Here is a 288,358-nt window from a genome sequence, read left to right as displayed (position 1 = left end):
CTCAGAAGCCACTGGACTTCTCCGGGCCACAGTTCCCCCAACTGTAAAGTAGAAATACTTGTAACAGTTTCTACCATTATATGTTTCAAGCACCATGCTGTGTGCTTTATACATGTGCTCCCACTTAAGCTCATGGCAGCCCTGGAAAGTATGGAGACAGAGAAGATGAAAATTTTAATATTTATAGACCTCCAGTAAATCCCAGAGCAAGTAAGGGGCAAATCTAGTAAGGCAACCCTGACTGTACTTGGGTGCAGTGTGAGCACACTCAACCACCAGTCAATGCCATGAAGACTCAAAACATCTGCCATCTGCACTTCTGCCATAGAAAATGCTGGTCAAATCTGATCACCATGAAGTATCTGTCAGAAACCTTTTTTTTTTAAATTTTTATTTATTTATGATAGTCGCACAGAGAGAGAGAGAGAGAGAGAGAGAGGCGGAGGGAGAAGCGGGCTCCATGCACCGGGAGCCCGACGTGGGATTCGATCCCGGGTCTCCAGGATCACGCCCTGGGCCAAAGGCAGGCTCCAAACCGCTGCGCCACCCAGGGATCCCCTGTGAGAAACTTTTTTGATGGTATTAGGAATGAAAGAAATCTTGATTACATTTCTACAGATAAAAAAACAAATATTTGGACACAACTTAATTATTGGCAAGAAATTCTTTCTTCCAAGATTCTTTAGCCCTGAAACAGTAAGTTGCACTTAAAAGATTGATATAGGACTCATCTTCGGGGGCTACTAATCAGCAACTACTGGCAGCAATATACTTGCAAATGTGATTGTTGACTTATATTTTCAATGTTATGTTTAGCTCTTTATCTTATAATGTTTGTATGAATGATGCTGTCTCTCCCATTGACTGGATAGTGCATTTTAAAATCTCACTAAACAAATAGTACTGGCTTAGTGAAAAGGTGATTTGGGTTTTCTGTTTTGATTTGTTTTAACATCATATAAATAGTAACTGAGAGGATTATTGTGATACTGTAATTTATAATAAGAAATATATCATTTAGTCTTCTTCCAGTTTCTAACACAGAACTTTTAAAACCCTTAGAATTTCCTAAGACTTAAGAGTGAAAAAGGGGGGGCAGCCTGGTTGCCCCCAGGCTCTGGGGTTGTTTATTTGTTTTCATGCTATTTAGGCCTTTCTCTGTACCTTACTCCAAGGTTGGCTCTGCCGCCTTCAGCCCAGGGTGTGATCCTGGAGACCTGGGATGGAGTCCCACATCGGGCTTCCTGCTGGAGCCTGCTTCTCCCTCTGCCTGTGTCTCTGCCTCTCTCTCTCTCTGTCTCTGTCTCTCAAGAGTAAATAAATAAAATCTTTAAAAAAAAAGGAGTGAAAAAGGTATATTGATATTCACAACACATCCTTTTCAGCCATACCTGAGTTTATGTTAATGAAGCCACTTTAAGAAAGCACCTATGGATGGGGGTTGGTTGCCAGGGAAACCAACCTCGAGATTGGAGGGTTGGAACTTTCATTCCTAGGCCCCTCCCTCTACCTCTGGGGAAGGGAGAGGGGGTCAAAGGTTGAGTTGGTCACCAGTGGCCAATGATGTAATCGATCACGCCTACGTAATGTAGCCTTCATAAAAACCTAGGAGCTAAAAGTGATGGGATTCAGAGGGTCTCAGAGCTGGTGAGCACATGAAGATTCAGGGAGGCTGGTGCCTCTTCCTGCATACCTTGCCTTATACACGTCTTCCATTTGGTTGTTCCTGAGTTTCAACATTTTACAAGAGGCCAGTTATCTAGCAAGTAACATGTTTCTGGGTTCTGTGAGCTGCTCTACCAAATTAATCAGACTGAAAGAAAAGGTTGGAGGAACCTCCACTCTCTAACCAGTCAGAAGCACAAGTGGTAACCTGTGCTTGGCCTGGCATCTGAAGTTGGGGGTGGGGAAGGGGGAGGGGACAGTCTAATGGGACTGAACTCTTGACCTGTGGGGTCTGACACCATCTCCAGGCAGCTAGTATCCAAATCGAGTTAATTGCTTGGTGGTGTGGTAAAAGGGGCATTCACATCAGAATTGATGTCAGAATCATAGTTAGGAAATCGATTCCACCTTTGGGGTGAGAAGAGTGGTGTTCTCCTCGAGGCGTAATGATGCTTTTCTTTCCAACCTCACTGTGTCTGACAGGGGCCTCTTGACCAGCCACTGCTCTTTTTATGGCTGTGGCTTGTTCAACCCTGGAGCAGGGACCTAGGGGCATGCAGATGACAAGGACAACCCAACCTCATCCTGAGTGCCTGTAGGGCTCCCTAGTTGCACATTCAGGTAAGGAGCTGAATCCTGAGGTAAGTTCAGGGCAGACAGGCAGCAGAGAGGCCCATGAAAGGTCTGGTTTCACTTTTACATGGGAAATATTTGGTTGGGTGGAGTTGGCAGAAAGGTAGGCATATTCCCACTTCTTGTTCTCCCATGTTTAGAGCCACTAAGTAAGCCACATTCTACTTGGCTGGATGTGGTCCCTCTGACTGGTTTATTGTTATTACCACTGTTCATGTGCCACTTTATTTTAAAGGGAAGGTCTAAAGTTTCTGGCTGCTTGATGAAATACAGAAATAACTCCCACACACTTTGTGGAGACCTGGGTACTGAGTGTAGTGGTCACTAAACCAAGTGCAAGGCCATTAGCTTGTAGCTTTAAGCCCTCATGATCCCCCACATTACTTCATATCCCAAAAAGTTCTTAATATTTGTTTCCACTGTCAACAATCTCTCATCAGCCACCATATCAGTTTCGGCTCACTTTAGGAAGGCTGTCTCATGAGACTTACACCCCAGCATATGGATGGTTACTTTGGCAGGATTCTTACATAAACAGATGAAGACAGCTGATAACACTAGTGACTTCACTTGTCATCTCCTGTTTCTAGGGCACTTGCTTCCCTGAAAATTATTTGTGTTTGATCTATTAATCCATGGCAACCACCGACACGAACCATACCAAATGTTGTTCCCGGGATGATCAGTTGCTACTTCTCCTTTACACCATTCTATTTTGGGAGTGGTATGAACTTTGGACTCTGCTCGTTGGAGCTCTTGCCCCTGTTGGGTTAGGAAAAAAGGTGGCTTGTAAAAAAAGTCTGCTGCTTGGCCTTGGTCATTAGGAGAAAAAATAAATTCTGCTCATTTACTCAGATGATATAATGACTTACATTTAGATTCTAAAATATTCAAAGTAGGAAATTTTTTTTCTGCATCAGGGAATCTAAATATGAAAAAAAATTTAAATAAAGTATTGCAGTAATCTGTGCATTGATTAAAAAAATCAAAACAGTAGAGAAAAACAGAATTGATAAACAAGTCTCCATTCCACTTTTTCTCAGCCTGTCCCATGGCTCCTAGGTAATTCTGAAGAACGTTTCTGTTTTTGATTCCTGTTGGTTACCAACAGGTCTCAATGCTATGCCTTTACATCTATTCTTTGACTCATCAATTTTTTTTAAGTTTTTATTTATTTATTCACAAGAAGCACAGGCAGAGGAGAAGCAGGCTTCTCACAAGGAGCCCTATGTGGGACTCGATCCCAGGACCCTGGGGTCATGCCCTGAGCCAAAGGCAGACACTCAACTGCTGATGTGTCCCTGACTAATCAACTTTTTAAATCAGTTCTTTTTTTAAACACAGTTTTATTGATGTATCGTGTACTTATAAAATTCACTTATTTTAAGTATACAATAAAATGAATTTTGGTAAATTTTAGAACATTTCTAAATGTTTTAGAATCTAATTTTAGAACATTTCTATCATGCCAAAAAAAGATCCCTCCTGGTCATTTGTAGCCACTTCTCATTTCAGTCCCAGCCTCAGGCAATTCCTATTCTAATATCTGTCTCCGTGATGTCCCTCTTCTGGACAGTTCATAGCAATGGAAGTGATCAATCAGTTAAAGCCTATACTTATCAACTTTCCAGGAAAAAGTTCACCTTTACAGAACTACCTTTCTCTACTCTCTTCTGATCTTCCCTCTTTTTTCCTCCCTGACAATTTCTGGTAACTTCTGACAGTGAAGACTTTATTTCAATATTGTTAAGACTGATAATATTTCACCTTGTGTCTTTTTAACTGTAAGTTTCTGATGTCAGCAGGTTGATTCTAAAAGTAGAAAGTGAAGAGCAGCCTTGATCCGGGTACACAGAGCAATAACATTTCCTTCCCTCAATGTCCCAAGCAGAGCTGAGTGGCGCACTGGGGGAATGTGCTCATGGCAAGTCACATGAACCCCTCATTCCTGTTCCTGCATTGAATGTTCGAAATTTTACCATAGGACAATTGTTATATTGAGCCATCCCTTTATACCTTTTCATTTTTCTCCCTTAGGGTTTTAAATTATTATCCTTCTTCTTGAAACAGGCGTAATATATCTTTGCTGGAATCTTTTTTTTTTCCACTTCAATTTTTTATTTTTATTTTTTTACATATTTATTTTATTTTATTTTATTTATTTTTTAATAAATTCATTTTTTATTGGTGTTCAATTTACCAACATACAGAATAACACCCAGTGCTCATCCCGTCAAGGGCCCCCTCCCAGTGCCCATCACCCAGTCACCCCCACCCCCTGCCCTCCTCCCCTTCCACCACCCCTAGTTCGTTTCCCAGAGTTAGGAGTCTTTATGTTCTGTCTCCCTTCCTGATATTTGCCACACATTTCTTCTCCCTTCCCTAATATTCCCTTTCACTATTTTTTATATTCCCCAAATGAATGAGACCATACACTGTTTGTCCTTCTCCGATTGACTTACTGCACTCAGCATAATACCCTCCAGTTCCATCCATGTTGAAGCAAATGGTGGGTATTTGTCATTTCTAATGGCTGAGTAATATTCCATTGTATACATAAACCACATCTTCTTTATCCATTCATCTTTCGATGGACACCGAGGCTCCTTCCACAGTTTGGCTATTGTGGCCATTGCTGCTAGAAACATCGGGGTGCAGGTGTCCCGGCATTTCATTGCATCTGAATCTTTGGGGTAAATCCCCAACAGTCCTTTGCTGGAATCTAAAACTTACCTGCTTCTCTGTCATGCTAACCAAATGAAATTTTCCTTTTTTTATCACAATGAGATAAAGAGGAATATTTAGAATGCTCATATACTTTTGTAATATTTTAACACATTGCTGAGAAACCCAAGCTGGCATGCTTACTGTTAGCAAATGTAGTTTTGCATTTAAATTTTGGATAGGAATATATTTTGATGACTGCTACACTGACAGGAAAATATTTTGTCCACATTAAAAGATTATGACAGAATATAGATCAATATACTATGGATTTCCTTTTTTTAAAATACCTTTTATTTTATTTTCTCTTGCTTATCCCCCCACCCCACCTCCCAGTTTTATCCAGGTATGATTGACATAGCACTGTAGAATTTTAAGGTATAGAGCATAATGATTTGACTTGAATATGCTGTGAAATGATTACTACAATGAATTTGCATGAAGGACCCAACCTCCAGAAAGGGGTTCTCTCAAGAATTCCTGACCAAGATGATATATTTTCATCTTAGTGTGATAAAATGATCATTGTGTCTTTTGGTTTTGTTGTATGCCTGTATGCCTTTTTTGCGTGTGTGTGTGTTGTTTAGAGTATTATTCCCTACTATTGAAGAAATAACAATAGTTTCTTACATACTTTAAAAATTTTTAAAGTCTCTTTTCACATTTTCTGCATAATATGCAAATTATATTGGTTTTAGGGGGAACCTCTGCGCCATTTTATTTTCTCCATACTGATAACCAATAATCCTGATATTGTTTATTGAATAATCAATCCATTCTTTCCACATTGAAGTGAAATTCTAACTCTGCCATATACAGTTTTCAAATATGCATGAATGTATTTCTTAATTTTCTTTTATTTCATTGTTCTGTTCATTATCCCCACATAAGCACTGCACCATAATTTAATCATTCTACTTATAAATCTTGATAGGTTACAAAATGAATGAATCTGTTCCTTCCATTCCTTCTTCCAAATTGCTTTGGCTAATGTTGGCTCTTTATTCTTTATCCTTCTGTTTCAATTGTGGTAATAGGCAAGTTTAGTGAAAAAAACATGTTGTAAACTTTATTGGAATTACATGTAATTTTTATTTTGGGGAAGAAATATTTTATTGTTAATTTTTAAATGATGAATGTATGTACCAATGATCTTTTTTAGGTCCTATGATAAAGTTTTATGCATTTCTCCTTTCACATCTTGCATTTCTTTTCTTTTTTTAAAAAAATATTTTATTTATTTTTTATTAATGAGAGACACAGAGAGAGAGAGACAGAGGCAGAGACACAGGCAGAGGGAGAAGCAGGCTCCATGCAGGGAGCCCGACGTGGGACTCGATTCCAGGTCTCCAGGATCATGCCCTGGGCCGATGGCGGAGCTAAACTGTTGAGCCAGCTGCCCCTTATATTTCTTTTATATTTCTTCACAAGTAATGCTTTTGTGTTTTTGTGAATGAGCTTTAAAATTGTTACATTTTGGGTGCCTGGGTGGCTCAGTCAGTTAAGCATCTGCCTTCAGCTCAGGGCATGTTCCTAGGATCCTGGGATCAAGCCCTGCATCAGGCTCCCTGCTCAGCAGGGAGTCTGCTTCTTCCTCTCCCTGCCCCTCACTCGCGCTCTCTTTCTCAAAATTAAATAAAAATCTTCTTTTTAATAATAGTGAAAGGAAATATAAAGGAAGGGAGAAGAAATGTGTGGGAAATATCAGGAAGGGAGACAGAACATAAAGACTCCTAACACTGGGAAACGAACTAGGGGTGGTGGAAGGGGAGGAGGGCGGGGGGTGGGGGGGAATGGGTGACGGGCACTAAGGGGGCACTTGACGGGATGAGCACTGGGTGTTTTTCTGTATGTTGGTAAATTGAACACCAATAAAAATTAATTTATAAAAAAATTCTTCTTTTTAAAAAAATGCTACATTTTGCAACTGATTATGCAGTAAGGTAGCTTTTTATCACTATGTCCTCTAAGCAACTTGGCTGAACTTTTACTAGTTTTAGTTGTTTGTAATTGTTCTGGTGATTATCGAATTATATTTATAATATTTATAAAAATATTATAAATATAATTTATTGCAATTTATAAAATTATAATTTATAAAATATTATAAATATATCATATAAAATAATATATTATTTAAAATGTATTATATATAATATTTATAAAAATAACATTTTTAAAATATCCCTTATATCATATGTTCATTATCTAATTCACCAAGTTAGTATATCTGGTGCAATGGTGAATTCAAATGGTAATCGTGGCCATTTTTACACTTTTCTTGACTTTAAAGGAACTGTTTCTTATATTTTTCTATAGTGTATGATGTTTGTTTTAAGTCATTTTATAGTCAGATGCCAGTTTGGGGCTTACAAACTTTTCAAACTATAGAAGCACAAACGTCTTTTTCCTCATCTTCCACGTAATGAATATTATGGGGCTCTATAGCAATACTCAGTTTTACTTTTTAATGGATCATGATGATGGAACTCATCAAATAATAACCGACCTTCTGCTTTCTGTCTTTAAGATGGGCTTTCCCCCCAACTTCTATTGTAGTCAGCATGAGAATATCATTAAGAAAATCCATGGGTTCTTTTTTTCTTGAGTGGTAGAAAGGATTATGATCTTGAATACCTGTTGGCCATTCATTCATATATCTTCTTCAGAAAAATGTCTATTTAAGTCCTTTGCCCATTTTTAAATTGGAATATTTGTTTTTTTCTAATGAGTATAAGTTCTTTATATTGTATGAGTTTCTAACCTATTTTGGATATTAACCCATTATCAGATATATGACTTGCAAATATTCTTTCCCATTCTAGGTTGCCTTTCTATTTGCTGATCATTTCCTTTGTCGTACAGAAGCTTTTAAGTTTGACATAGTCCCACATATTTTATTTTTGCTTTTGTTGCCTTTGATTTTGGTGTCAAATCCAAATGCTAAGACCAATGTCAATGAGTTTATCCCCTACGTCTTCTTTTGTAGTTTCATAGTTTCAGATCTTACACCTAAGTCTAATTCATTTCAGGTTAATTTTTGTGACTAGTGTGTGATAGGAATCTAGTTTCATTATTTTACACGTGAACATCCAACTTTAACAGCCCCATTTGTTGAAGAGACTGTCTTTTCTCCACTGAATATTATCTTGTTAAATAGTTAACTATATATGCAGGGGTTTATTTCTAGGCTCTTGATTCTGTTCTCTTGGTCTTTGTGTCTGTCTTTTTGCATTGCTATACCGTTTTGATTACAATAGCTTTATAATATAGCTTGAAATTAGAAAGCTTAATGCCTCTTGCTTTGTTCTTCTTTCTTGGGTTTGCTTTGGATATTTGGTTTTTTTTGTAATTCAACATAAATTTTAGGATTGTTTTTTCTACTTCTATTTAAAAAATGCCATTGGAACCTTGATAGAGATTATGTTGAATCTATAAATAGCTTTCAGCAGTATGGCCATTTTAACAACCTGACTTTTCCCATCCATGAACATGGGTACCTTTCCATTTATTTGTGTCTCCTTCATTTTTTTCACCAGCGACTTGTTCTTTTCAGTGTAAAGATCTTTCCCCCCTTTGGTTAAATTTATTCTCAAGTATTTTATTGTTTTTGATGCTATTGTAAATAAAATCAATTTATTTTTTTCAGATAATTTGTTGTTAATGTTTAGAAATGTTACTGATTTTTGTATATTAATTTTGTATCTTGCAAGTTTAGTGAATTTGTTGAATGGTTTTTAGTGAATTTGTTGATTGTTGCTAATGATTTTTTTGTGGACTATAGGGAAATAAGAGACAATTTCACTTCTTCCTTTCCAATTTCCATGGCTTATTTGTTTTTCTTGTATGATTGCTCTGGCAAGGACTTCCAGTACTGTGTTGAATAAGAGTGATGAGAATAGGCACCTTTGTCTTGTTCCTAAACTTAGAGGAAACCTTTTAACCTTTCAACATTAAGAATGCTGCTAGCTGTGGGCTGTCATATGTAGCCTTTATTATGTCGAGGTATATTCCATCTGTACCTAATTTGTTAAGAGTTTTTTTTATCATGAATGGATGCTAAATTTTGTGAAATGCTTTTTCTGCATTTATCAGAATAATATAATTTTTTTTCTATTCTATTAATGTGATGTATCACATTGATTTGCACATGTCGAATCATCCTTGCATCCCAGATATAAGTCCCATTTGATCACGGTTAACAATTTATTTAAGGTGCCACTGAATTTGGTTTGCTGGTATTTTATTGAGAAATATAGCATCTATATTCATTAGGGACATTGGTCCATAGTTTTCCTTTCTGGTAGTGTAATTTTCTGGTGTTGGTATCAGGGTAATGCTAGCCTCATAAAATGAGTTTGGTAGTGTTACCTCCTCTGAGTTTTTGGAAGAATTTGAGAAGGATTGATGTAAATTTTTCTCCTTTGAATGTTTGGCAAAATCCACCAGTAAAGCCACCTGGTCCTAGGATTTTCTTTACTGGGAGATTTTTGATTACTAATTCAATCTCCTGACTTATAGTTGGCCTGTTAATTTCTATTTCTTTCTGACTTAGTCTCGATAGGTTGTAGGTTTCTAAGAATTTTTTCACTTCTTCTAGGTTTCCCGGTTTGTTGGCATATGGTTGTTCATAGTAACTTCTTATAGTTCTTTGTATTTCTTTGGTATCATTTGTAATATCTCCTCTTTTGTTTATAATTTTGTTGATTTGGGTCTTATTTCTTTTTTTGGGGGGGTGGTATAGCTAAAGGTTTGTCAATTTTATTTATTTTTTCAAGGAACCAACTCTTAGTTTTGTTTATCTTTTATATTATTTTCCTGTTCTCTGTTTCATTTATTTCCACTCTAACCTTTATTATTTTCTTCCTTCTGCTAACTTTGTGCTCAGTTTGTTCTTCTTTTTTTTTAGTTCCTTGAGGTGTAGAGTTAGGTTATTTACTTGAGATCTTTTTTTCATTTTTAATGTGAGCATTTGTTGCTATGAGCTTCCCTCTTAGAACGGTTTTTGGTATACCCCATAAATTTTGGTATGGTTTGTTTTCATTTTTACTTTCATTTGTCTCAAAGTATTTTTTTGTTTCCCTTTAATTTCTTCTTTGATCCATTCATTGTTCAGGAGAACAGTGTTTAATTTCCAAGTATTCATGAGTTTTTCAATTTCCCCCCTGCTATTTATTGATTGTTTCATACCATTGCCCTCAGAGAAGATACTTGATATGATTTCAACCTTCTTGAACTTGCTCAGACTTATTTTGTGGCCTAACATAGGATTTATTCTAGAAAATGTTTCACATGTACTTGAAAAGAATATGTATTCTGCTGTTATTGGACAGAAAGTTCTGTATATTTGTCTATAGTGTTGCTTAAATCTGCTGTTCCCATATTGATTCTCTGTCTGGATGATCTATCCATTTTTGATAGTGGGGAATTAAAGTTCCTAACTATCATTATATTTCTGTTTGTTTCTCCTTTATATATAAAATATATGTTACACAAGTATATGTATGTATATGTTTGTAAATCCTTATGTGCCCAATATAGGAGTGCCTAAATATATAAAGCAAATATTAACAGATCTACAGAGAGAAATAGATAGCAATATACCTCCTTATAAAAGGCAAAATAGGAGTGCTTGGGTGACTGAGTCAGTTAAGCCTCTGACTCTTGATTTTGGCTTGGGTCATGATCTCAGGGTCATGAGATGGAGCCCCACACCAGGTTCCATGTTCAATGTGGAGTCTTTTTGAGATTCTCTGCCTATCCCTCTGACCCTCCTCCTGCTCACACTCCCTCCCTCCCTCTCTCTCAAATAAATAAATAAAATCTTTTTAACAAAAGCAAAATATATAATATTATCTTATATGTAAATCTTATGATGTCATACATATTCATAAACATATATTAATATATACAAGGTTTGTTGATAATTGTTTATAAATGCATATAATTAAAAAGTATACATATTCATATATACATTATTACCATAGTAACATATACACAAACATTATATATGAGTAGTTCTTTTTTTATGATTTTATTTTTTTTATTTATTCATGAGAGACAGAGAGAGAGAGGCAGAGACACAGGCAGAGGGAGAAGCAGGCTCCATTCAGGGACCCTGACATGGGACTCGATCCTGGGTCTCCAGGATCCTGCCCTGGGCTAATGGTGGCACTACCCGCTGAGCCACCCGAGCTGCCCAAGTATTTCTAATAATTATGTGAATTTATAATTTTTTAATATTTGTATTTTAGGCATACAAGCTGAACCCAGACATTTTTCTTTTGTATGGGCAATCACTATTTCTTTTTTTAAAAAGATTTATTTATTTTATTTGAGAGAAAAAGAAAGTGAGGATGAGTGAGGAGAGGGGCAAAGGGAGAAGGAGAGAGAGAATCCTCAAGCAGACTCCGCACTGAGCATGGAACTCAATGCAATGCAAAGCTCAATCCCAGGACCCTGAGATCAAGACTTGAGCTGAAATCAAGAGTTAGATGCTTATCCATCTGAGTCACCCAGGCACCCCTCTTCTTTTTAAAATCACTATTTCTTTCATAACTAGTTACAACTGCAGAATAACAAAAACTTATTAAATAACAATTCCCTGTTTTGCTTGCATATATGCACACCTTCAATAAATGTGTACCGTTTTTATAATTCTTTTTTTTTCTTATTTTAAGTTTATTCTGATTATGTTGAAATGCAATCCTGTGTCTTTTGGATCTCAAAACATTTGAGCTTTGATTTTGTATATCTTTGCCTTTAAAATTATATTTTTCTCTTAATTCTTTTTTATTGTATTTTTAAAAGTAACAGTGTGGAATGGATTAAAATTTTTTAAAAAATCATTCCTTCTGGTTTTCTGCCTTCTTTTTCATTTCTTCTCACTGTACTTGCCATTTCTAAGGTCCAAGACTCTTCTGACTTCCAGAGGGGAGACTGGCTCCCTTGCACAGTTAAATTCTGGGCTCTAGCTTCCTTTGCTGCCCTGTTCATCTGCTTTCTGTCTCCTGGAAATTTGTTAAAGTTTCTGTCTACTGATATCCTTCTTCCTTGCTCTCTTTGTGTATGAGTTCATTCTTCTTTGTGCTTCTGTGTTGTCACTTGATGGCCCTCAGGAGGGATGGGAGGTGAATACACATGTTCATTATGATCCTGAACTAGATTAGCCTGAGGTTTGAATCTTCAAAGCATATATAAATTCTTTTAACAACTACATAAAATAGGATGGTGTAACACCTCTCAAGTTGAGATACTACCCAGACAACTGAAGAATAAATTTACCAGTTCTATATGTTAAATATATAAATATTTTAAATTAAAATTTTTTATTAATATAAGCTATCTGAATTAACTGATTTGAGAGTCACTTGGCTAATGGAGACATCACCGTTGTTCTCTTCCTCATTTGAAAGAACGACAGCCAATATTTGTAACGTTGTGTTTATACATATTTCATTCATTCAGCCAGTATGTATTGAGTGCATTATGGACAGGCTGAGCATGTGACAGTGAAGAAAATGAAAATCTCATTGTTTTCACAGAGCTTTCATTTAATAAAAGGAGAGAGACTGCAGATAAGTTGAATAACTTATATAAGATTTTTCAGACAGGGAAAAGTGCTACAAAGCAAGTAAAACAGGATGATGTAAGTGACTGGTGGAGGAGGTTGGTACCATTATATAAAGAAGGGAATACGTTTATCAATTGAGAGAAATATTACTAGCCATTTACAATGATTTCCATCTTATAGTATAACCTGTAATCCCAAGGTTCAGAAACGATCTGTGACCTTTTTAGAGTATTCCTTACTGGCTTCAAAAAGTTATTTGCCTCGTTTATATCATATTTTGTATATAATTGTATTTCTTTGTTCTAATTAATACTATCACATCAACAGTTTTTGAAGTTATGCAAAGTCTTTATTGCCATTCATTTAATTACTGTATGTATAATGTACATTAATTTACAATGTAATTACTGCACATTTTAAAATGTATTTAGCCAGTCTCCTATTAAGAATTTTTTATTTACAGTTTCAATGATTAAATTTACTTCTGTAATGAACATTGTTGTGTACTTATCAAATTATTTTTAAAGAATCAAGTGCATTGTTGAAATTATTATGTCAAAGTATAAAAATGCTATTAGTGTGCTTAGAACATATCCAAACTGTACTTCAAAAGGGTTACACAAATTTATATTTCCAGAATCCATGCATGAGAGTGTCTGCTTCTTAGAAGCATTTCTTGAATAAGTTATTTCTATTTTGAAAGTTTTTAAATTTGATAGGTAAGAATGGCATATTTATTATTGGCATGCTAAAGTTTTTATTTTTATGACCAATGAAATTCAACATTATTTTCCCACTAATTGCTTATGCTTAGATTTAATACAAAAGTATACATGAGCACACATTTATAGAGAGTTTTATAAAGGGTTTCAGGGGGAGAGGATTTAACAAGTTTATACATTACACTATGTTCACCACAAGTATATAGCTACCATCTGGCCCATTACATAGCTATTACAATATCATTGACTGTATTCTTTATGCTCTGCTTTTTGTTCCTGTAACTTATTCCATAACTGGAGTCCTATATTTTCCTCTTTCCTTCATGCATTTTGCCCAACCTCACAGCCCCCTCACATGTGGCAACCATCGGTATTAATAGTTCTGATTCCGCTTTTCATGTTTTCATTTTTTAAGATTCCATTTGTGAGTGGAATCATGCAGTATTTGTTTTTCTTATTCTTCTTACTTATTTCACTCAGCATAGTATCATCTAGGTCCATCCATGTTGTCTTAAATGGCAAGACCTCATCTTTTCATGACTGTGTAATATTCCAATGTATGGACTATTATATATATGTATGTATATGTATATGTATATGTATATATACACGCACACACATTTTTCCTATGCATTTGTCTATTGATGGACACTTAGCTTGCTTCCATGTCTTGGCTGTTGTAAATAATGCCACATTAAACATAGTGGTGCATGTATCTTTTTGAGTTAGTGTTTTCATTTGCCCTGGATAAATACCCAATCGTGGAAAAATTGGATCATGTGGTATTTCTATTTTTAACTGTTTGAGGAACCTCCATACCGTTCTTCACAGTGACTGCTGTACCAATTTACATTCCCAGCAATAGGGCATGAGGGTTTCTTTTTCTCCACAACCTCGCCAATACCCACTGTTTCTTGTATTCTTCCATTTTAGCATTCTAAGAGGTGTGAGGTGATATCTCACTGTGGCCTTGATTTGCATTTCCTTGATGATGAGTGATGTTGAGCATCTTTTCATGTGTCTGTTGGCCATCTATATGTCGTCTTTGGCAAAATGTCTATTCAGGCCTTCAGGCCACTTTTTAATTTAATAATTTGGTCTTTTTTGTTGTAGAGTTGTATAAGCTGTTTATATATTTGGATATGAACTCCTTATCAGATATGCATTTGCAAATATATCCTCCCATTCAACAGATGGTCTTTCTGTTTTCTTGATGGTTTCTTTTGCTCTGAAAAAAACTCTTTATTTTGATATAGTCCCAGTATTTCACTTTTGCTTTCATTCCCCCTGCCTCAGAAGACATGTCTAGAAATATGCTGCTATAGCAAATGTCAGAGAAATTACTGCTCATGTTCTCTTCTAGGAAATTTTTTCCTGTGCCCAAGGACAGAGTGATCTATTCCCGTTACCTCAGCACTATCCTTCTCTTCTGCCATTTAGTGTTGGGAGTGTGGTTTCCCTTTCTTTCTGTGTCTCTGTCTCTTTCTCTGTTCTCCTGTTATTCTCCCAATCTTTGGTTGTTCAGTAGCTGTTCAGTCTTCCCTCAGTTCTTCTTCAGGAGGAACTGTCTATTTATAGGTGTAATGTAGTGTGTTCTGTGGAGGAGGGGAGTTCAAAGTCTTCCTATGTTGCCATCTTGTACCAGAACTCTACAAAATTTGGATTTTAATTCACCTATCTCTGAATCTTAATTTTTTTTCAATTAAATACAAGTGTTTGACAATGCCAGATTTCAGGTTGTACTACAAAGCTGTGGTCATCAAGACAGTGTGGTACTGGCACAAAAACAGACACATAGATCAATGGAACAGAATAGAGAACCCAGAAGTGGACCCTCAACTTTATGGTCAACTAATATTCGATAAAGGAGGAAAGACTATCCACTGGAAGAAAGACAGTCTCTTCAGTAAATGGTGCTGGGAAAATTGGATATCCACATGCAGAAGAATGAAACTAGACCACTCTCTTTCACCATACACAAAGATAAACTCAAAATGGATGAAAGATCTAAATGTGAGACAAGATTCCATCAAAATCCTAGAGAAGAACTTGGCCACAGTAATTTCTTGCAAGATACATCCACGAAGGCAAAAGAAACAAAAGCAAAAATGAACTATTGGGACTTCATCAAGATAAGAAGCTTTTGCACAGCAAAGGATACAGTCAACAAAACTAAAAGACAACCTACAGAATGGGAGAAGATATTTGCAAATGACGTATCAGATAAAGGGCTAGTTTCCAAGATCTATAAAGAACTTATTAAACTCAACAGCAAAGAAACAAACAATCCAATCATGAAATGGGCAAGAGACATGAAGAGAAATCTCACAGAGGAAGACATGGACATGGCCAACACGCACATGAGAAAATGCTCCGCATCACTTGCCATCAGGGAAATACAAATCAAAACCACAATGAGATACCACCTCACACCAGTGAGAATGGGGAAAATTAACAAGGCAGGAAACCACAAATGTTGGAGAGGATGTGGAGAAAGGGGAACCTTCTTACACTGTTGGTGGGAATGTGAACTGGTGCAGCCACTCTGGAAAACTGTGTGGAGGTTCCTCAAAGAGTTAAAAATAGATCTACCCTATGACTCAGCAATTGCACTGCTGGGGATTTACCCCAAAGATACAGATGCAGTGAAACTCCGGGACACCTGCACCCCGATGATTCTAGCAGCAATGTCCACAATAGCCAAACTATGGAAGGAGCCTTGGTGTCCATCGAAAGATGAATGGATAAAGAAGATGTGGTCTATGTATACAATAGAATATTACTCAGCCATTAGAAATGACAAATACTTGCCATTTGCTTCGACGTGGATGGACCTGGAGGGTATTATGCTGAGTGAAGTAAGTCAATCGGAGAAGGACAAACATTATATGGTCTCATTCATTTGGGGAATATAAATAATAGTGAAAGGGAATAGAGGGGAAGGGAGAAGAAATGGGTAGGAAATATCAGAAAGGGAGACAGAACATGGAAGACTCCTAACTCTGGGAAACGAACTAGGGGTGGTGGAAGGGGAGGGGCGGGGGGTGGGGGTGACTGGTTGGCGGGCACTGAAGGGGGCACTTGACAGGATGAGCACTGGGTGCTATTCTGTATGTTGGCAAATTGAACACCAATAAAAAATAAATTTATTATTAAAAAAAATAAATACGTGTTTGAGAATCTTCAAGTCAGCTGAAAAGTTTATTTATTTTATGGAATTGCCCCCAGTTTATTCAGCCATTCCTTTATCAATGAATAATCTCTTTGATTCTTCTTTTGCACATCCTTTTTGCAATAGTATCCTTGACACACATCCTTATGTACTGATAGCTTTATATCTAATATAGATATATTCCTAAGAGTGGGATTGCTTGTCAAATATATGTATATTTTTAGCTTGAACAGATATTATCAGATTTCTTTCCAGAGATGCTACAATAATAATGCTTGAGAATTTATTTTCTCTACATTCCTTTTCTGCCAAAAATTATTTTGAGCAAAAATTACAAAATACTGAATTCCAACAGAACTGAATAGTGAATATACTAGTTTTTGCCCCATTATTCCCAAACTCTTCTGTGTGCTTGAACTCTTTTATAATAATTTTTAAAAATTATAATGCTATCCTTATTGATATTTGTGTATTTTATAAAATAGAGACATTAAAATAAATAATGCTTCCATTATATTTGCTGTCATTATTTCCTCTGCTTGTCTTTTTTCATACTGCAGCTTTATTGAGGTACACTATTCCTATAATAAAATTCAACCATTGTAACTGTATAGCTCTATGAGTTTTTATAAGTTTGTAAAGTTGCACAATCATCAGTCAAGTTTTAGAACCTTTCCATTAATCCAAAAAGTTCTCTTGTGCCTATTTGAAGCCATTTCCTGCTCCCAGCTGCAGCAGCGGGCAAGTATTGATTTGTCTTCTATAATTTTGCCTACCTAAAAATGTCACATAATGGAATCATACAGTAAAGTCTTTTGAGTCAGGCTTCTTTTTCACTTAACATAGTGTTTTTAAAGTTCATTCACATTCTTGCATGTATCAGCAATTCATTCTCTTCTATTACCATATCCTATTGTATTGATATACCATATATTGTTTATCCATTTACCAGTTATGAGCATTTGGGATATTTCCAAATTGGGGCTGCTATAAATAATGTTGCTATGGATAGTCACATGTACGTCTTTAGACATACATTTTCATTTCTCTTGAGTAGATATTTAGGAGCAGATTGTTTAACTTATTGTGAAACTGCCAAACTGTTTTACAAAGTGACTGTATCATTTTTATGTTCCCACCAGCTATGTATGAAGATCCATTCCTCCGTATCTTCAGCAACATTTGGTTATCAGCCTTTTTGGTTATAGACATTCTAGCACGCACATGCGTGCATGCTCGCGTGTGTGTGTGCATGTGTGTGAGCAGCTTCCAGGTGCTTATTTTTTATCCATAATATATTTTTGGTGAATTATCTGTTCAATTTTTTGCCTAATTTTAATTGGATTGCTTGTTTTCTATGGAGTTATAAAGTTCTCTGTGGAGTTGAGGAATTCTTTATTTGAGCTACAAGTCTTTTCTTGGATATATGATTTGCAAATGTTTATCTCAGCTTGAGATGTGCCTTGCATTTCCTTAATGATGTGTTTTGAAGAGCCAGAGTATTTCGTTTTAATGAAACACAATTTATCAGTTTTTCTTTTATTAGTTTTGTTTTGATCTCACAGCTAAAATCTCTTAGCCTGGTCTAAGACCACAGTGACTTTCAACGATGTACCTATGATTTCTTTTTGAAGTCTTATAGACTGAATGCTTAGCTTTTAGGTCTATTATAAATTTTTAGCTAAATAAATAAATAAATAAATAAATAAATAAATAAATAAATTTTGAGCTAATATTTGTGTATGGTATGGGGTAAGGATCTCGTTTCACACATATATTTCTTTGTGAATATCCCATTGTTCTAGTGTCATTTGTTGAAAAGACCATTCTTTTATCATTGAGTTGTCATGACAACTTTGTTCAAAATTTATTGATTACAAATTAATGGGTTTATTTATGATCTTACATTCCTGTTCCACTGATTTATGTATCTAATCTTATGCCAATAACACAGACTTGATTTTTTTTTACTGACTTGATTGTTATAGCTACATAATAAGTTTTGAAATCAGATAGTGTAAGTCCTCCTACTTTATTCTTTTTTTGCAATTGATTTGCCTATTCAGTATCCTCTGCTTTTACGTATAATTTTTGAGATCAGCTTATTAATTTCTATAGAGTAGCCAGAAGAGATTTTGGTAGAGATTACATTGAATCTATAGATCAAGGTGGGGAGAATCTTAAAAATATTGTCATCTTAAACATGTTAAATATTAAAATTTTTCCAAGTTATGACTATGGCATATTTCTCCATTTACTTAGGTCCACTTTAATTTTCCTCATTTGTAATTTTCAGTGTATAGGTCTTGTACTTTTGTTAAATTTGCTCCTAAATATTTGATCCTTTTTGATGGTATTTTGAAAAGATTTGTCTTCTCAATTTTATTTGTATATTATTTGATGCTGTGTAGGGAGGAACAAACGTATTCTTGTATACTGATTCAGTGACCTTGTTAAACTAACTTATTAGGTCTAGTAGGTTTTTTGAAGATTCCTTAGGATTTTCATATAGTAGATCATATTGTCTGCAAGTGTTATACAGTTTTACTTCTCCATTCCCAATCTGTATGCTTTTAATTCCCCTTTTCTTACTTATTGCACTGGCCAGAACTTCAGTACAATATTAAATTGAAGTGCTGAGAGTAGAAATATCATTAACTTATTCCCATTCTTAAGGGAAAGCAGTCAGCTTTTATTATTAAGTATAATGTCAGCTGTAGGCTTTTTGTGAATGCTTTTTATCAATTTGAGGAACTGATCAAGTTTTTGAGAATGTTTATACAAGTAAATGCATGGATCTTTTACTTTGTGATTTCTAGTATAGCTTTTAAACTTGTATTTCCATGGGACGCCTGGGTGGCTCAGCTGTTGAGCATCTGCCTTCTACACAGGGTGTGATCCTGGAGACCCTGGATTGAGTCCCACATTGGGCTCCCTGCATGGAGCCTGCTTCTCCTTCTGCCTGTGTCTCTGCCTCTCTCTCTCTCTCTCTGTATGCCTCTCATGAATAAATAAATAAAATCTTTAAAAAAATAAAAAAATAACCTTGTATTTCCTCTCTCTTTTTAAGCTTATGATTTTTTTCTTTTGTTGATTGTAACATTTATTATTTGATTTGTATGATAATTCACCAAACATGAGCCTCAGGGTCAGATTTGGCCTCGGTCCTGTCACTTCTACCTCTAGTTTTGTGACCTTGCAGCATTTCCTTATGTAATACCGTGTAAAATGCTGTAATCAAAAAACTTACTTCACAGCATACTTGTGAAAATTAGAGGGGATCGCTTTTCATTTCATAATCTAAGTGACAGGGTCATATGGCCAGCTGACCTATCAAATGAGGAAGTAGTCACTGAAAGTGCACTCTTTGAGAAAGGGACATGTCTTGTTTTCTGAGAATCAGGTGTGGGAGTAAAGAGAGGGAGTTTAGTGAAAAAAATAATTTTAATTCGTAAAATACATATATGACAGTTACTAGAATTGCATATTTATCTTTCATTCAGCTTTTAAACTAACCTTTAAAAATTAATTATAATAATTTTTGCATGATTCACCTTATTTTTCTAGGAGAAAAATCAGGTTTTTTTTTTTTTTCTAATCATTGCTACTTAGTAATCTTTCTTATCAAATCATTGCTACTTAGTAATATTTATTATTTTTTAAAATTTATTTTTCTGTTGACTGGAAATTCTAGAACAATGAAAATCATAATGACATCAACAGACAGCTTTTTTTTTTTTTTTTTTAAACAGACAGCGTTTTGTTCCTGATTTTCACAGGATATTGGCTACTAGAAGGAAATACATTTCATTGTGATAGCATGCTAAAATGTATTTTCTATTCCTAGCTCTAACTGTTTTGGTGTTTGACTTTATCCAATATCACTTGGTATGTATGTATGTATGTATTAATGTATGTATGTATGTATGTATGTATTTTAAAAGATTTTATTTATTTACTCATGAGAGACCCACAGAGAGAGAGAGAGAGAGAGAGAGAGAGAGGCAGAGACACAGGCAGAGGGAGAAGCAGGCTCCACGCAGGGAGCCCGACGTGGGACTTGATCCCGGGTCTCCAGGATCACACCCTGGGCTGAAGGCGGTGCTAAACCGCTGAGCCACCCAGGCTGCCCTCACTTGGTATTTATTAATATTTTTCTTATTTTGCCTTTTGGTGTATACCATTAATTTAATATTTATCTTTCACACTGCAGCATACATTCTGTGGGATGGAGACAATGTTTATCTTATATACTCATTGCGTTGGTACTTGCTGCTTTATATTGCTAAATAAATATTATTTAAATGATGATGCATTATAATTACAAATTTCCTGATATTAAACCATCTTTCAGCTCAAATAAATTCTACTTGGCCTATTCCTTTAATATACAGTTTAAATATTTTTATAGCATTTTATTTATGATTTCTATAATTATATTCATAGGAAAGATTAATTATAGCTTAATGTCTTTGGATGAATTTTAAGTTTTAGTTTTTTGTTATTACGATTGTTCTTGCTTCATAAAATGAACTCAATAGCTTCCTTTGTTTTTTTCTGTATGTTTTAGTACAGTTTATACAGCATGTGTATAATGTATTACTGGAGAATTTAAAGGGACATACTTGTAAAGCCACACAATACTAGAATAGTGATTTTCAAATCTAACTGCATATCAAATAACCTCATGATCCTTTCAAAAATCCCAACCCCCTAATAAAATCAGAATCTCTCAGTTGGGACCTAGATATCAACATTTTAAAATACAAAATAAAATGAAAGACTCAGTGTGGTTTATTAAATTTGTGCTAGCTCAAATATTTTCTGATTTTGTTCATAATTGATCCAATTGTAAATAGTAATTCATTTCTACTCTGCTTGGTACCAGCTAACTGATGGAGTCCAGCAGCCATTATCAAGGCAACAGTACTGCAAGCTGGTTTTTCTGTCTGTATCTTAGTTTAATCTTACACCAAACCAGTAAGGTAAAGTAGATAGTATAATCCCTACTGGGAAAGCAGATGAAACAGGCTTTGGAAGGTTAAGTGGCACAACCTCTTAACTCCCATCATTTTGTTATTTCAATCAATAATAGAGTCTAAAGACCAAGCGATAAAACAATGGTTGACACACAAGAAAAGAAATATGAGCTCATTAACTAATCAGGAGGTCTTATTTCCAAAGAGTAAATCTGATTACATTGCTGCCTGTTTAAAGCCCTTCAATGGCTTCCTTATGCCTAAAGAGAAAAAAATCCAAATTCCTTTGTGTGGCATAAGAGGTCCTTTGTGTGACACAAGTTCTGGCCGCCCATTACCTCTCCAGCCGTATTTCTCAAAAGACTCTCTCGTGCTCCTTATACTCAGTCATGCACAGTGTTTTGAAATTCTCCAAATGCTCTGGCTTTTTTGTGTTGGTGCTGTTGCTCAAGTTATTTGCTTTTTCTGAAAGGTCCACCTTCCAAAACAGTCTTTTACCTTCCGCTCTCTAATTCTGTTGACCAATTTATCTTTAGAGACTGATTCAGTTCAAAGCCTACCCCCCTGAGACCCTCCTTCCTTCCTGCTTCTAGAATTCCCTATAAAACAATGACTGCCCAAAGGGCACCAACCTTTTGTTAATCATCCCACACTGTGTAGAACAAGGCCACGGTTGGTATTTAACAAAGGCTTGGCAAACTGATATTGGGGAGGGTGGCAGATCTGTCAGTTGAACCCAAGATCTTACCTGTTAAATGAGATCTCCACTGCTGCCCAGGCTCTGTCCCCTGGGGTCAGAGGGTCCTCAGTGTTTAGGGTTCTCAGGGTTATCGGGAGGCGAATGAAGCTGGTAACCACACTGCCACCAAAAAATTGCATGGGTAATTCCAGAAAGTATTCCTTTCCTCAATAGTGTTCATAAAAATTTGAGAGAAGAGAAATATGCTACACTAGGATAAACATAGGGATTTCTTCTTTTGTTGTTTGTTACATTTCTGATGAGGCAAAAGTTCAAACAAGATTGTAATAATAAAAACTCTAATTGTCTTTTCCTGTTAATAGCCATAGCAAACCAGCCTGATTGTGTGTGGCACGTGTGTATTGTGGATGTGAACAGTGTGTGCATGTGGGTTAAAGTTTGTATATGTTTCTGCTCTTAGATACACACTTGCAATTCTCAAAACACCTCATGTATAATTAGGTTGTACATGTATGACCCGGCCAATGTCTCAGCTGTGCAAGAAGCCTGGGCTGCAATTTCTTCTGCATGGAGTCATGTCCTGGGGTGCTCGTCTCATCCTGTTGCTGTATGTTCTGTGGCTACGCACCTGGCTGAGAATAGGATTCATGGTGCTGAGAAAAGTGCCTGGTTCTCTGCATAAAAGGTGATGTCTGAGTGGAAGGTTGCCAAGGGAGGGTTAAAAGAAAAAAATGTGAGAATGTGCTCAGGGATCCATGTGTAAGGTGATGAACTTGTGAGCTGACACTTGTTCTCTGCAATTTCCGGTGTTTTACTGACATGCAAGATTTTCTTGCTCTTCATTCAGCCTTCGACATGTTAAGAAAAGATTTTTTTGTTTAAAGATCTAAGAGGAAGTAAGGAGTCACAGTGAAACCTGAGGTGTCAACTTGGAGCTGGATAGATATTTGTCGGAGAGGAGAAGAGCTGAGAGTTGTAAGATGCTTAGATATTTCTTATTTTCTTAGGCATGAAAAATTCCTCCCTGCTCACATTCCTCCCTGCTCACTCCTCCCCACAATAGTCCTTCCTTCTCCAGATTTGAGGATTTGACACGTAGTAGGACTTACTACCCTCTAACTGTGTTCTGTGTTTTAGTTTCCTCCAACAAGATTGTGTATTCATGAGAAATATTCAAGAAGAAATAGATGATCATGTTTTGTAGCCCAGCAAAGTACTAGGCATGTTAAAGTGCTACACTTTTAATTAATTTATTGATCAATTAATGTATTGCAGATGCTTAAAAAACTAAGTAAAGGCTATCATTTAAAAGTAAAACCAAAGTGTGAATAACTTCTCTCTTTCAGTTAATGGAGACTTTCCACAGGCATTTTTTTCTTTTCTTTTTTTTTTTTTTTAAGGAATGGGGAGGCAATAGGCATGCCGCTTTCAACTGGACATTTTGCTGCCAAGAAGAGAACTTTAGAGTATAGGAAAAAACAAAACCTGAAGCCAAACAGAGCTAATATTTTTTGAGTGCTCACTTAATTTTAAAACCACAGCATTTTTCATCACTTTTTACCCTTAAAAAGAGAGAGAGAGAGAGAGAGAGAGAGAGAGCAAGAGCAAGGCACATCTGCTCAAAATTCAATCCAGAAATGAAATTATGAAATCAAGCTGTGTTGCACATGTGCAGTGTAGACATTCTCCGTGTGTGCACATCCCTGCCAGTGGACACCCTCACACAGCCTGGTGTGTGTGCCCGGGGTGCCTGCACAGGGGCCAGATACACGGCTGATGAAAATCATTCCTAACTTCAGATCAGAGATGTTGGCTTCTTGCAGACTCCTGTTTTGAGCAGCTCCACTTGCATTTATAAGGAATAAGCTGTCATCAACATTTAAGCCTGACCTCCTGCACACGATGCAGAATGAATAGGTATCCTTCATTCCGTGTCTCCATTTGTTGGAATCCTGAGTTTTTCTTAAGTTTGCTCATGTTAGCCCACCCCTGGCAGGATTAACTTCACCAACTTGTGCTTTAATATCAATTCTTATTCCTGTCAATTTGTGTGAATTAATTCTCATGGAGGTGTTGTCCATTGTTTCCTGACTCAAAGCCATGTTATGAATCCTTGCATATGGCAATTCTTTTTAGATTTGGTGTCTAGGGAAAAAAAAAGTTATTTTTAAAAACATACCTTCCTTTTTTTTTTTTTTGTCTACTACTATATGCATTTCTCTTGTTTCTACTCTTGCCTTGGCCTCCAGGAAGCTCAGAGCCATGTTTCATACTTCATGATAGAAACCACCTTACCTGGGCAGCCCGGGTGGCTCAGCAGTTTAGCGCTGCCTTCGGCCCAGAGCCTGATCCTGGAGACCCGGGATCGAGTCCCATGTCGGGCTCCTTGCATGGAGCCTGCTTCTCCATCTGCCCGTCTGTCTGTCTCTCTGTGTCTCTCATGAATAAATCAATAAAATCTTAAAAAGAGAAAAAGAAACTATCTTACCTGTGAGTACTCTTATATTTACTCTCTTCCCCCTCCTGATACTTCATCCTCATCTCTGTGTTTGTTTTTTTTTTTTAAGATTTTATTGATTTGTTCATGAGAGACACAGGGAGGCAGAGGGAGAAGCAGGCTCCTTGCAGGGAGCCCAGTGAGGGACTTGATCCCAGCACCCCGGGATCAGACCTGAACCGAAGGCAGATGCTCAACTGCTGAGCCACCGAGGAGCCCCTCCGTTCTTCCGTTAGTAAGGCCTATCACACACTTTTTAGTGTAAATTCTATCAAAACCATTTTGGAGAAAGGCAGGGCTTATATAAATGATAAAGTATAACCGTCTCTTATCATCCTGCTGATTCTATGCCTCTAGAAGAAACAGACTGTATCTCTTTAACAACCTGTGAGGCAGGGAGCTTGCTCCTTCTGAGATCGACTGTGGGTTTGGCCTCCACACCCAAGAGGGAGCCTGAGGCCTGAGCAGCAGGACCTTTGGGAACCAGAAAACTTTTCTTACCTTCCATCACCTTCATTCTCAGCACCTTCCATCTCTCACAGTCTTGGTCCTCTTGGTCCTCTTGGTCCTCTTGATTTGCTGCCTTCCTCTGGAAAAGGACGCAGGGTTATTATCTGAGAGCAGGTAGTTAATAAAAGTACACAGACAACAGTGATGGAGTTAGAGTGATCATGACTAAATGGAGCAAAGGTGTAAATGAAATGAAACTGAGACATGGGGCTGTCTCTGAGCAGGGCCCGTGCAGCCCGGGGAATCCGTGTGCGGCTCCAGCCTGCGGTGGGTTAGCTTCAGCGGGGCCAGCCTGAGCCCCCGGGGCCTACAGAGCTTTCCGTGGGCAGCGCTGCCCCGGGGTTCGGACGTGAAGTCCACTGCACTCCTGCCACCAGCAGACACAGAAACTCAGCGCTTGAACATCAGCAGGATGGATCGTATAATTTGGGACAGGACTGTACAGCTCTTTCTTGGCGTTCCTTTGTCTAAGAGGACCACCATCCTCTCTCATCACCCTATCCTGTTTAGTGATCACTTATATGGGGTCCTTTGTCCAAGAACAGAACCATTCTTTGTCAACTGTTAGTGGTGGACAAGGAGGTATCCATGAATCAAAGGCAGGTTTTATGAAGCCCTTTCAGGGAGATCTCTGCAGGTATGGGTCCTGGCACCTCTGCCTGTGATTTGCTCTTCCTGAGTGCTGTACTCACTGAGTTCCCCCATTAGGCCATAAGTTCAAGTCTAGAAGCGATGCTGATGTTTCCCTGGAAGTTCTCTGCAACACACAGTGGGGTTTTGTACCCTCTTGTCCTCTGGGCCTTCCTGTGTGCTGAGTCGTGAGTGGCCCCCACTCAACCACTGGATCCCAGCGGGTTATGGTCAGATTCTCCGGAGAAGCCTGGAGTGGTACATTTGGTCACCAATCACCTGTGTCCCATTGGCAGCAGAGGCCTGGAGCTTTCTGGGATTAGTTTTCTTATTTGCAAGATGCGGGGGGTTGGAATAGCCTCCCGTTTTGAACAATTTAATTTGCATTTATATTAGAGTCATCTTTTGTAAAAACCAAAACTCTAATCCCCTCCCCCCACCCCCAAAACCCAAATGGGATCTTTTCCCAAAACCAGGTCCACAGCAGCAGCCTTGAGGTGGGGAGGTTTTTCAAATGATACCACTGCGCCCTCCTGTGGTTGAGAGCAGAGCTGTCAAGCCGGCTCTGGGGAAATGATGTGTGCAGGCCAAGAGTGTAGCCAAAGTCACAAAGATCTCTGTGTATATAAAGACCGACTATTCAAGAAAGTACTATATGTTGGCAAATTGAATTTAAATTTTAAAAAGTTAAGAGAGAGAGAGAGAGAGAGAGAGAGAGAGAGAAAGCAGTGAGTTGCTGAGCAGACTGCGCCAAGGATAAATGAGAGTTCCTAGGTGTGCCCAGCCCCAGGGATACCAATCCAAACACAGAGTCCCACTTTTGCTCAGATCATAGAAAATGGAGTGTGTGTCAGTTACTTCCCAAGAATCTCTCAGATGCACTTCTGAGAATCATCTTCTCTTCCTGGTGAGAGTAGTAGTGAGATGACCCCTGACGCTGCACCAGGGCAGCTGCCTTGGCCACACAGACACCTAATGCTCTGCCAGAGGGCTTTTCAATCAAGTTCCTCCATTCTCTGGTCTAGCTGTCTCCAGAGCTCTGGGCTCACCTGCCGGCCCGGAGGAGTGACCCCACTGACCCCTGGAGGCCTGTGGTGTGCCAGAGAAGGCCCAGATTCTGCCACTCACCAGTGGGACTTGGTGGCAAAGTTACATAACCTCCTCGAGCTTCCATTTTCTCAGTAGAAGCCTGGTTAAATTGTGAGGTTTGCTGTGAGGTTGAAATGAAATAACACATGCCAAGTCTCCGGCACTCCATGGGTTCTTGGCCCTCCTGTGCATTTCAAAGGTGTTCTGATGTATTTCTGGATTCCTTTCATGGAACCCTGAATTTACAAAGTTAGTAAAAATGGAGGCATATACTTAGTCATAATGTAGAGGGAAAAAAGGCCAATGAAGAACTGGCTTCTAGTCCAAGTCTAACTAACTTCTGCAAGATATGTCATAGCAGACACGTTCCCAGACCGTGAGAAGCTAGGCCACTCAGCCAGAGCTGATGTGTTCCTATGCCTGTCGCCAGGAGAGCGAGAAAGCCTTCAAGAACCTTTTGGGTCCTTATCATTGTCATCAGTGAACATTTATCGAGCACTTATTATATACAGAGCACTGTGATAGATGCCGGGGTATATTAAGTAAGGAAACCCCATATTCAAGGTCTTCCAAGGCAGCTGCAAGTTCAGACATTCACTCGCAGGATTCCTAGAAGCATACCTGTCCTGGGCAGCTCCTGGGACCTGGCTTTTGATTCTGAAAGATGCAACATTTAAGACATGCTATCGGCCCCCAGAGATTTTTATTATAGCTAAGGAAGAAAAGGCAGATATATAAAGAGAGAAGTAATAGTGAAGGTATCTTTTTAAACATTTTAAATCACTAAAATATAGGTAACATAAAAATTTACTATCTTGGGGCATCTGGGTGGCTCAGTGGTTGACCATCTGCCTTCGGCTCAGGTTGTGATTCGGGGTCCTGGGATCCAGTCCCACATCAGGCTCCATGCAGGGGAAAAATAAAATCTTAAAAAAAAATGTACTATGTTAACTCCTTGTAAGTTCAGTATTGTTAAGAACATTCACAGATTGTGCAGTCAGTCTCCAGAACACTTCTCATCTTGTAGAACTGAAATTCTGTACTCATTAGATCATGATCCAGCATTGTCCTCTTCCTACAGCTACTGGCAATATCCTACTTAGTCTTGTGAGGGGATATATTTCCTTTTTCCTACTCCCTCCTGTAGCTGGGACCCCGGTGTGCAAGAGTACGTGGCTCCAGGGGTTCCAAACGGACAGGTTTGGCTACTCACCGCTGACAATGTCCATAGGCAGAGACGCTAGTGGTGATGAGACAAGAAAGGGGTTTATTTCAGTGAGGCCGCCATTGGGACAATGATAGACTAATGTCTCAAAGGCTATCTCCAAAGGGCCAAAAATTCTTCCAGGTTTATGTAAGGAAAATGGGGGACAAAGGTTGGTGAGTATGGGCAGGTGGGCAGTGAAGGTCAAGTCATCGTTTTGGGGTCAATCATAGGCAGGATCTTGCTGGCTCAGGCTGGTCCTTATTGCTTGAGGGGCTGGTTTCAGTTCCCATCAGGGGATGCTTTGCCCATAGGGTCTTTTGCCCAAGTTTAGACATAAGCTGGATAGAAGAACCTTATCACTTAGAAGGTTTGAAGTCAAAATGTAAGTAGTTGAAGTCCTCTTTCACTCTTACATTTTCTGGCTGGAGCTCTATAAAAACACCAAAGACAGAATAACAAGAGAAAAACAAACACAAATGGATTAATACATGCATCACACATAGACACATGGGAGCACCCTCAATGAGTAACCAAAGCAGTGGTTAGAGCTTGGGCTTGGATCCCATAGTAGCCTAAGCAAAGGGAAATGGGTTTGGGCCTTCTTGATGGGAGAATGGAATTATGGTAAGGTAGCCAGGAAGCTTGGTAAAGAAGGGTTTTTAGTATGGTTGGTCATACAGATCTTTTTCCTTTGATAAGATTTATTAACAGTCTTCCCCTTCCTAGTCTTGGAAAGAGGATAATTTTTACAAATGGAAGTTTGCTTTATAAATGCAAATTCCTTTTACAAGAGGAAAATTGGTCCCCTATTTTCAGAGCTTTCTTATATCTGCTGGTTCTCAATGGCTTTTAAGCTCAAAAGAATCCATTGCCAGAGAGGCATGTTTTGGGGTGGCATATTCTGGTACCCTTCAGTGTCTCTGAATGTGACTATCTAGGAATCTCAAAAAAGGAATCATATGACATTTGTCCTTTTGTGACTGATTTATTTCACTTAGCATAATATCCTCAAGTTTCACCCATATGGTAGCATGTGTCAGACTTTCCTTCCTTTTTAAGGCTGAATTTCATTCTATGTGCACATCACATTTTGTTCATCCATGCAGTCATCAGTGGACACTTGGGTTGCTTTCCCCTTTTGGCTATTGTGACTAATGCTGCTATGAACACAAGTGTCCAGGAATGCATTTGAGTTTCTGCTTACGGTTCTTTTGGGCATATACCCAGAAGTGGATTGTGGGGATCATATGGTAAGTCTATATTTGAGCTGCCATACTGATTTCCACAGCAGTTGTACCACCTTACATTCCCATCAGCTACACACAAGGGTTCCCAAAATAATGTCATCTACCTTAAAAAACAAAATCTTTAGACGAGCTTTGAGAAGACTACAAAGAATGTGTGTATTTCCTTGACCACATTCCCCAGTTGTTAGCATTTGATCACATTTGCCCTGTTGCTCTTCCTCTTTATTTTCAGACTGACTTATGTCTCCACACACACACCTTGTGCCCCATCATCCCTAAATACTTCTGTATGTTGCTCTGTAAAACTAGAGCCCTGTCCTCCATGACCAGGCACAACCCTGCCAACCAGGAAATCAACATCTCTTCGGCATAGGCTGAGCCTCAGGCCCCAATCTCATCTCACCAGCGCCTTCTTTCTTGTTCTTTCTGGTCTGGGATCAGGATGGTATGTTGCACTCAGTTGTCATGTGTCATTTGTTTCCTTCTGTCTGGGACATCCTCAGTTTTTCCCTCTCTTGTTGGTATTAGCTTGCTAGGACCATCATAACCAAGTCCTGCAGCTGGGTGGCTTGAACCACAGTTTATTTCCTTACAGTTCTAGAGGCCAGAAATCCAAAATCAAGGTGTTGGCCAAGTGGGTTTCTTCCTGGATCTTTCCCCTCAGCTAGCAGGTGGTAATCTTCTCTCTGTGCTTCCTTGGGATGAGTCTGTGTCCTGGTCTCCTCACCTTGTAAGAACCTCACTCATATTGGATAAGGACCCACCCTAATGACCTCATTTCTCCCTAATTACCTCTTTGAAGACCCTGTCTTTAAACTCAGTGATGTTTTGTGGTTCTGGGGGCTAGGACTTCAATTCAATATACATTTTTGGTGGGGATGCAATTCAGCCTATGATGGTGTCCTTGAGAGTCTTAAAATGTACAGGCATGAAGTAGATCTTCAAAGTTCTCATTACAAGAAAAAAATTGTAACTGTGTGAGGTGATGGATATGAACTAAATTTATTGTAGTAATCATGTTGCTCTATATATGCCAAATATTTATGTTATACATCTTAAACCCAAATAATGTTATATGTCAATTACATCTTTATGGTAATAACAAAGAAGTCTAGGTCCTCTACTGTGTAGGATGATGCTCATTTGGTTCTCTCTAATGTTTTTGCATAGCCAGTCTTGGTCTACACACTTTTGGTAGAAATTATGCTGTGTTCTTCTTGGAGGTCACCATGACCTACTTGTATGATGCTGATATTTATGAAATGGCCAAGTCAGTGTCTGCTGGTTCCTCCATGGTAAAGTCACTATTTTGCACTTTGTATTTGATTAGTGTTGGGGAGAGATAGTTACTATTATGTCAATACCCTGTTGTTTATCAACTCTCTGTGGACCTTCCTTAGTAGCCAATTAGAGTCCTGTTTCAGTGAAGAGAAGGAAGGAAAGGTGGAGATGGGAGGTGGAAGGGGAAAGGAAGTTAAGAACATTTTAAGGTACCTAACTAGGAGTAGTTACAGGTAGGGATCAATAAATAAGAATAGTTACTGATGGGGATCAATGACTCCCATTTCCAACTTCTTATATTTCTTACAGCATTGCGTTAGGTTATTGCAGTAAAGCTTACACACATTTTTAAAATGTATTCCAGGGCAGCCCCGGTGGCGCAGCGGTTTAGCGCCGCCTGCAGCCCAGGGCATGATCTGGAGACCCTGGATCGAGTCCCACGTCGGGCTCTCTGCATGGAGCCTGCTTCTCCCTCTCCCTATGTCTCTGCCTCTCTCTCTCTCTCTGCATCTCTATGAATAAATAAATAAATAAAAATCTTTAAAAAAATAAAATAAAATGTATTCCAAAGATGCATTTAATTGAATCAAATCTAACTAGTAATGATAATTCCAACTGGTTTTTTTAAAAGAGAGTTTACTGTGTGCTAAGTTTTCCCTAGGCATTGGTACTTCAATCCTTACTGCCATTGAGGATGGGAGCATTGTTGTGATGGAAACTGAAGGAAACTGATTTTGAGACAGGTTGACCAGCCCGAACCAGGTTCCATAGCTAGTAAGCCACCTTGGGATTTTTAGGACTAAACCCTGTGACGGTTATCTTTACCTCTACTGATATTCGGTCAGAATGCAGCCACTCGAAATCCAGTGTGGCAGAGTCCTACAGTGCCACATGCCAAAATGGTGAGTTCAATTCTAAATTTAGGGTCGAATGATGGAGGAGTTTCCAAAATTGGAGAATGTGTTTTCCTTCTCCTATCATAGCTAGAATTCTTGAAATGTTTTTTTTTTCCTTGCTGTTGTTTTTTTCCCTTCCCAAATTTTGTTTTTCACTTAGCTAGCTCAAAAAGAGGATTGCATTTTCTTTTTTGCAATAAAGAATGGGCTGGATACTCAGAATAAAACTCAGCAGTGGCAAGAGAAAGAAGGGATGTTATGATCACAAAACACAGTGTATAGCAAGGAGGTCCAGGCATGAGTGCAGAGTCCAGCATGCTCCCAGACCACTGGGTAAGTAGGTCAGACCCGCCTCATTTTCCATGTAAAAGAAGGAAGAGGGTAAATATCCCTTGAAGTCTGCTAATGCTGAGCTAGGGGCTTTGTACACTCTCAACAATCATGTGAAGTTGACACTTTTATCTTCATTTCCCTGGTGAGAAAACTGAGGCTCAGAGGACTTAAATAGATGGCCTCAGGTTGTACAGGTGGTGAGTGCTGGAGCTCAAATCTAAACCCACATCTGTCTGGAATTCTCCAAACAGTGTGTTCCTTTTATTTTATTTCATGATGATTACTTTTAGCTGAGTGATATCCCAGTAAGATTTGAGAAGTGTGTTTCTCAACTCCCCTAAATCCATTGCCAACATCTCCTATGATCTGATCATAATGTGGGGGGTTAGAGACCAAGAAACTATAGAAGGAAGTAGCTATAAGTGAGAGTGCTAAAGTCTTCCTGCCGGAGTGGGAATCTAGGCTCTACTCCCAGCAGTATGACTTTGGGATCTCTCTTTGATGCATGAGCTCATCAGTGTCTTCGTCATAAAACAGGGATTATGATAGTTGCCTCTCAGAGTTGAGAGGATTAAATTAGGTAATACATATAAAATGCTTGGGGCACCTGGGTGTCTCAGTTAGCTAAGCGTCTGCCTTTGGCTCAGGTCATGATCCCAGGGTCCTGGGATTGAGTCTTATATCAGGCTCCAGCTCAGCAGGGGCATCTGCTTCTCCCTTTACCTCTGCCCCTCACCCCACTCATGCTTTCTCTCTCTCTCTCTCTCTCTCTCTCTCTCAAATAAATAGATAAAATCTTTAAAAAAAATAAAACAAAACTTTAAAATTGATTGTTGTATTGGTAGGGTTTCTCCAGAGAAACGGAACCAAGAGGATGAATATGGATATTTATTTATTATAGAAATTTACCTATTGGATTATGGAGGCTGAAAAGTTGGGAAGCTAGAGAATCAGGAAAGCCAGGGGTATAATTCGGATTCTGAGGGCTTCAGGAGCAGGGGGCCAACTGGGTAAAGCCCAGGAATTAGACCGAGGGCTTGAGAATCAAGAGCACTAATGTCTGAAGGCAAGAGAAGATAAAACATCTGCAGAGAGCAAATTCACCCTTCCTCTGCGTGTCTTCTCTTCAGGCCCTCTGTGGTTTGGATGATGCCCACCCACACTGATGAGGGCATCTTCTTCACTCAGACTACCAATTCAAATGCTAATCTCTTCTGGAAATACCTTCTCACACACTCAGATATAATCTCCTACCAGTTTATCTGGGCATCCCTCAGGCTGGTCAAATGGACACATACATTGAATCATCACAGTCGTGTTTGCAAGAGAAATGGGAAGGGAGGGGACCACAGAAATCTTGTCAAATGAATCTTGTTTGAAGGAAAGGAGGCTATTTTGCTAGAAATAGGAACTACTCATGTTAGACATCATATCTGTGTTCAAATATATGAAGGTGTATTACAGGAAAGAGAAATTAGATGTGCAGTATTATTTCATAGGCTAGACAATAGAACCATACTATTGGTTCTATGGAAATTTGAAACTGGAAACCACCTCTTGCCACTACTTACCAGTTATGTGACCTTGGCTAAGCCATGCAACTTCTCTGAGCCTCAATTTCTTCATTTGTAAAGAAGCAACAATCTCAATAATAACTCAGTCTTGCAGAGGATTAAATGAGGGTTTATTTGTGATTGTACTTTGCAGATTGTACTACTTAACAACTTTGGCGTAATAATGGAGGAGTCAGATTTCTGTTCAATTTACGAAGAGGGTCTCAAGAGTCAGAATAGCTGCCTTGGGAGGAGACCAGACTTTCTAAGCTGGTTGAAGTTCACTGGAAAACTCTGGCAGAGATGTTGTAGAGAGGTATCAAGCAATGCATGAATCCTCAACCAGATTATCATGAAGGTTCCTCTCATCCCAGGGAGTCTATGATTCTGTTGAAGGAAAGCATTGTGTGCACCCCAATATGTGGCCTGGCATGAAGATTCAGGAAATTAGGGTGAATAATTTTAAAAAGAGCTGTAATTTTATCGTCCTGGCAACATTTTGTGTTATTAGACAGTGTCCATACTGCTTTATGTCTGAAAAACACCCATTGGCCTGCCATTCTGCCTAAAATGTTACTTTTATTTTTAAGATGCATTTCAGGCAGTAAATGTAAGTGAGAAAAGTAGGTTGGATGAACATTGTGGTGAACAGAAACTAATGCAACCGATTTAAAGAGGCATACCTGCTTCTCAGCCCGGGCTACTTGTCGACCATCAGAACATGGGTCATGTGTTCTCAGATCTTCCCAATTGTCAAGAGAAGGCAGAAATCTGGACTGTAAGTGAAATCTTCCAAGTTTTAAATGTTGATAAATTTTTTTTAATGTTGAAATTATTTATCAAATACCATGCTGGCCAAAAAAACATAGGTCAAAGGGAACTAGAGGAGTAGTAGAAGGAATGGTCAAACCTCTGTGTAAGGCCACTTGGAAAGTGACCTTTTTCTGGTACCACCGTTAAGACCACATTTATTGCAGACACATCACATCACAAATGCCACTTAATCTTCTTGTTAACTGGCAAGGAGGGCATTATTAATACAGGAAATATTTAACCTTGATGAAATATAAGTTCTATGTCAGTAATAACATATTACAGATGAGGAAAACGAAATTCAGAGCAGTGAGGAACTTGCTCAGGGTCAGGTAGATAGGATTTGAATCCAAGTCTGTTGGATTCCAGTCTGTTCTGCTCACTAGACCTTTTTCCTTCCTCAATCTTCTAGCAAAAGGAAATCATTGTATTTGTAAATTGCTTAAAATGTAATTAAATGCTTTTATCTCACATTTTCTCAGTACTAACCTTTGAATTATGTAGACTCATGATCATTTCTAAATAGTACTAAATAACACTAAAACTTTAAGTTCCCTTACCTCATTGGTGGTTTAGCTACATCATAGTGCCATCCATTCCCTGAAAAAAGATAAGGCAAAGCACTCAGAGAAAGGCTGCATCACATTCAGAGATGCTCCTATTTTTAAAATAATACCTGTGAGTTTTCTCTCTTATAGGTAGTTGCTAATATTGGTGTAATTTTGTGGGATGATTGGTGTGAGGTTAAGGATTCAGAGCTAGAAAGACTAATTGTCCTCATGTTGAGAAAGGAGAGCTACAGAAGATCTTTGAAGTTACCATGTGGATAAAACTTGTGTGAGGAAAGGTGATAAAATTTCTTTTCCGAAACAGTTTCCAAACCTACAAAGAACAACATTTATTACATTTTGAAACAGAGGATGGAGTCTGGATTCTTCACAGCTTGCCCAAGGGTTTACTACCTACTGATGCCAATCTTTGAGCTGATACCATTTCTGCTTTTCTTGTAAGAGACAAACGTAACATGTTACATTCTTTCAGTCTTTCTATTAGAAAGAAAATGTAGGGGCACCTGGATGGCTTAGCCAGCTGAGTGTCTGCCTTCGGGTCAGGTCATGATCCCAGGGTCCTGGGATCGAGCCCCAGTTTGGGCTCCCTGCTCAGTCTGCTTCTCCTTCTCCCTTTGCCACTTCCCCTGCTCATTCTCTCTCTCTCTCTCTCTCTCTCTCTCTCTCTCAAATAAGTAAAAACTTTTTTTAAAAAAGAAAGAAAATGTATATATAGAACTTATTTGCCTGTGTTGTTTCTGCATGCCTAACATGTTCATCTTCATCTGGACTTCACAATGGCCTTTATCCCAGAATTCTTGTCCCATGACTAAGACCAGGTTAGAGTGGGGCTATGGCTGCATTATTCTGAGTTACAATAGCATGGGGAATCTGAAAACAGCCACTGTGCCCTCATAAAAACATGGGTAATGGGTTCAGTTATTTAGGTATTCCAGGAATTTTCAGAGGCATGCTGGATTTCTCCATGCTAAATTCTGCTTACTAAGCTGGTATGTACATGCATGTTGCCACTCTAGAAGGTAAAAAAAAGTTCTTAAAAGAATACTGGAGCTCTTCCAGAATCATTTGGGCAACCACAGGTCATGGGTTTCTTAGTACCCATAGAATAATTTTAATAGCATCAACTGTCAACTTCCTTGTCATTCAGGGTTCTAAATATTTTTTTAAGATCTTATTTATTTATTCATGAGAGACAGAGAGAGAGAGAGAGAGAGAGAGGCAGAGACACAGGCAGAGGGAGAAGCAGGCTCCACGCAGGGAGCCTGATGTGGGATTCGATCCTGGGGCTCCTAGGCTGAAGGCAGGCACTAAACCGCTGAGCCCCTCTCAGCTGCCCTCGAGCTGCCCTCAGGGCTCTTATACAACATAATCATACTATGAAATGTGATTTCACTATTAAACACTATACATTTAAAGCATATGTAATAACCTGGAGACATATTTTTGAATAGTCAATACAAAAATGTTAATTCAAATTGAAATTGAGTCAGGTGTCTTTCGGTTGCAGTATCATTGACCCAACTCAGATAAAAGGAGCTTCAAGTGTGTTTCAGAAATCTCAAGAGAATCAAAATGCAGGAATCAAGGACAGATAGATTTCTTGGAAATTCAATCTGGAAGATTACTGAACATAAGGCTCCTTTCTTGGGCTACTGGATTCTCCTCTTGAGCCTTTTCCCTGCATGCTGTTCCCTATTTCTCTCTCATGCTAACCTCCTCTCCTCAAACATAGTTTCTATTGTCTAGGACTTCAGTGTGCATATAGCCCAAAGCATTTTCTTAGCTTCTGTTATATCTCATATCTCTTCATCTCAACTTCATTGCTCACTGCTTCAGCTCTCGGTCTCCCAATTTCAATTTCCTAGACTGATTGGCTCAGCTTGTGTTTGCAAGTCAGACCACATGTTGTAAGCCTTTAGTCTAAGAACAGGCTATTTTTAATTTTTTTTAAAAAGATTTTATTTATTTGTGAGAGAGAGAGAGAGAGAGAGGGAGGGAGCACATGAGAGCACAAGTGGGGTGCGGAAGGACAAAAAGAGAAGGAGAAGCAGACTCCCTGTTGAGTGGGGAGCCCAATGTGGGGCTTAATCCCAGAACCCTGAGATCATGACCTGAGCCAAAGACAGACACTTAATTGTGCCACCCAGACGCCCCTAAAGTGGCCTTTTAAAAAAGGCAATAATAAAAATTAAAAAAAAATAAGGCAATAATAGGTTTGCTTGTTGGTCTTTAAGATTATGACCAACAGGGATCCCTGGGTGGCGCAGCTGTTTGGTGCCTGCTTTTGGCCCAGGGTGCAATCCTGGAGACCGGGGATCGAGTCCCACATCGGGCTCCCGGTGCATGGAGCCTGCTTCTCCCTCTGCCTGTGTCTCTGCCTCTCTCACTCTCTCTCTCTCTCTGTGTGACTATCATAAAAAAAAAAAAAGGTTATGACCAACAACAAAACCAAAAAGATACTAGAGAGTGCCATGGAAAGCTAGATATCAAGACAACAAGAGAGGGTCCCAGAGAGTGACACTTAAATTATAATCTGTTCAGACCATGCTATGGAAGATTCCTCCTCTTTCAGCTTGCCTGTAAATACCTGTTACTGATATCTTAATGTGATTTAGTTAATCCATCATTACTTTAGTGTTTTCCCTGAAAGTAGTACAAAGTTCTGGAATACTCTGACTTGGCATAGACCAAATTTGGTTGGCAGAAGAGAATAATCAACTGTTTGGTCAGGAATACAGAGCTTGAGCAGAGGTTGCAAGCCTGACTGGAGAAACACCAACCGTACAGTAGACCTCTTATCCATGGGGCCTATGTTCCAAGATCCCCAGCAGATGCTTGAACCTGTGGATGAGACTGAACCCCATATATACTATCTTTTTCTTATGCATATATACAGAACTATGATAAGGTTTAATTTATAAGCTAGGCACATAAAAATCAACAATAATAACTAATAATAAAATAGAATAATTGTAATGATGTACTGCGATACAAGTTATATGAATGTGGTCTTTCTCAAATTATCCCATTGTACTCTACTCACCCTTCTTCTTGTGATGGTGTGAGATGATAAGATGTCTACATGATGAAATGAAGGGAAGTGGATGACAGGCATTGTGATCTAGTGTTAGGCTACTGCTGACCTCTGACCCTACATCACAGGAGGATCATCTGCTTCCAGACTGTGGTTGGCTGCAGGTGACCAAAACCATGGAAGGCTAAGGTATGGATAAGGGGGTGACTACTGTGTGCTGGTGAGTATTTAACAACTAGCTTCCTGAAGGTGCATGTTCATAGTATCTATCCATTTTCACGGTGTAAACACTCCCATTATGGCTGATTTCAAGCTACCAACGAGATATCACTGGACATGGGCCTGGGGAGGAGATGTATGCAATTACCTCCAGCATCCCACAGGGTCACACAGTGGGGTCCTGGATAGTGAGCAGACAGCAAGAAGGCATTAGGCACCAGAAAGGCATGAGGAGGTACCTCTAAATGCAGTCCAGGTGCCTCTCTCTCCACAAGGCCTTCAGTGTTTGTTTTCCTATCTTAACCAACTAGGAAATCAGACACAAAACCTAATTAGGGGATGTAACATCGTGATTGGCAGTTGTAGGCTTCCATGAGAGATTAAAATAATTAGGTAAGGGGATGAGTCACGTGTAGGTCCAAGAGTGTGGGCTTCCTGAACACCCTTCCTATGAGGTGAAGACACCATCTTTGTATGGCTCAGCCTGGTAGGTCATAGAAAAATAGGCCTGGAGGTATGAGGCCTCTGAGCTCAGGCTCAGCCTCTATCTCCTTGGTGGGCTGTATCCTCCTGTACCCTCACCTCAGCAAGCAGAAGAGTTACATATGAAAATGTTGGATTGCCTTCTTGGTGGGTAAGCATCTTTTAATCCTGAGAAAGTTGAGAATGAAATGAAGAAATATTTAAGGGAATGAAATCCATCAATCATGTGGTATTTATAGTTGAATGTTGGAAAATACATTGTGTATGTTTGGCATTTTAAGGATTTGCAGCGTTTAAAAGAAATTTGTTATTGAAGCAATTAGATTAGCCTTATGATTCTATTAAAAATATATCATTGACTAGTTCACTTTGACTTACTATTTTATACTGAAGTCTTACTAAAATGATATACATCTAGGATAACTTTAGAATCATTACCTTTGAAAATTTATTAGCTTTGTAGGAGCAATTTAAGTACTAAAGAAGATTTTGTTTATTAAATTATAGCCCTTAAAAAAGTGATTTCACATTTATAAATAAGTTTGAACTATTTATGGCAATCTCAATAAATTGTTAAGAGTTCCTTTTGCTACAGTAATGCTATTAATGACTGTAATAAGCTTTGGATGTTGGATTAAAAACTAAAGGAAAATCAAAATTTAAAATTTGTAATTTTAATGAAATAAATATTAATTTTTAGGATGAAAAAGATATTTGAGTAATATTTTGAGGCACAAAAACTGCTTTCCCGAATTTCATACTCTCTTTCATTTCACCTGAGTTCCATAGGCAGAGTCATGATCTCCTTCTGTGTCCTGTTCCCCCAGCACTTGGTAACACATCCAGTTGTGTACACACCACAGTCACTGCCAGTCTATGAGCTTCTCCTGAGGGGGTATGCTCCTCTGGGGTATGGGCCGTTCTTATTTCTCTTTCTATCCTCAGAACCCACTGCAGCCTTGGCATTAGGTAGGCAGGTCTTAGGCAGCTTGGGCTTCTATAGCAAATGCCACACATTGGAGGCTTAAATACCAGAAATGTATTTCTCACAGTTATTGAGGCTGAAAATCTGGGATCAGGGTGCCAGGTCAGTTTCAGTTTTCAGTTTCATTAGGTCATGAAAGATGGAGCTTTCATGACCTAATTACTTCTCAAAGCTACTTGCCCACCAAATATCACACAGGAGATTAGGGCTTCAATGTATGAATTTTGTGGGACACAAACATTCAGTCCATAGCAAGGAACCTTCAGAAATGTTCATTAAAGTGATAAATAGAAGGGAGAAGGCTGAGCTGGGTCCCAGGATGAACACGGGGCAGGCTGTGGGAGAGGGGCCAGGGGTCGGCCTCATGCTGGCTTTCCCACCTGGCCTCTTACACGCTTCTCTCACATGATCCTGCAGCTGTTTGTGTGTTCTAGAGCTGAGCTCCATGTTGTCACCCATTGCTCTTCTCCACATTCCAAACACTCATTCATGGGGAGGTTATACCAACACTTGTCCCATCGTCATTTGAAGAGGGATTCACTGAATTATGTCACATGTCACCCGTGAATTGAGGCAGCTGTTTCTGGGCCTTCAGAAGTCACTGTTTCCTGGACAAGGTGGCCTGTGTTGAGCAACAGCTGCTGTGTTCATTGTTTCACAGGGAGCATGGTTAGCCATCAATCTGTGGGCAGAAGCTATTTCTTTTTATTAACAAACAGACTTGAGAGCCAAATAGGCGGCTCTACAGATAAAAGGAAATTTAGAGTCTTGAGAGGCTGTGTCTTTTTCATCTCTAATTCCACCTCGAAGCATCTATCACCATACAGACATGTGATTAAATGTTTAAACAGATGTGAGAATGAATGAATGAGAAAGAAAGGTGTTCCATAAGGGGAGGGGAATGGCTTCTGTAGAAGCCAGCAGTGAGCATGGTAGCAGATGATCCTTTTATCTGTGTGCAAGAGTGCTTCTGTTTCAAGGAGCTTCATAATCTCAGGTTTGAGTAAGAGGTACCACCTACCTCAGATCCTGTGTCCTGTCCATGGGGATTGGTCAGACCAACCTAGGAGCCCAGGTGGGGAATGTCTCTCTCATTGGATCTTCCAGTGAAGAGAATTAGCCTGGCTAAAGAGAGCAACTGAAACAAAAGACAAAGAGAAAGTCCTTGTGGCATTTTAAGCTCTTGTTTCTGTACTCCTGAATCAAAATTTGCCCTTTTTGCCTAAACTAGTTTGAGTTAGTTTTCTGAAAACCAATGGAACAACGATGGTTCTTATAATAGTCCATGTATTGAGTGCTTTCTGCGTGCTAGGCACTTTCCTAATCCCCAAAATTGTGAACCCATTTTGTGTTCACAAAAAATCTTACAAAGGAAGTTTATTATTGTTGAATTTTTCAGATGAAGAATCAGGACAAACTAATTTACATGTTCAAGTTCACGGAGCTGAGAAGAGATGGGTCTGGAGTTGGCTCAGGTGATTGACTCGAAAACAAGCTACTCCCCTTGTGCCAAACTATTTCTCTGTGTGCTAGAGCCTGATGATGATGATGATGATGATGATGATGATGATGAACACCATGCCTCCCTCCACCCCCCACTATGTTGGGAGCAGCTTTTAGCTCACCAGTGGTGGGGGGGGGATTGCTGAGAAGTCCCAAGTATAAGCAGTTATCAAGCTGGAAAAGGTGGGAGTGTGCCAAGCTTACAGTGGCCTTTATGTTTGTATTAATTGTTGTTTGTTGTAACATTCTTGGTTTGGGGGGATTTTTCTTGATCATTTCTGGGTCTTCAGCTAGGTTAGGCTAGGCCTAGGGAAGAAGAAGGACAATAATCTGGAATGAACCAGAGACGGGGGGACATCCAAAGAGTCCTAAGCTTGGCAGAGTCCAGATGTTCATGGTGCCTCACACATTTGTATACTGATTCACAATTGACAAGTGCATTTTGTTTCACTTCATAATCATTACTGCTATCATACAAAAAGGTTGGTTGATATCTGAATGCCTATGAATATATGCCTAATATAGCACAAAGTTTATTAGAAACATAAAAAACCCTAACACAGCTAGAGTGAGAGGGGGAGAGAGACTCTTAAGCAGGCTCTACGCTAAACATGGAGCCCCACATGGGGCTAGATGTGGGGCTCGATCTTATGACCCCGAGACCATGACCTGAGTCAAAATCAAGAGTTGGAGGCTTGACTGAATGAGCTGCCCAGATGCCCCCCACCTTGCAATGTGCATTTTAGATAAAGAACTATGCAGTACAAGAGACATGCCATTCTGTTTGTACAATTGATTTGTGTGTGTGTATGCAATGTTTAAATGGAAACGGAATTTTGATATAAATGATTAAAAAGCTGCTTATATTCTTACTTGTTGAATGCCTATGATGAATCTGTCCTGGACATGGTGATATGGTCCCTGAATCCATTTCTGGGTTGGGGTAGGAAAGGGAGGGCCAGGTCACTGAGGAGCTAAGGAAGCAGAGAGTGGGCACCTGCATGGTCTTGGCAGAGCTGGAGATGATTTCCCAGATCAATAGTCTCCAGAGACCCATTTGTTCCTGTAAGGGTTGATGTGTGACCTGTAGATGAGACCAAGATGGGGTAAGAGGGGAGCGTAAAGAAGAGATCAGTTATGAGAGAACGTATTTAAGAGAGCCGAGGCAGGACGTTTAGGGGCAGGAGAAGAGGTTAGTGTGGCCAGATGTAAGCAAGTGAGTGTGCTCAGATTTGAGGCTGGAGAGGCATGTTTGACAGTGTGCAGAGCTAGAATTCCTCACAAGTGAAAAGAAAAATGCAGCATCTGTCACTCAAGGGTCTGTAGACCTATTAATGTAGATTCTTGTTGGGAAAGAATCGCCCTGATGACAGTTTTCAGCCACTCATACAGAATTAGGTCCCTGTCTATACTCCCATGGCAGACACCCCAATGGTCCCTCTATAATATATCATTATCACCTTGTATTTTAAACTTTAACCATGCCTGGCTCCCCCCACTAGACTGTAATCCTTTCTATGTAGCAATGCATCTCTTCCCTCACTAACCCCAAGACTTGGAGCAGCACCTGGCATATTGAAGGTCCTCATATAGTTGGGTGAATGTTGCTGTTAAAGCATTGTTCATGCTAAGTATTATTAACAATGTGTTGTTTGTATTTAAAGACAACACTACATATAATCTAGCCATGAGCTTTACATGCATCAACATCTCTGAGCCTTTGATTATTCTGTTGGAAAAAAGAGATTAAAGAAATTCCTGTATCAGAGTTCTGTGAGCTTTCTAACCATGAGTCTTTATGGCTTATCTTAGAATCTTAACTGCTTCTTCATGGCATGCTGTCTTTCAAGGCATCATCTACTCAATGCTTTTGGTTTGAGCTTGAGGTCCTAAGTGCTCCTATGGCATGCAATAGTTTTATAAATGAAATAAATTGCTTCAATAAAGGCTCAAACTCCAACCCTGGCTGTATGCGAAAATGCTTTAATCAACTCATAGTCAGTTGTATTATTATAAAGTAATTTTTGCATTTATACAAAAGTGAATTAACATGCCTAGAAAACCCATAGAGTTTTATAGCTTTGCCTAGAAAAATAAAACAGATCACTCAATTTCCATAATTAATCAGATAATTGATACTTCTATAATTAGAAATTAATTAATTAATTAGAAAATATTATGATAGAATGGGAAGGTTTTCTTCCTTTTGGGAATTGACTAACAAACAGTCCTTGGTCTGGTTTCATACATGGAGAGTTGTTGCCGTTTTGTTTCTAAAATTATTCTATCAGAGGAAAAAGTGGTATTTAAACATGAGTGATTTTATAATAAACAGCACGAACTAGAGAAGAAGTAAATTATGGAAGCAATATTGATAGGAAAACTTTGGCTTGCTAGTGTTCTAAATGGACGTGGCCTTTGTTGCTTATGCTAGAAGTTTGATTCTTCATTGTTGGGAAGGATAACTGGAGAGATTAAAACTTCTGTGATGTTGGCCAGTAATATAGAGTCAACAGTAATGATAAGAACAACCACATGTATGACAATAATGGTAAATAGTACCCTAAGAATATTAAAAGCAGCTCGCACAAGCACTGTGATAAGGGCATGGGTAGGAGTCAGGTAATACACATTTGAAATATGGCTTGGCCCTTCAATGGTCGTTACATTAGGTAAACTACTTAAATTCTCTGTGCAATGCTTTTCTTACTTGTAAAATGATACCTGTGTTCAAAAGTTGTACTAAGGAATAAAATTTAAATGAAAATGAGCAAAGCATTGGCTCATAAGAGACTAGTAAGTATTGCTAGTAGCTATTATGGCTATTATGTTCAAAATGTTAATGTGAGGAGTAATATATTCCACATCTTTGTTGATATTGTGGAGAGACATGTGACTGAATCATCAAGGTGTCTTGGGACAGATGTGTGCACTGGATCGGGCCCTCTTGGGAAGAAACATGTACTCTTGGTCTTGGTATACCAGATGACATGCTTTTAGGAGGAGTCTGGAAATCAGAGAGAAAGAAAGGATAAGTTTTAAGAAGGACAGTGCAGCAAGACATGGTGTTGGAGGCAGGGAGGCTACAAACACAAGACAGGGAATGAGAGGAACCTAGCCAGGGCAGTGGTGGTGAGGAGCCATGCTAAGCTTTCCATCTGAAGACAGGGAGCAATGTGGGCCTAGTTCGTAATAGCTAACCCATGATGGGCATACAAACCATTCTATGGGCATTTCAAGTGCTATTCTGCATGCTTCATAGGCATTATATTGCTTGATTTTCATACTGGCCTCAGAGATGGGAATCTTCAATATCACCCTGTTACATTTGTACCCAGGGCTTAATTTTTAGAGGTGACCAAGTAACAACCGAGAGATTGATGTCACTGAAAGAAACTTTATACCTCACAGTTTCCAAGTGGAGGGGCATGAGATACCTACCACATGCCACATAGAGAAATGCCAGCATCAAGAGGCAGAGTATGAAGGAGAAAGCATGGCTCACAGGCTTTAGCATGGTTTCTATGAGGATGAGAAGGAATGTATAAGGAAATGGAGTCAGATTTGAGCAGATTTAGATTTGGATACCTTCAGAAATTTTGGTAGGCCTTGTTCTATAGAGGTGGCCTCCACTTGTCCAGTACCTGGCCCTTGGGTGATATGGGGCCAGGGAAATACTGGGTGGCAGATAAAGGAGATGTTTGGGAATACCAGCTTTGGAATGGTTGGTTTGCCTAAGAAAGGGATGCTTTCAGTGAAGTAGCTTGCTTACTCTAGGAATTAGCTAGCCCTAGAAGGGGCAGTCACCCCCCTGGCCAGCAAGGTCCCCAAGATGTGAAAGGATCATAAAATATGATTGATATATCCCCCTTGACAGATAGGGAAATTCTGACACAGAGAAGGTAAGCAACTTGTCAAAGACCACACAGCTATGTGATGAAGCTGCACATTCAGTCAATGTACATTCAAAAAAGAACAGTCTCTTTGCTTAACCACTATGATAACTTGCTCCAGTTAATGTTGATCTTTCTAAAAGTGGTAAAGTGGAAGAGTTCACTTATTAGGGCAAACAGTTCTTTATTTTTATTTTTTTAAAGGTTTTATTTATTTATTCATGAGAGACACACAGAGAGAGGCAGAGACACAGGTAGAGAGTGTAGGACTCAATCCCAGACCCCGGGGATCACACCTTGGGCTGAAGGCAGACGCTCAACTGCTGAGCCACCCAGGCATCCCCAAACCATTCTTTATAAACCAGTAAAGTTTTCAGGAGGAGGGGTTTTGAGATATCTTATTTTTTTAGTTTATTTTTTAATTGAAGTATAATTGACGTGCAATATCCTGTTAGTTTCAGGTGTCCAGCATAGTGATCTAATGTTTTCATATACCATGAAATGATTACCAAAATAAGTCTAGTTATCATCACATCACGGAAAGTTATAACAATATTCCCTGTGCTGTTTATCACATCCCTATGACTTATTTATTTTATAACTGGAAGGTCAGCCTCCTTCCAAGCCCCTTCACCTATTTCACCTGCCCCATATATTATGGCGTTACAGAAACTGGGGGCCACTTTCTGAGGTTTCCATGAAGGCATAGTTGCTACTGCAACCTGACTAAATACATTTCACTGTCATGATCCAAGGAAAAATGCCATCATCATGCACCAGGATGCTTTCCAGAATTCAAGAGGGCACGTTTGACTCCAGATGTCATCCTGATTAATGAGGAGCAGGTGGCATGACAGGCTAGGCGAGCACTCATCTCCCACAGTGGTTTAGATTCTGACTGGCCTGAAGCAGAGAGATGGTCTCTGATGACCTTCCAAGGTTCACTAGGGGCATGACGTAATTTTTGCTAGTGTCCCCGTCTCCTGGATCTGTAGCCTTCTCCTAGTCTACACACATGAACTGGTGAGAGTAACTTCTGCCTTTTTCAAGTTGGATGGGCTGGTGTGGCATTGTACATATCTCCTCGACTTGCTCAAAATCTTTCAAAATCTGTCATTAAGGGGAAATGTATATTTAGATGCAAATTGCAAATTCACAAACAATAATGCTCTCTCCTCTTTGTGAAAAATAAAATTTACCATTGTTTTCCTGGATCAAAAAATACATATATTTTGATTTCCTATGCTTTTATTCATTTGCTCTTATGAAAGGAAAAGACAAACCAAGCTCACAAATAAGTCATTTGCTGGGACGCCTGGGTGGCTCAGTGGTTGAGCATCTGCCTTCAGCCCAAGGCATGATCCTGGGTTGCTGGGATCAAATCCCACATCGGGCTCTGGCATGGAGCCTGCTTCTCCCTCTGCCTGTGTCTCTGCCTCTCTCTCTCTCTCTGTCTCTCATGAATAAATAACTAAAATCTTAAAAAAAAAAAAAAAACAACAGTCAGCCATTTGCTTCACGTGTGTTGTGGCATCATTTAGGACACATATGCACATATTTCTTGGGCAGCCGTCACATGCTGGGCAGTATATTAAAAGGCCTTATTTTATATCTTGTTTATAGATGCATTAGCTCATTGAATTCACATAATAACCTGCTGAGGTAGGCAAGATAGACTTTATGGTGAGTATTGTTTTTGTCTGATCAGCCACATTTCTTGTTCTGCAAATAAGAGAAAACTCACAGAAATCGGCTTGTCCCAGTGAGATCTCAAGTGTTTTTCCCACATAAGTAGAGGTCTAGGGGAGGCAGTGGTTGGCACTGGTTTGGCAGCTCAGTGACTCCATTCAGTGTGTAGCTGTCTCCAGTTTTCTGCACTGCCTTCCTTGCTGGGTTGGCTCTTGTCACCAGCCTCACTGCTGCCAACTTGCAACCTCTTGTCTAAATTCTACACAGAGAGCCCTGGCAGGAGTTGACTGTCTGACCCTTCCTCCTGGCAACAACTTTTTATTTTTATCTCTGAAAATTAAAATATTATGTTGTCTATGGATCCGGGGTATCAGTGACACAGGACTGTTATCCCTGTGAGGCCAAAGTGAGAGAAGAAAAACTATCTTTTCCGTTTTTTGGGTTGAAAAGTCAACTCTAGTGAGAGATGAAAAGAACCTGAAGATTGTTTTTATGTTCACTTTTCAACTTACACCTTTGTCAGATTTTACTTGACACATCATCTCTATTCTTAACCAAGTTTTTCTCGGTCTTGGATTCTAGGTCTGCTGCTCTGGGGACAATGAGTGACGAGGTTATGGTCAGAACTTTCGGTGGGAGCAATCTCTCTGGAGTGGCTACTGTCCCCAGTTATTTAACCAAATGCCAACCTAGTTCATGCTCTGAGGGTATGTTGTAGATGTGATAAGAGTCCGAAGTCAGCTGACATTAAGTAAGGGAGCATAATCCCAGGTAATTGGGATGGGCCTGATCAACCAGTAGAGAGGCCTTAAGAGCTGAGCTGAGAAAGAAGGAAGTCAACCTGAGGACAGCAGTGTCTGCATGTGCCAAGGGCTCCAGCCTGCCCTCCACATTTCAGACTGTCCCAGCAGGCCCCTATGATTGCACAAGCCCATGCGTTCCAACAAATCTCATTATCTCCTATGGGACTGGCTGAACCCTGACTGATACAGATGCCATTACTCAATGTCTTGAAAGCTATACGAGCCCACACTTTCCAACTTGACAGTGTTTGTTCTTATGCAGTGTATTAGTTTCCTAGGGCTACTGTTTAAAATTACCACAGACTTTGTGACTTAAAGCAGCAGACATTTATTTTCTCATGCAGAGGTCATGGGAAGGCCAGAAGTTTTGGAGGCCAAAAGTCCCAGTCCTGGTGTCAGCAGAGATACAACCCCTCTGAAGGCTCTGGGGAAATCCTTCCTTGCCTCTTCTACTGTTGGTGGCTCCAAGTGTTCCTTCTTCATAGATCATCACTCCCATCTTTGCTTTTGTCTTTCCAGGGATTTTCCTGTGTGTCTGTCTCCTCATCTTCTGTCTCTTATAAGGGCACTTGTCATTGGATTTAGGGTCCACCCAAATAATCCAAGATTATCTCAGTTTAAGATACTAAATTATACCTGCAAGATCCCTTTTCCAAGGAAGGTGACTTTCACAGATTCTGGAAAATACAGACTTTTTTTTTTTTTTTTCAGGGAGGAGGGAGTCATGATTCAACTCATGTCATGCAGTTTTCAGTTTCGGTCAATTTCCTAATGACTCTGCAATTGTAAAAAGAATGGAATCTGATATTTGTGACTTAATAGACCTAAATCTAACTTCATTCTGTTCTTCACAATTGCAAATTCTTCCCTGTTCTTCCACAGGTCCTTGCTCACTTCACCACTGTCATAGCATGACTGTGCTCTGCAGTCTTCGTATGTCTCTTGGGATCTTGGGATCCCTTTGTGTCCTGCTGCTACCGCCACAGGCCTCCCCCGATGAGGATGAACAGGGGCTGGCATCTCCTTCCATCACAGCCCTGCCCTACTTCCCTCCACAACTGTCCAGTGAGTCAGTGTATGTTGAATACTACCTCTCCTCCTTCATCCTATCTTCTTCTCCAATGAAGTTACAGCATCAAGAATTGTTAGTAAGTTAAATATTCAGAAAATATCTGGAGTGCCTTGAGGATCACTTCTACTTGTTGATGTGCTTAAATGAAATTCAAATACAATTTCAAAGTCTTCAAAGTCAAATACTACTTCAAAGAATAATATAGAATATTACTATAGATTTTTTGGAGGGGATTGGCACAGTGCATCCTAACATGTATCACTCCCTTTGGAGGATGCTCAAAAATCTTACTTCTTGTCCCCACCATCTTGCATTCCATGACCCTTCATCTCCTCTCTTCTTTCTTTCCCTTCCTCTTTCTCCATGTAGGGTGGCATCCTACAATTTGGTATTAAAAGTGTCCACTTAATTTCACCAAGTACTGCTGTAATTGACTCACTCACTTATTCACCTGTTTGTTCATTCAGCAATAATTGGTTGAATGTTTACCATGTGCCGAGCACTATTACCCAGGTCCTGAAGATGCAAGACCACATCTCCATTTTCCATTCATCTGTGGATGGACACTTGGGCCACTTCCATGCTCTGGCTATTGTAAATAATGCTGCAATAAACATAGAGTGCATATATCTTTTTGAATTAGTGTTTTTGTTTTCTTTAGATAAATAAATACTCAGTAGTGGAATTGCTGGATCATATGATAATTCTATCTTTAATTTTTTTGAGGAACCTCTGTGCTGTTCTCCACAGTGGCTTCACCAATTTACATTCCCACCAACGATACACAAAGGTTCCTTTTCTACCATGTCCTCACCAACACTTGGTATTTGCAGTCTTCTTGATTCTAGCCATTCTGCCAAGTGTAAAGGGATATCTCATTGTGGTTTTGATTTGCATTTCTCTGATTAGTGATATTGAGGAAATTTTCATGTGGTATATAAATGGAATGTTGCTCAGCCATAGAAAAGAATGAACTCTTGTCATTTGCAACAACATGGATGGATCTAGAGGGTATAAGTCACAGAAAAACAGAGGGAAATAAGTCAGAGAAAGACAAAAATATGGTTGCACTCATATGTGCAATTTAAAAACCAAAACAAATGAACAAACAAAGGAAAAAGAGACAGACAAAAAACAGACTCTTAAGTACAGAGAACAAACTGGTAGTTACCAGAGGGGAGAAGAGGGGGATGGAGGAAAGAGGTGATGGGGATTAAGGAGGGTGTTTATCATAATAAGCACTGAGTAATATATAGAATTGCTAAATCACTGTTGTATATTGTACACCAGAAACTAATATAATCCTGTATGTTAACTATACTTCAAAAAAGAAAAGAAAAGGAAAAGATCTGCATTTGAGTTGGTAGTACAATGCCAATGATAGTGGTGTCATATTCCTTGGTTTCTTGAGTATGTGCTACACTTAGGCAGATGTTATCATTGGGGAAGCTGGTAAGTGTACGCAGGAACTCTCTACCGTTTTTTTTGCAGCTTCCTGTGATTCATAAATAAATTCAAAACATGAAGTTATTTTTTTCAAAAGATCTAAAATGGATAAGATGGTCTCTTATAGAGCTGACATTAAGATGGACATGCACAGCATACGCGTAAACAAACATACACACAAGGTCTAGCAGTGAGTGTGTTGAGGCATTTCATTGCCCTTAGTTCTCTGGTGGGGTTCTGGGTAGACTATTTTGCTGGGATTTTAATATATTTGTGTTTGTCAAGAGCATGTACCAGGAAAGACCAGCTGAGCCTGACCAACAGGCAGGAATGAAAATTATTGGAAGATACTGGGCAGCTCATTGCACTGTTGGAAAGACTCAGGAAATAGGCAGGAACCAAGGACTGCTGTGGAGAGGGGGGGTGCAAGAGCCAGGGTTTCATCACAGGAAACCACTTCCTCAACAATCCCCGAGTCTGTGAAGCCCTCCCTCAAGGCTCAGAGTATCGATTTGAATAGCCAGTGTTTAGGTGATGGGTCTGTGTCGTAGCTGCCAGGTCCAGGATGGATGTCTCCCCCACAGTGAGTGCATCCCCAGGCAGACATGTTGGTGAGATGGCTAAAGAGAAAGAAAGCAGATCCAGATCATATACCCTGCAGCGGTTTTAAAAAACATTCTCAAGCTCTAAGACATGCCTCCCTTCAAAAGATGAGCCTTTCTTATGTGAGCTCACTTAACGTGAGCTCTATTTGGTGGTTTGTATCTAAGGAATAGAATGATCATGATGATGTATCATTTCTGAGATTAGGACACAAAAGGCATTGTGGCTTCCTCCTTGTTCTCTTCCTTGTTTCTCTTGCTTGTTCTGCAAGAAGCCGGCTGCGTGCACTGAGGGACTCCCAAACAGCCTTATGGAGAGGTCCATCTGGGCAGGACCTGAGGCCTTCAGGATGTGAAAGAGCATGCCTGGGGGCTCCATGTTTTTTTTTAAAGATGTATTTATTTTTTTATTCATGAGAGGGAGAGAGAGAGAGAGAGAGAGAGAGAGAGAGAGAGAGAGGCAGAGACACAGGAGGAGGGAGAAGCAAGCTCTATGCCCGGAGCCCCACGTGGGACTTGATCCTGGGACTCCAGGATTGCGCCCTGGGCCAAAGGCAGGTGCTAAACCACTGAGCTACCCAGGGATCCCCTCCATGTTTATAGTTTGCAAAAAGAAATGTATTCTTCTTACATAATGCTACTATTGGTCATACAACCAGAATGACACACCTTTTGTAAAGGGAGACAAACCAAACTCTCTCATATAATCACTCAGACCCAGGTTCTGTATGTCTGGCTAATATACTTTCTTCTGTAAAGTCTCTTAAACTCATTTTATCATCTGCACATTGTAGATTTAATTGTAAGGTCCATTATTACCAACATCCTATGTGTTAATACTAAATATGGGTAGAGTGATAGTCCCTGTTTCTGCGACAGTGGAGTTTCCTTCTTTGCTGCCTATCCTGGATTCCCTTTGTCTTTAGCCAGCACCTCTGACAGCTGGAATTATTCTTTCCTCCTTTGAGTTATTCATACCTTTGTTTTTGAGGGATCTGAGCCTGCTTGTGTAGGATAGAAGTCTTTCATTACCCTTTACGGTTTTGCAATCAATGGGAGGAGATGCCCTCAGGTATCACTAGGTTCTACCGTTAGCTTCCCTCCTTCCCCTCCTCCCTGCCCCCGCACAGCAGGGACACCATTTTCCTGAAAAATGGAGGGAAAGACATGTAATTTATCCACTTCTTATAGCAGTTTACTATCAACTTCTACCTTAAACTGATACATTGAGAAACAGACATCTAGGTGCGCCATTTAATGTTATAAAGAGGACCACTTACATAATTAATGGCAGAAAATAGTCAAATTTTCAGAATGCTTGGCGGGAGAAAAACAAGGACCATATTGGAAAAGATGAAAATCAACAATGAATAAGTGAAAAGCAGCAACATAAAAACAAAATATACCCAGTTCTGACTCTTGGAAAGCTGTTGGTGCTTCTTCTGTTCTTTACATTCTGCAGCCCCCATAGCCTGCTCTCTATTTTTATTCCATGTCATCAGTGACCATTTGTTCAGAAGTGGGTTTCAAGGGTCATTTGTCATTCTTGATTTTTTTACCTCCTCCCAACTACCAGCATATAACATAATTAGAAACAAGTTGAAGATTTAAAAAATTATGGAAACTATTTTGCAAGACTGTATGCAATGACATCTGGAAACGTTCATCACTGGAAGTGTTACCTTGGTTTAAAAACAACAACAAAAGGAATAGTGTAGTGTGTTTCAGGTAAATCTGGACAATAGAGTAACCTCTATTGTGAATACCTAACATTGTCTATTTCGCTACATGGTGGTGGTGGTGGTGGTGGTGTGTGTGTGTGTGTGTGTGTGTGCGTGTATGTGTGTGTGTGTGGTGCATCCTGGAGGAATACAAGAAAAATGTCCTGGACTAGGAATCACAAGGTAGAGTTCCAAGTAGAGCTCTTTGGATATTTATTTGACACTTAATAACCATGTTACTCTTAGGAAGTCACTTCTCTTCTCTGTGCCTCATTTTTATGTCCATAATATTAAAAGATTTGTGATCGTCTGATTCTACAACAGTGAGCCTGAAGAAGCCTAAAGTGAGGTATATAAAGATTTCTCAAAAACGTGCAATCAAAAGTTATCCTCTTTCTGAGTCAGCAATTTCTTAATGAAAGGTGGAAAATCCAATTATGTGACTTAAGACCTAACTAAGGATGAAGTGGGAAGTGTTTATGATGTGGCTGTGAAATATGGAAGTGGCTTCCAGGAATAGTCAACCAGCTTTACCAGGGAGGGCCACCCACACTCTAGAGGAGAGGCTGGTGGAAGAGAGAGGCCAAGAAGGAGTCGATTGGTCATGATGGCCATTCAGATGGTAGTGACTCAGTTCAGTCAGCTGGTCAGGCGTCAGCAGTGGGAAGATAGAGAGCCTAAATAGATCTTGAATGTCTTACTTCAGTGGGGTGTCCACTGCAGGGAAAGAGAACGGAAATATTCCAGAAACAATCTGTTAGAGAAGAGCTTGAGGCTTGAGGCACTCAGAAATGACTCAGTATTCCAAATCCAGTGGGCAGAGATGGTGGCTGAGGGTGGTGGGTGCTGTTTACACAGACGAGGGTCAGAGCCCTGGCTCTACGTGTTCTTGCAAACTGGGCAAGCTTGTTAATACTTCCGATGATAGAGCAGCAAGCACACTGTCAGCTGTTAGGAAGCAGCTGGGCTTGGTCCACACATTTGGTTGTGTTGCATTCACCTTGTGAAATGTCATGTGGTAAAAATTAAATCGCCTACAAAGTCCAAATCCAGCTCCAACTGTGTAGTTATTGGCAGTTCCTATTTTTTTTCAGACTCTTAAAGCATGGAGTGGCCAACATCTGAGGAGAAAGCCGTCCTGCAGAATGCTCTAGGGGAAGCCAGGTTTGGTCTGAAATACTTACCCCTTTCACCCTATAGTGAAGACTTTGTTCAATTAACCCCCAGCGTACTAGCCTTGCTGCCGAACAAAAATATGTGCCCCCACAGTCTCATGCATGGTTCAGTTTTGTTTTACAAGCCTTCCAGCAGACCATGTGTTTGTTTTACTTTCCTGGCTCTGCTCCTTCTTGGTGGATGTTCTGGATAAGTGGCTTGACGGCTCCCAGGCCCGGTTCACATCCCATGTGTGACAGAAGGTCTGAATACAAGCTCCCCCGGCCAGAGAACCATCACCATACTCTCTAGTGATTAGCTTTGCACAGCTGCAGACACCAAAGAGCCAATATCCTGTGGTGAATATGGTGAATATAAATGCCCAGGGAGCCTGGGCACACATGGTACAAGGCACAGAACTGCCTGAGCCTCAGAAGATCACTTGACAACACCATGCCAGGAAGGTCAGGACCAAGGCTGAGACATTTTCTTAAGGTATTAAGTTTATGTCTTATAAATCAGCCTGTTGATTTTATAGTTTGTGCCAAACCATTCTCAACCAATTTATTGGTTGTTGTCTTACTGGACATGAGTAAAAAGAACCCTTCGGTAGCATTTCAGATAGGAACCTGGAGCTGGTAGGCTCCTGATGACAAAGATAGTTCAGGACAATTATGGTCACAAACATGGTAGCCATAAGCAGATTGGCACCTGGATGCCGTCTCTTCCTGGGACCCCAGGCCACAGCAGGCTGACCTGAGTGGGGATGGCCAAGCAACTGTCAGAGGAGGCATACAGTTCTGCAGAGGCTGTGGATCTCAGAAATCATTATCCTGTTTCTATAGATATGAATTCATTAGCCTATCTGCTTTATTTTTAAAAAAGCAACTTTTTCATCCACAAAATTGTATAGTGAAAATATTAAGGAAGATTTTTCTGATCTCCATGATCTGACAACTCTCTCATGATCTCCATGATCTGACAACTATTTTGATTATTTGCAGTTAATTCTCATATACATTCCATGGAATCACAATTGTGGTACACTTATCTCATGTATTTTCTCCCCTGCATAACTTATTGTGAACATTTTCTGTTTCTACTAAGATCAGCTTCACGAAGTCCCACTGGATCCCATGCTCCTAGTTTAAGGATCTGTTGTGAACATCTTGAAATTCTTCATAATTTTGAGCAAGGTGACTGATGTTTTTATTTGATTGTGGGACCTGTAAGTTATATAGCTGGTCCTAGGTTCTCTTTCTCTTTTTATTTTATTTTTATGACTATATAATTTCGTAATTTACCCTATGTTCATTTAAGGTGTGCAGAATACAAATGATGCTGCAAAAATATCTTCGTATCTATAGAGTTTTGTTTTGTTAAATTAATCAAGATAAATTCTAGCTGTGGGCTTTATGGACCACAGCACGTACATCTTTATTCTCATATTACTATATTCTGATATGATATCTACATTTTTCCATATTCCTTATAAAAATAAGTATTACACAGCCTACTTCTTTTAAGTCAGTAATGAGGATTACTCGGCTTCAGGCCTCTTGAAGAGAGCCCTGCCCTTGTCTCTCTTCTTGCCCAGCCCTGGGTGTGACGGGAGATGCCAGCATGTTACTCCTTACTGAGAATGGGGGTGGCAATTACAGAGACCTTGGAATGAATCATTCCAGACATCAGCTTCTTCATCTACTTGGGGAGTAATACCTACCCCGAAGGACTATTTTTGTGAAGACCAAGCATTAGAGTAACCAGTGCCTGGAACTCTGCAGATGCAAAATAAATATGAGGTTCTGTTCCTGCTTAAAATCAGTTTCCACTGCTTACTGGCTCAGGCACCCAAGAAACCAAAGGTCTGGAGTTTCAAGCCCCCGCCCCATTTTTAATTCTTTTCCAAACTTATGTAGATGCATATCACAAAAATCAGCTCTCTTTTTATTTAGTATTCTTTGTAGTTTGTACTTTGTTACACTTTCCACTTTTGGCCCCTTTTCTGAAAACTCTGTATCTGTTTCTTTTTCAAATTTATTTTAATTTTTAAAATTTTTAGGTTGTTTTTCATTTTTTAATTTAAATTCATCTAATTAACAAACAATGTATAATTAGTTTCAGAGGTAGAGTTCAGTGATTTATCAGTCTTATGTAACACCCCATGCTCATTACATCATGTGCCCTCCTTAATGCCCATCGCCCAGTTACCCCATCCCCCCACCTCCCCTTCCATATTTGTTTAAGTGAAAAGTTTCCTTATTCATAAGTTAAAATGTACAGGTGTTTAAGTAAAAGTATATGGTTGTATATCTATAGAAAAGCGACTCTAAGCAAGGCCAGTGATTGTGAAATGGAAAGTGAAAAATGTATCAGAATGAGAAAGAAATCAATATACTAAATCAATAAACCAATAGTATCAGTATTATTATAATAGAGGATTAAGCTGTGCTCTGAACTTCCCAAGAACAAAGGCAAAAAGGCAAACGCATATATATAATTTTTTTAAAGATTTTATTTATTTATTCATAGAGACACACAGAGAGAGAGAGAGAGAGAGAGAGGCAGAGACACAGGCAGAGGGAGAAGCAGGCTCCACCCAGAGCTCAATGTGGGACTCGATCCCAGGTCTCCAGAATCACGCCCTGGGCTGCAGGCGGCGCTAAACTGCTGCACCACCGGGGCTGCCATATATAATTGCTACAGCTCATAAGAGGCAGTGCTTCTTCTAGTGGATAGTCTTTCTAATAAATTCTCAAATAGATTTGTCACATGGGCAAGGATACTTATTTATCACTGTCCGGTCCACAGGAATTACTCAATAAACATGTTGAACAAATGAATATGAAACTTTATATTGCTGGCATTGAACACCATGGAAAAACAGCAAAGCTATAATTTCTTTCTAATATTTATGAGAGAGCTGAACCAAGTGCTGTGCTAAAAGCTTTATATATATATAAGCTCATTTATTCTGCACAAACACCTACTAGGTTTTTATTAACATCCCTATTTTACATTCGAAGAAGCTGAGGCATGAAGACAGCAAGTCGTGTTTCTAGGGCCCACAGTGGGAAGTGGGAAGCCAGGGCTTGAGCATAGATGGCACATCCACTCACTCCTTCTGCCACACTGTGCCACATCATGGTGTGCGGCCCGTCCACTGTGGGCAGTCTAGCACCTTCAGGAAGTCCTTTGTGACTTCTCACACATATAAATCCTGAGAAACACCTGGGATGCTCACCTAAACATAAATGTGGTTATTCTTACCACCTGCTGGTGGCAATATCAACTGGTGAAGTCTTTCTGAAGGTCACTTTGGCAACTCTTGTGTAAGATGTTTTAAACATGTCCATCCTCTTTGGTCCAGTATTAACTTCAAAGAATGGGGCATAAAGAAACTATCCCAAATGCATACAAAGATTATAGCTGCAACTGGATATATCTGAAATATCCAATGGTGGGGAAATCAATTAAAAAAAACAGTTTGATACAACTGAGATAAGATAATACACCTCCATTAAAAATTGTCTTTTAAAAAGACACTTAAATACATCAAAAAATGTTCATAGTGTGTTGTTACATAGGAGAAAATATAGTCTCAAATGGTAGGTATATTGTGGCTCTAATTTTGGAGAAGGCATACCTCTGGTGGAAGTTTAAACCAATACAAACCATTTATTTTTTATTTAAAGATTTTATTTATTTGAGAGAGAGAGAGAGAATGTTAGCAAGGGGAGGGGCAGAAAGAGGAAGAGGGAGACAGACTTCTCACTGAGCAGACTTCCCCCGTTGTCATGGGGCTCAATCCCAGGCCCCTAGTGTGATGACCTGAGCTGAAGACAGATGCTTAACTGACTGAGCCACCTAGTGCTCCCAATACAAGCACTTTAAATGCTAGAGTCAATAGACAGTATATATTAAAATTTAGAGGTGCCTGGGTGGCTCAGTCGGCTAAGATTCCAACTCTTGATTTTGGTCAGGTCGTGATCTCAGGGTTGTGAGATCAAGTCCCAAGTTGGGTTCCATGGGGCGCATGGAGTCTGCTTAAGATTTTCTCTCTCCCTCTGTGACTCCACACTTGCACTTTCACTCTCTTTATAATAAGAACTAAATAACTAAATAACTAAAATAAAAGTTAAAGCCTATGACCTAGCAATTCCACTCCATGTTACCTATCTGAGTCCCATGGACATAAAGAGACAAGTACAGTTTTATTTTTTAATAACACAAATTGGAAGTCACCTTAATATCCTCAAAATGGAAGAGTTAAATACACTGTGATGTGTCCTAACTATGGAATAGTATTTGATAGTTAGAGAGAATGGAGTACTGGCATGGAAATATAAGAATATTTGCTGATAGATTATTAGGTACAAAAAGCAAGTTGCAGGAAAGAAAGTATAATTTGTGTTCTTTTGAAATGCAATACAATATGTTGCTATGTCCGTATGAGTGTGCATTACTGAAAAGATTTACTCTGGAAGGGGACATATGGTAATGATTACTTATTCTGAGATGAGAAATGGAGGATGGGCAGGTTATAACGGGAAGTTGCTATTAGCTGTAGTGTTCAAATCATGTCCAAGAAGAATGCAATTATATGTGACCTGTGCAATTAAAAATAAACAAATTTCGAGTATTAAAGAAAAAAAGAAAAATATATGAAAATGTTGAGTGACTTTTTTTGATGTTTTTCTTTAGTTATTACTGAATCTCACTAAATTAGGAATTGTCGCTCTGGATCTAAACCTGAAAATTCTGTATTTTCTAACTCTGGCATCTGATGAGTGTCTGATAGATAACTTTTGACTGAATTCTTTCTCTGTCTAAAGTAGCACCTCTCTAGGTCACCTGTGTGGCTCAGTTGGATAAACCGTCTGCCTTTGGCTCAGGTCATGATCCCGGGGGAGTCTGCTTCTCCCTGGCCCTCTGCCTGCCCCACCCCACCCATGCACACACACTTATACACACAAACACACACACACACTCTCTCAAATAATTACATAAAGTCTTTAAAAAAAATAAAGTAGAACCTCCCAGCACCATTAGTACCTTCTTCTTACAGGACCTAATTTCCTTGGTAACGTTTATCTTACCACTTGGCATACAAGTTTGTTTGTGTCTATTTGGTCTCTGGCCACTGCAGTGTAAGCTCCTCATGGCAGGGCCCCTGCCTGTTTGGTTTTCTACCATTTATTTACCGCAACAGGTGGCAAAGGACCTTGTACATAGAAGCCACATGATAAATTAATGAATTGTTGTGGATGCACACAATGCAATATGCCTAGGAAATAACGTGGAATGATCTATACCCACTAAAACATCAACAGCATTTATTTGCTTGTTTTCTGAATGGCAGGATGGTTGATTTTTACACATTTAAAATGCATTGATTTTCAAGGTTTTCTTTTTAAAATGTGGGAGCAGGGAGGCTCATCTGAGACAATTCCTACTTGTTTAGACTCTGTTCTGTGGTCTCAGTGAGGTTTGGGTTATTGATGATAGTATTCCTTTACTTGTGAGTTGATGATCCTGTAAATTGGTATGTAATTTTTTTTAGGTGGCCAGGGTGGCTTTAAGCATCACCTTAAAAATTAATTTTTATTTTGCCTGCACTGTATCCTGTGGCAGAATTGGGTACGTTGTAATTAAGATGCACCTGTCTGTTGATGCTTCATTGTAATATTGTTACATCGTGAAGCAAAGACAAAGGAGCACCACCTTGCCTTTGTACAGAAAGCTACTTCCTTGGACGCTATGTGGTGTGGTGTTGGTCTACATGTCTGTGTGACTGTGCTTCAGGAAGCCTGTTTTTTCTGGACCATCACAGGACTGGAAAATTGCAGGGAGTGTTGTCACAGCCAAGCTCTAGGCACTGACTTCTTAGAAAAAATTCAGGGAACCAGTGGCAGGTCTGCAATTGTAGCAAGGGAGAAGGAAACCCTCTTCTTCCATCCTTCTGTGTTCTGCAGACAGGACTCTGGAAATTGAACTGACAAAAGACAGATTAACAAAATTAAAGCACATCAATTTTTAATAATATGAGCAACATGCATTAATACCAGAGAAACTCAACGACGAGCTGTGACTCAAGGGATAGTTAGAACCATCGGCATGTGACTCTTGTTTTCAGCACAGTTCATGATCTTGGAGTCCTAGGATGGAGTCGCACGTGTTCAGCATGGAGTCGGCTTGAGATTCTCTCTCTCCCCCTTTGCCCCTCCCCCTGCTTCCTCACTCACATTTTTTCTTTCTCAAATAAATTAATAAACACAAACTTTTTTTTAAAGATGTTATTTATTTATTCATGAGAGACACAGAGAGAGGTAGAGACATAGGCAGAGGGAGAAGCAGGCTCTCAGCAGGGAGCCGAATGCAGGACTTGATCCCAGGACCCTGAAATCATGCCCTGAGCCAAAGGCAGACACTCAACCAATTTACAACATGGTAGATGTGTTTACTCTGACTGCCTGGATGTACTGAGGAGCCACAATGCTTATGAGGTCATTTTTCTGTTAATTGTTCTTCTATCTTCCATATTTTCATAACCCAGAGCCTATGTGTCCTCTCTAGGACATGTCATAGGATCATTTTGCTGCTGTGATTTAGAAATATAGTTGGGGATTTTCTGAAATTCTTGAGTTGAGTTTACATAGGTAGCTTTAAAGGGCAAGTGTCTGGCTCTCACCTCCAAAATTACTTCTCAAATTGGGAAGGTGACTTAACACAGAAAAAATAGTATAAAAATTTAATAACTTCTATAATTTGGATACCTATTCTACGCCAAGAACTGTGTGTGCCTATATTGGAAGGTGATATTGCCATTTCACAGAAGGCGAAACTGGAGGTTAAAAAGCATAGATGCTTTCTGCCTAGACATTTACTGGTTTATAGGGATCAAATCTATGGCTGCCCCACTAAATTGCTAAAAGCAGTTATTGTGATCGAGAGACTGCTGGCTTTATACACAGGTGAGTTGACAGAATCTGTGACGAAATTATCAAGTCTAAGACTAGGTTATGAGTAGATGCTGAAATTGAGCTGACATCTCTCAGATTGAACAATGGCCAGTTCTGAGTTGATAAAAATCTGACACTCATACAGCTTTATGGAAAAAAAGGCCACGTGGGCTCCCGGCTATATGATGGGGCTGGAAAAGAAGAGTGGGCCATGGCGAGAGCCATCCAGGAGTCATCCAGGAGAGGAGGCTGGGAGTCATCCAGGAGAGGAGGCCAGAGAGTTGGTGGTGCCAGATCTTTAAAAGTCCCAGATGAGTGACAAAGACTTATCCCTCTAGTTAAGTTTTCATGATTCTGGGTGGGGGTTGGAGGGGGAGGTATTAGATAATACTTTCTCACACCATTTGCTTGGGGTCGCTTAAGGTGAGAGAGGATGCACTGACCTCTAAACTGTGTACATCAACAGTCAATCTTTGGCTGCAACATGGAAGATTTGCGATTCCCTAATTATCTAGAAACTTTAGGTTTCTTACCATTTTTAGGACAAAGTCTAAATCTTTTGACAACAATGTTCAAAATCAATAGAACCACAGATTTAAGTGAACCTGTACAGTTTCTTGAGTGTGCGAGTGTGGGTGGAACCACACATGCATGTGCAAATCCTTGTGACAACACAAAAGCAGGCCATGCACAGTGCTCATGAGGACCTGAAGTGTTAACCTCTGCATCATCTGGCCATTTCTACATAACCAATATGTCACTGGGTAGTTTTGTGCAGTATGAGTAGGTAGCCAAAATGGTATGATCTTTCTGAAAATAATGTACATCAATCTAAAAGAACAACAATAGGGAAGTAGTTAGATACGCTATGGTATAACTCTAAGAAGGGTTTTCATGCAGGCATTAAAAAGTATGTCCTCAAAGAATGAAAGAGGAAAATATTTTCAATATAATGTTAAGTGGGAGAACCAGATATAAAACATATAATGTGTGTGATGTATATATATCAAATACCAAAGCCTAAAAACAGCTATTTCAGATGGTATGTTTATGGGTTATATTTCTCATATTTTCTAAAATAAACACATTGTCTTTCTAATTAGCATAAAACAGTACTCTAATTATTATTTTGTGCCTGCTGCTTGCATCCCAGCATGGCTACCCTGAATGTTACAAAATGATCTCCTTAGGGACCCATTTTCCTTGGAAGGTGGAGGAATGGGGAATTATAGATACTTATAATTTATAACATTTGCCCTCCTAGGGTTCTAACAGTTCCAAGTTGTTAGTATGCAGATGATCCCATTCTGTGAACAAGAAACTGAAGATTGGCCTTGCAGTGCCCTGTGCCTACCTGAGTGCCAACTCTCCACAGATGTGTGCTTAATTAATTTGATGATGACTGAGATGGTGCTGTTAGAATTGAGACTCCTGTGGAAGGAAACGGTCACCTCATGGGGCATACCATTCGGGCCAGACTGCTGGTGGCCCATGCATCCCTGGGGTGAGAATCAGATAAAAGGTACTCAGGACACTATTTCTCCCTTGTTGTTATTTGGTGATTTTTTTGGAATAAGACATTTCCCTACTCTTTTCTAGGACGTTATATATGTGCATCTGAATTGGTGAGTCTAGGACACCAAGGAAATTAGATTTGGAGTCTTAAGTAGCAGCCCCATGGAGGCCCATGCTGTGGAGAGGCAGGTGGCAGTGCTGCTGAACTGGATGCTGACATGTTTGGTCTCCCTTGGCCTTCTCTGGAAAGATTGGTTTAGCCTTTTGAGGTCTGGAGTTTGCAGAGCTGAGTCAGGTATTGTGCTCAGATGTAAAGCAACCAGGAGTTTCAAAGCTCCAGTAGTTCTAGATAAGCCTCTGTTCTAGGTTTCTATTGACGTGTTCTGCTAGAAGGCTGTGAGGAATATGGAGCACCCAAGGGCCGCAGGGGAAGGGCTATTTACAAAAACAGACTCTCTTGGTATTTCACGTCCTCCATGTGTAGGAAGCAAGAAGATAGAACTCTAATTTATTGTTACAGTACTTTTATTACTAAACTGACAGTAACAATGAAAACTTAGAACATTTTACAACTCTGACATTTCACAATTCACAAAACATTTTAGGTCTTTTTTTAAACCTTTGGAACATCATACCTAAATCCAAATAAAATACAAAAAGTGCTTTGTGAGCTATTAACCTGCAATGCAAACATAGCATGTTACTCTATTTTATCAGCGAGTGTGTGGCTGATGTTTTTGTATTTAATGCTAGTAAATTACAGGATTTCCAGAGCATTACCTGGTCACAACTCCTCATTTGCAAAGGGCTAAATGAGACCCACGAGTGACTCGTCTAAGGACACACGGCTAGTGATAAACAGAACCAGTCTTTGTTTGCCATGCCTCCTTCCTGAAATTAATCTTTGCAACTTCATGAGAGTGGAAACTGCACCTGCTGTTCTCTTGCACCACCAGCCTGAGCAACTGTGCCATATGTACTCTGCAGCATTATTCAAACCTGAGGCGGATGATGGTCCCTATCTCTTTAAAAAGAAAAAAAAAAAAAAGGCTGCTGGCGGGGCGGGGTGGCTGCTGACTGCGGCAGAGGCATCCAGTCCCTGGACCCAGTGCGGCTGCGGTGGCAGTCACTAGCTGGAACCTGCTGATGGGACAAAAGGAAAACAAAGGGTCCGAGGTGGACGCTGACAGCTACCAGTAAGTATTTGAGGATGCAGCTAGACACCCAACGGGAAGGGAAGAGGAAGGAGCTTAGGGAAATGAACGGGCCTGCAGGTTGATTGGTTCCCCAATCCTGAGAGCCGGGCTGCAGCCAGGTCGGTCAGTCACTGCAGTTGTTTGCGGAGATCATTGCCCACTCTGCTCGGATACCCGCCTTCCATGGAAGATAGCGAATCTTCTTTCACGTGAGGGGCAGCTGTGAGTAATAGGTTCTTGTAAAAATGCACAGTTTGGGCTGGCAGCCTGTGGGTTTGTGGGTGAGGCGCCAGCTGCCGTGTTACTAGAGAGATCTGCTGTGGTCGAGATGCTCAGACCACCCGGCTTTGTCATTTTAATTTCCACCCTGGGTTGCAGTGTGGGTCACAATGGCTCTATTGCTGTAGCACCGAGTGTGGGATTAAGAGCCCTGTTGAATAACAAAGTGGGATTCTCAAAGTGGCTTATCGTTTAATTTATAGTGATTGTCCTCATTTCAAACAGCACACCCTTAAATGATTCCGCAGTTGATAGTTATTATACAATGATATTTGAAAATCCTGTTTTTAGTTAAAAGTGTTTTGTTATTCAATTTTATTCGAATAAGTGATCATTACATTCTTAGAAAGAGTAGCTCTGTTTTAACAACACGAATCTCTGTCTTGTTCTTTTTTTTTTTTCTTGAAACAAGGTTAATACTTCAGTAAAGACTGCTGGATGTGTTTCTAACATGACAATTGTTTTGGCTTTAATTTTATCCTTCTCTGTGTAATTAAGAGTGAATGCAGGTTAATTCCATGTGTTTTCCAAGCATGAGCTACCCTAAAGTTATATGGAAGGGGAGCTCTTTATTTCTCCACCAATGCAGATAAAATAGTTGACATTTAGTCCCATTATATTTGTCACAAGAAAAGTGGATCTCCTATATTGTTTTTTTAAGCTATCCATTGATAACCAGGGATGTAGCAAATTAAAGTGTGATTATTATGTCCTGGTGGTTTTGCTTATGACTAACCAGCTTTCTTTCCCTAACCCTGACTCCAGGTCTTTCTTCATCCTTTCTTTACCTTCTCTGGCCTGTGGGCTGGCCAATTACCCTTTCTTTTTTTCTGGAGATGAGACCCCTTCGATCTTCCTTTCAAACATACCAACCTGGATGCTCCATATTTCCATCTTTTCCTTGTACCTTGCTCGGTTTGTAAGATCCTTTCTATAATTATGATGATGTTTTCTGTCCTTCCCATGATAGGAAGAAAAGCCCAATCATAGCTTTTTGGGACTAAAGTTCGCTTGCCTCTGAAGCATCTGGGGTATTGCTGCTTTATGCTGGATTTGTTCTCAGAAGCTTTAGGTTCTGATCTCACTCATCTCTGCCACATCTTAGCTCTGCAACCACTGAAAACTCGCTTGACTTCTCTGAGTCTCAGTTCCTTCCTAAGGTAGAGAAGTTGGCAGTTGTTTTCCACACTACTGTCATGGGGTGGGAATGAGGTATTGCAAATGAAGGCACCGGCACAGAACTTGGCACAATGTTGCTATTTAGCAGGAGTTTTGACTTTTCCCATTCAGTCTCCCCACCTTCCTATCCTCCCACCCATGGGGAGGAAGACTGAAGTGGTGCCTCGTACCATTTCCCTAAAGGAAGGAATTGTGAAATGATCTTTTGACCGACTGCATCTCAATACTTACTAAGGATCTCTTATGTATAAAAGTAACACTGGTGCTTCCATGTTGCCACAAGACTGTTCTATTGGAGAAGGGAAAGCCAACTGTCTTAGTACAGCTCCCATTAAATCCTTTATGATGGCAGAAGCCATTATGATATTGACTGTCCTGCTGTGAGGCCAAGGGAGGACCGCTAAATGTGATTGACGCAAAGGATGCCAAATTGGAAACCAGAATGATTCCCGTTGCTATTCTGATCTTGGACAACCTGGAGAGTAATTTGCTTTTTGTATTGCCAATCCTATTACTATTTTAATTTCTATTTTATGTGCTTTCCTCCTTTCTCCTCGCCACCTTTCCTTTCCTTAAATCCTACACTTAGCACATTGTGTCTGACTTGAACACCTAGGATGGAGCCACTGTGCTGATACCTAAAGAGGAACATAATGAAGTAGGAAGAAACACTAGGTGGGAATCAAGGGGTGTGGTGCTAGCTCCGCCTTGGCTTCTCTTTGCACTAACTAGAAAGTCATTTACCCTCATATCTGAGACAGGAGATATAGAGTAGATACTCTTTGAGTTTCCTTCAAGTGCTGGGTACATAGTTAATATAGCCTGTCTCAGGGGTACCCTTGGTTTATAACAATTAGTTGGTCAACTAATGTGCTCTGGTGATGCCTGCATTGCCACATTATGTCTATTGTCATTCTCACCATAACCTCCCGGAATAGGCAATACCATTTTGCAGATCATAAAATATAAGGTTAAGAGAGAGGAGAGCCCCAACTATTTCTTATTTGTAAAAAGGGGAGGTTGACTAGATGATATCCATGTTCGCTTTTCTTGCTTTGTGAGTCCTCAGGCTGCGAACCCTGAGCTCTAGTTTCCTTACCCTGGTGTCTCCTCTCGTGGCATTTAGACTTTATGGTGACATGAAGCCCAAGCTACACCAGTTCTTGCTTTTGTAAGGGGGCATGTATGGTCTAGTTATAGTAACATTGCATCCAGACAAACATTTGATTTAAATATTCTGCTCTGGATTAGAAAATGAGAAAATAGGAGCTCTGCAGTCCACATATTCCTTTTCATATGTCCTGAAACTATAGCATTTCTAAAAAGTCAAAGATATCTAAATAATATTATGGGTGATCACTTAAACTTCATAGATCTTCTTATTTCATTTAAGTAGTAAGTACTAAGGAGGCATATGTATTTGAAATTTTTAGGTGTCTGGAATTTGTGCACTTATTTACATAGTAGTAAAGGTTTAGCCATTTTTCCTTGTTTTTAATGTGATGATAAATTTAATCACTAAAAAAGTCCTAATAGGATACCAGATAAATTATAGGCAATATTGCACAAAATAAACATATACTAAAAAATAAATTTGTTATTTAGTTGAAATTCAAACTTAACTAGGCATATTTTTATTTGCTAAATCCAGCAACTCGGTATAAACAGAACCTTGATAAATTAGATAATCATTTACTTTGAGCATAAAGATTACTTTGTTGGTTTTTAAGCTTAAAACAGAAATTAAATCCAATCTTTATCAGTTTTTCACAATATGCAAACATCTCCCTAGTTTTATGTATTAATGTTTTTATTAAATGATTAAGCTAAGTGACCATTCTAAGAAAATATTGATCCTGAAGAGTGTATTGTGTCCAATGTACCTCATATTCCCTAGGGGCCTTGCTAAAGAAGGAAAAAAAAATCCAAGATTTTAAATATGTTTGTTTGGAGTCAGGTAAATTTGGTTTTGAAAAGTGACTGTACATCTTACTAGTTCTGATATTTCACCTCCTAGAACTTTAGTTCTCTCCTTCTTAAATGGGACTGACTATAGGCTAATAAACCCTATCACCAATTTGATCCAAGATATGCTATAAAAATATGTGTTTTTTTATTACCTGGAAATTGACCAAAGTGACTAAAGTACTCAATCTTTATTGAATAACTTCTGTATCCATGGCCCAGAGTCTGACTGAGTAGGAGATGAACAAGCCATTCTTGAGGAGCATTCAGCAAAATAAAGGAGGAGGATCTGTATAACACAGGGGAGACTTGGAATACTGAGAGAGTAATTTATATTGTTTTCTTATTAAATCTGAAATATAATATCTTCTCTGTTGTACATTTTACATGGAAATCATTAATTACACCATACATACACATGCATACGCACACCCAACCAATTAAGTATCATTCATCTTTAACTTTATTTTTGGTGCTTTGCAAAGTACATTGATGTGCACCTTCAATTACAGGGATGTATATTAGTGGCCAAAGAAATAGCTGTAGTGACCATGACCTTTCCTATAGCAGATTGTGCCAATACCATTCTGCCATTAGTGACATTTGTAATTCTTGCTATGTCTTAGTATCTTAATTTTGCCCTATTGATTTATAGGGTGAATAATCTGACTTCTCCATTTTGCAAAGATGCCATTTTAAAGTCTTTGCTGACTCATGTTTTGTTCTGACATTAAGGAGGGCAAGACAGTTTTTTTCTGAGGGTAATTCCACTGGAGGCTTTCTGTGGGCCTGAAGTCTGTCTGTATTGGGCTCCCTGTTTTCGTAATGTTAGGGACTTTCAAGGGTAAATTTTTACTGTATCACAGAGGATTTAGCTCCCTATGAGAAAGTAATGTTGATTTTTAAATCCCATTTTCAGACAAATGTCTATGCCATTCTCAGGAGATTGCTATACGGGCAATTCTAGCTCTATTCTTTGCTGTAAATGGGTTGAAAGCCTGTTTCTAGGGAAACGAAAGCTATTAAGGTAGGTAAAGCTGCAGAGAGTGGTGCCTGTGAATCCTGACAGTACTGAGAAGAGTGGAAAGGGGGAAGGACCATCCCTGACATCCTTGCTTCTTCCCGGCCTTGGACCCCTTCCTCCCCCTCTGTGAGAAGGGGTTTTTACTATCTATGCAGAAAGCATGCAGTTCTGCAATTTAATAGACATACAAACCAAAAAAGAAGTGACATCGTATTGAGGATAACATTTTGGGGGTAGCTCCTTATTATATTTTTATCTCATCTCTGCAGGAGAGAACTTTCTTCTCATTCACGTAGGTGGCAGTCAGGCATCTGTATTCTATTTCCTGGGAAGTTTCTCTTGTCCTCTTTCTTTCTGGTGAAGTCTACTTTCTTCCACCTTAGAGATCCTTTCATCTTCCCGCACTCCTCCCTGCCTACCTGCCAAAGGACAGCTTTTGGCTGAGGGGACCGTCACCTCCTATTTACACCAGGGTCATGATTTACTCCCTGAGTCTCTGGGCTGTTTCTGTTTCAAGTAGCGTAACTCAAAGAGAGTTTCAACTTAGTGAATAAGTGGACCTGGCACGTTTCTTTCCTCCTCCTTAAATGAGATCACACATGGTGCCAAATTCACCTGCTGTAGGGAAAACCCAGGTTGCCAAAATAGGGTGTTTTTGCCAGGGAGGCGAAGAGGTCACTGAATGGCACACTGTGCCTATATGGGCAGCAGCTTCAGGTTTCCAAGCCAAATGAATGGATTCCACAGCTGGCAGGGCTGGATGTCCAAGCCCCATTCTCAAGTGACAAGTTACAGAGCACCGATTGTTTGTGGCCCCAGTGAGTGAGATAAGGACCTGAATCTGTGGTCAGAAAATATTCTGAATGCGTTTTATGTCACTTCATGTGTTAAAGAATATTGCATGAACACGAAGAGTGACATCCAATACTTGCAGAAACTAAGCACTGCAGTTTGCTAAGCACTTTTCGACATAGTACAGGGTAGTCTTTATGATGAATCTACATTATCAGATGAAAGCATTATCAGATAAAGATTTCTATACAAGAGAAGCATTAGACATACAAGTCTAAAAATCCTATGTAATGTTAATCTTACAATCAGTAAGGAACAAAAAGCATTTCTGTAGTTTAAAATAATGAATGTGAAATAAAAGTGTATATTTAATTACAAGCAGAGATGTGTTCATATATCTGCATATTTAAAATGTTAACTTATGGCACACCAAGAAATAGATGTTTGTTGAATTGAATAAAGGGGTGTGTATGTGTGTGTGTGCAATCATGAACTGTGACTAAAAAAGACATATATATTTCCTATATATTTTGATCTTGGATTAGTACAAAGTAACCATGAGAATAAAGAAAATAATATATAATAAATGCTTTGTGAATGTTGATGCGCTCCATATATTTCAGTATCATTATGTGAGAAGCAGTCTAGTTTATTGGAGAAACCTCTTGAACTATAAGGTTCTAGAGCTTGTATTGGAGCTGTTTCACTTCCTTACAGTGACCTTGCAGTATCCTCATGGCCCTAGGAGACACTGTGATGGTATGTGATGGTCCGTTCAACATCGCCACTGCAGAGCATGGTTTTACAAAGATTAATATCTCTGTAAACTAACATTTCCATATTTATATACTAACATTTACATTTGCTACAGACAGCCCTTGGGACTTTTGTCAACCTTCTACCCTTCTATTCTATATTCCCTTGTGGCTTGGGCGCATGCTTTAACTTTCTTGAGCTTCAATCTCTTAACCTGTAAAAAGGGGAAACTATCTGGTCTACCTCTTTTATCAAATAGTCTTGTGGATTGCATGACACCGTATATGGAATTATAAAGGACTACAGAAATGTAAGGTACTGTCATTTAAATGACATACACAGGATTTCTAGTTGATTAAGAAGGGCTTACTGGTACCATATGGATCTTTGGAACTTTGAGGAATACTTTGGAATGCTTAGGGAGTAGGTTCTCACAGAATATTTCACAAGGTGGAGGACTATTATATGATAATAAATGAAAGATATTAAAAACTGTTTTAAGCAAGGATGTCATTATATACTCTTCAATGTTTTATAAACCCATTTTCAATATTATCCCATGTATGAGACACAATTTATAGCACAAAGTGAATTTTTATTATCTTTAAATGGAAATACTGTGCATACAAAATAATATATATAAATTAGAACCCTTTACTTGCCTTTTTTTTTTTTTTAGATCATTTCCTTTTTTATTTTCAAGAGTTCTTTATGTATTCTGGACACAAACTTTTGTCAATTATCTGTATGGCAAATATGTCTCCTGATTTTTGTAGCTTGCCTTAGGTGACCAGAAGTATTGATTTTAATGTGGTTTGACTGTAATCATCTTTTGTCTTATGGTTAGTGCCTTCTATTTGTTCTTTAAAGAATTCTTTACTTTGAAGTCATAAAGATACTGTGTTATATTTCTTTCTAAAGACTTTAAGGTTTGATTTTCTCATTTATGTGTGGCATTGATATTTGTGTACCATGGGAGGTACAGATATGTTTTGTTTTTATGTAGATAACCAACTGTCCCAGTAACATTTTCTGAATGGTCTGCTTTCCCAACTGAATTCTCTAAACACTTCTTCATGTATCAGGTTTCCGTGAATGCAGGGCTCTGTTGCTAAGCTTTTATCCTGATTGTTCCTGTGTGAATGCCCTACTAACTTAGTTATAATAGTTTTACATTAAGATTCAATATTTAGGGGTGCCTGGGTGCCTCAGTTGCTAGGCATCTGTCTTTGGCTTGGGTCCTCATCCCAGGGTCCTGGGATTGAGCCCCGAGTTGGGCTCTCTGCTCACCCAGGGAGTTTATTTCTCCCTCCCTCTCTGTCCTTTCCCCTGCTCATGCTCTCTCTTTCAAATAAATAGATAAAATCTTTTAAAAAAGTTTTATAAAGAAAGATTCAATGTCTAGAAAAGCAAGTCTTTCCCCTTACTCTTCTGAAGGAGTGCCTTTTAAAAATATCCTTGTCCTTTTGTTCTTCCACAAAACCTGTCCAGCTTTATTTTAAAAACTTGTCCAGCTTTATTTTAAAAACTTACTGGGACTTTGGTCAGAATTCAATGAAAAGATCAATTTGAGGAGAGTTGACATTTCAATGATATGGAGCCTTTTTTTGTCATCATGTGCATTATCTCTGTTTTTATAAGGGCCTCTTATATGTTTATATAAGAAAAACAATTCAAAGATTGTTTTTTATGATGGATGTATTATTGTCCATCTGTAGGAAGGTTATAGTGATTTATACCACAGGGTTCTACGTTGTGTAGCCATTTTACCAAACATGTCAGGTGATATAAAGCTAACTAATATTGTAGATTTCAGAATGTGTTTTTTAAAAGATATCAACAAATTGGAAATAGAGATGGAAACTCATTCAATGAGGTTAATAAGCATGAATGTGCAGTGTTCCACTGTTCCACTGAAATCAATGCTTCTGTTTCTCTCTAATGCTCCCATAGAAGCAGAACATCATGAGCAGAGAAATTATGCTGAAGGCAAAGCCTGGAGGGTCTCTATTCAAGTATAACTAATCCTGGATTTCCTTTGGAATTTCATATTTTATTTTTTAAAGATTTTATTTATTTATTCATGAGAGACAGAGAGAGAGAGAGAGAGAGAGAGAGAGGCAGAGACACAGGCAGAGGGAGAAGCAGGCTCTATGCAGGGAGCCTGACGTGGGACTTGATCCCAGTTATCCAGGATCACGCCCTGGGCTAAAGGCAGTGCTAAACCCCTAAGCCACCCGGGCTGCCCTATCATAAACATTTGTATAAAACCTGTGTCTGTTCTATGACACATTTATACTTTATGACTATACTTAGAATGACAATTGACAAAATCTTTTTTATTTAGAAAGACATAATTTAGATGAATTTGTATTCTCAGAATTTGTTTATGAGTTAGATCATAGAATGACTCATAGAATTTTACAGGTGTTAATAACCTGGAACGCTTATTCCAACCCCTTGTTTCACAGATAAAGAAATTGACTCTTATCTTCCACTTTATTTCACATAACTTCTCTTAATCTGAACATTTCAAATTGAAGAGTCTAATTTTTGAAATTCATTGTCATAGGCTTTCGTTTTCATGCTATATAATTTCTTAATTTAATTTCAATTCTTTATTTTTTAAATTAAATCAAATTTTAATTCTTTAATTATAAATTTCAATCTAGAATTTCTCTAACCCTTTTTAAAAAATATTTATTTATTTATTCATGAGAGACATAGAGAGAAGCAAAGAGACACAGACAGAGAGAGAAGCAGGCTCCATACAGGGAGCCCAATATGGGATTCGATCCTGGGAGTCCCGGATCACACCCTGGGCCAAAGGGAAGCGCTCAACCACTGAGCCACCCAGGCATCCCAAGAATTTCTCTAATTCTTGACCCAAGGCAATCAAGTTTCATTACATATGATTTTATGTGAAAGAATAATCAAGATTTTGGATTGGCTTGTTTTGATTAATCTCACTCCTGATGTCTGGTCACATTTTTATTATAACAAGTTACTGAGGAAGTGATTTCAGGAAATCACGCACTGATTACAGTGCATTTTGAGTTCTTTTCCTGGGTTTTCATGAAGCCGAGAATCTATAGTGTTATAAGTCTAGCTTATATCTCTAAATTACATTTGTGTGCAATGAAATAACATTGGCAACAAAAGTAGAATAGGCATTCAGGAGCTGGTTTTGCAGCTTCCAGTGTGTGAGTGCCTAGCTGAGTGAGCCTGAACACTGTTCCTCACTTTACTGTGCCCAAGTTTCTTCAACAGTCTAACTATTCTCTCTTGCTCTGCCCACTTCAAAGAATTGTTTAAGTGTGGTACTAAGAGAGTGTCTTGAAAATTATCAAGTGCTTATATGCATGAGAATGTATAAATGGGTAGAAAATTCAATCTCCTGTGTCCTTCTGGCTTATCACTGTTGTCAAAGTGTGTCACTTATTTTCCTAGTTTTTTTTTTTTTTTTTTCTTGAAATATTAGAGTTGGAGTCACTAGGGGTTGTTGAGAATATTACAAAAAGACTTTCTGATAGTTACATTTTCTTTTCTTTTCCTGATGGGGATGTTTCACTTTGAAACATGACTTATATTATATGTAAAGTCATAGCTTTGGATTTAAAGGCATGGTTTCTGAAAAAGGGCACTCATCTAAAGTACGTATTTCACTTGAAAGAAGCCAGGGAAATGGAGAAATGAGAAGAAATGTGTAGGGAGTGAGAACAGGAAACTAAATTAAATAGATATGTTTTTTTATTTATAGAGTCCACCATGTCTAGTTACACGTGTGTGTTTGTTGGTTGTGAGGTAAGGGATAAATGCCATGCGATTTGGCAGGGCTCTAGTGCAACCAGCAGTTTATAATTAGAAAGTCGCTGGAAATAAGAACCGTGGCTGTCTTCCACAAGGAATTACATTTTTAGTGCATTTACTCAGAGTACTTTTTCCCTACTCCCTCTAACCTTCCTTGGTTTTTCTTCCAGGATCCAAAAGTGATGTGGCAATGCAGGCATTACCAGAGCAAGCAGAAGGGCTCTTGCCGGTGAGTGTTTTATATCTGGTGAGATGAGGGTGAGAAACACGGAGCCCAAGAGCTTCTGCGACATTTTTCCTCACCACCTTCAGAAAGAAAAACAGAAGATTCCCAGATGAAAATTGCTACTTTCTGCTGTGGAGAAAAACCAAACACCGTTACCTACTTGATACTAATTTACCTTAAGAACTTCTGTGGGTTGCCAGATCAGAAGGCATAACCCAAAGAAGCAACCACTTTTGGACTGGAGAGTCTTACTTGAAGGAAGACAACAAGACGTAACAATGCTCCCGGGCATCAGATGATGGGTGGACACTGAGGGGAAGATGGGCTTCTCACCGGCCACGCAGAGCTGAGCTCCGAGTATACACTGAAAGGAAATACAAACGAAAGATTTAGAAAACAGAAAAATAGTTTCATGATTTTCACAGACACATATTCCAGAAGTAATAATGGAGACCACGGATAATAGGTAAATGAGTTCATGTTTTAAGTGACAACAATTGGCATTGATATTTTAAGGCTTATTGGGTTTTCCCAAATGAAACACAGATAGGGAAAAACAGATGAAAGCTTTCTAGAGATGAGAGGGAGTCAACTCTAGATATTTCAGCTGTAACGGGAATGATGGCTATAGCAATTCAAGCCGAGGGTTGGAAATCATTCCCTACCTTTGTCCAGATGGTTTTTGGATTTTCTGTCTTCTGGTGTGGCTGTTGTAATGGATGGTTGATTAGATGCCCCATCCCCATTTTCTCTTTCCTCAAGTGTATATGCTAGTGCCTCCTACGGCCATGGGATTATTTGGAAAATATGAAATAAAAAACTGAAGTATCTGAAATTTTATCAAATTACCTGGGAAAGGAAAGAGAGAGAGAGAGAGAGAGAGAGAGAGAGGAGAGAGAGGGAGAGAGAGCAGTGAACTTTGGTAAGAATAAAGTTTACTCCTTTCCTCAAATTTAGTTGCTATTTTGTAAGAACCATACAAGCTTGAGATTTGAAGCAAAAATATAATGTTTACAATTACTCCTTAAATTTCTATGTGTTTTTTTTCTTAAGCATATGACAAGACACTCTTTCATTGATTTTGAATGCTGTATTCAAATAGTATGCTCAATAAATAAAATTTTAGTGCCATAGAGACCAGGTAAGCCTTCACATCTCGTACCCTAATGATATCAACAGATGAAAAGACTTTTCAAATTTGCCTTTCAGATTTGGCTTGTTGAAAAAAACCCCAGTGTTTGCTTTTATTTTTCAGAAATTTCCAAAATAAAAATTTTTAAATGTTGTATTCACTAGACAGAGGAGGTAAGTGTAACTTTTTCAATAGAACTTGCCTCTTAGCAAATGAGGATTACTTTTGTGACTGGTTTGTACTTAAATATGCAAATGCACACAAATGTTGAGATCACTTAATGGATTTGATTTTTATTGGCCAGTTGGAATATTTGACTATTTTTTAGTATAATAAGAAGGCATCTAGAGCATCTAAGATAATATTACTGATGTTAAATTGTTTAAACATGAGAGAAACATACTTATGTGTCACCATACATGCTATCTCAGAGTATTTTTGAAGACTTTTCTCTTTTTTTTTTACCTTTTAAAGTGCTTCTATATTATGCCTTCTCAGTTGTGAAAGTAGGTGTTTTTCAAACTAAAGGTAAATTCATTTTCATACTACTTGGCAATTGACTGATTTGTTAGACATAATGTCATTTTAAAATTTATTTTATTTTTTTAAAGATTTTATTTATTTTTTGAGAGAGAGAGAGAGAGAGAGAGAGAGTATGTGTGTGTGTGTGTGTGTGTGTGTGTGTGAGAGAGAGAGAGAGAGAGAGAGAGAGAAGGGCAGAGGGAGAGAGAGAGAAGCAGACTCCCTACTGAGTGGGGAGCCTGACATGGGGCTCAATCTTGGGACTCTGAGATCATGACCTGAGCTGAAGGCAGACATTTAACTGACTGAACTACCTAGGCGCCCTTATAAATTTATTTTAAAGAGTGATGTTTATGTAGAATCACTGATGCTAAAAAAAAAAAAAAAGAATCACTGATGCTGTCACTAAAGTATAACTTTTCAACAATCAGGATTGATTTGAAGTATCTAACAGATGTTGAAAAAATGACAGATTCTGGCTGATAAACTTTTAATATAATTTAATTTATTTGAGAGAGAGAGAGAAAGAGAGAGAGAGAAACATAAGCAGGGAGGAAGGGCAGGGGCAGAGAGAGAAACAGACTCCCTGCTGAACAGGGAGCCTGACATGGGGCTGGATCCCAGGACCCTGAGATCATGATATGAGTTGAAGGCAAATGCTTAACTGAGTAAGCCATCTAGGAACCTCTGGCTGATAAATTCTATTTATAGCTTTAAAAAAGTATATTAGCATTGAGTGTGTCTTTGCAATTCTTTAGTCTTTGGGTACTGTAATATTTTCTCAGAACTGATATATTTATTTACTTAAAGCTTATTTACTTATTTACTTAAAGCCAAAATGTCAGTGACGGGATATAGCAACGTGTGTGACTACACCAAGTGGAATACGTGGGTTGAGGGCCAAAACATCAATCTTAAGGTCATTTTTCTAAGTACACACTTTTATTAAGGCATTTAAAACCTATCTTATTAAGACCATAAATCTATAAAGCTTGATTGCCTGGCTTCTTTGATCCTGGGACAAGATAATAATTTTTATAGGTGAAAAAGATCCAGCTGGGGCTTCTTGAGCTCTGGGGCATAGTATCTTGAGTTCTAAGGGGTATGTGTATGTGGTGGGGGCTCATGCAGTCATGGCATCAACAGTTCAGGCCCTTCCTAGGGTATTGCCTTTATGTAGATATTTTGGGAAAAGAAGTTAGATTGTCTATCTAATAGGCAGTATCAAGCGTTATGCTAAAATAAAGGCAGATGTATTATTGGATATGCCATCTGGATATTTATTTATTTTTTTTAAAGATTTTATTTATTTATTCATGAAACACACAGAGAGAGAGAGAGAGGCAGAGACACAGGCAGAGGGAGAAGCAGGCTCCACGCAGGGAGCCCCACGTGGGACTCAATCCTGGGTCTCCAGGATCATGCCCTAGGCTGAAGGCGGTGCTAAACCACTAAACCACTGAACCACCCGGGCTGCCCTCCATCTGGATATTTAAACTAAAAGTTGAGACTTAATTTCAATTGTAGAAGGATGCTTTGGGATTGGTTCTCTCTCCATGGCCATCAGGAAGACTCTGGAGCTTCAGTATGTGCCAGTGTAAAAGCAGAATCCAGGATGTGGAAGGGTGGACCAGATTTGGAGAAATTGTCCTCCACAATGCCTAGGAAACAGTTCTAGTTACAGTGTGCTAAGGAGCTTCGCTTATTTGGTATTGATTCAGGCTGGTGGTGATGTCTGAGATCCTTTCTTATGGGTCTTGTTTGATAGATAAGAAAGCTGAAATTATGTGACTTGCTCAAACTCATAGGGTTAGTTAAAGAAAAATTTTTTTCTGACACTTGTTAAAATGGTTAGGAAGACTTCATTCAGGACTATTGAAGGGGTGTCAAGAGCATTGCAACAGGGGAGAGAGATCGTGCTCAAATCCGAATACAGCAAAGACGACTAAGGATTTATAGCCAATGAGCAGAGTGTGGGGACCAGGGGATGTAATATTAATAGAAGGAGATACCCAGTGTAGGGGGATTCTTGCTAAACCATCTTGATAGAATTCTTGCTGAAGGCTGGCCAGGGTGATTGGGTATCAGGGGTAGGGATTATGGAATTTGGTTAAATATTGAGGGTAATTGGATGTTAAGAGTAGGGAGATTTTTGCTAAACTGATTTAGCAGGATTCTTGCTAAAGCTGGGTTAGGCAAGTCAAAGACAGAGCTTAAGGGCAAGGCGTCATTGAAAAGAACGCTCAGAGGTGTCTCCTAAAGTTTGGTCATGGAGAGAGCCCAGGTTCAAGCAGGTTCAAGACCTGTGACTGGTCCTGCCTCTCCCATCTTCCTCCAGAATCTACCCAATGTGTCTGGCTCCACCGACCTGGGGATTACAGGGCAGCCCTTTCAGTTAGGATCCTCCAAATAAATCTCTATTCTTAAAATTATTCATTCAGCTAACATGTATGGAGCATTTATTATGTGCCTGGGGATACATCAGGGAATTCAACTGATACAGATACTGACTTTTGTGACTCTTACATTCTATCAGGGAAAGACAGAAAATAAGTAGTACATAATTAAGTTATATGGTATCTTGTATGATGGAACTAAAGGAATGGTAGGCCAAAGAAAGGAGGTAGGTCAGGACAGTACTCATGAAAAATATTAAATTTGAGCAAACACTTGAAAGAGAGGGAGGAATAATAATAATTATAAAGGAGAAGAATGTTCCAGACAGAGGAATTCATGCAAAGTACCTAGGTAGGAGCTGCCTGACATGTTACAAGAATAGGGAGGTGGTGGGCATGCTGGAGGGGAGTGAATGAAGGCCAGTTGACGATGTGGTTGAAGAGGTACCTGGGCATCAGGTCATCGTGAAGGAACTGGGAATCCATTGCAGGATTTTAAGGAGTGACATTCTCTGACATGTGTTTAAAGCAGCCCACTAGCTGCTATGAAGAGGGCCAGGTGTAGAAGTGAGGAGACCCATTATGAGTTGTTGTGACAATCTAGATGAAAGATGATGATGATTCTGGGCAGGATGGAAGGGTGTTGGACGTACCTCTTCTCTGATGGCTCTGTGGTGGTTCACACATGTGTTTGTCAGTATCGTCACCAAGGTTGTGAGAACATCATTAGCATCTGACTGTGTGGGAATGTTGAATACACTTAAGATGAATATCAACAACCTGATTATGATGACTGTTATGCCATTTTTCCAAAAATGATCAATTCCCTAATTCCTCACCTGACACTAACTACCAAAAGTTAGCATAGACCCTTGAGGTTAAGGGCTCAGTCCTGCAAGACTGCCCCACTTGAGGGTCCAGCTACAAATGGGATCTCCAGGTTACCCAACTACAGATTCAGGGATTCCCATGGTGCCTTTCCTCGGGTTCAGTAATTCACTACAACGACTCTGAACTCAGACTGCTTTACTCATGATTATGGTTTATTGTAAAGGATATGACTTAGTAACCCCCCAAGTGGAAGAGAGGCATCAGGCAAGATTTGGGGGTAAGGAGTATGCGGTTTCCGGAGCCCTCCTATCACCTTGATGTGTTCACCAGTTGGGGGGCTCCCTTAGCCTTGTTGTTTCAGAGTTTTTATTGGAGTTTGATTCTGTAGCATGACTGATTGAACTCAGGCTCCAGCCCCTCTCCCTTCTCTGGAGGTCAGGTCACATCACTAATTCCTCTATCTCTAACCACTGATCCTGAAGCTACCTAGGAGCCCTGCCCTGAGTCACCTCATCAGTATACTAAAGACACTACTATCCTCAGGAAATTTAAAAGCTCTGTGCCCTGGGGCACCTGGGTGGCTCAGTTGGTTGTCTGCTTTCAGCTCAAGTCATGATCTCAGGATCCTGGGATTGAGTCTGCTGTCAGGCTCCCTGCTCAGCAGGTGTCTACTTCTCCCTCTGCCCCTCCCTGCTGCTTGTGCTCTCTCTCGCTCACTCTCTGTCTCTCAAATAAATTAAAATAAAATAAAAAATAAAAGCCCCCTGTGGCAAGCCCAAGAAGATATATATTTAATTACACACACACACACACACACACACACACACACATATATATATATATTTATATATATATATATTTTTTTTTTTTTTATGAGAGCATACTAGGAGTAAGAAAGATTCAGATGGGAAAGCAGAGTCCAGGCTTCAGGATAGCAGGCAAAGAAGCTGAGTCTAAGTATGTGAAACTAAGCCCAGACAGGGAAGAGCAAGTAGGCAGTAATGGGCCAGGAAAACAAGCCAGACCTTGTACTTCTCATGAGGGGCAGGAGTGGATTTAGGCTCGAAGCCATGGGTCTAATGGCAGTGATGCAGAACCAGAGCCAGGGTGGTAGGGGTCCAAAGAAAGAACAAGTGGGTTAGTAATTATTCCACACTCCTTAGTTTCTGTAGTTCATGAGTCTAAATAAAGTCACTTAATATTTACATCCATATCTCCATGGCCTCAAGCCTTCACCCGTTTGACAAGACTTTAACCCCCATGCTCCACTAGTCTGCTTAAATTCTTCCCCAGCTATTTCTGGGTATCCTCAAGGTGGTGATGTCTTATATGGGCTCAGGAATAAATTTGCTCATGCTCTTTCCTCTTGAGCCTCTCAGTCAAGGAGACTTGTCAAGGCCTCTGAAAGCTGTTGTTTCTGTAAGTCCCCCATACCCAGTGGACACCCTGAGCCCAAAACCATTCTGAAACCTGGGAATAGGGCAGTAAAGGGAGATGAATGGCTTCTCCTCAAGCCTGTGACAAATTTGTTTTCTAGGAGGGAAGCAGCACTGCATGGACTAAGTCTTGTCCCATGTTTCATAAACATTGTGCCTGAGTTTCTGTCCTCATAGGCTCAAAACCAGTCCCTTATATACCAGGCAGAAAGGGGAGAATGGGTCCTGTCCTGCCCCCTCTACATCTCCTCCCTCTCTCTTCTCCTTAGATACCTCTGCATCCAAACAAAACAAACTCAGAACAAATATCCTTCCACCTCCTTTCAGAGAAAACAAATTGTGTAATGGAAAGAGTATCAACATTTGAGCCAGATATACTTGGTTTGAAACTTGGCTTTGCTATTTACTAGTTATGTGGTCTTGAATATGTTCCTTTTTCTTAATAGAGGGATCATAATGCCTACAATAATGTTTGGTTAGAGATCGTGAAGTTAAAACATAGTAGCTGACCCAGAATGCCCAAGAAAAGGTATCACTTGTTACAGTTACTTCTGTTAAGCAGCAAAAATTCAACTGAATAATTTAAAAAATCAAATTGACTTTGTTGAACGATTCATGAACCAGGCAGCCTCCCATCTAGCAAATAGAAAAGAAGTCCATCAGGCTGCAGGAAAGGAAAAATTTTTAAAGGTAGAGAGGGAGTGGATAAAGGAAATTATTAGCAAAGAACCCATTGTTTGAGGCAAGGTCACCCTCCTAAGGGGAACAGAAGGGGTCTATCAATATATTTCCTAGTGCTGGCCAGGAAATTCCTTGTTGACTGGTTAAAGGTTACATTCTGGCAGAGGGTGAAACTGTACTTGGGTTAGGTATTAAGTCTTGATTTGCCAATGTGATGCCCTTAACATAAGTGACTCCATTTTGGGCCTGGTGTTTTCATTTCAATACTCCATTATCCAGAAACTAGCACAAAGCCTAGCCATGTGCGATGGCTTCCACCAGCAAGTGTTACAGGGGTAGTGCTGCCTACTGCCATCCCAGCTAACGAGCAGTTGTAAACTGGTCTGTCTTACCTTTCTTGCCTGGTTGCAGGGATTTTCCTTTCTACCATCCTTTCTATCATCCCCTCAACGTCTCCAAGTGTGTCAAGATCTGCTCAGGAAGGGCCTTATCCAGTGTCTGGTCAACCAATAGGAAACACAAGATGCAAAGGCAGGGGCTGGGGATAATCTTGGTGAACACCATATAGTATATTTAGGGAAGGAATCATCAAAAGGCAGCAAGATGATTTGGGACAGTTGGTGATCCTCACCGAGTACTAATGAAAAGGCCAACTTGGTTTCCCTGTAGTTTCCTACCATGGGCTCTGTAGCAATTCCCATTTTCCTGGTTCCTGGGGGAGGGAAAACAGCCTGCATGTGTGATTTTAAGCCCTTCTGTGTAATATACACAGGCTAGAGTTTGGTCTGCAACAGGTGACTCACCATTGCTGTCAGTTTCAGAGCATTAAGAAATCCATCTTCAATGACCAGGGGAAGGAATTTGGTGAGGGAAGGAGAAAAAGACATACTGATGAATGCTTTGCTGTATTTGCCCATCAGGCACGCTGCTGTTTCTCAAAATAGTTAAGTCTGATTCAGTTTCTCCTTCATGGGTAGAACAGGCAATCATGCTGTGGTGAGCGGGCTATAGATGGGGTCCCCACAGTCAATTTAGGATAAGCCAAAGGTATATGGAAAATGAAAAAGAATCAGTTGCCAACGAAGCTGGCAATTGAGGCAGTTACCTCCCAAGACCTGAGGGACTAAGGTAGAAACAGTTGCCTAAATCTTTAAGGACAAATCATAACTTGGGGCAACACCTCTTGAGAAGGGCAGTGACCTTTTGTTGAAAGACACAGACCATGGTGAGGCTATGTGACGGGTGTTGGGGGAATGAATTCTTTGACATCACTCTCATCTCTCACTTCCCCCTCTGTTGAGGCTGCTGTTGGTCAACTGAACCGGCAGCAAAAGCCTCCTGAGGCCCTCCTGATGCAGTCCAGACATGTCGGTTGAGGTGAGCAAGGTAGAGAGTGGACCTGAGGGGCAGAGTGATATTTAGTATATGTGGAAAGAATCCTGGGCTTTCACCCTCTTTACTCACGATTGGCAGAAATCCTATACCTGGTTTTCATACCCCTTTACCCCCCTTAAAAATATCATGAAAAATTTTAGGCATACGTAGAAGAAACTATTATGTCATTGTACCTATATACTCGTTATGCAGATTAAATACTGACTGAAATTATGCCCAATTTGTTCATACCTTTCTCTTTGTTTCAACATGGTAAAGCAAATCCTACCCACTCTATTTTGTGCTGGGGGGTGCAGCTGTGCGGTGGCATTCTGAAGGACCCCAAAGGCTTTTCCACTCTCAACAGATGTGTGTTGAAGGAAGGAGTTCTGCAATCACCTAAAGCTATTGGAAAGGAGAAGGGGAAGCAGTAACAGCCATAGAAATATATTTGTTATTTAACATTTATAGGTACTGGAATCATTACCCATTAAACACTACTTAGGATGGTCCTCTTCACTGAAAAATCAGCTGATAGGTTTTTCTTGAGAAAAATATAAAGTTAATTTATTACCCAGTATAAAACATTAGGGTTTTATTTTTTTATTTAAATACAATTTGTCAACATATAGTACATCATTAGTTTCAGATGTAGTTTTCAATGATTCATTAGTTGCCTATAATACCCAATGCTCATCCATCACGAGACTCCTTAATGCCTGTCACCCAGTTACCCCATCCTCTCACCCTCCTCCCCTTCTGCACCCCTTTGTTTGTTTCCCAGGTAGAAGTCTCTCATGGTTTGTCTTCCTCTCTAATTTTCCCCCACTCAGTCCCCCTTCCCTTATGGTCCCTTTCACTATTTCTTATTATTCCACATGTGAGTGAAACCTTATGATGATTATCCTTCTCCAATTGACTTATTTCACTCAGCATAATAACCTCCAGTTCCATCCACATCGAAGTAAATGGTACGTATTCATCCTTTCTGATGGCTGAGTAATATTCTGTTGTGTGTATATATGTGTGTGTTTGTGCATGTATGTGTATCACATCTTTTTTTATCCATTTATCTGTTAAAGGACATCTCAGCTGCTTCCACAGGTTTTAAGTGATATCATTTACTGACCCTCCAAGAGGAAAAAAATTTCAAGTAGAAATGATAACTTAGAGTCAAATTGACATGATATATTTTTTAAAATTCAGCAGTAGGAAAAATGTTTTATATATGAATCCTTAATATAAATTATTCTAACTTCTAATTTGTATGATTGAAAGCCACAGCCATAAGAAAAATAGTGCAGAATCAAAACACTAATTCTTTTTAAAGCTAAACACAGTTTGAAGCCTACAGCATCTCCTAGACCAAGTAAATAGGTTCTGTATAAAATCTGCCATAGAATGTATAGAAAAAAAAATCCCTTGAAAAATCTTTGAAAATAAAAAAACAGAAAAGCTTTATAAAAGTGGTTGTATATTATTGTGACCTCTAGCATAGGTAGGTACAGTCAAATAATTTGACGTTTTGACATAAATTAACCTGGTCTCTCCTCCCCAAAAGAATAAAAAAACAAGAGAAAGGAACTGCCCCTTCTCATGTTGCAAGAAAATCCTGGCTAAATGCAGAGTCCAAGGAACAGACTTCAGACATTGTAATTTATTCTTTCTTTTAATCTGTATAGTGAAGAATGGTAGCAAACATGTTCTTTAAAGAGAATGATGCACTACAGAGCCCTTGTACATATTTACTGTCTTTTTTCCTTTTTTAATTAGGGAAGTCTTAGCTCAAAACTTCAGCTGAGTTACAGAAAGAGAGGACAAGTTTACAAGGACAACATGTGCTTTGCAGACATTGTGTTAAGTGCAGTGGCAACTGATTGTTTCTCTCTGCCCACTGACCAGTCACTGAAAAAAGGCAAACATGTCTACATTTTGCTACTTAATGGTACCTTATCATCATATTCTTTGGGTCCATAGGTCCAGTCCCAGTAAGAACTTATTTTCTATTCTGGAACAGGTAATTATCAGTTTGTGTTTTGGAAGTAAGGACCATGGATATTACCAATTTACTTAAACTTATTTAGTGAAGACTGTTCTCAGGGTTAAATTAAGGATCTTTAGCCAATGTCTTTCATTGGTAAAATGGATTCTCCATGAATCAAGTTGTTTTCTGAATCTCCTCCATCTCGTCAGTTGACTGTCAAAGCCACACCTAGTTGGTAGCACTTCATTTCTACCTTAAGGTCTTTAAAATGGAATAACTAATGTTTTTTAAGTTAATATCTTTCTTATGGGTAGTCATGTATTACAAAATGTTAGCTTTAAAATTCATTATTCTCACAATTAAAAGGAATCTTTAAGCTGAAGGAATTTTAAGTTTAAGGAACAAATTAAGTTGCAAGTACATAGTGAGGAAGAGCATACTTAAGCTGCCTATCAGGGGTCCTCTGCTCCAAAGAGTCTCCCCAGCAGCTGTATCAGCACATCTCAAACCAGCATCCTACACAAATGAATGGTACTTTCACAGATAAGTGAAAAGTTGGGTATTGCCTATATATTAAGACAAAAAAGAAGTGTATAGAGACTCCTGGCTGGCTTAATTGGGAGAACATGTGACCCTCAATCTTGGGGTCATGAGTTTGACCCCCACATAGGATATAGAGATAACTTAAAAAAATGTACAAGGTGAGCAGAGGAACCAGCTGATGTGTAGGAGTCTTTTAGCTCCCGAAGGAAGGCCTTAGAACAGTAAGTGGTCAGCAAATGCTAACAACATTGACCATAAAAATTCTTTAGGTTCTGCACAAATGCCAATCACTTCTTCATCCTCTGATATTTTACAGGGTGAATCCCAATTTCCCTTTGGCTCTGTTGCTTTTTTTTTTTTTTAACCATTGCTTTTCCAAAAATTAGGTGTTGTGAAGTTCACCTCTTCTCAAGCTGTGAAAAATTTTGGAGTTTGTGATGAAAGATTAGACCAGCTCACAGTTCTATCTAATGACAGTTTACTAATATCTGTCCACTAAGGCAATTATTAAAGAAAAGAAAAAAATGATAAGGACCCACTTTTCTTCTAATTCTTACTTTGTACGGAGGATGCAAAGTGCTTATTAAGGAATGGCCAACAGAAGCCAAGTATGTGAAGATCACAGCATTCCCATTTTCAGCACTGAATGTTGTGGGACATAGAATGACATATGAGAGATTGTAAGCAAGAGAGGTTTCAGTAGTCATGAATAAAGAAAATTCATGCCTTCTTCAATCATTCATAAGTGAAAGTTAAGTGTTGAAGTTGTTCAAGGAGATAGAGGTTTCTTCTCATTGGCCTAGCTGGAGGCAGCCTTCTACTCTTCCAGCTGGGTGCTGATTGATTAGTAGGATCTCAGTAGTGTCATTTATCAGGTTCTTCTCATCTCTGAGGTGTTTTATAGATTTATCACCTGAAATTTGAAGGAGTGTTTCCAACTTCCCATTCATGCACTTCAGAACTTAAATATAAGATCAGTGCTTCCTGGATATATGATGCAAGTCTGAGGTTCTAGCTTTTCACCAACTCTTCAGAGAAAGAGATCTTATAAGTATCCTGCTTTCCCATCACAGTCCTTGTTCACTCCATAAGCACTGATGAGGTTGTGTGCCAGGCCCTGGGGGTGTGGAAGAGGGATATTGAGACCTGTTTCCTATTCTTAAAAGGTTCCCAGTCTCCAGAGGGATACACAGCCATGTAAATACCTGGTTTATGTAGTGTGGGAAGACCTGGGATAGATGGAGAGAATAAGAAAGGTCACATAAGGCTTATTTGTCATGGACCCATTCCCATTTCTCCTGAAACCATATTGGGCAGAGAAGGAAGGTTTCTCAACTGAAGTGGCATTTGAGCTGGGCCACCAAGGATGGGTAATTCTCAACTGAAGTGGCATTTGAGCTGGGCCACCAAGGATGGGTAATGAATTTAATATGTAGGGAGGAGGTAGATGCTTCAGGAGGCAACGAAATGTGCGAGAAATGTGCAAAAAAAAAAAAAAAGTGCAAAAACATGGGCCTACCTGCAGTACTTTGGGGGAATATTCAGGAAGGAGGGGAGGAAACAAGGTTGGGAAAGTGAGCCTGTCTTTAAAGCATTTGAACTTTATCACATGGGTACCTTAAAGTACTGAATATTGTTATGTTGGGCAGAGGCTTAGTCCCCCCTGCATTCGAGAATAACTCAGTGGCAATATGAAGGATTGACTGAAGCAGAAAGGATTTGGTGCAGTGAGAATAGTTAGGGCCCTGATCTCATGGTCTAAGCAAGAGAGAGTAAAGCCTGAACCACTATGAGCATGCAGAAGGAATGGATTCAAGAGATAGTCAGCATGGTGGAGCACTTAGACATGGTGGCTGATTGGAAGTATAGGTAGAGGCTTTGCAGAGAAAAACCAGTATTTCCTTTTGGGAATATTTATCTTATATTCACAATATCTGCAGATTATTTAATCAAAAATGGAAAATATGTAGAAAACAGGAAAGTGACCAAAGGCTTAAATGACAAACACACATAAAATTTTAATTACCAGTGAAATTAAAAGTATGTTTTCTGAACTATATTCAATTGCCCTAAGTACTTCTCTAATTGATAAGTTTTAAATGTCAGTTGCTTAGCTATTATATTTATACTATTTATAAGTCAGTTATTTATAAAGAGGATAGAAATAGTAAGCAATCATATGATTTGTTTTAGGTGAATTTAGATTTAGATTTGGGTGAATTCTGAAAAAAGTATACATTTGAATATTAGTTATGCTTTCCTTATTTAAAAATTTTGTCCTTGGTACTTAAGAAATATTAATTTTCATAAGCAGAGAGCAAATAGAAATCTTCTTTTTCAATTTATAACTCTTTAATTTATCCAATGAAATCCTATGAAGAGAAAATTTGAAATGGTTTGAGAAATGAACAAAATGTAGGATTTTAGCAGATTAAGCTTCTATTTAATTGTAGTACTCATTTAAAGTCTAGTTATTTTGTTTTTTAATGGATCCATTCTCAGTTTTCCTTAAGCAACTCCCCTGACCTATTTCTAACTGCATTTTCTTTGTGTCCCCTCCAGTAGAGGTTGCCTGCCAACTACTATAATTGTTCCCCAAGATAGCATGTGTATGCAGCCATTTAGAAGCCCTTCTGTGTGAAGAAGACTGTGGTATGCTCCTCTTTTACTAAAGCGAATAAAAAAATACAGTGTTATTTTTCACAAATCCACACATATGTAATTTTGTGGATGTGGTTTACATGATTCATATTTCCAAGTTATTATGGCATTGGCTCCGCACAGAGATAAAATAATGTTCACTCTTTGAACTGTTCACTTCAAGTCCAGATATTTAGAAATGGGATGCATAAGAAGATGTTTTTTATTTTTCAAAATCATTAGTGAATCTAAGCAAGAAATATTCAAAACAAAGTATGACCAAATAAATAAGATTTCCATTTCTATTCTAACTGAATAGAAGTGGTTGATTGTAAAATCTCCCCCTTTTTGACTGAATACTTATATCTCTATTCCATAATTCATGCTTGTATATTTATCACATACATTTAGAAGTGTTCTGCAGTGTGTGTGTCAGAGAGCTTGCATGCGCCTACATCCGGCCAGCCTATAAAATTGCTATGTTTGAAATACAAGACTGTGATCTAGCCCTTAGAAGAGAACCTAGCAGGTGCCTGGATGACTCAATTGGTTAAGCCTCTGACTTTTGATTTCGACTCAGGTCACGCTCTCAGGGTTGTGGGATTGAGCCCTGAGTTGGGCTCTGCACTCATTGAGGAGTCTTCTTGAAATTCTTAACTCTCCCTCTGCCCCTTCCCACCTGCTCTCTCACTTTTTCTTTTTCTCTTTGTCTAAAATAGTAAATAAATAAGTCTTTAAAAAAGAAAAAGAGAGAGAAAACCTAGGACACTGTTCACTCTCATCCCTGAGGCATGCTGACATGCATGGGTTTTAGAATCTTAAGCAAAATGTTTCCCCCCTACTCAATTCTGGAGAGCATCACAGAATAAGGGGAATTGAGCAGAGATCTAAGTTCCAATGTTGACACTTGCCATTTCTGAGGAAACCTCAGATAGATTATTTATGTTTTCTGGGTCCCGGGTCCTGACTTTTAAGTGTGAGTGAGAATGTCTTCATAGGTTCATTGGAGAACTAATTGTTATAGTGGTTGTAAAGGATTCGACATGTAGTTGGTGGTCAGTGTATAAAAATGAGAATTGGTCTAGTTGTTGTGACATATTTTGTTGGAGTGAGCCCCAAATTTGTCTCTCTCTGGAGCCACAGAAGTATTTATACATGAAAACCATTCCCGTATTTGTATAGTATAAGAGGAGTCATTTTTTTTTCCTCCAGGATAAACATCTCTAGTTCCATCAATAACAACCCCATATGGGGATGTGGGCAGTGATTAAAGACTCAGGTTTTGAGTTTGCTGAGAGTGGGGTTAGATCTTGACCCTGTGTGTAATCCTGGGCAGTTTTGGCCTTTCTGAATCTTACATCATCCATAGGAATAAAAATGCCTCATAGGGTTTTCATGAAGATTAAATACAAAGCATTTGGTGCCTCATAAATTATTAATGGCAGGAATTATTATTAGGCATTGTTTTGAGTTTCTTGCCATCTCCATTGCTGCTTAAAAGAAGTAATTGTCTTTGTGATATGATTTCAGAGGGAGTCAGAGGACTAAACTCCCCAAAATATGAACCCAAGCCCCACACAGAAGCAGAAATGAAAATCTCCTGTTAAAATACAAATATACTTGGGAGAATGGTATTGGCTGTGGAGAATACCCTTTCATTGCCTTCCTGTGTGAAGAAGCATGCAACGATCAAAGGACCATACCATAGCCACTGAGAATAGTTAACCTGGTCTGCACTGTCCTTCCTAAGGAAGGTCCAAAGAGATAGAAAGACAAATTCTCTCTCTAAACACACACAAACACATAAAGACGAAAGAGAAGGGAATGCCAGGGCCACTTTGGAGGGAAACTGTTCACACACAGGAAGGGTGAAGAGGAGCTAATGTGTGCCCTAGTTGGGCAGGAGAACCACCACCAAGGCCGTAGATAGATCTGCCTGAAAGCTGAGCAATGCAGTATGATTGGGGGTAAAGGTAATGGGGGAAGAAAAGAAAAAGCAGCTTTCATTCCACATATAAAATCAACTAGGAGTGCAGTCTCTTTCCTCATTGGCTTGTGAAGCCATGGTGTGGGTCCAGGAAAACTGTTAATGGAAGACATGCCTTGGCATTCATAGCGACTAATGGCTTAGGTAGGTTTTCTTTATTTTAGCACTTTTCCTTTTATACGAAAATTATGTTGATTATGTTTGCATGTTGTTCCATTCTCCAGGTTTCTTACAGGCAGTAGGATTGTTACTATCACTAGCATCTTTGCTAGGTGTGAGAATTGGGGGGGTCCACACCCTCAGTTCACTATCACATGAGGGGCAGAGGATAGAGAAGGGCAGAAGGTGAAAATAAAGGAAAATAAAGGACAGATAGAAGGAAGATGAACTGATGGGAAGAATAACAGTAGCCAGGAGAAGCAGAAAATAGGTAGAAATATACTATGATATTGGTATGTTTCTACTATTTCCTTTTTTATGTTCAGTGTTATTTCTACTTATTCAGTGTTATGATGAGATAGGTTTATATCTGAGTTTCCTACTATTGTATCTACACCTGAGACTCTACTCAAACTTTCTATTTGTTAGCAAGCAGCAGATTTATTTTGATGTACACACTGTTCCAGCCAGCTTGTTATCTCCATGTTTCTATAAAATATTCCAAGAGAGGAGGTTTAATCAAAGGTCACCATAAATGGAAGAGCAATTCAGAATTCAGAGGAATTCACATGTGGTTTAGCCTTCCTTGAAATGACTAATACAGCTCATGATGTCTCACCTTTATAATATCCAGAGGGCTGAGTCATTTTTTTCCTTTCTAATGCGAAGTCCCGTTGGATTAGTCAATTGATATATGTAAGCATGGCTACATTTAAAGCCCCCACTGGTTAATTTTGCTTTGGCAAAGCTGTATTTGAATAATCTAGGATTTTTGGCAACCAAACAAATTAGTGCTTATTAAAATTAACAGTAAATTCAAAAGCGTCATGTAAAGTCCGTGCAAGCCTATTTTCTCATAATTTTTACAGCACTTTAGGGAATTCATAGTACTCTCCTTGGAAGCAGAAAAGGCAGGAATGTTAATTCAGAAACATGACATCATTTCCCAAAGCACGTTCAGTGTAACTAAAAATAAAAAGTTAAGCAATTGTGTCTATATTAGCACAAAGAGAAGGGAAGTTTTGTGATTTGTCTGACTTACTGGTTATTAAATGTGGCCTGTTGGATAAATTTTGCCATGAGCCACCTGCATTTCTGGTTGAAGATCTCGTTTTCCTTTTTTTTTTTTTTTTTTTAAATAAACCTTTAAGACTTATTTATTTATTTATTTATTTATTTATTTATTTATTTATTTATTTATGATAGACATAGAGAGAGAGAGAGGCAGAGACACAGGAGGAGGGAGAAGCAGGCTCCATGCCAGGAGCCTGACGGGGGGACTTGATCTCCCAACTCCGGGATCATGCCCTGGGCCAAAGGCAGGCGCTAAACTGCTGAGCCACCCAGAGATCTCATTTTCCTTTAAAGAGGTTACTCTCATAAGGCTTTGAAAGTGGAGCTCAGTTCCTCAGTGGGGTGCCCCACTGTCAGCAAGCTTGGGAAGGAGAGGAAGATGGGACGATCAAGGAGGTAGAAACCAGGCTCACAGCCATGGTGTCTTGGGAAGCATCAGGCTTCCTGAAGAAGGTTGAATCTGAAGGCAGAGTGGACACTGAGGGAGGAAGGAGATAACATGCAAAGGCAACATGACTGGGATCCGGGGGTTAATTTGAGAAGACTGGAGCATGGCATGCAAGGGGAGGTGGGAGGTGGGGAAATAAATGGAGGTCAGGGAGAGATCACGACGAAAAGTAGGACTTGGATGTTCTGATAAGGAGTTTGCATTTTGTCTTATTTGTGTATGTATTTGGGACAAAGCCATTAGTTGTGACCATTCTGGAGAATGGCTGAGAACACCTTAAGAAGATAGTGAAATAGACCACTGGACTCCCCAGAAAAGTCAAGGTAGCCACATTAAAAATCTTTGTGCCCAGAGGGAATCAACACATGGTTGTATGGTGACATATTCACACCAACTGCAATGTTATTATCATTTTTCTTTTTAAGATGTAATTCGCACACCATGCTGTTCACCATTTTAAAGGATCCAGTTAAATGGCTTTTAAGGATGTTCACCCGGATATGTCACTATTCCAGAATATTTTCATCATCCCCCAAAGAAGCCCAGTAGCAGTTACTCCTCACTGTCCCTTCTCCCTAGCCTCAGCAAACAGCAGTCTACTTTCTGTCTCCTTGGATTTACCTACTCTGGACATTTCATACAAATGGAAGCCCATAATGTGTGGTCTTGAGCGCTTGGCTCATTTAACTTAGGATACTATTTCCAAGGTTTGGGTAGTTTTCAGCACAAGATGGAGAGATGTGGTGCTGAGATGGGGTTTGTAGGGGGATGCGAACCAGGGGTGGAGGGGTCACACTGAGGCAGTTATGGTAAATGTTCTAGTACCAGGGAGCAAAGAGCGTGATTTAGTGATACACCCACTGTAGGGGGGTGTCAACATGCTCAAGAGCTTTGGGACTTACGACCTTAGGCAGGACATGGCACAGGGGCAAGAGAATGACGTGTCTGGAGGTGGGAAGGGACTCTTGAGGCCTCCTCTGAGGGAGGATTTGGGGAGGGCACAGCAGTCATGATGCAATTCTAGTGATGTGTGGTACAACAAAACTGAAGTCTCTTGTGCAGAGGTGTATTCTTAGGAACATCTCTCAAAAAGACTCATCAGAATGTAGGTTCTTTTTTTTTTAAAGATTTTATTTATTTGAGAGAGAGAGTGTGTGCATGCATGAATGGGGGAGGGGCAGAGGGGGAGGGAGAAGCAGACCCCCCACTAAGCAGGGAGCCCATCATGGGGCTCAGTCCCAGGACCCCTGGATCATGACCTGAGCCAAAGGTAGATGCTTAACTGACCGAGCCACCCAGGCACCGCCAGAGTGTAGGTTCTTAATCTTAAACACCAGACACAGGTTTTTCTGAATATTTCAGGTGTGGGTTCTCACCAAGATTTAAGAATCTTCATTAAGGAAGTACAATGTGACTGTGACCTTGTTCTCCCAATCTCCTGGTGGTTGCTTGTCCTGGGAAGGAGGCCAAAGTGGCAGGATCTGTCCTGCTAAGTGACCTGCTGGTGGGGTCAGTTGGCACCTGCAGACTGAGTATAGGACACCAGGTCACAGGCTCCACGGAGCAAAGCGGAGAGCCACCTGCCAGGGGGCTGAAGCCAGGGAACAACCAACATCTAGAGGGCAGAGTCAGAGCCACAGCACAGCTGTGGCTGCAGTGAGCCTGGCAGTGCTGGAGCCCTGGGGTTAGAGGCTGGAAACCAAGATTGGAACAAGGTAGGAGGGATATGGACCTCAGGTATCAGCATGGAGTCCAGGATGCCAGCAGAGTGAGCATGCATCCTTTCATGCATTCAACAGTATTTCTTGAGTACCTGTGGCATGCCAGACCCCATCCCATGCTGGGAAGAGAGCAGTGAACTCAACAGACAGTGGCTTTGCTCTCATGGAGTAGAGCTAGATATTGTACAAATAAGTAACCAAGTATGTATCAGATGGTCACAGGTTCTATTAGAGAGGGATTAGGTAATTTAAAGGGGGGGCACATTGGGAATGTTGCTGTTTTACAGGGTGGTTGGGAAGGCCTCCTGAGAAAGATGACATTTGACATGTATGCAGACATAATGGATGTGAGGGAGTAAAAAATGCCATCTGGATTAAGATCATGCCAAACGGGGAACAGCAAGTGCAAAGACCCTGAGGCAGGGGAATGTGTTTTGATGTTCAGGACTGAAGGGTGCCAAGTGTAGCTGTGGTAGAATGAGCTAGAGGGAGGTGAGGCAGGGACCAGGGAGCCAATGATTGAGGAGGATATAAGCCCTGGGACACAGGGCATTTGACCACTGACGCCTTATATGCTAAGGACCCTGACTTTTCCTCTGAGTGACATGGGAAGCCATTGGTACAGGAATTTGCATCTTTGGCTCATCATTTTTTCTTGATTTTGCCCCTGTTTTCTGTGGCCACCCTTGCTTTCCCCAAGACCCTGACAGTCACCTGCACTCCTCTTTCATGTTTCTATTACAGCGGGTCACCACTTCATTTCACATGCAATCAAGGTACTGCTCTCAAAATCGTCAAAACAGAATTGTATGTGAGCAGTTGTTTCTAGAAGAGCCTACGAGAGGGAAGAGGAGATGGGAATGGTACTGGCCCGAGAAGTCGGGTCGTGGGAGGGCACGAGGAGGTAGAGAAGGAAGTGTGAGGATGCTGTAAGCATAAAGAGAAAGCCAGTGGGACACCAACAAGCCTGACAGAGAAGAAATACTTACCATGTTCTTTCAAGGTCTGAGAGACTCTGATGGAAGTGATGCAGGGGGCTTATCAGACATGGCAAGGTCAGTAACTCAGGAGTAAGGAAGAGAACAAGGCCAAAGGGAAGAAGGCTCTAGAGATAAGCATGGAGACATGTGGCTTTTTCTCCTAGCTGAGATAAAAGTGTTACTAATGATACCATCTAGCATCCGGTTCTGCCTGGATGTTGTGGGTCTGGGTGCTCCCTGCCACCTCTCTCCCCCCATTGCTGTGCATATCCTGCCATAATTGCACAGGGCCTTTTAGGATGTGCAGATGAGCGGGAATGGGGAAGTGTCCTCGTTTAATTTGTGCAGAATGTCTCCAGGCACAGACAGTTGAAAATCCCACTTCAATTAGTAATAATAGTTTATTATAATTCAGATGCATAAAGACTCATAGTGTGTTAAAAGAACAGTGACAGTTGCCTTCTACGTGCCCAAACATACATGCTCATGATAGTACACACTAACCTGGTGCACACAACAGCGGCTTGTAGAGATATAAACAAAAATGGAGGGTTTCCCGATGTTTCTAGCAGCAATGTCCACAATAGCCAAATTGTGGAAGGAGCCTCGGTGTCCATCGAAAGATGAATGGATAAAGATGTGGTCTATGTATACAATGGAATATTCCTCAGCCATTAGAAACGACAAATACCCACCATTTGCTTCAACGTGGATGGAACTGGAGGGTATTATGCTGAGTGAAGTAAGTCAATCGGAGAAGGACAAACAGTGTATGTTCTCATTCATTTGGGGAATATAAATAATAGTGAAAGGGAATAGAAGGGAAGGGAGAAGAAATGTTGGGAAATATCAGGAAGGGAGACAGAACATAAAGACTCCTAACTCTGGGAAACGAACTAGGGGTGGTGGAAGGGGAGGAGGGCGGGGGGTGGAGGTGAATGGGTGACGGGCACTGAGGGGGACACTTGACGGGATGAGCACTGGGTGTTATTCTGTATGTTGGTAAATTGAACACCAATAAAAATTAATTTATTAAAAAAATGGAGGGTTTCCCCTTAAGGCAATAGTACTCATTGAATGAATTTTTTTAAAAAATTATTTATTAGTGGGAGGCACAGAGAGAGAGAGAGAGGCAGAGACATAGGGAGAGGGAGAAGCAGGCTCCATGCAGGGAGCCCGACGTGGGACTTGATCCTGGATCCTGGGATCACAACCTGAGCTGAAGGCAGGCGCCCAACCGCTGAGCCACCGAAGTGTCCCTTATTGAATGAATTTTAAACCAATATTAAACAAGATATTCATCGGTTGGAAGAATACCTCAATTAAATAGGTAGTTTAATTGACTTCATTTTCTTCAAATTTTTACTTAAATTCTAATTAGTTAACATATAGTGTAATATTGTTTTTGGGAGTAGAATCTAGTGATTCATCACTTACAGATAACACCCAGTGCTCATCATAACAAGTGCCCATCACTGTCTAGCCCATCCCCCACCCACCTCCCTTCCATCAACCTTGTTTATTCTCTCTTGTTAAGAGTGTCTTATGGTTTGCTTCCCTCTCCTTTTTTCCCCCTTCCCATATGTTCACCCGTTTTTTTCTGATTCTGCATATGAGTGAAATCATATGGTATTTGTCTTTCTCCACCTGACTCATTTCATTTGGCATAATATAGTCTAGCTCTAACCATGTCATTGCAAATGGCAAGACTTCATTCTTTTTGATGGCTAAGTGATATTGCATTGCATGTGTACACACCACATCTTCTTGATCCTTTCATCAGTCAATGGACATTTGGGTTTTCTCCATGGTTTGGCTATCTTTGATAATGCTGCTATAAACATTGGAGCTTCTTTGAATCTGTATTTTTGGATCCTTTGGATAAATACCTAGTAGTGCAGTTGCTGGATCACAGGGAACTTCTATTGTTAACATTTTGAGGAACCTCCATACTGTGCTCCAGAGTGGCTTCACTAGTCTGCATTCCCACCTGCAGAATGTGTAGAGGGATCCCCTTTCTCCACATCCCACCAACTTTGACAGGTGTGAGGTGGTATCTCATCATGGTTTTGATTTGTATTTCCCTGATGATGAGTGATGTTGAGCTTGTTTCCATGTGTCTGTTAGCCATCTGGAAGTTTAACTGGGAAAAATGTCTAATTATGTCTTCTCCCCATTTCTTAACTGGATTAGTTGTTGTTGTTGTTGTTGTTGTTGTTGTTGTTTTTGGCGGGTATTGAGTTTGATAAGTTCTTTATAGATTTTGGATGCTAACCCTTTATCAAATACATCATTTGCAAATATTTTCTCCCACTCTGTAGGCTGTTTAGTTTTGTTGATAGCTTTCTTCACTGTGTAGAAGCTTTTTATCTTGATGAAGTCCCAATGGTTCATTGTTGCTTTTGTTTCCCTTTCCTCTGGCAATGGGTCTAGTAAAAAGTTGCTATGGCTCAGGTCAGAGAGGTTGCTGCCTGTGTTCTCCTCTAGGATTCTGATGGTTTCCTGTCTCTTTTAGATCCATTTTGAATTTAGGTATGGTAAAGGAAAGTGGTCCAGTTTCATTTTTCTGCATGTGGCTGTTCAGTTATCCCAACACCATTTGTTGAAGAGACTATCTTATTTCCATTGGATATTCTTTGCTGTTTTGTTGAGGATTAGTTGACCATACAGCTGTGGGTCTGCTTTCTAGGTTTTCTATTCTTTTCCATTGATTTCTGTGTCTGTTCTTGATCATATGGTTCTTGTCTTCCCTTTTATTAATGTGGTTGAGATATTCAATTTAGAAATTTGTAGTAGATAGAGTACATAGGATTCTGATGAGTACTTTTAAAATTTTAAATACTTTAAGCAGAATTATGGTAATAAGGTGAGGTGAGTTAAAGAGAATGAACTAGACTAGCAAATTTTGTTTTTTATGGAGAAGAAATCTTATCCTTACAGTTCACCTTTGGGTAAGGGATGTGTTTCCTCGATCGCCAGCATCATACTAGGGCTTCCTTCTGGGTGTTTTCTCACTTTGCGTATTTGGTTCCATTCTCAGATGACATTAAGATAAATAGCACTCCAGCCCATGTCATGCTCCATTCCTTGACCACCATGTTTCATCAGAGGACTTATTTCTGCTTTGCATATTATTTGTCTCTCTACTTATTTTCTGCCTCCCCATTATGAAAATATGAGCCTCATGGGAGCTAGGTGTTGTTTTGTTTAACTGCTGTAATTCTGGTATACTGTGGTATCTTAACTGTGAATTAATGAATGCATAATTATATATATATATATATATATATATATATATATATATATATATATACATCCCACATATATATATTTGTTGATTCACATGTTATTCATATTTTTCTTCTCTTGGGCTTTATGAGAACACAATTTGAATTATTCTGATGGCTAATGTGTATCTAAGGTAACAAAGTGCTAAAATAAAGTGCTTCTATCTTAATTTTAACAGTGATATTGTATACCAAATTGTTTGCAGACAGACCCTCTTTCATATACGTAATTACAAAGAGGCTCAGAGCATAAATTGTGAGGGAAACCCCTCCCCCCCTTAGCCTGAGTACAGAGAGAAGTTCGGTAGAGGTTATTTGGAGAGAGATGTTGCCAAGTGGACAGGATTAGAGGGGTTTACCTCCTTTACACCAAGCCTGGTGAACCACATAGAGAACTTGGAACTGGGGTGGAGGCCAGTTCAGGCCTGGGGCACAAGCACTCTGAGGCAGCAGGAGGGAGGTGACTGTGTTGGCACTGGCCTGCACTGCCTAAGCTTGCTGGGCAAGGGACGTGAGAGAATTTTCCATAGAACACATCTGAACTAAGTGCAAGAGCATCAGGTTGGGCTTCTTCAATAGAGTTGCTTGAGGTGGGGCGAGAACAACAAGTGGGGAGTGACGTGGAATTCCTTAAGGTTGTAGAAAGGGTCATGAGTGATTGCTCAGTGTAGAAATGCTTTTGCCTCATGGCTGAGGTCCTCAGGGATAGGACTTTCCAGAGACCTCCGCAGGAGAAGTGGTGAGCCGACTTCACCTGCCAGACCTACAGGGCTCAAAGCCACCCAGCCAAGGAACCACCCATCCTCCTGCCTTTCCTGCCTCCACAGCTTTGGCCTGTGTGGGGTCGAACTGCAGCTCTTTGGGGGAACAGGGAGAGAACAGAGACTGTCCCCACCTACTCCTGGAAAGCAGGCAGCCTTTGACTATAAGACTTGGTGTAGTGTGGTGATGGGAACATCAAGGAGAAGCTGACTTTTGTTGAATGTTTTGCCTGGACTTTATTCCAGTTAGAGAATTGAAACTATACTTTGTAACTTAAAGTGACCTCAGGACTGTTATTATATAAAAAAGAGCAGAAAAATCATAGGATTTACCCAAATCCCATCCCAAGGCAAAGAAAGATTACTTGCATGAAATATTTCCCCCGAACTATCCTTTGGAAAAATTGTCTTGATATGTCACTAATCAGGCTTTAAAAAACTAACTAGTCAGGGTGCCTGGGTGGCTCAGTTGCTAAGTGTCTGCCATCAGTTTGGGTCATAATCCCAGGGTCCTGGGATCAAGCCCTGCATCAGGCTCCCTACTCAGTGGGGAGTCTACTTCTCTCTTTGCCTCTGTGATCTGTCTCATTCTCTCTCAAATAAATAAACGAAAATCTTTAGAAAAAAACCTAACTTGTTGCATTTTTTCTTTCTTTTTTTTAAAGATTTTGTTTATTTATTAATGACACACACACACACACACACACACACAGAGGCAGAGACACAGGCAGAGGGAGAAGCGGGTCCATGCAGGGAGTCCGACGTGGGGTTCCATCCTGGGTCTCTAGGATCAGGCCCTGGGCTGAAGGTGGCGCTAAACCGCTAAACCACCAAACCACCCAGGCCCACCCCTGTTGCATTGTTTTCTAATATTTCTGTGGATGCTTTAAAAATAAATTTTCCATGCATATGAGAGCAATGTCATAGATAGTGTCCTAGGCTGATCAGATAGTCATTCAAAAATCCCTATCCTCTTGCTATAAACTTCTATTTTAGAGGCTTGGTTTTCCCTGCCTTCCTTGCTGCTCAGGGTGGCCAATGATACAGAAATAGAAGTCTGCTGGGAAAATTCTTGTTTTTCTGATAAAGGAGGTGGAACTGTTTTTTCCCCTTCCCCCTTTCTCTTACACTGAATACAGAGATATTAGAGGTTTCTTAGCCATTTTCTGACAAGGGGAGAAAGTCCTAAAACATTACTGAAATCCAAGTCTTGACATTGTCAAAGAATGGCATTCCTCCTGACTTCCTGACCTGTGGGCAAAACGAACCTTTATCAGTTTAACTACTGCTAGTCAGGTAATCAGAGCCCAAAACCAAACCAAACCTTGTTGACTGATGTTAGGAGTGAAGTTGCTATTTATCTGTATGCAACTTTAACTCTCAAACATCTTAGCAACATTTATTGAAGATTACTTTGTACTAGGCCCTTGAGATACAAAGAGAAATGCAAAGGTGTTCCCTTTGCAATGAATAAAAATTAATAATAGTTAAAAATGTGAGATGTGTAATACCAATGGTAAATATACAATGTACACATTAGATAGAAGTGGCCCAGAAGAGTCAGGGAAAGCTGGGAGAGGTGGTCATTCTTGGAAAAGGACTTAGGAATTTATTAGATGGAAAGTGATGGGAAGGGGACTGCAAGTAGGTAAGGACAATGCAGGCAGGGTACATGGGGGGAGCTAGGCAATGTGAGGTGATTGTATTCTCTGAATATTATAGTTTAATATTAATAGTGCATGGGCTCTGGAGTTGGACTACAGATCCTGGCTCTCTTCCTGGCTCTCCCACTTAGAGCTCTGGAGCTACAAGTAAAATGTTTAGTTTCATTTTCCGTATCTGAAAATTAAGATTTTATGTACTTCATGGGGTTGTTGGCAAGATCTGATGGGTTAAAGGATTTTAGTCAGTGCCTGGCACAGTGTAAGTATTCTGTAAGGGTTACATATTATTATAAGCTGGTCATGGAGACAGAGCATGGGGTGGCCTCAGAAGAATCTGAGAAGGTTGACGAGGACTTGGTTGTGATGGGCCTTATAAATCATGCATAATAACTTGAACTTGATCCTATAATCATCAGGAAATTCTTGTAGGTTCTGGAGCATAGAGTCAACATGGGCTTCCTAGTTGTCAAATCCTACAGGCACTTTACCTATGTGAGACTTGGCACTCCTAATTCCTTTTTTGAAGGTTTTTACTTAATCTTACAGATACCATTTTTTAAAAATTTTGTTCCTGTTTTAAGTCTTGTCTTCTTCCAAGTCATCCTCACTCCTGCCACCTAAGGAATCTTTATAGAGTCTAATTATGATCGCCTGACCTGATTAAAATCTGAAAGTGCCGCCCACATAACTCTGAATGTAGCATAAAGGATACTTCATGGCCATATTCCCACAAACTGCTCTAGGATCATATTTCCTGTACTATTATATGTAAAATATAATCCTAATTTAATCCTACTCTCTGATCCTATCATATGGAGCTACTTGTAATTCCTCAGCTTTACTGCTATTTTTCTTTTTTCTTTTTTTTTACTCTATGATTTTGTAGGTGCTATTTACTCTCCATGAGAGATTTTTTTTTTCCTCTTTCTGTTTGGCTTATGACTTTTACTCATTTTTTAGGATTTTACTGTCCTAAAGCATGCCCATGATATCCTCATCTTCTTATTTTCAGGCTAAACAGCCTTGTGCTGACTCATTAAACAAAGGAATAATGACTTGTCATTCTTTTGTCTTTATATAACTGGCAAACATTCTCCAGAAGGACTAATTTAGTGTTTCCCTCTGATCAGAGACATGCTATTAGGCACATTCCATTTCATAAAATCATGAAGTGTTGTTTCAGGGGAAATTAACTCTCAGCCTTGCACTACGCTTCAAAACTGCTGTCGATGTGGTGAGAATGAACTAGAATAAAGGAAGCCCAGTTACTATTTAAGACTTTTTCATTCGATTGGACTGGTGTTTTGGTTGTTACCCTGGGTAGGGTTTTCAATTACTAAGGTGAGTCATTTGAAGGACTGAATGAGACTGGAGACGTTTTATGATCTAGGAGTGATGGGGAGGCTAGAAAGAAGCACCAGGGAAAATTAAAACATGGCTCCTGAGAAGAAATGACATTGTTTTCTGCTCTTGTCCTGCTGAGTCTGGCTTGTGCAATAAAATGATCTTATTTTGCTCATCTCTACAACTGAAATAGGCTCAAAGGGTGGTCCCATGACTTCTTGTTTTTTAGAGTCTGGACTCATTAATTCTAAAAGAAGAAACTAAAGTTTTGGCTTCTTGCTGTTCTGCATTTTATAACATGCTCCTACAGAAGAGGTTAAGGCTCAGCTACACGTTGATTAGAATACATCACTTTTGCAAATTTCTTTCTCATCTTAAACAGTGGTAAAAGTTCATGAACAAAGATATTCATTGGTCCATGCACTTCCGAAAAATTAAAATACCCCCGCAAGTATCAGTAGAGTTGAGTAGCCTAAGACATTTCTTCTCAGTGGAAAATTAGGCAGTTATTAGAAATACAATTTATTCAGTGAGAAAAATGTTGAAAAAATGTCTATGTACTGTAGTTGAAAAGATACTATGTACCTGTAGTATTATTATAATATCATAAAAAACCCTTAAATTAATGGCAATGGATAAAAATGTTGTTTGTATTGGGGTGTTAGAATTATGTATAATGTTTGAACTCCTACCTACTTTTCTGTATTTTCCAGATATTTAGTCTTTTTTCCTCCCTTTCTTTCAGCCCCCACTTCCTTTATTTAATTCTTCCCTTGCATGCTTCCTTTTTTCCTTCCCTTAATCTTTCCTTCCTTTCCTCATAGTTATTGAGCACCTATTCTGTGTTAGAACTGTGTTCAGGCTCTGGGAAGCCATCAGCAAACAGCAAAGACATCAATTTCAACTTTGATTTTTGCAGTGGGATGATGGGTCGGGAGGAGAGAAGTTGAGGAGGGGCAACCCAGGGAAGAGGGAATGATACCCAATCCAGGTCAAAGATGATGGGTACAGGGGCTGCAATGATTGCTCCGTCCCCCTTTTTTCTTGAACAACCTCATTCTGGATAACTTTATTTTCCTGTGTTTCATCCTGTCCTCTTTTCACATGTCAGTTCTTAGAAAGGAGTTCTATGGCCATCTCAGCTTTTCCTCTCTTATCTTGTTCTGCCCCAACTTCCTCTCTCCACTTTTAAATAGTACTTATCCCTACTTGGCTGACATCATAGGATGAATTTATATATTGTCTATTTGTTTATTGTTGTCTTCCGGATTCCCTAGAATGCAAGCATGAGATGGGGACTTTGCTTTGTTGTCATTTAGAAATGTATCGTTCTAGGGAATAGGAGAGGTTTAGTAAATAGTATGTGAATGACTAAACAAATGATTTCCAAATCTATCTTTTTTTAAAAGATTTTATTCATTTATTCATAGAGACACAGAGAGAGAATGAGAGGCAGAGGCACAGGCAGAGGGAGAAGCAGGCTCCATGCAGAGAGCCCGACGTGGGACTCGATCCCGGGTCTCCAGGATCACGCCCTGGGCTGCAGGCGGCGCTAAAGCGCTGCGCCACCCGGCTGCGCCCAAATCTATCTTTAGCCTTGACATCTCTTTTGAATTCCAGATTTACTTGCATTTCCCATGCAGAATAATCCTTTATTTTATTTTTTAAGATTTTATTTATTTATTCATGAGAGGCACAGAGAAAGAGAGGCAGAGACACAGGCAGAGGGAGAAGCAGGCTGCTCGTGGGGAGCCTGATGCAAGACTGAATCCCAGGACCCCGGGATCACGATCTGAGCCACCTAGGTGCCCCTGCCTCACTACTTGTGATATCCTCTCCATCAGGATCATTCCTTTCTCTTATGGCTTCACCTCTGCACCACATCATGTTTGCCTGGCCCCCTAGGAGAGAGCATAAAGAAAGCAGATGGACTTGGAGGCTATTGAAGGATTTAGGTGTGGAAGATCTCTCCTGGCGGAGTTGTGCTGTGCCATGTCAGAAGAGTGAGAGCTCATTCTTTCTACTTGCTGATATTCTAATGCATTTGCATGTATAGTCTTGTCTGATTGAAAAAGTAAATATTCGTCCATTAGGGTTTTCTGGCCTGATCTTATATTGAATTAGCTATTCTCTAATTGATTGTGCCAAGTGGGGAAAGAGCTGCAATGATCTACAGACTTTCCCTTTTAAATACTGTTATAGGAGGGATGGAATAGATGTATAGGTACTCTATTACTACTGATATCAACTTCTAAGTAATATTTTTTTATGGAAGGGGGTAAGTAATAATTGAAAAAAACAGCAATTAATATCATTTTTTGGGCCAACACTAAAATTAAGTCTATTCCAGGTATTTAAGCAAGAAACACAAGTTTACTTGTTCAGGACATAGCCTTTGAATTTTATTAATAGATGTTGCCCCCCCTTTTCTTGCAATGCTTCTCATCTATACCTATGAGAAATCAGAGGAAAAGACATTTTCTGCAGCTTCATTCTACATTGTGCACTTTTAAGTTACAAGGCAACGTTTGTTACTCTTGGGTGATGCCATCAACTTTAAGGCTCTGGTTTCTGATCTCAAAGAGTTTGCAGGTGTGATGGGAAAACACTGAGGCGACCACCAACAAAAGCTAATGTTGCCCGAATAAGTTACATGCATCTTAACATGTCACAGGATATGTTCCTGTGTGTTCTTGTGTTCTCATCTATTACTTTCTTACTGGCTCTCCTTCCTCTGGCAAACTGAACCACTCACTGATCCTACTTCTGTCCCTTCAAAACAAACGGGAAACCCTGAAAGACACTTGTGTTCTGCAATCCCCACGTTCCCCCGCTGTGCCTAAGAGGTCACCATAAATCTTATTTGGAGATGTTTCCAGAGATTGAAAGTCATCAGAGGCGAAGGAGACGTAGGCCCTAGGAATGTCTAGCTCTGCCTTTCACGGTACTGTTGAAGTCCGCCGGGGAAAATACACGTCTTCTCTGTGTGTGTGTGTGTTCTGCATATACAATGAAGTGTTTCAGGTCCTCCTGGGCCCCGCGCGCTTGCAGACGGGCGCGCTAGCCTGCAGACGCGGGGGGGGCGGGGCCTGCGGGAGGGGCGGGGCCTGCTGACACGGGCGGGGCGAGGCCCGCGGGCGGGGCGGGGTCTGCTGACGCGGCGGGGGCGTGGCCCGCGGGCAGGGCGGGGCCTGCTGACGCGGGCGGGGCGGGGCGGGTAGACCGCGCGGCTAACGGTCCCGGCGGGCGCGTGCCCGCGGGCGGCGCCTCCAGGGGCTCCGGGGGCTGGGAGCGCGCCGCCGCTGCTCGCCCTCGCCCCGCCCCGCGGCCGCGGCTTCCTCTCGCATTTCCAGCCCGGCCCGCGCCGCGGCTCGCGGGGCTGTGGCTGAGCCCGGCCGGGGCGGCGCCCGCCTGCGCCATGGGGATCCCGCGCTGCCGGCCCGCGCCGGGGCTCTGGGTGCGGCGGCGGCGGCCGTGAGCGGGCGCGGCGCTGGGCGAGGACGCTGGCGATGGGGGACAGGTAACGCTGCCGGGGGCGGGCCGGGCCGGGCCCAGGGCCGCGAGGCGCCCCGCCGCCGCCGGCCCGGGGCGCTCGGCCCCACGTGGCCCCCACTGAAGGTTCCCTTGCCTCTTGCAGGTGGCTGCGGGTGACCGTCCTCCCCGGCTGCGTGGGCTGCAGGACCGTGGCGGCTCGGGCGTCCTGGACCGTGCGCGACCTCAAGGAGCGCATCCTGGCGGAGACGGGCTTCCCGGCGTCGGAGCAGCGGCTGTGGCTGGGCGGCCGGGAGGTAGGGCCGCCGGCCGCTGTCCGCCCCCGCCCCGTGCTCGGGCTTGCAGCGCGGCCCCTCGCTCCCCGCAGGCTCCTGACCGGGGACGGAACGGGCTTCATTCGGTGCCGCGGGAGGCAGACGCCCCTGCAGTGCTCACCCTGGAGATGATGCTCGGGAAGTAACGGGAGCATCATCGTTCCTTGAAATTCACCATTCCAGCATTTGTGTCACCCTGCCCCCTGCCCGCCCTTTTGTCTGAATCTTCACTTCCTGAAATGAAGATACTTTTTCTGATGGGCGTTACAGCCAAGAGGGTTTTCGTTGTTGTTGTTTACTCGTCTTGAAGCGACTTAGCCATTGCTCTTTTTTTTTTTTTCCCCTGATTGCGTCGCACGTTTAGCTGGGATTAATTTCGACTTTAATGTCTTAGAGGTTTCCCCTTAGTTTTGAATCACAGACATGTAGGGTTGAAAGGTTCTTCAGACTATATTATAGAAGCTGTTATTTTGAGGAGTGCATTCCCATGAAAACGTCTGAGCTGCAAATGAATGAGATCAAAACCTCGGAAGATGGGAGTATTTCATATTGTCCTATATATTTTTTAAGATGACTGAAAAAACAAATTTTCTCAAAGGAGGAGTTAAATGGAGGCATTTTACCGAAAATTAACATACTCTGCATTTTACTGAAAAGTAACTTACTCTTTTATCTGAATAAATTTCTTCCCTTCTAATGTGCTGAAAGATCATTTCCAGGATTTAAGGGAGGTAAACATGTTAAGTGTATATGGAGCACTGAGCCATACAGGATGACGTTTCAGGTGTTGGATTTATACCCAATACAAACTGATGAAGTACTTGATCCCTGTGACTTTTAATCCCTCAGTGTAATCTTGACCTTCTATGTACCTGGGTCCACACCATGGGCTCTTGAGCACTTAGACACAGGTTTCTAGATAAACTGCTCTTCTGTTCCTCCACAGCCCAACCCTCCTTACCAGCTTCCTCAGGTGTTTGGTGGCATGCAGACAGTGACTTGATTGAAGACTGTGGACAGAATTGAGGAGCAAAACTTGTCATCCCTACCTCTTTTTCTGGGCCCCCCTCTGTCTCTTTGCCTTGCTGTGTCTACTCTTCTGGTTCTGTACCCCCTTTTTTGGTTACTCCTCTGGGTCTACTCTGTCATCCTGTCCCTTAACATGTGGTCATACTGTCAGGCTTCTTTGTGGCTGGATCGTCATCAGAAGTGTTTTTGGAGATGTCTGTGCAAAGCATTGATAGTGGATGGTGAATGTGGCTGTGGTGCATCAAGTGTTTCAGACTGAGTGGGGGTGGGTGGGTCGAGGTCTGGTTAGGACACTTGTGCTATCTTGAGCTAGGGATGTTCTAGACTCTTGACTATAGAGGGGAAACCGAAAGGAAAGAATGTATGGGAGACTTTATAAAAGGTATGCTGGTTGCAGTTTGGTACCAGATGGATGTGCACATGTGTGCGTGTGTGCAGTGTAGTGGGGGTAGATGTAGAGTAAGACAAGAGGGTCTTGCCAATGTTGTTCACAAGCCTTGAGTCAGACCCAGAGATAATGGAATTCTAAATATGTCAGGGTGGGCAGGACACAGAAACTGTTGACGGCTCCTTGTCAATTCACTGGTTTTGGTTGGTATTGGACAGAGTAAGCGAAGGCACTTACTCAGCCCTCTGTCTTTCTGGGTCACCTATGCTCCTCCTTCTCCTTGTCTCTCTTTTGCTTTCCCTGGCCTAGAAGTGGAATTTGTAAGTTCTTCACTGTACCTCTGGTCTCATGAAGAGACTGAGCTGTTAGTGATAGCTGTGCATTTTCCTGATCCAAATGTGGTCGAACCTCAAAGCAGGAGGTTTGAAGTATTACTTAACTTTCCTGTCTCTTAATTGATCAAAAATGTCCTTTCTGTCAACTCTGGAACCTTAGGACCCCCTTGTGTCCTTGACCCCTGAACAAGGGAAGAAGTGTCAGGGTGGGGGTGGAGGGGATCCAATTGTAATTAATATCGTATTGTTCGCTTAGTAAATTGGAAAGACTTATTGTTTCATAGTAAATGAAAATGAGCATCTCTGAGGTTTTTGAGGGAGGTTAAGGCTGGCATGGACAGAGATCCAGATGTTCAAATCCTTTGATAATCACTCTGTTTTAAAACAAATGTACAGATACTTAAATGGGTAACTTTTAAGATTTCATTGCTTCTGGTGATGAATAGGACTGTGTTACTTTGCTTGGTTGGAGTGATTTAGGTTCTGGGAAGGAGAGAGGCCCTAGCAAAATCCCTGAATCTTGGCAGACTCAGGAGGAGAAAGCTGATAGCACTGCTGAGGTCAGTTATCTGTGCTGCTTGATTTCTCTTTGGGAGAATCACTTCCCTATACATAGGCCGCTGATCACCGTCCACCAGAAGCATTCATAGGCTCACATAGCCAGTTCTCTTTTTACTAACATGATTCTACTCTGTCTTCTTCCCTTTCAAGTCGTCTTTAAGACCTGCAGGCTACTTCCTGCATTAAAATTTCCTTCCATCCTGCCTTTCTTCATTCAGATGTATGTTAGCTATTACTAAATTGGACTAGTAATCCTTGGCTTATGCATGGCTATCTTTTAGTAATTAATCAGTTAACTAACAGAATGAACCAAGATGACATCCAACTGGACACTGGGAGCACTTGATAGTTTATATTTACCTCTGTGCTTCTTGTCCCCAGCCCGTGTGCCTGTTTCTTTTCCTGTAGCCCTTCGTGTTTATTACTCTGTTACCTGTTTTTGTAGTCTTTTTAATAGTTTTCCTAAGTGTGTGTATATATGTGTATACATAATATACACCTGTGTGCATATATATCCACATATGTGTATATGTATGTCTCTAACCTAGATATATAACCTGCATGTTATATTGTTTACTTTTAGTTATTTATGAACTTTATAAGAAGCTTGTTATTCCATATGTAGTAAACCCAGAATTAGCTTTTTTTCACTCAATATTATGTTATGAATATTCACCCAAAGTTATGTGTAGTGTAGTTAGTCCATTTTTCATTACTGTTTGATATTCCACTCTATTAATATGTTCCAGAATTAGGGTTGCTGCTGAAAGTTTGCTGGTTAACAACACAAAGTAATTACTTTACTTTTCAGGGTTTTTTTCAGACTTGCTTTAAGATTCAATGGGAATATGCATATGAAAGTGCTTTATAAGCTGGAAACTATAACAAAGTGCTCAGATTTGTATTTTAGAGATGGGGACTAGAATGAAGATGATACACAGAAAAAAGGAGACATAAAAAATGCAAGAAATACTGGGAGTCTGAGCATTGGAAATGGAGGAAGAGCAAGTCAGGTCTGAGATAAATTGGGGATGGGCATGCTAGACCCTGGAGGGTAACTGGACATGTGGTTTGCAGAGAGAGAGAACTTCTCCCCACCTGTTCCCTCTAAAGTGAAAAGGTAGAAGGTATCACTGTTAACTGAGATACAGAGTAAAAGATGAGAGATAAGGGTTTGGAAGGAAATGCAGTGAGGCCACTTTTGATAGGTTGAGCTTTAGCATCCTGGAGGGATGGATATCAGTGTGGGGTGGGTGGCAGACCCTTGGAGATTCTGAATGTTTGATAGGGTGAATGATGTCATTCACACACACGCTGTTGAGTGTAAGTTATGAAGGCGATTCTGCAGCTGAACTTTTGAGTAATGTTTTGCAGACCGTTGACCTGTAAGAGACCGTTCCGTAGTAGCATGTGAGTGACCACTGGGGAGACAGTTGATCTGGCTTTGGCTCTGCCTGGGACACTTTGGAAATGGAAAAGAATGATTTTGTTGATGTTGATGAGCCTGGTTCATCATAAAAATTTTAAGTTATTTTAAAGCAGATCTTTATTTGTAATTATTTAAGGAAAAGATCCTTTAGGTTTAAGTTAAAATCCTATAGGTTAAGAAAAATCCTTTAAGTTAAATAAGATGTTTGACTAAATTTCCGTCCTTTGAAATACTCATTTCTGCAGAGCAACTTATTTCCTGATAAGTACAGTTAAGCATTATTTCTTAAGTGAAAAACAAAATTGAGATAGTTTTGGATGTACTGTTTTAGGACCAATATTACTTTTCATACATGTTTTTTTCTTTTTTTCAGTTATCTGACTGGATCAAGATTGGAGATCTGACTTTGAAAAATCGTCATCTTTTTGTAAACCTTCAATCAAGAGGCTTGAAAGGGGGAGGTATTACGTTGACTTTACCAGGAGCACATGCCATTTTTAGTTGCACAAAGATTATGTTTTAAAAGTGAATGAAAATATATTCCACGGGAGGTGATGAGGGGTATCAGAGCTGGAGTAAAAAGGGTGGATGGAACTAGTGAATTATAAGAATGCATGGAGTATCACATCCTGTGGTGCAGAGTCCTACTGGGGCTTGGTCCTGGTGGCTGCTGTGCCAGAATGATGAAGATGAATTTGTAGTGATGATTTCATTATTTTAAGCACAGAGTTGTTTTTTTGTTTTGTTTTGTTTTGTTTGATACGGAGTTGGGTTTTTTTGTTTTGTTTTGTTTTTTGTTTTGTTTTTTTCTGTGCATCTGAAAAGTTGACTTTTCTTTCCCCATCCTCTCTATACTTTCCTGTCACCAGCTATCTGGAGACAACCTGATCAGTCAGTTCTAAGAATCTCTGTTAGGAAATGCTTAAATGTATTTGAACTAGACAGCCACTGGGACAGTGACTATGGCGATCTCAGAACAATCAGAGAACATTGGTTGAATTTGAGAATATTAACAATGCCATTTATAATAGACACCTATCTCTGGCTCATTGTTTAGTGGCAAAGTACTCAAAATATGCCAGTCATTTGCTTTGGAAAATGGCAACAATCCCTGCCCTCACCATGCTCTTTATTTTTGAATTACTAATCTTTTGTGATATATAGTCTATTTTTGAACTTTTTTAAAACTGGAATTTTGTAGCTCAATTAAAAATCTTGAGATTCAGTAAATTGAGTCTGCTGTGCTTTCTACTGAATCTCTTTAGTCAGGTAGATTTTTGTACCTGAGTGCTGCAGTATAAAATGTATGAAGTCATCACTTGTATAATTTTACTATGTCTTGGAACCAAATAACACATTGGATTTTTTTTCTAAGTAATTTTTTAAATGTGTCCTATATTTTAGGTCGATTTGGTCAGACAACTCCACCACTTGTTGATTTTCTCAAGGACATTTTAAGAAGATACCCAGAAGGAGGACAGATTCTTAAGGTAGGACATGTGTTGTATGCCTCTACATGTGTGAATTTACTTTGATAAAAATGAGACAGATTAAAATGAATTGGAAGTTCTAGAAGTGTTTAACTTTTAAAAAATTGTGTCTAGATTTAAATAGCTGTATCTGTTTCCCTCTGTGCCTGCGTGTATATGCTGGATAGGATGGGTTGAGAATGCAGCCATTGTAAACATGGGAGGTTTCAGAGGCAGAGGAACTCCACTAAGTCACTGTGTGCTGTGAGTGAGCGGGCACAGTGTTGCTCTAGGAACACTCTTTGTAATTTTATGTAAGTGTATGGTGTAAACTTACAAACATTATGTGAAACATCATGCAGAGCCTGTAAAAACCAACCAGTTAACCAAATGAACAAAATAATGTAAGACTCAGAGCAGAAATCATGAACACATTTGACCTCTGGTTTTAGAGGTTTGCTTTTAGGAGAATTTATTTAATAGGGTAATGATTTTAGTTATATGTTTCTCTTTACAATATATATTTTTTTAGTTTGAATATACTCCTCAAAAACTTAAAAAAAATCCAAAAAACTGAACAACCATAAAAGAAAGCAATAGAAGATATAGCAAAATCAGGTTTTGTGTTTAAGCTTAATGAGAAAGCTCCTCAGTTAATTGTCAAAGTAGATCAACTATCATGCATTTTTCTTCTTGTTAATTTATGTAGTGTTTATTGCCTTTAATATCTTGGCCTTCATATTTTCTAGTTTGGATGCTAAGTTTTTAGAGTAAGGATTAGGCGTGTTTAATTGAATTTAAGTAGTCATGCTCTGATAGGCACTGATTGGGGGGGATTGCTCCATCATTCGTGATTTTATTTTTTTGGTTTTATTTTTATTAATTTTTTTTGGTTTCAGGAGTAGAATTTACTGATTCATCATCACTTATATATAATATCCAGTGCTTATCCTAACAGGTGCCTTCCTTAATACCCAGCACCCATTTAGCCCATCCACCATTCAGTTCCTTCCATCAATCTTGTTTGTTCTCTATCATTGAGTCTTTTATGATTTGTTCTCTTTTTTCTTTTCCCACACATTCATCTGTTTTGTTTCTTAAATTCCATATATGAGTGAAATCATACAGTATTTGTCTTTCTCTGCCTGACTTGTTTCACTTAGCGTAATACACTCTAGCTCCGTCTTTGGCATTGTAAATGGAAAGATTTCCTTCTTTATGCTGGCTGAGTAATATACCATTGTGTATATATATGCCCCATATCTTCTTTATCCATTCATCAGTTGATGAACACTCTTTCCATAGTTTGGCTATTTTTGATTATGCTGCTATAAACAGTGGGGTGCGGGGATCCTTGGGTGGCGCAGCGGTTTAGCATCTGCCTTTGGCCCAGGGCGCGATCCTGGAGACCCGGGATCAAATCCCACGTCAAGCTCCCGGTGCATGGAGCCTGCTTCTCCCTCTGCCTGTGTCTCTGCCTCTCTCTCTCTCTCACTGTGTGCCTATCATAAATAAATAAAACAAACAAACAAAAAAATAAACATACCTTTAAATCTGTATTTTTTGTATCCTTTGGGTAAATACCTACTAGTGCAATGGCTGCCTCTAGGGTAGTTAAAATTTTAACTTTTTGAGGAACCTCCACACTGTTTTCCAGAGTGGCCACACCACTTTGCACTCCCACCAAGAGTGTAAGAGGGTTTCCCTTTATCATCCTTGCCAACTTCTCATTTTCTGAGCTGTTCATTTTAGCAATTCTGACAGGTATGAGGTGGTACCTCATCATGGGCTTTTTTTAAGATTTTATTTATTTATTCATGAAAGACACAGAGAGAGGCAGAGACATAGGCAGAGGGAGAAGTCGGCTTCTCACAGGGAACCTGATGGGTCCAGTCCTTGGACCTCTGGGTCACGCTCTGAGCCAAAGGCAGCTAGATGCTCAACCACTGAGCCACCCAGTTGTCCCTAATTGTGGTTTGATTTGTATTTCCCTAATGATGAGTGATGTTGAATATGTTTTCATGTGTCTGTTAGCCACCTGGACAAAAATGTCTATTTATGTCTTCTGCCCCTTTCTTACCTGGGTTGTTATTTGGGTGTTGAGTTTGGTAAGTTCTTTATAGATTTTGGATACTAGCTCTTTATCTCATAGGTCATTTGCATTTCCCATTCCATATGTTGCCTTTTAGTTTTGCTGATTGTTTCCTTCGTTGTGCAGAAGCTTTTTATTTTGATGAAGTCCTGATAATTCATTTTTACTTTTGTTTCCCTTGCCTCTGGTGACATATCTATAAGTTGCTACAGCTGAGATCAAGGGTTGCTGCCTGTGTTCTCTGCTAGGATTTTGATGGTTTCCTGTCTCACTTTTAGGTCTTTGATCCATTTCAAATTTATTTTAGGATATGATGTAAGAAAGTGGTCCAGTTTCATTTTTCTGTATGTGGCTGTTCAGTTACCCCAGCACCATTTGTTGAAGAGACTGTTTTATTTCCATTGGATATTCTTTGCTGTTTTGTTGGGGATTAGTTGACCATATAGCTGTGGGTCCACTTTCTGGGTTTTCTGCTCTGTTCCATTGATCTCTGTGTCTGTTTTTGTGCCAGCGTCATACCGTTTTGATGATCACAGCTTTGTAATAGTGCTCGGAGTTTAGAATCATGTTGCCTCCTGCTTTGCTTTTCTTTTTCATCATTACTTTGGCTACTTGGGGTCTTTTGTGGTTCCATATAAATTTTAGGATTGTTTGTTCCAGCTTTGTGAAAAATGCTGATGGTGGGGTGCCTGGGTGGCTCAGTTGGTTTAGTGTCTGACTGAGTTTCAGCTCAGGCCACACTCTCAGGGTTATGAGATCAAGCCCTGCATCGGGCTCCTTGGCCGATGGGGATTCTGCTTGAGATTTTTCTCCCTCTCCCTTAACACCCCTCTCTCTGCTCACATGCACACACATACTCTCTCTAAAATAAACACATCTTAAAAAAAGGCTGGTGGAATTTTGATAGGGATTGCATTAAATGTGTAGATAGCTTTGGGTGATAGAGACATTTTAACAATGTATGTTCTCTCAATCCATGAGCATGGATTTTTTCCCCCATTTCTCTGTGGCATCTTCAGTTTCTTTCATAAGTATTCTATGGTTTTCAGAGTACAGATCTTTTACGTCTTTGGTTAGGTTTGCTCCTAGGTATCTTACAGTTTTGGTGCAATTGTAAATGGGATCAATTCCTTAATTTCTCTTTCTGCTGCTTCATTATTGCTGTATAGAAATACATCAGATTTGCTTACATTGATTTTTATATCCTGTGACTTAGCTAAATTCACACATTAGTTCTAGCAATTTTTTGGTGGAGTCTTTTGGGTTTCCTACTTAGAGAATCCTGTTGTTTGCAGATAGTGAACGTTTGGCTTCTTCCTTGTCAGTTTGGATGCCTTTTATTTCTTTGTGTTATCTGATTGCTGAGGCTAAGACTTCCACTACTACGTTAAATAGTAATGGTGAAAGTGGACATCCCTGCCTTGTTCCTGACTGTAGAGGAAAAGCTGTCAGTGTTTTACCCATTGAGGATGATATTAGCTGTGGGTTTTTTGTATATGAGCTTGATGATGTTGAGGTGTGTTCCCTCTATCCTTACTTTGTTGAGGGTTTTTATCAAGAATGAATGCTGTATTTTGTGAAATGCTATTTCTGCATCTATTAAGGAGGTCATATGGTTCTTATCCTTTCTTTTATTAATGTAGTGTGTCATATTGATTGATTTGTAAATATTAAACCAGCCCTGCAGCCCAGGAATAAATCCCTCTTGGTTGTGGAGAATGATTCTTTTAATGTACTGTGAGATCCTATTAGCTAGCATCTTGTTGAGAATTTTTGCATCCTTGTTCATCAGGGATATTGACCTTTAATTCTTTTTAATGAGGTCTTTGGTTTTAATCAAGGTAAACTCTGGCTTCAGAGTTTGGAAGTTTTCCTTCCATTTGTATTTTTTTGAACAGTTTAAAAACAATAGGTATTAATTCTTATTTAAATATCTTTTTTTTTTTTTTAAATTTTTATTTATTTATGATAGTCACAGAGAGATTGAGAGAGAGAGGCAGAGACACAGGCAGAGGGAGAAGCAGGCTCCATGCACCGGAAGCCCGACGTGGGATTCGATCCCGGGTCTCCAGGATCGCGCCCTGGGCCAAAGGCAGGCGCCAAACCGCTACGCCACCCAGGGATCCCTTATTTAAATATCTGATAGAATTCCTTTGGGAAGCCATCTGGCCCTGGACTTTCGTTTTTGGGGAGATTTTTGATTATTGATTTCAATTTCTTTGCTGGTTATGGGTCTGCTCAGATTTTCTTTTGCAGTTTTGGTAGTTTGTACGTTTCTAGGAATTTGTCCGTTTCTTCTAGATTGCTGCGTTTGTTGGCATATAATTTTTCATAATATTCTCATAATTGTTTCTATTTCTGTGGTGTTGGTTCTCATCTCTCCTCTTTCATTTGTGGTTTTATTTATTTGGGCCCTTTCTCTTTGCTTTTGATAAGTCTGGCTAGGGGTTTATCAATTTTATTAATTCCTCCAAAGAACCAGCTCTTAGTTTCATTGATCTGTTTTTTTGTTTGTTTCTTTCTATATCATTTCTCTCTGCTCTAATCTTTATTATTTCCCTTCTTCTGTATTTAGGCTTTATTTGCTGTTGTTTGCTACTTCCTTTACACTAAAGTTAGGATGTGTGCGACTTTTCTTACTTCTTGAGGAAGGCCTGTATTGCAATTTACTTCCCTTTTAGGACTGTGTTTGCTGTATCCCAAAGGTTCTGGACTGTCTTTTTTTTTTTTTTTTTTAATTTTTATTTATTTACGAGAGATAAGAGAGAGCGAGTGGCAGAGACATAGGCAGAGAGAGGCAGGCTCCATGCGGGAGCCTGACGTGGGACTTGATCCCAGGACTCTAGGATCATACCCTGGGCCAAAGGCAGGCGCTCAACCGCTAAGCCACCCAGGCGTCCCTGGACTGTCATTTTTTAATTTTCATTTGCTTTTGTGTATTTTTAAATTTCTTCTTTAATTTTCTGGGTAATCTATTCATTCTTTAGTTCTTTAATCCCATTTGTGATCTTTCCAAATTTTTTTCTTGTGGTTGACTTCAGGTTTCATAGCATTGTGGTCTGAAAATATGCATGGGATGATCTCAGTCTTTTTCTACTGGTTGCAGCCTGATTTGTGACCTAGTATGTGATTTGTTCTGGAGAATGTTGCATATGCACTCAAAAAGAATGTGCATTCTGTTGCTATAGGATGAAATGCTTTGAATACATCTGTTAAGTCCCATCTGGTCTAGCATGTCATTCATAGCCACTGTTTTCTTGTTGATTTTCTGCTTAGATGATCTGTCCATTGATACAAGTGAGGTCTTAAAGTCCTCTTACTGTCATTGTATTATTATCAGTGAGTTCCTTTATGTTTGTTATTAATTGATTTATGAGTTTGGGTGCTTCCAAGTTGAGGGCATAAATATATACAGTTGTTAGATCTTCTTGATGGATAGACCCCTTAATTATGATATAATGCTCTTCTTCATCTTTTGTTACAGTCTTTAGTTTAAAATCTAGTTTATCTGATTAAAGTATCTACTTTGGCTATCTTTTGGCAGCCATTAGTGAGGTAGGTGTTTCTCTACCCCTTCACTTTCAGTCTGTAGGTGTCTTTAGGTTTAAAATGAGTCTCTTACAGGCAGCATATAGATGGGTCTTGTTTTTTGGTCCATGCTGGTACCCTGTGTCTTTTGATGGGAGCATTTACTTCATTTATATTCGGAGCGATTATTGAAAGTAATGAATTTAGTGCCATTGTATTACTGGTAAAGTTGTTTCTGGAGATTTTCTCTGTTCCTTTCTAGTCTTTGTTGCTTTTGGTCTTTCTTTCCCACTTGAAGAGTCCCCTTTAATATTTCTCTTGCAGGGCTGGTTTAGTAGTCATGAACTTGTTTAGTTTTTGTTTGTCTAGGAAACTCTTGCTCTCTCCTATTCTGAATGAGAGCTGGATAGAGAATTCTGGGCTGCGTGTTTTTGCCATTCAGCAAATTGAATGTACCACTGTCTTCTGGCCTGCCAGGTTTTTGGGGAGAGATTTGTGGTAAACCTGATCTGTTTCGCCTTACAAGTTAAGGACTTTTTTCCTCTTGCTTCTTTTAGGATTCTTTCTTTGTGTGTTTTGTAAATTTGACTAGGATTTTAATAATGACAGTAAATTGGAGCAATTTAAGTTCACATTTCAGAATAAGCATCAGTGGTTCACAGAAGGTTAGTTTGAAAACTTTTGTAGCAAGGTATTAGGACAGTAAAGATGGGAAGAGTGTGGTCATTGTGTTGTTGGGGTGACAGAGGTGAATGGAATTTCTTTCTTTCTTTCTTTCTTTCTTTCTTTCTTTCTTTCTTTCTTTCCTTCCTTCCTTCCTTCCTTCCTTCCTTCCTTCCTTCCTTCTTTCCTTCCTTCCTTTTTTCTTAAGATTTTATTTATTTATTCATGAAAGTCAGGGAGAGAGAGAGGCAGAGATATAGGCAGAGGGAGAAGCAGGCTCTTCACAAGGAGCTTGATGCAGGACTTGATCCCAGATCCTGGGATCACACCCTGAGCTGAAGGTAGATGCTCAACCACTGAGCCACCCAGGCATCCCAAGAATACATTTTCAATGAAGATTTAGTTGGTGGTAATGGGAGTCGGGGCTCATCAGTTCATAAGTTAGTGAGTGAGGGCTGTGGGGATACAGGGCAATGGTCTGAGTGAGATCTTTGTACACCTTACAGTTAGGTAGCAAGCAGCTGATAGTCCTCCCAGGGTGTGTACTGTGTGTGCTTGTGTGCGAGCCAGCTCAATATAATCTTGTTCTGTGGATACTGTAGTAGAATTCAGCCCTTGTAGGTTTAATTAATAGGAATCTTAGAAATACCTAGACCTAAATACCACTACCTTTCCTGATGTTTGTGGAAACAGGTCCACAGATATTTTACTGACTTGCCCAAAGTCATGTGCAAATTGGCACATTTATTGCCTCTTCTCAGAGTCAGTTTGAAAGCTATCCCTTGAGAAAAAAGTATACTATCTTGTTTTTTGTTCAGCTGGAAACTGATAGTTGGGGTCTGAGACTTAGGGTTTTATGTTCCATTTTCTTCATAACTGCTCCCTCAAATGCACATAAATCACAAATAGATGCTCAAATGAAAACAAAATCCAACCTCGAAAGTCCTATCATTTTATAGATAACATTGTATTTTGCTACCCATTTAATTCTTTTTTCTGTCTTTTATATTATAAAGTCCTAATGTAAGTAAAATTGCTAATTTTTAGGAATTCTTTTATACTAAATGCGATAGGGATTGGTCTTAAAAATCTTTTGAGAGATAGGCAGATGTATAAATAGGAGCAGTTTGTAGCTGATGATGTAGATAAGGGCGTGGTTCAAAATTTCTTGTTCCAGGTTCAATAGCAGATGGGCTAGGACTCCCCAGCCTTTCAGTGTGCACTGGGTCAACTAACACCATACGGTATCTCAAAACTAGCTCTCCACTTCTGCTCTGTCCCCTCACTCAGTCTTCTGTTGTCTCAGGGCCTGTGGGCACTGTGTCCCTTTCCTGTCTGGTAAAGATTTTGCTGTTGGCATTGCCGTAGGATCAGTATAAGTTCTCCTCACTTCTTATCTGTCTTCACTGCTCCCTCCCCTCATTTAGGGTGAATAATACAAGGTGAATATAACCATTTGATTTGGTTTGATCTAAGTCAGAGCTCATCCAGGCAGTTGCCTTACTAAATTTAATCAAGGCCCAGAATAAGCAAGAAATATTTTCTTGAGTTCATTTCAAGTTTGATGATGATGGCATTGGCTTTAAGAGTTGGACTCTTATTTCAGAGTCTGGTGCTCCCTTCAAATGAACCAGCGCCCAACATGTTGTTGGTAGGCATGCCAAAGTGATAGGGGTTGTGAGACTGTGAGGATGTTTTTGCAGTTGCCATCGGGTGTGATTTTGCAGTTTGCTCTTTTCTTTCTACGTTGCGGAGGTGCGACCACTCATCCACAAACAAATAACATTACTATCTTCTTTATGAGAAAGGAATGAGTCAGTTCTGACTGTGCAGACGCTTTCAGCTCTAGTACAGGGGAAAGACAGGTTCATCTCCCAACTTCTCAAGAATGCAGAATACTAGTGGGTACATTAAGACTGGTACATTTTTCCTAAGAGAAAGTAATCTTGGTAAGGAAGTGATAAATAGAAGTCTGTGTTTAGTCACTGCTTTGAGAATAAAGTACCTGTCCCAGAAAGAAAATAGTCTGCGCAGCTCTTGGAAATGGAATAATTTCTTTTGAATAAAGGCTTTGGGTAGTCTTAAATAAGAGAGTTATAAATAGTCTCAGGATTTGTATTCGGAATTAGGAGATAGCAAGTCAAAAATCACATTTTAGGTGTATGATTAGAGAAAGACTCACAAGCTCTCAACCATATTCTCGATGCCTATGACAATTACTTGCAGTCATATCCCCACTGCATTTATAGGTAATGATTCCAATAGTGAGTTTCTGTTACTTAAATACAATTACTTTTTAAATGTTATGGGTAAATTCAAAGATGGGTGGTGGATTACTGTATAATTAAATTTTTTTTGATATATTTCTTGATTAGGAACTAATTCAGAATGCAGAAGATGCGGGGGCCACGGAAGTTAAATTTTTATACGATGAAACTCAGTATGGAACGGAGACTCTTTGGTCAAAAGATATGGCACAATATCAAGGTAAGAGTCAATAATTAAGGACAAGTTTCATTTTTTGTGTTAACAGGTGATTTTTAGTGATTTGATACGGTCCGACTGCCATTTACTTGTCCTGCACTTCTTGACATACTTAGTTCCACTTTTTCAGATGCATTTCTCTGCTTTTGATGGTTAGGAGTCCAAGTCAGTATCTTTAGAGAACAAAGTAAAAATCTTGAAACTCAAAGTAACAATGTAAATGCATGAGCCTCTTATTCTATTCAGTGAACTTGTGAGTTATATAATTAGGAGGACAGAAGGACACCCTTTCCACAAATATACCACTTCTCTACATTTAGAAGGAAGTATTCTTTTCTACTTTTACGGTACCCTTGAGGTGTTTTGATGTGGAGTGGGAAGAAGGATTGAAGGAGATGAGGGAATAAGGATGATGAAAGGAAAGACAGTAAGAACCATGACCAATAAACTACTGGTTCCTCAGTCCTACTCTGATGTGCTGTGTTCAAAAGAATGTCTGTAACTGAGTGCAATGTAAAAGTCAATAGGGTGATACACACGATACATACGACTACATGTGATTATATATAAGAGAATGACTACATATGATAGAAGATCATTGAAAGTAAGGATTGGTTCAGATGTTCCTGAATAATACTTGTAAAGAGGTGTAAGTCATATATTTTTGAAAAGATGTTTTATGATTTAGGAGAGTAATCAGGGATCCCTGGGTGGCGCAGCGGTTTGGCGCCTGCCTTTGGCCCAGGGCGCGATCCTGGAGACCCAGGATCGAATCCCACATCGGGCTCCCGGTGCATGGAGCCTGCTTCTCCCTCTGCCTGTGTCTCTGCCTCTCTCTCTCTCTCTGTGACTATCATAAATAAATAAAAATTAAAAAAAATATATTAAAAAAAAAGGAGAGTAATCAACATTAATTGTTAAATACTTAAACGTTATATATTTAACATTATAGCTGATACATTCATTCTTTAGTCAGATTTGTGATAGCCAAGTCACACTTGTTTGTTGTGTGAAGACAGACCTAATGCACCAGGAGGCTGCATTGTAGCCCTGACCCCTCCTGTCTTGGTGATGGGGGCAGGCTGTCTCTCTGCCATCATTCAGTTTTATAATGAGAGGAGTACTAAGCCAGGAGTCCTGGTTCTAGGCTTCCCTGATTTATTGTAACCATCGTTGAAAGATACCAGGTGTGGATAGGAGGATCCTGGTCCTACACAGGCCCTCCACAGGCATGTCTCCACTGGGCACCGATTTACCTGCCCTCACTCTGACCCTCATATTTACTCACCATGATTAAATGGGTGGCCTGGCCCCCACTTAATTTCAGTCTGCTCTCCTATACATGGTAATAAGAATAAAATCTGCCTCCAAGTTATTTTTTGGATAAATGAGCTCATTTGTGTGATACTTTTATGTTTGGTGTCACACTGATATTATTATGTGTATACCATAGAGTCATAAAGGTGACAGTGTGAGGAGATCCTAGAAATGTTTTGCATCAAACTCCTTCCTAAAGTCTTATGATTTTTTGTTTCTAGCCTTGACTTCACTTCTTTTTTTAAAAAAAATATTTTAAACAAGATTATTTAACTGAATTTGTGAATAAGTGCAGTTGACCCTGGAAAATTGTAGGGGTAAGGGGTGCCAACCCCCGTGCAGTCAAAAATCTATGTGTAACTTCTGATTCCCCTAAAACTTAACTACCAACAGCCTACTGTTGACCAGAAGCATCTTATCCATAACATAGTTAACCCGTAGTTTGTATACTATATGTATTATATACTATATTCTTACAATATGCTAAACTAGAGGAAAGAAAATGCAAAAAATCATTAAAGAGAAAGAAAACACATTTATAACACTTATCAAAGAAAATTGTTGTATAATCCATGCAATTCAAACCCGTGTTCAAGGGTTGGCTGTATTTAGAGTCTCTTCAGAGTATTTTCAGATGAACTGATTTAAAATGAACCTGGACACGTAAAAGTAGGGAGAAATGATCTTCTATAGCTTTATGTAACATGAGGACCGTATAGGCTCTTGCATATTTGAGATTGTCCTTCTCTTACGTTCAGATGTCAGTGTTCAGATGTCAGTGTTATGTTAGCTGGTATCATCTTAGATCTTAGTTTTGTTTCCCTTTATTGATACTTAGTTATGCAGAAGAGAACTTTTCAGTTCACCTTGTTTTTGTTCTTTTTTATATAATCAGATGACAAAAGGCTCAGTTTGTCAAATTGAAATGCATAGGAATGAGGAGATCGCGCCCATTTTCACACAATAAGGATTTCAGAGATGTGGTTAATGAAGAGACATAGTGAAGGAAGTGTGGAGAAGTCTTGCACTCCCAGCACCTCCCCCTAGGTCCATTCATGCTGTGTGGGACACAGCTGGGCCTACAGTTAGCAGAAGTGGATTCTGAGTGATGCATGCCGCCATCTCCTGCACAAAAGGAGCTGTTTTAATCATAAAAAAGTTCATGTTTTTCTCTGATAATTAAATAGCTTGTGACTTTTTCAGGGAGTTCTGTCTCATAAATCTATAAATTCCAGGTTTACTTAAAATAAGGAGGTTCTGTAAGTACCCACTAGGCTCCCCTGCTGGCAGGTAGTAGTGTTGGTGTGTTTGCCCAGAGATCTGTCATAAGCATTTATACAAGGAGATTTGGCTGGGTTCTCTCTCTCTCCCTATTCCCTTTTATTTATTTATTTATTTTTTTAAATTTTTATTTATTTATGATAGTCACACAGAGAGAGAGAGAGAGAGAGGCAGAGACACAGGCAGAGGGAGAAGCAGGCTCCATGCACCGGGAGCCTGACGTGGGATTCGATCCCGGGTCTCCAGGATCGCGCCCTGGGCCAAAGGCAGGCGCCAAACCGCTGCGCCACCCAGGGATCCCCCTATTCCCTTTTAAAAGGAGAAAGTAGATTGCGGGCCTGCTGCTAACCTTTCCTTTCTTCCTACATAACTTTTGTTTGAGAAAATTTTCTGAAGAGATTTATTTTGTTATTTCACTCTCAGAATCCAGAGGTACCCTTTCAATCAGGGTGGATTAGGATATTTTGGAATTGATCTGCAAGGTGGAGGTGGAGATTCAGTGAGATTCAAGATTAAATCTCCAGGATGAGTATAATCAGATAATTCCATGATTAAAATCGTGGACTAAGAACTGGATCATACCTGCTAGACTCAGGAGCCAGTGAAGAGCGAAGCATCTAGCTGACTCGCCCAGTTGTCTGCTGGTTGAGGTGGGCTCGTCGGAGCGCCCCCTGGTTCAGACACTGACTAGCCCCTGTGTAAGGCATGCTCCAGAAGCCAGTGTACAGGGCAGTTCCATGATAGTTCCTGGCAGTTCCGGGTGGCGGGTGGTTGTCACCTGTCTCCTTCCTGCTAGGAGCTCACTGACGGTGTTGGACGGGAGACAGTTTTGGTGCGTCAGTAAGGCTTGGAGAAGGAGGATGTGAGGAGGAAATTCTTATTTATGTGAAGTACTACTTTGTTTGAATTTGTAAGAACCTGCATCTATTGTTTTGTAATTTGACAAATGTTTTGTAAAAGCAGCTGGGCAGCAAAGGGTTTTCGGGTTGACAGTGGGAAGGAAGAAAGGTCTTCCTTCAGGCGGGTAGCTCTGCTCTGCTCCTGGCAGTGTTAGTGGCGTGTTCCCTGCTGGATTTCTGATTCCCTTCCGTAGCCCTTCCAGTTATGCAGGTTCTCTCCAGATTCTGGTCTCGGTGTTCGGCGTTGTGAGTTTCTGTGGTTCCCGTTTCTGTGTCTTCATAGGTATTTTTAGTGGACGTTTGGAGTTGGCAGGACCAGACACTGTTCACCAGATGCCACTCTCGACTGGCTGTCGTTGGCTATCATTGGCTAATAGGATACTTACTGTATTAAGATTCCTGTAGTAATATCTTGCTAATTGTAAGTACTCACCACGTTAGGTACCACCCATGACTCCAACAGGAACAGGATCTGACCGTTCAGGCGTTGACTCTGTGCTAGGTGTTATGCTTGGCCCTCCTTTGTACTGTGTCATTTGAGCTCCCACACTTCTTCGCAAAGCAATACTGTTCTCCTTACTTTATAGATGAGCAGACGAGGAGACTGAGCCTTCAAGACTTCCGTTTGCCTGAAATGATGCAGGTGCTAACGGTAGAGCTGGGTCTGAAATCCGTCGTCTGTTTCAGCTACCACATGCTCCTCCTCGGAAAGGCCTCGCAGTCTTGGCGACTCTCCTGTCCATTCTTACACTATTTGACACACAGCACCAGGCCATTTTTGTAAAACAGGCAGGGGCCAGTGTCCCTGTATCTGAGCTCGAATTTATAGGCGAGTGAAGAGAAGCTTCTGGGGGAGCTGGGAGGGCTCTCTCTGTTCATGTGGGCGGGAGTTCCACAGGTTTCTTCACTTTGTAAGAATTCATCGAGCTGTACACTTAGGATCTTTGCACTTCATTGTGTGTTATATTTCAGTAACTCTTTAAAAGAACAGTGTTTTAAATATGATGAATTACTATAATTAAATATATTCAAAGAATGTTAGAGATTCTGAAGTTTCAAAAGGGTGTTCTAAAAGTAATTTGAATTATCAATTCACGTTTTGAATTCAAATATTTTGAATTTTAATGATGACTTTTTAAAGGAATGCTTTGGAGACAGGGTAATATTATTCCAAAGTGCTGATTTTAAAATCTGTCACATTAATGATTGTTTTAGTTATACAGGTAATGGCTTGTACAGAAAAAATCCAGAGGCTGACAAAAACAAGTTGATTGTTTATTATTATTTTTAAGGATTATTTTTCTCCATATGAAATAATATATTAATAAGGTTTTTTAAAATAGCAAGTCTCCTTAGTACATTTATAGATTATTCCATTTACAAAAAAATTTAAATATGCCATTTAGGAATAAATTTTGTATAGTAATAGTATACTGTGATTAATTTCCTTGTTTGCTCTGTGGTTTGGATGTCTAAGGATCATAGCATCCTTAATTTTTCCTTTTTGGAGTTTTGGCCAGCAATATTTTTTTTTTTCTGCTAGCGATTTTTACCATTAAGTTTGTGTTTTTATTTTTATTATGAAAATTGGAATTATAGTGTAAAATCTGGTAACTCCATTCACTTCTCTTATCTTCTACGGAATAAGCAGTTTTATGTAGGGGAAGCTCTTGAAAGAGGACTGAATGCCATGGTTTACTTCTTTCTGAATACCTGCATGTGTATTTTACTTTTAAAAAATTCTTATTATGTTTCTATGCATGTGCATTTTAACACCCAGGGCCAGCTCTGTATGTATACAACAATGCGGTTTTCACTCCAGAGGACTGGCATGGCATTCAGGAAATAGCAAGAAGTAGGAAAAAGGACGACCCCCTGAAGGTTGGAAGATTTGGAATTGGATTTAATTCTGTCTATCATATAACAGGTATAGTATTTGATTTTTCAGTCATGGTTGTGAAAATTATTTTAACCAAAATATAAGCCTATATTTTTATTGCATTTACATTATTATAGTATATTGTATAACACAAATATATTAAATTATGTCACAATTATACATGAACGTTAACGTTGATGTGTTCAACCATTTTCGAGTTACCCCTCAGGTGTGTGACATGTGGAAGTTTTAAAATTTTAAATTTTACAGGGGCACACTTGTGAGTTGCCTAAACGTGGAGACTGTTGTGCAGGAATGATTTTGTAGTCAAAGAGTCTAGCTGACTGTGAGCATCTGCATATCTCTGGATTTGTTCCTTGCTTGAGAATGAGCATGTTGATGTCAGACAGTATTAACTGGAATGCTGTTCTATAATCTGAGGATTTGCAAAGGTCATGTGTTATGCTTTACAACCATCAGGAGTCTCTGACATAATTTCAGTAACGGGAGTGCAGACACGACGTAAAGGGAGTGTAGCCCAGAGCGCCATCCCACCACATTGTTGATCGATTGAGTGGCTGGGTTGGTGGATGTCACATTTCCTACTTAAAATATCTGAAATTTTAGGGGTCCGTGGTTGTGACGGCTCTGCCTTATGTGGACAACCTTAAATATTAAAGGTGCTAAAGGTGCATGAAGGTTTGGTGCTAAAGTCAGCATGTGAGGCAAAACCTGTCAAAACTTATAAGGACTTGAAGTCCTTATGAAGGCACCATGGTGAAGAATTTCTCTAAGTAGGAGAGCACCTGACACATCTAGTTTCTCTGCTAGTGTCTCCGTATTCTGTCTGTGGTTGAGAAACAAGCGAAATAGTTGCTCTTGGTTTTAGGAGCCATACTATACAAAAAATGTGTCTTGAGCAGCACTTGGGTTTAGGTTCTGCATGGTGAGGTGTGCTCAGTGTGAGAAGCACAGGGGTGGAGGCTTGTGAACACTCACTCCAGGGCCTTTGCTAACTGAGTTACATGGTGGGCAGAGTCACCTGTGCTGTGATTTCTCTCCCCCTCTTTTCAGAGAATCTGAGTAAAATTTTTATTTTGAGCATAGGATGCAACTCTTTTGTATAGTTGGGTTCAGGTGGCTGTGGAGGCTGAGTACAAATATACAGATACCCTTTACATATTTAATTGTTTAGTAGGTATTTCACAGTAATCATTTCAGGTTTCTCTGCCTGGTACTGACTGATTCAAAAGTGAAATTACTATATTTCATATGCAGAGAATTACATTTCTGAAGCTAAATTTAGTTTGCTATTAGATAAATCTGTGTTAAAGTCACTTTATGAAAAAAAAGTCACTTTATGGTTTATGCTTTTCCACATATGATATCTTGATAGTAGCTATGCATCATAGTTATAGCTGTCCATTAAATTTCAGCATCAATCATGACTGTTGAATTTTTCTTTACAGATGTTCCTTGTATCTTTAGTGGTGATCAGATTGGGATGCTAGATCCTCATCAAACGCTTTTTGGTCCACATGAATCAGGCCAATGTTGGAATCTCAAAGATGACAGCAAAGAAATTAGTGAACTTTCGGACCAGTTTGCGCCATTTATTGGCATTTTTGGAAGCACCAAGGAAACGTTTGTAAATGCCAATTTTCCAGGAACGTTTTTCCGTTTCCCTCTTCGCCTACAGCCTTCCCAGCTTAGTAGTAACCTCTACAATAAGCAGAAGGTTCTTGAGTTGTTTGACTCCTTCAGGGCAGATGCAGACACAGTGCTGCTCTTCCTGAAGAGTGTGCAGGATGTCTCCTTACATGTCCGAGAGGCCGATGGAACTGAGAAACTGGTGTTTAGGGTGACTGCTAGTGAAAATAAGGCCCTGAAACATGAGCGGCCCAATTCTGTAAAGATCCTGGAAACTGCAATAAGTAACTATTGTAAAAAGATTCCAAGCAATAGCATCACCTGTGTCACATATCACATAAACATAGTTTTAGAAGATGAGAGCACTAAGGACGCGCAGAAAACATCGTGGCTGGTCTGTAACAGTGTGGGCGGGCGAGGGATTAGCAGTAAACTTGATTCTCTAGCTGATGAACTGAAGTTTGTCCCAATCATTGGAATAGCCATGTCTTTATTGAGAGATGATGAAGAAAAAGGAGCAACAGCTGATTTCTCAGGAAAAGCCTTCTGTTTTCTGCCTTTGCCGCCAGGTGAGGAGAGCAAAACAGGCCTTCCAGTTCATATCAGTGGGTTCTTTGGCTTGACTGACAATCGCAGAAGCATCAAGTGGCGAGAGCTGGACCAGTGGAGAGACCCTGCAGCCCTGTGGAATGAGTTTCTCGTCATGACTGTTGTCCCTAAAGCCTATGCGACTCTCATCTTAGATTCCATAAAACGTCTGGAGACCGAAAGGAGCTCCGATTTTCCCTTGTCAGTTGACCTCATCTATAAGCTTTGGCCTGATGTGAGCAAGGTCCGGGTGCACTGGCAGCCAGTGTTAGAGCCTCTGTTTAACGAGCTGTTCCAGAACGCAGTCATGTATTCCCTTAGCAACCAGTGGGTCAAGTTGGAGCAGGCTTACTTCTCGGAACTGGACGAAAGTTGGGAATGCGCGAAAAGTGTGCTCAGCTACCTCCAGAGCTCAGGGAAGCAGATTGTCAAGGTTCCCGCCAACCTCGCTGCTGCCGTTCAGCTCGCTGCCTCCAGTGCCAAACCTGTGAGGAAGGTGACACCCGCCTGGGTGCGGCAGGTTTTGAGGAAGTCTGCGCACCCTGGTGGTGCCCAAGACAAGCTTCACCTTCTGGAATTCGTGCTTTCTGACCAGGCCTATAGTGAACTTCTGGGCCTAGAGCTGCTGCCTTTACAAAATGGAAATTTTGTGCCCTTCTCCTCATCCGTATCAGATCAAGATGTTATTTATATTACCTCAGAAGACTATCCAAGGTAGAGCTCATGCTTCTGCAGTGCTCGTTCCCTTGAGGGCCCCTCCCCTCTTCCTCTCTCCCCCTCCCTCCCTCTCCTTTATTGTGAAATCCATTGCTCATCCATGTAGATTTTGTAGTCAGGAAGACTTTTGCAGAAATCCTTGGTTAAACTATGGTAAGGCACATTTTTACATCCTAAAGTGAAAAAGCATTGAAATGTTGTTGGTCAGCCAGAAGCTTACTGAACAGGTGTTTCTCTTGGAAATCTCAGTAACAGGACCCTGAAAACAATGGTTATAAAGTACTAATGATAACGAAGTAAGATGTGTCTATAATGAATTATTTTGATGAAATTTAATGAGAATAGTACATTAATTTAACTGAGGATGTGTATGTCATCTCAGAAAATAAAGGTGATTTTATCTAAGATGTTTAGACTACTTGGACTTGGATATGGTGCATGAGGCCACCATATTTTAAAGTGAAGCCTAAGTAATATTCAATCAAAAAAGTATTATAGTGTGATTTGGTATGCGCATTATAATTCTATGTAAAATAGAACATTTAACGGACTTGAAATTACAAAATTGAATTACTTTACCTTAGAATCGTTAGAAGGTTATAATTGCTGTGTTCCTTTCACTTTTTAGGTCCCTTTTCCCAGGTCTTGAAGGAAGGTTCATTTTGGATAGCTTGAAGCCTCACCTCATCGCTGCTTTAAAGGAAGCTGCCCAAACCCGAGGTATTATAGGTGTTCAGTTGTTTTTTTAAATAAACCTATTGCTAAAAATATTAAGTTTGTATAAGTTTTCTTTGAAGTTGAGCCAATATGAAATTGCCAAGAGTTTTCCATTCTAGACCTGTAAGTTAGCAATTTTAGTTGGTTCAATCTAATGTAATTGTTAGATTTTAAGGCATGTCAGTACTAGATTCTAGGAGTCCAAAAGTCGGGTATTGTATTTCAGAACCTCTTCTGTCATGGGAGGGTGGTGTACATGTATGATGATTTCTTACACAACTTTTAATGCTTTCCCATTTCCTTTCTCACATGCACGCCTAAGTCTCCCATTTTGTAGCCCGGATAGTAGTAGCACAGATGTTGTTGATTGGGTTGCATAGAGGACGAAGAGGAAAGTTTGATTCCAGGTCAGAAGCTCATGTGTGCGGGGAGCTTTGGTCTTGCACCTGCCAGCTTTGTGTCGCCCGTACCACCCTGTCCTCAGAGTTCTTGTGACCATGCTGGGTCAGCTCCAGGTCTGCACTGCCTCCAGCTGCAGACACATGAAAGTGTCAGGAAAGGGGACTCTTGAGGTCTTGGCAAAGGATGTCCTTTATTGAGAATTCTTTTTAGGGAGAGACAGAGTGATTTGAGAGAAAAAAATCACCATGGTTCTCAGTTTAATAGTATCTTTCAACTTTTGTGAGCATCCTTGCCCTTATTAAACCATTGCTTGAGCTGTTTCTTTCTAAGTTAGATATTGCCCTGAAAAATTCTGGGTTTGTCCCATTGTTTAAGGTTAGAAGGCACATTTTTTTTGTGGCATTGTCTTTTATAGCATCTGCTCTTTTCTTCTGAAGGAAAATGACTAAAGGAAAGTTGGTGGTCATTGTACATCTTCACTCATTTAAATAAAAGTGAAAGGAGTTGGGATGGGGGAAGCGAGCTAAGGATGAGCCCAGGCGAGACCGAAGGAAGAAGAATCTGCAGTGCTGTTACCATAAGGATCTATAACTGTGAGCAAGGAATTGGACGTGGATCTTTCCACTATCCAGATTATTCACTGAATTGGGAATGGTCATCTTCAAAGCCTTTGAGGGAGTCTAAACTTGGACTCCTATAACCCTACTGTTCTTTGCTCCAAAGTTTTAGAAATCCTTATTTTTCAGAATCTGTATGACAGTCTCTTTTAAAAACTGCACATTGCAATATAATGTACATACAGAAGAGTACATGTCATAAATGTAGGTTCAATGCACTTAAGATTTTATTTATTCATGAAAGACACAGAGAGGCAGAGACACAGGCAGAGGGAAAGCAGGCTCCCCGCAAAGAGGCCAGTGTGGGACCATCCCAGGACCATGGGATTATGCCCTGAGCTGAAGGTAGACGCTCAATTGCTGAGCCACCCAGGTGCCCCTCAGTGCAGTTTTATAAACCAAATACATGTAGGTCAAAACCCAGAAGATTGCCCACACCCATACTCTGCCTCTCTGGTCCTAACCACTCCCACCGTGATCCTGGAGTCTAGTAGCACAGATTAGCTCAGCTAGTTACTGTGCTTTCTGGAAGGGGAAATCATGCGATATGTGCCGTGTCTGTTTCTCTGACTTGCTCTTATGTTTGTGAGATCCATCCAGGGTAGCTGAGTTATAGATCATTCTTTCTTATTGTGTGTATATTACTTTCTTTTGAAGAGAATGTTTTTGTTAATGGCTAGTAGTTTCTCAGGTGGATATGGATTTGGAAATCAGCCCAGTTATACAAGTTTTTTCAGAACCAAATCAGGTGAAAAGGGTACAAATCCAACAGAATAATACTGCTTTAACTGGAAACTTTTTAGATACCATGTGGCACAGGGCATGGCCACAACCTGCCTATTCATCCTTAAGTGGAAGGGAGCACCTGTTATATTTTTGGGAAAGAGTTAAGTTTATACATTTACTGACATAATTTGACATTTTTGTAAAGTTGTGTCTTTGTACTTTGGGTATCTTTTCTTATCTACTTTGGATTCTGATTTGTTTTTTGGAATTATATCATAAGCACTGTTTTTTCTCTGGTCCTTTGTTAATTTTCTCTGGACTGTTACACTAGATGGGACATGTTGACTCTTTCTGCTTGTCACCCATAATGTATAGCTCGGTTCTCCCAGACATTATCTTCAAGGTCACTTTTCTTTATCTCAGTTAAAGTGTATGCTACCATTCTCATGATTATTAAGTAATCCTAACCTCTGGCCTTTTCAATATTTTATCTGGCCCATGGGTGATAGGTGCCTGCCTCCTGGGCATCTTCCCTGTTGTTTATGTACAATTAGTTCCAGGCAAAAAGTAGTTTTTCATACTAGTTTGTTGCCTTTAACAGTTTTAATGTTTGGGGAGTAGAGCCTGATGAGGATCCAGTAATTTAAACCCTTGCTTTGTTTTTCTGAGAGCTGAGTTGGTAAAGAGATGCCCTGAGACGAGTCCAGCAGATAAATGTCACAGATCACCTCTGACGTCCTGATAATTCTGGTAGTAGAGATCATGGCTGGGGACAGGTGGCTTGCTTCTGCCCTTGATCCAGAATCATCCAGATCAGCTCACTGGTGTATGCACAGGCCGCGTGGAAGACTCCAGGCTGTTCTACATGGGTCCTGCCCTGCACAGCGCAGTGTGGGGGAGAACCCCCCCCCCCCCCGGCTTCCTAGAAACTTGCAGATTCTTTTTCTGAAGTTACCAGTCAGATCAGTCATTCCACTGTCGGATGGCGTGGGGTAAATGGAGGGGATGAGTGAGTGTTGGAGGGGAGAGGCCGTGTCATTTTTATAGAGCTCCCTTCATGTGGTGGGGAGCTTCACACATGTACAACATTTGAGTTTGTATTTAGTATTTTAATTTTTTACCCTATATAATGATTATGTGGCTGTTTTGCTGACATACAGCACTGTGGACTTCTGTTTATTCACTATAAGTAACAAGCGATTGCCTGGTTTTGAAAGTGCTGTTGCACGGAATTGTAACATGAGGTATTTTTTTCCTCTGCCGTCGGTGCTTCTCTGACTCCAGAGCTCTGATAGAATCTGTCTCATTTGATAGTGGTACTTGTATCACATTTAGAGTCCTGAGCTAAATATTGAGTAACTGCTTTTGCTTTCACCGTTTGCCTCTACTGCCCCTTTGCTGTTAGCATGAAACATGTTTCTGTGTATCCCTTTTTGGGGAAAACAGAACAGACTTGACTTTGATTACCTTTCTTGTATTCTGCCCTGGTCCATGGTCCAGCTTCTAGAAAGAATAGGATATGCCTACAATCTGTACCTCCTCCTCATCTGTTAGCACGGCAGATGAGCCTTTGCTTCTGCTAGATTTCCAATAAAATTGCCAGGCTGAGGTCACCAGTTAATGACTTTTTTATTGTTAAATCCAGTGGACTTATGTGGTTGCTTTTACCTAATCTCCGTGAAGCTTAGAGGATGCTGCTCATGTCCTTTCTGAGCTCCTTGGCTTCATGACACCATTCTCTTTTAGTGTCTTTATGCTTCTTTGCCTGCTTCTTGGAGTTATTTGTGAATCCCTACTCCTGAATTTACCCCTTGAATATGGACTAGTGTGGGAGCTCTTAGCTCTTCCATTTTGCTCTCACTCTGTCTCCCCACGCAGCCCACACCCCTGCCACCATACCTGAGGAAGGACTGCCACATCTCCAGTTGCCACTCCAGTGATGAGAGGGGCAGTGTGGTATAGTGGTTACATGCCTGGGCTCACACCTGATTCCTCCACTGTGTGACTTTGGATAAATTAGCCAACCTCTCTGAGCCCTGTTTTCTAATCAGTAACATGGCAATATAATAACCTCCTTCATGAGAGTCTAGCTGAGGCCCTCAAGATTTAATGACATCAAATGCAACATTGCTTTATTACAAAGTTAATGAAATGAGATACGAGATGAATCAAGGATGGCAGGCAGTCACAACTTTCTAATTGAGTTTGGTCAAGTTTTGCAGTATAGCAGCAGGGCAGATCATTGGAAGGTGTTGTCGTGGTACATTACTCATCCTGGTCATTACTTGGGCAATCGCGTGGTACAGATGTCATATAAGGATACTGATGAAGTGGCTGCTGTTATCATTTTGCACTTGGAGCTCTATGAGTATCTCAGAATTAACATTTTCCTGACTTGAGTCCTTGTCCTATCCTGAAATCTCTTTGCCCTGCTTCTTGGCTCTCTCTTCTTTGGCTGTCACCATTGTAGCATAGGTCCCTCCTCACAGATTCCTCACCCTTCACTGGGTCATGTCCCTCCCCTGCTCGGACTCGGATTCTTTCAGGATGGACCTAGTATTGTTTGTGTTGGCAACAGGGCTTTCCCTGATTGTAAACTTGCCATCTCGTTGGCTTTGGTTCATTTACTGTCCCCCTCCTAAGCACTTGTAGTTGGATGAACTTACCACTCCATTTGTCTCCTGAGAGCAAAGACACTTGTCACCATCACATAGTGCAGGGACTGCTTTAAGGTGGATGCTTGGTGATTGTCTTTACCTGAAGGAAAGTTATCTCACATCTGTATTTTTGTATGTGGTGTTCCCTTAGCTTAGAACACCCTCTCCACCCTCCTCTTTGCCACTCTGACTTGTGTTCATCCTTGACTCTTCAGCCCACACGTGTCCTCTAAGAAGCTGCCTTTCACGTGGGCTGCCCTACGCCCATCCTGGCCTTGCACCTCTGCGGTAGATGTCTCTGCTGGGCTCAGGGAGCTTGGTACATGGTCCATTTAGTCCTCTGCTTGATCAGGATCATAATTTTATTAGGCTAGACTGTAAAATCCTTGAGAGCAGGGACCATCCCTTATTTTGCTTTTGTATTTCCAGTGCCTGCTTGACAAGTCTGGTTGGACATGTTCATGCTTCCACATGCTGGGCTTTGGATGTTGTTGCGGGGGACAGGGGCGCAAAGATGAAAAGGCAATTAAATCCCTGGGATTGTGCCTGTGATTTACTCTTTCCTTTCCAGATGAGTATCTTCTGTCCTCTTACTTGCTTTTCATAATTGTGAGATAATCGAGTGTATGTTGTCATCGTCATTTGAGTTATTTGTTAAGTTACTTGAGTAAATGCTTAACTATCAGAATTTGGAGAAGAGTTAGAAGAACAGGTAGATGGGTTTTGGAGGAAATAAATAGAGAAAAAAAGCTAAATCAGACAAATGGTAAGAGTGCCTGCTAGGTTAGGTTAGCACCAAGATCCTATTTATATTCAAAATATTTTTTGTATTTACTTATTACATATGGTGTCACACCTTGCTCTGTTTCATGATCAAGACTCCCAGTAAACATTTGTCTGAGGTTCCCCTGTGTATACCAGGCATCCTCCCGGGTGGAGACAATGTGATGAAGAATAAAAGTGGAAGGAACTCACAGTCCAGTGGGGACAGCAATGTGAATAATACTTCCATTTAGTGGGATGGCTCCTGTGTCAGATGCTGGGAAGAGAGTCAGTATGAAGAGGGGTGGCAGGTTGAGGGACCTCACAGGGGAACTGGCCCAGCTTCTGTCTCAGACATTTAGGGGAAAGACCACAAACATCACATCTGGAGAGACAACTTGTATGCCTTGTCCACGTTGACGCTACTTTGTGAGGATTTACAGTACTCATTGCAGAGACAATCTCATAGAAGTGTGCAGAAATATTCAGCAGAAATAGCAATGTCAGGTGCCAACCTCAGGCATATAGATTAGCAACATCCCAGAGATTTGGAGGCAGGATTTGTACCATGAGAATGTTCTGGGTTACTACACTCACAGCTCACTGTCAGGCAGAAGGGCCCTGTTTTAAGAAGTCTCCCAGCCCCTCTCCCCGCAGGTGGCCAGCATGTCTCACCTTGAATATGGGAGTAACCTTGAAAGTCTCCCCACACCCATTCTTGCTTCTCTAGTTAACAGAGTGATAGTATGGTTACGATTATCTTTCTAAAATACGTTCTCACTTCTTACCTGAAAATCTGGGAAAGGCTTCCCCTTTTTCCTTGGAACAAAGACCAAAATCCTAAACATTTCATATGAGGCCCTTCATTATGTGGCTCCATTTTCTGGATGTTATAAAGATGCCTGGTACATGGAAAGGTATCTATCAGTGTTTGATATTATTGTGATTGTTATCAATATTCTCTCTTATTGTCTCCATTGATCTTTCTCATATTTGGGGGACAGGCTGTTCATTTCCTCCCTTAGGTGTGGTGTACATGGTTTCCTCTACCCCCTCCCCCAGTCTTGCTCCCTCAGGCTCGGCTGTCTCATTCATGGCCAGTGTGTCCTTGTGGCACACTATGCTCCTTGTAGCATTTGTACTATACCCGTATACCTGTTTAATCATTTATAATAATTTATCTAATACCCATCTTGCCTGTTAGACTATGAGACATAGTCTAAGGTCATGTGTCTTGTTTATTTCTCTGTCTCTAGTGCTCAGTCAATACTGACTGACAAAATGCCTCTAAAGTAATTGGAAGAATGTTTAGATTAGAAGAGCTTAAATTCCTTTGGTAAGAGCATGGTCTCTGTGTTAGCTGCCAAGTGTAGCCTAAGTTACCCAAATTCATAAATGTTCACAGAGCCGTGGACATGTACTTGAGCCAAGAAATGGCTTGCTTTGGGCAGAGGGAGGTGTTCGATGGCCATGGAGAATTCTTTGAAGTTTGGACTTATTGGTGGTTACCATAAGCAAACTGTGGAAATATATGATAAAACCTCCCTTTTTTTTAAATCATAGAGTCAAAATTATATTTACTTTATGGAGATAACTTCAAAAATTATATACTTACTTTATAGAGGTACTCCCAATTTTTGGAGTGATTTACCTTGTAAATTAGATGTCTTCTCTTTCTTAGTTATTTTTTAAGGGGGGAGGGACGAAGAGAGGGAGAGAGAAAATCTCAAGCAGGCTCCACACCCAGAATGGGGCCTGAGGTGGGGCTCAATCTCATGACCCTGAGAGCGTGACCTGAGCCAAAATCCAGAGTTGGATTTACTTAGCCACCCAGGTGCCCCTTCCCTTTCTTAATTCTTATCTGAAATATCCAAATATCACATGATACTCATCTGTACATAAAGCACATTGGGAGCTTATTAAGTGACTTTATTTATGTTATGAAAATGTAGTTTACCCATATAAGTTCATATTCCTTTCTTCTTTGCTTTCTTTCTGAACGAAGATTTCCCACCCTTTATATAGTTGAATTTAGTGTGCATTGAAATACATTTAAAGTCTTAAATGTATATTTTGCTTTATTTGGAGTTCTGTTTATGGCTTTTCTTTTACATAGTCATGTGTAAGATTCCATAGACAGTGTTATCTTAAGATGTAGAATGATTTCTGTAGCCATCATGTGAAATTGTGACAATTCTGGCATTTTCTAAGATTGGATTTAATTATATTCTAGCACAACAACTTCTCTGGGGATATTCAGGTATGGTAACTGACTAAATGTTGTGTTTATTTGTAGCCTGATGTTTTTGTTCATTTGATTCTTTGAATCCTGTTTTTTTATTTACCAAAGTAGCTAGAAATTATGTTATCAAAATTTTTTTTCTGGTACTGATAACTATTAAAGGAGAGAGGAAACTATGCCAATATAGGTATGTAGGTCGTGGTTGTACATACCACAATAAAACCATATTTAAGTGACTTGGAAACATTCATTTCATAAAACATTTGGTCTCAACTGAAAGAATTATGCTGAAATTTGTATTTTAAGCTGCGGGTTTTAATGGGAAAGTGTGAATGAATGCACCTCTCTTATAAGATACACATAAATATTGAAATTAGAAAGTATAGAGGGGAACCAGTTCTAGGATCTGTGGCCCTGAAGGGAGGAAGTCCTGTAGTATCCACAGTGGCTTTGGGCTGACGTGGTGAAGTTGGGAATGGCAACACAGCCCACTCCTTGGCCCGTTGAGAGTGAGGTGGCTAACACAGCCTTCATTAGGAAAAATAGGCTGATTGTACTTACAGTGCCTGCTGTGTCCTTTTATGGATTTCTTTTTAATAAAAATTTTTGACTCAGCTGGTATTATTTTCCCCTAGTTCATGTTTCACTTGGAAAATTAGAGGACGCAAGATTTGCTTTACAGAAATTGTTTTTGTGGTAAATATTATTTTTGGAGTCGATCAGCTTTGAAGTAAGCTGTACCTATACTCAAATTAGTCGAGAAACCAAGTCATTGCTATATTGATGATTCCTATTAATATTAAATTTGGTTTCCAGCTTGTCCACAGCTACTGTTACTGTATATTTTTAAACCTTAGTGTAGCTTATACTTCTAACGTATAATCAAAGAGGGAAACAAAATAGTAGTAGAAGTAGGCTGCGTAGTTGTCATATGCCCTGGGGGTGCTGTGGGTAATGGCAGTGACCTCTCCATTTGTCGTGGCCTCCCTGCTTCTAGATGAACACTAGGGACAGTAGGAAGACAGAATGCTGCTGTGGACTTCTTGAGAAGAAATTTGGTCACCAGTGGATTTTTGAACCACATTGGCAGGCTCCACGTTAGAGTGGATATTTCTGCTGGATGCCCACAGAAACTTGCAGTGCTGCCACTAGACCTGCCCAGTGCCAAATGGAGTGCTTGGAGGGCAGACGCGCACTTTCCTGTCCTCTCTTGGTTCCTTTCCTTTCCCATCTTTCTTTCTGTTGCTTGGAAGATTTGACTCATCTGTAGCTTACCATTGAATGGACTTTCACTCTGTCACCCAAGTATTTAGAGAGAAATTTGATATCTCTACTTAGTAGAGTGTTGTCAGACCTCATCACCCATTGAAGCTGCCACTGCTCCTTTCTGTACAAGAAAAATGTAAAGAACTGTTGCTGTACTTATGGCCTCAGATGCCCAGAGTCAGCTGGCCATGACTCTGAAGGAGTCTGGTCAAGTGTAATGAGCCCCCATTCAGTGAAATTCAAGACTGAGATTTCTTGGTTAAGTAAATGTTGACGTAGTCTATAATATCCTATCTTCATCTGTGTCAAAAATCAATCTCAAAGTTAGTACTGAACATAAACTTGAGAATAAAATACAAGCAAAAAATACAGCATAGTCTTTGAAGAGTGATTCAGTGTGTTGATGTCATTGTTTTGAAAAGATAGTAAAAACTACTCTTAGAAGAGTTATTTCTAAAAACAAAAAAACAAAAAAAAGTTATTTCTGAAATAACTTTATTATCTCTTATTATGTTTAGTAATAGTTTAGCTAAAATATTTCTCTCCAGGAACACTTCCAATACTGTAGAGTTGACCTCTTTTGATGGTGTTGATGATTTTCAAAGCAAGACCAACAAAAACACAGTCCTTTATTAAAATGCTACAAAAATTATTTTCCAATACTGTTAGAGGTGCTTTACCATATCAATGGCTTTCTAACCTAAGATGTGAAGATTTTTTTTCTGTGTTAACATTTATACTTTAGGGTGAAAAGCTATAAAGGCTTAAATACAAACTAAATAGACATCAGGACTTCAGATTGAATCCATCTAAGTACTTTAGAATTATGTCGTAATTTCATTTTCTCTCTCCTTTATTTTCTCTTATGTTTTTTCAGTTGAGCATGACTGGTGTATTAGTTGCATGTTATATGTGGTGTGGGTGTTTTCTTGGCATTTTATTTATACATTAATATTAGATAATTTTCCTGAAGGTGGGTATATGTTTTTTACAATACTAGACAGGATTATCTACAAAATGCACGTCATGTGGCAATTATTAACATAGAGAACAGTGTGGTGCACATTTAATGTTTTTATTTTTGTTTTCAGAGTGTTCAGATTTTTAATTTCTAACTCTATTTTGTCTCTTTGGTATAATACTCTTGCCTTACTTATGATTTAGATATTCTATTACTTGATTTACCCTAAACCACACACGTAGAAACTGAAGATATTCAGAATTTGGGTATTGACATCTTTCAAAAGTTGTCAAATTTTGCCCTTAAGTTTCTGTAGCAGTAATTTAAAAATGTATTATTTTAGCATGAAAGATCAATTTTCTGGTAGAAGGTAAAGTCATCTTTCTGATGCATAAGACTATGGAATAAGGGTGTCCTTTCTTGTTTAAAAAATAGTGATGTACAAAAGTTTCAAGGGGCTTGAAGTGTGCCTTCTTTTATAATTTTTTTAAATAAGTCTTTTAAGAGTCTAGAAATTCTGTGTACATAGGAAAGAAATTGTTAGTTTTCTTCAAATTCAATAAGATTGAATCCAATGTTATTGAATTTGAGATGCTTTTTATTTCTCTATATAGACTAACACACACCTATTGGTATATGGTGTCATTGAAGAATCTTTTCCTTTTGGTATTTTTAAAATACTTTGAAACACAAATGGCACTTAGAAATAATGTAATTTTTTAGCAGTAGTTAAAAATTAGCAAAAATCTTTTTCCCTAGACAAAATCTTCTTAGTCTCCTCATTTATAAAACATCTAGAAGTGGAGCGGCTTGGTGGGACAAGCCCTGCCTTCTCAGAAGTGCCCAGCTGCTCCCATTCCTTGTCTCTGAGTCATTTCTGCAAAATCCTAGGGCTCTGAAGAGCACATGTTAATAAATAAGGAATAAGGGGCTAGGTAAAAGCTATTTTGGAAAAGTTGTGAATATGGTCCATACTTGGGCATGTAAATGGAGCAGTTTTGGGACTTTATTCCCCATCCTTTTTCCAGAGAATTCAGGCCCCACAAAGATTAAGTGACACTTACCTTACATATCTTGTTAGTGGGTGAAACTTGGTAAGTTTCCTTGCTGCCTCAGCTTCAGAGAGTTTTGGTCATCAGAGATTGGGACTCTAGTCTTATGTTCCTCTCTTCATCCTATGTCTCTATGTTTCCATCCTGGAAATACGAAGAAAGGAAGTTCATATTGGGTTTTGTTGATGCATTCCTTACCCTTAAATAGAATGGCACTTATTTAAGCTTTATCCACATTTTCTTTGGTGCTTTTTTATTTGTGGACAGATGGCCACTAAAAATTCCTTCCCATGTTGATGCCATTTGTAGGATATCAGAGGATAATTTTTAAAATAAACGTAAATGCATTTTATATATTTATTTAAAATAAGCTCTTTCCAAAGAGAATTATTTCTCCCATAGGTCATTATAAATATAGATGAATATGTAGATTCTCTGTTGTTACTTAAAAATTACTTAGCCAAGGTATGCTGAATGTTTTCATTTTTACAGTGTACTTAAGCCTTCTAAAAATGGTTTGGTAGTACTACTTAATCTGCAAGAATAGGAAGCTAAGTTACAGTACAGTTGTATGTATTTATAACATTTCTGTATATGATTTACAGGAAGACCATGTACTCAGCTGCAGCTTCTAAATCCAGAACGATTTGCACGTCTTATCAAAGAAGTAATGAATACATTCTGGCCTGGCAGAGAGTTGATTGTTCAGTGGTACCCATTTGATGAAGACAAAAATCACCCATCTGTTTCATGGCTTAAGATGGTTTGGAAGAATCTCTATATACATTTTTCAGAGGATTTGACTTTATTTGATGAGATGCCACTTATCCCCAGAACTACACTAGAAGAAGGTCAGACGTGTGTGGAGCTCATTAGACTCAGGATTCCATCCTTAGTCATTTTAGATGATGAATCTGAAGCACAGCTTCCTGAATTTTTAGCAGACATTGTACAAAAGCTTGGAGGAATTGTCCTTAAAAAATTAGATGCCTCCATACAGCATCCACTTATTAAAAAATACATTCATTCACCATTACCAAGTGCTGTTCTGCAGATAATGGAGAAGATGCCACTGCAGAAATTGTGCAATCAGATAGCTTCGCTACTTCCCACACACAAAGATGCCCTGAGGAAGTTTTTAGCTAGTTTAACTGATAGCAGTGAAAAGGAGAAAAGAATAATTCAGGAATTGCCAATATTCAAGCGAATTAACCATTTATCTGATCAGGGCATTTCCTCTTACACGAAACTAAAAGGTTGTAAGGTCTTGCACCATACTGCCAAACTTGCACCAGATCTGCGACTCTCTATTTCAGTAATAGATAGTAGTGATGAAGCTACTATTCGCTTGGCAAACATGTTGAAAATAGAGAAGTTAAAGACCACTCATTGCATAAAGCTCATTTTAAGAGATATTGAAAATGCATTCTATTCACACGATGAGGTAACACACCTTATGTTATGGATCCTTGAGAATCTGTCCTCTCTTAAAAATGAGAACCCAAATGTGCTGGACTGGTTAATGCCATTAAAATTCATTCAGATATCACAGGAACAGATGGTGTCAGCTGGTGAACTTTTTGATCCTGATATAGAAGTACTAAAGGACCTTTTTTACAGTGAAGAGGAAACTTGTTTCCCCCCTTCAGTTTTTACCTCACCAGATATTCTTCACTCTTTAAGACAGATTGGTTTAAAAAACGAAGCCAGTCTCAAAGAGAATGATGTTGTGCAAGTAGCAAAAAAAATTGAAGACTTACAGGTCAGTTCTTGCCCAAACCAGGACATTCTTCTAAAGAAAGCCAAAACACTCTTAATGGTTTTAAACAAGAATCATATGCTGTTGCAGTCGTCTGAAGGAAAGATGACTCTGAAGAAAATAAAATGGGTTCCAGCTTGCAAGGAAAGGCCACCAAACTATCCAGGCTCTTTAGTCTGGAAGGGAGACGTCTGTAACCTTTGTGCACCACCAGATATGTGTGACGGAGCCCATGCAATTCTGGTTGGCTCGTCACTTCCTCTTGTTGAGAGTGTTCATATTAACTTGGAGAAGGCTTTAGGGATCTTCACCAAACCTAGCATCAGTGCTGTCTTAAAACACTTTAAAATTGTTGTTGATTGGTATACTTCAAAAACCTTTAGTGATGAAGACTACTATCAATTTCAGCATATTTTGCTTGAAATTTATGGATTCATGCATGATCATTTGAATGAAGGAAAGGATGCTTTCAGAGCCTTAAAATTTCCATGGGTTTGGACTGGCAAAAAATTTTGTCCCCTTGCCCAAGCTGTGATAAAACCATTTCATGATCTTGACCTTCAGCCATATTTGCATAGTGTCCCTAAAACCATGGCAAAATTCCACCAACTGTTTAAGGTCTGTGGTTCAATAGAGGAGTTGACATCAGATCATATTTCCATGGTCATTCAGAAGGTGTATCTCAAAAGTGACCAAGATCTCAGTGATCAAGAAAGCAAACAAAATCTTCATCTTATGTTGAATATCATCAGATGGCTATATAGCAATCAGATTCCAGCAAGCCCCAACACACCCGTTCCTATACATCATAGCAAAAATCCTTCCAAACTTATCATGAAGCCAATACATGAGTGCTGTTACTGTGACATCAAAGTTGATGACCTCAATGACTTACTGGAAGATTCAGTGGAACCAATCATTCTGGTGCACGAGGACATACCCATGAAAACTGCAGAATGGCTGAAAGTTCCATGCCTTAGCACAAGACTGATCAATCCTGAAAACATGGGATTTGAGCAGTCAGGTCAGAGGGAACCACTTACTGTAAGAATTAAAAATATTCTGGAAGAATATCCTTCAGTGTCCGATATTTTCAAAGAGCTACTTCAAAACGCTGATGATGCAAATGCAACCGAATGCAGTTTCATGATTGATATGCGAAGAAATATGGACATTCGAGAGAATCTGCTGGACCCAGGCATGGCAGCTTGCCACGGACCTGCTCTGTGGTCATTCAATAATTCTCAGTTCTCAGATTCAGATTTTGTGAACATCACCAGGTTAGGAGAATCTTTAAAGAGGGAAGAGGTTGACAAAGTTGGAAAATTTGGTCTTGGATTTAATTCTGTGTACCATATCACTGACATTCCCATCATTATGAGTCGAGAATTCATGATAATGTTCGATCCAAACATAAACCATATTAGTAAACACATTAAAGACAAATCTAATCCTGGGATCAAAATTAACTGGAGTAAACAACAAAAAAGACTCAGGAAATTTCCTAATCAGTTCAAACCATTCATAGATGTTTTTGGCTGTCAGTTACCTTTGACTGTAGAAGCACCTTACAGCTACAGTGGAACTCTTTTCCGACTGTCCTTTAGAACGCAACAGGAAGCAAAAGTGAGTGAAGTTAGTAGTACCTGCTATAATACAGCAGATATTTACTCTCTTGTGGATGAATTTAGTCTCTGTGGACACAGGCTTATCATTTTCACTCAGAGTGTGACCTCAATGTATTTGAAGTACTTGAAAATTGAGGAAACCAACCCCAGCTTGGCACAAGATACAGTAATAATTAAAAAAAAACCCTGCCCTTCCAAAGCATTGAGTGCTCCTGTCTTAAGTGTTTTAAAAGAAGCTGCTAGGCTCATGAAGACTTGCAGCAGTAGTAATAAAAAGCTTCCTGCGGATGCGCCAAAGTCATCTTGCATTCTTCAGATCACCGTTGAAGAATTTCACCATGTGTTCAGAAGGATTGCTGATTTACAGTCACCACTTTTCAGAGGTCCAGAGGATGACCTAACTGCCCTCTTTGAAATGGCTAAGTCTGGCCAATCGAAAAAGCCATCAGATGAGTTGCCACAAAAAACAGTAGAGTGTACCACATGGCTTATATGTACCTGCATGGATACAGGAGAGGCTCTGAAGTTTTCCCTGAATGAAAATGGACGAAGACTAGGGCTGGTTCCTTGTGGGGCAGTGGGAGTTCTGCTGTCTGAAATCCAGGATCAGAAGTGGGCTGTAAAACCACATGTGGGAGAAGTATTTTGCTATTTACCCTTACGAATAAAAACAGGATTGCCAGTTCACATCAATGGGTGTTTTGCTGTTACTTCAAATAGAAAAGAAATCTGGAAGACGGACACAAAAGGACGATGGAATACCACCTTCATGAGGCACGTTATTGTGAAAGCTTACTTGGAGGCACTCAGTGTCCTCCGTGACCTGGCCACAAATGGGGAGTTAATGGACTATACTTACTACTCAGTGTGGCCTGATCCTGAATTAGTCCATGATGATTTTTCTGTAATTTGCCAAGGATTTTATGAAGATATAGCTCATGGAAAAGGGAAAGAATTGACCAGAGTCTTCTCTGATGGATCCATGTGGGTTTCCATGAAGAATGTGAGATTTCTAGATGACTCAATACTTAAAAGAAAAGATGTTGGTCCAGCAGCCTTCAAGATATTTTTGAAATACCTCAAGAAGACCGGGTCAAAAAACCTTTGTGCTGTTGAACTTCCTTCTTCAGTAAAATCAGGATTTGAAGAAGCTGGCTGTAAACAGATACTGCTTGAAAATACATTTTCAGAGAAGCAATTTTTTTCTGAAGTGTTTTTCCCAAATATTCAAGAAATCGAAGCAGAGCTCAGAGATCCTTTAATGAATTTTGTTCTAAATGAAAAAATTGATGAGTTCTCAGGAATTCTTCGTGTTACACCATGTATTCCTTGCTCTTTGGAGGGGCATCCTTTGGTTTTACCATCAAGATTAATACACCCTGAAGGACGAGTTGCAAAGTTATTTGATATTAAAGATGGGCGGTTTCCTTATGGTTCTACTCAGGATTACCTTAATCCTATTATTTTGATTAAGCTGGTTCAGTTAGGTATGGCAAAAGATGACATTTTATGGGATGACATGCTGGAACGGGCACAGTCCGTGGCTGAAATTAATAAAAGTGATCATGCTGCTGCTTGTCTAAGAAGTAGTATCCTGTTAAGCCTCATTGATGAAAAACTAAAAATAAGGGATCCTAGAGCAAAGGATTTTGCTGCAAGATATCAAACAATCCCCTTCCTTCCATTTCTCACAAAGCCGGCAGGATTTTCTTTGGACTGGAAAGGTAACAGTTTTAAGCCTGAAACCATGTTTGCAGCAATTGACCTTTATACAGCCGAGCATCAGGATATAGTTTGTCTCTTGCAACCAATTCTAAATGAAAACTCACATTCCTTCAGAGGATGTGGTTCAGTGTCATTGGCTGTGAAGGAGTTTTTGGGATTACTAAGGAAGCCAACAGTTGATCTGGTTGTGAACCAATTAAAAGAAGTTGCAAAATCAGTTGATGATGGGGTTACATTGTACCAGGAGAACATCACCAATGCTTGCTACAAATACCTTCATGACGCAATGATGCAAAATGAAATCATTAAGATATCGATTATTGAAAAATTAAAACCCTTTAGCTTCATTCTAGTTGAGAATGCATATGTTGACTCAGAAAAAGTTTCTTTTCATTTGAATTTTGAAGCAGCACCATACCTTTATCAGCTGCCTAATAAGTACAAAAATAATTTTCGTGAACTTTTTGAAAGTGTGGGTGTGAGGCAGTCATTTACTGTTGAAGATTTTGCTCTTGTTTTGGAATCTATTGATCAAGAGAAAGGAACAAAGCAAATAACAGAAGAGAATTTTCAGCTTTGCCGACGAATAATTAGTGAGGGAATATGGAGTCTTATTAGAGAAAAGAAACAAGAATTTTGTGAGAAAAATTATGGCAAAATATTACTGCCAGATACTAATCTCAAGCTTCTCCCTGCTAAATCTTTATGCTACAATGACTGCCCCTGGATTAAAGTAAAGGACACCACTGTAAAATACTGTCATGCTGATATACCCAGGGAAGTAGCTGTAAAACTTGGAGCAGTCCCAAAGCGACATAAAGCCTTAGAGAGGTATGCATCCAACATCTGTTTTACAACACTTGGCACAGAATTTGGGCAGAAAGAAAAATTGACCAGCAGAATTAAGAGTATCCTTAATGCCTATCCTTCAGAAAAGGAAATGTTGAAGGAGCTTCTTCAAAATGCTGATGATGCAAAGGCCACAGAAATCTGTTTTGTGTTTGATCCTAGACAGCATCCAGTTGATAGAATATTTGATGATAAGTGGGCTCCACTGCAAGGGCCAGCGCTTTGTGTGTACAATAACCAACCTTTTACAGAAGATGATGTCAGAGGAATTCAGAATCTTGGAAAAGGCACCAAAGAAGGAAATCCTTGTAAAACTGGACAGTATGGAATAGGATTCAATTCTGTGTATCATATTACAGACTGCCCTTCTTTTATTTCTGGCAATGACATCTTATGTATTTTTGATCCTCATGCCAGATATGCACCAGGAGCCACATCTGTTAGTCCTGGACGCATGTTTAGAGATTTGGATGCAGATTTTAGGACACAGTTCTCAGATGTTCTGGATCTTTATTTGGGAACCCACTTTAAATTGGACAATTGTACAATGTTTAGATTTCCTCTTCGTAATGCGGAAATGGCAAAAGTTTCAGAAATTTCTTCAGTTCCATCATCAGACAGAATGGTCCAGAATCTTTTGGACAAATTGCGGTCAGATGGGGCAGAACTTTTAATGTTTCTTAATCACATGGAAAAGATTTCTATTTGTGAAATAGATAAAGGGACTGGAGCTCTGAATGTGCTGTATTCTGTAAAGGGCAAAATCACGGATGGGGACAGATTGAAAAGGAAGCAGTTTCATGCATCTGTAATCGATAGTGTTACTAAAAAGAGACAGCTCAAAGACATACCAGTTCAACAGATAACCTATACTATGGATACAGAAGACTCCGAAGGAAATCTTACAACATGGCTAATCTGTAATAGGTCAGGTTTTTCAAGTATGGAAAAAGTGTCTAAGAGTGTTATATCGGCTCACAAGAATCAAGATATCACTCTGTTTCCACGTGGGGGAGTAGCTGCTTGCATTACTCACAACTATAAAAAGCCCCACAGGGCCTTCTGTTTCTTGCCCCTCTCTTTAGAGACGGGATTACCATTTCATGTGAATGGCCACTTTGCTCTAGATTCAGCCAGAAGAAATCTGTGGCGGGATGATAATGGAGTTGGTGTTCGCAGTGACTGGAATAACAGTTTAATGACAGCATTAATAGCGCCTGCATATGTTGAATTACTAATCCAGCTGAAAAAGCGCTATTTCCCTGGTTCTGACCCAACATTGTCAGTTTTACAGAACACGCCTATTCATGTTGTAAAAGATACTTTAAAGAAGTTTTTATCATTTTTCCCAGTTAACAGGCTTGACCTACAACCAGATTTATATTGTCTGGTGAAAGCCCTTTACAGTTGTATTCATGAAGACATGAAACGTCTTCTGCCTGTTGTACGGGCTCCCAATATTGACGGCTCTGATTTACACTCTGCAGTTATAATTACTTGGATTAATATGTCTACTTCCAATAAAACCAGACCGTTTTTTGACAACTTACTGCAGGATGAATTACAGCACCTTAAAAATGCAGACTATAACATTACAACCCGCAAGACAGTAGCAGAGAATGTCTACAGACTGAAACATTTGCTTTTAGAAATTGGTTTCAACTTGGTCTATAACTGTGATGAAACTGCGAATCTATACCACTGCCTTATAGATGCAGATATTCCTGTCAGTTATGTCACTCCTGCTGATGTTAGGTCCTTTTTAATGACATTTTCATCTCCTGACACTAACTGCCATATTGGGAAGCTGCCTTGCCGTCTCCAGCAGACTAACCTAAAGCTTTTTCATAGTTTAAAACTTCTAGTGGATTATTGTTTTAAGGATGCAGAAGAAAATGAAATTGAAGTGGAAGGACTGCCCCTTCTCATTACACTGGACAGCGTTTTGCAGACATTTGATGCAAAACGACCCAAGTTTCTGACAACATACCATGAATTGATTCCATCTCGCAAAGACTTGTTCATGAATACATTATATTTGAAATACAGTAATATTTTATTGAACTGTAAGGTTGCAAAAGTGTTTGACATTTCTAGCTTTGCTGATTTGTTATCCTCTGTGTTGCCTCGTGAATACAAGACCAAAAATTGTACAAAGTGGAAGGACAATTTTGCAAGTGAGTCTTGGCTTAAGAATGCATGGCATTTTATTAGCGAGTCTGTAAATGTGAAAGAAGATCAGGAGGAAACACAACCAACATTTGACATTGTTGTTGAAACCCTAAAGGACTGGGCATTGCTTCCAGGAACAAAGTTTACCGTTTCAGCCAATCAGCTTGTAGTTCCTGAAGGTGATGTTCTGCTTCCTTTGAGTCTCATGCACATTGCAGTTTTTCCAAATGCCCAGAGTGATAAAGTTTTTCATGCTCTAATGAAAGCTGGCTGCATTCAGCTTGCATTGAACAAAATCTGCTCCAAAGACAGTGCATTTGTTCCTCTGTTGTCATGTCACACGGCAAACATAGAGAGCCCCACAAGCATTTTAAAGGCTGTACATTATATGGTTCAAACTTCAACATTTAGGACTGAAAAATTAGTAGAAAATGACTTTGAAGCACTTTTGATGTATTTCAACTGCAATTTGAGTCACTTGATGTCCCAAGATGACATAAAAATTTTGAAATCACTTCCATGCTACAAATCCATCAGTGGTCGCTACATGAGCATTGCAAGATTTGGAACGTGCTATGTACTCACAAAAAGTATCCCTTCAGCTGAAGTGGAAAAATGGACACAATCGTCGTCGTCTGCATTTCTTGAAGAAAAAATACACCTAAAAGAACTATATGAGGTGCTTGGCTGTGTACCTGTAGATGATCTTGAGGTATATTTGAAACACCTTTTACCAAAAATTGAAAATCTCTCTTATGATGCAAAATTAGAGCATTTAATCTATCTTAAGAATAGATTATCAAGCATTGAGGAATTGTCAGAAATCAAGGAACAACTTTTTGAAAAACTGGAAAGTTTACTGATAATCCATGATGCCAACAGTCGACTAAAGCAAGCAAAACATTTCTATGATAGAACGGTGAGAGTTTTTGAAGTTATGCTTCCTGAAAAGCTGTTTATTCCCAAGGACTTCTTTAAAAAATTGGAACAACTTATAAAGCCCAAAAATCAAGCCACATTCATGACCTCCTGGGTGGAATTCTTACGAAACATCGGCCTGAAATATATACTTTCTCAGCAGCAGTTGCTACAGTTTGCTAAGGAAATCAGTGTCAGAGCTAATACAGAAAACTGGTCTAAGGAAACATTGCAAAATACGGTTGATATCCTCCTCCATCATATATTCCAAGAACGAATGGATTTGTTATCTGGAAATTTTCTGAAAGAACTTTCTTTAATACCATTCTTGTGTCCTGAGCGGGCCCCTGCTGAATTCATTAGGTTTCATCCTCAATACCAAGAGGTCAATGGAACACTTCCTCTCATCAAGTTCAATGGAGCACAAGTAAACCCCAAATTCAAGCAGTGTGATGTGCTCCAACTCTTATGGACATCCTGCCCTATTCTTCCAGAGAAAGCCACACCCTTGAGCATCAGAGAACAAGAAGGTAGTGACCTTGGTCCACAGGAACAGCTTGAGCAAGTTTTAAGTATGCTTAATGTGAACTTGGATCCTCCTCTCGATAAGGTCATTAATAACTGCAGAAACATATGCAACATAACCACTTTGGATGAAGAGATGGTAAAAACCAGAGCAAAGGTCTTAAGGAGCATATATGAATTTCTCAGTGCAGAAAAAAGGGAGTTTCGGTTTCAGCTGCGTGGGGTGGCTTTCGTGATGGTAGAAGATGGCTGGAAACTCCTGAAGCCTGAGGAGGTAGTGATAAATCTAGAATATGAATCTGATTTTAAACCTTACTTATATAAGCTACCTTTAGAACTGGGCACATTTCACCAGTTGTTCAAACATCTGGGTACTGAAGATATTATTTCAACAAAGCAGTATGTTGAAGTTTTGAGCCGCATATTCAAAAATTCTGAAGGAAAACAGTTAGATCCTAATGAAATGCGCACAGTTAAGAGAGTAGTTTCTGGCTTGTTTAAGAGTCTGCAGAATGATTCAGTCAAGGTGAGGAGTGATCTGGAGAATGTACGAGACCTCGCACTTTATCTTCCAAGCCAGGATGGCAGACTAGTAAAGTCGAGCATCTTAGTTTTTGATGATGCACCGCATTACAAAAGTAGAATCCAGGGGAATATTGGTGTGCAGATGTTGGTTGACCTTAGCCAGTGCTACTTGGGGAAGGACCATGGCTTTCATACTAAATTGATAATGCTCTTTCCTCAAAAACTTAGACCTCGTTTACTGAGCAGTATACTTGAAGAGCAGTTAGATGAAGAGACTCCCAAAGTTTGTCAGTTTGGAGCATTGTGTTCTCTTCAGGGCAGATTGCAGTTACTCTTGTCTTCTGAACAGTTCATCACAGGACTAATTAGAATTATGAAGCATGAAAATGATAATGCTTTCCTGGCCAATGAAGAAAAAGCCATAAGACTTTGCAAAGCCCTAAGAGAAGGATTGAAAGTGTCCTGTTTTGAAAAGCTTCAAACAACATTAAGAGTTAAAGGTTTTAATCCTATTCCCCACAGTAGAAGTGAAACTTTTGCTTTTCTGAAGAGATTTGGTAATGCAGTCATTCTGCTGTACATACAGCACTCAGACAGTAAGGACATTAATTTCTTGTTAGCATTGGCAATGACACTGAAATCAGCAACGGACAATTTGATTTCTGACACTTCATATTTAATTGCTATGCTAGGATGCAATGATATTTACAGGATCAGTGAGAAGCTTGATAGTTTAGGAGTAAAATATGACTCTTCAGAACCATCAAAACTTGAACTTCCAATGCCTGGCACCCCAATACCTGCCGAAATCCATTATACTCTGCTTATGGATCCAATGAATGTTTTTTACCCAGGAGAGTATGTTGGGTACCTTGTTGATGCTGAAGGTGGCGATATCTATGGATCATACCAGCCAACCTATACATATGCAATTATTGTACAAGAAGTTGAAAGAGAAGATGCTGATAATTCTAGTTTTCTGGGAAAGATATATCAGATTGATATTGGGTATAGTGAATATAAAATAGTTAGCTCACTCGATCTGTATAAGTTTTCAAGGCCTGAGGAAAGCTCTCAAAGCAGAGATAGTGCCCCTTCTACGCCAACCAGCCCCACTGAGTTCCTAGCCCCTGGTCTACGAAGCATTCCTCCTCTTTTCTCCGGTAGAGAGAGCCAGAAGACCTCATCTTCAAAACATCATTCCCCTAAAAAGCTCAAGGTGAATTCTTTACCAGAAATCTTAAAAGAAGTCACATCAGTGGTGGAGCAAGCTTGGAAACTTCCAGAATCTGAAAGAAAAAAGATTATTAGGCGGTTGTATTTGAAATGGCACCCTGACAAAAATCCAGAGAATCATGACATTGCCAATGAAGTGTTTAAACACTTGCAGAATGAAATCAACAGGCTAGAGAAACAGGCTTTTCTAGATCAGAATGCAGACAGAGCCTCGAGGCGGACATTTTCAACCTCGGCATCCCGATTTCAGTCAGACAAGTACTCATTTCAAAGATTTTATACTTCATGGAATCAAGAGGCGACGAGCCACAAATCTGAAAGGCAACAACAGAATAAAGAAAAAAGCACACCTGCAGCTGGACAGACCTACTCTCAAAGGTTCTTTGTTCCTCCCACTTTTAAGTCAGTTGGTAATCCAGTTGAAGCACGTAGATGGTTAAGACAAGCTAGAGCGAATTTTTCAGCTGCCAGGAATGACCTTCATAAAAATGCCAATGAGTGGGTGTGCTTTAAGTGTCACCTCTCTACCAAACTAGCTTTGATCGCCGCTGACTATGCTGTGAGAGGGAAGTCCGATAAAGATGTAAAGCCAACTGCACTTGCACAAAAAATAGAGGAATACAGTCAACAACTTGAAGGATTGACAAATGATGTCCACACATTGGAGGCTTATGGTGTGGACAGTTTAAAAACAAGATACCCCGACTTACTTCCTTTCCCACAGATCCCAAATGACAGGTTCACCTCTGAGGTTGCCATGAGGGTGATGGAATGTACGGCCTGTATCATCATAAAACTTGAAAATTTTATACAACAAAAAGTGTGAAGGTATTTAAAAAAAAAAAAAAAAGCAGAGCTAGACCTGGACTGTGTTGTAGCACAAATATGAATTGCTGAACTTCCTTATGCTTCATTGCCAGTTATTTAAGAATTGCAAAGCACATTGCAGATCGTTGGGAAGAACTTTGGAGTTGTTAAACATCAGTATCTCTTAACTGAATCTAAAGGCGAACAATTTTGAAGATGGCAACTGCAGAATTGCTAGGTGTATCTGAATGGCTAGGATGGCACATTACCGAGCTGCACTTTATGTAACCAAAGCTTAGCGGTTTGTTGGATAAGAGTCTGTGTATGTCTGTGATGAGGATGGAGTTACTTTTCTGTTTTTAACATGGTGTTTTTGAAGGAGCTCATGAAACACTGGACATATCATTGGTTTAAACAAATAAGGGGAATTAAGTCTTTGATCACTTCTTTAATCGGATCCTCTTTTGGATGCATTATTATCAGCTGGCTCTGATTATGAATTTGTTGCAATTTTACATCTTAAATACTCAGTACATTTAAAAAATGGTACAATATTTTAATCCTGAATATTACTTGATTAAGAGTATGCAGATAGTACTTCTTAGGGTGCACTGAGTGCACTTTACATCTTTATTTTAAATGGTTTTCTACACCTTATGTTTACAGGCTTCCTTTTTCATGAAGGTAACGTATGGAAAACTCAACATGGTGGCAGTTCTTATCACCAGATGTTGATATTGCGTCCAAGAACTGCTTACCAAAACATTTGTCAACTGTTAGAACATTTGCTTTCTGTTTGTTTGTACATATTTTCCAAAAATATAATTTATATGGCGTGATTGAACGGGATGCAATCTTTTGTTGTCTAAAGGTGCTGCAGTTAAAAAAAAATATCTTCTCTCAACATGGCACTTAGTGGAATTTTTTGGATTTTACTTTGAAGACATTTAAAAAGTGTAAAACCATTGTGACAATATCCAGTAGTTTATAAAAGAGGAATCATCAGCTTGCATTTTCCCCATGAATGATTCAGAACTGACATTTGATTTTCATCCTGTTTGAGTGTCCTATACTGTACTTATTTCGGCATAGTTCTTTTGCAGAATGTAAAAATAAAAAAGGTAATGATAATTAGTTTTATTATATAAGTGTGCTGGCTGTAAATGATGCTAGATATAATATTTTATCAATTAAGGGCTTATGGAACATATTAAAACTTTTTTACTTTTATGGTAATAAGGAATGTTTGTGCCTCCATTATTGTATTGCTTCTGGATGTGAAGCTATGTAATTATTTCTGCTGTTATATTAAGTGCCATACTTTTAATAAAGCAGATGTACATATGAAATTATCGTAACTGGTATTTCCTGAAAATCAAACTTAGTATCTTCCTTTATGTTTTGGGGTATGAATATGTGTGTACTTATTGGCAGTATTTAGGATAGAATTTTTTATTTTTATACTGGAATTTTAGTATGTTCTTTGTTTAATGATTGAATATGAAGTACTTGATGTATACTGTGTTTATTAGGTGCTCATTGGTTTAGTTAATACTTTTATGTTTCCTTTTTATGGAATACGATTAGCTGATATATATGGTACAGTATATATAGGTATATAGATAGATATGCATATATATGTACACACACATATATAGACGTATTTGGCTCCAGGTACATTAGGTATTGTGGCTCTTCCATAGGTAGAGGCTGACTTGATATTTACCTTACCTCAGGAGGGGGCTGCACGTCTGGGGCTAATTTACTCTTGAGCCCTAAACAGAAGATGTTCATCTTTATACCTGACGCCTAGGTTTTCAAAGCTAGGCAGACCAGGGCTAGAGTTTCTGTTCTGGTGCTTAACCAAATTCTGGGTCTTCAGGTTTCTGGGACATCTTCAGAAGTGCTTGCTACCTTGAAATGCAGATTCAGCACTTGGAATATATTTTCTTTTTTGATATTAAATTTTATACAGAAAACTTTGGCTGTTGTGCTAGTTGAGCTAGTTGGAGTTGTTGGTTTTTTTTGTTTTGTTTTGTTTTCTATACTTGTAAAAAAAAAAATACAGGCTCACAGTCCTTAATATACAATCATTGGATCTAGATGTATTTCAGAATTTGGATTTTAGCAAGTTAATACAAACATTCCAATCAGGGTTGGTAGCACTCCTAAACACATTAATATTTCTGCAGTGAAGCCTGTGAATACTTGCACTGACTTGAATACCTAAGCCTAATATGTAACCTCACCTAAATTCAGGTCAGATCTCACCACCAGTAGTTTGCTGCAGATGTATTTGGAAGATGTTCATATTTTTGGAGCTTTCTAGATTTTGAAATTCAGGGTAAGGAATTTCCGACATGAACTAATTTTGTATTTTATTTTTTTATGCTTTCCCTTTCCGCTTTTCTTATTAAAAGGAAAATGGAAACTTGGCGCATGTGTGGAGAAGCAGCTCTGAGTAGCACACAGTCTAGCAAGGATTTGGGACAGGCCTTCCTGCAGTCAGGAGCAGGTGCTGTGCTGCCTGGTGAGCAAGGGACAGAAGCCTCCCCCCACAGGTTGGCAGAACTATTCTCAGCCTCCACAAGGACACTCAGCGAGAACCTGTGCAGCCCAGATAGTTTAAAAAGCAATGGGGAGTGGGAGGCCAGGCAGCGCCGAGAGCCGCAGGATGACATCGGCAAAGTGTTCCATTAGCGCTTAATAAAGAGAAGACGTCATGGGCCTGATGTGCGTGCGGGTGTGGGGGATTCGCTTCCCTTGGTGCCAGATGACATGTTCTGTACTTGACGAGTTCTGTAGATCTCGAGGACAGCATTTGCAGTGCTGGTAGAAAAGAGTAATTAATAGATTTTAATTAGCCATGTATTATTTGAGGTTCTATGAGAAAGAGAACCAGCAGGAGACGTACAGATGGACACATGGAGAGATCTCTTTCCAGGAAGGGACCCGTGATTGTGGGGGCTGACAGGTGCAGAATCCAGAGGGCAGGAGGCTGCCACGGCTGCACACACTTGGGCAGGGCAGAAGTGCAGCCTACCCCTGGGATATCCGCATGGTTTGGCTTCCAAAGGCTTTTTCTGTTATCTTTTTGGAATAAAAATGGCTTAAAGTAGTGTCATTCATTCATTTGTAAACAGCCCCCCCCCCCCCCCCCCCCGTCGGCACTGTGTGCAGGCCTTATGTCAGGTGTTGGGGGTGTGAAGGTGCATCCTGGATTTAAAGGATCTGCACTGTTTAAAGGATTTGCACTGTTTGAATATTCAGTGCAAAATGGATTTTTACTTAGTGATGCCCTTAGATCCTCTTGTTCCACCTGCATGTTTGCACCTGATAGAAAAATTTATTTGGCTTTGAAACAACAGCAAATCTGATGTGGAATTTAAAATACAGCACACTGCTGAATATGAGTAAATTTGATGTCTTGAATCAGGGAAAGAAGGGACAAAAAAACTACATAAGCACCACCTAAGAGCCTTCACGTGAGGGGCTCTGCCTTTCAGAACAGCTTGGGCTCCCCCTCACTGATCCCCAAAGCAGTGGAGACTGACCTGGTGGGTGGCAGGGGCAAAGGGTGGGGAAGGACCTGAACATGCCAAGCTCACTTGTGAATTTTACTGTGAATTTGGGTGCCTTCAGGAGAGGTCTGGTCGGTCTGTCTTCTCTCTTCCACGTGGTGAGTTACAGGAGTGCGGAGCCCACAGTTCTCCCTGAGCCAGGAGACGATCCTATGATTCAGGTTTTAGGGAGTCCATTTTGCTGCAAATCAGACTTCTTTACTGTTAAATCTGATAATTTGGTCTTCATCTTTCTGACTTGTGTCTACTCAGCTGGTTTGGAAGTTGAAAAAGATATAAGGGCTGAGGTTGCTCAAATATCAATACCCAATAGTCTACGACCACTTGGAATATAAGAATATTAGTGTACATAGCTAATTAGGTATGTTCATTTGGTACGTTCATAGGACCTTGGACCTTTAAGAACAATTTATTACATTGTATAATATATTTAAAAGGACAGGTTTATGTAATAGGTTTTAGAATACAGCCTATCTAAAAGTTTTGATTCTAACCAAGGATGAATTCCTTATCACTCTGGAGAATGCAGCTATCCCCAATAACTTCTTTCATGATGATTCCAAGTAGCAAGGGAGCAAAAAAACAAAGCGAAAAAGTAATTTACATCTTTTATTTAAAGGTTTCTATCCTTCATAATTTCTCCTTGATTCTTTTTCTTGACCTTGTGTCAACTGAACTTGAAGATACTTGTTTTGCACAAACATGGAGAGCAAGAGAGCAAATATGACAAAACAAAGGCAGTACTACTTACTATGACAGAATGTTGTAGCAAGAAAGCAGACATTAAGAAATCAGAACTTTAAACAGAAAAGGTGAATACCAATTTATAATCTAAAAAAACCCACCCCCTGTGAAACTTTAGGCACATTATATTTAGGGTCGAGTTCAGGACACACCTAATTTTTATTCTGTAATTCCAAGTGTTAATGCACATAGCAATTTGAAAATCCAGGATTTGCTGTTAGTGGGCTATCCTGTTAAATGAAGATCTTATTCAAACAGCATTAGAAATAAAGTGTACATGGGACACCTGGGTGGCTCAGGGGTTGAGTGTCTGCCTTCGGCTAAGGTCAGGATCCTGGGATCCTGGGATCAAGTCCTGCATTGGGACCCCACAGGGATCCTGCTGCTCCCTCAGCCTATGTCTCTGCCTCTCTCTGTTTGTCTCTCATGAATAAATAAAATCTTAAAAAAAATAGAGTTCACTTTTCTATGTTCAGTTCTGAGACTGAAAAAAAAAAAAAAAGAACCTGAACTTGCATTTACAGTTATAAACCCTATAAATAGAAAGTTGCAATGCTGTTGGCCCTACCACATCTTGTGCTACTCGGTGATTCTAATTATAACCAGTAAAACACAAAACCGAACCAAGCCAAACGCATCACTCTTTGACAACTGGCATTTTACGGAGTGAGTGGCTTCCACAAAGCTAGCCTGTTTTCATAGGTTCAGTGTGTCCTATTTGATTTACATAACAACATATAAACAATTGGTACTAAGCTTCATAGAAACATCCAGTCTGTTATACTGTGTTAAGAGGTAAATGCACAGGCTGGGCGGTTATGAGTCCCACCACCTACTAGCTGCTTGGTCCTGGTGGATGACAAAACCCCTTTGGACTCTGGTTTCCTTAATTGTCAAACGAATATAATCCCATTTACACAATTAGCACATAGGCTGGCATTGGATAAAGTGAGACAACATACCAGAGTTTTTCAAAGTGAAAACAGCTGCTCACATGGAGGGTCACATTTCAGATTAATTTCACTAGCTACTGTATGACCTTCTGACTTGTCCTAGCTGAACCTTTTTAAAATCATCCCATAACTTGGGGGAAACCTAATACCTACCTCAAAGCACTGTCGTGGGGATTAAAGGAAGCAAAGACAAACAAGTTTGTGAAAAATGTTGGTTGGTTTTTTATTGCTTATTGACTACGTATAAAGAAAACATGATTAATTTTTGTATAATTTATTCCTTGACAACACTGAAATTCAGATCAACTCAAGTCCTCTAGAAACCTGAAGATTTCTTCTGAAACTTGACACACTTTGCATTAAAAGGGAGAACTTGTGGGTCTGACTGGGAACCCCTTTGGAGGGGCAATGTATTATTGACCAATGCTACTTTTTATGGGAAGTTAGTCATGGCTGAACAGCATTAATTCATTCCACACGCGATTCAGTATTTCATTGTAGACTGATTATTCACAAGAAAGAAAAAGAAAAGTCACAATGGTTCTGATGAAAATAAACCTAGTGGAATACCCCCCCGCTCTTTTTGCTATTGCTAGGCTTTTGTGTCTAATATGTGCACACCATTCTGAGATCATGTATTTTCATCAGAACACCTTCACTGGCCTATTTTTCTGAGTTCCTTTTGAAAGTGTGACCTCCTACTTCCCATCCACTGTCCACCATTCACCAGGATGTCAAGTAGCTCAGTGTGAAGGCTTGAGGTCAGCAATGTAAAGCTCACTGAAATGAGGCAGGTGCTCCATGGAAGATGCAGGTGGTTTAGAGGCAGATGTGACTGTGTTCATGGCATGTGGTACCCACGCCAGCCACGGACAGGTATAGCTTCCCATCTGGACACACACAAATTTCATAGAGTCTCTGTGAGCTGCCGGCGGGGCCCTGAGTCCCCTGAACCAACTTGGGTAAACACACAGTTTCAGCATCAAGCACAAGCTGTTTGGGAGAAAAGGAGAGATGAAGTGGTAGAGAGGAAGGAACACGGTAGTGTGAAACTCCTATCTCAGAATGCTCCAGACAGGTTGGTTTCTTTTCTGCATAGAAAATGAAACAGGCACCTGACTTAGGTCATAATGATCAGATTCTTTTAAAGCTTATTTCTAGGGGCACCTGGGTGGCTCAGTGGTTGAGCGTCTGCCTTTGGCTTAGGTTGTGATCCCTGGGTCATGGGATCGAGTCCCACACTGGGCTTCCTGCATGGAGCCTTCTCTCTCTGCCTTTCTCTGTGTCTCTTATGAATAAATAAATGAAATCTTAAAAAAAAAATAATGCCTATTTCTGGTTTTCTAGAATTTCTAGGCAGAGGCTTAATAATTCCTTCTCCAAACTGAAGGTTTTTTTTTTTTTTCTTTTAAACCCATTGTGCTCAGGCAGCCCGGGTGGCTCAGCGGTTTAGCACTGCCTTCAGTCCAGGGCCTGATCCTGGAGACCCGGGATCGAGTCCCATGTCAGGCTCCCTGCATGGAGCCCGCTTCTGCCTCTGCCTGTGTCTCTGCCTCTCTCTCTCTCTCTCTCTCTCTCCCCTCTCTGTGTGTCTCTCATGAATAAATAAAATAAAATCTTAAAAAACCCATTGTGCTAGTTGAGCTAGGAACATTTATGATGCTACACTCCCAGAAATACCTTTCAGAATTACCTGCAAAAAACTATTTTGATTCACATTTATTTTGTGATTTACTTTAACTTTATGCTAAATCACCTCTACCTCATTAGGGTAAAGTACAAGTCACAGAAATAAAGTCATCTTAATAATTTTTACCTGTGAATGTTGGAATTTCAGTTGGTTTTCTTTTCCTGTGAGAGGTGATTGACTTCATCATTAGTTACCATTTCCCTAACTTCTAAAATATTATTTGAAACTCAGCTGCCTTCTCTTAGATGTGGAAAAGCAGTAGACACCCGGACTACAGCCAACTACGGTTAAATGGAAGCTATTGGGATTTTTGTTCCTCCTATAGATTAATTAAACTGAAATGTAAACAAATGGCCCTTAATTGGGGTTTGGAAATCTTTTGGGGAACTAAAGACTGTCACACTGGGTACCCTAACCTTACCCACTCCAGTGCGCACCCACTTGTTAGAAGGAATTGAAGTATGTCATGGGCGCACATGTTTTTCCCCCCACAAACAAGGTTGGACTCTTCCTTTATTTTACATACTCTCACCCACGAACTCTACTCTTTTCATAAACTGATGTTTGCCATCTGTACTCCCCCTGGGGAAGTTGACCACTGCCATGTGAAGCCATGGGTGGAACAGTATTAGAAGCAGAACTTTATTTACCTTGTGGTCTGGGACACAGAGTAAAAGAAATGAAATCTATTTTTTTTTTTTTTAACACAGAACCTACTTAGGCTATTGTCTGATGCTTTGGATTTGTGGCTACCTAGTCTTCCCTAATGTGTGTTAGCTTTTCCTTGTTGGCTTCTCTGCTCTCCCTTATTATGGTTAATCAGTGAATTTTTTTCTAGTTGTTATTTTTTTCCTGCTCTTCTAGCAAACTGTCATCACTGGCAGTCCACATACTGCATCCCTGCTCACCTTCCTTTATCTTTATGGGAATATATCTTGTGGGAGACCAGCCACCCCCACACTTTGAACTAGCTCCCAGTAATAAGGGATATCAACTTCAATTATGAGTCAGGCTGTGTGCTACTATAAAAATGATACCTTATTTGTGGAAATAAGTGGTTATTATTTCAAAATTAAAATTAGTATTTTTTCAAAATAATACATCTTAAGTATGTAATGACATTATAATTTAGTAATGAGATTCCAGAATTCTTGACTTCCATTTTGGCATTTATCTGCTCTTGGCATCATAACATTTTAAGTTATAACTTACAGGGGCTTCACTGGATGTCTTTTGTATTACACTAGCAGGCTGCCATTGGATGGGTCCTGTCCACACTTATGAGCTGCCTCTCATGGTCTCCATTTGCTGCCTCAATCACACCTTCCTTTTAATAGTAAGTGAATGTAATTTCAAACATTATCACCTATATCACCACATTGGTATCTCATAACTCTGTGACATAGTTAAGCAAATATCATTTTTCCTATTTGACAAATGAGAAGATAGGTCCAGGTGTGGAGAGGCCTGTTAACTTTCCTGAACTCAAACAGGTAATTCATGAATTGATCTAGTGCTAGAACAATCAATACTGAATAGTGAGTGCTCTACTGCTTCATTATGACTTTGGTTTGTATCAATGATCTTTTATTTCTGGACCTGAAGTTTCAGATTTTATCCTTATTGTGGTTTACTTTTAAAGCTTTTATTTTTCATATTTAATTTTCATTTAAACATAATATGTGAGCAAGCATAGTGCTCAAGGCAACAACCGATTATGGCCATCATCTACAGGTAACTCCTAGTGACCACCATATTGAGAGAAGTTGGATCAATAGCAGGTAATGGCAGAACCGATGTTCTCTGTCAGCTCTGAAAGTCATCAGGACATACAACAGGAGCTTCATACACTGAACTCACCATTCCATCACTACTTTGAAAAATGATATCCATTTGAGAAAGAGCTTCGATTTTCCCAGCATGAGCTTTAATATGAACACCCTTTGGGGCATCCATGCTTAGACTCCGTGTGGGGGATTCTAATCTGAAATGAGGGAAAGAAACAAAAAAAAATAGTATTAAAAAAAGTCACCCCAGAAATCCCTCATTGAATGGATTTGTATAGAAACTACAAATAATAAAGTATATAGTATCATTGTCATTTTGTTGTAGTGTACATTCTTTATTGACAAATCCAGAAATAATGTGCAATGAAGAAATTAACTTCCCATTAATAAGAGTCTACAAAATTAATATACTCTAAAAACATAAAAAGATTACACAGCTCCACCCGTACATAGTAGTTTCAGATGGCAGGGTTAAGCACTCTGCATATCACACTAGAAGAAAATGCTATTTGCGAATAACTTTGTAAAGCTATTTCTTTAATGAAAACACAAACTTGTTTGGGGAAAAAGAACAAACTTAACGGTAACATGTTCATTTGCTACCTGCTCATAAAATAGAATGTAAACTTATTAGGTTTTGTTTGCATGTTGTTTGTTTTTAATTTAGGAGGATTACAGGGCAGATATGAAGATTTCTTTTGTGAAAATTCTGAACTGGTAGGGTTGATAGACAGAATGGAGACTGGCTTTAGCTGGCTTTGTTTATTTTATAATTTATCAGAATCTCCTTGTGTTAAAGTCAAACAGAACCAGGGATGAACATATGGACCAGAGAAATTCTATTTGCCTCTGCCTGAAAAAATACTAAATTTCCACCAGGTGGCATAACATGATCATTTGAAAGGTTTTTCAGCTACTCTAACCCAACTTAAATCCACCCAAAAGTCCAAAAGGCTGAATGGATTGAAATGTTTCAAGATAAGTGAGAAGTAGAACAGGATACAAACCAGTCTGTAATCCTCCCACAGCAGGGTAATATCCATGTAGGCATGAGTATCAAAGAGAAAGGGGAGTGGCTCCAGAGGAGAGAAGTACTTGGGTCATTAATTGCATTTGAGCTGAATATTTATTCGGTGGATGTTTAACTCAGATGAATTGCTGCCTTTAATTGGCAAGTTTTTTTGTCTACCATTCTTTGTTATAGAAAACAAAGTTTTATTTTCTTGTGTACATTCAATATGTAATATTTGATCTGTTACACATTTTGAAATTTATATTTACCTTGAGTACAAGGAAGCAGAGACATTCATAGAATTTATTAGTCAAATTATGTTAAGCTTAGGTTATAGGGAAACACTTGGATACATCCAGATGATTTGGTTGGCTGACTGCCTGCCCATTTTGCTATTTTACATCTGCTAATCGTCTACATTTGTCCTGCCCGGATTGATAGAAAGGGGGAGGTGGTGGGGAAGGAAAGGAAGGGAGGAAGACATGTAAGCAACTTTAGATGTCTGGTCCATTTCAGGTAATCCATTTGTGATCTTGAAGATCCTAGTGAAGGTGAGTTTGTTCCTCATCAAACAACAAAATGACCTCAACAGGACCAATTACTAGTTTTTAACCATGTTATAATATACTGCTTCTGGAATAGCAAATTTCTTCCCCTTTGCATTGTTTCTAGCCCTCGAGATGCAATATGTCAGTTCAGCACAAGTGAAAACACATTTTACCAAAAAAGTCTGTGATTACAATGTCCTGAAGCATACATTTCCATGAACACAATTAACAGTAGTCAGATATAAAATAACTCAATTATTTTCTCTTTTGTTATATTTTAGTTTGCTAGTTAAATATCTACCCCTTTCTTCAAATATGTGAATATATATTTACTCATGACTTATATGAGGAACAAAAAGTTTTGAGCACTGATTCAGAAATTTACCAAATAAGTAAGCTGTATGTATACATATATGCATATGTATATAGTATACACAGTATAAAAACAGTAGCAAACAAGGCAGATGAGCTTCTTGCCTTTAAAACCTAGCATTCAAGCAGCTTAAAGAATGTAAGCAGAGGAATGACAAGATTCCATTTTTGCTTTAAAAAATATCACTGTATAAATTCTTGTCAAGACAGATGAGCAGCACAGCTCTGCCCTCAGCCAGCAATTACATATAAATGCTGGTTAAAATATGATCAAAATTATTAAAACACATACTAGGCAAAAACAAAACAAACAAAACCAAAAAACAACCCAGAAAGACAAAGGCATTTTCATAGTGCCAGAAACAGAAGAAACTCATAGCCAGAGTGATGAGTGGGTGCTGAAAGGCTGGAGCCCTTGGAGTTTATGGGCAGATAAATGCCTTGTGGGTTGGTATTTTCCATCTCTACAGGGAAGGAGTTGTGGCCAGCTGTGGGGGCAGGGGAGGAGTGTTTGGATATGCACTTTGGGCATACAGAAGGGAATTGAAACACAGTATGATAACAGCCCTAAAGTAGGCTGCTCATTCTGGGATGCGAAGAGAAAGTCTTAAATCATGCATTAGTGTGGAATCCAAATCCACACCCTATTCAGGCAGTTTATAAAACCAACATGAGAAATATCTAGGAACACAGGCTTCAGAACAGTGCCCCCTGCAGGGCCCTGCCAGAAGTGAACGTGAAATTGACGTGTAAAGGCAAATGTTGAGTCTCCATGACAATTGCTCCCAGATGAAGAACAGAAGAGGATGAGCTGTCAGACAGAATTTTCAAACCACATGGGAGGATCTATCAATATGAGGAACTAGAGATAATAGAGCAGTCAGAAAGGGACTAACACTAAGTTTAGAGCATCCAAGGAGGTAAATTAACACTCATAGGAGAAGACCAGAATAGAAAAAGAAAGATTTAAAAGCCAGGCAAGTAGAAATTCATGAAATAAAAAAATTAAAGTCTTGTAGTAGACTGAATAGTAGACATGCCACATATCAAAAGAGAATAGGACCCTATAATGTAGATTTGGTAATGGTTGGGAAAACACGAAATGTGAAATTTGAGATACACATTAAACTTTTTTAAATGCATAAAAACAAAGTACAGAATTTCAAAGGAAACTAGGTGACTTTTAAATACAAATATAAAAATATCTTTAAATGGGTGATACGGCAATTTATGATCTTATTTAGTAATTAAAGAAGATCTGGCCAGAGGACTTACACCTAGCGTAATCTCAAAGCAGTGAAGAGCAGTAATGTATTTTGAGATTTCGCTATAACCTTTACATGATATTAAAGTATCTCTGGCTTCTAAAGATGAAAAAGTCAAGGAATCTGCCCATACTACTGTGGTTTGTTGCCTCTCATTCATATTTGAAGGAATGCTAAATTTCAATTAGAGGTCAGTAAAAATGAAGGATTTCTTTTTCATATTCAAAATCATTAACCCACTAAATTCTATTCTTGGACACCCAGGGGATCAACAGACCACAAGTAAAGTATGCCTATGCTCTAGAAGATGAGAAGACAGACAGGAAGAGGTAATGTTTAATTAGAATTGAAAAATATCAGGAGTTCCTAAAACTGAAGAGGTACACCAATACCCAAGTATGAATTAAGACATATCCAGCCTCCAAACGCTTTGTGGCAAAATTGCAAAACATTAAAATTATGAGAAAGCCTTCAAAGTATTCACAATGAAAATCAAATTGTTTTCTGACCAAAGACCCAAAAGTAATGAATAATATCTTAAAAATGCTGATGTAAAATTATTGTCAGTCTAGAAATATATCCCAACTTAGCCATCATTCAACTGTGAAGGGACTAGACATTTCAGGCCCACAAGGGAAAGTTTGCTGTCTAAGCAGATCCTTAGTGAAAAAAAAAATACTTATGGAAACTAAAACCAGAAGAAAGGAGTATTTTGCAAGAGCAGTTTTGGACATTAGAAAAAAATCAACACAGTGTGGGAATAAAGCTAAATCTGTATTGCCTGAAAAAATACAATGAGAGAGATGAGTAAAAGCTTTGCAAAATATGGAAAGTGAAGTTTGGGTAGGAATAACTTTCTAAAATTTTTGGTATAAGAAGAGAATGATAATGACAAACTTAGTTAGAAAGTATTAATTTATCTCCATGCATATAAAATATAGAGGGTTATCATTAGGGATGCCTGGGTGGCTCAGTGGTTGAGCATCTGCCTTCAGCTCAGGGTGTGATCCTGGAATACAGGATCAAGTCCCAAATCAGGCTCCTTGCAAGGGAGCCTGCTTCTCCCTTGGAGAAGTGACACAGGAGTGACACAGGAGGCCTGTGTCACTGCCTCTCTGTCTCTCATGAATAAATAAATAAAATCTTAATAAAAAAAGGTTATCATTAAAAGAATGAAACCAGAACCACTAGAGGGAAATACTGCAGGGAGAATAAGCAGAAGTTTAATAATCCAACTAAAGGCCAGAAAGAAGAAAAAATGAAAAGAAAAAGTACAGTAAATAAAAAAGGACATCACAGAAATATTTCAAATAAATCAGTGATCATAATAAGTATAAATAGTTAAATTTACCTATTAAAAGTTAGAAGCTTTAGGGAATTAAACCTCAAATCCAGAAATTTAACCCCTAGACAAACAACTGAAATATAATGATATACCCCACACAAAAAACCAAATCTGATTGGATTAAACACCTTAATGCGAAAAAATGAAAGTGTTTTTGAAAAAATTCACACCTCCCCCCCCAACTAATGCCCAAGGAGTATTTTCAATATACCCAAGTTCCTAAGGGCTTATTTTCACTATTCTGTAATTGGATGAAGCTTTTTAAAAAATATTTTATTTTTTAAGTAATCTCTACACCCAACGTGTGGCTGGAAACTTACAACCCAGAGATCAACAGTTGCATGCTTTATTGACTGGGCCAGTCAAGGCAACCCCCCACCCCTTTATTTTCTGTTTTTGGATGAAACTTTCAACTCTAAACTGTTTTTATTTGCTGAATTGACTAAATCTACTATGTTTTGTTTTGATATTTTATGATTTTTTTCTTTTTTCTTAGAATTGCTAGAATTAAGGAAAACCAGCCACACCATAAACTGTCAATTACCATGAGGCACAAATTGCTTTCCTTGTTTAAGTAGACACAAGGTGGTAACCTATGATAAATGAGAAATAAATACTTAGGATAAGGAATATAATTATGCAAGCTGTGTTAGATCAATCAATGCTTCATTTGTTAATTATGTTTATCAATGAGTTGTTTTGAAAACCACTGAAACAGAAGGAATTAAATTCCTGAGATACCACTTTCGACTATTATGCAAATGTATTTGAAAACCAAGATTAAATTAATAATTTCCTAAGGAAATACAGTTGATCAAAATTAACCCTTATTAAAGGTATATTTTAAAAGACAAATTTTCATAAAAGAGGAATTGCACTTTTAAGGAATTATTTTTTAAAAATTAATCAGGCTGATATGGTTCCAGGGAGAATTATATGAAAGCTTTAGAGATCAGAGCATCCCAATTGTCCACAATTATTCCAGAACAATGAAAATGAGGGAAATCTTAATTCTTGAAGCATAAAATTGTTATCTAGACTTTACAAAAATAGCACACAGAAAGCTAGCTACAGACCGGTATCATTCATGTATATAAATGTGAAGGTTCTAGATAAAATATTAGCAGGTAGAATTGAACACCATTTTAAGGAAAGAATATACCACGACCAAGTAGAATTTATTCCATGAATGCAAGATTGGTTCAGTATTAGAAAACCCATTAATGTGACACACTGTACTAATATATCTAAGGAACACATAAATATGACTATCTCCATAAACACAAATGAGCCTTTGACAAAATCTAACAGTCATTTTATTTATAAAATATTTTCTTTACATATTCACATCATCTTACTTAATGGAGGAATACCAGTGGCATTTCCATTTAGAATGGGTAAAGGCAAGGATGCATACTACTTCCACTTGTTTCTCACACTGCCCTAATGATATTGGGACATGGAGTGAGATAAGGGAAATCAGAGATACAGAGTTGCAAAAGAAAGTGTAAGAATATATCTATTTGCAGATGATATGAATGTATATCTGAAAAATCCTAATGGGCCAACATAAAACTCACTCAAAGAATAAAAAGTTTGGTAAAGTCATTTATATAAAATTAACACGCAGCAATCAGTAGCTCTCATATCCAAAACTTACCTTGTAGGAAGATATAATGGTAGATAGAGTAAAACCTCATTTATAATTGTGACAAAGATGAGCTAAAATGCTTAGGGATAAACTTAATGAGAAATGTGACAAACTTGCCTAAAGAAAACTTTTAGGTACTCCTGAAAGGACAAAAATAGATTTTGGTGAATGGAAAGATGCCCTATGTTCTTGGAAAAGTAATGTTATGAAGACATCAGTTTTCCCTAAGTTAATTTATGAATTTAACATAATCCTAATAAAAGAATATGCTTTTGGGACACCTGAGTGGCTCAGTGGTTGAGTATCTGCCTTTGGCTCAGGGCATGATCCCAGGATTCTGGGATTGAGTCCTGCATCAGGCTCCCTGCATGGAGCCTGCTTTTCCCTCTGCCTATGTCTCTGCCTCTCTCTGTGTCTCTCATGAATGAATGAATGAATGAATGAATGAATGAATAAATAAATAGTTAATTAAAAAAAAAGAATACACTTTTACTTGAATTAGACAAGTTAACACTCAAGTTCACATGGAAAAATAAGAATTAATTGATAGAGAAATGTTGAGAGTCGCTACAAGGTTATGTGCATGTGTGTGAGAGAGACAAGTCCTATCTGACTTTAAAGGATCTTCTAAATCCTGTTTATCAAGATTGGTACTGGCACTGGCACCTGAATAGACCGATGAATAGAATAGAGTAGAAAATACACAAATAGGCCCACCTGCATAGGAAAATGTAATACATGATAAAGGTTGTATTTCAAACTGTAGCAGCAAAAGTAGAATTTCTAATAAATAATCTAATTGTTGGCACTTCTGGTTGGCTGAATGGAAAAAAATAAAATTAGACCTAGACCTCATACCTTATACCTCATACAAGAATAATCTCTAAGTGCATTTGGGATCTACAATGTATCTTAATATAAAAGGGAAAGCCAGATGAGCAACATGGCAGACAACTTCCCCTTTCTATAAGGAAAGTTTAAATTTATGGTTTAAAATCCAAATTCAATGAAAGAAATGATTGATAAATTTGAGTACACAGGGCAGCCTGGGTGGCTCAGTGGTTTAGCGCCACTTTTGGCCCAGGGTATGATCCTGGAGACCAAAGGTCGAGTCCTGCATCAGGCTCCCTGCATGGAGCCTGCTTCTCTCTCTGCCTGTGTCACTGCCTCTCTCTCTCTGTGTCTCTCATGAATGAATAAATAAAATCTTAAAAAAATAAAATAAAATAAATAAATTTGAGTACACAAACATTAAAAATAAAAAAATGTTAATAGGAAAAATGTTGATATTCAGAATATATATTTGAATATATGTATTTATATATTTAAATAAAACCGTTTAAAAAAGGAAAGAAGCAAAGCAGATGAATTCTAGAAAAAGTAGCCTTAATAACAGAATAAAAATGTGAAAGATGCTTAACCATACTAGTCACCAGAGAAATGAAAAGTGAAATAACACAAGATAACACTCATCAGTGTGAAAAGGATCATAAAGTCTGGCAGTGGGACATGGTGGTAAAAGGTGAGGAAAGACAGACTCTAACACTGCTCACAGAATTAGAAATCAGCACAAAGCATTCTGAGAGGCACACTGGTGAGTTTTGGCAAAGTCCAATATGTTTACATCTGAAACCCACACTTTGTAAAACTTGGTGGAATGGACAACTCAGAGTGCTCTTCATGGCTCTTCTATGGCTGTTCTAAAAGAAGTGCTCTTCATGGCTGTTCTAAAAGAAGTCTGAAAAACTGGGTGCCCATTACCCACTTTTAAGTTAACATTGTGTTTTACATAAATTTAAGTATTTGCAAAAGATACCATTTCTGCCATATTATAAACACTGTCATTTTGAAAGAAAACTCATCATGTTACAGTGTATTTGATGGAATCTAAAAGTCACCGAGATTTGATAACCACCAACTTTGGGTTACAATCCAATATTTACAATATTTTTGCTTAAATTTTTTGCCTGGGAGATTTTTTATGGGCAACTCTTTCATTTGGCTTGTGTATCCTTTTGCTATACCCTTGCTGTTTTGATTTTTGAGCACACCTTATTCACTGGAGCTACAAAATGCTCCAAATTTATCTTCTACATTCACTGTCTCAGTCTTAGAATGAGCCATTTCTCCAAAGAATCCTGACTCTTTTTATTACAGAATCATGAGAAACAAAGTACTGGTTGCCACTGGTTTTATTTTAATTACTTGATTTCTCATTTCTAGAATTTACATTTTTTTCCAAATTTGCCATTTTTATACTATTTTGCCTTTCCTTATCCTTGTATTCAATTTTTTATTCATGTCTGTTTAAAAATCTCTCATTTTGCTCTACTATGTAGAGTTTGGGCAGGGGTTAACTTGTAGTGGCTGCCAATTCTTTGTCATTTCATTATTATTATTATTATTATTATTATTATTATTATTATTATAGTAAATTCATTTTCAGCAAGGATTGTTTTCCATAGGTGTTTTTATGTCATGGGTAATGGGATAATTTCTTCAATGTAGTTTGACTTCAGTGTAGTTAATGTTAATTTTCCAGCTTTGAGCTCTTATACAATGTGGATTTGGTCCTCTGATCTTGGCTGAGCACTGGCATGAAGGATTTCTTGTGGGTAACTCTTTCAACCAATGGCTCAAGATGGGTTTGCAGTATCTTTGGACTACTAGGCAAACTGTTTCAAGTATCTTTCATACGGGGCCACTGTGTACAAGGCATCTCAGGGTGGGGCATTACACACACACACACACACACACACACACACACACACACTGTGGCTTGGTATCACAGTCTCATAATAAAATTCTAGCCCCTAATCTCTATGGAATCCTGATATCTCCAGGAGTACCATGGCTTTAGCTTTTACTGTGTTCTCACGATGAATTTCTTCTGTTCCTGGGACCTAAGAATGAGCTTGTCTTGGTTTCTAGTTAAGCAATAATTATATAATATATATTTATAAATATTTATTTGCTTATTTATTTATTTATTTATTTATTTATTTATTTATTTATTTATTTATAAGTATACTAGCATTTACGAGTGTTTGAAAACAGGAGCAAATGTTTCCATGTCCTCTCATTTTACTTATCTAATGATGACACACGTATACTTCTGACTATGCGCTAGGCATTGTTTCCAGCAATTTACAAATAATAACTACTTAATCACCATCACATCCCTATTGTGTTGCACAGGATTTACATTTTACCCCGTGACATTAATGTCTACTGATTTCCTTGTTTCAGTTCAAATGCTTCCTTCTCTGTGATGTCATCTTAAATTACCCTGGGAAGATTTTATGTTTTTTCAACTATGCTGTCACTATATTGTGAACTTTCATCATAGCAAGGACTTACATTGTTCTAACTTGTTTCCATGTTTCCTTTCCCAACAGACTTTAAAATCATTAAGGGAATGATCCATGTGTTTTATCACTGTAGAACTAACAACCATTCTGGTATGTTAACATGTTTAGTACATTTTTGCTGAACTTTTAAAAAAGAATGAGTTATATTATGTATGAATGAAAAGCAGCATGTTAGAATGAAGGCAGCATAGCAGAGTTCACATTTTTCTTGTGAATGATTTTGCTATAAGAAATGTAAATCTAAAAAAAAAAAAGAAATGTAAATCTAGTTTAAATACACATTATCTTTCTTCTTAAAATAATAATTGTCACCCTTCTATGATTACCATTTGAGCCAATGTAAAAATTTAAATTTGTGATATTTAAACACATATATTTCAGAGATATATTTATGAATGCATAAGGATCTCAGCCCTACAAAATCCACATTCATTGTTTTCAGGATATTCTAGAATCATTTTCACTTTATCTTAGGCCAGGAATAATAAGGGTATGGGACTCAGAAATATAAAGTGAGGGACGCCTGGGTGGCTTAGCAGTTGGGTGGCTGCCTTAGGCTTGGGTCGTGATCCCGGGATCCAGGATCGAGTCCCACATCGGGCTCCCCACATGGAGCCTGTTTCTCCCTCTGCCTATGTCTCTGCCTCTCTCTCTCTCTCATGAATAAACAAATAAATCTTAAAAAAAAGAAATATAAAGTGAAAGTTTATGGTAAGAATTTACAGAAGAAAATATGAATATTATATAATCATTTAGAAGAGTCTGGTCATAAATCAAAGAATAAATCACTCAAGGGTCCACTTAGGTAGAAAAGAGAATACACCCAATGAACATGGACTTTGGAGTCAGAACTGATAGGCTATTTTAATCTTAGCATAGAACATGCTGCTATCTAGATCTTGGTTTTCCTCTCTTGTAAAATGGGAATCAAGTTGCTTATTTTTAAAATAGAGTTAATGATTACATGAGATAAGTTATATACAGCACAGAGCACAGATCCTGCAAGTTGAAGACATTCAGTATTTGTTCATGCCTCCCATCCTCAGCCCATTCCTTCAGGACTTTCTTACAATTTCATCATTTTCTTAATTATTTTGGTTGTAACACTTGGGTTATGTGACCTGCCTTAGTATCACCTTTTAGAAAGCAAGAGGATACTCTTCTGCCATTTCTTTTTTTTAGCAAGGGCCTGATGGATAACAAGCAGATTGACACCCTGGTGGGACGACATAAGATAAATGGTTTAATTTTGAGATCTATATGTTTTAAAACAGTGAAGTAAATTACTTCAAAAAGTAGTCTGGCATCTCTACAATTTTATTACTTTATAATTTAAAAATGGTTTAAGTGGAATTATTTTTAAAGATATTGAATCACATTTCTATCCTAGAAAAGTAAAATGTTCTTCTTCCCTAACTATAATAATTCTGTAATATTGATCTTATGCATAATGATCCTTTACCAAAATTATCCTTTATCAAAATTAATGAAATTGTTCTAATGTAATTAGAGTCACAATTTATTTTCATGCTGCAGATGTTCTCTAAGTGGGTAAGATGAATTGAACCTCATTTGTTTTTGATTAATATTTAATTAGACATTAAAAAATAAGAGAAATGCTTAATTTCCTAACTTTTATTCCATCTAGTGTGATTATCTACTTGGTACAATAATGATAATAAAAATAATTATTTGGGGATGCCTGGGTGGCTCAGTGGTTGAGTGTTTGCCTTTGGCTCAGAGTGTGATCCTGTAACCAGCTCCCCGGAGGGAGCCCACTTCTCCCTCTGCCTGTGTCTCTGCCTCTTTCTCTGTCTCTCATGAATAAATAAATAAAATCTTAAAAAAATAATTATTTGAACTCAACTTTCAGTTTACAAAATACTTTTAACCTAATAGCTAATTAAATCTTTCTCAGAATACACTGAGATATGTTACTATCAGTATTTTATAGATGAGAAAGTTTCAAAAGGTTAGTTTGGCCAAGGTTGCAGGCTTCTCTGTGTAAAGCTGGGGACTCCTTCTGTACTTAATTTCCTCTATTATACTAATATATTAGGAGTTAAATTTTCTGCATATACTTCAAATTCAAATACTGAATGTAATTTTAAGTGATACCTTGGACTTCAGGCACTCGTTTTAAAAAAATAGTATTTGATTTTGTTATAAAATACAAATATAATATTGGAATAAACAATTACAGCAATAAATGTTATTCAGTGGTACACTGATAAAGTGAAGTACACAAAGGCACACAGAGACTCTGTATAAAGTATAATTTTACAATCTGGTACTAGTCAATTTTATATATTCTGACATTACATAAAGATATAACAAAGGTTGGGGACATTATGCTAGGTGAATTGAACCAATTGCAAAATACAAATACTATATGATTCCATGTATATGAGGTGCCTAGAATTGTCCAATTGGAGGAGACAGAAAGTAGAATTGTGGTTTCCAGGGGTTGGTAGAGATGAGAATAGAGAGTTGTTTACTGGCCACAGAGCATTAATTTTGCAAAATGAAAAGATTTCTGGAAATCGAAGGTGGTGATGGTTGTACAGCAGTGTTAATGTACTTAATACTTTTGAACTGTACATTTAAAAGTAGTTAAGATGGTAAATTTTCTGTTTTGGGTGGATTAAACATAGGGAGTCAGTACCACTTTTTACTTCCTTTGGATTTTAGTAAGTATTGACTAGTTAATAAGAGGAACATCATGAGAATAAAGATAATTAATGGAATAAGACATGATCTGGTAATGACTGCTAAGATATTATCCCACATATATCCAGGTATCATCCATAAGAGAGTTTGTATCTGAACAAAATTCTTACCTCAGGTCCTGAAATGGGTCAGCTCTTACGAGGGGGGTCTCCACTGAATGTTCAAAAAGAGCACCTTCAGGGCCTAAACAAAACCAGAGGTGCATCATTTTACAAAAGTAAAACAAATGACATCAAACTATTAAATATTTAGTCTATATATTAAAGCACAAGTAGATTTAGAACTTGTGGCTGAATTTGTACAGATGTAAGAAAACATAACTGATATATAGGAAATAATACATAGGATTTTTAAACTTTTATGGTGAGCTGCAATTACTCTAAGGGTGTCAGTGGAACTCTTTTGTAAGGAACTATAACTCTATAATTAGTTTTTAAAAGTATGACAATTACTTAACCAGCTAGCGATATTATAGTGACACGTGATAATTGTAATGCACATAAGTACAAGGCAGGCATAAAGCTTATAAACTAATATGTATTATCGTTACATAAAAGCAGCAATTTCTCTATCATTGAAATTGTCAGTGTTCAAATTATACGATCTTACTTTTATTATTGCTATTTGGCCTCAAAGTAAATATTCCTCAGAATCTATTTGCATATATTAAAATAGATTCTTCATAAATGGTTTTATAAAATAACTCTTAATAAATTATTGATTTTCAGAGTAACTATATTTCCCTTATGTATGCATTCATATTTGATATTCCCAACTTGATTATATAAAAATATATAATTGGTGTAACATCAATGAAAATAGAAACATATTATTGGGGTCATATAATCTAAATTTTAGGGAAAAAAGTTCCACTATAAAATATCATTATGTAGATGATGCACTTAAATAACTATAAAACATGATCCTGTATAAATATTATTTGTATAATGAGAGTATAATAATAAAAAAGTCCAGTCTTGCAATGTTAACCTTGTTTTTAAAGAATGTATCACCAAGATTAGATATAGTAAATCGTCTGGTCATTTTCACTATAAGATATCAGCAGTATTTGGATGATACCATCCGATTTCTTTTCTGGGTCCTAGAATAATTTATGATGAATGGATACTCATGTGAAGATCTGTAGTAAGACTATGGCACAAATGAATTGGATGGTGTGAAGACTTGATGGACAGAACCCAACACTGAAGGGGAAACTGCTCAAAGGCTACGCCCTTCTTCTCTACATGCTGCTTCTGTGAGTTCTTTAGGTTACGGAAAGAGAGTTCAGTATGAATACTTCTGTTCAAACAGTGGATAATATCTATCGAGACATTTATTAGATTTTTGTGCTGATAATTATTAAGATTGATTCCACACATACATTGAGTATTTATAGCCTGAAATGAGCTTTTCAAGTGATACAAAACCAAAAAAAGATTTCCATTGCCCTGCCTCGCAGCCAAACCTTCACATGATGTCTCCAACCCATTCTTTTCTGCCACCGCTGCAAATTGCCTTTTGCCTTATTACTCCAAAGAAAATGCTCTTGTTAAGATAATCATGACCTCCATGATGGCATATTCATGACAATTTCAGTCCTTGTCTTTCCAGGACCCAAATCCTGGGATCATAGTCTCTCTTGGCATCAAGAAAATGGCTCCTGGTGACATTCCTCTTACCACATTATCTGTTTCTTCATATTCTCCTTTAGTGGCTACCCTTCCTTTTTATCTGACTGGGCTCTATATAATGTTGGCATCTCTCAGAGCTCCATTGGTTGACGATGCCCCCATTTGTATCTTTAGTCAAAACTTCATCTCTGAGAAATAAACAGCTCACATATCCAAGAACTGACTTGACATATCCACTTGGCTATTTCACATATACCTTGCATTTATGCAGCTAAAACATTAACTGTCTATTCTCTTTGCCTTGCAAATGTGTTCTCCTCCTCAGGCTTGTCCATTCCCTAGAGAATAATGTCATCATCCAGGAAACAAATATTATCTCTCCATCTTTGACCCCCTTCTCTCAATTTCTGCCATCCATTTGATCTATTGGCAAATCTTTTATGTCAGTTCTTAATTTGAAATCATTATCTTCCTTCAATGACCATTGTTACCACCTCTTCCAGGTCACCAGCATCTATTGCCTGGTGACATCTTCCTAACTGGTTTTACTGTTTCCTCTCTTTCCTCCAAACAATCTATTCTCCCTTGTAATGATTATATTGATCTTAAAATGTATAGAAAATCAAAGAGTACCACTTGAAATAATTCAATGCCTTTCCATTGTACTTAAAACAAATCCTAAGTCTTTATAATGGCCAGTAAGAACATGCATGAACTGCTTTCTCTGTATCTTCCCTTATACCAAGCTTCTTTCAGACTTAAATTCAAAATGATAAAAAAATCATGAAATAATATGACAAAGATAACCTCAAATAGAACAGGAATCAAAACAGATGTAAATATTTTAAACTCCTCATTACAAAACTAAAGTTTTTTAGATGGGGTTAAAAAAATAAATTCCAGCCAAGCCCCACTTTCAAGAGAAATGTAAGTCATTTGATGTGAGAATTTAGGTTGGAAGATTTAAAGAGGCCATCAAGGTCTTACAGAAATTTAGAGGAGTCATCACACAAGGAAGTGATGGTTAGGATTGTTGGAGCCATACTGAAATAAAGAGGGGAATGTCACACACTTAAGAGAAGCACAGTTAGAGTAAATATTACTGGACCACTGACATAATCAAACTGGAGCTAACCTACCTTCAGACTTCTCATGTAAGATAATATAAATTCTTATCATTTAAGCCAGAATTAATTAGGTCTTTTGATCCTTTCAGCTGGAGATTGTTAACAATGGGCCAAATCATCAACTTGTTCACAGAGCTTCACATTACAGTGTTTAGAGATCTTGCATATGTTCTTAAAGGATAGGGTGATCTCTTAGCATCTTCTAGATCATCTGTCTTCATGTCTTTTTAAAGGACCTGGACTTATCATCTTTGTTTATATTCACTTTTTTCAGCTGCTGAAATCTTACTTTCCAGATCCTCTTTTTTATCAGTGGCTTTGTGAGTGACTCCAGCATTTCTGCTCCATCACTTCTGACTTCATGTAAGCCTGCTTAGCTGCACAGGTGCAAAGAAATTGAACTGGCTTCAGTAAATCTTGTTTTCCTCTAGAGGAATTGGATACCATTGCAGGTCCATGTTTTTCTTACTAAATGTTGGGGAATGAACCCAGCCTAGCAAATCACTGCCAAGGAATTAAAGTGTATTTTCTGCCAGAAGTCACTTCTGGCAATGGCATAAAAAATTTTGTTAAGATGAAATTTTGATGCTAGTCCAGTAATGTGTTCTATAATTGGGGTTAACAAAAAGGGCATGCTAACTTTGGTCACTTGGTAACTAATTCTATTTTTAGGGGGAAAATGAGACTGTGTAAAGGTCTTGGTCAGTTTTAAAGTGAGTTGGTGAAATTATTTAATCTCCTCCATAAATATGGTTTAAAAACAATTCTTCAATTTCCTAGCTGATGAGAGTCTAAATGGAAAGTTAAGGGTTTTTATTTTATTTTTTAAATTTTAAAAAAGATTTTATTTATTTATTCATGAGAGACACAGAGAGGCAGAGACACAGGCAGAGGGAGAAGCAGGCTCTTTGCAGACTCCTTGGTTCTGGGATCCCGGGATCACGCCCTGAGCCAAAGGCAGATGCTCAACCACTTAGCCACCCAGGCGTCCATGTTAAGACTTTTTAAAGAATGCTACTTTATTGAAATATATTTGCCATATGACATGGCATAAAAAAAAGGTGTAAAAATTGTAAGGTATAAAACATGTTAACATTTATATATTTGTCATTGTAGTGATAACTAGCACCTCCATCATGCTACATAATGGTCCTTTCTTTTTAGCGAGTGCAATAGTTAAGTTCTAGCCTCTTAGCAGTTTTGATAACTGTAATACAATATGTTTTCTATATTCATTATACTATGCATTAGACCTCTAGGGCTTACTTACTACTTGTTCCAAGTTTGTATCCTTATATCTGTCCCATCCCTCATCCCCATCCACTGGTAACTACTGTTTCATTCTTTGTTTTTATGAGTTTGGCTTTTTTATAGTCCACATATAAGTGACATCATACAGTCCTTGTTTTTCTCTGTCTGACTTACCTCACTTAGCATAATGTGTTCAAGGTCTATCCATTTTGTTGCAAATGGCCAGGATGTCTTCTCTCTCATCACCGAGTAATATTCTATTGTATGTACCTACCATATTCTTCTGTTGATGGGCACTTAAGTTGTCTCCATATCTTGGCTATTGTGAATAATGCTGCAATAAACATGGGAGTGTATGTATTTCTTCAATATCCTGTTTTCATTTCCTTTGGGTATATATCCCCAGAAATGAAATTGCTGGATAATATAGTAGATCTATTTTAAATTTTTTGAGGAACTTTAATAATGTTTTCCACAGTGGAAAACATTTACATTCTCACTGAGAATGAAAGCCATTCTAACAGATGTGAGACTGCATTTTGATTTTGCTTTGCATTTCCCAGATGAGTAGTGGTATTGAACATTTTTTAATGTATCCGTTGGAAATTTGGATGTCTTCTTGGGAAAATGTCTATACAGTTCCTTTGCCTGTTTTAAAATCTGAGTTTTTTGGTTTGTTTTTGAGTTGTATGAGATTTTGTTATTCTCACCATTATTCATTTGAATGAGCTCTTTATGTACTTTAGCTACTAACCCTTTATATGATACATGGTTTGTAAAACCTTTCCCCACTTTGTATGTTGGTTTTTATTTTGTTAGTTGTTTATTTTGCTCCGCAGAAGCCTCAAGTTTTACAGAGTCCCTTTGGGTTTTGTTTTTGATGTTTGTTCTTGTGCCATGTCCAAGAAATCATTGCCAAGACCAGTATTGAGGAGCATCTTCTCTGTGTTTTCTTCAAGGAGTTTTATAGCGTCAGCTCTTATGTGCAAGTCTTGGATTAATTTTGGGTTAGTTTTTGTGAGCCATGTTAGATACCAAATTCACTGTTCTACATGTATTTATTCAGTTTTCCCAATACCATTTGTTGAGAAGACTATCCTTTCCTCATTTGGTTTTCTTGTTGAATATTAGTTGATTGTGTATGTGGGGGGTTTAATTCTGGGCTCTCAGTTCTGTTTCATTGGTCTATGTATTTATTTTTATGCCATACCATACTGTTTTTATTACTCTAGCTTTGCAGTACAGTTTGAAATCAGTGTGATACCTCTAGCTTTGTTTTCCCCCTCAAGATTACTTTGGCTATTAGGGGTCTTTTGTGGTTTCAAATTGTTTTTCATATTTCTGTGAAAAATACCATTGGTATATTGGCAGGGACTGAGTTGAATCTACAGATGGCTTTGAGTGGTATAGACATTTTTACATTATTGATTCTTTTGATCCATGAATATGGGATGACTTTCCATTTGTGCCTTCTTCCGTTTCTTTCAACAAAGTCTAGTAGATTTCATTGCATAGATCTTTTATTTACTTGGCTAAATCTATTCATTGGTATTTTGTTGTTTTTGATACTATTGTAAACAGGATGGTTTTCTTTATTTCTTTTTCAGATGTTTCATTATCACTGTATAGAGATGCAACTGACTTCTGCATGATGTTTTATCCTGCAACTTTACTGAAATTGCTGATTAGTTCTAACAGTTTTTTTTTTTTTTGGTTGAATCTTTAAGAGACTTTATACATACCAGTTATATCACCTGCAAATGGAATCTGCTTAAGAATTGAAGAGAAGATTCATTTTATTCTTTGAGTACTTAGACAAAGGTAATGGCAAGAAAACATTTCATGCAAGAGTCAAGATGAGGATTTAGCACAAGTCAAGAATTGGAGTGTGCCACCTTGAAGAAAGAGCAACTTGACTCCTCCTCTTACATCTCATGCTTAGGGTAGTTATGTAAGTAACCAGGAGAGACAAAAGTAAAGCAAAGCATTTAATTTTCTTTCCCAGTCCCCAGAGTGAAACTGGCTGTCTCTCTTATCAGTCCTCTTGTCTTGGCTTTCAACTGCTACTGCTTCTGCTCCAAGAAACTCCAAGGGCTACTTGGAATCAATCCATTTAAAACAAGACCAAATTTTTATAGTGAATAGTGGAAAAAGCTTTAATGGGAATTTATTTTTAAAAATCAAAGTTTATAAAATATTATATTTTATATTTAGCAAAACAGTTATAAATAACTATGAAATCATATAAAATGAACAAAGAATAAATCAAGTTTTGTTTTTTAGTGAAATTTTTCTAACACAGTTGGAATTGTATGATGACTGTATTAAATTTTTCTGTGCCACAAATTATGACAAGCTTAACTACTTGAAACAGTAACCACTTGTTAGCTCATAGTTCTGTAGGTCAGAAGTCCTACCCAGTGGGCTTGGCTAGATTTTATGTGGATTTTAACCACAAGGCCAAAATCAAGGTGTTAGCCATTCACGGCTCTTTTCTGGAGTCTCTGGGTAAGAATCTGGTTCCAAGCCCAGTCATGTTATTGGTAGAATATAGGTCCCTGTGGTTTTAGGGGTGAGGCTCTGTTTTCTTGCTGTCAATCTAAAGCCTAAGACTCTAGAAGTTACCACATTTCTTGTCATATGGCCCCTTCAATCTTCATACAGCAACAGAGAGCAAATCCTTTTTGCATTTCAAATTTCTCTGATTTCCCTTTGTACTACCAGCCAGAGAAAACTCTCTACTTACAAAGAGCCTATATGATTAGAATAGATCATTGAGAACTAATCCTTAGATGGACAGACTCTTTTTTGCCACAGAAACAACATAATTATGAAAGTGATATCTCATCACATTCACAGATTCTTTCCATGCTCGGAGATGAGGGAATTTTGTAACGGCAAAGATCACTGGGGGTCATTCTTAGAATCCTGCCTACCACAGTGACACAATATGACATTGTTTGTATCTTTAACATATGTAGTAAAATCATCATAACAGTCAAATCAATAGCACTGTCGGTCTTCTCAAAGGTGAATATTTTAATCTTGGGATAGTAAAATTATTGATCTTTGAGGTACCTATCATGTCATCCTCTGTTTATTTTTATACTTTCCATCTCTGGCAAGTCTGATTTTCCAAGTCTTGTTTTGTTACTGACTTTGTTGGTGATTTCAATATTTCTACATCACTTTTGACTTCTGGGAACCCTGAATCTTTTGCAAGACTTGCAATTTTATTTCACAATCAATTTTTCCTTGCTTTGCTGCATTCTGTACAATATTCTCCAGTCAATGAAAGACCAGTGGGTAAAGATGCTTAGAGCTGTAGTGGGAAGCACTGACAGGTTGAAGTTGTTCCAGGTCACACATCTACTCAGTCGAGCAGCTGGGACTGGAATTCAGTAGAATTCAGTCTGGTTCTCAAAAAGTTATCCACTCTTATTTTTTTTAAATATTTTATTTATTCATTCACTAGAGAGAGAGAGAGAGAGAGAGAGAGAGAGAGGCAGAGACACAGGCAGAGGGAGAAGTAGGCTCCATGCAGGAGCCTGATGTGGGACTTGATCCCGGGACTCCAGGATCACACCTTGGGCCAAAAGCAGGTGCTAAACCGCTGAGCCACCCAGGGATCCCCTCCACTCCACTAAAATAATTTTTAATAATTGTCTATTAATATCCATTTATTAATATTCATTCATGCTCTACATTGTGGTTAGAACAATTAACATCACTTTTTCTTCCTAATAAACCTAGTAAGCATTTTTCTAGGACCAGATCAATTCCTCTTTCATTGAGAAACCTTGTCTGACTCATTCTGTATCTCTTTCTATCATACTCTGGCACAACTGATGCCTTTCTCCAGGCTATAGCTCTTGGCCCAAACATCTATTACAGTCCTTAGCAGACTGTGTCCAACCAATTAATTTATGTTAAAAGCTCTCCAGCTAAAATGAACATTATGTAAAAGGAAGTATGTCTTAATTATTTTGTACTACAGGTATTTAACTTAATTATTAGCAGATAGTACACATTAAATCATAATACATAATCATAAATACATAAATGATAGTAAAGCCCAGAGAAATAGTCTAGGCTTAAGGTAAATCAGTGGTTCTCAACTAGAGGTGATTTTGCAACTCCTTCATCCTGCTGAAAACATTTGTCAACGTTTGGAAACATTTTGGTTGTCATAACCCTTGAGGATAACCTTTGATTGTCTTTCCTCGGGGAAAGAATAATGCTACTGAGTCTGTGCAAAAAGTTAAGGGATACTTGCTAAATATCCTGCAATGCATAGGATAGCCCCACACTTACACCAAGAATATTATCCAGCCCAAAATGTCAGTAGTGTTAATGTTGAGAAATTCTGAGCTATACACTATAGAGAGGGAGTAACACCCCAGAAATAAGGAGATAAGTCAGAACTGTAAAATTTCTTGCATTTCTTTAATCACAACATTTAGGGAAGCTATGAACATACTGAAAAAATGAGAAGAGTCAGGGTCTGGATCAAAACTGTACTGTTCATATACTCACCACTTGAGGTTGCCTTGGTGAAAAGAACTCCATACTGTTATAGTGGCATAGTGACAAGGAAAGTACACAGTACTTACAGGTGTAGTATATTTGCTCTAGTTACTTTCATTGGAGAGAAGGGGAGTTTGGAAGAAATTTGCACCTCAGACAAAAATAACTATGAAAGAGAAGGAGAATATAACTTATCTTTAAGAAGGTAACTGAAATATGTGCATGTCAGGGAGAGCAGCTATATGGAACCAACATGTTTTTTTCATGTTTTTTTCTGGACAAGTCAGCCTAGGGAGTGGTTCTCAGCCTGTGGTCCCTAGCACTAAAGCATCAGCATCATCTGAGAACTTATAAGAAATGCAGATTCTCATGTCCCATTCCTGACCTACTGATTCAGAAACTCTGGGGATGAAGCCAAGCAACATACACTTTGATAAGCCCTCCAGGTCATTCTGATACATACACATAGGTAATAAATAATCTAGTTGCTTATCAATTTTTCTCACCTGTTCCACTAAAATTAACATCAAGACCTGGAAGGAGCCCTAGGCTAAGAAAAGTTTCACTTAAGCGATGCCTTGTGTAGGATGGCTTGGTTTGAAACAATTGGTCCTGTTTCTTGGACTATTTTCTGTACAGATTTCATTGCCTGAAGAAGTGCAATAATACTTTATCAAGAATTCTGATGTCTTCTTCATATACTAATCCACTTAATTCAGCAATGCTAGTAGACATCATCAATCCTGCCATTTGCAACTATGGATGGACCATGGGGGTATTATGCTAAGTGGAATAAGTCAGAGAAAGATAAATACTGTGTGATCTCACTTACATGTGGAATATAAAAAAGAAGTCAAACTCATAGATACAGAGAACAGATTGGTGGTTGCCAAAGGTGGGGGGTGGGCCTGGGCAAAATGGGTAAAGGGAGTCAAAAGGTACAAACTTCTAAATAAGTCCTGGGGATGTCATGTACAGCATGGTAACTATAGTTAACAATACTGCATTGTATATTTGAAAGTGGCTATGAGGATAGATCTTGAAACTAATACAACACTGTGTATTAACTACACTGCAATTAAAAAAAGTTCTCATCATAAGAAAAAATCTGCTACTGTGTGTGGAGATTGATGTTAACTAGATTTATTGTGGTGATGATTTCACAATAGATATAGATATCAAATCATTATGTTGTATACCTGAAACTAATTGAATATTATGTTAATTACATCTCAATTTTAAGAAAAGTTATCACATACCAGTTACTCGAAGTTTATCTGTACCAACCACAACTTCCTTTTCATCCACAGTAAACAGTGGCTTGCCATCCTTGGAGTTGATCTGAAACTGTTGACTCTGGACCTCTACCATTTTGGGACCTGAACAATTCATTAAAACAGTTTATTATGAAGTGTTTACTATATGTAGTGTCAGAAATCTCTATGTTTACATGTCATATCACCCAGCAATACCAAATTACTAAATATATAAAATCTGTTACCAATAGTTCTTTTTAATTCTATGATTAATTTTTTTAAGTTCTAAGCTTAAATCTATAAAGCATAATGTATAGAGATGCTGAATCACTATGCTGTACACCTGAAATGAAGGTAACATTGTGTGTCAACTAAACTCAAATAAAAAAATTAAAAAAACTAAATAAATGTGCCAATCTAGATCAAATATATGAATGGACACGCTATCCAAAGGTTTTTTCAACTTTACAACTTGCCTAAAATAACATATTTCTACTACTCAGATTACTGAAATTTGTAATCTTTGGAATATTAACCAACTAAGGATTTTGTATTCTGGAAATGTGAGATTTGTGAAAGATCATTTTATGAATGGCTCACTTCAATGACCAATGTCAACCCAGAAGATGAATCATACTCAGATTTCCTCCTGTGCCCTTATTCTTGGGAGAGGTCCTCAACTGTTACACGCTGGAGGAAACAGACATCACCGTGGAAAAATACTTTCAAGTTTCTGTCCTTTCTCTTCCCCTATGTCATTTTTGTCTCGTTCATGCCTTCCTTCTTTATATTTCAGTGACAGAGGTATCACTTTCCCCTCCAAGTTTCATCTCATCAGATGAGCTTTAGACTCATTGCCTGCCAACTCATTATTTACTCAGCAAAGATTTAATGGGTACTCCCATGTGATGGGCACTGGGGATACTGTGTCCCCAAGAACATATGTGACCCTTGCCTACTCTCAGGTGTTCATCGTTTCATGTTTCCTAATTCATCTTTGTGCTTCCAGTCTTTCTAACCCTGGCAGCATAATGGATTAATCTCTCCAGAATGCAGCTCTCAGCATTTGCACAAGGAGCTACATGTGTTTCCTAATTCTTTTGTGTGTTAGCTTTATAGTCTTATCTGGGAGAGATACTGAGAAAATGAATGGATGTCTTAGACTTTTTATGTGTGTGTCCCTGTATCCTTCCTAGTACTCATTAAAGTTGATAGATACCTAACCAGAAATGAAATAGAAGCTCTTCAATGAATACATTAAACAGTTTTGGATATGGTCAACAACATATTCTTATGTTATTTCATTAACTGGTATTGCAAGAGTCTTCAGGTATTCTTCATTTAAATATGTCTCTGTGTGTGTGTGTGTGTGTGTGTGTGTGTGTGTGTGTGTGGTGTGTGTATGTGTGTCAGTTATAAAGTGGAACTCATTTTTCCTCTCTCAATCTTTTTTCCCTTAAGGAAGCCAGACTTTATTTTTTAGATACTTGCCTGTATTTCTGCTCTTTGTACTTTCACCCAGTCTCGGTCACTCAGGGACTCAGTGTCACCCTTTACCTCTTCTGGGCCACTGCTATATCTTATACTTTATTGTATAAATATTGCTTTACATTACATGATGAATATGCAGTTATGGGTATGTAAAATTGACAGGGAGAAAAAAATCTGGAATAATTTATCCAGTAAGACCTCTCTGTTGAGCTTCCTGGAAATTCATATAACAGTTCTAGGAGGTTTTATTAGGTAAAAGGGGTTTAACTACATGACTGATACTTTTTCTGTAACTACTGGTTCATATACAGTGACGAACTAGACAACGAGTTTAGGAGCATAATTTTCATGAGTAGCAAAGTCAAATGAACCTTTACTCAAGTCAAAGGAAATGCAAAAATGCAACTCTTGATTTCAGGGTTGTGAGTTCAAGTCCCATGTTGGGTGTACAGATAACTAAAAAAAAATAAACTTAAAAAATGAAAATGCAAAAAAGTGAGTCTGTACTATTCAGCACGAATTTATGGCATGTTTTTCATGTTCAAGGTTCTGTGCTAAGAATTGAGGATACATAAACAAGTAGGATGTAGCTCACAACTTAGAGGAGTTCATAGCCCACTGAAGAGAAAAGCATATGAACCTAGTTTCAGGACAATTTGGGAAGTGCTGTGATACAAGCATGGGCAGGATCCAATGAGAGCCCTGACAGGGAACCTATGGTCTATTCCAAGGCTCAGAAATGGCACCCTGGGGAAATCATGTCTGAACTGACCTTGAAGAAAGAGTTTCTGTTTCCCTGATGAAAGGAGAATGAGACATGCCAGGTAGAGGGAAATACTTGAGTAAAGGCACAGAGGTGAATAAAATTCTATCTTTGTTTTATTAAATACAAGCAGACATTGAATGTTAAATTTAAATATGTAAAAAAATTAGATATGTTTTCACTTTAGAAAACACTATTAATATACCAAGTGATGACAAGCCCATAATCATAGGGATAGTCATCTCTTAAAATAACTGGGTTTCTAATTAAGCTTTTAAATTTTATTAATATTCTACTGGTTTTTATTAACCTAGCTGAACACTTATTAGAGCTAAGCAATAATCCTCCATTGGAGTTCTTTAAGAAATAAGATAAAAATTCTACCTTGCTGATAAAAATAAGAGCTATCTGGGTAAAGTAATATTTTTCATTAAAGGCTTTGGTACAAAGAAGGAAATGAAAAATGAAGGAAATAAAGGAAGGTTTTATGTTCTGACCAATTAAGTTTGCAAAATTGGCTTGAGGGTTTTGCTGGTGAAAATACAACCAAGGTTTTCCTGACATACAGAATCCTTGACAGCTTCAATGGGATGTGTGACTTCCTCTTCACCCCTTCCATCTCAGGCTCATTCCCCCACCCTCTTCCCATATATACCCGGCAAAGAATCAGTCTCTACATTTCATTTTTATCCTTTATTTCTTGTGCATAAATGAGCAAACACATATATATTTTCTTATATTATTTTCTTACTTCCATGAAAGGTAGCATACAGTAGATTCTCTTCTGTACTTTACTTATATTGCTTACAAATACATCCCAGAACTTCATATCAACTCTTAGATATTTTCCTCATCCTTTTTTACAGATACATGGTAACTCCCACATGGATATACTGGCCATTCAGCCATTTACCCAGACATATGGATGTGTGAGTGGTTTCCAATGCTTTGCAATTAGAAATATTGCCACAGAGAAGAACTTTACACATATATTTTGTTTTGTTGGGGTTGTATCTTCAGGATAGATTCCTAGAAGTGGGATTATTGGGTCAACAGGAGTATATATATATATATATATATATATATATATATATATTTGTTAGATTTTGCCATGTCTCTGACTATATCTTTTTGTACAGCATTGACACAGTAATGTTGCAGGCATCCTTCACCCATCTGCACATCCTCCTAAATAAACATTGTGTTTTCCTTCAAAGAAGTTCCCCTTTTATTTTTTTACTGTAAAATTTTCAAAATGTAGAACTTCAAAACTTTTAAACATAAGCAAATATTTTTTGAGTTACTAGTTTTCAGAAAAATTATACAAATTTAACATTATACCCAGAACGGAAAACTTGCTTGGGAAGAAATTCATTCTATATTTCTTCTTTTTCAGACATGCATCTTGTGGTGTTACCTTTTGTCTGAGGGAACATCTATTTTTCAGACTGGGTATTCTGGTTATAATGCCTCATCATAAAGGTCTTCCCCTTTGTGTTTTTTTTTTTTTGGAACTGGAAAGTGAATTCATTTGGGTTTTCTTCCTAACATACTGTTTTTAGTCTGTCTTTCCAGCCACTGTAGTCGTTAATCTTGTGTGCTCTACAGACTTGGGCTCTTATGAAAACATTCAATATCCTGAAGTATAAGTCACTTGTTTCTGGGCCTACTGGTGGTATTTCAGTATATTTCATTTTTGGGTTTCCTGAGGCAGCACTGTGTTTGTTCCTCAGTTGGAAGAAAATCTAGGTAGATTTTCTGGAAATCTTTCTGGATTAAAATCTGCCTAATTTTTTTTTAAGTTAAAAATGCTTCCTTTATTACATAAAGCCAATACTGCTACTTCTAAGTTCAACTGTGTGCATCTCTATATTGTTCAAAGTGTCAGGCCTGTGATGTTAAAGACAATCACTTCCAAGTGTCATCAGGTAGTGGCTTCCTGTGGGTGTCATCCACAATCCCTGCTCCCTGTTCCACAGACATTCAACAACCTGTTCTAGGGAATGAGCAAGTTCTCTCAGGCTCTGGCATAGACATAGACTCAAGGTTCTTCCACACTTTCCTATGCCAGAAGCACATGACTCTGAAGGAGACACAGTCAAAGATGCTGCAGGTGACCCAGCTGGTCACTACGCCATTTTATCATCTTCATTAATGAAGTGTTGTGATCATAATGGAGCCCTAATCTGCATTATAATAACAAGGTGTTGCACGTTCTCCTGAGGACACACCATGATTTTTATGTCCAAGATGCAAGGTTACTCTCCAAACAGTCTCCCAGCTAGCAAGTGGAGAGCTCACTGCAGGTACAGGGAACTGCTTCCTGCACTCCAACTGCGTGCTCAAAATAGTGCTTTGCAAGATCAGCGCTGGTTAGAAGTGTTCTGAGGGCACCAGTTTTGGCTTTCCACCCCTCTGTGAACATACTAGTCAGACTCTTGGCAAGTTCTCACTGTTCTTCAGTAAAGAGTGACACATGTAAACCCACTCACCATTGGCATCCTTCTTGCCCCAAGACTGGTACTTTCCCACCTATGTCTTGTCATTCTCTACCTCTTTCTCAATTCTAGAATGTCTGCTCTGGAGATGTAATCTAGCATCAAATTCTTCATTTTCTTGCACTCTTGCTTCTTTTTTTTAGGATTTATTAATTTATTTTAGAGAGAGAATATGCAAATGGCAGAGAGAGAAGAAGGAGAGAATCTCAAACAGACTCCTTGCTGAGTATGAAGCCCATATGGGGCTTAATCTCACAGTCCTGAGATCATGACCTGGATGGAAATCAAGAGTCAGATGCTCAACGGACTGAGCCACTCAGGAACCCCTTTGCACTCTTGCTTCTCTCAAGACCTCTATAGACTTACCCCAGAATCTCCTGCAACATCTGAGGATATGGTGCTCAGAAAAGCCAAATCAAAGTTCTAAAAGATGTCATCACAATCTTCTCTTAGTGTGTTTTACACTGGGTAGATCTTGGAGAGATCTCAGTGAAAGGATATCGAGCTGCTATCTTGGATAACATTGATTATCACTAGCATGACTTCCCTAGACTTCTTGTCAATTACAAAATTGTTGCCCTCAGAGCAATGTTGATGTACTTGTGCAGCTAACAGAAGACTCTTGGTTTTTTCCCTTTGAAGGGGTTTCAGAAACAAAGGTTTCTGAAAAAGGTACAAAAGGATCAAAGTTAAAGAGCTAAAGCCCATGAATTCCCATCAATCTGAAGACAGCGTCTCTAAACATCACCCTCATTTCAAACCTCTTCTCAGAGCATGCTTTGTGCTTTAGCAATTTATTTGCTGAACTTGGGAGATCATTAATCAAGCGAACAGCTGAAAAGTCAACCTCTCAGTTATTCTGCTTTTGTCTCCTGAGTACATTCTTAGATTCATAGCCTGTTGCAACTGTATGTTGGGGGCTTCTCTTCTCTGTGGCACACTGCACTACAAGGCCCTTCATCCTCAGATCCTGAGTCACTACCCTGTTTCTCTTATTTCTTTAGGAAGGATTTCAAAGCAGCAATATCTTGGTGACTTCAGAGAAATATGCAGCTGGGATAATGCTGGTATTTTTGGCTTCATTTCTAATATTTCTTCCATTGAGTTAAAAATCATCACATGGAAAGATATCTTGGCTGCAGGTACACTGCTATCTCGTAATCAAGCATGCATGGAATTCTGTAATACTACATTCACTTTATTCATCTGTTTTACCTTATATGCTTTATATTAGGCACACTCTGAGTATATAAAGTCTTTTGCAGAAGCATATCATGGCAATGCAGAAGTTCTAAGAACCCTAACAAACTTGATGGATTGATGAGATTCTTATTTCTCAGCTTTGCTATTCGAAGACCTGGATCAAAGACATGTGTGATTGTAGCAGAGGGTCTCTTTCAGCACCCAGGAAAATGACTTCTTTGTCTGGGTGGCAGTGACCAAACAGTGCCATAAACATCCCCAGCTTCTCCACTGGGTTTATTTGGTTGTAGTTTGAATAGGTTCACTTGGATTGGTAGCGACTACAATGCTATGGAAATCACTCAAGGTAGACACCAGTGGTCTGGCTGGATCACATTCTGTATCTACTGCCAGTTGCTGGAAAGCTGGTGCTCCACAGGATCCACTGGCTAAGTTCTCGTTAAACTCAATTGCCAAAACTGGCCAGCCCATCTGAGTTGCTGCTTGCTTACTTCTGGGCGTGTCTTATTTTTAAGCTAAACAAAATTCATTTCTATTATTTGAAATTGAAAGAAAATTAACTGTGCAAACCAGAGCTGCACTTAGAATTAGTAAGATTCCATTACTGTTGCTATGAATTGGTATCTTTCAGTTCAAGGATTTGAAATGCTAGCTATTATTGATTACTTGCCAATGTTTGATTTCTTTTGGGATTTAAACTTTTGGTTTTGACTGTACTGGTTGCCATTTTTTCAGTAGTTTTGTAATAAACAATTGTTCATTTAATTAAGTGGGATTAATTTGCTTAGTTCACAGAAATTACATTTTAATATCCAGGTTGGCTAAATTTAGCTTCTTTCAGAAAAGATGAGGCTGGAATGACTGTGATTATGGGAAGTCATTTACTTGAAAATAACCTTGGTGAGCTGAGTGGTATATTCCCTGATTCAGGGTTCTTAATATAAAAGAGGTTTTCCAGTGAAAGTTTATTAGGAAATCACTCATTTTAACACAATCTCAAGCATGAAACACCATGGTTAAAACTCATGATTTAAGGTTAATTTAAACTAAAGTAATTCTAATGGGAAATTTTTTTTCTGTTTTTTTTTTTTTTTAAGTACATTTCTTGGTCACAAAAATGGTAACCATACTTGCAGGAACTAGGGAAGTTACTGGTGTGCAATAATTTAGGGATATCTGGTTGGAGAGAGGGAGTGTTACACTCCTGACTGATGGAAATAAGTCCTGAGGTTTGCTTTTCCTGCTAACTACTCATTCCTGTTAACTACTAATCCCTGATAACTGCTAATTTGTACTACCTCCTGGTTTGGCTTTTTCTGCTACATAGTGATGTTTTCTTAAGCAAATGAACTTTCCACAGCTTCATTTTTTTTTCATTCATGCAATTAGAGACATGTTTATATTATGTCTAACTCTCTTGTATGATAAATGAAAATCCACATTCAACAAAAAATTAATGAGGCAGTATTTGTATTAAAACAATTTTATAGGAGTGTAAAAGGAATCTTTTCATTTTGGAGTTCCTAAGAGATACATGTATATTATTTATATGTTATTACGTACTTAACAGCATATAGAAAGTAGCATATTAGGCATCCGATAAATGTTGAACACATGACAAAAGATGAGCAAAAATCCCTCAAACACTTAAAAGTTACAGTCAAAGAATTTTATGAAATAAAGGTGAAAGATAAATCATGATACTACATAATTCATTAAGAAAATACGATTTGATTTAGATAAGTTTCAAGACCATGTATGCTGGGTAAACTCAGATTTATCTCTAGACTCACTGAGAATTTTACTGAACTTAGTGATCAAACAAACTTTTAAGCAAGAGATATATTCATTATTAGGAATAAGTTATAAATATTAAAGAAGAACATATAATATGGAACTCTTGTATTAGTATGATAAAAAGGAACCATTAGGTTAATTATATGGCAGTAGTTACCAATGTAACATTCTGTTTTGTAAAAACAGCCATTAGAAAAGAGACACTGAAAGTTACTAGTTTGTGTTGGCAGGACACAATTTACCTGTCTTCCCATAATCCAAAGGGCCACCCAATTTTTTGGACTTGGCACATCTATAGACTGCTGATAGTATAGAGAATGGGTACGTATTCCATCTACTGAGTGGTTTGCTCTTTTGTCATTTCCTCCATCTATGGTCTTTCTCTCTAATCCTTGTTATCACCATGTGAGATTCCATGGGATCTCACTCCTTGGTGAGATTATTCTTTGGTTTTAGCTGGTTGGATGGGTGTGGACTGCTGACCCAAGGGCAGCTGGTTAAACATATTAGGTGAACCAGTAAGAGTAGTTTATTGTGAATTTAGAATTTGTGCAATTGAAAACTAAGGTGGTTGGTGTTGAGAACTACAGCCAATCAGGTGAAGAACCAGAGAGGTTCTGTAGGGCCTACAGAGTTAGAACTGATGCGGCCAAGTGAAAACAATGGGCAAAGATACATTGGAAAGAAGGGTTATGTGGGAGAGAAGAAAGGAAGGGAGAAGGAGGGGGTTGGGAGGGAGAGAGAGAGAGAGAGAGAGAGAGATACATCTTTTGGCTCTTAGCGCTGGTTCTTTTTTTTTTTTTAAGATTTTATTTATTTATTTATTTATTTATTTATTTATTTGAGAGAGAGAGAGAGAGAAATGCAAGTGTGGTAGGGAGAAGGACAAGCAGACTCCTGATTGAGCATGGATCCTGACTTGGGCTCATTCCCATTACCCTGAGATCACAACATTACCAAAATCAAGAAACAAGTGTTTAAACGAGTAAGTCTTCCAGGCGCCTCCTCAGGCTTCTAGGGGAAATAAAGGATTAGGTGCCTGTGAGCCTCTTTTCACATTTTCACCAACTGATCAATACATAACTTCGTTTTTGTTTTATGCATGTTTCTGGGTAAGGATATTTTACTTAATATATATTGAGGATTTCCCTAGCTTTATTGGATGTAATTGACAGAAACATTCTGTAAGTTTAAGGCATACAATTTGATAATTTGATATTTGTATATATTGTGAAATGATTACCATAATAACATTAGTTAACACATTAAAAAAAAACTACTTTAGTTCCTTTGGTCTCAGATCAGATTCTTTTGCATTCTGTAATAATCACTGTTTCTTTTACTACCTTGAATGGTCCTCTATTTCTTAGAATCAAAATAATTTTAATTAGAATACTTCAGACTGTCTCCCCTGTGATGCCAACTATTCTCTGTGGTCAACATAGTATGATATTAAGAAAACTCATATTTTAACTGTTCATAAATAACTCTGAATTTTTTAGAAGAGAAAAAACTGTATCCACTCAGCACAGCTTCCCATGGAACAATTACATGCCAAGCACTGTGAAATCAGACTCACCCACTTTTAATCTGCCTGTGACCTCTCCTTCAGAGTTGCGTGCATTGACCGTCACATTCTGAGTTGACTGCAGAAGCAGAGATGAGTCCTAGGAAGGCATTTATAAAATTTGACAAATACATACTATTTAAAATGACTGTATCTTTATATTCATACATAAACTTAGGATTTATATGAGATAATTTCTCCATAGTCACAGATCCTGTGACACTATACAGTATTTTAAAATCCTGGATTATATTACTTGAAAAGAGTAAATGAATGTACTTTCCCCCCATTTCCCCCCAAAGTTTCAAACAATACAAATTTATTATATCATAGTTTTTTTTGAGGGTCAGGAGTCGAGGAAGAGTCTATCCTGGTTCTAAGTACAGGGTCTCAGGGGATGGCAGGGCTGAGGTTTCATTCCAAGCTCAAGATCTTCTTCTAAGCTGATGTGGTTGGTGGCAAAATTCATTTCCTTGTTGCTGTAGATGTCCTAATATTAAAAAAAATAAATTATAATACTCTTTTGGGTTTCTTTTTTTTTTTCTTTTGGGTTTCTGCTGCTTATGTGCACTAGGCACAATATACCACATTAGTTCTCAAAGTGAAGATCTAAAATAATCAACTTTTAATCATTGTTTTTTTCTATTCCAAGGAATTAAAATTTCATTTCTTATTATTTATGTCAAGGACATGATATATATTTAGGAGGTAAATCAGAGAATGGTTAGTTTTTCTATGATAAATACCATGTTACTTATTTTCCAAATGTGAAGTGTTTTCAAAATTTCAAATTTTTAAAATTTGTCAGATGCTTATGTTCTTTGAATTTTTTGTTGAAAGATAAAATGGCTTCATGGGCACATTGGTGCCTTTTGTGATATCATAGCTCTGGGGGGGGTTGTATTACAGATCATCTTTTGCTTTTATATAAACAATTTCTTCAAAAAGAATGCAAGAATTGGGTGGTGAGATTCAGGTAGGTTTATGGTCCATTCAGAGGGAACCAAATATCTTCCAAAGCTGTAAGGAATAATGTGAAATTTCAGAAGGAAAGAAGTTTCAGGAGGGCTCTGGAACTCTGGCAGGTCTGAAATTCTCCAAATTGCTTTGTGGAAGCAGACAGATCTATTGGCGTCTCATGTTTTATCCAATGATATGACTTTAATACTGTTTTTTGCACTGTTCAAAAATAACTAGCACAATATTAACAGTGCCCCGGGGTCAAGGGGGGCACACCCCATGCAATTTCTGGGCTTTCTCAGTGTGTGGTGGTCTCCTCCTCCATGGTACTCTACCCTGTGAACCTCAGGTTGGCTGCTTTTCCTTGGACTCCTAACTGAATCTTCTCAATTTGGAGAGAAGACCTGCCTCTGCTTTGGTCCTCTCCCTCACTGTGGCCTTAGAGAGTCTCTCCAGGCAGTAAACTGGGGTAGTCCTAGGGTTCACCTCATTTGTTTCCTCTCTCAGAGAGAACTATCATGACTGCCATGGTGCAGTGTTTGAAAACTGTCCTATTCCACTTCGGTGTTATCACAAACTACCAGAGGCTGGGTGGCTTATAAACAATGAAGCTTTTCTCACAGTTCTGGAGGCTGGGAAGTCTAAGATCATGGTGCTGGCAGATTTGCTGTCCTGTGAGACTTTCTGGTTCACAGAAGGTTCCTTCCAGCTCACATGGCAGAAGGCATGAGGGAGATCTCTCAGGGCTCTCTGGTAAGGGCACTAATCACATCATGAGGGTGCCATCCTCATGAGCTAATATCCCCAAAGGCAGCCACATCTCCTAGTAATACCACCTTGGGAGTTAGGTAAAACCACTGTTCCATATACATCCCCAGTTTTGTCAGTTGTTCAATAAAAGCACATAAATCTGTTCCCTGTTATTTCCGTCTTGTATTTATCTGTTTTGATTTTGTAATTTCTTGTTCTTTTAATAAAAGCCACTCAGAAATGGCTTTAAACTCTGTGAGATTTTTTAAAATTTAAAGACAATTAGCCAACATACAGTACATCTCTGTGAGAGTCTTAAGTGTGCTCTTCTAGTCATTTTCACAATGGTTATTTTTACTTTGATGGAAGTGGATTCTCTTTTTGTGTAGAGTTCATTTGGCCTCCTTATTTTATTTATTTATTATTATTTTTTAAGGATTTTATTTATCCATTCATGAGAGACACAGAGAGGCAGAGACACAGGGAGAAGGAGAAGTGGGCTCCCTGCAGGGAGCCTGATATTGGACTTGATCCCAGGACCCTGGGATCACGATCTGAGCCAAAGGCAGATGCTCAACCACTGAGCCACTCACGTGCCCCTTGGTGTCCTTATTTTAGATGGAGGTTTCCTCATGTGGTTTCAAGTTTCAAGTCTCAAGCTCCCTGTGTGGATCTATTTTAATTTTGGCACTCATGCAGCCTGTCTTAAGACTTTATCATCGTTTTCATTCAGACCCCCAGGCTTCTCAGTTTTCTAATAGTGGTTCAGGGCTTGTGTCCTCAGTGACACTTGGGTCTTGGTCTGGCATCTTTATGGGTTCCATTCCACACATACACAGCTATATTCAAGCCTGGGCTGTAGGTGCAACTCTTTTCTGCCTTTCATTGCTGACTCATGCAGTGGATCTGCCTGGAGTCAAGCAGTCCCATCAGGTGCCATTTGGTCTCTGTTCGTCTGTGGGCTTTGATGGTAAGCTGTCCCTACCACTCTCCAGGACCATGAACCTCAAAGATAATCATTTCAAGTAAAGCTTTACCACTGTGTGTTTCATCTTCATTTCATTTTTGACTGTATCTATATGTTTCTAAAACAACCTTTTTTATTTTATCAAACACAACTGCTATGTGTTTAGGTCAATGGGCAGGGTGGATGGTTTTAAATCATGAGCTCCAGGGATGCTCTTGACAGGACGTTATGTGTTAATTGTGAAGAGTAATCGCACAGAGTACCATGATGAATTATATTTATAATAAAGAAATTCTCTCACCTCAGCAGATTAGATAAATGAATATGTGTTGTGTTTTGCAAATTCATCTCTGTAGTTTTATGGAAAATTATTTCCTGGACTCATCTTTGAAAAGGAAACATAATACATCAGTGCATACAGAAAATATAAAATGTAATTTTGTTCAGTTAATCCTATTATTAGAAAGCCATGTTAGTTACCAGATACTGTCTATTCTTTGTGATCACATAATATTATCCCATAATTTTATGTATCACTTGACATATTTCCTCAATGCATCATTGTATTGTAAGACTTAATACATGATTATCTAAAAGAATTTATATAATTTAGCTGTTTTGTTAAGTATGCTGGAAATGAAAAAAACCTGGTAAAACTAAAAGTATTATGAAAGCCAGAATATTAAATTTGCTATGAATGAATCATCTGATTTCAGTCACCAGGCTATTCTACTAGTCTTATCTCTTCAAAAATATGATAGGGGATCAGCCAACATAACTCTGGGTGGGGCAGTGGCTAAGTCCTAATATTTAAATTCTTTTCTCACATCTGACCTCCCCTCTTATAAAAACTTGGGTTCATTCTCCATGTTCCCATAGACAGGGATATTTAATACATTGAAATGCCATCACAATTAATATAAACATATTATCTGAAGAAGAATTGAGCTCATGCATGTATCAGCCTGTCACGTTCCAGGTCATTTGCCTGCTCCTACTGTCAACAGAGACATTATCAGAAGGAATATGGTAGTGTCTAAGAGCTACTATGTGTGTTGCACTTTCTATAATCTCTCCTGGGCAGTTGATATTTATGTGTAAGCTTTACAGCACATCGCATTATGGTTGGTAGTAGAGCTTGGTGATTGTCCTGATGTCCATGTAGGGGTGTGGTTTATCTCTAAGACCACGTATGTTCTCAGTGGTTGAACTTTTATACCCTTTCCAATTGACCTAAAGTAGCTAGAAGAGCTTCTGCATGTAGGAGATACTGACATACACATTCATATCTAGAAATATGAGTGGAAAATGAAGAGTGCACTCCTCATACAATTGATAAGTTATGGTTGGATGAAGTTCAACATTTTGTTGGAATAATGCCACCTAATCAATAATTCAGCAAAATGTTTATCTTTACTACAAAGTCCACAGCATCACTTAAAGAAAAATAGAGCATATTACAAAAACTGACTATATTTTATGTGTGGCTCTCCCTGTTATAAATTCCCAGTAAATGAAGGTAATATTGAAGTAGACTTATTTATAAAGTCACATTTAATGGGAATGTTTAATCTACTTATGAAGAATCCTACAGGACCATAATCTATAATTAGCATAATTAGTACAGAACCTACTACTATGAAACTAATTTCTTTCTAAGCCTCTCAGATAATTTTAAATGCCTCGAGAAAGTGTATTTAAATTACCTGCACTAATGGAAAGAAGTTTAGATTATTTTTGATAAAGGTTTTAATTACCAAACCTTTTTTATTATGGTCTAAATTACTGAAGCCATGAAATTCAGATCTGAAGCACATGAAAAAGGAACCTTTTTAGAATGTAATATCAGAAATATGTTTTACAACCTTCTAGCCAAGCTTTTTATAAAGAAAGAGTGTAACAGCAATGTGTATATATGTATACATTCTAAGAACCTCTTCTGAGATATGTTGAATTTCTGTGCTTAATGATTGTTTTTCAGAAAACACAAAATATTTAAATGTTTCATCATTTTTCTTACCACTCTGGAGTGTATTTCCTTGGCATACAATGGGAATAAAAATTCTGATTCTCCTTCTAGGCGAAGACCATCTTTTGTAACACGCAAATGACCCATTCCTGTCTGTTAAAAAGAGGAGACAATAGAGATTTTATTATTGCTTTCTTTTCCCCTTCTTTTAGTGTAAACTAGGATTACAGATGCATTTTCACAAATTATCTATTGGCACTTTTCTATATTTCTCTTCAATACTCTATTTAAAACTTTAGTTGTTTTTATTCAATTGTCAGTATTTCATTAACTCTTGTGTAATACAAAGGACTACTTAGGAAATACATATTAGATTTAAAGAGTCAATGTATAATAAACACCCAAGGGCCCACCATGACCTAAGAAAAAGGTTCTTACCATTACTATTTAAAAACATTTTAAAAAATTAAGATGCAATAAAACAGACTGTTTTGAGGTGTATAGTTCTATGAGTTTTAACCATACATGGGGTACATAACATTCTTTCACCACCACCCGCTACCATACCTTAAAGCTTTCAAGTGTATCTGGTAAGTTTACAATATAGAACCGTTTATTGGCCATTTCTTAAGTGAAAAGCAATATTGCAGGAAGTGAATCTCTATTCAATGTGTCTGTTCTCAAGGAATTTTCAGTCATTAAGAATGATCACAAAGGATAGAAGACTTAATTCTGGTGATTATTGGTGCTATCAGAGCTGTTAAATCTTGTAGACATTTTGAAACTTCATTCCCTTTGTTTTCTCAGCAGAATTCAGCCTGGATCTCTTTCTTGTTGGAACACTATCCCTACCTGGTTTCTGGGATACCATGGTCTCCTAGCTTTTCTCCTTGGCATCCACACAAATTCATCCCCTCTACCCAGCCTCTGACTGCTGGCCTTCACAAACTCAGTCAGACACTTTTCTATGATCCTTTCCTAGCCACGCCCTCAGCTTCAATCACCATCTCAGTGTGGGAATTCTCACGTGTTTTTATTTGCAATTTACATTCTTTCTTTTGATCTCCAGACCCATATATACAACTGTCTATCTCTCTCTCCCTTTTGAATACCTTGAGAGCACCTAAATATAACAAACTTAAGTTCTGATCTTTGCTTTCTCCCCTCCAAGATAGAGGTAGATTTAAAAAGGGGAGAGCAGGATGGTCAGGAAAATGAGACAAAAACATTAGGGCCATTTTATAGGGAGATAGGTGATTTTCGGGACAGAGATATGGTACTCTGAACTAAATGCCATAGATTTCTCTCTTCAAGAACTCCACTGGTTGATAAGCCCCATTAACAAGAACCAGATTCAATCTTGAATTACTCAGCTGGTTATCTGTCTGTGAACCACCATTATGGTCCTCTTCTCAAACTTAGGTGTGGGAGCAGTGGATATCCCAACTGTGCTTAATGGAAGTCTCTCAATGCTGCTGAGTTTGGGTCAATCCCCACCACAGGTAGAGCAGTTCTCCTGAGTCTCTCTTACACATGTGACTCAGTGTAGAGCTTAGTTTGAAGAATGGGCTCAAAATCTAAAAAGTTGACAACTACTGTTCTACAGTTTCTCACAAAATCTAACTATGAATTGTAAGGCACAGTTTACGAAATTAAGCCAACATTAGCATATATAATATTGCTAATGTTGGCTTTAATTATGTATAATAAACCAATTTTTAGCAAACAATTCTATCAGGAATTTTTGCCCTAGAGTTAACCAAAGTGAAGTTTCAAGATTACATATTCAAATCTGAAAATGTGCTGCTGAATTTCTGGGTTCAATGAAAAAAATGCCAGGAGTTTTTCTGGACTCTATTTTGCTATATTAGGGGGAAAAAACAATAAAAAAGTAATGCTAATTCCAGCCTCTGAAGCTCATTTACATAATCAGGTTGCCAAAGCTAGTTGTTCCTTGTCATGTGTCATTTCCTCCTCTTTGAAAAATGAGGAAATTGACATGAAGTGACCCAAACTCCTTTTACCTATACTATTCTATGGTTTTAATACAATGAATTACAAACCTCTGCAAACAACCAATCATTCCTCAGTGCCTGAAAACAAAAGAATATACCTATTTGTCTAGGTTTTGTGTGTGTGTGTGTGTGTGTGTGTGTGTGTGTCACATATGTTGAGGCACAACATAAAAAATAAAATTTATCATTTTCAGTGAACATTTTTGCATATTTTTCACAAAGTACAAAGTATCAACACAGTGAGGATATAGAACAGTTTGAGATAATAAAAATGCCCCCCAGCAGTCACTCCCCACTCCCACACTCCCACACCTTGGCGACCACTGCTTTCTGTTCCAATAGTTTTGCCTCTTGCAGAATGTCATATAAATGGAATCATACAGTATGCAGCCTTTGCAGACTGCCTTCTTTCAGTAGAATAATGCATTTGGCATTCATCCATGCTTATCATTTCTATTGAACAAATGCCTAGTAATGGGATTGATAGGTTGTATGGTAGGTTTATGGTTTTTCTTATAAGAAATAAGAAACTGCAAACTGTTTTCCAAGGTAGTTGTACCATTTTGCATTCCCATAAGCAATATATGAGTGCTCTGGTTCACTGTATTTCTGTCAGCACTTAGCATTGTCAGTATTTTTTTCCCATTCTAATAGGTATATGATGATATCATATTGTGGTTTTAATTTGTATTTTCTTAATGACTAATGATGTCAAGCATTTTTCAATGTGCTTTTTGCTATCCATATCTCTTCTTTGGTAAAATGTGTGTTTAACTTTTTTCTACTCATTGTTTCTTTTCTTATTTTTGATGGTTTAGAGTTCTTTATATGTTCTGTATACAAATCTCTGTTGATATGTAATTTGCAAATATTTCCACCCAGTCAGTGGTTTTTTATTTCTTTAACTGTGTCTTTTAAAGAGCAAAAGTTTTTAATTTTCAAGAAGTTTATCAATTTTGTCTTCTATGGTTATGCTTTTGATATTTTATATGGAAGCTTTACCTAAGCCAAAGAAATATTTTCTCTCCTATATTTTTTTTCTAGAATTTTTAGTTTTAGAATAAACATTTAAGTCTAATTCTAATTTTTGTTAACTTTTATGTATGGTGTGAGGTAGAGATAATGATTATTTTGCATATGGATATCTAATTATTTCAGCTCAATATAGTGAAAATTTTATCCAATGTCCACTGAATTACTTTTGTACTTTCGTCAAAAATTAATTAACCATGTGTGGTTGTATTTCTGGATTCTCTATTCTGTTCTACTGACCCATATGTCTATCCTTACTACACTCTATTGGTTACTCTAACTTTACAGTAAGGCTTGATATCACATAGTATGAGTTTACTAATTTTGTATTCTTCAAAACTGTTTTGGCTATTTTAACTCTTAAAAAGATTTTTGTTATGATACAGTATGCTTAACAAAACTTGCCATTGTAGCCATTTTTAATTGTATAAGTTCAGTGATATTAAGTACATTCATATCGTTGTGCAATCACCACCATCTATCTCCGTAACTTTTTCATCTTTTCCAACTGAAACTCTGTACTCACTAAACAACAACTTCCCATCTCCCAATCCCCCAAACTCCGGTAATCACCATTCATTCTACTTCCTGATTCTATGAATCTGATTATTTTAGGTACCTCATTTGAGTGGCATCATATAAATTTCTCTCTTCTTTTGAAAACTGTATTCTAGTTTCTTGCCTTTAAATATAAGTTTTAGAATCAGCTTGTCTATTCTACAAAAATTTTTGCTGGGATTTTGATTAGCAATGTACTGAATATAAGTATCGATTTGGGAGAATGGACATTTAACAACAATGCATCTTCCAATGCTTAAGCACTATTTCCCATTTACTTAATTTTAAAGATTTCTTTCATCTGTGTTTTGTAGTCATCAACATACAAATCATCCATATTTTGCTAGATTTTTACATAAATACTTCATGTCTCTTGGTGCCATTGTAAACGATATTTTTATTGCATACCAGTTTCCATTTAGTCAGAATTGTTCTGGTTTATGCTTTTTCCTTCCTTTATTTTCAAACTCCCTCAATTTTTTCCTTTGTGTCTCTTGTAAGAGATTACAGATGATAATTTTAAAAGCACAACTTGAAAATGTCTATTAATAGTTTAATGTTCACACTCAATGAAATTACTGAAATATTTTGATGGATTTCTACTATCTTATTTTTCCTTAAAAAAATTTACAGTGGTTATTGACTATAATCTCCTATAACCTGGGAATCATTTTGTCAGTAAAATGGCCTCTTGAGTGCTGATACCCATACCAAATCTCTATAAGAATATTGTGGTTTTAAGAATAAAAAAGATTAAAAAAAGATGTAAGGTTCCATTAATCCCAAGTGTTCTTGTTAAATAAAATGCTTCATCTGGGTGAAGAGGGCATCTATGAAGAGGCATGATCAGTATTGGGTGTCAGGTCCCAAAAGGGTGAATAGTACCCTCAACATTGAAGCTCCCAGTGAAGGGTGTCAAGCTCAGGTGGAATGGGGAGGTATCTGTGTAGGAGAGAGAGTGGTGGTGGAGGTATGAGAGTAGAAACATGAAGGGGAGTGATTAAATAAGTAGATGAAAGAGCAATGGGAGCTAAGTTCCTCATGTCATGGAAGGGAGGTATAAATTATATATAATATATTATATATATATATAATTCTGTCGTGTTGGATTGAATTTAAAATTTGTATGAACCCATGGTGCTCCGTGGTATACATGGATAGGTAGAGAAATAAATGTTCATACAAAGGTGTGTGTGTGTGTGTTAGTTATATGTCTTCTGACTGGGTCTGGGAGAGTAGCACCACATCAACAGCCAGGAGAATGTCTGGCATTTGAATCTTCACTTCTAAGTACTGTTCCCCACTAAAAGGAACAAGAACTCCTTGGAGAGGCAGCTAATTTCAGGGCCAGGGTAAGGAAAGAGGATGATGACCCTGGAAGATCTTGTGCCAAAAGACAAGGAAGGGCTCAAAGAATAATGAAGATAGGTCAAAAGGCAGAAAAGTCAGCTAAAAAGGCCTCCTAGAAGCCAAATCAGATTCAACATGAACGTCAAAAGAAATGACACTAATGGATTATGAAAGTCCACTAGGTAGAATTAGAAATCAGGAGTCCATACAGGCATTCAAAAATAAACAAATGAACAGAAGGGTTGATGAAAACAGGACCTTTACATAGTTTGAAACTATTTCCTTACAAATTAATTATAAATGTAAGTGGGAAAATAGTAATTTTACAGGGAAGGAGACTGGCTCTTTCATCAAGTGCTCAAAGTAGTGAGCCAAATAAAAAATATGCTATGGCTGATGAAAGTCCTAAATTCCAGAGGGTGAAACAGAGGGTTTCTGGAGTTGGGGAAGGACGGGAGTAGGAACAGGATAGTGCATGCGCAAAGCCTTAGAGCATTTGAGTGCAGGAGATGAGCAATGGGGAGATGAGGGTTTCTTATGGTGATCAACATCAATCGGGATGGAAGGAAAATGGGCATTAAGTGCAGTGTACTTGAGGCAGATGGTGGAAGTACATCTGTGATGGTGAGAGGGCAGTGAGAGGGCAGTAAGAGGGCGAGCGCCTGATGCTCCCTATTTATTCTTGTTGATGAGGTAAGGGTCTACAGCACCAGGGCCATAGGACTTGCCCACTCTGTATAGGTCCATTCTTGACTCTTGTGAGATGGGGCTGACTTGCTCTGGATTCCTGGGGCTCTCTCTGGACTCTTGCTGATTGCATTGTGGTTCCCACAGTTTTACTACATTGTATCATATGGATTTCAGCATGCTCTTTCAGGCTTCCATGCATTTGCTCATATTGTTGACTAATAATTTTAATTTACACAGCTAATCCTTATTAATCCTTCAAGACTTGTTTCAGTTATGCCTGTACATAGAACCCTGTGCATAACCCTATACTAGCACATATAGGATTACTAGTACATGAGCTTGTTGATCTCTATGCAAAATATTGGTTACTCCTTTTTCAGATGTAGAGTGTAATCCTCTCCTCTTGAATCTGGGCTAACAGCAGAAATGACATCAAAAGAAGCTTCTCTCAGGCCTCTCGGTATACTTCAGAAGTCCTGAGTACTATGATGTAAGAAGTCCAGGGACCCTGAGATCACATGCTGCAGAGACTAAGAACAGACTCTCCAGCTGTCAATTCCAACCGAGCCCAGCTTCCAGCTATCCCTGTGGTGGCACCAGATATGTGAGTGAAGTCATCTTGAACTCTCGAAACCAACTCTAATACTGGTTAATTATACCTGAGTGACCTCAACTGACATTATGGGGAGCAGAACTGCCTGGCTGAGTCCTACCCCATATTTTGACTTGAAAAATAAAAAGTTACAATAAAATGACTTTTGTTTTAAGCCATTCATTATTTATTTATTTATTTATTTATTTATTTATTTATTTGAGACAGAGAGAGACAGAGAGAGAGAGAGACAGAGAGAGAGAGGCAGAGACACAGGCAGAGGGAGAAGCAGGCTCCATGCAGGGAGCCTGATGCGGGACTTGTTCCCGGGTCTCCAGGATCACGCCCTGGGCCGAAGGCAGGCGCTAAACTCCTGAGCCACCCAGGGATCCCCAAGCCATTCATTTTTAGAGTGATATGCTTTGTAGCAATAGATTCCTGAAATATTTCCTTCAAGCAGATTAACCACATCTATTCTCACCTCTTGATTTAATACCCGATAACCCGATGTCCCAAAGCACTTATTATGTGTTTGAACTGTTAGATGATCTATTTTCAGAAAAAAATATCAGAAGTCTAGCCAATAAAACTCAATATCATTTAGTTCCTACATTACACGACACTGTCAGCTTAATGGTTATAGCACATCTCTACTCTGGCTTTCCTTCCTTTGGTGTATCCTCTGCTATTAATTCTAATGTGACTGTACCATCACATATTTATTCTTTTGGCAAAAATCAACCAAGTGCCAGATTTTGATTCTGTTTTGCTTCTATCACTCACTCCAAGTAGGCTCAACACTTCTAAGCAATAGCAAGGGGCAGGAAAAGCAGTCCCAGCAGGATGATGCCTTGATTAAATCCTTAGGGAGCTTACACAGAATGCCAGGAGGATGAGCTCTGCAGTTCAAAGTCCCTTCCACTTAATGGTCGTAGGAAGAATGAGCAGGATGTCTCAGATTTTCCCCCCTGAAGAACTGAGGGAGGAAGAATTTCCAAACCCCTTCCAAATCACTCTTTTCATCTTCCCAAAGCTGGAGTTAACAAGATGAGTGTTGCTCTTAGCCCTTAATCATCATTTTCTTAGTTGTAGGCTTAGCATGCACAGCTAGAACAGTTGAAGTAGAGCATGATTTAATCAACTTTCCCTGGAACTTAAATTCATTTTGGTCAATTTCCTATTTGGCTTTCTTCATTCTGGAGGTCAAAAGATTGCAAAATATTTGATAGCTCTGCAAGTTTCTCTTGTTTCCTTTAATTTCTTAAAGTTTAATTAGCCTGTATATCCTTTTGAATTTACCACATTAATTTTGTTTCAAGTAACTAACTTTGATAATTTTCTCTTCTTGTATGGAACAAATTACCCTCCGTCTTTCTTCTCTGGTGAGCACTGCCCCCACTCACCACCTTCTAAAAGCTAGCTGAGTGTAATAAAGAAAAACTCAGTTTTTTTCCTTCCTATTTAGGGAAAAACTCAGCTCTCCCCTGTTATGTCTTTCCTTCCTATGAGGCTCCTGTACTTCACACAGAACACTTTACTTCCGACGTTTCTGGTCACCAAATGTGTGGAGGTTTTCCCCACATGTAGCAATCCTTAGACACCAGGAGAGTGTTGAAGAATTCAACTCAATTCTAACACCAACTACCCAGAGATACCACCAAATTCCATAGACTAAGGCCTCAGTCCCACAAGACTGATCCACCACCACTGCCTTTAGATGCCAGTCACAAGCCCAGGCTGTCACCTGTGCTTCTGACTAACCAGCTATTTATCAGAGTTCCAACAATCCCTTCCTTGGGTTTGATTAAATGGCTGAAAGAAGCTTACAGAACTCAGGAAAACATATATTTACCAGTGTATTAAAGAACACAGTAAAGGATACAGATGAACAGCCAGATGAAGATATACACAGGGTGAAGTCTGAGAAGTTTCTGTCTACATGGAATTGGGGTATGACATTCTCGCAGTGTGGATGTGTTTGCTAAACTGGAAGCTCCTCAAACCTCCTACTACTGGCATTTATAGAGGCTTCCTCACGTAGCCATGATCAATTATTAACTCCATTTCCAGCCCCTCTCTCCCTTTGGAGGATGGTGGGGGTAAGGCTGAATATTTAAGCTTCTAATTTTGCCTGGGTCTTTCTGGTGACTGGCCCCTATAAAGGAGTCATCCAGGAGCCCACCTAGAGTCACCTCATTAGATCAAAGGATGTTCCCTGTCCTCTTATCATTTAAGGAATTACAAAAGTTTTAGGAGCTCTGTGCCAGGAACTGGGGGGAAAAACCAATATATATATATTTTTTATTATCTCACACATACATTTCATCTTGCTTATTGTATTAGTTTCCTATTTCTCCTATAAGAAATTACTACAAATTTAGTGGCTTAAAACAATGCAAATTTATTATCCTACAGTCCTAGAGGTTGGTAGGGCTATGTGCTTCTGGAGGCTGCAGAGGAGAATCTTTTTTCTTGCCATTTCCAGCCTCTATAGGCCACCTGCATTTTTGGCTTATGGCCCACATCACTCAGATTCTGCTTCTGTCATCATACCCCCTTCTTGGACTCTGACCCACCTATCTTTCTCTTACATTCGTCCTACCTGGATAATCCAGGATAATTTCTCCATTTCAAGACCCTCAATTCAATCACATATGCAGTATCTCCTTAGCCATAGAAGGTAACATATTCACATCTTTGGGGCATTATTCAGCCTACCATACCAATTAATAATAAAGTGGTAGAAGCTGCTGTGGTTCTTGTCAAGCTATAATGTGTATTTAAACCACCTGGGACCTAGTTAAAGTGCAACCACTAGTCAGTGGGTCTACCTGAGAGTCTACATTTGTAATCAGCTCCCAGGTGATGCTGTTGCTGCTGCTCCAGATACCACAATGAGTGGCAAGGGTTGACCAATGAGTCTGACTTTTGGCTGCACAATGGAATCATCTACAGGGTTGTAAGAACTACAGATGGCCAGTTCTCTCCTCCCACCCCCAAGAAGCTGTGCTTAAGTTGCTATGGTGTATGGGCTGGGCACTGGGATTTTTAGAAGTTTGAGACCCTTAGTTGTTGTGTGAGAAGTTCCTTAGGTCTAAGTCTGGCAGAGGGGAAAAACTGCAATTGTTAATTAGTAACATTCGGTGCTGGCTGGAATTTGGGGTTGAGAGATGACTGTCATGTTTGTTGCACATCTGCCCACCTGGTGAAGACTTGCTGGGGTCTAGAGGCAAAGATGAATGAGATTTAGTCCTTATAAATATTCCATATATTGTACTCGGGGATGGGAGCCCATTCTATGAGCTCTCAGCCCACTCATCTTTGTATTACCAGCGCCTAATGCTAACATTTGGCACATAAGAAATGTTTGTTGATTCTACTGTATCAGAGACAAAAAGTTCTATCTGGAGGTATTCACATAGAGAGATAAATAGAGAAGATAAATTAAGTATAATGTAATTACAGATATGTGATATGGAGAGCAATGTTGGAGAAGCTTAGACTTTCACCTTATTAGAGTGGCTCTTCAACTAAACCATGTAGGAATAAAATAAGAAAATATTGGAATTTTTCTGTTTATGAGATTTTAACAAAATCAAATACAATAGAAAAATCACCTGATTCGATCAATTGTAATTTGTGCAAACTGACTCAGAAATAGCAGGATCTATTATATTCTATGCTCTCTGCCATTGAGGTCACACAGGAAACTGAACTCACTAAAACTTTAATAAAGTTAGGGCTTAGTTGCCATCACACATGCTCCTGACTTACATATAATTTAGGTCCAAATATCATTTGAATAAAATCCTCTTCCTAGCTTTGAGTAGCAGAAAATGTGATGCAAAACAAACTTATGTCAATACTCTAAAGACTAAGAATGAAAGTGTCTATGTTTTCCTGAACATCTGAAACTTGACTTTTCTCTTAATAACAAGTCAATTAAAAATGCTAAAGACTACATATACATTTTTCTTATTAAACTAATCTTTAAAATTTTATTCTTTTTTAAAAAATAAATAAATAAATAAATAATAAAATTTTATTCTTTTTAAACTGCATGCATGAAACAACTTAAAGACATTGGTAGTGATAAAAAGTAATAATGTAAAATTAATTTTTCCAGTTCCAACTGCATTTATCAGCCATCATTAGTCTTCTTTCTGAGGAGCAGAGTCTGGACCCCACACCTAGTACCCCAAATTTTAAGACTCCCATCTGTCAGATGGGCCCCCTAAATACCTATCTCTGAAAGCCAGTGAGGCTTTGTCCATGAGCCTTACCAGACTAGAGCCAACAAAGAAGCAGTTCTTAATGGGTGCATGAGCATTCATCATGGCTATCTGCCAGGGATCACGCACGGCAGGGAATAGGCGAAAATGCCCATTTCCCAGTCTTCCCCTCAAAGGGATTCATCTGCATACTTTAAAGCTACTGCCTGAGGGCCAGGGTTCTAATTTAGCACACAGCTAGGGTCTTGCTGCCATCTTCCCTAGAGGTCAGCAGGGAAACCAGTGTACAAGAGTACACCTTCCTATGTTCTCCCTCAAGTCTTCTAAAATAATAAAAGACATTAGTATCACCTTGAAAGGAACCTGTATAGACACCTGGCTCCTCGGGTTCTATGGCTTCTATTCCAGGATGAGCACCCAGATTGCCTGGCTTTTATAGCCAATAGGGCTTGCATTCAAGAATCTCAAAGGACCATGGCAAACAAAGCAGCAGCTTTTAAGGGGCTCAGGAATGCCCCTCCAAGGCGAGAGGAAGAAACAGGCTCCCTGCAGGGAGCCTAATGCAGGACTAGATCCTAGGACCCTGGGATCATGCCCTCCCTGAGCCCAAGGCAGATGCTCAACCACTGAGCCACTCAGGCATCCCTGAGGGTCTAGCTTTTAATCAAACTGTATCTAGGTGCTCACGTCTTCCCCTTGAGGACATTGACAGGTTTTGATAAATCCTCAAGTACTAAGAGCTAATAAGAATAATGATAGCTATTTGGACAATAGCAAAAGTTTGAGAGATAGCTAGAAGCCCCAGCTGGGCTGACTGACAAGGACTGTCACACAAGACCATTCTGTCAAGATTGAGAGTGGTGGCTGTTTTATCTAGTATGCAGGAATCAACACAGAAAGTCAAAGAACATGAAGAAAAAGGGAATTATGTCCCAAACAAAAGAATAAGATAAATCTCCAGAAATAGGTTCTAATGAAATAAAGTAATGTACTTTATGACAGAAAGTTCAAAATAAGTCACAAAGATGCTCAGGTCAGGAGAGCAATGTATTTCAACACAAAAAAAATATTAAAAATTACCTAATAGAAATAACAAATGGAAGAGTCTAAGAGCTTAACTAAAAAATTTCAGTAGAGCAGGTTCAACAACAGACCAGGATCAATCTGAAGAAAAGATCAGCAAGCTCAAACAGCACGGTGGGATTTATTTAACCAGAGGAGCAAAAAGAGTGAAAGAGAGTGAAGATGGCTTCAGGGAATTATGGAACACCACTGAGTGGACCAACATATACCTTACAGGTGTCCCAGAAGGAGAAGAGAGAGAAAGGGTCAGAAAGCTTATTCAAAAAACTAATGGCTGAAAACATTCCTAACCTGGGGGAAGAAACAGACATTCAGATTCCAAGAAGGTCAAATATTACCAAATAGGATGAATCCAAAGAGACTCACATAGATATACTGTAATTTAACTGTCAAAAGTTAAAGACAAGGAGGGAATCTTGAAAGTAGCAAGAGAAAATAAACCTAGTCCAGGAAACCCAGGTGGCTCAGTGGTTGAGCGTCTACCTTTGGCTCAGGTTGTGATCTCAGGGTCCTGGGATAGAGTCCTGCATGGGGCTCCCTGTGGGGAGCCTGCTTCTCCTTCTGCCTATGTCTCTGCCTCCCTCTCTGCATCTCTCATGAATAAATAAATAAAATCTTAAAAAAAAAAGAAAAAAGAAACTTAGTTCACACAAAGATATTATAAAACTAAATAGATCTTTTTCAGCAGAAACTTTGTAGGCCAGAAGGGAGTGGGATAATATATTTAAAGTGCTGAAAGAGAAAAACTTCCAACCAAGAATACTCTGCTGGGCAAAGTTGTTAATCAGAACTGAAGGAGAGATAAAGAATTTACTAGACAAACGAAAGCTGAGGGAGTCCATCAGCTCTAGACCACCTTACTAGAAATAATAAAGGAGTTCTTCAAGCTGAAACAAAAAGTTGCTAGTTAATAACAGGAAAATATATGAAAGTATAAAACTCACTGCTAAGGTAAATATATGGAGGTTTAGAATACTCCAATCTAATGGTGGTGAGTCAATCACTTATAACTCTAGAATGAAGGTTAAAAGATAAAAGAAGTAAAAATAACTATAACTACCATAATTTGTTAATGGACACACGGTGTAAAAAGATATAAATCATGTCACCAAAAATATAAAATATTGGGGGAGGCATGTAAAACGTAGAGCTTTTGTATGCAGTGAAGTGATTAGTTTGAAATAGACTGTTATAAATAGGGCTTTTGGGGAAGATGGCAGAGTAGGAAGACCCTAAAGTCACCCTGTCCCACAAATACAACTAGTTAACACTCAAACCAGAGCAAACTACTCAGAAAAGGACCCAAAGACTGGCCAAACTCCCCAACTAAATGTAGAGGAGAGGCCACATTAAAGAAGGCAGGAAGGCTGAGGACTCAGTGAGAACTTAAACCTCCTGGGTCTGAGCACCAGAGGAAGGGAGCCGCAGGTGTTGAGAGGGACAAGAAACAGACCAGCACCCAAGCAGCCTGCAATGGGAAGAGCTATTCCCATAGCATTTGGCTTTGAAAATCAGAGGGCTCAAAAAAAAAAAAAAAAAAAAAGAAAATCAGAGGGCTCGAATTTTCTGAGTGCTCAAGCCATGGGACTTACAGCCTGGAACTTTAGAAATAAGCTGCTCAGCTCCAAGAGAGCCCAGAGGGTGATATGAAGCTGAGTCCTGGTCTTTAAAGAGACAGCAAGCAAAGAACTGGAGGCAGCAGTTTGAAAGGTGCCTGGGGCTTATGGGAGGGAGAATTAGTTACTAATTTCAGATTTTGCTGAGGTATTTCTCCAGGAACAAAGAAGCTGGCAGGCACAATTTCCTTCCCTGCCCCTCACCATAAACACACAGCCACTTGTAGGAATCAGCATGGTGCAGGCACAGACAACCTAACTTGCTTACACTTTACCCTAATTCCCCAACAACTAGACCTGCCTCAATCTTGGTGCTGTGGCTCTTCTCCCCCAGAAGACTTGCACAAACCTTGCCAACACTGCATCTCCTGGCCTCTGTGGAGAATGCACACACCTTGTTAAAACTGCACCCTGGCCCAAGCATGCTTTATGGAAAAGCCCTTGCTGGCCAGTCTCCCCAGTGGAGGAAGACCAATGCCACCTCATTAAAAGTGAATGTCCCACTCACTGGTTTCAAGATTAAGTCAGCATAGCTGACTTTCCTAACACAGAAAAACAGAGTTAGGCAAATGAGATAGAAGAATATGTCCCAAATGAAAGAATACGACAAAACCAAAGTATGAGACCTAAGTGAAATGGATATAAATAATATGCCTGATAGACAATTTAAAATAATGATCATAATGATAGTCACTGGACTTGAGAAAAGAGTGGAGGACATCAGTGAGACCCTTAATACAGAGATTAAAAAGAATCAATCAGAGATGAAGAATATAATAAATGAAATTAAGAATACACTTGATAGAATAAATAGCAGGCTGGAGGAAGTAGAGGAATGAATTAATGAACTAGAAGATAGAGTAATATAGAGTAATGGAATGCTTACCATCAAGCTGAACAAATGAGAGAAAAAAGAATTCTGCAAAAACGAGAACAGACTTAGGGAACTCAATGACTCCATCAAGAGCAATAATATTTGCATGATAGGGATCCCAGAAGGAAAAGGCAGTGAAAAAGGGGGAGAACATTTATTTGAAGAAAGAATAGCTGAAAACTTCCCTAATCTGGGGAAAGAAACATATATCTGAATCTAGGAGGCACAGAGATCCCCCAACAAAATCAACCAAAGGAGGTCCATACAAAGATACAAAGTAATCAAAATGGCAAAAAGTAGTGATAAAGAAAACAAAATTAAAATCAGCAAGAGAAAAGGAGACAGTTGCATACCAGGGAAGCCCTATAAGTCTATCACTGGATTTTTTAGCAGAAGCTTTGCAAGCCAGAAGGGAATAGTATGATATATTCAAAGTGCTGAAATGGAAAAATCTACAGCCAAGAATACACTATCCAGCAAGGCTATTCATTCAAAATAGAAGGAGAAATAAAGAATTTATCAGGCAAACAAAAATTAAAGGAGTTCATTACCACTAAATCACCGCTAACAAAAATATTCGAGTGGAATCTTTGAGTGGAAGGGAAAGATCATAAGTGAGAGTATGAAAGGTAGCAAACACAGAAGCAGTAAAAATAACTATTTCTGTAAAAAATCAGTCAAGGAATTCACAAAATAAAAGGATTAAAATATGACACCATATACCTAAAATGTGTTGGCAGGGTGAGAGGAATAAAGAATGGGTTCGAACTTAAGCAATCATCAACTTAATACAGACTGCTATAGGCAGAAGAGGTTATATGCAAACCTAATGGTAACCACAAATCAAAAACCACTAATAAGTATGCAAAGAATAAAGAGAAAGCAATCCAAGTATATCACTAAAGAATACCAGCAAACCAGGAAAAGAGAGAAAGAGAAGAAAGGGTCAGAGAAAACTACAAAACAACCACAAAACAAGTAAAAAATAGCAATAAATATCTATCAATAATTACTTTGAATGTAAGTGTACTAAACACTTCAATGAAAAGAGATAGGATGACAGACTGGATAAAAAAACAAGACCCATCTAAATGTTGCCTACGAGAGACTTGTTGCAGACCTAAAGACACATGCACATTGAAAGTGAGAAGATGTAGAGACATTTATCATGCAGATGGATGTCAAAAAAAAGCCAGAGCAGTGATACATATATTGGACAAAACGGACTTTATTTATTTATTTTTAAAGATTTTATTTATCTATTTATGAGAAACACACAGAGAGAGGCAGAGACACAGGCAGACAAAGAAGCAGGTTCCCTGATGTGGGACTCGATCTCAGACCCCGGGATCACACCCTGAGCCAAAGAGACACTCAAATACCAAGCCACTCAGGCATCCCGACAAAACAGACTTTAAAACAAAGACTGTAACAAGAGACAAAGAAGCACACTATAATAATAAAGGGGACAATCTAACAAGAAGATATACAATTTTAGATACTTATGCACCCAACATGGAAGCACCCAAATACATAAAACAATTAATAACAAACATAAAGGATCTAATCAATAGTAACACAATAATAGTAGGGGACTTAATACCTCACTTAGATTGATAGATATATAACCCAAACAGAAAACCAGCAAGGAACAGTGGCTTTATTTGGCACATTGAACCAGATGGATTTAATAGGTATATTCAGAAAATTCCATCCTAAAACAGAAGATACATTTTTTTAAGTGCACAGAGAACATTCTCTAGAATAGATCACATATAAGGCACAAAAGGAGCCTTGACAAAATCAAAGAGATCAAAGTCATACCATGCATCTTTTCTGATCACAAAGCTATGAAACTAAAATCAGCCACAAGTGAAAAATCTGGAAGGACCACAAATACATGGAGGTTAAATAACATGCTACTAAACAATGAGTGAGTCAACCAGGAAATCAAAGAAAAAATAAAAAATACATGGAAACAAATAAAACTGAAAACACAAGAGTCTGAAGCCTTTGGGATGCAACAAAAGCAGTTTGAAGAAAAAGAACCCAAAAACAGCAGAAGGAAGGAAATAATTAAGAATAGACAGAAATAGATGATATAAAAACTAAAAAGCCAATAGAACAGATCAATGAAACCAGGAGCTGATTCTTTGAAAAGATCAACAAAATTGATGAACCTCTAGTCAGAAACATAAAAAAAAAAGAGAAAGGACTCAAATAAATACAATTATAAAAGAATGTTATGAAAAACCATATGCCAACAAATTAGATACCCAGAAGAAATGGATAAATTCCTAGAAACATAAAAACTACCAAAACAACCTGAAATCTGGCATTGTGATGCCCTCAGCTATGGTTTTCTTTTTTAAAATTCCCCTGGCTATTCGGGGTCTTTTCTGATTCCACACAAATCTTAAAATAATTTGTTCTAACTCTCTGAAGAAAGTCCATGGTATTTTGATAGGGATTGCATTAAACGTGTAAATTGCCCTGGGTAACATTGACATTTTCACAATATTAATTCTGCCAATCCATGAGCATGGAATATTTTTCCATCTCTGTGTCTTACTCAATTTCTTTCAGAAGTGTTCTATAGTTTTTAGGGTATAGATCCTTCACCTCTTTGGTTAGGTTTATTCCTAGGTATCTTATGCTTTTGGGTGCAATTGGAAATGGGATTGACTCCTTAATTTCTCTTTCTTCAGTCTCAAAGCTGTGGTCATCAAGACAGTGTGGTACTGGCACAAAAACAGACACATAGATCAATGGAACAGAATAGAGAACCCAGAAGTGGACCCTGAAATGTATGGTCATCTAATATTCGATAAAGGAGGAAAGACTATCCATTGGAAGAAAGACAGTCTCTTCAATAAATGGTGTTGGGAAAATTGGACATCCACATGCAGAAGAATGAAACTGGACCACTCTCTTTCACCATACACAAAGATAAACTCAAAATGGATGAGAGATCTAAATGTGAGACAAGAGTCCATCAAAATCATAGAAGAGAACACAGGCAACACCCTTTTTGAACTCGGCCACAGTAACTTCTTGCAAGATACATCCACAAAGGCAAAAGAAACAAAAGCAAAAATGAACTATTGGGACTTCATCAAGATAAGAAGCTTTTGCACAGCAAAGGATACAGTCAACAAAACTAAAAGACAACCTACAGAATGGGAGAAGATATTTGCAAACGACATATCAGATAAAGGGCTAGTTTCCAAAATCTATAAAGAACTTATTAAACTCAACACCAAAGAAACAAACAATCCAATCATGAAATGGGCAAAAGACATGAAGAGAAATCTCACAGAGGAAGACATGGACATGGCCAACATGCACATGAGAAAATGCTCTGCATCACTTGCCATCAGGGAAATACAAATCAAAACCACAATGAGATACCACCTCACACCAGTGAGAATGGGGAAAATTAACAAGGCAGGAAACAACAAATGTTGGAGAGGATGCGGAGAAAAGGGAACTCTCTTACACTGTTGGTGGGAATGTGAACTGGTGCAGCCACTCTGGAAAACTGTGTGGAGGTTCCTCAAAGAGTTAAAAATAGACCTGCCCTACGACCCAGCAATTGCACTGTTGGGGATTTACCCCAAAGATTCAGATGCAATGAAACGTCGGGACACCTGCACCCCGATGTTTCTATCAGCAATGGCCACAATAGCCAAACTGTGGAAGGAGCCTCGGTGTCCATCGAAAGATGAATGGATAAAGAAGATGTGGTTTATGTATACAATGGAATATTACTCAGCCATTAGAAACGACAAATACCCACCATTTGCTTCAGTGTGGATGGAACTGGAGGGTATTATGCTGAGTGAAGTAAGTCAATCGGAGAAGGACAAACACTGTATGTTCTCATTCATTTGGGGAATATAAATAATAGTGAAAGGGAATATAAAGGAAGGGAGAAGAAATGTTGGGAAATATCAGGAAGGGAGACAGAACATAAAGACTCCTAACTCGGGGAAACGAACTAGGGGTGGTGGAAGGGGGGAGGAGGGCGGGTGTTGGAGGGGAATGGGTGACGGGCACTGAGGTGGACACTTGACGGGATGAGCACTGGGTGTTTTTCTGTATGTTGGTAAATTGAACACCAATAAAAATTAATTAAAAAAAATAAAAAAAATAAAAATGCTGACATTCAAATATAAAAAAAAAAAAAACTACCAAAACTGAAGCAGGAAGAAATAGAAAACTTGAACAGACTGAATCGATTAAAAACTCCCAACAAAAGTCCAGAACCAGACAGCTTCACAGCCAGGTTCTACCAAACATTTAAAGATGAGTTAGTATTTATTCTTCTCAAACTATTCCAAAAAAATAGAAGAGGAATGAAAACTCCCAAATTCATCCTATGAGGCCAGTATTACTCTGATACCAAAATTAGATAAAGACATTTCAATAAAGGAGAACTACAGGCCAGTATCTCTGATAAATATAGATGCAAAAATCCTTAACTAAATACTAGGCAGCTGAATCTAACAATATATTAAAAAAAGCTAAAAATTCACCATGATCAAGTGGGATCTATTTCTGGGATGCACATGTGGTTCAATATTCATAAATCAAATCACTGTGATATATCACATCAATAAGAGAAAGGATAAGAACCAAATGATCATTTGAATAGATGCAGAAATAGTATCTGACGAAGTACAATATCCGTTCATAATAAAAGCTCTCAACAAAGTAGGTCTAGAGGAACATACCTCAGCATAATAAAGTCTGTTTGTTTGTTTATTTATTTATTTATAGATTTTACTTGTTTATTCATGAGAGACACAGAGAGGGGCAGAGCCATAGGCAGAGAGAGAAGCAGGCTCCATGCAGGGGGCCCGAAGTGGGAATCGATCCTGGGACTCCAGGACCACGTCCTGGGCTGAAGGCAGGTGCTTAACCACTGAGCCACCCAGGTGTCTCTAAAGTCTGTATATTTAAAACCCACACTGAACATCAAATGTAATGGGGGAAGACAGGGCTTTCCCTCTAAGGTCAGGAACAAGACAAGGATGTCTACTCTCACTACTTTTACTCAACATAGTTCTGGAAGTCCTTGCCACAGCAATCAGACAACAAATAGAAATAAAGGCATTCAAATTGGTAAGGAAGAAGTAAAACATTCACTATTTGCAAATGACATGATACTATGTATAGAAAATCCAAAAGACTCCACCAAAAAACTACTAGAACTGATAAATAAATTTAGTAAAGTTGCAAGATACAAAATCAATGTACAGAAATCTGGTATTTCTATGTACTAATTACTAATAATGAAGCAGCAAAGAGAAATTAAGAAAAAAAATCCCATTTACAATTTCACCAAAAATAATGAGATACTTAGTAATAAGTCTAACCAAAGAGGTGAAAAACCTGTACTCTGAAAACTATAGATCATTAATAAAAGAAACTGAAGATGACACAAAGAAATGGAAACACATTCCATGCTCATGGACGGGAAGAACAAATATTGTTAAAGTGTCCATATGACCAAGAGCAATCTATACTTTTAATGCAATCCCTATCAAAATACCAATAGCATTTTCCACAGTTGAACTAAAACAAAAAAAAAATCCTAAAATTTATATGGAACCACAAGAGACCCTAAATAGTCAAATCAATCTTGAGGAAAAAAAGCAAAGCTGGAGGCATTATAATTCCAGACTTCAAGTTATATTACAAAGCTGTAGTGATCAAAACAGTATTGTAATGGCACAAAAATAGGTACATAGATCAATAGAACAGAAAATTCTAGAAATAAACCCATAATATATGATCAATAATCTTTGACAAAGCAGGAAAGAATATCCAATGGGAAAAAGTCTCTTCAACAAATGCTGTTGGGAAAACTGGGCAATCACACATAAAAGAATGAAACTGGACCACTTTCTTACACCATATACAAAAATAAATTTAAAATGGGTTAAAGACCTAAATATGAGACTTGAAACCACAAAAATCCTAGAAGAGAGCATGGGCAGTAGTGTCTCTGACATTAGCCATAACATCATTTTTCTATATATAACTCCTGAGGCAGGGAAATAAAGCAAAAAATAAACTATTGGGACTATATCAAAATAAAAATCTTCTGCACAATGAAGGAAAAATCAGCAAAACTAAAAAGCAGTCTACTGAGTGGGAGGAAATATTTGCAAATCACATATCCAATAGAGTTAGTATCTAAAATATATAAAGAACTGATACAACACAACACCTCAAAACCAAATAATCCAGTCAAAAATGGGAAGAAAACATGAATAGACATTTTCACAAGGAAGACATCCAATGGCCAACAGACACATGAAAAGATGCTCAGCATCACTTATCATCAGAGAAATGCAAATCAAAACTATAATGAAATATCACCTCACACCTGTCAGAATGGTTAAAATAAAAAACACAAGTAACAAGAAGGGCTGGTAAGAATGTGGAGAAAAAAGAACCCACTTATACTGTTTGTAGGAATGCAAACTAGAGCAGCCTTGTGGAAAAAGGTATGGATGTTCCTCAAAACATTAAAAACAGAACTACCCTACAATCTGGCAATTGTACTACTAACTATTTACCCCACAAATACAAAAACACTAATTTAAAGGGATTTATGCACCCCTATATGTATAGCAGCATTATTCCCAATAGCCAAATTATGGAAGCACCTGAAGTGTCTATTGATAGACGAATGGATAAAAATGTGGTATGTATATGCAATGAAATATTCAGCCATAAAAATGAATGAAATCTTGCCATTTACAATAACATGGATGGAATTAAAGAGTATAATGCTAAGTGAAATAAGTCAGTCAAGGAAAGACAAATACCATATGGTTTCACTCATACGTCAGATTTAAGAAACAAAACAAATGAGCACAGGAAAAAGAGAGAGAGAGAAAGAGAGAGAGAGAGAGAGACAAACCAAGAAACTGTCTCTTAAGTATAGATGATGGTTTCCAGAGGGAAGGTGGGTGCTGGGATGAGTGAAATAGGAGAGGGGATTAAGAAGTGCAGTTTCACGACTTGCGGTAGATGATGTATGGAATTGTTGAATCATCATATTGTATACCTGAAACAAATGTAATACTGTGTGTTGACTATACTGGAATTAAAATAAAAAAAATAAGATAAAATCTGTAACTTCCTGGAATGTCCTTTATCATGTAGATTTGTAACTCTTTATGTAAACAACATACATAAGGTACCAAATGTTCTTTCTTTAGAGCACTCTCTTCTTTGTGAAGTTGTGTATCAGAGGCAGTTGCTCTAACTTGAATGATAATAAAACTCTTAACTTTCTTTTAGAAAAGTAATAGACTTATAAATATGCTTTTTGTTTGTTTTTTAGAAAGACAGAGAGACTGAGCAAGGGCAGAGTGTGGAAGGGAGAGAATCTTAAGCAAGCTCCATGCTCATCATGGAGCCCAACATACGGCTTGATCTCACGACCCTGAGATCATGACCTGAGCTGAAATCAAGAGTCAGACACTTAGACTGAGTCACCCAGGAACCCCTAAAACTATGCTTTTGTAAGCGTTAAGGTAACCAAAGCCAAAACCTACAGTAGATCCACAAAAGATAAAGGAATCTAAGCAGAACACTATGGAAAATCATCAAATCACAAAGGAAGAAAACAAGACAGGAAGAAGGGCACCGAGGGAATTACAAAACAACCAGAATACGATGAACAAAATGACAATCCTAAATTCATACCTAAAATAACTACTTTAAATGTAAATGGACAAAATTTTACAATCAAAAGACACAGAGTGGCTTAATGGATAACACAACAAAACAAGAGTCAAATATATGCTGCCTACAAGAGGCTCACTTCAGCTTTAAAGATTTGTATAGGCTGAAAGTGGACAGATGGAAAAAAGATCTTCCATGAAAATGGAAACCAAAAGAAATCAAGGGTAGCTATTCTCACATCAGAAAAAAACAGATCATAAGCCAAGGACTGTAACAAGAGATGAAGAAGGTCATCATATAATGCCAAAGGGTTCAATTCATCAAGAGGACATAACATTAGTAAATATGCACCCAACACTGTAGTATTTATAGATATGAAGGGAGAAATGGGTAGCAATACATTAAGAGCAGGGAACTTAAATATTCCACTTTCAACAATGGGTACATCATTCAGACAGAAAATCAATAAGGGAAAAGTGTTCTTAAATTGTACATTGGACCAGATAAACATTCAGTCCAACAGCAGAAGATTATACATTGTTATTGTGTGGTATATAAAGACAATGGAATATCATTTAGCTTTAAAAAAGGAGGAAATCCTGTCACTTGTAATAACATGGATGAATTTGGAGAGTATCTTGCTTGGTGAAATAGGCCATATAGAGAAAGACAAATACTGCATAGTATATATGACTTTATGTGAAATCTAAAGAGGGGGGAAATTAAGTTCATAGAAATAGATAGTAGAAAAGTGGTTACCAGGGCCAAGTAGGGGGTAAGTAGGAAGAGGCTGGTAGAAAGGTACAAGCTTTCAGTTCAAAGACCTGAAAAGGGTGGCAGGATCTACTGTTAATGTGGTGACCATGGTTGATTGACATTGTATTGTGTAATTTAAATTTGCTAATCAAGTAGAACTTATTCTCTCACACACAAAAGGGATATATGGGAGGTGATGGATATGTTAATTCACTGGGGGGAATCCTTTCACAATGTATGGGTACATCATATCATCATGTGGTACACTTTAAATATCTTGCAAGTTTGTCAATTCTATAAATCTGAAAAAAAGTATAGAAAATATGGAGTGTTAGTGAGAAGCAAGTGGATATAGAACAGCTGGAACCCTCATATCCTGTTGGTATAAGTTGGTACAACCACTTAGAAAAATTGGTGGTTTCTATGAAAGCTGAATATACACAGAATATATGACTCACATTCTGTTAGAGTCCACACTCAATTCCCACTGCCTTAATTCCTATCTAGTCTCTGGATCACTATAATCTGGCTTCCATCATCATTATTCTCCTGAAATTGCTCTCCCTAAAGTCTCTAATAACTTTGTTTTTAATAAATTCAATGCCCATTTTCAATTCTTGTTCTATTGGAAAATTCTGTAGCATTTGAGACTGTGATCAACCCATGATTCTTAACACTCTACCTACCCTTGAGGCTTAGGACAGTTCTGTTTTATTATCTTATAGTTTGTTCCTTTGGCACTTATTTCTCAACAATGTCCTTCTATGCTTTTTGTTAAATGTTGGTGTTTCTTGGAGTTTACATCCTTGGCACTATGTATATACCTGATATATGTTATATATATATACATATATATATGTTATATATTATATATTATTAATATATACTCTTCTTCCACTTCAGTATCTTTCCTTAGTGTGGAGCCTAATTTTCTCTTTCCATTTCCCTCTGTGCCCCCCATCCAATACATACATACTTACATATATACTAACAGTTTACTTCCCTCTTTAAAAACCTGAGATGGTTTTCAACTGGTATACACAATAAAATACAAGTGAGTTCCTGAGATACAGGGCTCTTATACTTGATCCCTGACTACTTCTATAGCTTCATCTCCCATCATTCCTCTCTGAACCTTATGTTTTAGTGACAATAAACTTCACACTCAACAGCATTTCTTCATTCTCATATTGTATCCTCAAATCATCTAAGTCCTATTGAAGCATTTTCTGACCTCTTCAGGCCACTGTATGTCCTTCTTCTGGATTTCTACAAAAGTGTGACCATGTCTCTCATAGAAATCTTATCACATTGTTATGTGTATCTAGACCTCTACTGTGCTGAGTTTTATAAATCCAATCTTGTTTTGGCAGCTGGCACTGTATCTTACACACAGTACAACTCAACAACATGTTCAATGATTAAACAGCCTCTGTAGCTTCAAGATCCATGATACGTAGCACATTGCATATGTTAGCTGCTCAGTATATGTTTAAAAAGTTAATAGGCTAATGATTGGTATTATTTCAGAATTCATAGTTAAGGATGATAAATGATGCAGAGTAAGAAATTTTGCATCTTGGTGGATGTTGCAGTGATTTTAAAAAGTGTTTAACTGAGGGACAGCTAGGTGGTGGTGCAGTTGGTTGAGTGTCCAACTCTTGGTTTTCAGCTCAGATCATGATCTCAGGGTCATGAGAACAAGCCCCAATGGGCTCCCATGCTCAACATGGGGTCTGCTTGAATTTCCCTCTCCCTCTCCCTCACCCACTCATACTCTGTCTCAAATAAATCTTAGCAAGAAAAGCCTTCAACCTTGCTGTGCTTTCATAACTTCATTCCAACATTTGAGAGGTAATATAAACCAAAAGTTTCCAAATTCAAGTTTCTTTATCATTAATTATTCTTGTAATTATTCTTTGCTTACCTCAGGTTTTTGTCTTTTTCAGTTACTTCTGGTAATTTTCTACACAACTTTTCTTTCTTGCTAGGATGCTAGTAAAAAAATTTAGGCATCAAATGTAAGTTCTAGTTCATAAGAATTTTTTTCCTTGGAAATAGGTAAAATTATTTCATGAATGAATGTTTACAGTATTTTTATCTGCCTATATCCTAAAACACTTGATAGATCAAGGACATAAATTTATTCAATGAGAATTTTTATAACATCTTCCCTCAAATCAGTGATACTGTTTTTTTAATCCTGCAAACAGAGGAATTCTAGAATTTGATGAGAAGTTAAAGTAAGTATGTTTGGGGTGCCTGGATAGCTCAGTTGACTAAACATCTGACTCTTGATTTTGGCTCAGGTCATGATCTCAAGGGGTCATGAAAGGAGCCCTAGGTTGGGCTCCCCACTCAGCAGGGCATCTGCTGGAGATTCTCTCTCCCTGTTCCTCCCCCCCCACACACACTCGTGTGTGCTCTCTCTTCTTCTCTAAAATAATAAATAAATATTTAAGAAAATAAATTAAGGGGCCCCTGTGTGGCTTAGTGGTCGCGCATCTGCCTTGAGCTCGGATCGTGATCCTGGGGTCCTGAAATCGAGTCCCACATCTGGCTCCCCACAGAGAGACTGCTTCTCCCTCTGCCTATGTCTCTGCCTCTCTCTGTGTGTCTCATTAATAAATAAAATATTTTAAACAATAAATTAAGTATATTTTGTAAAGATGGATCCTGCAAATGATCCCAGAATAATGAGTGATTGTCTTATCTGTTTTCAAATATCCACAAAGTGACTCACTTTTCAATTTTCTATATCTTATGTGCTTTTGATATTTGTTCCTTCTAAATCACACAGAAAATTAGATAATAAATTTTTGTTTTGGTTCAGCATAAGAAAGGATAGTTTGGTTGAGTTGATCTTCTGACTTGTCAAGACTAAGACTTTGTGAGCCTCTAGAAATATGTACAGAAACCAGTTCTGGGTATGCTTCATTTAATGAAATTCATATTTCCTAACATCTTGCTATAGAATAAATTTAATTTCAACTGAATTATATCTCCTATTGATTTCCAAAACAAGTTAAAAATATATTCTTTCCCAGAAAAAAATACCTTTAATATAATTACAGTTATAAATAAGCAAAAATCCCTTGAAAATAAATTATTCTATAGAAAACTTGTTTTCTGATGGAAATGGATAATTCTATTTAGACATTAGAGCAATCCGAGGAGTGATCCAAAGTACCATCTAATAAGAACCTTTTATAGATGAAAGTATACAATATACAGATACTCTGGCAATATTGCAATGTACCTACTCTCTTGGCTCACGACTTCCCCACTGTATCATTGCAATACTTAAAAACAGAGTAATTTTCCTGAGTTTTCCATAGACTCACGAAGTAATGCCCCTCTTCCCCATTAGCTTACATTTTTCAAATATACTGTCATATTTGTAAGAAGCAGCAACACAATATCTTCCACGAGGAAATAAATAAAAATAAGTATGAGATGTTCAATCTTCACTTAAGCAGCAAAGTTATCTCAGTGTATGACAAAATATTGGTTACCACCTGAGAATGACTTTGAAGGTGATAGAACATATTTGAGGGATCCCTGGGTGGCGCAGCGGTTTGGCGCCTGCCTTTGGCCCAGGGCGCGATCCTGGAGACCCGAGATCGAGTCCCACATCAGGCTCCCGGTGCATGGAGCCTGCTTCCCCCTCTGCCTGTGTCTCTGCCTCTCTCTCTCTCTCCCTCTGTGACTATCATAAATAAATAAAAAAATTAATAAAAAAAAAGAACATATTTGAGCTTACTACCCTTTTCCACTGACCAAGTTTAAAATTTTTAATTTACCAGTTTATTAATACATTTATAATTATTAATTTGACAAATAAGTTACATAATTTGCAATGTTTTGAATTAAGCATTGCAAATTATGTAACTTACTTGTATCTTAAAAACATTTTAATTAAGTATAATTTTTAGAAAAGTAAACCAATTAAAATTGTACAGAATTTACCAATTCACATTCTATTTCTAATGTTTCTCTCTCTTTTTAAAGGATTGTATTTATTTATTCATGAGAGACACAGAGAGAGAGGCAGAGACATAGGCAGAGGGAGAAGCAGGCTCCCCATAGGGAGCCCGATGCAGGGCTCAAACCCAGGACCTCATTTTTTTTTGCAATTAATTATCAAACTTTTGCAATTAATTATCAAACTTCGATAGACTAATCTTACAGGATAAACAATAGGACAGCTAGTCAAGGTTACACTTAAAAAAAAAATCCAGCAGCACAGATCTAATAGACTTAAATACGTTCATCTCCTCCCAAACAGACATTTGATTTAAAAACAGAAACCAAAACAGAGTGCACACCACAAGGAAACATGGTACTTACATATATTGTCAAATAATTCTGCAAAGCTCTTTAAGAAAGAAAAGGAAAGAGGTTTTTTAGAAATTTAGAAAGCAGTAGAACCACCCAGCCTGGCAGGTAGACATGCCAGATGTTCTGCACTTCAGAGGGCTCCTGACCACATTCGGAGGGATCATGACCTGAGCCAAAGGCAAACGTGCCCTTTAACATCTCTTTATGTTCCCTGGGCCTATTTGTGTTCATGAGCTGCACAGTTTGGATTATTCTAGTTTTATAAAATATTTTGGTATTTGCTAGAGCAAACTTTCCCTTGTTATTTTTTGTTATTAATGAAGCTAAGATGAAGTCTTTTCATCCAGCTGTATACACCCTTTTATTCAGGTTTCCTTTTAGGACTTTCAGGAAAGTATATTTCAACAAGAGTCCTTGTGAATTTGCATATTTATTGCAATATCAAGAGTGATTCTAATACATTTTCCAACTAGTTTGGACTAGAGTATGGGTGTGTGTTAAAAATGAAACTTTGTACCTCATTTTATTATTTAACATATTATAAACTTCTGTATTTGTTCCAATAGTTTTTCATTTACTTCTTCTGGATTTTATAACACAATAATTATTTGTGAGTAATTCTTTTCCCTCAAATCATCTGCTGTTTAACTGTTTCTATCCCTTATTTAACAAATGGTCTTGTTGCATTTATCAAACTTCAAACAAAAAAGGTAGAAGGCAGTAGTGCTATCAGACATATTTTTCTTGTTTTTGGCCTTGATGGAAATGCTTCTAAGGGTTTCAGTATTAAGTATATTTTGGCTGCTAGTTAGTGGTAAATATTTTTTATCATGTTAGGGAAGAATGATGGTCAACTATTTCTTTTTACTACCATCATTTATGATATCCCATGTGGTGTGGTCGAGTGAAAAAAGGGCTGATTTCAAATCAAATGAAATGGATGCAGGGACACCTGGGTGGCTCAGCAGTTGAGCGTCTGCCTTCAGCTCAGGATGTGATCCTGGAGTCCCAGGATCAAGTTCCATATCGGGCTCCTTGCCTACTTCTCCTCCCTCTACCTATGTCTCTGCTTCTCTCTGTCTCTCATGAATAAATAAATTAAAAAAAGAGAAATGGATGCAAATTCTTTTGTTTTTGGATGCAAATTCTAATATTTATTTTCTCACTCTGCGATCTCAAAATTTTTAAATTTCTGACAATGCGGTTAAGGTACACCTATATTTATAGAGTAATGCCTGTTATGTGGTAGCAGTGGACAAGACGCTAAGAAAAAAAAAATATAGACTAGTTTTTTTCTACCTTATAAAGTAGAGCTAACACATGGACCCAGGGAAGGAAATAGGAGAGAAGCCACCACAAGAGAATAGCAGTTTGAGAAGCAGGAAGAGAATAAAGAAGAATAAAAAACTCAAGAATTATGAGATGGTATGTTCATTTAACAGCACAGATAATACAACTAGAAAAATGAGAAAAGATTAGCATTAGCATGGTACTTTATACAGATGCCATGCAACTTCATGAAGAATTTTGTATTTTCAAGCTATGTTTGAAATCATCCCTAATACACCGCAAAGACAAAAAGAATAATGTGCTCAGAACACCTGGAAAGTTAAAAAGAAAGAAGAATGACTTCCTCTTTTATATATATGAAAACAATAACAAATTCAGCATAATTAAAATTGGGTTCTAAAACACTATCAAAAGAAGTAACAAACGGAGATGAAGCATATAGCTCTGAAGTAGATTTAACTCATAAGAGCTTGTTATATGATAAAGGAAGCATAGTAACTAATAGAAAACACAGGATTACGCAATTAGAAGGATATGCAGCAAAAGTGACACAGTTACATCTGGATAGTTTTTAAGGGGTAATTTCTTGTTTCTTTCTCAAGTCTTTTGTCTTTCAAAAATGCATACAAAATTCACAAACATTAAAATTAATAAAAGTTTTCAAAACCAAAAAACAGATTATCCTATAAATGGTGTTCATAAAACTGGGTGCTTGGGGAGAGGGATAAAATTAAAACCTTTCCTCAGATTATAAATGCTCCAAATGGTAGTCCCTTATTTGCTACTTGGAAAAGGTGGCATTATAAAGAGATGTTATATATGAATACATTTGTAATGCTTTATACACTTGAGAGCACTTTACACATTCTAAAGCACTACACAAAGTTATCATTGCTATTATAGTCATTATTTTCTAATACTCAGATATTAAAGCAAAATTTCTAGAGTATCTGAATGTGCTTCTCCAAATATCACTAATAGTGTGGTGAAACTAAGACCAAGTGATTCAAGCAGTACATATTTGGGGGATTAAAGAGAATCAGGTTAACCCTCATGAGAAGCCTACATTAAATCAATAAGTCAATCGGAGAAGGACAAACACTGTATGTTCTCATTCATTTGGGGAATATAAATAATAGTGAAAGGGAATATAAAGGAAGGGAGAAGAAATGTTGGGAAATATCAGGAAGGGAGACAGAACATAAAGACTCCTAACTTGGGGAAACGAACTAGGGGTGGTGGAAGGCGGGAGGAGGGCGGGTGTTGGAGGGGAATGGGTGACGGGCACTGAGGTGGACACTTGACGGGATGAGCACTGGGTGTTTTTCTGTATGTTGGTAAATTGAACACCAATAAAAATTAATTAAAAAATAAATAAATCAATTAGTCCATATTGTTTTAGATGACTAACAGCTGAGGACCATACTAGAGACCTGAAGCTTTTGGTGCCTCACCTGGACATTTGCGTACTAAGAAAGTCAGTGTTCTACAACCACATCTATATCTCAGAAAATTGGAGGAGACAACTTTAAGGATACACAATTTATTCAAGCACATTTGCAAAGAAATTGAGAATTTGTGAGGGAATGTCATGGTTCATTCAGTACAGATTCTATGAACAAGATAATAGATTAGCAAATTTTTGATTAGTAATCTTGGATCTATCCACTCACCTGCAAATCCTACAGTAATTTTGTGTAATCAACTTAATACTGAATTTGTACCATTCCTTCTTGGTCACTGCTAATCTCATACACATGGGTGAAAGTTCTCTTTCATTTCTTCTCATTTTTTTAGGACCATAAAACATTTACTGGGTACCTAAATTATGTGCAAGGCACTGTGATATGGCTGGGGATTAAAAAAAATACAAAGCCCCATTAGCCCCTCAAGAAGTTTCTCTGACATGAAAAAGATACACTAATAGTACAGACAACTTTGAGAGTTCAGAATGAGGCTGGATTAAAGTGTGTTAGAGAAACTGGAGAACGTTCCTCAGAGGGTGTGGGATTTGGTCTGAGCCAGGATAGAAAGGTAGGATTTAAGTTCTCTTCTAAAGAGTTTTAGATTTAATGGAATGGCAATGATGAGCTTTGTCACAGATCACTACAGAAAAAGACATTAAAGCATCCAATATTAATTCTTAACACAAGGTAAATAAATAGTCCCTTTCTGTGTGTCTCATTTTTTTTTGAGTATGGTTATCTTTGAAATTCTGTTTCTTCATACTTTGTGCAGATAGAATATCTGAAATCGGTCTGACTTCCACGTTTGACAGTTGCATACAGTTCAAGCCTATGGTGACTAGTGACCAGACAGTTTTAGTCATGGCTTTAACACCCTGCTCATTATACTAACATCAACTACATCATCCACACAGAGACCCATATTTGATGAATGGAATGATATTTTTATCTGAGTTTGGCTTTCCCCATTGTTTTCACAGTGAGAAGCTTAACAGGATGACAGATACTTTCATTTTATGCTCAGTAAAGAATAAAGAACACTTTAGCCAAAGGGTTTCATAATTTCATGCCAAGTTTAAACTGAGCACCTAAGTAACATAAACAGCTGCCAACAGTACATTGTGTGTGTACACCATCAGAACATCGCAGATTGAACATAATCTTACTTAAACCCAAGATTCTTACCCAGTCTGTCTCCTTAAACTAATGTTCTTTCCACCACGGTATAGTACCTCTAAAAAAAAAGGTGGGTTTTTTTTGTCTGTTTTTTTAGATAGAGAACACGTAAACAAGTAAATTAGGTTGTTTTTACAAATTACAAGATAATATCTTCATTAGCATTTGTGAGAAAAAATTATGTTGCCCAAAGACATCATTAGTTTTATTTTTTTAATTTTTAAAATTTTTTGTTTTGTATATTTTTTTTATTGGAGTTCGATTTGCCAACATATAACACCCAGTGCTCATCCTGTCAAGTGACCCTCCTCAGTGACTGGGTGGCAGGCATCAACAGTTTTATATTATTGTTGACAAAAGGAAGCAAGTAAATATATTTACATTGAGAACACATTCACTTTGTTATAATACTCCTCATGACAGGAATGTGAATCTCATATCTAGGTTCAGCTGATGACTATCACTATGCACGACAAGAGCCTGTGGCTTAGGACATGTGTGCTTTTGCTTTATTTCTCAATACTTAAACCACTTGCAGGAAAATTATTACAAAAAGGAAAATTGAATGAACATCCTTGAGATAAAAATTAAAACTATAGCGCTATTTGTATCTTTAGACACCAGTGATAATAGGATTTGTGTCACTGATACCAGGGATAATGAAATTCCTGTGTACTTGGAATAGCTTGAGGTTTATCTTCCTCCTCTCAACTCAGGCTTAATAATATCTTGTCTTCTTAAAAATGCCATTAAGTTAGTACATGTTCGTACCGTCTGTGACCTCTGGATCAATCCCACTCTATTATGACTAAGACATAAATCAAACATTTCAATTTGGTTTTTAGACTGGCAAGCACTGATGTAATATAATTCTTTTCAGAAAGATATAAATAATTTGAGAAAATGTCAAGATGCTGCTTTAAATGCCACTGTGTCATGTTTTTCTTTAAATCCTAATTTGCATTAGTGTGAAAAATGGGTGGCAAAGATAAGGAGGTAGCGTAAATAATAAATATCAGATCCCTGACGATGTAATGACCATGTGGGCTAGGCTTTGGCAAAGGCACAAATGGAGAACACAAGGCTGCTGGCCTCTTCTTGCACCACAGCATGGGTCTCTGTAAAGGCAGGCAGAAGACAAGTGGCAAAACATCACTAAGTAGAGGCATCAAGAATGGTAGACAGGTATAGTGAAGAAGTGAAAATCTCTTCTGCTATCTGTGGTTCAGATAAAATTTCATTGCCTTCACACTTATGGGCTGTTCTCCTGTGGGCAGAGACTGCATTCCTTTGGGATCAGGGCTGATTTTGTTAGAGGCTTCCCCTGCAGTTGACAACGCACTGCCTTTTTTGAAGAAACAGCTGGAGGGAGCCCAGAGGGAGCAGATCAAAGAAAAGGCAAGGCTGAGCTCATGATCATCCACAGATGCTGGTGGTACTTGGGGCCACCTGCCTGCGATGGAGCCTCAGCGATTCCAGGAGGTGAAGCATGTTGCTGAACATATTTTGATATAAGAACAGCGTCATCTTAAAATATACTACCGTAATGGTTGCTAAACATATGATAGTAATTCTTTTTTCATTTGCTACTGCAGTAAGATATTTTAAAATAAAACCTCTGCCCAAACTCATAAAACATTTGTTGAATATTGAAACATTCCAGCAGAGAGTTTTCTAGCACAAGTGATTTATTTTGGCTAAATTTGACCTCTTCAATAAACCATCAGGGATCAACACAGAAAAGATTTCAATTTCAGTAGCTTACATGTCATCTTTTCTTTTGGAATTAATTTCACTTTATAAATGTAATGTTATTCAATATATTTGTTAGTGAGACCAGTAATGAGGGTAACTGCTCTTTAGACAAAGTTTCAATGTCTTGTTCTGTATTAGCTCATTCAGGTATATTCTTCCATTTTCATTTTATCAGTTAAGGACCAGAAGGCCTCTACATTGCAAAGCATCTCAGCATCTCAGCATAAACTGTTAAGAATATATAATATAGGAGCACCAGGATGGCTCAGTGGTTGAGCATCTGCCTTTGGCTTAGGGCGTGATCCTGGGGTCCTGGGATCGAGTCTCACATTGACCTCCCAACAGGGAATCTGCTTCTCCCTTTGCCTTTGTCTCTGCCTCTCTCTGTAATAAGTAAATCTTAAAGAAAAAAAAAGAATATATAAGATACGAAACAACATGAAATCTGGATAAATGACCCCATGTGAGTAATACTGTATTCCCTGAAAGTAGTTTATACTCTGAATGACCCTAAGACAATGTGTTCCTGAACCTGGTCTGCAGACTCGGGTCCCTGGAAGAACCTGGAGCCCCACTCCAGAACCTGTTAACCAGCATCTTTGGGAAGTGGCTTCACAATATCTATTTCTAAGGACCTTCCCGGGTAACTGTCATGCACCTTAAGAGCATGAGAGCTACTCTTCTCACTCCCATGATGTGCCAACCCTCGAGCCTCCTCTTTAATCTGCACTTTAGTGTCTGGATTATTCTGTGCTTCCTTAGTCATCCTCGCTTTTTCTGAGTTGCCTTGACTCCTTCTCTATTCATGTGCTAAGAACATATAACAACAATTTCATTAAAGGGGACAGGGGAAATGCTCTCATTCTTCATTCAATCCATCATTTATTCAAGATGGTAGATGTTGGGCCTACTGAGCTCAGCTGACATGATCCTAATGGGTGAGCAGACATTAAACAACCACAAAAATGTATATAAAATCAAATTTTGATGTGTGCTAAGATGGGGAAAATAGAGTCCTAGAAAAGAGAATAATAGGAGAAGTCTGTCTTAGCCTATGGATAGGAGTGGTTGAGGAATATACCCCTGCAAGGAAGTGCTGGTCTGAGCAGAGATTCTCTAATGATACATGTGCCTGTGTGTGTGTGTAGCCGTTCTAGGCAGAGGGAATAATGTATGCGAAAACACTGGGTCAAAGAGATCAACAGAATTTTAAGAGCTACTGTGGTTTTTAGTTCAATACAGAAGGGAATCCACTAATTGATTTTTCCATAATAAGACTGGATGAATACCTTGGAGGCATCTCTTCTTCTCAAATTGCTACAGACAGAGCTTTTAAAACAGCTGGAAGAGGCATGCTGGTATGACCAGGATAAAGGATCACTAGGTCCCCAAGGTGGCTGGATGGGCTTCCCACTCCTGCACATTTCTGGTTCCCAAACTTCTAATTTATATCCTAACTGATTGCCCCTCTTAAGCAGGGTATGTGGGAGGGACCTCCCAACACAGAAGCCCTTTGGTCCCTTGCTGCACCCCAAAGCAGGAGGAGTGTCCTGCATGGTTGGTGAGTTAGGAAAAGCAGCAGACCCTTGGCTCAGCTCCTCCTTCCCTGGGGATGTATGTGCCCCCAGATTTCCAGTCTGCTATTGGTACAGTAAAGCACATGAGGAAGAATGACATGATGATCAGGTCTGAGCCCCTGGAAACATGTCTGAAGTTTTCCTATGCTGCCTGTGACTTCTTGGGTGACCTAATTCTGAGGCACAAGATGTTCAGGCAGATCTAAACTGTGCCCTCCACTTAACTTTTATCAGTAATACAGATATTATTTGGAGCTCTATCACCTCTTTTTATTCCATTTCATTAGTTCCAAACCTAGATAGGGAGAATGCAGTAGGGCTTTTTCTTGGACACTGTGTGGGGATACCGAATCTCTGTAGTCTTCATGGTACTACTTTCTGAAGGGTATGGGAGAGCTCTGAAGACCTGGCTTAGGTGTTCTTGATTTTCATGGATCCTGGTATTTGTTAAGATACACCTATCATTGACATCTACAAAATAAAATATATAATTCTTTAGTTTGTAAAATACAAATTCATAGGGTAATTATAAGGATGAACTAAGTTAACGGACATAAAGGGGTTGGGCAGTCTATGTACATCTTTTAGGAGTTATTAAAATAAAGAAGACAGAGCCTCTTAAATATAAACTTTCTTCATGATAATATATCAAAACATATATTCAATGTTTCTTCAATTATGATGAAATTATCAACCTATCATGACAATGTAGGCAAGAACATATTTGCTATTAAAGTCAAAAAATAGGCATACATAATAAAAAGTTTCAAAACCAAATTTACTTGCAAAATAAATAATTTCTCAGGTAGTGAGTGTTTAAAACATTATTAGATTAGCCTAAAATATTACTATTTTATTGCTGCTTTATTGCTTCTCCTTCACCTTCTACCCTTCCCCCTGCTTGTGCTCTCTTATTTGCTCTATCTCTGAAATAAATCAATAAAATCTTTAAAAAATAATTGCTAATAATAAATGGTTGTGAATATCGATCATCAGGTAAGTTCATTCAGGTACTTTTAGAGTTTTTCTCTTTGTTTTCTGTTTGTCAATATCTAGTAAAAGAGAAATTAAATACTCTTTGCATAATGGATAACACTGTATTCATACTATCCCAAAGGTAAGCTGCTTAAAACAATGTATATTTCTTCTTCAAGTTTCCATAGGCCAGGATTCTGGGAAGTGTTTAGGGTTTGACGCTGCCACTAGGCTGGGTTCCTTTATGGACTTGGGGTTCTCCTCCAAGCTCATGTGGTTATTGGCAGACTTCATTGCCTTGCAAGGCAGGGAGTGAGGGCTCCATTTTATTGCTGGCTCTCTGCTCGGGGTCACATTCAGTATTGAGTAGCTGCCCCTCGTTCCTTGCCACGTGGTCTCTCACAGACCCTCTCATGCCTTTGAGGCCAGCAGAAGAATCTCTTACAAAAGGGCTCAATCTTTTACCCAATTGAGGCAGGCCTACCCAAGATAATTTCTCTCTTCATTAACTCAAAATCATTGATTTGGAACATTAATTGCATCTGCAAAGTCTCTTTATCTTTGCTACAAAATGTAACTTAATCCCACCACTTTTGCCATATTCTAGCCAAATCACAGGTCCTGCCCACACTCAAGGAGAGGGGATTACACAGAGCATAACACCAGGACTGGCAGTCATTGGAGCCTTCCTAAAATTGTGCCTACCACAAACATAAACCAGGTAGTTAAAGAAAAGTAAAATAAAGATATTTAATAATATAGAGGCATTAAATGATTGTCTTCATTAACTTTTCATAACATGGTCTAGATGACCATGGAGGTAGCATGCCACATACCACATTCATGACATGTCCAAAGCAAGGAAACCAAGATCATGAATCTCGATCCTCCAAAATAAGACAACAGCACTTACTGAAAACCCATCAGTAAAGCATATTAGCATCAAATTTTACATTAGGAAGGACTAGGGTGTCATCAGTTATAAATCAAGTATTTTACAGATGAAGAAAATAAAGATCATGGGGGATAACAATGTGTTAATAAATGGAGGTGTTAAAAAATATCATGACAGGGGCAGCCCTGGTGGCTCAGCAGTTTAGTGCCACCTTCAGCCCAGGGCGTGATTCTGGAGACCTGGGATGGAGTCCCACATCAGACTCTGCATGGAGCCTGCTTCTCCCTTTGCCTGTGTCTCTGCCTCTCTTTCTCTTTCTCTCTCTCTCTCTCTGTTTGTGTGTGTCTCATGAATAAATAAAATCTTTAAAAAATATCATGACAAAGGTTATATTTTAATAACCCTACATGACCAGTGTGCATTCAAAGACAGCCTATAGTAATTTGTATATCAGCATTATTTCCTGAGTTTTAAAAATCCTCTTCAAATGATTATATAATCACAGGGCTGAGATAAAAGTCAGTGATATGCCATCTAATACTATTTTTCTGTCTTCCTATGAATGGTCTATGACTCCTCAATGAGGAAAACATTGATCTAAGGAAGCATGCAGAGAGGCAGTCTTCCAGGTCTTTATTTTCTCACTAAATGAAAATTTCTTAATGCGGAAGTTCTTGATAGAAGATTTCTAATGTCTGGTTTCCAAAGTGAATTAATTTTAAATCCTTGTTAAGGATAAATGTGCTCAAGGTTTTTGACCTCCTAAAAGGAACAACATTGTCTATTGCCATAGTAAAGGAACATATATACCTGAACCTAGTTAAGGTTTATATAAACTTTTAAGATCTGGCAGGCAGATGCGGGGACCTACTCATCTTCCTGCCACTCAAGATGAACGAGCTTCATATGAAGTTTCCTTTGCTTATTAAAACTGCTACTCACTCAGTAATCTCCTTGACATCAATCATAGAACCATTTTTCTAGATATGTCTCCTGAGGAAAGGGAAACAAAAGCAAAATTAAACTATTGGGACTACATCAAAATAAAAAGTTTTTGCTCATTGAAGGAAATCATCAACAAACCAAAAAGACAACCCACTGAATGGAAGAAGATATCTATAAATGACATATCCAATAAGGAGTTAATACCCAAGAGCTTATACAACTCAACACTGGAAAAACAAATAATCCTATTATAAAATAGGCCATAGACATGAACAGAATTTTTTTCAAAGAAGACATACAGGTACATGAAAAGATGCTCAACATCACTCGTTATCAGAGAAATGCAAATCAAAACCAAAATGATATATCACCTCACACCTGTCAGTATGGCTTATATCAACAACACAAGAAACAACAGATGTTGGTAAGGGTGTGGAGAAAAAGGAACCCTCATGCACTGTTGGTGGGAATGTAAATCCGTATAGCTGCTGTGGAAAACAGTATGGAGGTTCCTCAAAAAATTAAAAATAGAACTACCATACAATCTAGTAATTCCACTACTGAATATTTACCCAAAGAAAATGAAAATACTAATTTGAAAAGATACATGCACCTCTATGTTTATTTTAACATTATTTACAATAGCTAAAATATTTTATATGCAAGTAAGTAAATAACCATAAATCTTTTAAAAAATCTTATCTGGGTCATTAAAAATTAAAAAATGCCTTGCTTTAATATACTTACTGATGAGAATCATGGATACTATTTAATAACCATGAACACTTTAACCAAAACTAGTTTTGGATATTAGTTTTACAGAAGGAAAATATAAAAAGGAAAAACAGAACGAGCCACTTTATTGCACTGGTTCTTTTAACATCCACTTTCCTGAATAATTGATTTAGCTATTATGATGACCAACACAGAATATTCTAGAAAGTTTATGTTTGGCATCAGTTGTTACAATTTCCTAAATATTACTTTATGTTCAACAGATGTTATACATAGAAATTATGTAAAATTCTGTTACATGAAGTTGCAGTTCTAAGACTGGAACTGTGCTTGGGAGATACTCATGATATTGGTGGTTGGCTTTACTGTTTTCTATAGTAAAATATTAAAGTATATGAGGAGGGGAACAGGAGTACTGAAATGATAGTATGTCTAAGTTAATAAACCTGCCATTGCTATATGTTGGGGATCTAAGCAGAGAAAGTCTTTTAAACTTTGTTAATTTGGGAAATTATAGTTTTCAGTCTATCTTGACTAATGACTATATAGGTAATAGATAGGTTATTATACTGAATTTGGGGAGAGAATTATATACTAGCTGTTACATGTTCAAAATTCTATCACTCTGTGCAAATGTTGAAAGCCCTGACTTTATTTATCATTTCAGTGCCAAAGCTCTTCAAAGTTTCTTTTAGTCATGTTGCTTCCTTGGCATGTATGTAATCAAGAAGGGATACTGGTTTATATATGAATAAAATAAAAACAAAACTAAATTACTATATACAGTGAGATCTTTAAAACTAGGGAAAAATCAGAGCATAAATGAATGTACAATGTCCAGCATTACAATGCATGGAATGTTCCCAAAGCAAGGGATCAACCTCACACACACAAGAATTGCATCATTTATGTTATCTCATTTTGAGAAGAATGACCCAAAGTCCACCCGCCATTTTTTAATCAACCCTTGGCACTTTCTGCAGAATAATCTTTTTATGACTCTTCCCTTTTGATCCATGAATATAGGTGTCCGTTCATCCTATTTTGTTGAAAGATGCCACTAAAGAACCCCGAATTAGCAACAGTTTCCTAGTGTTGAAGGAAATACCACACGAGCTAACCATGTCTCAAACTAGAAAGCACAGGGTATGACGAAGGGCAGCAATGGCAGGAAAACATGTGCTGGTCTCTGTGATGTGCTATCCTAGGTTGAAGTGGACTCAGCTGCTTGGCACAATTTCATTTAATGTAATCAAAATTTATAATATCCAAAACTTGTTTCAGGGCTACGATATAAGACAAGAGCAAAAAGCAAGTACACTATCATTTTATGTTCACATATGGTTTATAAAATTAATTCACATATACTTCTAATATAATACACAACTGCATTCATTCAAGATATATTTACTGAATGCCCAATCATGTGCCAAGATGGCCAGGTGATTGATAGAACCCATCCATGGTCCCTGGTGAGAGACTATTAAAATCTGACCATCCTCCGCACTTCCAGAGCCATGGGGTGGCTTCTTTCCCCAGGCCATCTAAAAGTCTTTTTCCTAGTAAATTTTCTCTCCACATTCTGCATAACTGAGGAGCACATGGTGGTGGGTGCAGGGCTCTTTAGTCAGGAAGCATTTCTGATAGATCCTATAGTTTATAATTTGAGGACTTCAATCTCAGTTCACTCTCCAAAAAATATTAAAATATTTTAAATTCAGAGATAAAATGAAGATGATATACAGCATGTGCATAGCATATGCTGTGCTACTTAAGCAAAGGTGTCCAATGAAACTAAATATTATTGTGCTACTGTAAAAACGTTTTTTTTTTTTTGGTAAATTTTAAAGAAGAAAGCACAACTTCCATTTGGCTAATTTAAATATACTTATGTATTTATAGCATAAATACATAAATTTATAGTATTTGATATAATTTATAATATCAATTTATAACATATGTTTATATTATAATAAGTAACACCTTTTAAGGTATATTTTGACTTGATTGGTATTTTACCTCTTTGAATATCAGAAAATATTTATGTCAACAAAATAAATCATGTACCTACTGGCTATCGAGCAACGGCAGAAAAGAAATATTTGCATAGAAAGTGAAGGAGATGGGATGCCTGGGTGGTTCAGCGGTCAAGCATCTGCCTTTGGCTCAGGGTGTGATCCCGGATTCCTGGGATCGAGTGCCACATCAGGCTCCTTGTATGAAACCTGCTTCTCCTCCCTCTGCCTGTGTCTCTGCCTCTCTCTCCGTGTTTCTCATGAATAAATAAATAAAATCTTAAAAAAAAAGTGAAGGAGACTCATCAAAGGAAGGCATTTCAGACTGATTGCTACTACAATTGTTCTTGGAAAGAGCCTGTACCTATATCACATCTTCAAGATGCAAGGAAGGAACAGATTAACCTACCTGTGATGTACATGTGCTATTTTTCCCACTATGACTATCTAGCAAAATTAGGACATTTTTATATTAAATGAATATATTTTTTCAAAAAGTGTACAAAATATTATCAGAGCATATAAAATTACCCAGCCATCCTGAAAACATGAGGATGTTTAAAACAGACTATGAATTCCTTTTGACTACTAGTATTTTATCTACTAAATCTTTTGTTAAATGTTGAAGCGTGGACATGAATTTATTGTATATTAAAGTGAAATTTTAAAAAATGAGAAAGCATCTAGGCAGTTAGTATTAGTGGATTAATGAGATTAGGAAAACATAATTTATAGAATATTACAAATTAATGGATTAAAGAGTCATTACTCAATTTTGATGTAGTCAACCCCAAACTCAACATGGTTACAATTTTCCCACATGCAGAGGTAATGACTAACATAAAAAATTGCAATAGAAAAGCAAAAAAAAACCCGAACACCCTATAGTTCATAGTGAAATTGAGAAAAAAATAAATGTATGACTATTTTGCTACTGATTGTTTTGATCTGGACAGAAAACAAACATTAATTACATTAAAAGGGGTTTCTACCAATACAATATGGATGACGTGATACAAGCAAAAACATGCTTACCAGGAAAGGAAGCTACTTACTGGGGAAAACCACATCACTTTAAGAATCCAAATCGTAAGAGCAAAATTCACAAGGAGGATGATGAGTAGAAGAAGAACAAATAAGTATAGGCAACGCTTTCTCCAGCCATAAATGCCAATTTTGTAGACACACTGGTTCTCTGGCCTCTGTATGTGGGTACCTTCTGTGGTTGTAGTGTACTGTTCGCGGACCATCTGCCATGGAGTAGGGGCAGGGTGGGAGAAGGGCCAGGGAGGGGTTGAGAGAGAGAGGGAGGGCCAGAGAGAGACACAGAGAAGGAGAGAGAAAGGGAGAGAAGAGGTGTGAAGAGATAGAGTTTAGAGAGAGGAAAGGAAGGAGGGAGAGAGAAGAAAGAGGGAGAGGCACAGAGATAGAAACAGAGAGAGAATTTGTCAATACTGATTTACTAAAAGTACGACAAAATAACACTTTTTACCTCAATAATAAATTTCCAAAATTAAGATGATTTTTAAAAAGAATTGAATATTACTTTGAAACACATCACCATTTCAAACACAGAGTGTGAGTAATCTATCATTCAAAATAGTTTAGATATGGCCAATCCATTTGAAATCCAGTGACCATATTTTCAGATTTTAATCAATAAGTATATAGAGACAACTTGCAAAATTCTGCAGAGTTAAACTTGGAATTGAAGCATCAACCTAAAATAACTTACCAAGCTTTTAAAAGATTCAGTGGGAGGAAAATCAAGCTGATACCTATATATCTTTCTAAAAATGGAATCCAATTATTTAGTTTTTATGTTAAAGAATTAAAATCACATCTTTCTTCAGTTGCTAAATTACTTAGAATTAAAGGCTCTCTTCAAGAAATCTACCACACTAATTTTTGCCTATAATAAAATTTCCCAGTATTAACCTACTTCCAAGAAATATCAGAATGTGTAGGTGCATACAAATGTTTACAATATTCATTGTTTGTAAATAAGAGTAAATTTTCATAAGAATTTCAACTCCATGAGATTTTATTTATTTAATTTTATTTCTTAAAAATTTTATTTATTCTTGAGACACACAGAGAGAGGCAGAGACACAGGCAGAGGGAGAAGCAGGTTCCTTACAGAGAGCCTAATGCAGCAATGGATCCCAGGATCACGCCTTGAGCTGAAGACAGATGCTCAACCACTGAGCCCTCCAGGCATCCCTCCATGGGGAGCTTTTAAAGAATTATTCATTATTTCACTTTACATAGAGGAAAGAAGAAAGTGGTTTTAATTTATAAAGTGAAGATTAGAGATTATGAAGACTTTCCTGATTATAAATGTAGTAAAATGATGACTCAAAACATAAAATATTCTCCTCTGGGATTTTTTTTTTTATGCAAAGGTCTTATTTATTTATTTATTTTTTTAGGAATGGTTTGGAGGTGTCCTTATTAAAATAAGTCATAGTCTTAAATAATTCTTTAAATCTCTTTCCACCTCAATTATTGGGTTTTCCTATGTTCTAATTCATTATATAAAACTGCTATTCATCACGTAGGATTTTCAAATACTCAGGACAATCTACAGTATTCAAAACCTAAATGCTTACTGATTTCAAAACTGGCATAACCTATTTACTCATTTCTTTGAGCTCTTCAATCTTCCTGACATTAGAGTCCACCTCATGCACACAGTTTCTCCAAAGTCCTAGGAGTCATCCTTGATTCTTCTCTTTTCCCTTCAAACCTCTCTCATCTTATCAGCTCTGCTTTAACATGTATCCTGAATGTGTCCACACCTCTTGCCCCCACGCTAGTTCAAGCCACTATGAACTCTCTTACCTGTACTACCGCAAAACTGGTCTTCCTTCCTTCCCTCCAGAAACCATTCTCTACCGAGCAGCCAAAAGTGCAAAATGTAAGCAAGCTCCAATCATTCTGTTCTTTCAAGCCCTCTAATGGCTATTCCTCACACTGAGAATATCTGAATCCTTCTGTTACCTGCCACACCCTACATAAGGGGCCTTTGCTTACTTCTTTGACATCATCTACCACCATTTTGTCTTTTGCTTGTAATACTCCATCTATTCTTTAACAGACCAGGTTAACTCACTCCAAGACCTCCGTCCTGAGCATTGTCTCCACTTGAAACACTCTGCTGGCTCCTTCTTAGATTTCAACAGCAGCTCCCATGTCATTTTCTCAAAGAAGTCTTCTCTGGGCACTGAGTCACTTGCAATTGCCTCACACTATTACATTTATTTCAAAGTGCATGTCATCATTTGTAATAATAGAGGCAACTCCAGAATTTCTGTGAAGCATAGGCTGAGAGACTGCAATTGGATTGGGAAGAGAGGCCAGAGAATCTGAATTTATAGGAAATGCACTATTTTACCGTATTGCTACAGATTAGTAAAAATAGCAGCTTTCCAAGAATGTGTGTACACAGTTTCCAACTGCTACATATCTCTATTCCTATATATAATTTCCTATTGCTAGTGTAACATATTATCACAAATCTAGTGGCTTAAAACAGTACAATTTTATTGTCTTTCAGTTAGGGAGGTCAGATATCTAAAAATGGGTCTTTGTGGACAGGTTCGTATTCCTTCTGGAGGGTCTAGGGAAAAATCTGTTCCTTCTTTTTTCCAGTTTCCAGAGGCTGCCCACATTCCTTGGCTACAATCTGTCTTTATGTTGCCTCAGCTCCTTCTGACTTTAATCCTGCTACTTCCCCTTCATAAGGGCCTTGTGATGACATTGGGCCCACTTGGGCAACCCAAGACATTCTCCCTGTCTCAAAGGCATTAACATAATCACAACTGCAAAATCCCTTTTACCATGTAAGGCTCCAGGAATCAGGACATGGACATATTTGGGGGCCATTATTCTACCTTTCATAGAAAGCTTTTTTTACACTTACATAAAATGGGAAAAATCTTAATATCCATTTGAGACAATTTTGTTGTGGCTTATAGGAGAGCCAGAAGCAATTCTGTTATGAGGGTGGCCCTTAAATCCCTCTAACTTGGTCCTGGGCATCTGTTTTGATTATTCATTCACCTGTTTATTGACTCCTTTTCCTTAATTTAAACTCTATGTGAGCCTTGTTCATTGCTATGTCCCTAAAATAGTGTAACAGACAGGTAATATGCACACAATAAAATCCATAAGTGGATGAAGAAATTGAAAGAACTATTGAATTTGACAAACATTCACTGAGCTATCTACATTCCAGGGACGATGTTACCCAATGAGGCTAGATAGATGGAGTGAACCCTCTGAGTTACACATTAATAAAACATTCTATGACTTATGAACATACGGAATCCGTTAAGAAAAGATCTAGTACTTGTGATCCAATGCTCTTCTTTAACAATGATTTGAATGAGGAGTTAATTCCAAAGGGGACCTCGGCTAAGTAGATAAAAATAAAACATGCTGTCTCTGTTAAAGCATTTCCAGAAAAGACCTGTTGGAAAGAGGACTAGTAATATATGAGGCCTCTAGGATTTTATTATTGAAAGAATACTAACAAGGATGAACTAAATAAGACTGGAAAGTCAGTCTTAGAAGGGGTGAGCCACCAGCCTGTGGCTCCTGAGGATGGTGATTATGCTTTTACCACCATATGCCCTGGCAGACAGCAGGCACTTCATAAATATCTACAGCACCATCTCCATTTCTCCACTACTTCTTCCAGCAAAACTCCTTGAGTGGGTTGACTATACCTACTGTCTAACTATGTGTCTTCCTTCTCTCTAGAGCTTAATTACAGGCAGGCTTTTTTGTTTTTGTTTTCGTTTTTGTTTTTTTAAGATTTTATATATTTATCCATGAGAGACACAGAGAGAGAGAGGCAGAGACACAGGCAGAAGGAGAAGCAGGCACTCTGCCAGGATCCTGATGTGGGACTTGATCCAAGGACCTTGGGATCATGACCCTAGCCAAAGGCAGACGTTCAACCACTGAGCCACCCAGACACCCCTGGCACATAGTAGGTGCTCAGTAAATACTGAATAAATTAATTATAACCATTGAATGCACATATCCCCAGATACTTTTATTTAAATTTAAATAACAAAAAAATAAAATCAGTTTAGAATTAGTACAGAGTTTCCTCAACTGTTTATAATTAGTAACTTGAAACCCAGTCACAATGGACTAGATTAGTGTGCTCAGTTGTTTGCCGTGAGAGAGGTAGCAGGCTCTACTGTAATCTGCCAAAGGTCTCCCAGGGAAGAGGAAGCTGGGGAAAGTGCTCTATTTAATTCATTCATTCGACAGAAAGAGAGAGAGTGCATGGTGGGGACGGGCAGAGAGAGAAGGAGAGAGAATTTCAAGCAGACTCCAGCATTGAGTTTAGAGACTGATGCAGGGGTGGATCCCATGACCCAGATCATGACCTGATCGGAAACTGAGTCAGATGCTTAACTGACTGAGCCACCCAGGCACCCCATGAGTCACTCCACTTTTGTGCACCTACTTTGCTGACTAAGAGACTGGATCCCATTTCCTTAGCAGAACATACTGACTCCAGGCTCACTTTAAGAAGCTGGTGATCTGCTTTTTGTCCTTCCAGAGTTGAGCTCTATTTACCATTATTTCTGCTCCCACATCTGGTTCTATTTTTTCCCATTGTATTTCTTCCTCTATCATGTTTTACGATTGCTCACTTTAAGTATTTTGGTTAACCTCCTATTGCTATTATTTCTCAGTGTTGATTATGTTGCATAAAACAAGGATTTTGCTCTAGACAGGCATGATTTAAATGACTAAGTGGAATATCCAATTTAAATTTTTTTTCTTTTTTTAAATTTTTTTCTAAAAAAATCAATTTTGTTATTTAATAAATTCTTAGCTTATAGTTTTCATAACTCAGTGGCTTTCATTTTTATTTGATACCGTGTATTACACTTTTGCTAGAAGAGACTTTCAGAGGCTATCTGGTTCAGCTTGCTTCCTACAGATCTTTACTATAAACAGCATTGGGAAGGATACCAATACTTCAGCATTTTGAAGTCAGACAACAGCAAAGTAGTATTTATAATGGCAAGAAATTACACTGGATCAATGCAGAGTACTTTGCGATCTATTTATAAGGCCTTTACCAAAAAATTAATGAAGCAATGCTTTATCATCTTAGAACTCAAAACCTATATTCCAAGATAAAGAATTTTGAATTTTGCCATATGTTGAATAAAAATTACCTTTATAGATCACTTTATTTAAAATAATTAATGTTATTAAAAAATTATACCTCTTTCCCTGTTAACCATCTTTCAGAATATGTTGATGGTGGTATATTTAATTTTGATGGGTTTTAAGGCTTCTCTCAAATACAGATATCAATATTTTAACTGACAGGGATTCAGACATGAAGTGTAATACATTTTTGCATAAATATCAGTTTTTATATACTTGGAATTCATGGTTCCCTATTTATTATTTAAAATAAAACCACCTTATGGATAGGAATTTGGTCTTTAATATTCTTTGATCCTTGTCACGGGACATAATATAGTGAACTGAGGATTGTGGCTACTAAATAAATGTTGTTAAATGACATTCTTAATTTCAAGCATCATTTATTGACATGCCTAATTTGGATAGGTTCTTGCCAGGAGTTTGAGACAAAGAGATCATAAATACATGGATGATGTTGAAAAGGAGTCAATATGATGTTTTTAAAAATGGGTTTGAAAAGAACCAAACAGACTCTTTAGAAATGAGAAATTCAGTTACATTTTAAAATTCAAAAAGTTATATAGCTTGAAATTATAAGACATATAAAGTATATGTCTTATATGTATCTAACAAATATGTAAGAAAAGTCTTAGAAAACATGACAGCATGTTAAAGATATGAGAAATATGAAGGGAAAATGATGGATAAGATGGTTTAAATGTGCTCTACTGGATCTTCAGGGGAATAACTAGAGAAAATACAGGAAAGACAACGATTAAAGGGTAATTGTGAAAAATTTTCTCTAATTGAAGATAAATTAGACTTAAAACAGATACTGACTCCTGAGCTGGATAAATTAATTGAAATTTATTAAAAAAATTCTGCATCTGGAGAACACTAAAAGCAAAGAAACCTCATGACAAGTATAGGTCCCAGAGTTCAACCTTGTAAATGTAGTCATGCTGCGAAATTAACAAACTCACCCCAGTGAGGGTCTATATATAGGAGGGTCTGGCAGAGAGTTCAAATCCATCCTTTCCCCAGCTAGCACTTGTTGGTAGGGCACCTGCTGAGAATGATCATGAGCTCTTGGGCCTGCACAGTGATTTCAAGAAGAAAGGGAAGGAGGAAGAAACAGTGATTCCATGAATCTCCCAGTTAACCTATTCTGGGAAGAGTAATCTAGGAGATTATTGGTGATAGGAGCTCCATTTACTGATTTGCTTATTTCCAGCCCAACACACATAATACCACCCATCCTTTTACCCCAAAGGAGATGAAAACTTCAGCCACTCCTTGACAATGGGGCAGGAGCAGAGGACAGGCACCATCTATCACTTATGTCATATCTGAACTCTCATAATGACAGGCACATTACAGTGGGGGATTGTTGTAACACTACAGATATAAAATATATTCGCCAGCAGGCTGTATAAATGCTAGACTTGTATGAGTCTAACAAACATTCTGATATACCCACTTCTATGTATATCTATTCATCTATATATAGTAAATAAAAACTGAAGAAGTTCCAGAAATAATGAAGCAAGCCATTATCCTAGTGGAAGATTTTAGCATACCTCTACTGATAGATCAAGCCCTCCAAAATTACTGCTGCTATATGAAACCTGGACAATACCATTGAAATGTGTTTAAATGGATATGTAAAGAGCCCTATCCCTGAAACAGGGACATGCTTATTCTTTTTAAGCATACATGTAACATTTACAAAATCTGGTAACATACTGGTTCACAAGGAAGTATGATGAAATGCCACTTGATTCGTTTCTTACAAATTCTTTGTGGATAATATAGTAAAATTAGAAGTGCATTACACAATAATGGATAAAGCAAAAACCAAAGTCTTTGAAATATGTTAAGAGGACTAGGGTTGAGGCTTGACGATTATGCTCACTCAGGTACATATATATGATTCAGATTATATTTTCCTGCCATAATCCCAAAACAAGGGATGGAGGATGTCCAATGGGCAAGCTCCCCAGCCATCTTCTCTCTCTAAGGGAGATTCATCTGAGCGTTAGGGATGGAACTCTGACTGCTTTGAGTTAGGTTCTGCCAGGCCACAGGGCATGCTGACTGGAGGCTTACCAAGCCTCTAGTAGCACCCATCATGTCAATAAAAAAACTGCAAGGAAATTATTTTTGAAAGTCTCAAAAACTGCCTTTCATACCACGTAACATAGCTCTGACAGCCAAGCAGCATAATTTATTATGCAGCACACACTATAATGTTATGTCATCCATTAAAACGACAAGGTAACTCACATGAGTAGTCACCTGCAAGACTATATAACCATGGCCAGTAGGATTTATGTGCACATAATAGGCAATCGAGGAGTATGTATTGGACAAAGGAATATATAGAGAGTGGGACTTACTGGATGCAAAGCGTAGTTTTGCAAGGATGAAAAATGAGATCACAACAATAGAAAAAGGAGAATAGAGCCTAAAACAAGTCCCCACACAGAAGTGATAAATAAGTAAATGGAAAGTGAGAAATAAGAGACAGCCAGTATAGATGGGCCACTCTTCCAGGGAAGAAGTTAGTGTGCTTATCTAAAGCACAGGTGATGCTGGCACTGAGAACCACAGGACATCGGAAGAGTTCTCCCTCCATTTGCTTTCACACTTCCAAAAGATAGCTAATTCCTCTGTTAAATTAGCTAATTCTGTCTTTCTGGCCTCCCTGTTTGCATCATAACTCACATCACTGTGACAAGGTATAAACATTCAGGAAAACAAAGAGTCATGGGGAGGAGACTGCTCCCCTCCCAATTCAATAGCTGATAATAAATTGGGGGAAAACATCAGCCTTAAAGACAAGGTTGATACTCTTAAAAAACACAAACAATTCAATAACAGTTGAGCAAAGCCATGCATGTACATCAAAGAAATGTAAATGACCAATAATATACATAGTAAAAAAAGTTTAGCTTCACTGGGAACCCAAGGAATGCAAATAAACACAAATGCTGGAGCAGTTGCAAAGACTAAGGGGATTTAAAAAGTTATAGTAGCCAATACTGGCAAAGTGTCTGAAATGTGAGCACAGTAGTCCTCTGCTGGTGAGCGTGAAAGTGATTGTGATCCTTCTAGACAGATACTTTGTTTGAGGTTCTCAGTGAAGAATACCAAGCAATTGCAATTCTAGAAACTTAGTCCATTTTCATTCCTATTTCTTTGAAAATTCATATTTCAGGATATTTACTGTAACATTATCTATGATGGCGAAAAACAAGACAGTAAATAAATGAAGAGTAATGAGTTCAGTGGATTCTTATGGTATGACAAAAATCAACTGCTTGGAAACAAAACAATATCCCAGGGAAAGGCTAATAATAGGGTGTTAAGTGAAAAAGATAGATTATTGGGACGCCTGGGTGGCTCAGCGGTTGAGCATCTGCCTTTGGCTCAGGGCCTGATCCTGGATTCCCGGGATGGGGTCCCCTGTCGAGCTCCCTGCATGGAGCCTGCATCTCCCTCTGCCTGTGTCTCTGCTTTTCTCTGTGTCTCTCGTGAACAAATAAATAAAATCTTTAAAAAAGAGAAAGATAGATTATTGAAATACATATTAAAATGTACACATAGAGAAAAGACAATGACATTTAAAAATTGTTAATAATTTTCCACACACTCTACCTTTTTTCATTGAAAATTGCATTTCCCAAATGTTTTTCTGTATTCTTTCAGATTTATAGAATTTTTATAATTCTACCTTTTGAGATCTATTACTTTGATAATGCTAAAATTCAAACATACTTTCCTCAGTGTTTTGTCCTTCTTTTTATTAAACAAACTCAGAAATTGGAGACTTTTTTTACAGTGTCATATAGTATTTGACTAAGGGGTAATGTTAACAGCCAGAAATTGAAGTTGGCAGAAATCCGACGCAGCGTAGTGATTGAGCGAGAACAGTACTCATGTCAATTAGAAGTGTATGCATTAAAGTATCATAACGAAGACTGCCACATTTGGAGACCTAGCTTCATAACCAGAACCAGGTGTCATTCAGTACCAAACATGCGCCCCTTCTTGGCATGGTTCATACCTACCATAACCTCTGATTTAGTGCACCTACATCAAGTGGAGAGAGACAAATTAGTAGATGGCTGCCGTGAGAGCTAAGTCGATGTTAACAAAAACCTATACCGAGATGCTAGAAGCCCAAAAGCAACCGTGTGTCTCCCTGTTGAAGGCCACTTAGTAGCCTCTCGGCACGCTTCGTACTCAGCTCCATTCCACTGGTGCATCCAGCCTTTCCAGTCCCGTCTCATCCCACTCTGCCCTTCTCAACACTGGCTTCCTTCCATCTCTCAAACAGAATAAGCTTTTTCTATCTTTTAGCCTTTGTATGTTGCTCCTTCTGACTGAAAATTTGGTCCATACTGCATGGCCACCACATCCGACTGGATTTAAATGGTCTCTCATGAGCACCCCCACTTCCATGTATTTTCTGTCCTGTCATAATTTACAACTGCATCCTGGTTCTCTCTTTCATAGTATTGTTGCTCAGGATAGACACAGAGATAACCTTTGTTTACTTTTTATTGTCTATTCCTCTTTAGACTCTTATCCCCACAAGGGCAGGAAGGATCCTTTGTTCACAGTCATATGTCGAACACCTAGACTGGTACCTGCAACAGAGCGGGCACTCAATTATATGTAATTGTTACAGGCAGGCAGCCAAATAAAATATATCCACATAAATAATGTATTTGTGGAATAGATTTACATGTCTAGGAAACAGCATAATGGTTAAAAATGTGTCATTCCTTCTTTAGTCATACATATTATCTCTCTCACCCATTCTTTAACTTCAACTTCAACAGAAACTTCACGAACAGCTAGGAAAAGAACTAGAACATATCATGCAAAAGAGGGAAATGACAGATTGACCCATCATTATTTTCCAGACCCTTTTATTGCCATATGTCATAACTCATAGGCTGACATTTCCCTCATTTCACATCCAGCAGGCCTGCATGTGACTCCATTTGGTAGAATGAATGTTAATCATAAGCACTCTTTGTGCCTGAACAGCACATTTTGGATCAAGATCATATAAAGTTTCACCCTGATAAAACAAATGAGTTGGATTTGGGAGGAAGATTGTTATAAAAAAAAAAACCACACACACTGTTTCTATTTTTGCTTTTCAACTATAGTATCATAGGTATTTCCCTTTTGCTTTCATAAAAACCAGACTGAGTTCTAAAGACATACCTTACTGCGTTCTGTCAACTGATCAACTCATATGGCCCAGCAGCCTTCTCCTCAAAGTAGACTCCTGATCACCTTAGTCTTAGGGCATGTCCTGACTTTTGGTGGGATATGTTTAAAAAGCTGTCTGACAGGGCTCTGTGGCTTTGGCACCTGGTCCTGTCCATGAGATGCAGTCCACAGAGCCACATTTCCTTCTAATCCCTGCACCTGCTCCCTGGAGACTGGAGTTCTCATTGCTGTTTTATCTTCTCTTCCCTCTTTTTCTTTAAAGATTTTATTATTTATTTATTCATGAGCGACACACAGAGAGGCAGAGACATAGGCAGAGGGAGAAGCAGGCTCCCTACAGGGAGCCAGATGCGGAACTTGATACCGGGACCCCAGGATCACACCCTGAGCCAAAGGTAGACGCTCAACCACTGAGCCAACCAGTCTTCTCTCTTCTCCTCTCATCCTTCTTCACACTGGCATTCCTTTTTCAAAGTCTACTCCAAACTGTGATCTGCTAAAGTTCTGGGGAAACTGTGGAAAAAATTTACTTGGAGACTCTCAGTTTCTAACAATTAAGACTCCTGAACAAAAGTGGAAGAGAAAGGCATGATATTACTTGATCCTAGCTTATCTGTCTTTAAAATACATACTTCTTTGATTTTGATGGCCTAAAATAAATACAAGGATTTAGTTTTTGATGTAATATGTAGTCTTTTAGGAAACAGTATATGGTTATGTTTTCTTCCCCCAAGTTCTTGTGGATTTTTTTTGGCAAATTCCTCAGAAACTGCCCACAAATGTGTGAAATATTTCATTGCATAGCATTTTCTGAATGTTATATCAACAAAAAGGATTACCAAACATAGAGTTTAATTATGCAATTTTTCAAGAAGTTTTTTTTTTTAACACATGAAAGTCTCACTGGGCTGTTTATTGGTGTCATCACTTATAAATGCTTTCCTAATATCATGAGTAATGTAATAGTTTTCTTCTAAGCCTAATGCTTACAACTGATATTCTCAGAGTTCTTAAGGTCCACCTAACACCTGTATCTGCTGGCATCTTTCTCACAACAGGTAGAAAGTAAGACTTATTGGTGGATTATACGTATTTAACATCATGAGAATTATGTTTAATAAAGGTTATTATGCCTCTGTACTATCATTTTTCTAAACAAGCCATTTTATTATCATTAGATCCCTAACATTCACAATAAATCCAGTTAACCTTATAACATTTTCTCTGATACACCCCCTAATATATTTATAAATCTTACATATGGAGAGGCCTGTATTTCCCTGAAATTTGCCATCATAGCTCCAAAGGGAAAATGCACTTTTCCTAGAATAATGGTTAGCACATAGTGTTATACTTGCTGCTATTGTATACTAAGCACAAAATTCATGCTCTTTCGACTTTGAAGCCAGATCATACTAGCATTTCAAAGAATGTGTATTTATAGAATAGGATAGTGCCAAACCTTGACAAGGTTCTAGAAACTATTATTACAGATACAACTCATATAAAATCAGAAAAACTCTAAAATATTATTAATAGAATCAATTATAACTCAAATACCTATTTACTATTATATGAATGACATATTTATGTATTTTCCATAAATATTTTAAATAGAGCCATTATGTTAAAAATGTTCACTATCAATTCCTCCTCATATATAAAAAATGAAATATTTTTATGATTGTTCCTGTAAAATATTTTTATTACAGAATATGATTTAATCAAAGTGATCACCAAAATAATAATGGACTCTAATTTGTCTATACAGAGAGTAAGGGATCATTAGTTATTTGAAGTTAGCCCCTATTTAAGGTGAAATTATCCTAGCAGTTCTGTGGTATCTTTAACTTTTTTTTTGAAGGCTTTATATTTATTTGACAAAGAGGGAGAGAGCCCAAGCAGGGGGAGCCTTAGAGTAAAAGGGAAAAGCAGACTCTCCACTGAGCAAGGAACCTAATGTGGGGCTGGATCCCAGGGATCATGACCTGAGCCGAAGGCAGACACTTAACCTACTGAGCCACCCAGGTGCCCCTATGGTTGCTTTAACTTCTTCCCCTACTTATGAATCCAAGTAGATTAATCTGAAATGCAAATTGGTCTCTTCTGCCTCCAGTCTCCTCCACTTATTCAACATCCAAAATATATTGCATCTATGTTCCCATATCATTTGTCCCATACCTACAAGGGCAGGATTTTTTTTCTTCTGTTGGTTCTTAGCCAGTCCCACTGCCTAGAGCATTGCCAATATCTGATGATCAAATGGATGAATATAATGCAAAGATGAATTCTCCATAAATGATATTTTTATATTGTTCTACTGGATTATACTTTAGTCATACCTATAAAAGTAAAACAAGGAAAGAAAATTATTTTCTAAAAATTCATGCCCAAATCAGATAACCATAAAGACAGAAAACCTGAAGATTACTCTAAGCAGATACTGTGGTGTGCCACACAGACCTCCCCTTATCACCAAGAAACTCATTCCCCCAGCCATCAGGACTGCTTCCTGTTCACAATGCATGCCTGAGTCCCTGCCCCAAAGACTGATGAGGGCAGACCCACCCAAAGTGATGCCCCCTCAGGCAGCTAGGACTAGTCAGTCTGGTGGCATGAGGGCTTGGCTCCTGCCTTCATGTCCATTCTGAAGGGTCATTCTGACTCCAGAGAGCATCCTCTACTCCTCATCTCTCCCCAGCCAACCCTGTGGGATCATGGAGGCCTCTGTTTTCACTACCTCACAGTTTCTTCCTCTTCCCATTCCTGTTTCCTCCACTCCTATTCTTCAGAGCTATTCTTCCTAAAAATACTTCTTAATGAACTTCCTCTATGCAAATTTCAATCTCCTGTTCCCCCCAGAGAAATAGAGTTAACAGAGTTGGTGGTAAGAAGAAGTCTGGGAAAGTGAATCCAAAATGGTATTTTGGAGCTGGATCATCTGTCAATTACTGGCAACAAGGACCCTGTTTCTGGCAGTTCCTGGATTACAGGGCTATGCCACAGCATGCTGTGGTGGCATCACTGTGAAAACTGCCCCTGGTGGTGACCGGGGGATGGCACATCAGTGGGAGGAGACTTACTAGTAGGTGCAATGCATAAGGGGTTGGAGGGCTTCAAATGAAGCAATCATAAGGGCCACGGAATTGATGGCTCTTCTTTAAGGCATTGGAGAAAGACAATATGAGACTGAGATGGTGCCAGGCAAATTGCAAAAATCAGAGGGCCTCTCTGGCAGCTGATGAAGACACCCTCTCTTCCTGTAACTGAAGGGTAGAGCAACAGAGGATCCAGCCTTTATAAGAGTCATGGAGTACCAAAGAAGATTGAATTCTCAACCCAAACATGTCTGTTCTGCTGGAGCCAGGGCCCCAGCAGGGTGGCAGTGGAGCTCTGATATTTGGAATGAGACATCTGGGCCAATGCACTTAAGAAACTAGAAACTCCAGATGTTCCTAGAATGTCTGAATCCAAAGAGTGGCCCATTCCTCCTTCCCACTTGAAGAGGATGTGACAACCTGCCACTTGGACTGTTCTCTCCTGGCCAGTTGACCAAGAGTTGGGGTTAAAGCACCATATAACTAGGTAGGGACAGGCAGGGCCTGATAAGGGAATAAAGGGACTATCCAAAGGGCCAGGAGGCCCTATCCAGCAGGTGTGTCAGCAGGTAACAATGTAGCTAGCACTGAGTCTGAGGATCTGGACGCATCAAGGAAGATACCAAGTGGACAAAGAAGCATTTGGTATTAGAGCATCCTCTGATGAACTTAACACCATGGCAAAGGTCTTGGAAGATGGCAGTAATATACTGCTAGGTTGGCCTTCAAAAGCTCGGAGAAAGTGATGGCTTCTATAGTGAAAGACAAAATCCAGAATTACTAGTTGTTGAAGAGGACGAGGATAGTTGGGCAGCCACCAGGGGAGTTCTCTCCATCTATGCAACAAAGAGACATTGAGGATGGATAATCAGGAGGCTGAGTGCCACTGGTTCCTATAAAAATCACAACTTTTTGTTCAGGTTCCAGACCTGGAAACCCCTGACTGAAGAGAGACCTGGTCCCCAGAAGGAGGTGCCTGCAACACCAGAGCAAATGGACATAGCAAGGACTCAGCCAGCCCTGCTCCAACAGAGCCCAATAGTGAACAATAGTGGTGTGACACTCTGGTCACTCTTCAGAACTAAAGCTCTCATTCTTCCAGTTGCCAGGAGTGAGAATTGATGATAAGAATTACTTTTGATGGCACTGAGAGGCCCCACCTACAGTATGTCCACTGTTTGATCACAGCAGGAGTGCAAAAGTCCAGGCCCCTTCCTCAATTCCAGGACAGCTTCGAGGGCCATCCCAGCTCTGGCACAACGACATTGCCATTCAATCGTCCTGCTCAGTTCGGCAGCCTTTAGTGTCCTACAGGTGTTTTTACTAAAGACTTTTACTAAAGACTCATAAACCGGCAAGCAAATCTCATGGGAAAGCCTGTCTAAATAATTGCTCTTGGAAAGATGGGGATTTTTGCAAGTGAACAGTCAGATATGCCGAAGGATTTCACAGTAGAACATCGCTATCTTATGTCAGGTTCCCTGAGTAAAACCTGAGGTGAGGATTCTTTTTTTTTTTTAATTTTATTTATTTATTCATGAGATACACACAGAGAGAGAAAGGCAGAGACACAGGCAGAGGGAGAAACAGGCTCCATGCAGGGAACCCGACGCGGGATTTGATCCTGGGTCTCCAGGATCATGCTCTGGGCTGAAGGCAGCGCTAAACCGCTGAGCCGCCCGGGCTGCCCATGAGGTGAGGATTCTTATACAAGTGATTCATTATGGTAATGTTCTCTATGAGGCATGTGTCAAGCAATGAGAGCAGCTGATTAGGGCCAAGAAGCAGTTAGATACAAAGATGTGGGTTGCAGTGTGGGCAATGCCCTAGAGAAGTATGCAAACCCTTATTAGCCATTTAGTAGCCAGTTTGTCAGTCTTGTGAGGGGGGCTTCAGTCCACCCTCATGCCATTCATCCTGTATAGATACAGCTCTTAAGTTTGACATTATTTACAAAGGAAGACAGAGTTCAGAATATTCTTAAAGTTACACATGGAAGCTACATTTAACCAAACAGAATAAAAGAGCCTGTCCTCTGTGGCATTGTCTTTGGAGTTTTATGACTGGACTGAAAATCTCAGGCATAACAGCTCTATGACCCCTTCCCCTCAAAAATCTCAGTTTGCCTAGTCCCTAAAAATAGCATTTAACTAAATGCTAACTCTGAGAAATATCCATACAAAAGGACAAATCTTAAGAAAATTATTTAAATGTATCAACCAAGCTGAGATTCTTTTTAGTTATAAGTCTCCATATGAAAGATTTAGGGCAAAAAGAAATTCTTGAGGTAGGCATAATTAAAGTTCTTATCAAATGTGGTGTGTATGCAATTTTCCGATTGCTTTGACAGTTCATTAAGAAGTTTCAGAGAACTTCAAGGTCACGATTCACTTCTATCTTTGTAGACACCTTTTCCTCAGGATTGAAAAGGGAGGATTTAAAGTGATATTCAAAAGCATTCTGGTACAGGGACAGCATACTTCTATGTTTTTACCAAGATTAACATTTTAGAATATTGTATATAAAATTTTCATTAAGATAGATCTAACATATTTTATGAAAGGAAAATGTTCATAGGAAACCCAGCAGTCAGTTGAGTTTTTTTCCTTCAGAACTACTAAAGGCACCCAGGATTTCCAGTAAATTAGTGAGAGTATCAGGGGGGATACTATTTGTGTGTTTTCTATTTGTGTTCTGGAAGGAGTATTTCCTCCTCAGCAGCCTTGACCGAATGTGGAGAACATTCCCCACTGGAGCAAAAGGAGTCTAAACCTGGTATCTTCTGTATAGGGCTCACATGGTGTTGTTGGGGGTCCAGGAGAAGCAGGTTAGAATCACTGATCACTCACTATTCTGAGGTTCCTCTCTGACCTCCCTGCCAGTGGGGTTGAGAATTCGAGATTATGTGTTTCCCCATTATTGGTGGTGATGGTGAGAAGAGATGGGGGCAGGAGGAGGAAAAGGATAGATACTGTTTACCAAGAAGTCAGACACTTTCTGTATGTTTTGTATGAACTGAATTTGATACTCATCATAACGTTAAGAGGTAGAAAGTGTGATAATCCCTATTTTTACAAATGAAACGGAGGTGAGAGGGTAATTAAGCAATTCACACAAGCAAGGTCATACAGCTAGAAAGTGGCACTTGGACTCCACTGAAATTGTAATCACTGCCTCTTCATTGATAGTATGCTTTTCAGGGATGTTTCACAAATAAAACTAATTGAGAATGTTCAAAAGAGTTGAAATAGTCACAAAGGTGCGGCTAGGTTTTAAGATATCCATCTGAAAGGGAATGACTTCTTCCTGCTGCCTCTCCCTTCATTCCTCAGTCCTTAGCAGAAGCTGTCTTTGGACTTTTCCAGAACTCCTCCTCTCTCCCTCTCCCATGCCCCCAATCCATTCTCCATGGCAACCAGAGTGAGCATCCCAAAGAATAAATCTGTCCCTGCTGCTTTTCTGTTGTAAATGCTCAAATGGCACCCCACTGCTTATGGATGAAGCATAAATCCTTTGGGCATAAGCGAACCCTCCTGCAATCCCCAGCTCATTTTGGTGCTGCACACCAGCGTCAAATCATACCCGCGTCAAGTAGACTTTGATGTTTTGAGGGATTTTCAGAGAAGTCTTGAGACTTTTGCACATCCACAAATTACTAAATACTCTGTATCAATTTTCTCATAAATTGTGCTAGGGCATAATCACATATAAAATTGAAAATGAAGCTGCAGTCAGAAATGGCAAGTCCAGTGGATGAGGCATTTCTACAACACTCACGGGGGAACATGGAAATAATCTGGCCTTGCAATAGGTCCAGAGAAGCTCAAAGATAGGAGAATGGTATTTACACTGAGAAGAAAAGGGGGAGAGAAGGACAGAGGGGTAGAAGCAGGTTCTGAGGAATGGACAAGTAGCTGAATCACACTCAGGAATGTAGTTTGTTTGCTCCCATGAGGAAACCATGCCAATTATGGACTTACAGGGTCTGGGCTCATTTGAGAAGCAGCAAGGGCCTGTGAGAAGCCAAGTAGAAGAGGGAGGAAAAGAAGAACCACAGGTCCTACAAAATATGCATAATTAAACTAAATGGGCACTCATTCATAATTTACAATTACTCCTTGATTTTCATAGTCAACAGCAAGGCAATGGGTGTGTATTTTAAAGAATGACATGGTGCCATTTTATTTTCGGCACTTTAACTGTGTAGGGGAGGAAACATTTTTCCTTCTACCTTTTAAGGTCTTCCAGGTGGTTTAAGAATTAAATTGACATAAGGCAGATTAACAAAACAAAACCCAAGGTTTACTACTTACACAAGGAGGCCCAATGATGAGGTGGAGACCTAAAGAAACAACCCAGGCAGGCAGTTTTTACACTTTTTGGAGAAAGGGACCATAAATATGTGAGGAATTTACAGGACAAAGAAAACTTAACTTTGGGAGCTTCTGTTAGTAAGGAATTCTAAACAGAATTTGGGCTGGGGGAGTAAATTAGTAAAAAGTAACAAGGATTTATATAGACTTGAGTATATTACCCCTGGTGATAAGGAGGTCTCTGTATATCCTGCTAGAAGGAGGACACCTTTCACACGGGAGGGAGATTGATTTCTTGCTTTTGGGAAACAAATGTGGGAAACTGGGGGTTCAGACTGTTTCTTCACTAGCTGTTTAAGTGGCTTTTACATTTCAGGGGTGGCCTGCCCTTGGCACCTGCAACTGCAAGCTTAGCCAGCCTCTTTTGGAAACTTGGATTTGTCAGTCTTTGGAATTTGACATTTAAATATGGCTGAAATACTACTTTTCATTTGGCTTTGAAGGAAAACTTTAGATAAATTCTAGAACCTATAAGACGAATACCAACTTGAACCGTTAGTCTCGAAACTGAGTGTGCCTCTTTGTACCTATTTCTACAAAATGTTTCCAAGGAAATAAGTAAAAACAGTACATTTTGTACTAGTGAGTTACTCCATCGTGCTGGCAAATCTTTCAGCCAGTTGAGCTCTTTTTTCCCTTATTATCTTTTTCTGTGCCTCCCTCTAAACTTGTTTTTCCAATTGCTCCTTATTAGCCTAGGAAGCACAAAGAGCAAGCTGACAACTTTAGTAGGCCTAAGTGTTGGCATATGTTTAACTTTTCCTCTGTATTTACTTTTTGATCTGGATTTTGAGTAACACTTTGTTTCCAGATTTTAGGAGAGAACTATTCTTTCCTTTTTTTCACTCAGAGTAGTTGGGAACTGAAGTTGGTAATTTGCTCTTGTTTTGCTTACTCCCAATTTTTCAAATGACTTAGACTCTTGCTCTCATTAATTTTAATCTAGTTTTTTGATGTTTGTAACAGAACTATGGACAAAATGTGAAGCAAATGTAGTTCTACCACAAAAGTTTAAGAGTAGAACTAGAACATGTAATCTTAAAGATTATATTTTATCTAGATTAACTATAGTATACACCTTAATACCTGATAACTTGGATCTGCTATCATGTCATTCTACAAATTAAAAACATTTGAAATACAAATCATGTGAAAAGTACATAGCATACTAGTAGAGTAACTTAAAGGAGTGGCAATGAGAAGCCATACTAAATTTTATTGATACTTATACATAATCATTTTTAGAGAAATGTACTCAACATCTTAAAAGAAATTTATATGTCACCTACAAAGAGAAAAACACCAAGAAATCTTGTACCTATTATTGTTAATGACATAAAATCCAAAGTAAAACTGATAACTTACCTTAGATGTATAAAAAGCCCACTGGAAAAGTAGCTACAATCAACTCCAGCTCTTTCAGAGACAAAATGTCTCAAACTTTCCCCTTATTTACAGAATGAGTGAAGGATTTGAGGTTTCAGGACTATGCCTGCAAGAGAAGGCTCTCACGTGTTTGGCTTTGTCTCATGTTTCATCCCTCCTATTAGCAACAGGCGTATCTAATTTTACTCAGTGACATAAACAGCTCATACCACACTTAAAATTGTTTGGGCACCAATTCCAGGACACAGCTCTAAGTGGGCCAAAAAAAAAAAAAAAACCCATAAAATTCTTACAAAACCAACATTTAAATCCTGAATCATGATAGTCTTATGTAATTATAACTTTCTAAAATAAACTTTACCTTAAATGAAGAGCAAAAAAACAGACTCATTTCCAGTAGAATCTAATGTTGACAAAATTTCATAGAAATTATTACAAGTTAACATGCAACAGAACTCAGGACTTTATTTGTATTAAATGGATATGAGAATAATATTCTCATTCAAGTGAAATGCATATTATCATGTAAGAGTCACTCCTTAAAAATTACTTTCTGTAAGCCTCTTAAGTGAAAACCTTTAATATTTGAGAAGAAAACCTTAAGAAATGAACCTCCTAATAAAGAGAAGGTAAATAAATTCTGCATGTTAAAATTACGACAGTTCTTCTCCAGTAAACTACATTTATATTATTTTTAACAAGGTATGTGAATGTAACAATGCAATCTTGATGTTTTATCTTTATTTAAAAAGAATAACACTTAGATCACTTGATTTTATAAGATGTAAAGAAAACAAATATCAGGCTTTTAAATAATCTTTTACTTTGCATTATTTTTGTGTAGCCTGGCGAGCAGCATGGATTAACACAGATTAAATTAAATATTTGAAAATTATATTTTAGCACCAAACTTTAAATAGGAGAAGGAGTGTAGTGATAATCCATATACTTAATATTTATTTTATTTTCTTCTCAGGAGACTTTTTCTCTTATTCTGTTTATTCATAACTCTAACTTCTTTTGACATTTGATGCTTCTTATACTAACAGCTGCAGGCCTTAAATTAAAAGCTGATACAGCTTCAACTAATCACACATTTATTTATAAGACTTAAGAAATCTTTCATGAACTCTCTTCTCATTACTATTTTCTCTAACTCAGCAATTTAGTTCGACATAAAATTACAGCACAACTATCACACATACATAAAAATATATAATACTTAAAATGATAATATGAAATGTATGTTTGTATCAGTATGTGTCTGAAAAGTCAAAATTTGAAACTCCTAACTCAATATTCTTATTTTAATGTCACATTTAAAGGTTACATATTGTGGGACCTTTTCATAAATCAGTAAATAGGTTTTTATAGTGATTAACTTTTCAATGTTTTGTGGACTGCTTTGTAAAAATGTTAGTCAAGTTATGGATTTGATCTCCATTCACTTAATACTACCAACCTTTTCAGTCTTTCAGAAGGAGGGCTTAGAGAAAAAAAAATCTTTCATTTTATAGAATAGTTGCAATTATTGAAACAAGATCTTCAAAGCTTTGAATGTAGGTCTAGCTTCAGCTTAGAGGCTGAACCCACATATCACATCTCATATGTTTTCGGTGCAATCATAACATTTTAAAGCTATTTGAAACCTTAAAGGAAACTTAGTCTAACATTTCACTGGCTGTAGAATGGCTCATTAGAGGTTACAGAGCTGGTTTGGTCATGGCAAACAAAGAGAAACAGAATCATACCTACAGAGAACAAATGTGGTCACCAGAGGCAAGAGTAAAGGAAATGGGTGAAAGAGGTACAGGGGATTAAGAAGTGCAAACTTTCTGTCAAATCTAAGTCATGGAGATGAAAAGCACAGCATAGGGAATGTAGTCAGTAATATTGTAATAATGTTGTATGGTGACAGATGGTGACTACACTTATTTTGGCTAGCACTGTGTCATGTATACAACTGTTGAATCACTATGTTGTATACCTAAAACTAACGTAAGATTGTGTGTCAACTATACTTCAATTAAAAAAAAAAGGAAGTCTCTAGGCTCTCCTGTTAAGCGTCATCTTACATAACTATAGAATCCTTCTAGGATTCACCTTTATCCTCCTTCCTGACATCAGCAATCCTGCCCTCCTACCTCACTTCTTCTGCCTGGGGAAAGACAGTCCTGCTGCCTAAGATGCTGGGTTTGGGGGACCACTTTTAGATCTAGTGAAAACAAGGAATTTCTGATAGAGATTTGGTGCTTTTTGGGCTAATTATTTGCATTTTTGTTATGAAGTGGGAAGTAGGGTTTGCCTACAGAGACAGGATATAGGGGATGATGGGGGATGAGACAGTTCAAAGTCTGAAAAGACAAAAGACTAGAGAAGCCATGAAGAGCTGGGGAGTACATTGACTAGTGAAGTATACCAGACAATGTTAGGGGCCCAGGTGCAGATGATCAGTGTACAGTAGCCCCATTTTTAATAGTTCCCATGTCTTTGGATATTAACTGTAGATGTGAGTTGCTATGATGAAATCCCCCCAAACCACCTCAAGCTTTCCTCCAACATACTAAACTCATCATCTCCCCAAAGCTGCTCTTTTGTCCATCCTTCGTTCCTCAGTATAAGGGACTCCTCCACAAAGGAGATGATTGGGGAACATCCTCACTCATCAGCCCTCCAGTCACTAAGCCCCAGAATCTCCTTCTGTGCCTGCTCTCTTCTCTCCAGGTCCCCATCTGACTGTGGGGCTCTCCATCAGGTCTCACCTAGGGCTGCTGCCAGCAGCTGCTGCTCTGCTGCCAGGTTCTGCCAAGTTCCATTTTTGACTCCTGGGATTGCCCGAGAAATGCCAAGAACAGGTCATTCTCTCCATATCACTCCCCAGCTTAAGGCTCCTCAGTGAGCCTTCAGGATGGGGTGCCACGTTCTTGACAGGGCACACACACCTTTATGACTGAGCTCTGCCTGTCTCCCTTGTCTCCTGCTTTAGGTTCTGGAAGAAACTACACGCCTTTGGATGCCGGCTAAATCTGACTACCTCCCATCCTTTTCTTTCTAACTACTATTTAATTTTCAAAAGTCTGTTCATATGTCACCATCAGCTTTCTATCTGTGTTTATAAACTTAATAGTTATTTGTATTTACATCGCCATCATTGCTTTATATTCATGTTCTCGCTGGTAGACTATGAACCCCTTGCTCAGCACCTGCAGACAGTGAGCCCTCAATCAACTCTGAAGAGTTACACCAAACTTGATGTTTTTGTTTTGTTTTAAGATTTCGTTTATCTATTCATGAGAGACAGAGAGAGAGAGAGAAAAGAGAGGCAGAGACACAGGCCGAGGGAGAAGCAGGCTCCCTGCAGGGAGCCCGACGTGGGACTCGATCCCAGGTCTCCAGGATCAGGCCCTGGGCTGAAGGCGGCGTTAAACCGCTGAGCCACCCGGGCTGCCCAAACTTGGTGTTTTTTAATATCCATTCTCCAGTGCACAATAACAAAAAAATAGCTAACATATAATCAGGATGACATTATAAGACTTTTCCAGAAGAGGTCAGTATAACAGTAATAAAAGTATTAGCTTTCAGGGCAAATGAAATATGAAATCAAATTAAATTACTTTGTAAGAGATAAACTTTCAAGCATCAAAATACCACATCCATGATCTGCCCCTCCAATCAAAGCTGCAACTTCCTCAAGAGAGATAGATGGCCATAGATCTTTCACATAAGTAAAATGAAATGATTCTACACCCAAGTGAAAACACAAGTTTAAATCCAGAATATAATTAACGTAATCACCTGGATGCTTCTCACCTAAATTTTCTGATTACTTTTCAGTAGAAATCATCCAGGTGTACATATTTAGAAAGATAATTTGGAGTTGCCATACTAATAAAAATTTAAACTGATCTACTGAAAGTAGGCATTTTGTGGCATCTTGTGGTACTTCAGGGGAAGTTTGGAGTTACTATTTAGGGTAAAAGGTTAATTCACTGTTGTCAGGGACGGCAGAAAACAGTGGAATATGGGATATGGAAAAAACAAGAGGTAAGAAAGACTTAAAAAAAAAAAGAAAACTCTTACATTTCAGAAGAGGAAATGGACTACCTGAAATTTCTAAGGTTATCCTTTGGCAATCACTGCATTGGGTCATCATATTTTTTTAAAAACTTTATTTATCTTACAGAGAGCATAGTGAGGGGTGATGGACAGAGGGAGAGGGCGAGGGATCCCAGGCAGATCTTCCCCAACTTGGGGAACAACATGGGGCTCGATCCACCACCCTGAGATCCCAACCTGAGCTGAAATCAAGAGTCAGATGCCTAACTGACTGAGCCACTCAGGTCCCCAGATCATCATATTTTTAAAGCCTTATTCCATGGACACATGACTTGCATAACTGAGAGGGGACAGGTACTGCAACTCCATTAGGTGCAGACTTGAGCAGTGATTCTCAGGCTGGACAGTGAATAGAAGTGTGGTGTGCACACATCAGAATCCTAGGAAATGCACTACAAGTAAAGACCAAAGCTGGATTTGCACACACAGAAGGGGAAATGGATCAGAAGGGCTTGTAATACAAACTCTGCTGTCTCCTGCTTCTCCTATCCCATCTCCACTTCCACTGGTCAGAGATCACTGCTTAGATCTTCCTTCTCATACCTGCTTCTGACCTTTACATAACCTTTCATTGCTCAATCTGGGTTTATGAACTTTCGACCTAATCTACTGACTTACTTCATGTACATTATTACATTACTACCCAGTAGCCCTTGTCTCCTTTTTCTGATGTGCTTTTATCAAGTGTTTGTTTCTCCTGTGGTCACCTCTGCAAATTCAAACAATGAACTTAAATAATCATTTCTTGTTCCATAATGGCAGATTATCCCTTGGCTCTTCTGCTGCCCAATGGAGGACATTAGCATTCCAAATGTCTCACTGCCTGTGCCCACAGTGCCTGCCACTCTTTTATGGAGACGTGGGAGGAGGAGAGGTACGGAAGGGCAGAGAGAGAATCTTAAGCGAGCTCCAAACCCAGTATGGAACCTGACACAGGGCTCGATCTCACAACCCCAAGATCATAACCTGAGCCAAAATCAAGAGTCCGACGCTGAACTGACTGAGCCACCCAGGCACCCCAGTGCCTGCCACTCTTATCTCCAACCCTCTGTCCTTTCCCTTTACTTGTACATGCTCAAAGGGGTAATATTTACATTCCACTTTGAAACTATAATCTCCTTTTTTTTTTAAATTTTTAAAGATTATTTATTTATTCATTCGTGAGAGACACAGAGAGGGAGAGAGAGGCAGAGACACAGGCAGAGGGAGAAGCAGGCTCCATGCAGGGAGCCCGATGTGGGACCCAATCCCAGGACTCCAGGATCTGGGCTGAAGGCGGCGCTAAACCGCTGAGCCACCCAGGAATCCTATATCTCCTGTGATTTGATCAGGTCAACTTAAAAAACAATGCAATACACAGTGTTCACTGTTTTACAACTAGCCACCAAACTATCTAATGATATTCTCTTTCAAAGACAAACACCAATGCTCCTCAATGGTTCTATCATCAGTTTGAATGAAATCTTCTTTTCAAACTATTCCTGTAGTGGGGATGTAGCTCAGTGGTAGAGCACATGCTTTGCATGTATGAGGCCCCGGGTTCGATCCCCGGCATCTCCACTTCCAGAAGCCTGGAACAGGAGTTTCAATTCATTTCTTATTGGGGCACCTGAGTGGCTCAGTCAGTGAAGTCTCTGCCTTTGACTCAGGTCATGATCTTCGCATCTTGGGATCCAGCCCCACATCAGGCTTCCTGCTAAATAGGGAGTCTGCTTCTCTCTCTCTCTCTTGGCCCCTCCCACTGTTTGTTCTCTCTCTCTCAAATAAATAGACAAAATGTTTAAAAAAATAAAATATTCTTCCAAATTGCTGCGTACTGACATTGTGTCTTTCCCAGAGAGTTTTTGTTGTTGGAGTTTCTGAATACCATTTTTGTTGTTGTAAAATAAGAAATTTTGCTAAATTTGCTTTCCTCAGCTTATCCTAGTTGTCTCTCAGTTTTTATTGCTTTAATCTAATACTTGGAATCAATGTCATTTTTCTTCTTAAAATCCACTGTTCTTTTCTAATTTAAGTAGTTTATATCATGGTTTTCTTGGAGGTCTTTCACCTCGAGCTCCCTTACTTTCTAATGCTCTTTCTGTCTCTTGCATTCTCTACCTCTACTACATCATCAAACTTCTGCTGAATTTCTGATAATAATATCTATTGTATAGGATTGCATTTTTCTTCAGCATCCTGTAATCCAGGCTTCCCCTCCACGTGCCAGACTGTCTTGTCGAGCCAGTTTCCCACACAGCTGCTGTCTTGCCTGAGCTGAGTAAAACTTCCTTGACTCAGATCTCATGTCCTCTCCTCATATACCCCCTTGCTTAGATGGACTTACATGCTCAAATAATCATTCAGAAGTGGTGTTTGGGAAGTAGACTGAGTACCTTTATGTCTGAAAATGTACTATTCTGCTCCAAAATTGGTTAATAGTATTCTGGGTTGAAATAATTTCAGACTAAACTTTGAAATCCTTGGTCCATTGGCATCTATTATTAAGAGTTCCCACAGAGAAGTGTGATTCTAGTCTGATTTGCATTTCTAGCTTATATCGAGTAAGGTACATTACTATTTAAAGGCACCTGTTGTATCTTTTGGTAAAATTAGTATTCTTCTAGTTTATTTCCTGTTCCATTCATCTGGTATTTCATATATCTGATTCCATCAAAGAGAAAGTAGCATCCATTTATAAAATGTAAGTGTATTTCTTCTTATTGAAAAGTAATCATCAAGTAAGACTACTTGAGTTAGAGTTCATGAATGTTCTTAAAATCTCTTTACTCTGATCAGAAATTTCTGACCAAAAACTACAGAGGAAATGATGGTAGGATTTATGAAAGGCAAGATACATGATATAAAATAAATTGGAGGGGGAAAAACAGAACTGAATAAGAGAATATTGGACATCTGCATATAGTGGAATAGGTACATCTGTGCCCAGGGACATTGAAAAGCACGTCAGACATTGAAATTTGTGAGAATAGTCACATACGAAGGAACACTTATTCTTTCCATTTCTTCTACTCATTTCTTTCCAGGGAAGGTGGATTAATTGTTCTCACTGATGAGTTACAGTAAGAAAGTGGGTCTGTATGGTACAATTCCACTCTCTTCAGGGACCTTCATGCCAGCAGAGAGTACAGTTTGATACTGATCCTTTGGGCCCTAGGAAGGACCTGTGTTCATCCAGAGCTGCCGAAGGAGTGGGTGAATCCTGGCAGGGAATGTAATATCAGCAAGTCCATTGTTGCTGAGCACCTAGAATACATTCTCCAACAGCTCTATTTCTAACAAAAATGACATTTAGATCTTTACTTGCCTCGTCCCTTTGTCTCTCGGTTGGTTCAGAACTGGGCAGTAAACAGAGAAGTGATTTTTCTCAATCTTCTCTAACTCAGAAAAAGTCAGCATTTAACAACCACACTTCTCTTCTGAGGAACTAGTACATGGCAAGGGCTACTCTATATTAGTTCCTAGACTTACCTAACTCCTCTCTTCTAATGTCCTCTTTTTGGCAAGGCTGGTACCCTCCTAAATATCTCTGTGGTCCTCACAGCATTCAGTGCAGACCAGTATGTCACTGCTTACTTACTTCCCTAAGCCCTCTTTATTCTTTATTTGATCATAAGTTTGATGACAGGGTCTGAATCTTGATACCTGTAATTCCTTAGTCTCTAGGTACTCATTAAGTATCTGCTAAATGAATGAATTTAACAAGTAAACCACAATTTCTACTTTCCTTACATAGCTTTCCTTCCAGCTCAGAGGAAAGATAGCTAAAGAATTACTCAATAGTGTGTGTAGCCTAACAGTTTAGGTATGAACCAAAGGCTATGGAAGCACATAAAGGAAAAGTTAATTCTGTTCAGAAGAGACCTAGTGGTAGTTAATTCTCCAACATCAGAAATCATCATTACCTCATCCTTTTGAAATTTCCAGTATTTGTGCCTGTTTCAAATGTATTCAGTATTGACATAATAGTATGTAAACATAATTTGTAAATGTATATGAGTCAACACATATTGAGATATGTACCAGTCACTCACCTAAGTGCTCTGTTTTTTATTGTTTCACAAATAAGTTTTGAGCCCGTGAACCAAAACCTTGAAACACTTATGGTATTGATGACTTTAGTTCAGCTCCCTAAACCCCCCAAATCATGTCTTGACAGCTTGGCTGATGTCCTGTATTCTGCAATCTGATCATGGTTTATTAACCATTAACTACATAGAGTTAATTAAAATTTTTAATTTAATTCAATTTAAAAATCTTCCTTACTTATTCTTTCCCTAAAAATAATATAAACAAATGGCCCAAAATTCTAGGCTTTGGGATCAACTGAGTTTTAAAATCAGCTTTTCATCAGTAATAGCTTGTGTAATGTCAGGTAACTTAGTTATTTTCTTTTTTTTTTTTTTTTTTTAGTTATTTTCTTAATGGTCTCTTTTCTGCTATTAATGTTGGGGATAATATCAACTCCCTGCTTAAGGCTAGGAAAAGAAATGAGATAATGTACAAAAGGCACTTGGCACATAGTAAAACACATATAAATGGTAGCTATTATTACAATTATTTCTTAATGCTGTGAGTGAATTTTTCAAAATGAAGTAAAATACATGAATCACAGATTATGACAAATGAAATCTTTACAACAAACATATTTTGGCTTACTTAATGATACACTTAATAGGATAAAAACATTCTGACTTGATGTTATGTCTAATTATTAACATGCTCAGCTAGTAACTAACTTTCCTAGGCAGACTACACAATAGCACTTTCACAGAATCAAAACATTATTTTTTTTCTTACAATTTAGTTTTCTGGTGTCTGAATCCACATCAATTGTCAACAACTTGCCTTAATATGATATACACAGTTTAACAGTCTTGACATACACACAGGGATACTTTACAGTCTCAAAGGTAAAGACCCTGGAAATCCCACGAAGCTGGACCTGACTTGCTTCTGACCATTGCCTTGCTCATATCATCCTGAGGGTCCCTGTGCTCCTGACCTCTGACCTTCACCCTGCTACTGAAAAGTCTTCAAAATCTTACTATTTCAAAAACCTTCTTTCCACTGAAAATGTGTAAGTGGGACACATTCACAAGTGAGAGGGATCGTGACAACACAAATGCTGTGTCATGAGGTCATGGGGCTGACAGCAAGATTCAATGCTGAGCCTGGGAGAAAAGATGGTGGTGAAGAGAATGGCCTTGAGAGATGAGATGTAACAATGAAGTTGGCTTGGATCCCTTGTGTTTAAAGACTTATGGCGTAGATATTTCAGTCATGTTGCAAACTCAACATATTTTAATCATCCCTCTCACTTCTCCCCAAAACTTCTGTTCTCTTTCTTAGCTTAAAGCCATTGCCATTGGCCACGCCAGAAATTTTCCATAGCTTAATATAAATTATTTTCACTAATGTGTGTATTTGCACCCCCCATTAGCAAATGATCAAAAAGTCCTTTTTTTTAAGGTTTAATTTATTTATTCATGAGACACACACACACACACACACACACACGAAGAGAGAGAGAGAGAGAGAGAGAGAGAGAGAGAGAGAGGCACAGACACAGGCAGAGAGAGAAGCAGGTTCCATTCCATGCAGGGAGCCTGACGTGTGACTCGAACCCAGGTTTCCAGGATCAGTCCCTGAGCTGAAGGCAGCGCTAAGCTGCTGAGCCACCGGGGCTGCCCCGCCCCCCCCCCCCCTTTTTTAAATGGAAAAGGAAGAATACAATTAAAGGGAAAAATGAGGGGTGTTGGCTTAAGCACATCCTATACAAGACCCAGTTCAATTACTTACCATGAAAGAAATAAAGCTGTTTTATAATCAAGCATTAGATTCTATATAATTTCAGCAACAAGAAGAAAATCTGCATCTCCACAATACCACAAAATCTGGTTTCTCCACTATAGTACAAAAATCCCATTTGTTTACTATTTTTTTAAAAGGAGACAAAATACTTTTTCATTTTAAAATGAGAGATTAAAACTTAAAAATGTCAAAAATGAATATGTTGGTTCCAAAAATTTTTTGAGTACATGCTTTTTGTTTCTTAACATCCGTTGACTTCACTTCTGATAACAACTCTTGGCTTTTCTTTTTGGGGAATCACCCCTACCTTGTTTTTGGTCCGTATGTTTGGTCGAGTCAGATCAACACCATTCCCCGTTGAGTGGCAGGTTGAGTGACTTAGGCCAGGCTGAGTAGAGCATGGCATTCTCTTGGCCACAGAGATTATTTTAAAATGACTCTATCCAAGCCAACCAGTCTCAGTCAGAGCAATCCCACAACTTTTGTTTCAGTGACTGACAAGACAGATTTTCTTTTCTGCTTGATTTGAATTTGATTGTGATTCAAGCCTGGTTAGTGAGCAGAACAACACAACACAGCAAAGGTTGGAGCTGGGAGACGAAGTAAAATTCATGGTAATTTCAAGTCCATAAATAGAGGCATGCCTAAATCAGCTCTAACCTTGTGCTTTACATCAGCCAATAAATTGTCTTTTTTCCTTCACAACTGTAGAGTTGTTATTTGATAATTTGCAAAATAAAATCTAACGTAAGTTTTAGTCAAACCAATGCAATAAAGAACTTGCTTTTTTTTAAAAAAAAGTTTTGTGGGTGGTGGTAGTGGTATAGGAATTCACTTAGTTCCTGGTGTGGAAGACTGAGGGGGTGATGGTACCACAAGTTTCAAAAAAATGAAGAGAGGTGGTGAACAGAAATTTGAAAAACTCCTTAGCATCATTTTTTTTTTTTAGATTTTATTTATTTATTCATGAGAGACAGAGAGAGAGAGAGAGACAGAGACAGAGACGCAGGCAGAGGGAGAAGCAGGCTCCATGCAGGGAGCCTGACATGGGACTCAATCCCAGGTCTCCAGGATCAGGCCCTGGGCCAAAGGCAGACACTAAACTTCTCAGCCACCTGGGCTGCCCTTAGCATCGGTTTTGAAACAGAACTTGGAGGTTACAGAAATCCATATCCTCTATGGTGGCATACATGAATTATGGGGCTATTCAGGGTTACCATATGCTCTGGGGAGGTCAAAGATGAGGACTGAGAAAGAGAACTTGATTTGGTAAGAGAAGGTTAGAAGGAAAATTTAAGATGGTAGTTCTAAATGACAAAAAAATATTATACACATAGTTATGACTCAACGAAACCTCTTGAAAAAGCCCTGACTTTCTCATATACTATTATCCCATCAAAGCTAAGACTGATGATTTTAAGAACACCACTGTTATTATGCCAGTAAAGGAGTACCTCTGCAAATTAAACTATAATATGGTACTAATGGTAATATGTATCCCAATTAAGTGCTATTAAAACGTAAAAAATGAGCATTTCAGATTTGGTAAAATATGATAATAGCACAATGGAGTGAATGATAATAGCAGTTGTCTGTCATTTATGATTTATTTAAATAATATTCATCAAGGATTATCTCTGTCATACACATGAGTTGCTTTTGTTGATTTGTTTTTATGTTTGCTAGAATAAATGAGAAACTTAGTTCTTGTCTTTATAATTTTCTAAGAAAGGCAATGCCTTTTTAGGTAGCTGTATGGAAATGTTTCCTATTATAGATAGAGGTTGCTTAATGGGATTAATGATGGACTCTCCCTAAAACTGTTTTCTGAGATGCTGAGTTGGTTCATCACCTATACACAAAGGCTACCAGGATCCTGCCGAGGCTACTTCTGCTGTTTTGATCCAATGAACACCACCTGGGTGCCAAACACTATTCTAGATGCTGAGGATACCAGCGTACACAGGGCAAAAGAGGTCTTGCCTTCCTAGAGCTTACATTCTAGTTGAGAGGAAACAACCAATCAATAAGAAAACAATAAGCAAGATTTCTCACAGTGGCAAGTATATTAAGAAAATAAAGAGGGTGATGGGGAGAATATTTTAAATATATGGTCAGGGCAGGGCTTTGTGGGATGACCTGAATAATGAGAAAGAACCAATCATGAAGAGACCAGAGCAACGTATGATACAGGCAGGGGATGGCACATGTAATGGCCCTGGGGCAGCAATGATCTATGTTTAAGTTACACAAGCAAGGCCCAGGGGTGGGAACATGGTACATGGAAGAGGCCAGATAAGGCCAGAGAGACAGAGACATGAAGAGCAGTGGTTCTCCGCTGTGGCCACACATTAACATCAACCAGGAGATGTATAAAATAATATCACTGCCTAGGATCCTCTCCAGAAATTCTGATGTATTTGGCATGATAGAGGCCCGGCTAGCAGTATTTGTCAAGTTCCCTAGGCAATTCTACTGGGTCGCCAAGGTTGATACAGTGCAAAACAACGTAGCTGTAGCCCACTCTAAGAGAAGACCTTATTCCAAATACTGGATGTAGAAATACATGAAAAGCACTGACATTATCTGTGAAATACTGCTCATTTCTTCCAACAATCCCCTTCAGTGGAGCGTCACTCTCTCCTTCTCCTTTCTGCGATCAGATGAGCTACTTTCAGGAAGGAGGTCTGTGCCAGGATGGGATGTGTTCTGCTCTGAACCAGAGCTTCTGTTTTTCCAGTCTTCACTTTTAAGCTTTTCTTTTCTTTTACTTTTCTTTTCCTTCACAATACAAGATCTCTCCTATGCTTAGCTTCAACAGACAGACTGCCTTCTGGACACGTGACTGATCTGTGTGACTCCTCATCTGCCCACCTTTGCATCTTGGCACTGAGCCTGGTGCAAGAGATTCCCTGCTGTCAGCTCATTCATCTCATCCTCCCACTGTTCCTGAGACGTGCAGACTGTACCACGTAAGACACACACTTTACCTGTGAAACACACAGTGCTGGGTTTTCTGAGGCTGCAGCTCTGACGGCCTCTTTTGCTATTCTTTCAGACACATACCTGTTCAATCTTTTGGGCAACTTCCCACTAATTTTGTGGTTTTAGTGGTCTCCTAGTTTTGCCTAAAATAGGATTTGAATGAGTTTTTCACTTGCCTTACTGCTTTTGAATGATTTCAGGAAGGCGCTGTGTAAATACTATCCTCACATTATCATCTTCAAGGTGGAAGTATGTTTCTTTAGCATAGGGTTAAGGGGGTCATTAGCTACTTGTGAAAACTACTGGTAGTCACCATGCATTCCCTTCTGTGGATCCTAACTCCTGAAAGAATTTTGGTCTTTCACACTATCTTAGATAACCAAAGAAGAGGAAAATAGCAAATTCAGTTTCAGCAAGCTTACACAAAGGACAGAATGGAAGACAATTTGTGGTCTCGGTTCAAGCCAGACTTTTAGGACTCCCGATTCCTCTACAGATCTTATCCCACTTTTAATCCCTGGCAATGTGAGTGCTCTCTTTTGGAACATGATTCTGTTCAGTTCACCTTTATGCCTCAGAGTATAACTGAAAGCTTAGTCATTTTTGACAGTTCATTTCAACTCAATAGAACAAAGTAATTGCTTTAGGTCCCCAAAGTGAGAATTTTCTTTTTCTTTTCTTTCTTACAGTTTCTTTCTATTTTTTTTTCTTTTGGTCTATTTGAAAGAAATAGTTAAGCTCTTTTCACATCTAGGCAATGCTACGTGAACATAAAGTCTACTACTGGTTTATAGATATGGCTGGTAAAAACTCCTGCTCAGCCTCACATGTCAGTATGTCCCAAGTGGCTGTGAGCTTGTCACCACTACATATGTAGAATCTTCCTGCATCCTGAGGTATGCAGAATCCTCCTTCTCTCCCAGGACCACACTTGGTTTCTTTCTACTGCAACTGTCATTGAAAACTCATGCCACTTATGTGCCCAGGAAAGAGTCCTTATTCTTTGAGCCAAACCTGAATATCACATATTCTGATATATTTTTGGTTTTAATAACTGAAACACAGGAATGATAACAATGTTTAGGCTTTGCACAACAAGAAACATTATTATTTAACTACATTAGGCTTAAAGAAACATTTGCAAAGCTCCTTACAGTGTTAACACATATATGACACATTTCTGAGAAAATATAATCATATTTGCAAACAAACTTATAGAACACAGACAATTATTTGGATGCAAACTATATTGTACGCTCTGAGGAAGTAATTCCAGGTCTTTTTCTTCCCACATCATAAATAATAAAAAAAAAAGTTTGACTCGTACGAAAAGAAATACTTTTAGGAATGTTCTTAGAAAAGGAAGTCAAATAGTTTTTGCATTTAAAAAGATTTTACACAAGCCTGGGCAATGGTAAATGGATAAACAAACTGGTACACCCAGACAATGGAATATTATTCAGCAACATGAAGAAATAAGCTCTCAAGCCATTAGAAGATATAGGGGAAATGTATATGCCTCCTACTAAGTGAAAAAAAGCCAATCTGACAGGGCTACATGATTCCAACTCTCTGACATTCTGCAAAAGGCAAAACTATGAAGGCAATAAAAAGGTAAGTGCTCACCAGGAGTCCGTGGTAAGAAAGGACTGACCAGGTGGAACACAGGGAGCCTATAGGGCAGTGAAACTACTCTGTATGATGCTATCATGGTGGATGCAGGTCATTACACATTTGTCCAAACCTATAGAATGTACAGCATCAAAAGTGAGCTCTTATGTAGACGATGAGCTTTGCGTGATAAAACTGTGTAAGTATAGGGTGGTCAAATCAACAACTGTAGGATGGGATGTTGATAGTGGGGAAGCTGACCTGTGGGGGGGCAGGAGGAGTATGGGAAATCTCTATACCTTCTCAATTCTGTTGTAAACCTAAAACTGCCCTCCTGCCCAAGTCTTTTCCAAATATTACCTTTCATCCCCTATTGTTTTGTTTCTTTTTAAAAAAACAACACTTGTACTTCAAAATTTAGTCCAAGAAATATCAGGTATTTACTGGCTGAGTTTAGTAAATAACATAATTACTGATTTGACGATAATGCTATAATATTCATTTTGTTTAAATTCTTTCATCGTTCAAAAACTTTTTTAAAAAGATTTTATTTATTTATTTATTCATGAGACACACACACATACCGAAAGAGAGAGGGGGGGGTGGGCAGAGGGAGAAGCAGGCTCCATGCAAGGAGCCCGACATGGGACTTGATCCCAGAACCCCAGGATCACACCCTGGGCCAAAGGCAGGCACTAAACCACTGAGCCACCCAGGGATCCCCCAAAACTGTCTTAAATCATTTCCCCCGCCCATTTTTTTGACATTGTAATGAAGTAAGTTGATTAAAATTTTCAAACAAAAACTATATCAGAATAGGTACAGGAGAAGATTGCTTTAAATAGTTTATAGGTAGGCTGGTAATAATTAATTTTCTGTCTTTATTAAACCAGTCGTATGTGTAGCCACCATCTCTCTCTAAAGGTCTTTCTTTCACGTAGGCCTCAAACACATATCTAATCTTGTGCTAATATATAAATAGAGGAAGGGGCCCGTGGTGAGGAGGGTCATGAAAGTGTAATGGCCTGAAGAGGGTGAAGGAGAAAGCAGGAGGGGAGGGCCCAGGGAAAGCAGCTTAAAAGAGGGAAGGATAGATGTGCATATGGTTAAGGTTAGGGTTGGGCAGAACAGGAAGTTGAGGCAGTACAGACCTAAGAGCCTCATTGTCTGAGCTGAGCAGGAGGGAGGTCATCTGCCAAGGGTGGTAAAGGACAGAGGAGGTCTGGAATGGCTCCCATTGGGATGGGAGAGGGAAAAGTGGAGGATAAATAAATGATAGCAGCATGAGGCTAAGGGTCCTGCCAGTTGAGGCTGTTCAGCATCGGCAACTGAACATGTATGGGATTTTAAAAACATTTTGGTGGTAATAAGAGGAAAACCACACTATAGGATTGATCTGTGGCAGGACTTTTCTCAGTGGATGGAGGAGATACATATGGATAGGTGGAAGCTGATGGTGCTGCTGAGGCCAAGGAAGTTCAGGCCATCAACATGGGTCCAGCTGCATGAGAAGGAACATGCCAACAGGAGGAGGACAGCAGCCTGAGAGAGGAATGGATGGGTAGGACCTGCCTGGGCGTCTTCATGACATTTCCTAAGTGCAAAGGAAGTTCAAGGAAGGTTTCTGTGCTTGAACTTGAAAGGATGGAAAAACTTAAGCCTAACTCCACAATATTTCCTAAGCAACCCCAGATGGTGGCAGATACCAAACTGCTGCCTAAGTATCATGGAAGCAGAGGCCACTGGACCCCAATTCGGGAAACCGGGATGCCGTGTAGAGCAAGGCTTTAATGGAACCTCACACCCACTGGGTGGGGCATAGGAAAGCTTTTCACCTGTGGGAGAATAAATGGAATGAAAAGCAATGCTAACCAACCAGAGCAGGATGGTTTGAAATGAATAATGAAGCATCCCATTTTGGACAAAGAATGTGGGATGAGAGGAATTGCTGGATGGAGGAAGTTGGCCTACAGTTTGAGATTAGGGTTAGTGACTCATAAGAATTCATCAGGGCTACAACTCAGACCATTGCTAATGAAAGTCTGGCCTTTGAGCATATCCTATGGAAAATTTTCCGAAGCCCCATTTCCTGCCCCCCTAGCTTTACTGAGGTATAATTGGCAAATGAAAATTGTATTTAAGGTGTACAACTTGAAATTTTGACACATATTATGAAATGATCACCACAGCAAGCTACTTGACACATCTAACACCCCCCCATAGTTACCGTTTCCCTCCCTCCCTCCCTTCCGCCCTCCCTCTCTTTTCCCTTCTTTCCTTCCTTCCTTCTTTCCTTCCTTCCTTCCTTCCTTCCTTCCTTCCTTCCTTCCTTCCTTCCTTCCTTCCTTCTTTCCTTCCTTCCTTCCCTGGTCAGAACACTTAGACACTACCATCTTAGCAAATTTCAAGTATACAATATAGTACGAGGTATCACCTCACACCTGTTATAATGGTATTCTCAAAAAAGACAGGAGATGGGATGCCCAGGTGTCCCAGTTGGTTAAGCATCTGCCTTTGGCTCAGGTTAAGATCACCAGGTCCTGGGATGGAGCCCCACACTGGGCTCCCTGCTCAGCCGGGGGTGTGCTTCTCTCCCTCTCCCTCTGCCCTTCTCCACTGCTCATTCTCTCTCTCTCAAATAAATTAACTAATTAATTACAAAAAAGACAGGGGTTAACAAGTGTTGGAAGGATGTAGAGAATCTGGAACTCTTACACACTGTTGGTGAGAATGTAAAATGGTGCAGCAATTATGGAAAACAGTGTAGAACTTTCTCAAAAAGTTTAAAAATAGAACTATCACGTAATCCAGCAATTCCACTTCTGTGTATACATTCAAAAGAAATAAATCAGGATCTGGAAGAGATATCTTCACTTCCATGTTCACTGCAGCATTGTTTAGAATAGCCAATATATGAAAATAAACTAAGTACATGAATGATGATATAGAAAATGTGGTGTATGTGTGCACTGTTCATTTTTTAGAGACTATTTTTTTTAAGAGCAGTTTCAGTTTTACTACACCAAAAGTAAGGGGGAGGTATAGAGATTTGCAGTATATGTCCTGCCCCCCCTATAAATGCACACCCTCCTCTGTTACCAATATATCTCATCAGAATGGTATTTTTTTTTTTTTTTTTTTAGCAAGGATGAACCTATAGAGACACATCATAATCACTGATAGTCCACATTTTACCCTAGAGTTTACTCTTGGAGTTGTAATGTTTTATGGGCTTGGACACATATATAATGATATAGAGACACCATTATAATATGAGAGTATTTTCTTTTTCGAAGCGGGAGAGAAGAGTTCCACTAATCTTTTTTTCTTTCTAGCTTTATTGAGGTATATTTGACAGATAACACTGTAAAAGCTTAAGGTGTACAATATGTTGATTTGCTACACTTCTATACCGCAAAATGATTACTTTTTATTTTATTTGAAAAAATTATTTACAAATAATCAAAATCTATGAGTGGGAAAAACATCTTCCAACTAGTGTAGCAAATAATTAACTCAATATGTAGTTAATATTTTTAAAATAAGCAAGATGGAAAAATCTGGAGCCCTTCCCAGTATGAAACTAAGAATAGTTTGCGAAACTAAAGAGTTTAATGAAATTGTAAAATCTTTTAAATGTCAAAAGAGGCAAACTTGATAAAATAATTTTTAGGTTTTTTTTCCCCCTTATTTCCAATTTATATAAATCCTTCTTATCTCTTAAAGGAAAATGACCATTCTGGCTCACCTCCATTTGATCACTGTTTGCAGAAACAAAATCATAAACCACCTGTGCAGATGATCATGGCTTACTGATGGGTACAACACAATTTCCATTTTAAAATATGGGTCATAAAAAATGAAATAAAATAAAATATGGGTCATATATATACAAAATGGATATTACTCAACCATCGAAAATGATATCTTGCCATTTTCAATGGCATGGATAGAACTAGAGGGTATTATGCTAAGTGAAACAAATCAATCAGAGAAAGATAATTATCATGATTCCAGTAATATGTAGAAATTAAAAAACAAAACAGATAAACATAAGAGAAAAGAGGGAAAAATAAAACAAGACAAAATCAGAGAGGGAGACAAATCATAAGAAGCTCTTAACCATAGGAAACAAACTGAGGGTTACTGGAGGGGAAGTGGGATGGGGTAACTGGGTGATGGGTATTAAGGAAGGCATATGATGGAATGGACGCTGGGTGTTATATGCAACTGATGAATCACTGAACTCTTTGACACTATATGTTCATTAAATAAATTAAAATAAAAAATAAAAAAAGAAAAGAAAAAATAAATAAATTACGGGTCACATATATACATTTCTCTAATTTTTAATATTTTCGGGCTGCTGCAACAGTTTTGTATAGTGACAAAATTCAAGGAAGATCCTTAATGTAATGTAACATGTACAGCATATTTACAGTGATGCATATACCAAAATATTATTTTAAAAATTTTCATTGTATTAATTTTTATAAATTTGAGGTAATTTGCAAACACTAACTTATTCAGTTTGAAATTTCAGCTCCAGAGAAGAAAGCAACATTTTTTTAGGTTTGTAAATCATACCATTGCCTGAAGCCAGGAGTAAAGAAGGTAAAGAAAAAATAAACAGGGATTAGTTCCTTCTTTCCTAAATCTTTTGAGTGTGAATATATTAGTATTGTGTATGAAGTGATTTCTCCAAAAATGTTTATGTACCTATTGCAAAAAATGAATAAAGGAAGCCTCATTCAAATGGAGTAGAAATGTCATGATGTGGAGCTGTCCCCCACTCCCACTCCTCCCAACCTACTCAATCCAGCAGGAGGAAGTAAGATTTTCTCTCAGTCCGGCAGCTGCAAGCTGCCCTTGCCTGCGGCCAGTGAGAAGCTGCCACCACTTCAAACCCTCAATCTATGTTGGAAAATACTTCACAATTAAAGTTCTTATTTCTTCATAACTGATTGCTTTCATTAGTACAGTTTAGGTTTGGTAAATGATGGCCTGTGTGTCAAATACAACCTGCTACCTGTTCTTACAAGCAGAATGTTCCTAAGCCATGCTTACTGGTTTACGTATATCTATGGCTGCTACTACTGCAGAGTTGTGTAGTTGTGACAGTGATCTTTATGGCCCACAAAGCCTAAAATATTTATCATTTGGATAAAATGGTAGAAAAAGTTTCCCTACTCCTATACATCTCATTGAAAAGAGACCATATGTTAAGTCATGTTTTAGTCAGATTTTAACTATTTTAGAAATAAATTTATTGTCCCATTATCATTGTTAATCCAAGAGGTGAATCTGATAATTATATTACATTCTTATGTGCCCTTCACTCCCCCTGGCAAAGTAAAAAAACCCTGAAATCATCTGGTAGTTACTTGAGTACCTGTTCAGAATACAAATTCATACTTAAGGTCTGAGTTTTATGTCACAAGACAAATAAGATACTCAAACCTCAACTTATTAGTTTCAAGCAACCAATCACTCAAACTCTAATAGGTAATAAAACTGTCCTGATGTCTATCCTTACTTTCCAACTAACATTTGGTAGAGATATTAGTTAATAAAAACAAAATTTAGGGATGCCTGGGTGGCTCAGCGGTTGAGCATCTGCCCCTGGCTCAGGGCGTGATCCACGGTCTCAAGATCGAGTCCCACATCGGGCTCCCTGCCTGGAGCCTGCTTCTCCCTCAGCCTATGTCTCTGCCTTTTTCTCTCTGTGTCTTTCATGAATAAGTAAATAAAATCTTAAAAAAAAAAACAGAAACAAAAACAAAAACAAAATTTAGTAGTAAAGGTATAGGCATCCCAAGAATAAATACTCAATAGCTTATATAACCAAATAATTCACAGATTACATAATTAACATAATTGACATAAATAATTGAGAATTATCCTTATTATACATTTAATCATTTAACATTACTTAATACACCATTATACTTTATTGCTAATTTTAAAGTTCCAGAAGTTGGTTAAAATTTGGTTTACTTAAAATTTAGATAATGAATGTCACAGAGTTCTTTTGTAATCTAGCTCAGAATATGATGTACGATGTATTTTTTATTTCATAATTGTCTTTAAAAATAGTTAACAGCGGGGATCCCTGGGTGGTGCAGCGGTTTGGTGCCTGCCTTTGGCCCAGGGCACGATCCTGGAGACCTGGGATCGAATCCCACATCGGGGTCCTGGTACATGGAGCCTGCTTCTCCCTCTGCCTGTGTCTCTGCCTCTCTCTCTCTCTCTCTCTCTCTCTCTCTCTCTCTCTGTGACTATCATAAATAAATAAATTTAAAAAAATAGTTAACAGGAACTGTCCCCCCAAATAATGAAATGTGTCACACACAGAGAGTTCTTTTAATATAATGGACTAGGAAGACCTGAGAGAGTCCCATTTATACCACCAACACACAGAAGTTCTGCACAAAATGTAATACTTTAAAAATATGTAGTAAAAGTTGCAGGGAAGAATGGAACATTCTCAAGGCTACAAAACAGGATGGAAATGAAAGCCAGAGTTAACTGGGGAGGATGCTACACATAGAAATATGCAGGTTATCAGACCCAGTTATGAGCCTAGAGACTGAACCTGAATCTTAATGCTCAATAAAGATGGGAGAGTTGGCCACTGTCCATTGCAAGGCCAGAGCTCCCACATGCAGAGAAAGTACGAGATCCCTCCCTCTCCAAGGCTGTGGATAGAAAAATTAGCCACTGTATAGAAAGAAAGCAGTCATAAGTTTATACTAACCACAAGCCTGTACCATTTATAGGTGTCAGTCTGCCCAAATTTACAACAAATATGTGCTGCTATAACCCCACACCATGAAATTTACATAAAACTGCTTTGAATCCCATAAACCCCCTGGTACCCCAGGACATGTACAAGCAGAACCACTCCTAGGGGCATTTTCACACCTGTAACATTGGAGAGTCCCATCTAAGAATAACTCTCAGTGTAGATGAACTCACACAAAATAATTACACATCACTAGAGCAATTAAACTACCCTGATGTGGAATGAGGGAATCAGCAGCCCGAGAAGAAATGGAAGAAATGGAAGATGGAGATGAGAAGGGCCAAAATGTATCTAGTGAGATTTCAAGAAGAAAGGAAAAATAGAGAGAGAGAGAGAGAAAGAAAGAGAGAGAGAGAAGAAATTTTCAAAAAGAGGGTGACATCTACTTTTCCAGATTTTTAGAAAGAGTCTCAGCCAGAAGAATCATGTAAAACCCTAAGCAGAGTGTGATATTTCTTAAACACACACTATGGGATGGTTACCTGGGGCTTGAGACAGGTCAAATGAAGGGACCAGAGTATCATTCTCTTAATATTATTCCACTTTGATCATTCTCCCCATCGATTGTATACATCTCAAAGTCTGGATATTGGAAATGGAAAAAAAAAAAGGCAAAAAGGCAAAAACATGGTGAACATATGAAGGGTGACAAGACTGCTTCTTAAGCTAAGTAAGAATAAAAATCTTTGTAAAACAGCAAGTACCCACGGGCTGGCCACCATCCATCCCTATGCTCCATGCATCTCAAGACTTGTTAATGGAATGCTGTGTTCATAAGATATGATTCTATTTTATTGGCCTTCTGTATTTGCCTGATTTATTAAACCGTCAAAGCAAAATATGTAATTGGAGAATGAAGACATGGAAGTTGCCTTCAAGAAGACTTCCACACTTTCCCAAGAAGAATTCTGAGAGTTTTAAGGGCACCAGAGTTACTGGTGCTTCCATACACTCATGTCAACCTTAAATGTGATGGCCTTCTTTTTCCTTGAATCAAAGTAGTCCTAGAGCTAGTAATGTGGGCTAGTCACTTGAGCAACTTTGCACTCACAAGAAGCATGAGATGTGGGACTGACCACAGCAGCGTCTCCCTGGGCGCTGTGCTGTGCTGCTACCTTGGATGTGTGGGTTTAGTGTCGAGTCTGTGTCATTACTCAGATCTGCTGAGCAATCACCTTGGCAGGTGATAGTGATAACCTTTCTGGGCCTAGTTTCCATGTATGTTGAGTGGGGTCCTCCTCACAGGGTGCTTGTGAAGACTGATGAAATGTGATGAATGCCTGACGTGCCAGGCTTGATATAGGAGCTCAGTCAATATGATGAACTCAGCGCTCTCCAGTTGAAAGCAAGTGCTAAAAGTCAGAGGGACAGCAGCATGCTCTACGTGCCAGAAGGAAATTCTCCCGAGAATAATTTGTTGGGTATTTACCTCAAATCATTTTGGATTAAGGGGGATTATAAATAAACAGATGGAGTCAAGAATCTTAAGGAAGAAGGATACAGAGGAGGAACCATGGCTCCCAGGAGCAGCCACTTGTCAGGACAGCAGGCCTAGCAGGAGCCTGGAGGAAAAATGATGCACACAGTCCTTTATATGCAGAGGGCATCTGCGACTCACGCCTCTGAAATGTAAGACAGCCTCAATTATAATCCAACCCACAGAATTTCATGTAAATAATCCAGTGACTCATAAAGACGTTCTTTATAAGAACACAACTTTTATACGGCCTTAGCCTTTTTATAACCGGTTGCTACTTAGACCTTTGTCTTTAATGCAATATGACTTTAGTTAAGGTTTCCTATTTTTTAAATTTCCCCTTTTTTCATTCAGTTCACTTATTATGTCATTTTTGCAAAAGGAGTTTAGCAAGCAATATTAAAGTCTGCTAGACAAACTATCACAAGCACATTTTTATAAATTAATACCTGGCTCGTGTTACTTTTCCAATTAAGTTTTCCCTGTTTTATTATTAATGTAAGTATTAATGTAATCACACTTTATTATAATGGACTGACTCAAGGTTTTGTACATGCAGCAACCAAGCCCACCTACACGCTGAGAATCTAATTTATGTGACCTCAGCCAGGAGCCCAGAACTGGCTTTAAGAATTGTTAACCTCTTGAAATCCAGTCCAAGTAGCAGATCTAGAACTATCACCAAGTTTTCAAAGGAATCCATCACCTTAAAATAGTTAGGAAGCATTAATTTACTACCTACTTCCTTTTCCTGCTATCTCCTATTCCAGCACAAATATTTCCCTCGTATCTAACAAAATGATATGCTAAAAAAAAAAAAACCAAGTTGTTATATGTAGCTATTTTGTTTCCTAATTTAGGTGTCCTGTTCAGAAATTTACATGCAAATATACTTCAAACAAGGGATACTATACAGCTAACCCTTTTTTGTACCACTCACAACAAATAACCAGTTGTGTTTACTTCACATAAATTCAACTATGGAAGACATAATGAAATGTACATTTTTTGAAAAATCACAAAGGAACATCACCTAAGTCTTTAGAAAATTAAATGTTTGGGTTATTATACTATGATGATCATGTTCATATAAATCACTTTCTAACAGTACAATTCTAGAGAAAGAGATAAAATTAACATTACCTTTTTGCTTAACTGTAACTACATCTAGAGATAATTACTTATTTCACCCAACGGACATTAGGAGCTCTTGCAGGACACAATCTTAACAACTAAACATCAAAATGGGGCTCTGATAAATTTTAAAAAGTCATACCTTAGATAATGACATAATGCTGATTAAAATGTAATTCTAGGGGTCCCTGGATGGCGCAGCAGTTTAGCGCCTGCTGTAGGCCCAGGGCCTGATCCTGGAGTCCCGGGATCGAGTCCCACATCAGGCTCCCTGCGTGAAGCCTGCTTCTCCCTCTGCCTGTGTCTCTGACTCTCTCTCTCTCATGAATAAATAAATAAAAATCTTTAAAAAAATTAAAATGTAATTCTATACATATATATTTATAGAAATATATTTATACTTCAAATATAATCTATATGAAATATCCTCCAGCCACAATTAATGAGTATTATTATCCTTATTAACTCTGAGAGACGTGTTTTAAGTTTTATTTATTTATTTATTTTTATTTTTGTGTTTTAAGTTTTAAAAAGCAAAGTATTTGTTAAATGTCAAAGTTTCCTGTTTTCATTTATAGTCTACTTATGTATGTCTAATTCATTAAATGGATTGTTCATCACTATATTTTTTCCAAGATTAAAGAAATATCTTATAGACTGTAATGTTATACAGGACAACTTTTCTATACTTGTAAGCCCACAGTGGAGGTGTACTACATGCATTAATGATTTAGGTGTAATATCTACTAAATACTGTGTTTAATGATTCAGTAATAACAAACATTAAACATCCTAAGAACATAAGGAGTTAGGCAAAGCAAGGTATTTGGAAACATAGTTCAATAACTTTGAAAGTTAACTATATAATATTTTCACACATGTGGAGTGGTGTCAGTTTGCTAATCACTTTGGAAGCACTTTTCCTAGAGAGGAAGATCTCATACAGAGACACTGAACCTTCTGGTAAAATATTCCAGCACCAAAACCCGAGAGATCAACTTACATATATTTTTGAACAGTATTGTAAAATCTGTTTTTCAGGGCTTTTTAAAAATAGCCTTCTCATATTAAAGAAAAAAAAGCACAAAAAGAGCCATATAAAAAGATCTGCTTTATAAGTAAAATAAGCACAATTCCATGGCTCTACAGATTTTACCTGTTTTAAGGAACCTGCAGCAATATTCACGTAAAAATACCATACATATATAGAGTGTCATCACTAAAAATCTACTTTTACAGCACTTGGTATTACTTAATGAGTGGTTATTTCACAGAAGAATTGTATGGGACTGTACCATTATTTGTAAACATCAGATAGTGATGATTTAGTAGTAGTAGTAGTAGTAGTAGTAGTAGTAGTAGTGATTTAAAAAGTTATCAACTGCCGTACTCTGGTTTTACCAAATACATGCAAATACATAAATACCAACCAGGGGAACTTAAGAGAGGTAGTGGGTTTGGGGGGGGGGGTGATCATCAGGTTATAATCCCACTGAAGACTGGGTGAGCCACCTGTGATTTTAAGGATCTCTCCTCCCCCCCCAAAATGCCCAAGTAAAACCCTGTGCAACTCCGCACTTCGTGCAGCCGTTCAGCGTCGTCAACGTCAACAGACTAGTCAGCAATCCCGGGGCAATGTTTTCGGCAAAATCAATTTGCAGAAAACAACTTCGTTCTGATCTCCCTTCCCTCTGGTCTGCGCGCCCGCCCGCGCCCGCCCGCCCGCCCGCGCCGTCTCCTTCACGCCCCCCTCCGCCCCGGGCCCGCGCCCAGCCGAGTTACCAAGTGTGTCTGCGCGCAGGTCACTTGGCAAAGTTTTTCCGGGAGGGAGAGGCCGAGCGCGTAGACCGCACCGCACCCTCGCACCCCCGCACCCTCGCACCCTCGCACCCCCGCACCCTCGCACCCCCGCACCCTCGCACCCCCGCACCCTCGCACCCCCGCACCCTCGCACCCTCGCACCCCCGCACCCTCGCACCCCCGCACCCTCGCACCGGGCCCCGCGGGCCGGCGGGGGGACGGGGGCGCTCTGTGGGGCGGAGAGGACGCAGGTGGGAAGGCAGGTGTGGGGGCTCGGGGAAGCTGCAGGGGGAAACCGCGGACCCCACCAACCGGGGCGTGAGTGTAGGGCTGCGAGGGAGGGAGGGGGGCGCTGGGGACCCGGGGGAAGCGGTGCTGGCCCGCGACCGTGCGCTCTACCTGCTGCACTTCTCGGGGTCCCGGCGAGCAAACGGCCGCAGGATTTCCCTTCATTCCCGACCGGGGGAGACCACCGTCTTCTCTCCGTCCTCCTTCCTCGGCGACCGCAGCCACCACTCTGCGTCTGGGCGGGGGTGCGGCTCCCCGGAGCCGCGGGTGCCCACATCCCCGCCCGGGCTCGGGCCCCGCCCCCCGCCCCCCGCCCCAGCCCGGGGCACCCCCCCGCGCCCCGCGCCCCGCGTCCAGCCCCACGGCCGCCCGCGCCTCCACAGGACCCCCCCGCGCCTCCAGCCCCACCCCTGCGCCCCTTGCCTCCTGCGCCCCCGGCCGCGCAGCCCTCCGCTCCCCCCCGCGGCCGCGCACGCGCGCGGGGCGCCGAGCCGGGCCCCCGTGGCCACCCGCCCGCAGCCCGCTCCTCTTCGGCCGCCCGCGGGGCGCCTCCCCGCTGCCCCCCGGGTCCCGCCGCGCCCGCCGAGCGCATCCTGCGCTGGGAGCTGGGGGAAGACTCCGTCCTCGCACCCGGCTCCTAGCCCCTTGCGGTTACAGCCGGCAGCGCCTCCCGAACCTGCGGCGCTTCGGGCGTCCCTGCGCGGGGAACGGTCCCATCCGGGAGCCCCGGGGTCTTGCCAAGAACCCCTGGGGCTTCCGAAGCTGCGCGGGTCACCCGGCGGCACTCTTGGAAAGCAAGGCCAGGTCTGCCCGCCAGGGGCCACCCCTCGGGACTGCAGAAGCTCTCCGCGGTGGCCGAAGTGTCGCTGCGCCTTATTAGCTCTTACAACCAGGCTCCCAAGTAGGGAGCGCTGACCCGTCATTTTATAAGAAGGCTCTTGACTCTGTTTTTCTCGAGGCCTGCAGAGGTTCGCCCAACTGTGTTTACATGGGATGCAGTTATCCTAATTAGTGCTGGTATTTCAATCATTTATTTCCTGGTTGACATCCACGCGTACACTCGGACCCCCCTTGGTCTACACAGGGCAGTGACTTGGTTTTAGCAGTTTTGTGTCTGGAGAGTGGTTATGGGTATTTGAACATGTTTGGTCAATGTCCTCGGAGGTAGATTATCTCATTCCCGAAAGGATCATTTTTGGTATATTTTATGATTTCTTAGGTGGAGATATGCTACCATATTTGGAACCAAATGGAAGCATGAAGATGTTGGAGAATTTACACGTTTTTCATGTAACGAAATGGGTAATTGTAAGGCCGAGACGTTTGCAATGCTTAGGTTACATTAAAGCACGCTTTGTCAAAGGTAGGAATCAAAAGCGGGTAAGTTAATTTCCCAGAGAAGTGCAATGAAAATCCTCACTAATTATTCTCTACCTCATGGATTGTGCAAGTGACAACCATTTGTTTCAAAAACTTTATTCTCACAAGGAAGGTAAGATTGACATAGGTTGAGATATACTGTTAAGGACATACTAATCACTTCATAACTCTTTCACAGACAACATAATGAAAAGAACTGTGAGGCGTTGCTCTAAAAATGTCCCTACTATCTAGAAAAAGTCTCAGTTTATATATTTGTGTCAAAGAATTCAGAAGTTATTAATACATTTTAATTGCGAAAACTAATGTGATGTGAGTCAGGGCTTCTTTTTTCTTGGCTTAGAAAGAAGTAACTGGCAACAATTTGATGCTGTGGATGGTGAGAACACTGAAGATCCAGAGCACTTGCCATCATTCTCCTGGCAGAAAAGCTAAATATATCCAAAGTGGTATAGGGGAAAAAACCCAACAGTGTGTACAGGGTGTGAAGGCTCAGTTTGACTGAGTACCTTATTAGTAAAAAATATTTTTGAGCCACCCAGTACATGTATATTTATTTGTAAATTATGTACATTTCTGAATACACAGTATATTGCATGCATAAAATTAACACTTTACATTTTAAAAGGAAAGGTAAATGTACATACAAATAAGAAAAGTATTGGAATGAAATGGGGGTCTCTGCTTATCCTCTCCATGAAACAATTGTAAGTGGTGAAAATATTTTTAAAAGAATCATTTAAAGTCTCTGAGAATTATCCCAAGGGCATACAGCAAATGAAGAAATATTTATTCATGAAAATCTACTAAATCTTGGTAAGAAGAGCAATAATCTGGGCCACAACCCACTCCTCCAGCGCCCAGCTCAATGTTGTGGAAGTGCCACTCTGGATGAGTGCAACTTCTCTCCTCCAGTTCCCAGTCTGGGATATTGGCTTCTCTCTGGGAGGGGCAGGCATCCACCATTTTCAGCCCCAGTCTCCCAAGCCATGTGCCAGAAGCATTACTCCAGGCAATATGATGTGGCTGGGAGGTGTGGGGCTTTCCACCTACCCAGACACCACTGTGGGGTAGAAGCTCTAGCCTAGGTATAGAGGGGTTAAGAATATTGGGCTACTACTACAGTTCCCCACTCTAGCTCACTCAAGGTGGGGGTTCCACATTGGGAGAGGAAAACTGAGAATACCAAGGGATACAGACCCCAATAATAGAGCAGAAGTGTCACTGTAAAGAGAAAGGCTGCTGCCCACCTCCAGCTCCAGGGCAGTGGGGCAGAGGTTCTGTGCAGTGGGAAAGACAATAGTCCCATAGCTCTTCCTAAGAAGGCGGATTTTCTCTGGAAGAGAGTGTGGGGAAGTTCACCCCTAACGGTGCTGTCAGAAACACTGGAGATATTGGGAATAAGCAATTAAGAGGAGGATGGTAGCTCCATGACAGCAAAAAGCTAAATACATGGTAGACCAGCTAGAAATTTAACAGAGAAAATCAGGAAAAAGAATGGAGCCCTCCTGGGGTGGAAAAAGCCTCAGAGACTGACCTCGAAGATTACCCGTGCAAAGAGGCTGGACTGTAATTGGATCCGACTGTGGAATGGGTTATGCCCAGGTGTTTTTAAAAATAACAGGAATCCACTGACAATTAGAACAGCCTCAGAACCAAGTGTGATATTCATAGAGGCAAAACAGGGACATCAGGGAAAAGAGTCTCAGAGGCTCCTGACCAAGAAAGAAAAGAGAGGATTCATTCCAATGTCGAGGGTGAAAGAGGGGCCATCATTATCAACCTTAGAGAAAAGATTATAAAGGAATACTGTGAACAACTGTATGCTGACAAATTATGTAATTTATGTGATATATGCAAACAAATGCAGAAGAATGCAGTGTGTTCTTTTCTCTAAACCATGCACAAAAGTTAATTTAAAATGGATCATAGGCCTCAATTCAGGAGCTTAAAGAAAAGACTTTCAGAATAAAACATCAGAGTAAACCCTTGTAACCTTGGGTGAGGTAAATCACAAACAACAAATGAAAAAATAGACAGATTTGTCTTCACCAAAATTAAAAATGTTTGTGCTACAAATTACACCATCAAGAAAGTGAAAAAACCATGGTCAGAATGGAAGAAAATATTTGTAAATCATATATCTAACAAGAGACTTATAACAAGGGGCATCTGGGTGGCTCAGCAGTTGAGCATCTACTTTTGGCTCAGGGCATGTTCCTGGGGTCCTGGGATCGAGTCCCACATCAGTCTCCCTGCAGGGAGCTTGCTTCTCCCTCTACCTATGTCCCTGCCTTTCTCTGTGTTCATGAATAAATAAATAAAATCTTTTTTAAAAAAGAGACTTACAACTAGATATATAAAGAACATTTACAGTTCAGCAGTAAAAAGACAACCCAATTAAAAATAGGTAAAAGATCTGAATAGATATTTCTCCAGAGAAAATATATAAATAACCAGTAAGCACATGAAAAGATGCTCAATGTCATGAGCCATTAAGGAAATACAAACTGAAATCATACTAGGAAGTGGAGGTGTAAAACTTTAAGTATTAAAGATCTTACAGTGACCAGCAGTAAGAGATCAGAACCCATGATCTCTGGACCCAGAAAGACTCTTAACATTACATGAGACTGCCTATGCATACTCAGGTTACTGATGCTCAGAATCACTCACCTGTAGAACGACAGTGATTTGGGGTACAGAGAGTTAAATGAGTTAATGTTTGTAAACTGAAGAGCACAATCCTTAGCATCTCATAAGTTATTTTTTAGTTAGGCTGTCTTTTCTTTTTTTCAATGCTAATATAGGCCACTTTTCACTGACGACTCCAACAAAAATTTAGTAGTAAGGAAGGTACTTTTGAATGTCCTAACTAGCTGACATTTACTATAAAGTGCTTCATGTTTATATATATATATATATATATATATATATATATATATATATACACATTCACATATATATAATATTTAAAATACCATGTTCACACTTGCATAACATAGTACTTAAAATATACATGTGGCATGGTATGCTTTTAATAGAGTAGTGGATCTTTGTAAATACTCAGGGAGCTTGTGAGAAAAAAATGATTAAACAAAGAATACTGAGGGACTCTGCTTGTGAAGGCCAGAGTTTTGACAGTAAAATTTCAATTTAAACAATATAGGACTAAAAGAACCCTTAAAAGAGCAGTTTCTCTTCTCTTACTATCTAATATTTCATCAAGAAGGTTATTTTAATATCCGACTGTATTGAATAAATTATTTCAAGATAAAATATATTCCTTAAACTTAATATTGAACTTTATTAGAAAAGTTAATGCTTTCCCTTGATTTTTTTCTCACTTATTCTTGTAGTGTCAAAAATTTTCTCCAGGTGAAAGATGATAAAATTATTCAAAAGGGACTTTATGGACCTTTATGCCCAAGAAGAATCATTCCAGGGTCTAGTGACTGACGCAAAGTCGACCCACTTCCTGCGGGGGGGGGGGGGGGGGTGGCTGGCATCGGGTCTCCTAACAGTCCTGAAGCCCTGAAGACCAGAAGCTGAGGGAGAATTAGAGGCAACTCCCTTGATATGGTTAAATGCAAGCTGGGGAAAACAGGGTGGGTGTATCACACTGACTGCCGGTGACAGACTGCTTTCTAGGCACAGACGAGACCTCTCTTTAGAGGTGTCCAGGAAACACTTGGCAGGTGGAAAGGAGGCTTATGCATTGTTAGAAGTCATAGCCAATTTCTATTTGGGCTAAATATTTTTTGATCTGAGTATTTACCACTCCTATTTCTGATTGAAATTTGTGTGTACTCGGGGAAAGTCTCAAAAGTAGAAGGTGGAGCTACTTTTGAGTTGGCTTTTTTGTTTTCATGTTGTTTTTTTTCCAGGATACTTGGCACAGGTGTGGTTTGAGAAAGTGGTTGATGGTATGTAGGGGAACCCACAAATATTAGCGATGGGATTTAATAGCATGTTTTTTTGTTTGTTTGTTTGTTTGTTTTTGTTAGGCAGTGGACTTACAAAAATATTTACTTTTCTCTCATGTTGTATGCCAGTCATTGCAGTTGGGCTGCTGCTGCTCCGTGTCATAGGTTTTCTCATTTCAGGACCCAGGCTGAAGGAGTAGTCATTATTGGAAGCAAGCTGTCCTTAAGGAAAAAATCAAGAGAGCTGATGGAAACACACAGTGTATCTCAAAGTTCCTATTTCAACCTGACGTGTGTTAACCCCAGTACATTCATATTCCAAAGGAAGTCACCTGCCCAAACCTAATATCAACCAAGTCTTAACATATATGCTTGTCAATCACAAGACGTTGTAGGCCAGTTGGTTATGGATGTGCATACTTCCCTAAATTATTTAGTTTAAAGTCTAAAACAAATAGTTTGGAACAATAATGCAGTCTACCACACGAGTGTGGCATTGATTAACATAAGATTTAGTGAAATTTAATAGTCCCAGATTTTGTTGTTGAGTTTTCACTTTTTACCTTAAAAACTCAGCAAGTTTTACATAATTTCAAAACAGGAAAAACTTACTGTTTGTGATTTGATTAAGTGATTTCACGTAGAATGACACTTCTATTACATTTACAACAATTATGCTTTCTTTCTTTGCTAGGACACTGGGTTTTTAGGCTGGGGCATGCTTGCCTAACTCTGGGGGTCACTTGATACTGACTCAGAAATACAGCTCCCTAATTGGTTCATGGATACCTGTGTGTATATTTTGCATGATTTTCTTGTTAAATCTGCATATATATTAAAAATCATGATTGTTAGGGACAGAAGTCTCATTAAAGTCAAATACTATTTCTATAGTATTTTATTGGTGTAACAAATATATTAAACAAAAAAATCAGAGTACTTAAAAAATATTCCTGGGACACCTGGGTGGCTCAGTGGTTGAGTGTCTGCCTTCAGCTCGGAACGTGATCCTGGGGTCCTGGGGTCGAGTCCTGCATCAGGCTCCCCACAGGGAGCCTGCTTCTTCCTCTGCCTATGTCTCTGCTTCTCTGTGTTTCTCAAGAATAAATCAATAAAATCTTAAAAAAATATTCCTGTACTTATCAAAGATGATAGATGTTCCAGATGATCTTTACATACTCTTAATTTTTATAAACTTGAGTTATTTCAAAATATTTCTTTTTACCATCATTAATGAAATCAATGAGCAATGCAATAGGATTTTGTTTCAGAGTTCCAAAAGGCCATAATTAATAGCAAATGTTGTGGTCAGTGATCACAGTCAATTTTTTTTTTCTTTTGTTCAATTCAGTTATTTTGTGTACTGAACATTTCCAGTTTCTCTCTGAAATGCATTCCTTGGTCATAGTAACATTCAGTTTTATAGATGATTTTTATTTTCAAAACTTTCACATCTATTTTTTCATTTCTAATCTCATAAGGTCCACAAGAGATGGTCTGTTAAATGATTTGCTGTATAGCCATAGACTTTGAAGTTTCATCAAAATGCACCCTTACATTTCTTTAGATCTCTTGTAATTTCTTTCATTTTATTGAAATCATTTTGATTATGCAATAATAAAAGGTAATGACCCAGATTTTTTCCAGTGCATGGACATGTTGGGAGCAGTCAGACATATTCTGAAACAGAATGGACTCTTAATCCTCCTAACATCATTTGTGTATTTTTCTTTCAGTAAATTAAGTGTGTCGTGTCTAAAAGTAATAATTGCAACCTGACAGAATATGTTATTCCTGGCAATTATTTAACTATTAGAATAATATACCTTTATTTATTTTCCTATTAGCTTTCTACATTTCATATCCTTCATTCACTGTATACTTTCATTGAATTTTTCACAGGAGAAACCCCTATCCATTCCTTAGAATTCATATCCTTAATTCAGAATAGTTAAGATGATGGCCACCATCTTGTGCCACTATTAAACTTCGCTAACTCTTAATTTAATCAATTTTACTATAATTTATTAATTGTAACAAAATAATTTCCAGAGGCATAGTAATGCTAAATACTATCTGTCATTCCCATTCCTTCTGAACTCTCTTCTCTTTCCTCCTTCCCCTTTTTATATTAACAAATATTCTTATTTAAACTTTCTTTCTCTCCCTACCCTCTCTTTTCTGTTTTGTGTTACTTTGTGATTTCTCTTCAGTTTTTTCTTTCCATCAACTTTTCTTTTTACTTCAATTCACCATCTCTTTTTCTTTTCCACTTATTCATTTTGTTTCATTTCAGACTTTTTAAATTTGATGTTTTCACTTTTAAAATTACTTCCTTTTTTCTATTTCTTAATCATTCACTATTAATAATCATTCACTATTAATCATTCACTATTAATAACACAAAGGAATTCATCCAAATCTCTGTTGTGTCATCTAGCATGAAGAATGATTTGAGAATTAACAGGCCTCAATTATACCTATCTGAAAAAAATAAAATTTAACAGACCTA

At 38.7% G+C, this 288,358-nt stretch overlaps 2 protein-coding genes and 1 non-coding gene across 9 annotated transcripts; 2 read left to right on the top strand and 1 right to left on the bottom strand.

Annotated features, from left to right (window-relative positions):
- Window positions 1–62,973: 62,973 nt before the first annotated feature.
- SACS (sacsin molecular chaperone) lies at window positions 62,974–151,076 on the top strand. 5 transcript variants are annotated; one of them, XM_041765524.1, is made up of 12 exons: window positions 63,008–63,071; window positions 69,028–69,069; window positions 73,047–73,568; window positions 103,704–103,854; window positions 107,988–108,075; window positions 109,019–109,104; window positions 117,742–117,853; window positions 123,128–123,274; window positions 124,696–126,178; window positions 126,810–126,901; window positions 134,296–134,322; window positions 138,189–151,076. In XM_041765524.1, exons 3-12 carry the CDS (start codon window positions 73,549–73,551, stop codon window positions 149,744–149,746), a joined length of 13,764 nt encoding a protein of 4,587 aa, XP_041621458.1. In that variant the 5' UTR covers window positions 63,008–63,071; window positions 69,028–69,069; window positions 73,047–73,548; the 3' UTR covers window positions 149,747–151,076. The 5 variants fall into 5 exon arrangements, with proteins under 5 accessions (XP_041621459.1, XP_041621458.1, XP_041621462.1 ...); XM_041765525.1 differs by lacking the exon at window positions 69,028–69,069 and having other exon boundaries at window positions 62,974–63,071; XM_041765528.1 differs by lacking the exon at window positions 134,296–134,322.
- Window positions 151,077–155,203: 4,127 nt separating this feature from the next.
- On the bottom strand, window positions 155,204–280,788 carry SGCG (sarcoglycan gamma). Of its 3 annotated transcripts, XM_041765532.1 has the most exons (9): window positions 254,490–254,622; window positions 241,384–241,495; window positions 235,267–235,461; window positions 194,588–194,689; window positions 189,903–189,990; window positions 180,575–180,694; window positions 170,887–170,959; window positions 158,556–158,679; window positions 155,204–155,998 (listed from the first exon to the last, which is right to left on the bottom strand). In XM_041765532.1, the coding sequence occupies exons 3-9, from the start codon at window positions 235,459–235,461 to the stop codon at window positions 155,825–155,827; spliced, it is 876 nt and encodes a 291-aa protein (XP_041621466.1). In that variant the 5' UTR covers window positions 241,384–241,495; window positions 254,490–254,622; the 3' UTR covers window positions 155,204–155,824. The 3 variants fall into 3 exon arrangements, with proteins under 3 accessions (XP_041621466.1, XP_041621463.1, XP_041621465.1); XM_041765529.1 differs by lacking the exons at window positions 241,384–241,495; window positions 254,490–254,622 and adding an exon at window positions 280,652–280,788; XM_041765531.1 differs by lacking the exon at window positions 241,384–241,495 and having other exon boundaries at window positions 254,490–254,644.
- TRNAA-UGC lies at window positions 260,115–260,186 on the top strand. The gene has a single exon. It is a non-coding gene; the product is annotated as a tRNA-Ala (tRNA).
- Window positions 280,789–288,358: the final 7,570 nt, after the last annotated feature.

The sequence above is a fragment of the Vulpes lagopus genome, chromosome 8, assembly GCF_018345385.1.
Source record: "Vulpes lagopus strain Blue_001 chromosome 8, ASM1834538v1, whole genome shotgun sequence".
Classification (NCBI taxonomy): domain Eukaryota; kingdom Metazoa; phylum Chordata; class Mammalia; order Carnivora; family Canidae; genus Vulpes; species Vulpes lagopus.
The sequence above is the reverse complement of the archived record's forward strand: the minus strand, read 5'-3'. Positions and strand labels throughout refer to the sequence as shown.

Coding starts and splice junctions, on each gene's coding strand:
- SACS (XM_041765525.1), top strand. CDS start 73,549: ATGGAGACCACGGATAATAG. Junction 73,569..103,703: donor ATGGAGACCACGGATAATAG/GTAAATGAGTTC, acceptor TGCCTCTTGCAG/GTGGCTGCGGGTGACCGTCC. Junction 103,855..107,987: donor TGTGGCTGGGCGGCCGGGAG/GTAGGGCCGCCG, acceptor TCTTTTTTTCAG/TTATCTGACTGGATCAAGAT.
- SGCG (XM_041765529.1), bottom strand. CDS start 280,705: ATGAAGGGAAATCCTGCGGCCGTTTGCTCGCCGGGACCCCGAGAAGTG. Junction 170,960..180,574: donor AGATAAACTTCGAGTAACTG/GTATGTGATAAC, acceptor GGTTTTGTTTAG/GCCCTGAAGGTGCTCTTTTT. Junction 158,680..170,886: donor GACCCATTTCAGGACCTGAG/GTAAGAATTTTG, acceptor CCCTCATTTCAG/ATTAGAATCCCCCACACGGA.